The 288,358-nt window shown below is 40.1% G+C and overlaps 5 protein-coding genes, 1 long non-coding RNA gene and 1 pseudogene across 12 annotated transcripts; 3 read left to right on the top strand and 4 right to left on the bottom strand.

Annotated features, from left to right (window-relative positions):
- Window positions 1-21,428: 21,428 nt before the first annotated feature.
- On the bottom strand, window positions 21,429-22,646 carry LOC116467286 (hsc70-interacting protein-like). The gene is given in 1 exon segment (XM_032755145.2): window positions 21,429-22,646. A coding segment is annotated over 1 exon segment (1,110 nt). The 5' UTR covers window positions 22,579-22,646; the 3' UTR covers window positions 21,429-21,468.
- A 46,674-nt stretch (window positions 22,647-69,320) lies between these two features.
- Window positions 69,321-204,464, top strand: LOC116467287 (uncharacterized). 4 transcript variants are annotated; one of them, XR_009213264.1, is made up of 7 exons: window positions 113,534-113,735; window positions 119,932-120,026; window positions 127,396-127,462; window positions 168,128-168,327; window positions 198,134-198,456; window positions 199,169-203,442; window positions 204,264-204,464. XR_009213264.1 is itself a non-coding variant. In XM_058437904.1 (6 exons), the coding sequence occupies exons 4-6, from the start codon at window positions 168,294-168,296 to the stop codon at window positions 199,442-199,444; spliced, it is 633 nt and encodes a 210-aa protein (XP_058293887.1). In that variant the 5' UTR covers window positions 69,321-69,670; window positions 119,932-120,026; window positions 127,396-127,462; window positions 168,128-168,293; the 3' UTR covers window positions 199,445-203,601. The 4 variants fall into 4 exon arrangements, 2 of the variants coding, with proteins under 2 accessions (XP_058293887.1, XP_032006805.1); XM_058437904.1 differs by lacking the exons at window positions 113,534-113,735; window positions 204,264-204,464 and adding an exon at window positions 69,321-69,670 and having other exon boundaries at window positions 199,169-203,601; XM_032150914.2 differs by lacking the exon at window positions 204,264-204,464 and having other exon boundaries at window positions 199,169-203,601.
- Window positions 95,488-113,390, bottom strand: LOC131383368 (large ribosomal subunit protein eL18-like; annotated as a pseudogene).
- KCNRG (potassium channel regulator) lies at window positions 176,684-180,366 on the bottom strand. The gene is made up of 2 exons (XM_058437906.1): window positions 179,738-180,366; window positions 176,684-176,951 (listed from the first exon to the last, which is right to left on the bottom strand). Exons 1-2 carry the CDS (start codon window positions 180,313-180,315, stop codon window positions 176,834-176,836), a joined length of 696 nt encoding a protein of 231 aa, XP_058293889.1. The 5' UTR covers window positions 180,316-180,366; the 3' UTR covers window positions 176,684-176,833.
- TRIM13 (tripartite motif containing 13) lies at window positions 182,146-198,140 on the bottom strand. 3 transcript variants are annotated; one of them, XM_032150910.2, is made up of 3 exons: window positions 197,983-198,140; window positions 197,777-197,873; window positions 182,586-183,831 (listed from the first exon to the last, which is right to left on the bottom strand). In XM_032150910.2, exon 3 carries the CDS (start codon window positions 183,823-183,825, stop codon window positions 182,602-182,604), a length of 1,224 nt encoding a protein of 407 aa, XP_032006801.1. In that variant the 5' UTR covers window positions 183,826-183,831; window positions 197,777-197,873; window positions 197,983-198,140; the 3' UTR covers window positions 182,586-182,601. The 3 variants fall into 3 exon arrangements, with proteins under 3 accessions (XP_058293885.1, XP_032006801.1, XP_058293886.1); XM_058437903.1 differs by having other exon boundaries at window positions 197,777-197,870; window positions 197,983-197,998; XM_058437902.1 differs by lacking the exons at window positions 197,777-197,873; window positions 197,983-198,140 and adding an exon at window positions 194,464-194,481 and having other exon boundaries at window positions 182,146-183,831.
- Window positions 204,465-216,363: 11,899 nt separating the features above from the next.
- Window positions 216,364-255,284, top strand: LOC116467283 (uncharacterized). Of its 2 annotated transcripts, XR_009213266.1 has the most exons (4): window positions 216,364-217,525; window positions 219,132-219,302; window positions 239,198-239,343; window positions 254,394-255,284. It is a non-coding gene; the product is annotated as an uncharacterized LOC116467283 (long non-coding RNA). The 2 variants fall into 2 exon arrangements; XR_004247752.2 differs by lacking the exon at window positions 254,394-255,284 and having other exon boundaries at window positions 239,198-239,385.
- Window positions 255,285-259,941: 4,657 nt separating this feature from the next.
- SPRYD7 (SPRY domain containing 7) lies at window positions 259,942-284,087 on the top strand. Its single transcript, XM_032150907.2, has 5 exons — window positions 259,942-260,301; window positions 265,790-265,906; window positions 268,845-269,011; window positions 274,996-275,098; window positions 281,649-284,087. The coding sequence occupies exons 1-5, from the start codon at window positions 260,196-260,198 to the stop codon at window positions 281,744-281,746; spliced, it is 591 nt and encodes a 196-aa protein (XP_032006798.1). The 5' UTR covers window positions 259,942-260,195; the 3' UTR covers window positions 281,747-284,087.
- The last annotated feature ends 4,271 nt before the right edge of the window (window positions 284,088-288,358 follow it).

Below are 288,358 nucleotides of genomic sequence, written 5' to 3'. Positions count from 1 at the left end.
CAGAACAGAGTGCTGTGAAGTGAAGGCCCCTGCCAGACAGGGCTAGCTCAGCCTTTCAGAGACGACATGAGAGCTGCCTCCAGTGCTCCTCAGAGTCCAGCTCGAGCAAGCCCACCCAGGACACAAGAGAGAAGGCACTGTGGAGTTCCCACCTCCAGAGGCCAGCAAGCCCCTTCTAAGCATTAAGGCCCAGAGGTCACCCCATCCCCCAAGGAAGGGTATTCCATTAGCTGCCAGAAAGCCTGATGAGCTCAAGTGTGCAAGACATAAGAAGGGATACAGCAGCAGGATGCCCCTCCAGAGGATGGGGACAGTCCTTCCCAAGAGAAGGCATAGGTCAGCAGGACAGGGAGATTGAAAGAGGGGGCTGGAAAGAGGAGAGAAGGATTGGGTGTGAGCAAGAAAGAGAGGTAGGGGATAGGGGAGCTCCAGCTCCAGCCAAGAGGGACAGCATGTCTTCTCCCAAAGATGTATATCTGAGCATGTTTTCTCCCAAAGAAATGTATCTATCTGTGGGGAATTAGATAATGAGTATGTTGGATAACGTCATAACCCTTGATCCTTCTATACCAAGCACGTACATCAACCACCCAAATCCTTCATGATCCTATGTGGGTTCTGCCTAAGGAAGACTTTCAAGGCAGGAGGCCCTTGAGGAAGAACAGAATCATCATGTGATCATCCAGGGTCCTCTATCTCTGGCAAAGACTGGCCTGATGAATGGGATCAGAGCTGGAGGCCTGGGTATCTTTTGACTGCAAGAGTTAGGGGTGGCGGGGTGCAGCAGCCAAGACATCCCCAACCTGTCCCTGAATAACAGACAAGTCTACATTTCCTGAAATTCTGTATCACTGTATTGACAATAAACATCCTAGAGAAGTAAGAAAGGAGGAGCTCCTACAACACAAGGCTACCATTGCTGCCTTCTGCACTTGTTCTTTTTGCTGTCCTCTCTGTTCGCTCCTTTGTAGTAAATAGCTCTTAAATCTTTAAAACAAAAATTAAATAGAGACAGAAATCATAGAGAATCATAGAGACAAAGTAAAACAGTGGTTGCCAGGGGCTGGAGAATGGGAAGTTAGTGTTTAGTGGGTATGGAGTTTCAGTTTTACAAGATGAAAAGAGTGTTGGAGATGGACGGTGGAGATGGTTGCCCAATAATGTGAATGTACTTGATGCCACTCAACTGTATGCTTACAAAGGGTCAAAATGGTATATTTTATGTTATGCATATTTTACAACAATTTTTTTTAAGTTAATGGGGCCGGGAACGGTGGCTCACACCTGTAATCCCAGCACTTTGGAAGGCCGAGGTGAGTGGATCACTTGAGGTCGGGAGTTCAAGACCAGCCTGGCCAACATGACGAAACCCTGTCTCTACTGAAAATACAAAAATTAGCCTGTAGTCCCAGCTACTCAGGAAGCTGAAGCTTGAGAATCACTTGACTCTGGGAGGTGGAGGTTGCAGTGAGCCGAGATCACGCCACTGCACTCCAGCCTGGGCAACAGAGCAAGACTCTAAGAAAAAAAAAGTTAATGGTATTTGCTAGTCTTCAAGGTCAATAAAGAAAAGTGCAGGGTAACCAGGTAAATGTGTCCCACTCTACAGCTAATTTTGAGGAGACCAGAAACCTAAGGGCAAGAAGGAGTATTGGAAACTGTTAAAAGGAAAGAAAAGTAGACTCTATCCCAGGAGCCTGCAGCAGAGAAGAAAAACAAAAACCAAAACATTTGAGAGGCAGGATGAGCATCTGAACTGGCCCTGGAGTTTGGAGTAGATGGACCTTTGAGTGATGTAGAGACATAGAGGCAGCACATTCCTCCAGGCCTGCCCCATCACAAGGCCATCCCTCTCACTCTTCATTGTCTCTTCCAAAATATTGCTGTTCTTGCCTTCCTCAGTTGTCTCTTCTTTTGAACTACAGGCTATCCTGTAACACCATCACTTTCCCATCCTCTCCCACAGTGTGCCTGAGAGCCTTAATATCTGGTTTGCCGTTTCCTGGACTCTTGCCAGTTAATGGGGTAATTTCAACATTCATGTTGACGACTTAGCCAATCTCATTTCCTCTGTTTCCAAATGGCCATCTTCATCTTTGGTAACCCATTCCTGAGGCCACACCCTACAATAATAACAATAGTCATGACTATATATCAGAACTTGCCAAGTGGCAGGCACCATGCTAGTAACTTTACATCATTTTCTGTAACCCTCGCAGATAATGTAAAGTCAGGCTATAGCACTCCTATGTAGAGATGGCCCAGCATCTCAGAGATAATGACTAGATAGGGGCTAGGATTCTAAACCTGCTGCTCAGACTCCCAAGTCCATGCTCTCCTCTCTTTACAGCACAGCCTCAGAACACATCTGAAATGTAAACCCTGAAACTCCTGGTCTCTGACCATAGACTCTTGCCTTGCTACCTCTTCCACCAAACCTCTTCCTTGGCCTCATCAAATGTCCAACCTCTCAATGCTTGCTTTTATTCCAAATTTATCAATCCTTCCTGATGCTTCTTCCTTCCATAACTGTGACCAGAGGAAATGCTGAGAAAATCCTCCTAAGACTGTTTCTTTGGCTCAGTGCCCATGCAATGATCTCCCTCCCTTTGATCATCAGACTACTGATTAAATTAGTAAAATCCTCTAGGCCTAAAATTGTAAGCAATGCTATAATGGCGATATAAGTGCTGGTTTGAACTTTAATAAGTGTGATAGATTGGTTGGAACCAAGTGAAGAGAAAACAGTTGATGGCAGGTGGCACATGATAAGAACCATGGCTATTCCCATTTGGTCTCATAAAAATGAGGCCCCATGCTTCCTCTCAGGGCTGTTTGATCCAGCAGGAGTGCATTCTGACCATGATGTCACTGTTGGCATCCACTGAAAGACATGCTGTCTCCCTCCATCTTGAAGACGGTGACTCAGCACCCTAGGGTTTCCACAAGTGGCTGGAAAAATTTCTCACTCCCTTTACCATCCATCAACATGCACCCACTGCCACTGAATGATTGTGACAGTAAAGTGTGCCCTTCAGTAGAGACCTCCCTTCTCTCTTCAAGACTAAGGTTTGCAGGGGGAGTTGAGGAGTGAAACAAAGTAGAATTCTGTAGTTTAATGTGAAAGCATGTGTAAGCATGTATGTTCTTTGTCATTAGACAAAGAATATGACAGACAAAAATGCAAAAGCATATGAGATAGACCTATATGTAACAAGTTCTGAACCCTTGGTCATCAATAATTCAGAGCCTATCCTAGTCAATGGATTCAACGACACTCTCAACATCTCCATTCTCTTGCCCTCTTGCCTAGTCCTTCTGCTCACCCTTGACATTCCACAGCAACTCTGTTTTCTCCAATTCTGAATATTCTGCCACTGTTGGAAAAGAAAATCATAAAACTATGTTGATTATCTAAATTACGTTTTAAAGCTCAAACCTCAGCTCTGCCCTGCATATTCCTGTATTGTGTTTCCTTACAGCAGCATTTCCAAATTTGTTCCATGTTGCTCAAGTTCCCTACCCCAATCCTAGCCCCTTGACCCTCATAAAACAACACAGCTTCCTAATGTCCAAGAAAAAAAAAAAAGCAGTCATCCACAATTTCTATCCCTTTCAAGTTTTACTTCCACTTATCTTCCCCACTTCTTGTTCAAAAAGAAAGTATCCCATTTCCATCCAGGGCCAGTCAATCCATCAGCATGTTGATCCTGGCCTTCCTCTTCTAGGATGTTTCATGAACTCCAGACTTCCTCATCCAAAAAAATCAATCACTAAAGCAAGCCTTCCCTCAGTTCTACGTACTCATCAAACCACCGCCCTATGGCTGCCCTTCCATGAGTACCCACCTGTTTTTGGTACTCATGCCCTCCACTGCCTCACCTCCCCATTCATCCCTCAATTTGTCATAATTTAGCTCCCAATGCTACTCCTATGTTGAAAATTCCCTGGCAAAAGTTAACAATTTCCTATCAAACTCAGTCTTTATTTCTCCTCCAAAGGTCTTAATCTTTCTGAAGCTACAGTATGGATGGACATGGGTAAGGTGGTACAAGGAGGATTAAGCATGGATATGGGAGTCAGTGGCCTGGGTACCGTCCTGTTTCCACCAATTACAAACTGTTTAACCTTAAGTTGAATTATTTGACCTATCTGCACCTCAGTTTCCTCATCCTTAAAATAGAAATGATGCTAATAATAGCTTCTAGTGCTTAAGGCTTACTAGCTAATTGGGTGGAGACAGATGCAATATGAGACACTGAAAGCTGGATTGGTGGGGGCCGGCAGGGGGACAGTCAGAGTAACAGGGATGTAATCTTAGCTACAGAATCTTGTGTAATCACAAGATCTCTGGGTCTCATTTTTAAATAGTCTGGGTGCCATGGTTTGAATGTTTGTGTCCCTCTGATGTTTGTGTCCTCCACGTAGGAGGATTGTTTGACCCTAGAAGTTTGACAGCAGCCTGGCCAACATAGTGAGACCCCCCAAAAATTAGCCAGGCATGGTAGAATGTGCCTGCAGTCCCAGCTACTCAGCAGGGTGATGTCGGAGGAAGGCTTGAGCCCAGGAGTTCGATGTAGTAGTTCAATGTCACTCTAAAATTCATGTTGAAACTTAATCCTCAATGCAACAGTATCAAGAGGTACAGCCTTTACAATATGATTAGGCCATAAGGGCTCTGCCTCATGGATAGGATTAGTGCCCTTATAAAAAGACTCAAGGGAGTAGTTTGGTCCCTTTGCCCCTTCCACCATGTGAGAATGCAGCAAGAAGGTGCAAGCCCTCACCAGACACCAAATTCTGCTGGTACTTTCATCTTGGATTTTCCAGCCTCCAGAACTATGAGAAATAAATTTCTATTCTTTATAAATTACCCAGTGTGTAATATTTTATTATAGCAGCAGGAACAGAATAAGACACTGGATGATCACCAAAGTTATTCCTGGCCATAAACACTTATATGACCCATTAAACAGTTTGGCAACAATTTGAGAAAATGTACAAATGAGTGCTAGATGAGCAGTACAAGTGATCAAGGGTTCAGAGAAGGGATGAATGCTATGAGAAGCAAGTTTAAAGGAGGTTGGGCAGGTAAAAACATTCGTGGACCTAAAAGATAGGAAAGATTTTGATAGATGTGAAAGAAAGAGATTTCCAGGTTTGACAAGCAAAACAACAACAAAGGCATGGAGTGATTCAAGGTGCACCAGAAAGACCTCCCTGACAAAAAGATTTTCCCCATCATTTATCAATAGATTCTGAATATTAGCTAATGGTTTTGAAGTTATTATTTGACCACAAATAACTTGCTATTTACAGTTGATAAGGATGAATGTGACCTCTGCCCTGCAGCCATTTGAAGTAATTTGTAGACTGGACACAGTGGCTCATGCCTGTAATCCCAGAACTTTGGGAGGCCGAGGCAGGAGGATCACTTGACTCCAGAAGTTCTAGACCAGCCTGGTCAACATAGTGAAGCCCTGTCCCTACAAAAAAGAAAAAATTAACCAGGCACGGTGGCATGTGCCTGTAGTCCCAGCTACTCAGGAGGCTAAAATGGGAGGATGGCTTGAGCCCAGGGGTTCGATGTAGTAGTGAGCTATAATTGTGCCCAGCCTGGGCAGCAGAGCAAGACCCTCTCTTGGGTCTATGGTTATTAAAAATAACCATAATAATAATAATAATCTGTAGAAGAATGGTTAATAAAAGATGTATACTAGGGTAGTAATAGTTGTTTCAAGGCAATGGATTGTAGGTGACTTTTATTATGTTTATCTGTATTTTTCTAAAATGAACATGAATTGTTATTTGTAATGGGAAAGAATAAAAGCATGTTTTTTAAGTTTTAAGTACAATTAAGGAGGTGGTAACATCTTAAGTCATTAATGATTAATAGTGGGAAGGACTAGGTGACAGAGCTGGTACATAGCAGAAGAAAGAGATGCCAGAGGCACTGAGAGAGCTGTTGAAAATGGAGATAGAAAGCAGTGACAATATTATTTTCCTACCTCATAAATTTGCCCATGCAACATCCTATTTTAACTTCTAAAAGTCCATTTCATTCTTGTTTACCCCCAATTTTATTTCTACCACCCAGAAGAATTCAAGGATGTTATTTAAAAGATCCCTTTTTAAGTGCTGATATACAAAGGGTAATGCAACTAAGATAAAAGTGTGATACCTTTTCAGTGCTGTATATCTGTCAGTCATTCTTCACCACAGTCCCTACTCTCAGGTCTATGGAATCTTGGAGTAGTGAGGGGTAGAAGGGTGGACAAGGTGACTCATAGTTACAAGCGTGATGGTGATAGTTTTTTATATACATTAAAATGTATTTTTAATTCATTCTCCCCTATGAATCAGGTTCTCTGCAGCCTTTTCACCAATATGGCCTCAGAGAAAGGGAAAAAGCAACTCCTCAGGAAGGAGAATGATATAACTTAAAACTATTTTCTACCAAACATTAGGGGAAAGAAAAGTTCATGGTGATGGGTAAGAAGACGTTAAAAAGATTGAGACATAAGCAGGAAAACATGGTTTCTTTGCCTTGGACCTAAATCTCAAATTGAGAGGTTTTAAGTGAAGGTTAAGGGAAAAGTCAAAAGTCGAGGATTTTTCTATTTAAAAATGGGCAAAATATCTTAATAGACATTTCTCAAAAGAAGACTTAAAAAATGGCCAACAGCTACATGAAAAAAATGCTCAAAATCACTAATCATCAGAGAAACGAAAATCAAAACCACAATGAGATATCACTTCACATCCATTGGAATGGCTTTTACCAAAAAGACAAGAGACAAGAAATGTTGGCAAGGATGTGGAGAAAAAGAAACCCTTGCACACCGTTGGTGGAATGTAAATTAGCATGGCCATGATGAAAACAGTATGCAGCCTTCTCAAAAAATTAAAAATAGAACTATCATATGATCCAGCAATCCCACTCCTGGGTATATATCCAAAGGAAATGAAATCAGTATGTCAAAGAGATATCTGTACTCTCATGCTAACTGCGGCATTATATAGTATTTCCATTTACAGATACAATAGACATATATAGGCTGGGTGTGGTGGCTCAGGCCTGTCATCCCAGCACTTTAGGAGACTGAGGCTGGAAGATCACTTGAGGCCAGGAGTTCAAGACCAGTCTGGGCAACATAGTAAGACCCTAGTCTCTAAAAAAAAAAATTGTTTTAATTAGCCAGGCGTGGTGGCTAGTGTCTATAGTTCCACCTACGTGGGAGGCTGAGGTGGGAAGATCACTTGAACTCAGAGGTTTGAGGCTGCAGTGAGCTATGATTGTGCCACTGCACTCCAGCCTGGGCTTCCAACCTGGGTAACAGAGCAAGACCCTGTCTCTAAAACAAACAAAAAGACATAAATAACTTCAGTTGCAAGAATAATAGTAAAATGTACTTAAATAATTAAAAAGTGGTGAGTTTTGAGTACTACCTTTCTTTTTAATATTGTAAGTTTATATAACTTATCTAATAATGGTTGCGTATAAGAGCTGACTTGCAGAATTCCCCTAAACTTAACAATCAGCTCTGAAAAGCAAGCATGAGCCAGTAGATCATGCTACTGCTTAAGATCTCACAACCATTTACTGCAGATATCATCTTGGAGAGGCAAGTGGAAGGAAAATTGAACAACTGAGTCATTTCCCCAAAATAAATTAACTTATCATTAATGATAAAGGTAACTGGCTACTGCCACCTCTGCTGCCACCACTTTCAATCTCAAAGGTTCAGGAAGAGATGAAATCAGTTATCAAACCGTTACAGAAACTATATTTTTTGTATATCTGAATTTTAGTGTGTGTCAATTAGAAATTCTGTGCCAAGTATGGAATCCTTCAATGGAGGTAGCTTATGTGGGTGGAGGTTTATTGCATTCACATGTCAAACAATAAGGCTTATTACTTCATGGTCAGAAAACAGCTGCCCCAGCTCCAGGCAATACATTTGCTTTCAAGCCAGGATGAAAGGGCAAGCAGCACAGCAGTTTCTATGCTCTTTTATCAAGAGCACAAAAGCTTTCCCAGGAGTCTTCCTTCCCCACTCCCTTCTTCCCAGTAGACTTCTACTGCTTAAATCTTACTGGTCAGAACTAGGTTACTCAGCCACCCCTAGCTGCAGGGAAGCTAACCTTATCCTTAATAGAAGATATTCTAATTGGCTGAAACCAGTCAGGATCCATTGCCCGGGCTGAGTACATTGCTGCCAATATATGAACAAACTCTGGGTTCTGTTAGTGAGGAAGACTTGGGTAATGGAGAATGGGCAAGCTGGCAGCAGAGTCTGGTGCAGTTTAAGTCAATATTTCTAACCCCAATTTACACAGCAGATAAAAAGTAGAAGGACTATTTTAAATGGAAAAGAGCCAAGATTGGCATTTGCTTGCCAGAGCATGAGATGGAAATGCAGGAAGAGCCTGGAAGTGTCTCTCATATCTAAGGCAGAATGCTACCAGGGGTACAAACGGGTAGGGCCTGGACGCCTTAGCTGCTGCTGGACCTCCAGGTCCCACCGGCCATCATGCTGACTGAACAGCCACTGTAAGAACAGGAAATGGGGTAAAGACAATGAAGTCCAATGCTAAAGAGGTTTCCCTGTCCAGGAAAACAAAGGAACAATAGACTCTTACTGCTTAATATCTTAAGAGCTTCGTGGTGCTTTCTGAGGACCTGAGGCCCACTTGCTCTTCCCTGAGAACACAGCTCATGTTTCATAAAGCTGGGGCGAGCAGTAGGACTGAGAAGAAAAGTGAGAAGATTCCTCCTTCCCTGCCTCTAATGAACAAACCTTGGGACTAACAAAGGTTAATTACTTGCCTGATCCAGGCTTATTCCTTGAAAAGGAGCTGAATGCCTAAACATTTGTGAACATTGAGTCGCACAGCCCATCAGCAAATGGAGCCTGCCCTACTCCAACCAGGCACATGACCATCACTTGGCTAATGGACTAATTGTAGGACTTACGCTGGATTCAGAAAAAAAGCAAGTCAGAGCTGTTCAGGAGGCTACAGGGGCTGGGGGAGTGAGAATTACAACTAAACAGGACTTAAATGTAAAATTAAAAGTTCCACATTAGCTTTTCTGAAATAAAATATAAGTCTTTTACTTGAATAAGCTGAATAAATGCAAATGATATCAGGCAGAAAAGATCTGAGATTTATCTATCCACTGCAAAAATTACACTTGTGAATTGTTTATTCTTCTAGTGAAACATGTCTAATGCTTTCCCCCCTCATAACATTAACTTGTTTAAAGAACATTTATACGATAACATCTTGAGTTCTTTGTTTTCTAGGTTTCTCAACCAAAGTTCTCTTCTTGAAGTCTTTGTGAAAAAAAAAATTGCTGCCTCTTTAAACTAGTGCTCAGGCATGAAAATGTTTAACTAATTTCATTTTCTTGATAAAGTTTATCTGTGATCAGAACTGAGTCATACCAAAAATACCTCTATAAGATTTGACCTTTTACTTAAATCCCACATCGAGATAATATACTCAAAATGGTTATCAATAGGACCTTTGTTTTTTAAAGCACATCTAAAATAAATCACTTTTTAAAAGCAGAAAACTGTTTTCAATTAAGTCCTTTACAGGCAATCAGCTTGAAAGTTATACTTGCTCTTTTATTTTTTTATATATAAATTATGCCCAAGAGTGCCATGATAGCAGCAGTATGCTAACTATGCCTTACCTTTGTATTTACTTCTTGTCAAAATAAGCTTTACAAATTAATTGGTTTTAGAGTGCTTTATGACCAATAATGACTGCATTGTACTAGTCCCAGAGTAAAAGCAATGCAAGCACCAACTACTTTTTCTTGTTATTGAGAAACACCTAGTCTAATTAGATAAGGATAATTAATTCTTAATTTCTTCTGATGAAGAGTTTTCTTGCAGTAGAACAATTTTACCCCATTCCAACAATGTTTATCATTTAGAAAAGCTTTAAAGAGACTTCTGCTTGAGTCTCTGACCCAAGTAATTCTGTGATACCTACACAGGGCTAACTACTAGGTTTGGCCTCCTGTATGTTTTAACCACCTCACTCTTTCATCAATGAATTCCTATCTGCTCTTCAGATGCTAGGAGCATACTAGATAAGTAGATAATTTTAAAATTATCCATTCAAAAATAGGCATTTCATGCCTGTAATCCCAGCACTTTGGGAGGCTGAGGCAGGAAGATTGCTTGAGCCCAGAAGTTTGAAATGGCCGGACAACATAGCAAGATCATGTCTCTGGCTTTAAAAAAAAAGGCATTTCTCTTATTTTTTAGGTTTCCCATTTTTCCCCATTTGCTTTTGCCTTAGATCCCATCCATGTCAGTGGCTGCTTTTATTAGTGGCAGATTTTGCATTTTCCTTAGAGATTTACTAAGAACATCCTAGAGGAGCAAAATTCAGAACTAAACAAGAAGAAAACAACAAAATGCAGGAATACAATAATTATATATATAGATATATATTTAATCTAAATTACTATATAATGAGTTTGCTGCTTCTAAAATTCGTGGTAAGGGGCAGTTTTTTAAAAATTAGATCAAGGTTGGAAAAGATGTTTACCCAAAGGACCTAGAGATGAGAAGAGTCAGAGTTTGGAAAAAGCTGAGAATCTCATTAGCCCAAAGTGGTGAGTACAAGGCAGGAAAGGAAAAGCAAACCTGAACTTTGAGAAGCTGGATAGATAGGAGCAAAGAGCAGTCCAGGATAGGGTCTGGAACAACTAGGACACCCTTTGCCAGCCCCCAACCACATAGAGAAAGGGGAAGAAGAGAAGAACAGTGACCAAGCTGAAAGTCTGAATTGAAGGCACAAAAAACAGCAATAAGAATGACCATAGGCTTCAGGTAAAGCCATTCTTCCTCTCAAGTCTTTCTTTTGGACCAGTTACTGGGCCCAAGATCTCTGAGAAGTTTTGCCATAGAAGTAACATCATTACAACATGTTAGCATCCTGGTTAACTGGATTAAGAATATTAGGAGCTACATCTCCAGCCCTCTTGGATAAGCCACCTGCAAATGAAAGAGCCCCATACCTAGAACTTGCCACCCAAAAGATATGTCCCTGTGCTGTGGCCCAAACAGCTCCACCCGCTGGACGAACCTATAACTTGTTGACAGCTTTGCCTCTCTGGTTCTCAGATGAGGAATGATGATAAAACAAAACCAAAAGCCATCTTATTAAGGAAGATCAGCTCCAGTGGATTTCTCTGAGACAACCCAAGTTAGATGGAGCTAATGGGAAAAAACACAGGAATTCTTTAAACTATCATTCAAGCAAAACATCTCTCCCAACTGTTCCTTTTAAAGTAGCTAGACCTGTTAGAGATTTTATTGAGTGGATATAAGCACTTTCTACAGAAACTTTTTTTTTAAAGTACATCACCTTTTCACAGAACAGAGAAAGAGCTGTTACATCAGTTCCTGATGCCAAGCACAGCAATATAAAGTATATACCCTACGAGTTAGATGAAGCAGAGGAAAGGGATCAAGAGATTAATATACCTCTTTGAGAAAAGCACCCAAAATAAATAAATTTATTATTTATTGCAAATTATTTTATTATTTATTGCAATTCTCTAATGCCTTATTTTTCACTGAGCTCTAAAAACATGATCATATCCATCAAGTAATACCCATATATATGCATGGGAATTCAATTGCAATTTACATGTTCCTATACTCTCCATGGATGCTGTGATGGTTAATTTTAATGTGTCAACTTGACTGGGCCATAGAGTGCCCGAACATTTGGCCAAACACTCTTTTGTGTTTGGCCAGATTCACTATAGGAATGTTTGTGGGTGAGATTAACATTTGAATTGGTAGAGTGAGTAAAGCAGATCACCCTCACTAATGTATGTGGGCTTCATCCAATCAGTTGAAGACTAAATGGAACAAAAAGGCTGAATGAGAGAAAATTCCTTGTCTGACTACCTTCAAGCTGGGACATCTGTCTTTTCTTGCTTTTGGACTCAAACTGAAATATCAGCTCTTCCTCAGTCTTGAGCCTGCAGGGAAGTTTTAGAGTAAAACTTAAGACCCATCAGCTCTCCTGGGTCCCAGTTTGACAACTCACCCTGCAAATCTTTGGACTTGTGGGACTTGTCAAGTTCTACAATCACATGAGCTAATTCCTTATAATAAATGTATTTATATACAGAGAGAGAGAGAGAGTTGTATGTGTGTGTATGTATATATGGAGAACCTATAACGCTCCTATGGTTCTGTTCTGTGGAAAGCCCTGAATAATACAGATGCATCTATAAATGTATAGCAAAGCTGTGTAAAGGATAAAGATATGCTAAATCATCTTAGTCATTTTCCTCTCCCCTGGAGCCCTGTGTCCTGCTCTTATCCTGCTAGGAGTAACTCAAAGAATAGTTTGGGGTAGAAGTCATCCTCAGACTAGAAAGGAATGAGGCACAGCACCACCACCATGCTCAGAATTAACACCTAAATTTACTACCTTTATATATGGCCTTCTGGAAGCAAGTGGTTTTAAACAACTTTATTTCTCCAAAAGGAGAAGTGAGGAGTGTGACTGTGGGCCCACTGTTTGGTAAATACTGTAACAGTAACTGTATACCTCTCCTCATAGTGACCTTACTAATTTAATGAAAGTGTGAAGGCAGATGGATCTGGTTTGCAGGGTCTTAGATGACTTTATTGAACACATCATATCAAAGTGAGAACAAGCAATATGTCTCCAGCCAAGATCAAAGAGTTTTAAATAAACAAAATATTCCTACTAATATGAAAATTTCATTCACCAAAATTCTGGAGCAATGTGGCTTATTCTCACAAGAAAACCCACCAGAGCTAGATAGAACATGTTCCAGAAGACTGCATACACCAGGGAAGGTCAGTGTGGTGTGCAGGGGCACACAGGGTGAGAGAACCACCCAGAGTGAGGACACTCTAGGCAGAGCAAGAGAGAGATTTTCATAGTTGTCATGAGCGGAAACTGGCAAGAAGGAAAGAGGTATCAAGGAACTGTTTAGGAAGCTTTCTGTATCCTTTCACTATATAAAATCCCTATGCAAAGAATAAAACTTACAGCAAATATTTACATTATTCTTCAAAGTTTCTCAAGTTGGACTGTTATCTCTTTGAAGGTTAAACTACAAAGAGACTGAGCCCATACCAGGAGACCCGGCTTTGTCGGTTACACTGCATTAGACAAAGTCCATCTTCAGATTGCAACATCTTTCCCAATGCCCATCAGCACAGACCTTTCCCATCACTATAACAACCTACAATCCACTATAAACAGTGGGGTCATCATCAAGAAAAGTGAAAGAATTGAGCTTTGGTATTTTCTGTTGTCTATTTCAGAAGTCTTTCCTTATTTTTATAATTCTTAGTACCTTAGTATCTCAGCACCCATCAACTAACTCTAAAAACAAGACAAAACAAACAAACAAAAAAAGCAAATTGGGTTATGTCCAACATTTTGGCTCCAGGCATGGCTATAGGTTTCCTCCGCAATGTCTCAGACCAATAGAAAGATTACATAGACCCTATATAGCAAATGTAGAGAAGGTTACAAATACCAGCTTAACCTACAATTTCATCACCTGAGAAGACTAGAAAATAGGTTAAAAAAGAAAAGGAAAGCAGACTGTAACCAGTCTGTGAATTACCTATCACAAAAGACACTATAAAGAGGAATCGGACACTACTGTTGTATAATATCTTAGGTCACAGTTACATTCAAAAGTCAGCACTTAGGACTAAAATTACATATCTTCAAAATTAAACCTTGAAAATCCCTAAGGAATGCACCATGTTAGAGACACATTTCTCAGTTAAGTCCAATACATCCAGATTTTCCTCCAAAGTTGGAACAAATGACTATGACTTTGGTTGAGACCAGAGACCTAGCTTCCATTTAGAGACATATGGTATTGCCTCTTGGCCTTTTGGCTAAGATCGTGTATAGAGACTATGGCAACAAGTTGTATCAATAAATATTAGAATCATACTTGGCACAATGAAAACGTCACACTCTGAGCAGCACATGGGAACAAAAATGATAAACATAACAACAGGTTCTTTTCTATCATCTTGTACATACTCTAGGGAAAACACTCACTGGCTGGAATGGAAAGCAAAATTATATTATATAATTGAATTTGTTTAAGCTACACATACATTTTATGGGGACTTGACTGTATTCTGAAGGAAAAAAGCATGGAAAAGAAGGAACATCAAACTAGTGGACTTGACCTGAATACCCACTGTCACTCACTCTAAATCTATTTGGATGTTTAGCCTCATAGCAAATGCACCTGGCTGAAAGTCTATAAAGAAACCATTTTGTCCTTAGAGTCTCAGAATTATCCTAAAGTTAGAGAAAGGAGACAGTGCCTCCAGAGTTGATGTTGCCCCAGAAGAAGTTAATTTAAGAAAACACCTAAGAAAAGCCACAGTCTGTTTTCCACTGACTTAACAGATAGTTGTGGCCATATGAAGGCCAGAAATGACAATGGGAACAGACACAAGCCGTGTTTTTAAAAACAGAAGTTAGAAGACGGCACTTCCCAGTTTCAGAGTCAAGAGTTCGCAACTCATCCTAACAATGCTAGAACAAGGAGATGTGACATGAGCACACTTTAAACACCTTAGTTTATAAAGTATTAGAAACCCAGCTGGGGCACTGAGCAGCTGCTCTTCTAAGAAAGCTCTTTGGGGCTGGGAATGGTGGCTCATGCCTGTAATCCCAGCGTTTTGGGAGGCCAATGTGGGTGGATCACTTGAGACCAGGAGTTCAAGATCAGCTTGGCCAACATGGCAAAACCCTATCTCCACTAAAAGTACAAAAATTAGCCAGGTGCAGTGGTTCATGCCTGTAGTCCCAGCTACTTGGGAGGCTGAGGCAGGAGAATCACTTGAACCTGGGAGTTGGAGGTTGCAATGAGCTGAGACGGCACCACTGCACAAGACTCTGTCTCCAAAAAAAAAAAAAAACAAGCTCTTTGGCAACCTATGACCATCAGCCCTATCCTAGCATCAAGACAGGCAGAGGCAGGTGTCTATGTCTGCATTTGAGAGAAGTTGTATAGGAATCCGGTTCAGAAGCATCCTTTGTAGTTCCCGTTCTCTGTCCTTCAATTGCCATCAGTCCAGTGCAGCCTTGAAATGTAATCCCCAAACTAGCCCTTGTCTTTTCCCCTGAGTTATCAAGAAAAAGCAGAGCAACAATGGAACCATGATAAGGAGAGGAAAGGAGATGAAGAATTAAGGTCTGAAGAGGTAAACAGACATGGAGGCTGCACCCAGAGATGGCCTAGCATGACTGCCATCCACTGCTGCATTCATGTACTCACTCAACAAATACTGATTGGGTGTCTAATATGTGCACAATATTCTCTTGAGCATTTTTCATGTTAGACTGTCTTAAAGGGGGATTACTTCCAGCACCTTTTTTATTAAGCTCACTGCCTCATCTTGGGAGTAAGCATGGGCTTTTCTTTATGGAGAGTCATGCTACTTACGCCACCTTCACACAATCAGAGGCTTCTAGCCTGGGAGGTAATGAAAAGAAGAGAAGAATTCAACCACAGCTGTAGGAGAATTGCCTCAGATATGGTCAGCTTCCCAAATCAAAGCAGGGACTGAGCTCATGGCATTTGGTGTCCCCCCTATCCACCCAAAAAACAAACAAACAAACAAAAACTTCATCTTCCCTGCAGATCCCTGGAGGGACATTTTTAGAAGAGAAATCTGAGAACACTTAGGGAAGTCAATGAGGGTAATTTACAGTAATACAAGAGATTTTTGAGTTCAGAGATCGAAGACAGCATCTATAAGATTTCAACCCAAGTTGACACATACAGCAAGGGTTGTATGGTGAGACAGATGGAGGATCCATTCCGTCTTCTGTTGGAAGAAAGATGCCTGCTGTCCAAGGGCTATTTCTCAAACAGCCCTTATTCTCCCTGTGCTTGAGCAAATTAAGAAAACCTTGTTCCAAAGCCACCAAATTCATCTTTTCTTTGATCAAGCAAAAATGTGCCCATTTGTGACAGTGCAGATTTAGGCAGTTCGAAAACAAGATCACAGGCAAGGAAATCCAGCCGTGATTTTCTGAAAGCCATCCTCAAGATTGAAGCTAGGGTCTGTCTTGGCTGTCCTTGACATTTTATTTGTCTATCTTTCTTTTTGGTCAAAAACTGTATCTATTTTTTTAAAGTAATAGCCCCAACAAGATAATGACCTCATGTAACTGTACCTGCAGGAGACAATGCTGAGAGCAGAAAATCTAAGAGTACCCAGACCAGGGCTCCAAGCAGAGTGTCCTGCTGAAAGCAGACAATAATGCCTCTCTCATCTCAGGTGATGTTTTGTTCCAAAAACACTCCACTCAAGTAGTCTTGTTATTTTATTTTATTTTATTTATTTGTTTATTTATTTATTTTTTGAGACAGGATCTTGCTCTGTTGCTCAGGCTGGAGTACAGTGGCATGATCATAGCTCACTGCAGCCTCGACCTCCCAGACTCAAGTGATCCTCCTATCTCAGCCTCCCAAGTAGCTTGGACTACAGGTACAGGCATGCACCACGAAACCCTGCTAATTTTTTAATTTTTTGTAGAGACGGGGTTTCACCATGTTGCCAAGGCTGGTCTTGAACTCCTGACCTCATGTAATCCTCCCACCCTGACCTCCCAAAGTGCTGGGATTACAGGCGTGAGCCACCGCACCTGGCCTTATCTGGTTATTTATCTCACTAAATGAAGCACTAAATCATGGTAAAACCATAAAGCACGTGCAAAATAACTTATCATTATTATTATTCCATTGCCTTGAGTCTGATTTGGAAAAATCATTTTAATGGTATGAACACTGAGAAACAGAACTGCCAATTACCTTACTCTAACCCATAGTTTATTACTTATGTGCTTATAGCAGAGGAAAAAGTTATGTACAGACCCGTTTAAGAGCCTACAGTACAAAGTTTGAGGTGAAGGGGAAGAGGAAGGTTTGGAATAAAAGAGGACAGACTTCCAATCCCTTATATGTGGATTTCCAGGGAAGTGACAAGCAGAATATAAAAACAGGGAAGAGCTTTTATCAGTACTGGAAACTAGAGAGGGCATATACACTGTCAAAAATGTTGAGGAATTTCTGAATGCACTACAGAGGCACAGAGCCCTGACCCCACCTCCTACCTCCAACACACAATTCCTTCCTACACACATATACATACAGAAGTTAGTGGAAAAGACCCTGATACAAGGCCACTAGCACTTCCTTACATGGAAGGTGGGTGCAGACCAAGGGGTGGGCAGTCACTTGATGTCCACCTAGGGACTTCCCTTGGAAGGGGGGCTGCATGGTCATTTAGGCAGAGGAGTAGAGTTCCTGGCAGAGATGGTCCATCTGCCCCAAGATAAAGTTGCCAATGATGACAGTCTGAAACTGCTTCTTCACTCTCTGCACCCCCACTTCCACAGGTTCTGGACCTCTGATGAAGTGATGCAAATTTACATCAAATGTAGATATTCCCTGTTCTTGTCATTTGAACCTGAAGGATTTGTGCAGTTCCCCATATCAATTTCTGCTAGATCTCACCTCAACTCTTACTTTATTACAAGATAGTAAGCAATAACACAGCTTTGTCTATAAGGATGAACAAATACAGTAAAAGCCTGTATAGCCAACCTGCACTAAATGACTACACATTTAACCAGTGCTCCCTATGTTCTCAGGGAAACATACTGGCTGATACCAGGCATGCTCAGTGCTCCTGGCTCGCAGCCTCCTCCCTCGTAAGCCTGTAGGCTTCTACTCCCAGCAATTGCATGGTCCGCTTACCAACAGGCAATTGATAGAAAAGTTGTGCCACTTGTATTTGTTATTATAATCTTATTTAACTAAATATGTTGTCTGATGAATGTGACAATAAAAATAGTTACATTTAAAAAAATAGGTTGAATCCTTTTAAAGAATCAATACAGCTATGTTGCTAAGATAATCTGCTCTTCAACTGTATATGACAAGTGTTAATGGCACGGAAAAATAGTAAAAATACACCAGTATTCTTTACTCATTGTATCACAGTGTCTTTAAGATCTTGCACCTGTCTAAAGAAACTGAAACTGGAAATCATAGGTAATTCATAATGAGTATGGTTTATGAAAGAGAGATGATATGAATAATTAGTGGACGCATTTTGGAAGAAAATGTCTTGATCCTAAAGGATTGGCTAATAGATGTGCACCTTGGAGTTTTATTTTAAAAGATATGTCTATATTATTTTTATGATTCTACACCTTAACCAGCTTCTTTAGATTAACCAAGCAACTACTGATTCTGAGCACAAGATATAAGAAGGCTACTCCCAGAAACAAATCAACAGAGCTATTTAAAGAGATTATGGTTTGGCTGGGCACAGTGGCTCACGCCTGTAATCCCAGCATTTTGGGAGGCCTAGGCAGGTGGATTACTTGAGGTCAGGAGTTCCAGACCAGCCTGGCCAACATGATAAAACCCCGTTTCTACTAAAAATACAAAAATTAGTTGGGTGTGGTGGCACGTGCCTGTAATCCCAGCTTCTTGGGAGGCTGAGGCACTACAATCACTTAAACCTGGGAGGCAGAAGCTGTAATGAGCCCAGATCGTGTGACTGCACTCCAGGCTGGGCAACAAAACAAGACTCCTTCTCAAAAAAAGATATTATGGTTCAAATAGAGAGGATAGACCTGAAAAAAATAGTAGAAAATGCTTCCCTTTGATTGCCTACAAGGGAGAGAAGAAATTTTAAAATGTCTGGAAACTAATTTGCCAAATGATCAGCTTCTTACTAACTCAATGAATGAACAATTCACTGAGCAATCATCTGGCAAATACTTTACACAGGGTTTAGAGCAATTTCTCATAGCCATTGTACCAGGGCACAGGAAGGTGCAGAAGCAGAAGCAATAGGGACAGGGGCAAAAGTAATTAAGACAAAAAACAGTGCTTTAAAAAATAAACAAACAAACAGAAAACACTTGACCATCCCATAGAAAATGTTGAACATTCTAAAAATTCTCAGAGTCTAGAATGTGAAAAATAGGCAAAGTTCATATTAAACAGCATTTAGCCAATGCATGCCCAGGAGGAGAACTGCAGTGACAACAGAGACAAAGTAAAAAATATAAACCTCAATTTTTCAGCAAAATCATTATTTGGTCAAGTGATTTTTGCAGAATTAGCTTTGGTGAGCTGGTCATTTACCAAATGGTCTTTGGTATATTCACGTTGGGTGAAGTAGCCAGCTTCCAAGGTAAAAAGGAGAGCCTTCTGGCTTGAGCGAAGGAATCACTTAACTCCAAAGTCAGTTCCATAGGGTAAGGGACAATATCTATTTGGTTTACTCTGCACTTACCCCAAGGCCCAACACATACCAGACACTCAAAAACTATGTTTCATGAATAAATGCTGAAGACTAATAATGAACAAAAAGGTTTTATACATAGGTCAGGGCCCAGAGAGGCAAGAGCCTTGAGTGTTATGCTATGCATGCTGCGACTTATCCTATCTGTAAAAAGGAATTCATTGAAGGCTTCTGAGCAGCAAAGTAACATGACTGAAAGAAGTGGCAGGAAGAGTAACCTGTTTTTAATTAGCAGAATACACTTAAAGAGAAGAAACTGCAACCCAAATGTCTCTCAGTGGATGAATGAATAAACAAAATGTGGCACAGACATAAAATGGAATATTATTCAGCCTTAAAAAGGAAGGAAATTCTGACACATGCTACAACATAGATGAACTTTGAGGACATTATGCAAAGTGAAACAAGCCAGCCACAAAAGGACTTATACTGTATACTTCCACTTATATGAGGTACTTTGAGTAGTTAAATTCATAGAGACAGAAAGTAGAATAGTGACTGCCAGAAGCTGGAGGAGGGGAAATGGGTAGTTAGTGTTTAATGGGTACAGAGTTTCTGTTTAGGAAGATGAAACATTTCTTGAGATGGATGATGGTGATGGTTGCAGAACAATGGGAATATACTTAGTGCCACGGAACTGTGCACTTCAAAATGGTTAAAATGGTCAATTTTATGTTATATGTATTCTACCACAATACAAATAATCTGGAAGTCAAAGAGAACATGGCTAGATTGGAAAATTGCATTTTTCCATATGACCAGAGCAAACAGTTTTAAGGGTACAAGAGTTGAGTTAGAGTGATCATCAGATAGCAAGTCATGAAGGGCCCTAGCAACTCTGATTAAGGGTGTTGACTTGGTACTGATATTTGAATAATTCTAACTAAAATGTTCCTACTTATTAATAGGGGGTAAAAGAGGAGAAAACGCTAATAGGATGATTCAAGAAGCTATGTCATTCATGCATGGTCTAATCCAGGGTCTTGGTAATAGAAACAGAAAGGAAGAAAAGAATGGATATCATAGGCATCGCAAAGGAAGTATAGACACTATTTTGATTGATTGGATCGGGGAAGGGGTTGAGAACAAGGAAACATCAAAGTTTTTCACCTGGGGAACTGGAAAATAATAGTAACATTAAAAGAAAAGGTATGGCCTTAAAGGAAGAGGTGGTTTATAGGTAAAAGCGATGATTTCCCTATTTGACATGTTACATATGAGGTGACAATGGAAAACCAAAACAGAGAAGTCTAGTAAGCAGCTGGAGATGTCAGAAAATGATGAACAAAGTATAACTAGTTCAAACTACCAAAGGTAGGCTGAGGACAGACCCCTTACCATATGGCAGCTGGTAAATTAATAATAGCCTTCAAATATGGTGGTGAACAAACTGTCTTCATTGAAAATGATTGATTACTAAGACAGAAAGTTGTTGAAAAGGTAATAAAATAACACTACATACATCCTTCTGCCTAAAATTAGGCCCAGTTTTATTTGGATGAAGTATAATGTCCTCTATGTCTCATGGACAACGTCCTGGAATCACATCGCTTACTGAAATACTTTTTGAAATATATCTCCTCGGATGGAGAAATGGAATCAAAAGAGAAAACTTCAGAATCTATGCTATCAACTTTTCTTTTTTTTATCCTCAAATGAGTTATGTTTGCCTCGCACTAATAACTTTTATTTCACTCAAATTAGAGCAATAATCTTCCATACATAAGTGTCTTCCCTGCCCAATAATTCAAAGAAAAAAATCCAAAATGATTAGTAAAGAAAAATATAAGAATTAACAGACCCTTTAAATTTGTTTTAAATATTTTGAAGATTCAAAAAGTGTTTACAGTTTGTAATTCCTAGTAGGAAAACATTATCTGAATGAATACCCTAATGGCAAACCACTGTAAGATGCTTCAGCTGCATTTGGGGGAGAGGGGTAGGGATTATCTTCAAAGCACCCCAGCTCTCTTGATGAGAAGGTCAGAGGTACATTGGTTCATAATATTGCGACATCCATAAGGTGATCTAGGTTGCTTTTCCTTCAGCAAGGGCTTTATTTATCAGAAGGGCGTTACGCTTGACCTCCAAATTTGGCTGACAATTTACTGATGAGATTCATAACCTTTGGGTTGCTCTGGTATTTTGACATATTTGCTGGGTTCTGAGCCACATCCTGGAAGGCCATCATAACTTCTGGATCCTGCATGGCTGCAAGAACCTCTGGATCACTAAGAATTTCACTGAGCCCAGGCATTCCGGCTATTCCAGGTATGACCCCTCCCATTCCAGGCATTCCTCCGGGAAAATTACCAGGCATTCTCCCAGGAAAGCCACTTGGAAAAGAGCCATACTGAGCTCCTGACTGTCATCTGGCTTCTTCCTCCCTCTGGGCTCTCTCATGCTCTTCTCGAGCCTTCTTAACTCGTTCTATTCTTTCTTTGATCTCTCGCTCTTCACATTTTCGCTCATACTTTCTCCTATGTTCTGCAATTTTCTGTGCCCTAGGTTGAACTTCTTTCAGCGTTGCACTAGCATCTTCATCATAATCCAATTTACAGGCAAAGGCAAGATCATGGGCTGCTTCTGCCCAGTGGCCTAGAAGGCTGTGTGCTTTCCCCCGCCTCTTGTAAGGCTGAGCTGAATCAGGATTTGTTTCAATGGCTCTGTCACAGTCTTGGATGGCAGCATTTGGCTTCTGTAATTTGATGAAGACACTGGCCCTCTTGGCATACAAAATGGCCAAGCGAGGATTCAGCTTGATGGCATCTGTGAATAAGTCAATGGCTTTCTGGAGTTCACCATCATTTAGGGCTTCAATAGCAGCCACTTTTTTATCATTTGCCTGATCCATCATCTCCTCCGTTATCTCCGCATTTTCATCTCCCATTTCTTGAGGAGCATCATTGTCTGGTTCAATCACACCTTCTTTATCAATTTCTAGATCACTTCCCTCACTTGATGGTTCATCTGCCTTTAAGTCTTCCTCCACCTTCTTACTATCAGGTTTTTCTTCCTTGGTATTTTCTTCTGATTTAGCTTTCTGAGTAGTAGGTGGTACTTTACCTCCCATGCTCTCCACCCACTCCCTCAGGAAGCGCATTTCCTCGGTGTGCTGAACACTCGGATCCTGCTTACACATTTTCACAAAGGTCCGAAGCTCGTTCACTTTGCGGGGGTCCATGGTAGGGAGATGGTGGGTGAAGCTGGGGGGCTGCGGCCCGGTTCCAGGCCCAGGCGCTGGCTCAGAGTGACCGCGCGGAAGGGGGCGGCTGCTTATGCTATCAACTTTTCAAGCCAGGTTTCTCAATCCAGTTTTCTGAAATATTCAACCTGAAGTTGCCTAGTCTAGTATCAATATGCATTCATTCTGACAATATAATGTACAAAGGACTGTAAATACCCTATCCTTTGGTGATACTGTCATTCAACAAACATGCACTAAGAGCTCACTACAGATCCAGAGGCAGAATTAAGAGTGCCAGGAATGCAAAGAGGAATGCCACATATCCCATGCCTTAGAAAACCTCACAGTTGAGAGGGGAAAAGAGGGTGAATGAAGCACTGACCCTGACCGAGCACACTTAGAACCTGATCCAGGTTCCTGGAAAAGTCTCCTAATACAAATGCTCACTTATAATGTTTACCTTAGTTTTTAGAGAGATTTGATCATATTAGTCACTTGATTATAGAAAACCGTGTTTTTGTTTTGTTTTTTCATTTTGTTTTGTTTAGAGACAGAGTCTCGCTCTGTCTCCCAAGCTGGAGTGCAGTGGCACGATCTCGGCTCACTGCAACCTCCACCTCCCGGGTTCAAGCGATTCTCCTGCCTCAGCCTCCTGAGTAGCTCGGACTACAGGCACGCACCACCACTCCCCACTAATTTTTGTATTTTTAGTAGAGACCGGGTTTCACCATGTTGGCCAGGATGGTCTCCATCTCTTCACCTCGTGATCTGCCCGCCTCGGCCTCCCAAAGTGCTGGGATTATAGACATGAGCCATCAAACTCGGCCGATTATAGTAAACTGTTAAATCCAATTGTTACATCCTTGAATACATATGTAATATGTAATTATTATAATTATTACTTTAGATTATAGAGATAGGCAGTTAGCAAGAAAGGAAGGAATGAGCTATCAAGTTACCAAATTATTTTGAAGTTCCTCTCTACTTGAATTTTTAAAACTTTTTATTTGATTAACCCACAGTCAAAAACACTACTCAGTCCCTCTAGCTTTTGCAGCTTTTACTGTCTATGTTCTTCAATCCAGCATGTAAAAAAGAAAGATTGATTCATTCTATGAACTAATTATTTCATTAATGTATCCTCAGATACCATGTCGGCTCCTCGAGGATAAGAATCACATCTTACTTTTCTTTTGAAACTCCTATGAGCCTAGAATGGTTCTTATAAATATTTACTTAATCTAATTAAAATAAATTACGTGCCTTAAAATCCTGTGTCAGTTACATCATACTGTAGAACACTGCCAAATCAGTAATTAAACATGCTATCCTTGCATAGTGCCAAATGATTTTTTCATTTTTTGTTGTTTTTTAATATCCAAAGTGTTACTTTTCTTTCTCACAGCTAGTTCCTACAACTCTGGAATTTACACTATTTTCATATTTCCATAATGACACCTGCTGGTAGGAGAAGAATGGATGAACTGCAGGGATTTTATTCAACTACTTATAACCAGCCATTGTCCAGTCTGAAACAACTAATGTTCCTGCATATACAAAGGTAAATCTCAATGACTCCAAATACCCAAGTACTAAAAATTTGAAAGAATAAGACAAGTGCTGTTTCAGTACTATTTTCCAACCAGAATTAAAATTTATTCCTATAATCTCTGTCCAAAACAAAATTGCTGCAATTAAGAGTAGTTATTAACAAAGGCCTCAAAGTTATCAATTCAATTCTGTTAAATATTTTACTCCATTTGTAAATTGGCATTTAAATATGACTATTAAAGATATTATCATCATAAGGAATAAGTTCTAGTATTTGATACTACAGTAGGGAAATTATAGTTAATGATATAATTTATTGTATATTTCAAAATAACTAGAAGAGAAGAATTGCAATGTTCCCAACACAAAGAAAAAATAAATGTTTGAGATGACAGATACCCCAATTACCCTGATTTGATCATTACACATTGTATACACATATCAAAAATCACATGTACCCCAAAAACACAACTATTAACAATGAATAAGAAAATTTTAAAAGAGATTATCATTCTCTGAAACTTTTTCTGTTCTTTCATATAATTAATTACTGGATCAAGGTTTAAGCGGACCAGAAGACAATGGATGGGACACTGGCTTCAGTGGTAACCAGCATATCATCTTGCCCTTGGGGAGCAAGTGAGGAGAAGCAGCAAGGCCAGCCACTCTGGAAACACTGCTGGATGCTGACTATGCCAGGTCTCCTGCAATACCCAAATAAGAGATGTGGCTGCTGGGTTCACCTGTCCTACACTGCAAGCTTCAAGAGAGATATGATGAGGCCGGGTACAGTGGCCCACAACTGTAATCCCAGCAGTTTGGGAGGCTGAGGCAGGAGGATTGCTTGAGTCCAGGAGTTCAAGATCAGCCTAGGCAACATAGTAAGACCCCATGTCTACAAAAACATAAAACTGAAAAATTAGCCAGGTGGTGGTGCACAGCTGTAGTCCCAGCTACTCAGGAGGTACTGAGGTGGGAGGATCAGCTGAGCCCAGGAGGTCAAGGATAAGGCTGCAGTGAGCCATGATCGCACCACTGCACTCCAGCTTGGGTGACAGAGTGAGACACTGTCCCAAAAAAAAAAAGAGGGAAAGGATTATGCATCCTCAGTGCTAGCACACTACCTGACACCTGACACAGAGTAAGCACCAATGAGTATTTTTAAACAAAGCGTGTGTGTAGGTAGGGACAGGGCTGGGGTTGGAGAGAAGGGTGTCAACAGATTTGATCCTGGGTAGACCTTGCCCAGACACCAAAATGTTAACCAGATTAGGTGGGTTAATTCTGACAATACGTGAGTGAGCTTATTTGACTCAATAGTTTAGAAAGCAGGCAAATTAACCAGATGGCCCCCAAATAAAATATGGATAATCTGTCTGCATATAGGTTTTGTATACAGTTAATAGGTATATGTATAACTCATCATGACACATATTACACAGACTTTTTCTTATTTCACTCACAATCCCTCTTCTGATGAGAAATCAGTCATGTGTGCTGGTGACAGGGGTCTTCAAACAATGTTTCTTCCTAACTGCCTGCAGGATAAAGTCCAGACAGGCACTCACTCAGCTGACAGTTGACTTGTGGCTGTTTTGTCTTTGCAAGTATGCTAACTCCTTAGACCTCCCTGGACTTGCTTTGGTTTGACTTCTTTCACTTGGAAGAATCACTTGTGAGCAAAGCGTGAAGCAGACTGCTTCTGATTCCCCATTTCAAAACGACTCCTCTTCCTCCACAATAGCAGGCTAAGGGACATAATTATCAGGCTATTCATCAAAAGCTGCAATTTTCTTTTTCTTTTTTTTTTTTTTTTTTTTTTTTGAGATGATGTCTCACTCTGTTACCCAGGCTGGAGTGCAGTGGCGCAATGTCGGCTCACTGCAACTTCTGCCTCTTGGGTTCAAGCAATTCTCCTGCCTCAGCCTCCCAAGTAGCTGGGATTACAGGCACCTGCCACCATGCCTGGCTAATTTTTGTATTTTTAGTAGAGACAGGGTTTCACCACGTTGGCCAGGCTGGTCTCGAACTCTTGACCTCAGGTGATCCATCCGCCTCATCCTCCCAAACTGCTGGGATTACAGCTGTGAGCCACCAGGCCCAGCCAAAGGCTGCAATTTTGTTTCAAAAAGGAAAATCCTTTGGGTACTTTAAAAGGCTTTTTTTACTCCTACTGAATGTAGACTAAATCAATTCAATAAATACTACAAACACCCACTATGTACTAGCCATGGCAGGCACTGAAAAAAGTAGTCTTGTGTCTTGTCCTTAAAAAAAAAGAGTTCATAGTCCAGTATCACAGGCATTAACCCAGTCTGCTATGATGACTAAATCATACCCTGACAGCAAGTCAGTATTTAGCTAACCTGGGGTTCCTGTCCCATCCCCACCTCACAGAGGCTATCGCTGGTACATATAGCCAAAGCACACATATCAGAAAGAATGTGCTGTTCCAGGCTCATTAGGACACCCATGAATGCCAAATCCTAGTTCCCAGACTCCTACATTTCAAGGGAATCCAGCACCTGGCCCAGGGCTTTGTTCATCAATATTTTTGATTGAAGAATGAAGCTGTGTCAAAAAACTGCAGTGATTCAGAATAATGTAATCCTTGGGTCATACCAAATGAGTGTGTGTGTGTGTGTGTGTGTGTGTGTGTGTGTGTGTGTGGTGGCAGACACACTAAATTGGAATACTTTCAGCCCAATACTCTACACAGCTGATGAAGGCACTGCATACTTTGCTTTACATCTAGAGAAAACACCATTGTGATTCATTTTGTCTCTGGTTTATTAAATACAAGAATCCCAGGGGAAACCCCAACTCTCTACCTACTACCCTCAGATCAAAATTCATTTTGAAAGGACAACGCATTTCCACACCCGGGTCCCTGACCTAAGATAAATCTGTAAACTATCAGAGAGAGCTCAAGTGAAAAGAGGAAATTATATTTATTGAGTGTTTATCACATGCCATGAAGTACACTGAGGGTTCCTTTAAGTCTCAACAATTCTGTGATGGATCGCCATCCAAACTTGACAGCTGAGGACACCAAAATTCACAGAGGCTAAGAAACAAGCTGAAGTCACATAGCTCCTGGTGGCAGAATCAAGGCTTCTTCTTCCACTACAGCGTGTCGCTTCCTCATCTCACAGGTACTGTCAGACTGCTATGAATATGTCCACAACATTGGTATGAAACAGGGCAAGTCCAGGCTTTATGAAACCTAACGTGTATGCAAATTTTGTGTCCTTCTTTAAGAAAAAAAATATAAAATTAGATACAAATAATGAACATTTATTGAGAATGAGTGCAGAAATCACACAACTTACAAACTTTTTTAAAGCTGGCAAATACCACAAATATTTTCTTTCAACTTACACTTATGGCTTCCTTTTTGTTTCCTCGATCTCTTTTTTTTCTTTAATTTTTTTTATTATTATACTTTAAGTTCTAGGGTACATGTGCACAACCTGCAGGTTTGTTACATAGGTATACATGTGCCATGGTGGTTTGCCACACCCATCAACTCGTCATTGACATTAGGTATTTCTCCTAATGCTATCTCTCCCCCAACCCCCCACCCCCTGACAGGCCCCAGTGTGTATTGTTCCCCACCCTGTGTCCAAGTGTTCTCATTGTTCAATTCCCACCTATTATTGAGAACATGCAGTGTTTGGTTTTCTGTCTTTGTGATAGTTTGCTGAGAATGATGGCTTCCAGCTTTATCCATGTCCCTATAAAGGACATGAACTCATCCTTTTTATGGCTACATAGTATTCCATGGTGTATATGTGCCACATTTTCTTAATCCAGTCTATCATTAATGGACATTTGGCTTGGTTCCAAGTCCTTGCTATTGTGAATAGTGCCGCATTAAACAAACATGTGCATATGTCTTTATAGCAGCATGATTTATAATCCTTTGGATATATACCCAGTAATGGGATGGCTGGGTCAAATGGTATTTCTAGTTCTAGATCCTTGAGGAAACGCCACACTGTCTTCCACAATGGTTGAACTAATTTACACTCCCACCAACAGTGTAAAAACGTTTCTATTTCTCCACATCCTCTCCAGCATCTGTTGTTTCCTGACTTTTTAATGATAGCCATTGTAATTAGTGTGAGATGGTATCTCACTGTGGTTTTGATTTGCATTTCTCTGATGACCAGTGATGATGAGCATTTTTTCATATGTCTGTTGGCTGCATAAATGTCTTCTTTTGAGAAGTGTCTATTCATATCCTTTGCCCATTTTTGATGGGGTTGTTTGTTTTTTTCTTGTAAATTTGTTTAAATTCTTTGTAGATTCTGGGTATTAGCCCTTTATCAGATGGGTAGATTGCAAAAATTTTCTCCCAATCTGTAAGTTGCCTGTTCACTCTGATGGTACTTTCTTTTGCGGTGCAGAAGTTCTTTAGTTTAATTAGATCCCATTTGTCTATTTTGGCTTTTGTTGCCATTGCTTTTGGTGTTTTAGTCATGAAGTCTTTGCCCATGCCTATGTCCTGAATGGTATTGCCTAGGTTTTCTTCTAGGGTTTTTATGATTTTAGGTCTTACATTTAAGTCTTTAATCCATCTTGAGTTAATTTTCATATAAGGTGTAAGGAAGGGATCCAGTTTCAGCTTTCTACATATGGCTAGCCAGTTTTCCCAGCACCATTTATTAAATAAGGAATCCTTTCCCATTGCTTGTTTTTGTCAGGTTTGTCAAAGATCAGATGGTTGTAGATGTGTGGTGTTATTTCTGAGGCCTCTGTTCTGTTCCATTGGTCTATACTCTGTTTTGGTACCAGTACCATGCTGTTTTGGTTACTGTAGCCTTGTAGTATAGTTTGAAGTCAGGTAGCGTGATGCCTCCAGCTTTGTTCTTTTTGCTTAGGATTGTCTTGGCTATGTGGGCTCTTTTTTGGTTCCATATGAACTTTAAAGTAGTTTTTCCAATTCTGTGAAGAAAGTAATTGGTAGCTTGATGGGGATGGCATTGAATCTATAAATTACTTCAGGCAGTATGGTCATTTTCACGATATTGATTCTTCCTATCCATGAGCACGGAACGTTCTTCCATTTGTTTGTGTCCTCTTTTATTTCACTAAGCAGTGGTTTGTAGTTCTCCTTGAAGAGGTCCTTCACATACCTTGTAAGCTGGATCCCTAGGTATTTTATTCTCTTTGTAGTAATTGTTACACTACGGCTTTCAGGAATATGTCCTTCCTGTCATATCTGAATTCTGTTTTTGTTTTCTTTTTATCTTTTATTTATTTTTTTTTTTTGAGACAGGGTCTCACTCTGTCACCCAGGCTGGAGTGCAGTGGCACAATCTTGGCTCACTGCAACCTCCACCTCCCAAGTTCAAGCAAATCTCCTACCTCAGCCTCCCGAGTAGCTGGTATTACAGGTGCCCACTACCACACCCAGCTAATTTTTGTATTTTTAGTAGACACAGCGTTTCACCATGTTGACCAGGCTGGTCTCAAACTCCTGACCTCAGGTTATCCACCCTCTTCAGCCACCCAAAGTGCGAGATTACAGGTGTAAGCCACCGTGCCCAGCTATTTTTGTTTTTTTATAGATTCAGGAGGTACATGTGCAGGTTTGTTACTTGGGTATATTGTGTGATGCTGGGGTTTGGGCTTCTAATGAACCCATTACCCAAATCATATCTGAATTTTGATATGAACAGTAATTCTGAAAAAAAAATACACAATTAACCTGAAATTAAGGCATATATGAGAACAATTCAAACGTTCCTGTGCTGCACTAAGCTACATAAGAGGAATTCACTGAATTCCTCTTATACTATATACTGTGACTTATTGATGAAAATGTGTGACAGTTTGTCATGGAATGCTTGTTTCTCAGAGCATGTCTCTTGTTTTAGAGGCAATTTTGCACACTTTCCTCTGGAACCATCAGGCTGTCTCAGGACAAGATGCGACAGTGCAATAAGATACATATATGAGATCCAGAACAGGAGGCAGAAATCATGTGTCTTCTCACACACACATTCTTGCTCCATGCCTTCAGGCTCGTGCCCTACAAACATAGGGATTCTGATAAAATCAATTCCACACTATTCTCACAAAAAAGAAAATTAAAAGTATATATATACATACACACATACACACACACACACACACACACACACACACACACACATACATACTGAGTTTGCAATTGTATACTCAGTATCACTGCACATATTCCAAACAGGAGAGAATATATTTGGCTGGCATGAATTCTTCTGCTCACAATTTTATGTCTACAGAGGTAAGAATTTCCTACATTTGAGCTTCTCAAACCTTGTTTCCAGCCTCATTTTTCTCCACTACCCCATATTTCCAGGATGAGTGCCATAGGACTGTCTCCTAGCCTTAGGACCTATGGCCTTCACCTTTGCTCCCCATCCATGCTAGTGAGCTGTCCAATGAGTGGTAAGAATATTCCTACAAGCCATTCCTCACCCAGATGACTATGAAAGGGACTGCAAACTACATTAAAATATCACACTAAAATACATGTATCCCCAATTCAACTTCCTCTAGCCAGATCCAAAACGTGCCCATCACTCAGATACCATCTGACAGGAGGAGAATGATGATGGTGAGGAAGTCGGAATGGAAAAAGAAAGTGATCTTCAGTGACTGCACTTAACACATCTTGATTTTGCAAAATTTAGAAATACACATGACCATATGAATATACTGCTAGCCTTCGTTATATTGCCCGAGACTGGCTGCTGGTATGTAGTAGATCATATTATAGGAAAACAGAGTTGGAAGAGAAATAATCCAAGGGCTGAGAGGACATTTGATGGGTCTAATAGGGTCTCTATATATCAAAGACTTGGTTCAAAGCAGATACTGTGTAAGGGAAGAAAAGTAAAGGTCTTCTTAAAGAGTAAATGTTGTTCTTAAAGAGTAAAAGTAAATGTTAAAGGGTTAAAATTGGCCAGACGCGGTGGCGCACACCTGTAATCCTAGCACTTTGGAAGGCCAAGGTGGGTGGATCACCTGAGGTTAGGAGTTCAAGACCAGCCTGGCCAACATAGCAAAAACCCGTCTCTACCAACAATACAAAAATTAGCCAGGTATGGTGGCAGGCACCTATAATCCTAGCTACTTGGGAGGCTGAGGCAGGGGAATTGCTTGAACCCAGGGGAAAGAGATTGCAGTGAGCTGAGATCACGCCACTTCACTCCAGCCTGGGTGAAAGAGCGTAACTCTGTCTCAAAAAAAAAAAAAAAAAAGAGAGTTAAAATCACCTGTGTCTCAATGATTTTAACAAACTACAGTCAACCAACTGAGAATCTCCTACAAATGTGACCTCCACAATCCACTCTAAAAGAACTTCGGAAACCAACACAGCACAGTTCAACAATTAAGATCAGCCGTTTTGCCTTTTTTTCCCTCATGTTGGTAGTTTCCTATCTTGCACACATGCTTATAAAGGGGCACTTTGTAGAGAAGCTAGCAATACTATTGTCCCATGTATTATTTTTAATAGCCTAATATAGCCTGTAAGGTTATTGTTGTCTGCCCATCCCCCCTTTGTCAGCTCATCAAAGCTTAAATGTCCAGTTTCATAAAAGGCAAATTGGTTTTCATCAAGGACTGAAAAAATAAATATGATCCCTCACAAAAAGACAGTGTGAGGTCCCTGTATTCTATTGGATATAGCCTGCAGAGTTGATCCTTCAAAGGAAAATATCCATTAATTTCAGCTCCAAAGGACACACGAATTGACCCTACGGGATTTTCGGCCTTCGTTTACATGCCTTATACAAACAACTGCCTCTTTCCCCTCCTGTTGCTACCTGAATTGGGTAGCATGGGCCAGGAGCTTGAGAATGCCTCTCTGTCCAGATACAGATACTCTGCAAACAAATCCTACAATCTTACAACCCAAGAAAGAATGTCTCTCCTAATGTCTAAACATAAATGTACAACACAAGCTTTTCTAACATCTGTGAAGTTGAAAACAAACAAAAAATACTTGCCATGCTTGCTTAAGACTCTAAACCAAAATCGCATCACAAATTCTCTTGCCGTACACTGGTTCACCAAAAAAGGAAACTAACAATATTTAGTTCCTGGCTACTATGTGCCAAGAACTTTCATACATGCTTCATGCATACCCTTTTGAGGTAAATACTATTATCTATATTTTAAAGATAAGAAAACTGAGGCTCAGAGAAATGAAGACATTTTTCCCAAGATCTTGCAGCTGTGAAGGGGCAGGGGTGGTATTCAAACAGAAGACATGACAGCTTTTGAAGTGGTACCTACAGAATAAGGTGGGAAGGCCATGGAATTTGGGCTTAGCTCATGGCTTGTATATGACAGCAGTGTGATCTGAGACAGATGGCTGGGCCCCTTTTCTCATCCTAAGACAAGGATAAGAGTAACACTCACCTCAGAGGTATTGCAACAGCTGAATGAGTCGTGGATGTAAAAGGCTAGCAGTTAAAACATGTTCAAGAATTTGCATTACTTTCCCTTCCTCTCAAGCTCCTTGGAAGCAGAGGCCATACCTTTTTTTTTTTCCGCACACCCAGCCCTTAGCAAATATCTGTGAAATAAACTCTGCCGTGTCCAGTGTTGGTGACAGCTGACGTGGTGTTTTCAAAGCAATACTGGCAACATTATGCCCACAACATTAAAATTCTCATTTCAACAGATTGCTTGCATGAAATATCCCATATGACAATGCAAACAGAGTAGGAAATAGGTGGGAAAAGAATTTAAAAATGTATTAAACCATCACTTCCAGAATCTCTTTTATTAAAAAAAAAAAAAAGAAGAAAAGAATTTAAGCCCCTGGAATGTAGGTGAAACAGTAATTAAGTTACCGAACAAACATTTTAAGCAGCTTCATGACTCTGCAAGAGGCATGAATGGCTAGTGGGCCAGGATTATATCTGACCCAGTAAGGTGGTCCAATGGGGCCAGGCTTCTAGGCTTCCAGGCCAGCTTCTAGCACACTAACCCAAGCATCAAAATGCTGGAGCCAGCCCCCAGCCTTAAATGAAGGCAACACTAATATAAGAAATAGGGTTCGGCTTACAAATATATGTTTTGGCAAGAATTGGTCCACTTCTCTTCATTTCCACTTCAACCATCCTAGTCTAAGCCACCATTATCTCTAGCCTGGAATTCTGCGATAGCTTCTCTAACTGATCTCCTGCTCCTGCCCTTGACCTCTATCATCCATTCTCACACTGCAGCCAGAGATAGCTTTTAAAAACACAAATCAGACCACGTCAGTCCCCTGGCCTCCCACAGTTCTTAGAATCAAAACCAAATTCTTCATTATGGTCTGGAAGGCCTAACGGAATCTGGCCTCTGCTTATCTCTTTATTTAGAGAGTAAATGAGCAAATGAACGCATGAGAGTGATACAGCAATGCTCCACCTATCTTGGATGAAGCCCAGAATGTCTTGCATAAGAGGGGTGACTGCTACTACTGTCCTTTAACCTTTTTGGAATGTCTTGAGCACTCTGGGCTGTGTACAAAACACAAAGAAAATTCAATCCCTCAATCCCAGTTTTGTACACTGGGCTGTGTACAAAACACAAAGATAATTCAATACATTTCAAGAGCTATATTCCAAGAGGTAGTTTTCCAAACATGGAAATAAGAGAAGGGTCTTGCTTAGCAACACTTATTTCATTCTCTTTTTACTTCTTCAGACTTAGACAGTGGTGTGCAAAGAGCCATGAACAGCTGTGAGAAAAAAAAAACTAGAAATACTAGGAAAAAGTAGATGTATGACTAGGAGGAAGGCAGAGAGAGAAATCAGTAAAAAGATAAGGAATGGGACATGGGGGTCAGAGAAGAGAAGAAGCAATTAGGAGGAAAGGGAGAATCTATTTATGACTTTCTGTCTTCTGTGACAGCCATTTGACTAGGACTTATCCAAAGAAACAGAAATCAAGGTAAGCCTTTGGGCCTTGGAAGACCTATGACTATCTAGGAATGGAATTTAGTAGCTAGAAGACTACATACGTACACTTGGCTCTCTGAGTGGATGGATGAACAGAAGGCAAGAGTTATGGTTGGAAAATATTCCACCATGACTGCTTTCATTCACCTCCATTTCTGAAAATAATTTTCCCGTCAGTCCTCAAGTTTCCATAGACACTGATTGTACACGAACAACATTGCATAAGGAAGTAAGGGATGGGTAAGCCTTCTTCCATTCTCCCTATCCCCCTTCTTACAGAGTTTTGGAGTCATCCACCAATAAAGTAAGAGCAGCAGGCTACAGGAATTTTAGCTCTTTAAATAACCCTGCTGTTCCTTCCTTTTTCTAAATTTCTAAAGCATTTATGTGTCATATACTGTCTTTTCTCATTATTTAACTGGTTCAAGTGCCTTATGTCTCTTAATAAATTATAAGTTCCTTGAGGGTAGAAACCATGTATTCTTTCTTTCATTTGCATTCCCCACAGTGCTCAGCACAGGATCAGAAACATCAAAAACATTCAGGAAACACTCACTGCTCTAAATATGATCAAGAGCTTTATGGGACTGCCAATTTATTTATTTTCATTTTTAAAATTTGTCTTTATTGCCCCTCCCAAAAAAATCCTCTCTCAAGGATATGAAAATTTGTATCCTGACATCAGGGAAGAAACTGAGAAAGAATCACAGTTAAAATGTCAACAATAAATTCATAAATGGATGCACTCTACTTCCTCATCTGTATAGATGGTCTACCATGCCAAAAAACATCCTGATACCTCATGATGTGAGCAGTACTAATAATAGTTCATCCTGTTGCCATGTAAACACTGAGGAGCTAGCCCATCAATAAATGTGCTGGAAATACTGATCCTGTTCTAAAAGTATCACTTCCTTTTCTCTTCAAGAAGCAATTTTCCAGGTTAACACAAATATGCAAGGAGAAGTGCTGAAGTTCTTCAGGGCCGCCTGGAACTCTTGTAGATCCATTAGCTGGATGTCCCAAGTTCTTCTCACACTGTGAGAACTGGACTGAGCTGTCACTGCCATTGCCGACTTACTAAACTCTCCGAAAATGCGGCAGAGTCTAAGGTCGTGATGACCACTCCTTCATGGATCCATGGCACAAATCATGAAATGACTGAATTCTTTCCCTTGAGTCTAAACTTGGCCTCAGAACTTCTCTTGAACCCCTAGGCACCCTCAAGCAGCCTCGATCAAGCAGAATAAAGACTTCACAGGAAATCTTTTCCCCATACCTGAGCTAAGGCCTTCTGATCTCCCATAAAGAGCTACTGTGAAGATCAAACTCCAAATTAGGCTGTGAAATGACCTATATTTGTCTTCAGTGACCCTTAAGCTCTCTTAACAAGAGTTATCCCCCTTGTCTCTAAACTGCCAAAGTTTCATGCTGTATGTCTTCCCCTGGCCTACCTCCCATGAATGTTCTCAGGATCTTTCTTCCACCAACCTGGTTCTCTGTTAAGACCCTTCTTTCTTAGTTCCAAAGATAACTGCTCATTTAGCCTGACAAACTCACCGAATGTGCAAATGCTCCACAGGAACATATTTGCATTTTTGAAAGTCCCTTCTGGAAACAATGGCCAGAATGACACCAATGGGGGAAATTTCAGACCTTAATGTGAATTGGCTAGAGGAGAAATTTGGGGACCCGAAAGAGAAACTGCTCTCAGTCATATCTCCTTAATTTTCTCTCAACTCCTTTTCAACCAGTCACTGACCTGGGTCTTTTCTAGATCCATTTCAGCAAGCCTACTTAACCACCATATAAGAACATAACCCATAAAACACCCTCAAACTCCCAACAGAAGCTAAGGTAGCTGAAAAAAGAAGTACCTGATTTCCATGGGCACATGTTAAGTGGAAAAGTTTGCTCCCTTCACCCAAAAAAAATCTTGCCTCTGCAAGCATTAGCCTGGTACCTTCCAGAAGCTGAATAAATTAACTTTCCAATACCACTTAAGGTAAATGGCTTAATGTTTTCACCAGATCTGACCAGGCCCCAACAACAAGGAGTGGGTGGAGATGAGCGTGTATTTTCATTTATTTCATGAGCCCTATTCTCTATGGACTTGTTGTTTCTAAAACTACATACAAAAAAAAAAGATTTAACTGCATTAGTAACTTTTGTTTTGTGGTACATTATTATTCACTTTCAATAATGTAACTCAAAATGACTTATAGGATTACAAGAATATGGTATAAAATTTCTAATACAATTCAATGACCCTTAAGCAAAAACATGATCACCATCAACTGAAGTTATCCTATCCAATGGCAGGAAACTGTCAAGCCCAATTATGTGAAAATGCAAGAGAACTGTTTAGACAAGCTCCTCACCAAGACTTTCCACTGCTCATACAATAGAGGCTGAAGATCAAAACTATAATATTATATCAGTTTTAGGATTATAAAATATGCTATTCAAGTTAGTTCAATGTAGCATTGTCTGTCCTAGTACATATATTAGGATAACATTACAATGTATTTCTAAGAGGCAAATCACAGAAGCCACTTGCCAATCAAAATGTGTACACTCCAGGTGAAGCTAGACGAAATTATTGATACGAATTTTCTCCAGAAGAGTGATTTAGGAATGCAAAATACTCTAGATACACCACCCATCCACAGTTGGTGGGTCTTGTTTTATTAGATGAAATCCATTTCCTTAGACACTTGTTCAATTGAGGTCTTGTAAAACTATTAGATTAGCATTGGGCATATAGTAAGTGCACAAAGAAATTTTTTTTTTTTTTTTTTTTTTTTTTGAGATGGAGTCTCGCTCTGTCGCCCAGGCTGGAGTGCACTGACGCGATCTCGGTTCACTGCAAGCTCCGCCTCCCGGGTTCATGCCATTCTCCTGCCTCAGCCTCCCGAGTAGCTGGGACTACAGGCACCTACCACCGCGTCCGGCTAAATTTTTTTTTTTTGTATTTTTAGTAGAGACGGGGTTTCATGAAAGAATGAATGAGTGAATTGTTGGATAGACTAAGTATCTTCAAGAAATGCAGAAAATGCCAGTGTAGAACCATATTACGCTTTCTTCAAAAATGCTATTCTACTCTGCTTGTTAATTATCTCCTTAAGATAATTTCACTTTTTTAAATGTTTTAAGGCATTTGTTTTACTAGCAATGAATTAAATGTTAGTTAAGAATCTGCACATCTAATCCATTTAGATATAGCATGTATTTTCTTCCTAGTTCATACATCTCATAAAATGCAAAAAAATGTATAATCCTGCTAGCATAAGTCATTAGCAGACAAAGATAAAAACTCATGAGCTCTGTGTTTTATTTTATCTCACATTCTGCTTCACAGTCCAACCAAGTTTCATAATGAAAATTTTTCTCAGCCGATGCCTCAAATGCTTTATTTTTCAAATACAACTGATTTGACCAATATCGCTGTGGTTTGGAAATGTTTTTCTTCCTGTTGGTCTCTGCCATGATCTTCTCTGGATATAGTTCAATTAGATGCCTTCTCACTTTTTCACAAGTTGCCTGTTATTGTAAAAGTTTGGGAAAACTTTGAAAAAGAACTATAAAACGTTTTCACTGTCAGTAGAAAAAAAAATGGATTGCTTGAGCCAGACACAGCTCCCCGTAGAGCTAACCTTTTGATCCTGGAATCCTTTCATGCACTTAAGTCTTCACTAGCGTCAATGGGAGTGTTGTGTATGCAAGGGCAGCAGGATCAAGTTCAGTCTCTTCTTTAGTACTCTGTAGCCAAGTGGGGTAGCCAGCTGAATCTGGTTTAGTTAAAAAAAAAAAAAAAAAAAAAAAAAAACTTTCCTGATGCTTTGAAGTTTTTTGGGCAGTGTAATAATATCAGGATTTGTAGGAGGTTATTTTGCATAATCCTTAATAAGATATTCTTATGGCTTCAAAAAGTTAGTGGGATAAGAGAAGCAAGAACCTCCAGCACTCATAGGAAATTTTTTTTAAGTTCTGGGTAAAAATGGCTCAAAATGCATCTCAGGAAGATACATAATTATAAGAGTGTCCAACTGTGTGTTCAGGCAGGAATGCACCTAAAACTATTCTTGATAGATGGATTTCTACTCTATCTTTAAAATATAGAGATATAATATAATATCTCTCAAAAGCTCTGATGAAAACAAAGAAGCTTGCTGCAGGATTCTACTATGTGTGTGGACTAAGTAACTCTGTGACTAATCCAACTATTTGAATCAAAACAAGGCATTCCTTTAGAATCTTTATCACTCTAACCCCACACTCACTCATTGATGTGGACTTTTTTCCAGGCAAGGTCAAAGGGCTGACCAAGGTGATTCTGCACCACCAAATCGACAGGAGGCTGGAGAAGGGAGAAGTGCAGCGGCAGGACACAGAAGCCACAAAATCTCTCTGCTGGAAGCCAGTTCACCTTATTGTTACCAAGAAACTGAGGTTCACTTTCTGGCATTTTGGCCTGAGCATTAAAATTTTAAATTAACACCATTGAACACAACCTACTCTTTTTTTAATGAGCATTTTATTATCACTTTGTGGAAGGGTACCGAAACCTCTGATTTAGTATAATCATATGATAATGATTTATTCATATTGGGAATTCAGCAGCATGGGCAACAACAACTCGGGTCTGGGGGGAAAAAAAACAGCCTCACTAAATAATGGATGGTCCCACCACTAAATATGGGGTTAGGAGTGAGTTTCTCTTTGGTTAAATACACATGCACACATATTTCAGTAGCACGACAAAGCGAAAACAAACAGAATAAAGGTGAACATTGTACTTAGTAGTTGGAAATGAAGTGTGTCATTTTAATATATATGAATAACTGATTTTTCCCCACCTTTTGGAATCCAGATGTTGGTAATCTTTGCTTCCAAATGACGATTGCCTTTTTAAGGAATCTCTTAAAACTTTAGTAGTGGTCCTCAGACAAAAAGACACTGGGTCTGGGCATGGTGGCTCATGCCTGTAATCCCAGCACTTAGGGAGGTTGAGGCAGGCAGATTACCTGAGGTCAGGATTTTGAGACCAGCCTTGCCAACATGGTGAAATTCTGTCTCTACTAAAAATATAAAAAAAAAAAAAATTATCCAGGTGTGGTGGCGCATGCCTGTTGTCCCAGCTACTCGGGAGGCTGAGGCAGGAGAATCGCTTGGACCTGAGAGGTGGAGGTTGCAGTGAGCTGAGATCATACCACTGCACTCCTGCCTGGGTAACAGAGTGAGACTCCATCTCCAAAAAAAAAAAAAATAGACACCGACCTAGAGGTAAAAATATTCAAATTCCCTACGTTGCTACCTCCGACAAATGAGAACTATGGGTCCACACAAGTTCACTTATCAGTAAACCCAACTAAAAGATGCATCTTTTCCTGTTTGGGGGCATATGATAGAATTATAAAAGTAAATGACTTCATTAAGATAAAATAGGTCTCTGGTGTTTCAAGACAAAACCACTGGACAGAGAACAGACAATGCATAAAAGAAATACATAATGGCCAATAAATATACAAAGAGATGCTCAGCCTTGCTTGTAATGTAAATAATGCAAGGAAAACCAGTACAGCAATTTTTCTATCAGAATGGCAAACTCTAAAAGACTGACAGCAATGTAGGCATGCAGGGGAATGAGCGGAAACAGACACCTTTGTGTATTGATGATAATGTAAATTTGTATGACTTGAGCAAAAACTCAGCCAACTCAGCAAGTTTATCACTATCAAATTGTTAAATGTTTCCACCTTTTGACCCAACTTTTAAGGACGTTTCCTTAAACAGATAATTGTACATGTGAACAAAGAAGATGCAAAGAAGATGTACATGTGAACAAAGAAGATGCCATGTGATTTATAATAGTGAAAAACAGAAAATAAATTATGTCCACTAATAGAAGATTGGTTAAATAAATTATTGCTCATTCATTCAACCATTGATTGAGGGCCTACTGAGTGCCAGGTAGTATTCTATATACAACATTATAATGCATCCATTAAAATAATGATGTAGATCTATAGTGATTAGTATGGGAAAGGTTACAAAAGTTTGTATTGTATTTTTTCATTTTGTAAGAATATGTATATATTTACTTATATATATTTATATGTGAATATATATGCATTGAGAGTCATCTGTAAAGATGACCACCAATATGTTATATTACCAGTGGTTATCTCTAGGATTGTTGTTGTTAGTATTGATCTTTATGAGAGTCATCTGTAAGGATGATCACCAATATGTTACATTACTAGTGGTTATCTCTGGGACTGTTGTTATTATTGATCTTTATATTTTTCAATACTGCTTGAATATTTTTACAATAAAGCTATATAATCTTCATATTCTAAAAATATTAGGAAAAATTTTGAAGGAAAAAAAGAAAACTTTTGGTCAATTTAATCTTATTAATATGCAGGAGAAAATATCACACAGCCACAGAATTCCAGAAATCCAGCTGCAGTTCTAAGAAGTAAGACGTAAAAGCAGATGCTTGCCCACAGGATGAGGTAAACAGGGACGAAGCACAACGGTTCCATAGAGCTGAAATGCACAATGCAGCTGAATGTACTCTACTAAACTCGAAATCCAGGCCAGCAAAGTCTCCGAAGACTGCAAAGGCTAAAAACTAATAACAATAAACATATCATACACAGGGCTTTTATATAACTTGGATGTCATTTGCATTGAAACATTGGTCCTTTAACAGTCTATAATGCTCCTTTCTAACTCTATATATTATTCCTCTTCCTTTAAAAAATAATTTTCCATGCACCCTCCCCATCCTCTTAATCCTACAAGACAGTTTTCAGTCTGAGCAGGTGGGGAATGCATATCTAGGTTTAAAGGCTAAAATACACTTGGCTTTACCTGATTTATGATTATCTTTGCCAGAGTATCAAGTGCATATCAATAGCACTATCGTAATGCACATATATTTCCTTATTCTGCCATAATAAGTAGAATCAACAGGATGTGCATCGTAAAGGTAGATAGAGAAACCATAACACAGAGTGATATACCAGACAGAACTCATGCTAGAAATTCTCCCATGAATCTGATGAATCTGAATACATGAATAGCTGGCTCAATATGAGCAACAGCACAGAAACCTACAATCATATCTGATCTTTTTTCTGCTAGGAATGAACATTCACAGATTTCTCATGTTAAATGCTTGCAGCAATTTCTTGAAAGCCAGGACTTCCACTGTGAGAGGTGTGCTACATATTCAACTTTGAATTTTTTAAGTTTTTGTTATGCTGTTATTTAATCTTACTGGGTTACATTACATTTTTCTACCTTGTACTATGTATGCACATAAAACAGCTGTTTTCTGAAATCCATATAAACTTCTGCTCCAGGTCTTTAAGATGGAATCAAATCCCAGCAGTAAGCAAACACCTTGCTTTTCACGGTTTTTACGATAAAAATTGAAAACGAAACTTGAAGACATTTGGTTCAGTCAAACGGAACAAACAAAGCAAGTACTGTAGTCTAGTGTCTTTTATTAGGCCAAATTTGAGTTCTGAACACTCAGCTCTCTTGACTACACAGAAGTCTTAAGAACACGTGTTCATATGCACATGTATCTAACTTTACCATGGACCCATAAAATGCATCAAACATTCGACTTTTGTTACTTTCAAAAAACTGTTTTAAGGAATCAGGATAACCAGCCAGGGGATTTTTAAAAACTGAGAAAAATCTTCCGTGGCATATGACCTTTCTGATTAGAGAAAGGGCATATACAGAGGGTTGGCCAAGCTTCAGGTGGCCATTGTTAGTGAAGCCAAAAGACTTGTTGAGTTAACTGTGTTACCTGTGCCAGAAGCACCAGGCTCCCTCTGGTTTCTCAAACTTACTCCCCATTTGTTATATTCTTTAGGCGAAAACTCCAACCTTAAGTACTCTGCTAGTGTTCGTAAAAACAAGTTAGGCTGTATAGATCTGAGTGTCTTGCAAAAGCAAAGAAAATTTAGGAAGTCCCAAAAATATCAGACTGACCTATGTATTTTTTGGACATTCACCAAGTTAGTGAGAATAGGTCTGGTTATCCCTATTGGGCAAGGAAATGGTAACAGTTCAGGTTTCTGGGATTTACATTAATAGTTCAAAGTTAGACAGTGGGGTGGGAGACAGAGTGCAAGTCCTCTCCTTGCCTGCCAAAGCACGTCCTCACTGTGGTTGCTTCTTTAAGAATCTTTGTGAATGAAGCATTAAAGGAAATGATTAAAAGAGAAAGAATACACCATGTTCATTATTCTGATGCTGCACAGTAAAAAGTTACTTTCATTTTTCTTTAATGACATTTTTGTAGAATGGTATCAGAAGTTTAAAACAGTTTAATCTCAAACTTCTTAAATAGTTGAAAGAAAAATCTCTAGGATAACAACTGAAGTAGTATAATCTTTTCTCATAACTGTTCAGGAATAAAGGGTTTATGTTTGGTTGTGTGTGTGTGTGTGTGTGTGTTCATAATCAGTGATTCATATTGAATCAATACCTTTTGTGGTTTTATTGAAATAATATGTTTGAAGTAATCAAGAAAATTTTTAACCTCGATTCAAATTTCAATACTTAAAGCTTAGTAAATTATTTAGAACTTCTGTGCATTCAAAGGGAACAATCAAAAGAGTGAAAAGATAACCTACAGAATGGGAGAATTCACAGATCATATATCGATAAGGGGTTAATATCCAGAATATCTAAGGAACTTGTATTTTTACAACAACAACAAAAAAACACCTGATTTAAAAATGAACAAAAGACTTGAATAGACATTTCTCCAAAAAAGATATACAAATGACCAACAAGCACAGGAAGAGATACTCAGCATCGCTAATCATAAGAGAAATGCAAATCAAAACCACAATAACATATCACTTCACACTCATTAAGATGGTCACTATCAAAAGAATAGAAAATAACAAGTATTAGTGAGGATGGGGAGAAATTGGAATCTTTGTGCACTGTTGGTGGGAATGTAAAATGGTGCAGTCATTATGAAAAACTGTATGGAGTTCCCTCAAAAAGATTAAAAATAGAACTACCATATAATCCACAAAGATATTACGCAAAGCAAAACAAGCCAGTCTCAAAGGACAAATATTGTATTATTCCACTCAAATTAAATATATAAAGTAGTTAAAATCATACAAACAGAAAGTAGCAAGGGAGTTCCCAAGGGCTGGCAGGGAGGAGAGAGGGAATCGGTGTTTAGTGGGTAGTTTCAGTTTTGCGTAATGAAAAAGGTCTAGAGATCTGTTGCACAACAATATGAATATACTTAACACTAGTGAAATACACATTTTAAATGGTTAAAATGGGCAGGCACAGTGGCTCATGCCTGTAATCCCAGCAGTTTTGGAGGCCAAGGCAGGAGGATCGCTTGAGACCAGGAGTTCAAGATCAGCCTTGGCAACATGGACAGACCCCATTTGTACAAAAAATTAAAAAATTAGCCAGGCCTGGGGGCATGCGCCTGCAGTCCCAGCTACTCAGGAGGCTGTGGTGGAAGGAGGATCACTTGACCCCAGGAGGTCAAGGCTGCAGTGAGCCATGTTCGTACCACTACACTCCAGCCTGGGCAACAGAGTGAGACCCTGCTTCAATTTAAAAAAAAAAGAAAGAAAAGTTAAGATAGTAAATTTAATATTGTGGAATTTTTTTACCACAATTTAAAAAACGCTGCAATCTAAAAAAAAATGGAATGTATTGTCAACATCTTTTAGGTTATGTCTAAATAATGAACTAAATTTAAAAAACAGAGTTCAATTCATTGAAAAAATTATACTAACATATTGTTTGACAAAAATAATAAATGCACTGAGTTGTTTTTGTTAACATGATTATACTATGCTTAAATTCTTGCAGTATGTATAATACTATATTTATGTCATGGCAATATAATTTTGGGGTTATTAAGCCTAGAAGTCTAGAAAAACTTATCCACTGTGTTAAAACTAAAAGATCTCTCCAACATTCCATCTGAGTCCAAAATCCCATAATCCTTATCCGTTTATTAATAAGAACTAAATGGAACACTTCTTCCATTTTTTAGAGACACACATACACTTCTATATCTCAAAAGCTTAAAGGAAGGAGCAGTTTACATGAACACATAGAAGGTATAGTGCTGAGGAAAAACGTTCGAAGTCTTAAAAAAAAATTACAAGGGCCCTTCACACTTCATAGGCCTCACTCTTACTCACTGAAGTATTCTTTGAGGGAGATCTTATGTATGTTTTAGCTGGTTGAATTTTTTCATCTCCTTCCCATCCCTGCTCCAATCACTACTTACCACCAAATAACAATTAGATATCAAGAAAACTGAGCCTGTGACAAGGTGAACACTGGCTCAGCCTCTGCTGAAACAGTCAAAGGCATGAACTAGCCTGGCTCTTCTCCATATCTTGTCTGGCTGAGGTCCAGTTGGCTTGGTGTAGACTCAAAGGACCAGCAACGAGCTTCCACAGGTCACCTGGTTGATTCTCCACTAACTTAGGCAAGCCTCCACCTATCTAAACCATTCCTTCCACATCAGTTCCTGTCTTATTTCCAAAGATCTCCAGAAAAAGAGACGCCATGGTAATGCATTCTAATGTTTAACAAACCTCACCATTGGGAAATCCTTTATTTCCAAGCTAGCTCCCCACTGCAGAAGTTAAAGATAATTTCCTTTTGTTCTCTTCTCAGCAGCAGGAGAACAGCTGGTCGCCAGTCTCCATATAATAACTTTTCATATACTTGAAAACTTTTATTAAGCCACCCACTAGTTTCTCTTTTCCAAGCTGAATAATCCTAGCTCCTTTAACCTTTCTTCATAAGTCTTATTTTTCCAACCTTTTAATCAGTTTTGTTCTTCCTACTGTATTCTCTTCTTGCTCTAATTTATGTAATAGCCCTAGACTACTGGAAGTGAAATCTGAGCTGTTAAGGCACTACAGTGGACTGGAGAGGTAGTTCGAGGCCTGTGAAGCAGGAGATAGAGATGGCAAGCTGGGATGAGACAGAAAAAACTGGAGAAAGAATTCACACAGTCAAGATAGTCTTAGGAGTGGTCTTAACAGCCATTCTGAATTTCCCCCAATTTCTTGCAGAGTCATCATATTTTCTAGGCTGTCATTGGATAACATTACAACCAGTTTTAAATTCTGTGAATGTCAGTCTTGACCAACATTTGGAGAACATGTTTTCCAAGGCACCCTTCAGTACAACTTTAGACTGCAATAAAATAGGTCATACTGGCTGACTCAGAAGAATGCAAATCTCTAGAAACTCATCAGCTAATAAATGCTGAACACAAATATTAAACACACACCAAGACACATGGTTTGACTCTATCCCAGTCTTTCATCAAGAGATACGGCATAATAATGTCTGAGACAAATATTCCTTGTTCTGAGATGGTCTGACACGCACTGCAGTTTTGATCTAAATCCTAGGTGGCAGAAAGTCCTGAAAATGTCAAGGCGTTTAAGAGCACCCTGAGTTCCTGTGCCCCAAAGGAAGCGTGCCGTTTGTAACTCACAAAGAGTTTTCTTTACAAGTGTATTTTTTTCTATTTTTATTAAATAAGAATCCATGAATAAATTTATTCAGATGTATAAAGTTAAACTTTTTACTCTTGATTATGACAGGAGAGTTCAGAGAAAGAAAAAAGGAAGGAAAGATAGAAGAAAAGACAAAAGGAAAGAAGGAAGGAAGGTGGGAAGGAAGGAAGGAGGGAGATGGGAGGAAAACAAGGAAATAAACAAAGAGGAAGAAAGAAAGTTGGGTTTTGCAAAATTACAAATGAAACCTTTCCTACTTTGTGGCCTCGGTAAGGTTAAACACCTTGGCAAAATACTACTTCTATTACGCCCATTTTAACAAAGACAAAGTGGAGTGTTTTAAAGTTCTCATTTCTCAAATACAGTATTTCTACCCCAGTCATTTTTTTAGGGCATAATTTTTCCCCAAATAAATGGAGTTCAGTTTGTATTTCTCAACTGTAAATCAAATTATATTCTTCAGGACCAAGGCAGGCTGCCTTAACAGTTGTATGCATGTCCCTGCATACATCTGTGAGTTGTGTGTCTGTTTAGAATGTGTCTTTAATTAACCATCCTACTGTGTTGAACGAGTTGGTCTTAGCCACTGATTGAAAGGTATTGAGTTGCTTATCAAAAACAAATTGTTGCCATCTGTATAATAAATGACAAATGGTATTAACACCATAATGAAATTCAGAAATCAAGATTGATAAGGAGAGGGATATTTTTAATACCCAAAGTTTGCTTTTTTCCCCCCTTCCAGCCTCCAGGTACAGAAAGAAAGTCAGGCAGCAAATTGCACAGATGGGCTCTTACTTCCTGCTACAGAGCAGGAGGTAGTGAAGGTCTTGACAGGGACATTTACATTGCAATGTAGAATCCAGGGATGCCAGATGTAGAGTGGGCTCCTTTCATGTGTCTTCTGGCCTGACTCCTCTGACTCCCACCACTGTCGACTGAAGTGGATAGCACAGGACCTGGCACATAGTCAACATGGCCATGTTCAAATAAGCATTTGCTGAGTAAATGAAGACAAAAAGTCATAGTTTCTGAATCTCATGTTATATTGGCACCAATATTTTTCTGTAGCTGGAAAAAATTAAGACAGAGGAATAGAAGGCCTAGCTGTACAGCATAAACTGAACACAGTGGCCAAGTGATCTTTTTATCCAGTTGTATTGTGATCATCTTATCTAATGAAGATGTCATGGAGTGTTAGGAGCCCACTTTGAACTGCTTGGTTACAGTGCTATTTATTAGAAGTATATAAAGCATGTATTGTCATGACCTAAGTTACCTGCCCAGAATAATTCAGGATACTAATTGCACAGGGCCAAGAATCAAATGCAAGCATCCTGCATTAGGGTTGTACCTGTTCCCCATTATATCATGATCTCGATTCCTTTGTGACTAGTTATGGCTGTATTCCATTGTCATAAACTGAACCCCCACAGTGGAGTGCTATATTAAAATGGTATTGGCTATATATCAAAACATTGCCTATTTGTGAACTTTCCTTAAAAAAAAAGCATAGCAATAACTGAAGTGTATCTTCAGAGTCACAAAATCTAAAGATCAAGAAACTTTCAACTAAAATGTAACACATGATTTGTCTTCATGGATTTAATGAATGGCTTATTACTAATGGTGGTAAATCAACAATGACTCTTTCCCTAGGACCAGTGGCCCTACCCACTGATCTTGGGCACTTTTCTCCTCCCTCCCTAACAAGGATTTTTAGAAGCTCAATCAAACCAGACTCTCGTTCCTGGAATACAAATCACAACATTCGATAATATGTTACCATTCCCAAAGGACTTTATATTTTAATAAGAGAGGAAATCTAAGTCAGCCAGTTTCTAAATTTAAGAAAAGGAATAAATTATTAATCTATGAGTCCATCATACCAAATAAAAATAGAAATATAGTATAGTGGAACTTATAACTTCCCAGGATTCTTTACAAAGTCTCATCAGAAAAGTCAAAGATGATCAAGGCACCAGAGAATCTGGATGACCTTTTTCCCCATACTCTGAAAAGAATGTCCTGGACTCAAATTGAGATAAAAACTGGTAGAGTAATGATGAAAAATGTGCCTTAAGTTTTGACCAGTTCAGAGTGGGAAAAGGTCAGAGAAAGGCCTCTCATACACATTTGGAGGAATGTAAAACAGGATGAACTTTCTGTAGGGAAACTGGCAATATCAAAAGCCACACGTACATCCCAGTGGACTCAGGACTTCATCCTAGGGAAATAATCAAAGATGCACCCAAAGATTTGGATACAAGATATTATGCAACCCTTTTTAAAACAAAATAAAATAACTTCAACCAACCACAATGTCCAGCAATAGGTGATTGATTAAATAAAAACAGACATCTGGTCAGGTGCGGTGGCTCATGCCTGTAATCCCAGCACTTTGGGAGGCTGAGGCAGGTGGATCATGAGGTCAGGAGTTCAAGACCAGCCTGGCCAATGTGGTGAAACCCCATCTCTACTAAAAAATACAAAACAATTAGCCGGGCATGGTGGCACGCACCTGTAATCTCAGCTGCTCAGGGGGCTGAGGCAGGAGAATCGCTTGAACCCATGAGGCGGAGGTTGCAGTGAGCCAAGATCACACCAATACACTCCAGCCTGGGCAACAGAGCGAGATTCCATCAGAAAAAAAAAAAAAAAAAAACAGACATCCACAGTGGGAATCACTGTGGAGCCATTACTGTGAACTAGCTGGGGCAGTAGATATTAACTAGAAAATACCTCCTCACTCCCAGTAATGCAGTATGAAAGATCACAGAGTGTAGAGTAGTGTGAATGGAATGGCCTGATTTGAGTAAAACCACTCGCACATGGCCATACATACATATTTAAATACTTACATCTATTACATTTATATACTTACACCTATTACATGTATATACCTACATCTATTACATGTACATACTTACATCTATTACAGACCTTAAGAATATACCCCAAACTATAAATGGACTTCCCTACAGGGAATGTGACTGAGAAAGAGAGAGTGGGTTGGCAGAATGCAGGGAGAGAGAAAGTTTAATTTTCTGCTTTACAAAATAAAACTACATATATATAATTATAATTATACATAAGTATATGTAATTCAAAAACAAAAATTAAAAGCCTTTAAAAACCATCTTTTGGAATAAAGACATGGGAAGCAATTCACAATGTTTCCCCAAAGTGAAAAAAACAGTACAAAATAATAGAAACAGCCGGGCGCGGTGGCTCACGCCTGTAATCTGAGCACTTTGGGAGGCTGAAGCAGACAGATCACTTGAGGTCAGGAGTTTCAGACCAGCCTAGCCAATATGGTGAAACCCCATCTCTACTAAAAATACAAAAATTAGCCAGGCATGGTGCCACACTCCTGTAATCCCAGCTACTCAGGAGGCTGAGGCAGGAGAATCGTTTGAACCTGGGAAGCGGAGGTTGCAGTGAGCCGAGATCACATCATTGCACTCCAGCCTGGGCATTTCAGTGAGACTCCATCTAAAAAAAAAAAAAAAAAAACAAACAAACAAACAAACAAACAAACAAAAAAAACAAATGATAGAAAGACTATGATTCCAACTTTGTAAAAATAAATCATACATGGCATAGAATATAAGAGAAATATAGAGAACCAAAAGGAATGGAAACATATCAAAATATTACTAGTTAGTTCTGAGTGGTGAGATTAAGATCGATTTTTTTTGAGTTTTATAAACTTTCTCAGTGAACATGGATTACCAGTATAACAGATAAAAACATTCAATATTATTAAGACACAAATTTTTAAAAACTGTAGGTTCAATAAGTTAATGGCATTTGCTTTTCTTTTTTTTTTTTTTTTTTTTTGGAGACGGAGTCTTGCTCTGTCGCCCAGGCTGGAGTGCAGTGGCGCAATCTCAGCTCACTGCAAGCTCCGCCTCCCGGGTTCACGCCATTCTCCTGCCTCAGCCTCTCCGAGTAGCTGGGACTACAGGCGCCCGCCACCACGCCCGGCTAATTTTTTGTATATTTTTAGTAGCGACGGGGTTTCACCGTGGTCTCGATCTCCTGACCTCCTGATCCGCCCGCCTCGGCCTCCCAAAGTGCTGGGGTTACAAGCGTGAGCCACCGCGCCCGGCCGGCATTTGCTTTTCTAATACTGTTAGGACTTCAACCTTCTGACATTGACATTTGCTTTTAAATACTAAGCAAGGTTACTCTGAAGCTTAAGATGTCAAATTTTTACAGATGAGTTTGCATTTAGCTCACTATGTTGTACATGTTCTAATAAAGACCTAAACTGTTCAATGATGGTAGAGACCTTATGTAGCAGGCCAACAAAACTGAAGTCCAAAGAGTTAAAGTGATTTTCCAAAAGCACAAGTCTTTTCATTTAATGGAAGAGCTGAGAGGAGAATTGATTCTAACTCCCAGTCTAGTGTTTTTCCATGACATGATGCAGCTATGTTTTGGATGAGAATCACTGAAACCACAACAAAAATAACACTTTAAGAAATGTACAGCATAATGGTCAATGGATAAAATTTGTATGTAGCTTCAAAGAGAACTGTTAAGTCCAGGAAAATACCAGGTTCCACTATCAAAATGCCATTGGCTTTTCTGAGAATTATATCTAGAGAAATGATTAGATTCGACCTAAAAGGATACTTAAGGGAATTTAATTTTTATTCTAATAGTAACACAATTCAAAGCTGAAATGAACACATCTGGTTTCATTTTCTTTACTGATTAGGATAACTAGAGATTCTGAGACATCATGCATGACTCTGTCCTTTATTTGATATGCAAATAAAGTTCCTGGCTTGAGTGTAAATCTTCTACTTTCAGCAGTGCCCCTCGTAACTAATTATTTTTTATATCCCTTCCTGGGTCCAAAAAAAAAAAAAAAAAGCTTGAGGTATAGTTATTCATTAAGAAAGGCATCCTTCCCACAAAATGCCTACTGGCACAATTCCCCAAAAAAGGAGAAAAAAAGTAGGCCTTAATTAATTAGAATCCAGATCACTTGGATAATTGCCAGTTCTGCTTTGTTTCCATCCTTCCCCAAAGGTTGTGACCCAAATCCAAGGATAAAAGGCCAAATGGAGGGAAGGAGGGGACCACATGGCAGAGGGGTCAATTTCTATTGTAACTATGAAGCAGACCCATTTATTAAGAGCCACGTAATGTGCTAAATGATATTCAAAGATTACCAGAATCAGGTTGTTCTCAATGGGACCAGACCCCAAAAACTATTCTCACACTGCCTGACTCACATTAAGCATCCCCTACAAACATACACACCCTCCAAAACAAACAAAAACATCCATAACCTTCATCACTCTCATTAATCAATCGAGTTTGATATAAAAGGATATTGGGCACCTTCACCTTTGCTAATGAAAACCTTGCTTTGTACTACAAAGCCAAACATGTTTTCTTTCTTTTTTTTTTTTGAGACGGAGTCACTCTGTCACCCAGGCTGGAGTGCAATGGCACAATCTTGGTTCACTGCAACATTTGCCTCCCGGGTTCAAATGATTCTCCTGCCTCAGCCTCCTGAGTAGCTGGGATTACAGGAGTGAGCCACCACGTGTGGCTAATTTGTGTATTTTTAGTAGAGATGGGGTTTCACCATGTTGGCCAGACTGGTCTTGAACTCCAGATCTCAGGTGATCCGCCCGCCTCAGCCTTCCAAAGTGCTGGGATTACAGGTGTGAGCCACCGAGCCCAGCCAAACATGTCATTCTTGATCTCAACAATGAACTACAATTGCTTGGGACACGTCACAAGCAATCCTCATACTTAAAGGGGCTTAATGCCTATCTTTTCTTCACAGGGCATCCCGTCCTAGTTGCGAACTATGCACATAATTGACTGACAGATTCAGGGAACCAGAGTGTGGCTATGCATTCATTCATGTCAGGCAACATGACATTTTAAGAAATAGGGACCTGGAAGCCCCTCTCTCTCAGTTTTATTTCATCAGACCTAGATATAAATGATAGTTCCATCTGAACTAGAGAGAGACACCAAGAAGAAAACTTGGTAATGGGGTACAAATATATCCCTTTCCACAGTCAAGTATCATAGTCTCACTTCACAATATTCCTAAATTTCAGGCAGAGGAAGTAGAATTCAGAATACACAGTATCTTAATTTATTTAAGCAAGCAGAGATTAAATCAATGGGGAAGAAGTGACCCACAAATCACAATTAACTGCTGTTTAACTTTTAAAGTAAATAAACAAACTTGCCAGCTCATATGGCCAGATATTTATTTATTTATTTATTTATTTATTTATTTATTTATTTATTTATTTTAGAGAGACAGGGTCTCACTCTGTCACCCAGGCTGGAGTACAGTGGCGCAATCATAGCTCATTGCAGCCTACAACTCTTGGGCTCAAGTGATCCTCCCATCTCAGCCTCCTGAGTATAGCTGGGCCTACAGGTGTGCACCACCAAGCCCAGCTCTTTTTTGTTGTTTCGTTTTGTTTTGTTTTTGAGATGGAGTCTCACTCTGTTGCCCAGGCTGATGTGCAGTGGTGCAATCTCGGCTCACTGCAAGCTCCACCTCTTGGGTTCACTCCATTCTCCTGCCTCAGCCTCCCCAGCAGCTGGAACTATGGGTGCCTGCGACAACACCGGGCTAATTTTTTGTATTTTTAGTAGAGACGGGGTTTCACCATGTTAGCCAGGATGCTCTTGATCTCCTGACCTCATGATCCGCCCACCTCAGCCTCCCAAAATGCTGGAATTACAGGCGTGAGCCACCACGCCCAGCCTCATTTTTTTTAAGTTTTTGTAGAGATAGAGTCTAACTATGTTGCCCAGGCTGGTCTTGAACTCCTGACCTCAGGCCATCCTCCAACCTCGGGATTGGTGCTAGGATTACAGACATGAGCCACTGTGCCTGGCCACATTTTTAAAAATATGTTCTGCGACCTACTTGTATGAGATAAGGACAGATGGACAGCATTCAGAATAACAGCAGAATTATAATCAAATAGGGGACTGCCAGGTTATGCCACTAAATTTGTATTAAGCCCAATCCCTATACTTTGTACATGCCTGATGCTCCAGAGTAACAATTGTCATTCATAACCCATTGAAGTTCACAGCAGTAATTGTGGTATCCTAAAATGCCTACTAAAAAAGTCAACTAGATTAAATTATATTTAGTATAGTTATACCAATCAATATATCTCATATTTTTTCTCATATGTTAACTAATTATAAACTGGCAAGTCACATGCAACGCAGTCTAATTAGTCAAAAATAGTTCAATACTGACCATTTAAAACCACACCAGTCTTAGTACAAATATGACAAGTAAAACAGAGATACAGAGCCACACTGACAACCAAGAAGCTATCAGTGCTGCACTGTCTCATCATCTGATATTACATACTGAAATATTTAAGTATTTCCAAATTTTTCCATCAGTCCAGATAGCACATCCCTAAATAAACATCAACAATGTCCTAAGTGCAGAAATCAAGCTGGTTTTTCTTATCCTGGCTTCCAGAATGTTCTGACCACTGCCCTACCACCACCACCCTCTCCCACACACAGACATTTTCACCCTTTGAGACACTGCAGTGTGAGGAAGAGAATGGAGAAAGAAAGGGAAGTCTCATGACTTCTGAAGTTGAAAGAGGAATTATGTTCTGAAAAGGAGAAAGAAGATGACAGTTTTGCTTAATTCAAGTATTGAGTAAATATTGTTGCTTAATCATTTTTTAAAAGAGACATTAGTGGCTATTTTTTTTGGCACAACTGTTTTTAAATTTAATTTATAAGGATGACATCATGATGTAATTGAAACTTGTGTCACACACAAAAATCACTTTGCCCCTCACGCATAACAACATCCTGCTCCCCCAAAACCAAATCGTCCCTTTCATAATACGGCCTTAACCTGTGTCCTTAAATACAAAGCAATCTAAATGCTAAAGTGAAGAGCCTAACACAGCTAAACTGGGAAAAACATGAAGTGGAAATGTTATCTCCCTTGGAAAAGTAAGTAAAATGTATGTTAAGGAAATGGGTAATTCAGGGAACCCAAATATTCAGACAAATTCCCAGATGTTTGTGCTGCTGTCTGAACGTTTTAAAGAGGAAACAGCTTTTCATTACTTCATGAATCCTCCCTCATTGTGAAGACGATTTCAAAGCCTCCAGCATTTAAAAGGAAAGTCCATTCTCAGAGTCGTCGGATTCCCGCTGTGTCTCAGGCACCACAATGTCCCAGAAACTCACGGAAAAAGCTCAGGCCTGTAAACATGTCTGATTTGGATCTCCCACTCCTAAGTCTGTGTTTATATATTGATAATTAAGATGGATTTATGAAGCTCAAATAATATCACATTTCATATTTCTCTAATCAGTATCTCAAAACAATTCAAACAATAGTTATTTTAACATTAACAGCATGGGGAGGACAGCCACGAATCCCCACACCTTCCCTTGGCCATCACATGCTTGCACCAGGAAGTTGTAACTAGCTCTGGCAGTGCCAATGAACGAACGCGGTTAAAAATCAAGCAGAAAACGGCTGAATGTGCACGCTCAGCTACATGATTTTCACTGTCTAAAACTGGGAAAAAAAATCTCAAACAATTTTCACCCAATTTGGCTTGCCTTTCTCGCCTGTAAATTGCAATACTGCCAAGTTACAAGTAAAATATTCTGCCAATTTCTCAGTTTTGTGAGCAAAGAAAAAAAAGAAAGTATACTTTCCCTAATGGAATAAAGTGTGTGTCTCTGTGTTTGTTTGTGTCTCTGTGTGTGTGTGTGTGTGTGTGTGTGTGTGTGTGTGTATTTATATTTGATTAATTCAACATCATATGGGACTCCTGTCCAAATTTTTCAAAATACACATACACACACATACTTTGTGTCAGATCATGAAAAGTAAATCTCAAATCCAGATTGAACTCAGAGGGACTAGGAGAAATATTGTTTGTACCTCACTTTCTACTATTGTGCAAGTTAGACCAGGATCTACCACTCTTCTAGATCTTTATTCTAACATGACTCATATCACAAATGTGATCAAGTGACAAGTTTCAGCCTCCACAGAAATGAATTTAACTTCTAGAAAAGGTCCCCAAAGCAAATTGACAGCCAAAGACAGTTTCAATTCAGAAGTGCTGGTAGTCATGGTAGTAGAGGTTCTAGGGTAATGTCTCACTGAGATACGAGGATGAGGCTCTGAACTCAGGAAGGAAAACACTCAAAACGTCCTGCAGGCATTATGAACAGTAGCCACTGAATCCACTAATATCCTTCCTCAGACTTCACTGCTTTTTAAAGACAGCAGAATATTGAGATAGATTTTTAATTGAAAATTCTGAAAAACAGCCACACCCAAGCCTTTAATACCTCTCTTTCTTCTCAAAGTTAGGAAAGTGGTATGCTCAGTGTCAAATAACTAATGCTCATTAAAAATGGTCAGGATGCTGTTGCAGATGAAAAGTGAAGCTCTGGTGTGTGGAACAAGAACCCAAATGCATTGTCAACAATGTCTACTCAGTACAGCCATTCTAGAATTTGCCCATATGCATCAAAAGCCTTAAAAAGTAGCATGCCGTCCAGGTACAGTGGCTCACACCTGTAATCCAGCACTTTGGGAGGCTGAGGCAGGCAGATCACTTGAGCCCAGGAGTTTGAGACCAGCCTGGACAACATGGCGAGACCCCATCTCTACAAAAAATGCAAAAATAGCAGTGTGTGGTGGCGCATGACTGTGGTCTCAGCTACTCTGGAGACTGAGGTGAGAAGATCACCCGAGCCCAGGAGGTTGAGGCTTCAGTGAGCTGTGATCACACACCACTGCACCCCAGACTGGGCAACAAGTGAGACCCTGTCTAAAAAAAAAAAAAGAAGTAGCATGCCATTGTACCCCATAAATAGATACACCTACTGTGTATGTACCCACAACAATTAAAAATAAAAATAAAAAAATGAGTAGCATGCCATAAATACTAAACAGACACACACTCAGACTACAGGATACTCAATGTAGCACTATTCATAATAGAAAAAAAAGTGGAAATAAGTCAAACTTTCAACAATAAGAAATTTGTTAGACAAAATGTGGTTCATTCTTCCATCAGTGATGATACAGAAATTTAAAAATCATGTTCTAGAACAATATTTAACAACATAAAAATATTTGCATACATTATGTAGTCATAAAAGCAAGTTAAAACATATTTGGATGTTATATATGTTATCCTGCTTTATAAAGATATAAATGGAGGGATAGACATCAATGACAGCATTATCTCTGGGTGATGGCAGGGAAAGTAAATTTTATTTGCTTCGTTGGGTTTTCCTGTATTTTCCAAACTTTCTACAATGACAATACGTTATTTATATAATTAGATGAATAATTTTACTTTTAAAATTAGCCATGTGTGATCCTTACAAGAAAACTGTTTTCTTTCTCCCTCTTGGTCCTATCCCACCACTCACTCCCTAAAATGCAGCCTGAATTTTGCCAAGTTTCCTGAACTCATGTGGGTTCTTTTCCCGATTATGTCAAATGAAAACAGTCCTAGAGGAAATTGGACTGTAAAAGCCAAATGCTTCATAAGTTCATGTTCAAAGAAGGCAAGTAAGGACCCTGAGTGGCCAGAAGAATCTGGTGATGAAAATGAGCTATTAAATGGATTCATTACCTTGGTTTTTACTAATGAAAATGTTAGCAGCTTTGTGTTCCTCAATTACATTTTGAGGCAAAATGATGGCATTTCATTCATTTATTCATTCAGTCATCATATACTTACTGTGCACCTCAGATGTGGCTGCCTATTTCCAGGCCTGGAATACACAGAAGGCAAGACTTGATGTCAGGCCCCTCAGTCTACTGAATGCATGGCTGTTCTGGTGGTTGTCAGGGCATCCCTCCTCCTCATCCATCTTCTTCAGCCACTGCAGTTCTTTATATACTAGATTTTTGTTAAAGTTTCGTTTGAATAAAACATTCCTTTGCTTAAGAAAAATATGTTCAGAACTTTTTACTGTACTTTTTTTTTTTTGAGACAGGGTCTCACTCTGTTGCCCAGGCTGGAGGGCAGTGGTGCTATCTCAGCTCACTCACTGCAGCCTTGACCTCTCAGACTCAAGTGATCCTCCTATCTCAGCCCCAGAATAGCTGAGACTATAGCCACATGCTACCGCACCCAGCTAATTGTTGTATTTTTTGTTGTATTTGTTGTATTTTTGTGGTTTTGCCATGTTGCCCAGGCTGGTCTTGAACTCCTGTCTTTGCTGTACTCTTATTGGATCGACTAGATGCCCTAGAAGTGAGTGGCATCCACAGACAGTTTTAAATGAACTCAGGGGTAAAACTATTAGCCAAAATGCCCCCCGCCATATAATGTTTTATAATTTATGTTGCCTATATCGGCTTTGAAGACTTCCCATCAATCTTTCCCATCCATGGCACACTGAATTATCTAAATCTGTTTGAATCCTTAATCTATGCTGCTAGAGTATAACCACATCCTCGTCAACATTGTCAGAGGCTGTAAAGCTGTTTTTCTCTAGGCCACCTCACTCTAATCAAGTGGTCTAGCTCTCTTTCCCAAACACCTGTGTAAGCAGACTTTACAAGAACTATTGGAAAACTTTAAAATGAAGAGTTGGGGCCAGGCACAGTAGCTCACACCTGTAATCCCAGCACTTTGGGAGGCTGCTTGAGCCTAGGAGTTTGAGACTAGCCTAGGAGTTTGAGACTAACACAGAGAGACCCCGTCTCTACAGAAAATCAAAATGTTAGCCTGGCATGGTGGCGCATACTTGTGGTCCCAGCTACTTGAGAGGCTGAGATGGGACAATCGATTGAGCCCAGGAGGTTGAGGCTGCAGTGAGCCATGATTGCACCACCACATTCCAGTCTGTGCAACAGAGACCTTGGGCATCTGTTACAGCACGTTTTTATAATTTACCTAAATAGGTATGTCTCTCACCCACTAGACTTGGAGCTCCTTTTTGGATAAGGAATTTGCCCTTATCCTGTATCTCTGTATCTACAGGCTCAGAAATCTCTGTATCTATAGGCTTGGCATAATTCTACTATTTCCAATAAATGTTGGGTGTTAAATTAACAAAAGAAAAGCAACAATAATAATTTATCAAAATCTGATCCTATTGAACTAGGATTTTTTTTCTACCAATAGATTATTATGACACACCTGTTATTAGGGTTCATATGCTTTTTCTTCTATAAAATTAAATTAAGCTAAACAATTAAAAAGCACTGTAAAAAAGTTTTTTTGGTTTTTTGGGTTTTAAGAGTGTTCTATGAAGTGAACACTATAAGAATAGTCACCCAGCTGTTTTAACTGAGGAAACAGGCCAGGGAGGGATAAAATGACTAACAAGTACTCACGATTTTTAGTAGTTTCATAGTCAAGGATGTAGTGTAGCATAATGAAAAGAACTTTGTCTTTATCGCTGGGTTTGAATTGGAGCTCTGCCATTTACAAGCTGTATGATCTTGAACAAGCTATTTAATTTTTCTGAGGCTCGCTTTTTTTTCTGCACATGTTCTGCATATACAGGGACAGAGAGCAGGCTCGTCTGAAGGATTAAATGAATCTAGGAGAGTGTTTGGTACATGGCAGAAGCCAAGCAAGCCTTGTTTTCCTTCCTTCCTGATAGGCTGTCTCCAGTAGCAAGGACTCAGTTTGTCTTGATCAACGTTATATCCTCAGCACACAGCACGGTCCTTGGCAGGCAGAAGATGTTCAACAGATATTTGCTGAATTGATTGATTGATGTAATCCTAGGATTTTCGTTTTAAGTAAAAAGCTTTTCCTTGTACCTATAAAATTTTATCAACTTATAAAATTATAACATGACCATAATCCCTTCTTCAGTCACAAACCTCACATGGCCTACACGCTAATGACAGCCACCTTCAGTCACAACCCAGGGAAAGTGACCTAAGGGAATTTCCACTTAAGTGTAAGGCTAGACACACATGTGTTTCTCTGTGTAACAAAGCAAAACTAATGGATAAGCATCTCTTTATTCTGAAAATTTTCTAGCAAGCAATGGTAAAGAGAAATTAATTGCATCCTGTTAATTTAATTTGTATAAAGCATTCTTGATGTTTATTTTGATCTCCTTAATTTTTTATATTGGCAACCCTAAAATATAATTTATAGAGATATTATAAGTTCATCCAAGCCTATTTTTTATAGGAATTTAAAATTTTCAAATGTGAATTCTCTTAATATGATTCTTTTTTAGACTCATCACCCTCTGCGTTGGGAAGGCACTCCATGAGAAAAGGGAAGAGAACACAAGCTTAAAGTCAGATGGGTCTGCCACTTACTCCCCAAGTGGCCTTGCATAACCTCACTGAGCCTCATTTTTCTAATCTAAAAAATAGAAATAAAAATACCCACTTGATGGAGTTGTCATGAGCATTAAAAGAGACAATATATATCAAGGGCCTATGGAACAGCAGGCACTCAAGGAATTGCTGTTCCCTCCTGTCCCTACCAATAATGCTACAAAAGGATTCAATTAAAGGCATCATGCCTGAGTATTTTCATAATTAATCACTGTAATATCAAACTAGCACTTTTTTTAGTCTAGTTAGTTGCAAGACCTTTCTTTTGTTTCTCAGGCAGAGTTAGTAGCCTTTGACAATCCTGAGCCCTAGAAATATTGTGAAGGCCTTAACATTTCCAGAGAGGACTTTTTTAAGTCTCAACAGTCGCAAGAACTTTCTTTTGTCTTTCTAGCACAGTTATTAATTCAGGGCAATTCTGAGCCCCAGAAATACTGTGTTTGCAGAGAGGATTTTGAATGCTATGTAAGAATACGGGCTCAGTCAATACACAAAAAGCCGTTCTTCTATGAATGATCTCCCAGATTTCTTCATGGGACCTCCTCAAGCTACCTTGAACTAAATGCCCCACCCTATAACCCAACTTCCTGAGAGCATAAAGCCTGCTCTCTATTCTCCAGTGAATTCGAATGTCTTGTATATATTTCTCTGTATCTTCCACTGGATGGTAAATTGTGAGGACAGGACAGTGTCTTGTTCACTATGCATGATTTAATCTCCAACAACAATTCTCTAACTACAATATTCTTACAAAACTTTCTGCTAGATGAGTTCTCTTGAAAGTACTTTTTAGTTGCATATTGTTATTTTAAAGTCTGAAGTATTAATCATGTGGAATAGCACAGGGATATATGTGGGGCCTGGCACAGAAACATCAGCTCCCTTGATAAAAGTGAATCCTTCAAATCTTCACACCAGAAGGAAACCTACAGGGCATCTGATCTAACACAGCCCTTGGTTTCATCTGCTGTGCATCATGAAAGCCCCATGATGAACTATTCACCCTGGGTCCCCCTCTCAGGGCCCAGGCTCCTCTCCTCAAGCTGTCTCTCTGCTCCCCCAGCAGGTCCTCTGCCCTCTAAGTTTCAAGGATACTGAACTTCTTGTAAGTAGCCCCAAATAGCCATGCTCCCTTCACCCTGGATCTACCCGGGTATCCTTTTTCATGGCATCCTTTAATTGCTTTTTTTCTCTTAAGATAAAAATTGGATTGTAAGCTGTAAGGACAAGAACTGTCTTCTTCACCATCCTATTCCTGTGTCTGACATGCAGTAGTCTCTCAATAAATATCTGTTAACTGAATGACTTCCTTTTGGCAAGATTTTCAGAAACACTTGACTAAAGAGTAAACGGAAAGCAAATGAGAAAGAAGCTTAAAATACAAGAAGTTTAGCCAGGAAAATACAGATTTCCAATCCTAGTTTGGTCGCAAGGAACTCTGGCCTTGTCCCACCTTGAGACTGAGCATCCTGTCTTCTTAGAACAGGCAGCAGAACTTCTTAGGCCTGTTTTTCACTGGGAGAGAGTTTTCCCAATGCCTCCAGATCCCCACCCTTCACACATATCGGCCCAGGTCCTGTCTCCTGGTCATTTTTATGCCTTTCTGCAGGCCACGTGGAACCCTCCCTACCAAGTGGGCCAACTAGGCCTTTCCCTCCACACTCTTCCTACAGCGAAGCCCACCTCCCTTGCACAGCACAAGACCCCTCCTGACCGGCCCAGGAGTGTGGAGAACACACAACGTCCCAAGAAAGAGGCACATGTGTGAACAGGGGATGAATCTTTTCCAGGCCTGTAACCCACCTTTTGTCTGTGACCAGCTGTGTGAGGAAGAGAAGAAGAAAGTCCAAATTCACTTTACAGGCAAAAATACTTAGAGGATTCTAAGAAGGTAATCGGCCTTGAGTTAACAGATTGTAGAGTTGGGAAACTTGTGTAATTCTTTTTGGTCGCAGAAGAAACCTAAACCTCAGTTAACCCCCTGCTCAGAGGCCACTGGGGCCTGGAATGCTCCATCTAGGCCGTAGCCTGAGGCTTCCTTGCCACTGGACCATGGGCAGAGGCTCTCTCAGAGGGGTAGGCCGGCCCCGATTTGAACGACCTTGGTCCAGGTTGTGTCCCGCACCCAGAAGGCGAAGGCTGCTGCACCGCAGTGGCTGGGAGCGCCGGGTCAGGCAAGGTTTCAGGGCTCCGAGCGGCGTCCCGGACCCACACCCCAAAGGCTTCTGCTGACTGACAGAGACCCGAAAGATCCACAACTGGAATACAGAGTTCCCTCCGCCCCTGATCCGTTCCCCGCCAGACTTGCCTGCCCTACGAAGCTCTAGAAGCGGTTTCCCCTGCGCGCCCCTTGCTCGGGGCAGAGCGGAGCAAATGCCTCCAGCTTCGCTGCTGCGCCAGAGCCCGCGTGGGCTTCCCTCGGACGCCGTTCCGTCGTGCCCCTGGCGGGGTCGCGAAGCCGTCCCCTCTGCCCCGCTGCCGAGCGCCCCTCGGTGCCGGGACACCAGAGGATCCAGGGAGCCGAGACCGCCCCGACCCTAGACATCCAAAGGGGAGAGCCCTTAGAATTATTCCCTGGCCGCAGGGCTTGGGTGGAGGCTGGGGGTCCATTTCACGTCTCGGTTTGCAATAATAATAGCATGTCCTGGTCACGCTGATGCCAGGACCCCACAGAAGGCAAGCGATTGATTCCGCGGGCCCTTCAGGCGTGGCGTCCAATTTGCGCAAAGCACAGAAATCCAAGACTTCGCGCACTGAGGACTTTGAGGGAGCGGTGGACCGAGACCCATCTTTTCTGAGCAGCTCCGGGCGGGCTTAGAATTTTTTATCCCAATTCTAACCAGGATGTACGGCTCTGAACTTAACAGTGACCTCCGCGCAGTGTTCTTGGCTCTGCACAGGCGGCAACCCGCTCAGGACTCAGGAAGATTCACACTAGCACCCGGGGCTTGCAGACCATTGGAGTGGAGGGCGAGGAAATAGCTGTATATGTTCACGGAAGGTGTATTTTTCTAAACTAGCTAAATAGATCTCAAAAAAAGAAAGTCCTGGTCCGGAAGCCAAGACTGCGCCCCTCGATCTGTCCAGATTCCCTAAGGGCGCCTGAGTGATGAGACGATATTGATGCCCCAAGTTTTCATAAGCAGGGCGCTTTGAACTTGGGTGTCCTGTGCGAGATGCACGCAGAGTGCCCACGCACTCATCTCCGCCGGAGCCGCGTACTAATGAGGTGCGACTATCCTCCCGCTCTCTCAGCAGGGCAGCTGGGCTCCAAGAGCCTGAACCCTGCGGCACACACCAAGGTCACCCGCTGAGACTTGCCTTGTCATTGGGAGAAGGGGCAAAAAGACTGTAAGGAGCATTTAAAACAATTTGAGGCGGGAAAGCCTACAAGGGGAGGCAAACTGGGAGAATTCTCTTCTATTTAAAGAGTAGTGCAAAGTTGCCAGGAAACTCGCTACTGTCTATTTACTCCCCGAGAATGGGCCCCAAAGAAAATAAGCCAGGACCAGGTGACCCAGTGGGATGCGCGAAGCGGCTCCAGGAGACTCTCCTCTCCAGCGACTCCGCACCGGGACAAGAGGATCAGGCAGATGGGTTTTCTCCACCCGTGAGTGCTACAAACTCTTTCTCCATTTTCTCATTTGATTTTTAAAGGAAAAAAAAGCGCACCCGTCTCTCTTAAAAGTGGAGAGCCGAATAGCCTCAATATAAAATTGGCGCTCTGAAAGAGACAAGGTCTAGATAGACCAGTCTGCCGGCAAAGGCTGCTCTAGCAGAAATGCTAGAAGCAAACGAGTGCTGACAAATTTCGTTTTTACTGTCGAAACTGGTAAACGAGATCAGGTGGTAATAGTTACCTATTGGAACCATCAAAAAATTCGAGTTAATTTAATGTGTTTTGGATTTCGAATACGTAATCACCATTATTTTTATTTTGCCTGGATAGTTCCATTAAGGTTTAATAAGCTATTAAAGTTCCCTGGATAAATTTTGTGTGTGTGTGTGTGTGTGTGTGTGTGTGTGTGTGTGTGTGTGTTTAAGTGAGTGGAGGTTACATGAACCAGAAGAGAAGTTTGAGCATAATTTTTTAGGCACTGGGAAATCTGTATTTCCTGCCAAAATTTTCAAGGATGGGGATTAGAAAATGGTGAGAGAGAGACTAAATACTCATCAAGCACCTATATATGTAGGTACCCTGATAGGGCTAGCTTTACAAATTTCATTTCATATTAATAATTATCCACCAATAAGAGTTCTTTTTTAAAATACCGAAACCTCCTTCTTCTGCGCCCAGACCTCAGATGGACAATTTCCATAATTTTATTTAATTCAAAAGAATTTCGTTATTGATACTTCCTTCTTTGAAGTGACATAATTGCCAAGGTTAATGGAGAGATCCATGCTGAGTGGTATTAAAGTCTGTTTTAACAGATTACATCGTTAATGTTAATCCTTGTCTGGAAAAAAAAAGTGAAGGTGAGTCTTAGCACATGCTGGATTTCTCCTAACTCTTTGGGTCCCTGTAAAAATTTGAAAGGGGAGGGAACTTGTAACTTGTGAGGAGAGCACCGTCACTAAACTCGATGTGCAAAAAAGAGAATACGCAAAGCAAAACTTTTCCGTCGCTGCAGATCAAAGGAACCGAAAACATGACCCATTTTGTGAGGGCTATGCAAACACTGTGGCTTATATTGACCATTGATAAAGGCTGGGCTAGACTAGCGGGATACACACACACACACACACACACACACACACACACACACAACTGGATACGATGGACTCCAGTACCCGGAGCTTTAAAAGGGATGGGGGACGGGGGCGGGGAGGGAAAGGAGTTTACAACCAGATGAAGTGGGGAAAAGGAGTGGAGAAGAATATAGTCAGTAACTGCAGCAGGCAGGTAAATCATCAAAAATTCAGTTCCTGCAACTAATGAAAAAAAAACAATCTCACTATAGTCTGGGGAAAATGGTTCTCTGATGCAAGCCTGATGGTGAGTCTATTTGTCGTGTTTCTTTTCCGGACTATCAAAAAAGATATTTCGAGATTCAGCCAATTGTTTTGACTATAAGACAGAAAACCGGACCAAGCGTTTCCTGATGTAACGCACCGGCCGCGGCAGGGCCCAGCACGGAGAGCGCCCGGAGCTGCCCTCCCGGGGCTGCTCAGAAAAGATGCTCCCTACGGCCCTGGGACAGGCGAGCCCGAGATCGGCCAGAGAGGACTGCCTGTATTCTGCGTGGCGCCTGACTGCAGCCTTCCTTTGGAGGAATACGCCTTCAGTTTTGTTCTGGAAGGGGAAATGGGCGCAGCTCTCCACGCGGCGACCAAGATTCCCAGTCGCTTGACAAACTTGGAAACTCTGGGACGTTCTAAACTGAGTTTCCCTCGTTTCCGCAGTTCCTTCTTATCTACTTTACCAGTGTTAAAGGGCTGCAGGCCGAGGGATGCTATTTGAGACGATTTTTTTTTCCACGTCGACTGGAGAAGCGCCGCCGCCAGTTCCGAAGGCGACTTGCCGACCTCAGCGCCCCGGGCTCGGCGAGGCGCACCGCCCGCCCCTCCGCGCCCGCCCAGCCCCGCTCACCGAGGGAGCCGGCGAGGGAGTATCTTCTCCAGCGGCCAGAGCTCGGTGCCAGGGCGCTCTCCTGACATAACCCTGTCCAGGGGGGCCGAGACGTGCAATAGCCACCGCGAGGCTCCCCAGCTGCCAGCCCCATCCTATTCCCGCCAGCGTCTTCCCTGAAGAGCCCCCAGTAGCAGAAACTCTCGCCTCACACCTCCCGGTGCTCCCGGCTTTTCCGGCCCTTTCCGGGATCCCCACACCCCCACCCCGTTTCTCCCCCGCGTCGGGACCGAACACTGGCAACATTCCCCACGCCCATCCAGCCGCGCCATTTTAACCCCTTAGAGGTTTCCATTGCCGAAGCAGCCGGCCACAGGGAAGGTCCATCTTCCCCACCACTCTCCCTGCCCCGCCACCCCGGGCCCCGCCTGGGTCCTCGCCCGAGGCAGCCTAGAGGGGATTAGGAAATAACCCAGTGGTGGGCAGGGGTGGGAGGCACGCTACCTCCGGACTCTGGAAACTTTGGCAAAGTCTCGGGAACACTTGTGCTCCCCCAGGATAGTTCTCTTCGCCTCGCGGCGAGCGCGGGGTGTTCGAGTTTCTTGGCACCAATTGCAAAGAGCCTCTCCCTCTCCCCAGATCCTTTAAGGACATGTGATCTGCAGCCTCAAACTTTCTCCTCTGGTCAAAAAGCCTCGTCAGCCACTGCTAGCGACCCCAGGCGAGGCCAGGAAAGGAGCTCGCTGGTGTGGGGTCAACCCCAAGCCTGGCGCGCAGAGGTCGACTGAGGCCCTGCGGCTCGAGATCCCGCGCGTTGTTTGCAGGAGAAGCCCCAGGGGACCCGCGCAGGGCGTGTTGCCCCAGCTGAAACAGGCGTTCCCTTTTCCAGATCATATTCCCCATAAAATCTAAAGCCAGATGCATCGTTTAGGCAACTTCCCATTTCACCGAGAAAGGCACGGATTTGTTTCCAAATTGGACTCTAAATCGAGGTTTCTGATGCTGGTTCCAATGGGGTGAGCAAGGCTGGGTTTTCGATAGCTCTTGGGGACTGCCCAGAGGCATAACGTTTTAGATACTGAAGTCTGAACCTAGCCCAGGCAAAGCATCATTTGTGAACGCAGAGAAAAAAAAGGTGGAGTGCAGAATAAAGGCAACCACGGGCTTTCACATCCGTGTGCGTCCTTTTTGTTTAAACAAAGGAGAGTAGAACACATCAACTTCATAATTTTAGACGCACAGTTTAGCAAGATAACCCAATCGAACCTGTTTCACAAAAATATAAAGGAAAAAAAAGGACTTGCAAGAAAGAAAAGTGGCTTCGTATGAAACCAAAGGGCGAGCATGGTAAAAGTAGGCATTTTTATAGTTTGTTAAGTCAAAAACAGCTTTTGCTAAGTATTTTTAAAGAGGAAATAGAAGGCTTTTTCTAAGAGAAGTATCTAGGAGTCTATTTCACCTGTAGCTCGCCTCTCAGCATCGTATAGAGAAATTTGGGTGGAGTGGGCCGCCCTTTTTAACAGTTGGGACTTTCTGGTATTTGCCGTTGTGGTAAAGCGGGGAGGAATAAAAACCAACAAAGCTAGTCTGAGATTGACTACTGCCTGTTACCGGCAAAACATTAGCAGGAAACCAAGACTGCCTTCCCGAGGTTCGCCTAAGCGAACTCCATCGTGCATCTTTGAAAATTACAGCTGTTTTTGAGTCCTGTTAGTAAAATGAATAATCTGCGATGCATAGGCTAAACAATGCAAACAGGTACACAATTACAAGTCTCCCAGGTTTAAAGAGCGAGGGGGCGCAGTGCGAAGATGCGTCCGAGCAGCCAGAGGCGTAATAGCCCTTGGCTGCGCCTTGCGTTCAGGTGCCAGTGAGTGGAAGCACAGAGCCATTTACTCGTAGAGAATACTGTATTTCCACATTGGACTCATTTAGGATCAACAGATTTTAATACCTGCCAAAATCCACAAATATTGCCACAACAAAATGTGTTATTAAATAGAATAAAGTTAAGTGTTTATTGGGCTTAAAGATGGGGCTTTTCGACCGTTTGGCTACGTAAATGTGCTAGAGCAACACAGCGAGCGGTTCGCAGGCCAATCTGCCAGTGTTGGTTCGCTGGGAAAGGGGGCGAAACCGAGAACACTTTTAAGCTGACCAGATTGGGGTTGGCTGCCCTACCTGCGGGGTGACTGTGGAGAGTTACCCTCAGCTCTGAAGATGCCTCCCCTTAACTGAAAACGTCTTTGGCCGGTAAAGCCGCCCACGCGGGCCGCGCCTCTTCCAAGTCTGCGCAGGCCGCCTTTGTCCCTGCAGTGACTGCCGCGAGGGCAAGGAGCGAGTGCGGAGGATGTCACCAGAGTTTACTTTAGTTTTTATAAGCCTAGAACTCTGGTTTTTGCGGGGAGGCGGGGTGCTTATCCAACTTCACTGGAGCAACAATTCTGTGGGCCTAGAATCCCAGGAGGCCTCTGCGCACCCTCGCTGGGCGAGCCGGAGTCCGGTCCTCTCCCGAGGATACGCAGCCAGGGGTCAAAGCTCGCCCCCGCGCCACACTCCTTTGCCTCGTCGTGCTTTCAGCACGGTCCCATTCAGTCTGGAATTTCAGCTCAAGACCGGGGCCAAAAGTTCCCTGCGGGGTTGGTATATTAACATCCGCGTTCGCTTTTCCCAGGGGGATGAGGGGCTCGGGACAACTTCTAGCAGCTCCCGGGCGCCCTCCAGGGACCGCCCCCACCCAGTTTCTGCGCAGCTCGGGCCCCCACCTTCGCCTAGGGACCTCAGATCTTGGCCTCCCACGGCCGCGCTCAGGGAAGCTATTGCGACTGATGCGCCCCGGGTGCTTTCGTTTTGCTTTCGCTCCCTCCTCTCCGCAGCTGGGAAGACTGCGCAAGAACAAAGTAGGGGCGAAAAGCGCGTGTCCTGACAGAGTGTCGGGGACACTGCAGCTTGGCGCGAAGCTAGGGCGGGGAAATGAAGGCTGAGGCCCGAGGCCTCTGTATCTCTGCCTCTCGCAGGTGTGGGACGGGCCAGGGGGCCCTGCCTTGTTTTCTTCATGCAAGGGAAAGTGGTTTGTAGATATTCAGAACAAAATTGGCGCAGAAACGAATTCGCCGTCTTAGGAGTGCTGCGGCAGGGCAAAGCAGAAGCAGGAAGACGGGCGGCCAGGGCCTTTGCCTAAATTGGAAGGAAACCACGAGAGCGCGCGCCAGCTCCTGCACCAGGCTCTGAGTACCCTTAGGTGTAAGGGGGCCAAAGTGCCGTTCCTGTTAGCTGGGGGGTTGAGTAAGCTCCGCGTTTTGGAAACCCAGCAAACACTGCACAGGTTCGCTTTACTTCCTCTCGCCTTCTTTAGAGCGAGTGCACACATTGGCAGCTGATGATCCCACCACCTAAAGCCTCCCTCTTAAAAGAGGGCAGGCAAGCCTGGAAAGGTTTCCCAAATAGAGGCAAACTTACTGCTGTCTTGACTGGCCCAGCGAAAGCGCTCTCAGCACTGGCTGAGCCCAGTGCCCAGCCAGGAAGCTCGGCTCGGGGTGCGCGAGTCCTTGAAGAGTCCCCCACGGCCTGCAGTTGGCCCGAATGAGGGTCTGTGCGCGGGAACGGTTTCCCCAAACCCCTTAAGTAATAACATAACCCTTCCAGACTGTTCATCACACTGTTCAGCTGCCAGGAAAGGTCCGACGCGCTTCTTGCCCTCGTCCCAGCTCAGCTCTAGTTTCTTCCACCAGTGATCTGAGAAGCCAAATTATTTTATTCCCACCCTGTAAAGTTAAACTGCAACATACATAAATCACTCAGGGAAGCTGCTAAGGTAAATAACACTCAAATGAGCTACTTGCACTTGGTTTTGTTGTAAGGCCTTCCTCTGGTGTTTACCGCCCTCCTTGTTTACATCAAGCTCAGAACAGAGGCTTTAGGCCGGTAGGGAGCTCAGTTTCATTTCAAGGGTATGGCAAGGCCTATCATTTCGTCATAAGGCTTTGAAGGAAAGTTCGTCTGTTTTTGTCTCACATCTAACTTCCAGTAACTTCTCAAAAACTCTATTCTTCCAACTGTAGCTCAGGTCTGCAAACTCCCTGCTCCCTAGCTGTCCGGGAAGAGGGACTCGAGCTCGCGCAACGCCCCGCTGCACCTGCGGAGGAGGGAGAGCGTCTGGGTGCGCCATGGAACGCCCGCACCGCGCTTCCCGCGCTCCGCCCGCCTGCCCGTGAGCGGCTGCGAGCCACCCCCGCATCCCTCACACCTCTGCCCTCCCCAGTCGTGCGCGGGAGAGGGGGCTAGCACCGCAATGCCTGGAAGAGCGGCCGCGCGAGGGGCCTGGGGACAGGACAGCCTCCCGGCTCCGAGGCGAGGCCCGAATGCGCGCACACTCGGCGAGCAGGGCGGCGATTGGGGAGCCGGAGGGGAGAGGGGGCGGAAGTGCGGGACGCCCCGCAGCACTCCCACAAGTCGCGGAGCCTGAGATCTTCGTCGGGTGGCGAGGGCGTGGGTGCCCACGCTGTGCGTGACGCCTGAGCCGCGGCCCGAGCCCACGAGCTGGGTGAGGCCGCTGCCGCCGCCGCCGCCGCCACGAAGCCTGGCGGGCGGCGCGGAGCCCCGGGGACCTGGTTTTCCCGGGCGGGCACGTGACGGGGTTGGCAGCGTTCGGGCCCCGGCTGGGAGGGGGAAGAAGCGGGGAGCAGAAGGCCGCGGGCGGGCGGCTGGCGCGCTGTGTACTTAGGTCGTGTGCTGGGGCTTTTCTCTCCCAGGAGCCGGCGGGGGGAGGGGAGGGGGAGGGGCCACCGCTCCGCCTTCTCCTTTTCGCAATGTTGACGCAATCTATAAATAGTGGAACAAAAGGACCAACTTCCTCGGAGCTTTGCTGAAACTGCACAAAAAATTGAGCCGGGGGGTTCCCTGGTCCCCGGCGATGGGGCGGGGAGCGCGGCGCCGGGGGAGGGGGCGGGCGCGGCGGCGCGGGCCCCGCCGAGGGGGGACACCTGGCTGAGGCACAGCTGCCGCCGCGCCTTTCCGCGCGAGCCCAGAGCTCCGATCCCTGCGCGGGCTCGAGAGCTCGCCCTGAACGGGGGTCTTCCTCCTCCGCCGTTGACAGGTCAGTCCGTACCGCCCCTTTCAACACTGTGGGCTTTCTTTTTCCTCCCCCGAGCCTCCACTTTTAGAAGGGAACTGAGAGGAAAAATAGAACGAGGCGCTGCAGCAACAGCCACCAAATCTGCAACCCCAGCAGTCCACACGGCAGGGGTGGCCGAGGGGGCTCAAGGAGGCGGTCCCCGCCTAGCCCCTCGTCGTATGGCCGGTGCCTGCGCCGCAGCCAGAGACGGAGGAGGCAGGACTGCCGTGCGCCACCCGGGCGGTAGGGAGAGCGGTGGCGCGGGCCGCCGGGCTGGGGTCGAGGAGGGGCTCCCGGCTGCTTCTCCCGCCCGTGGGCCGACCCCCGCAGGCTACGCGTCAGGGCCCGGAGGCCGCTGCATGCGCCTCGCTTCCTCCGAGCTCGGACCCGGCGCCTCAGCCTCGTCCTCTAACTGCTGTGGGAGGATGGAGCAGAGAAGCGCTGTCGCCGCACGCCGCCGTGCCCCCTGGCTCTGGTGCCCACGCAGCCAGCAAGCACTGAGCTGGGGGGCAGGGTGGAACCGGGGCACGCTCGCTTCTCGGAGCCTGGGAGCCGAGCGCGAGCGCCCGCCGCGCCGCCGTGGCGGTTCCACAGGGCGCGGGGAGGGGGCGGAGCTGGCGCTGTTGACAGCGGTGCCGGAGCTGGGAGGGCGAAAGTTGGGGAGAGGGGGCGGGGGAGAGGTGGGAGTCTGGGCTGGGGGAGAGAGCGCGCGCGCGGGCTTCGGCGGGGAGGGGGGAGCCGGGTCATGTGATGTACAGACACCCCCCCTACAGGCTGGCTGCAGGGGTGACGTCACCACCCCTGACTGCAGGGGGTGGCACTTCCGCTCCCTCCCCAGCTGCCCCCTAGCCCCTGGCACCGCCGGCTGGAGCCCTTTCGCAGTTTGAGTGGGCAGAGGGAGAGAGGGGTTTTCCTTCTGGCCCCAGCCCCTGACTGCTTCTCCCGCCGCCCGGAGTCCCCGCCCTGGGACCGAAACGGGAGCCGCGGCCGCCCCCTCCCGACGCGTCCCATTGTGTGAGCGGGCGGCGCAGGGCGGAGGCTGGTGCTGGCCCCCCGCAACTCTGCGCTCCCGAGGGGGCAAGGGCGGACCCCGAGCAGTCAAGGCCAGGTCCAGCCGCCCGCCAGCTCCTCCTTCCCCAGAGCGCCGTCCGCGCGCGGGAAGTCCGACGCTGTCGACTCGGTCCGGACACCGCGGCCTCGCCCGCGTCCCCGGGGCGCCGGGTGGTGAGAGACCCGCTGGGCCGTGCGGGCCCGCGGTCCAGCCCAGCTGGTGTGTGGTTGGAGTCTGTCACAGCCCCGAGGGACGCGATCCCAGCAGTCGTTACGCGCTATTTGGGGAAACTCGGGGTTTTGGTGACTCAGCGCGGTGAGCGCTATTTATAGGTAGATGCGTTAGGAGAAGGGAAATAAGCTTCGCTCGAATCCGTCAGTTCGTCCGCCTGAGGACTGCAAAGAGCTCCATTTGGAGGCAACAATTGAAAGACTAATGAAAAAGATTTGGCAGTTAGAGCCTGTGCTATAAGACATAGCAGGCCTCGCCAGGACTAGTTACAACAGTTTGTCTCAAAAAGTTAGAACGTTTTCTGGAGTAGATGGAGGATTTTAGGGACACGTCATGACCTGTAGACTGTCTTTTTGGGTGTTAGTGTATGAACCACGAGCAATAATTCTGGTGAAAACCGAGCAGTCCTCCCAGTAGATCGCAGTCTATCAAGAACTGCGTTGTTAGTTGCAGGATTTGTAAAATACATAACATCATGTATGGATAGGTATAAAAGAAAAGTGAATGATGTTGAAAGTTGCTATGCAACATTCTGTAACAGGAGGGTGTGTGTGGCATTTATCTAGAATAAAAAATCTGGGGATTGTAAATTACATGTTTACAATCCAATTTCTCCCTCCCGAAAAGCACTATGAAAAAAAGGCCTTTGATTCTTCAACAGCGTATAAATGCTACACAAACAGTTTTGGCTTCACTTTATGATTTTGATTCTTTTTTCCCCACCTCCACCCCAGTTTGTAAATCCAGGAGGTAGATGTTAAGAGAGAGCAACTGCCAGGTTAGCTGCAGGGAGGCAAGAGGCCAGGTCGGGCAGGGCTTTGTATACCCTGTATGCTGAAGAATTTGGACTTTAGCCTGAGACTTACAGGTTTTGGGGGAAACACATACCTTTTGAGGAAAATACAAAGCAATGGGCTCTTTCTCTAGGAAAAAAAAAATGCGCTTATATACCTATACTAAAATTTTGCATACAATTTTAGGGGGTTACTTGCTTTGTGAGTAAATTCCTATTCTGCCACAGGACTAAAACATAGGAAAGGGAGAGCCATGAAAGTATTTTTGGAAATGTCATATTGAGATGTACACTGGTTGAAGTCCTGGAGACTTGAAGATGGAATGTAAAACAGCCTGTGACCAAAGTAACAATTAGGACCACAGCTGTGTACCTACCTAGGGATAGTGGGGATAGAGAAAAGAGGAATTCAAGGAAGTAATTAAATTGGTGGAATTCCATTGGTGGAATGGGAAAACTGGTTGGCTGTAAAGGGCAAGAGCAAGGGATGCCCAGATTTCTGGTTTAGGGTGTGGACTAAAAGGAGAAGTAGGCCTCAAGTCCAGGGGAAGGAACTCTGTTTTGTCCCTGTAGAATCTGAAGTATCAGAGAACTATTGGGGGGAGCAAGGAGTGTTGAAGTAATTTGGCTCTCTGGAGTCATTAAAATGTAGGTGACAGCTAAAGCCGTGGGAGGGGCTTAGATGGACCACAAAGGGTGCCTTGTAAGAAGTGGTCTGAGGAGGGAACCCTGGGAACACCCATGTTCAGGGGAAGAAGGGGAGCAGAAGGAATCTTTGAAGAACCGTGAGGAGTGACTACAGACAGAGCAGTGTCCTTAGTATATAACTGATGAATAAAATCCTGCTTCCTTGATAATAGAAACATGTTGCTGCTTTGTTCCCTTTATATGACTGAAAAAGCTGTGTTCTCTTTCAGTGAAAAAGAAACCATAATTGTCTTTCTGGAGATTTGAATTTAGAAGGACAGTGAAGATAGGAGAGGATGAAATCTTGCTTCTCCCTTTTTTGAAACTAGAGATACCTAAGGAAGAAGAAAAGGAGAAATGGAAGAAATCAAACTTTCTCTTTCCCCTGCTCAGTCTCTAAGCCCTCAAGGAAAGGTGTTGGGATAGACTGAGTCCCCATGATGGTGTTTTTTGCACTTCAAAACCACACTTAATCCCCAACAGTTAGTAGCAGAAGGTGCTAAAATCACAGTCTGGCTAAGGAAATAAGGAAGCGTGGAAGGAAGGGGTTTTCCTTTGCCTCTTCCATTTCCTTCCTTCCAACAGGTTAACCCGTTACAGTTAGCCTGACTAGGGATTTATTGGAAGCAGTGACTTAAGTACAGAAACCATCCCAAAATTTAGTGGCTTAAAACAACATTACCTTGCCCAGTAGAGAAAACTTGTTTCTAATCCACTGGACGACAGCTGGGGCAGCTCAAAGGCTGGGGCTGGCATCATCTGAAGGCTTGTCCACTTGCTTGTCTAGTGGTTAATACTGACTGATGGCTGGAACCTTAGTTGGGGCTATCAGCCAGAACACCTACACATGGCCTCTCCATGTGGTCTGGCTGCGTCACAACAGGGTGGCTAGTTCCACAAGTCCTAAGACCGAGAGCCAGATGGAAACTGTATCACAGAGTCTCACTCTGTCACCCAGGCTGGAGTGCAGTGGCGCGATCTCAGCTCACTACAACCTATGCCTCCCAGGTTCAAGTGATTCTCCTGCCTCAGCATCCTGAGCAGCTGGGACTACAAGCGCGTGCCACCACGCCCAGCTGATTTTTGTATTTTTAATAGAGACGGGGTTTCACCGTGTTAGCCAGGATGGTCTCAGTCTCCTGACCTTGTGATCCGCCCGCCTCGGCCTCCCAAAGTGCTGGGATTACAGGCGTGAGCCACCACACCTGGTGAAACTATCATTTTTTATAACCTAGTCTTAGAAGCCATGCAGCATCATATCCTTCACTTCCGTTTGTTAAAAGCAAATTACTAAGGCCATATGTGTTCTGGGGAGGGGAATTAGACTCCACCTTTTAATGAGGAGTGTCAATTTGCAACATGTTTAAAATCACCACACATAACTTCAGATAAATAGATTTATAAACAGTACATTTGTACATTAGAAAAGTTTAAACATAAGAAACCTAATAAATACCCTCTTTTTTATATTAGAATGAAATGTAAAAACCCAAACATTTAAATGTTCCAGCAAAGCTAATCCTGAGCCAACTTGAGTAGGCAGTCTGTCTCATAAACTTCTGCACCTTCTTCTCCCTGTGACCATTCCCTCCAGGTCAGGCCTCCTGTACACACATACCCCTCTCTCCCAACCTAGGTAGGACATTCACAGTAGCTGTACCTCCAGGGTGATGAAAACTTTTTTCTTTGCCCTCCATGAGTTTTCCCAACTTTGGACCTCATAGGATCACTGGCAACCAATGGCATAATGTCCTTCTCAAAAAGCAAAATGCTATGGAGAATATTCCAATAAGTAAATTTATAATAATAATTAAAACAAAATGACATTTCCCAAAAGGGACAATATGCTTTTAGATGTTACAATATTGACTTTATTGGGGCTTGTTTATTCATCAAAATCAGTAATTCTAAAGGAACAGTTGAGGCTTTTAAGTATTTTATAAGAGTATGCATGTTTCCTATGAAGGCGATGTAACACTTGATTATTACAATAAAAAAATGAATACTTCTCCCACCTTTATAATGCAGACTGATTTATTTTTATTTTAAACCAGCATATATAATTATTTGTTTGGTAGAGACACTCAAGAGTTATCCCTCTAAAAAACTGAAAATACTACTTTTCATTGAATAATCAAGGTTAAATAATCTTTTCTTATAACCTAGTATCTTGTAAAATTCTCCCTAAGCTGATATTAACTTACACGTCTTTGGTGTTTTTTGTTTTTTTTTAGAAATACTAAATGTGCTTCCTCTATGACTTAGAAATAGAAATAGTGCTTAGGCCATTTTAATAATTTGTACTTTCCTAAAGGCTAATCCCTCTAATTTTGGTAATTTTGCATATTTATATTTATGTTGAGTCAAAATCACACTGTAAGTTCATACTGTAGATTATGAGTTTTTAAATAAGTACATCCAGATAAGGAGCAAATATATATTTATGAACCCTTTGTTTTTTGGTGTATTACTTAATGATGTTTGAAGTAGCTTTTTAAAAAAATAAAATGAAGAAACTATACCTTTGTTTTTAAACTTTCTCATACAGTAATGATTTAACAAAAAAAAAGGATGCAGCATTCAGGATAAACTGATAGGCTTTGCTATCAGATCCAAACTGTACTTACTTCTCTGTGAGCTCATAGCTACCATGGAGGCAGCCCAAAGGAGCTTAAGTAAACACTAAAATTACATAATGTGGTTCTGAAGGAGCAACAACCCCAACCAAACTGTGCCATATAGTTTCACAGATGCTGTTTTGCTGTATGCGAGAATGCTCTCCTATCTATAGAATGACTTCACAGTAATGATAACATGAAAGAAAACTGGAAGTGGGCCAGTCTGTCTCCAGACATTTTGAATGAAGGCAGGGTTGAGGAAATTATTTCAAAGTAATTATGCAGTGAGTTTTTTAAAACTTTATAAACTAAGCATTTAGTAGCACTTTGGAAAGTGTAGTGAAACTGGCACATCAAGAAATAAATTCAATACAGAAAATATGATACCAGGATCACATAGCTTAGGGTCTTAAAAAAAGAAAATATGATCTTGCTAGCTAATAGTAATAATGCTCTGTCTACAAGTACATTAAGAACTAAATGCAATCTTCTTAAGTAAAAAAACAAAGAATTACAAGTCCTTAAGGTAGTAAAGTTATTCCTATGAATATGTGAGTAAAAATTCAACTTTTCCTAATTAAGTTACAGAGAGACCCCTCCCCTATCAGATTGACAAAGATTGAAAATAAGTGCTGATAACCAGTGCCACTAAGAGTGCGGTGGCTCACGCTTGTAATCCCAGCACTTTGGGAGGCCGAGGCGGGCGGATCACGAGGTCAGGAGATCGAGACCACGGTGAAACCCCGTCTCTACTAAAAAAAAAAAAAAAAAACCACAAAAAATTAGCTGGGCGTGGTGGCGGGTGCCTGTAGTCCCAGCTACTCGGAGAGGCTGAGGCAGGAGAATGGCGTGAACCTGGGAGGCGGAGCTTGCAGTGAGCCGAGATTGCGCCACTGCACTCCAGCCTGGGTGAGAGAGCAAGACTCCATCTCAAAAAAAAAAAAAAAAAGCAATAAAACTTTCAGTCTTGGCTGGACGAGGTGGCTCACGCCTGTAATCCCAGCACTTTGAGAGGCTGTGGCGGGCGGATCACGAGGTCAGGAGTTTGAGACCAGCCTGGCCAACTTGGTGAAACTCCATCTCTACTAAAAAAAAAATACAAAAATTAGCCAGGCAGGGTGGCCTGTGCCTGTAATCCCAGCTACTCGGGAGGCTGAGGCAGGAGAATCACTTGAACCCGGGAGGTGGAGGTTGCAGTAAGCCAAGATCGTGCCACTGCACTGCAGCCTGGGCAACAGAGCAACACTTGGTCTCAAAAAAAAAAAAAAAGAAAAAAAAAACTTTCAGTCTTATCTATTACCTTTCTGGGCTCTTAAAAATGTTCAATTCTTTAACATAGTAGTTCCACTAACAGGAACCAATCTGAAGGAGATAATCAGATATGAAATCAAAGATTTATGCATATTCACTAGAGTATCTATACAGAGGAAACAATCTGAATATTCAACAGTGGGAGAGTGGTTTAATAAACCATGGTGTATCAATCTAACAAAATATGTATCTATTAAAAATCCTTAATGACACAAATATTAATGTTTAATATACACTTAAGATTTTTAGTTTATAAAACTGTCCTCATTTACTTAAAAACACATGTATAATGCATTTGTAAAATGCATAGGAAATGCATGTATAATGTATATGTAAAATGCATAGGAAAAGGATGGAAAAAGTACACCAAAATGTATTCTGTGATTATGGTCATTTTTACCTTTGTATATTTTCTAAAATGAGCACATATTATTTTAACAATCAGGAAAAAAATCATTAAAGCTAAAAGATTTTCTTCTGAATATTTAAATCAAATGACATATATTTACAACTTTACAGCACAAGGATAGTTAATAAAGTAACATAACCTATTAGTTACTTTTCATAAGTAACTTTTCATTTTGCATAGTTATAACAGTATCTGCCAGTGAATAATCTCTGCTTACTAAAATAATGTATAGGCAAATACAGAGTATTATGCAAGGGTATAATTTGAGGTTTCACATTTTGGTGGAAAAGTTGTTCGGGCAAATGTTGGTAGAATCTGTAAATTCATCTATAAAGCTATTGTGCATTAGCTATTTTATAAATTTTACAACAGTATTTTAAAAATTTTTTATTTTTAATTGTAGCAAAAGTTATAAATGGTAAATATAAAATTTACTATCTTCACCATTTTTAAGGGTACAGTTCAGTAGTGTTAAGTATATTCACATTGTTGTGTATAATACTATTTTATGGATAATGGCTATTGATTTTATAAAAATACATGTTCATTTATAAATAATTCAAACAATATAGAAAGTTACAGGAAAGTTTTTAAATCTCCTCAGATCCTAGATTTTACCATCAAAATAAATGAATATCATTTTAGGATATATTTCTATGCATTTATACAAATAAGATCATTTTATTTAAGATGAGAACATCACAGTACTTTTTTTTTTTGAGACGAGTCTCGCTTTGTTGCCCAGGCTGGAGTGCAGTGGCGCAGTCTCGGCTCACTGCAAGCTCCGCCTCCCAGGTTCACACCATTCTCCTGCCTCAGCCTGCCAAGTAGCTGGGACTACAGGCGCCCATCACCAAACCCAGCTAATTTTTTTTTTTTTTTTTTGTATATTTAGTAGAGACGGGGTTTCACTGTGTTAGCCAGGATGGTCTCAATCCCCTGACCTCGTGATCCGCCCACCTCGGCCTCCCAAAGTGCTGGGATTACAGGTATGACCCACTGCACCCAGCCGAGAACATCACAGTACTTTTAAATTGAAAAGTATTAAATTTAAAATTATTCTAATTTGGTGGAAGAGAAATGGAAGGAACTGCTGAACTTTTGAAAATGTTTCATCGTCACAAGAGAGCTTACTTCCTACAATACCCAAGATTTTAAAAATTAAGGCTTTAGAGACTTTTTAATCCATATGTTTCAAATTCAGAAATGCCAGCAGACTCTGCTATGAAAAATATAGATTTATTGGTTATGTTATTATTTTTACAAAGTCAAGTTTTAAGGTTTATTTGTTTTGTAACTTTCATTTCTTTAGTTATTTCATCTTGATCTGTACTTAAAAATCCAGAGCTCACAACATGCCTTGGTTCTCTATATCTTACTTATTAATTTTGATTCATCACTTAGTCATCTGCTCTTTACTAAGAAGTTTTTTTCCCCTACATGGACTCATAGATGCTGTATTTGCCTTTTTCGTTAATTCGTGAACAGTACTTATTTAGATATAATAGTTCTGGGTCATGCTGGCTTTGCCTTAAAACTGTGCAGACATTTTTCCTTTGTTTTCTGGCTTTGAATATTGCTTAGAGGAAGTCTAAGGCCAGCTTGATTTCCTCCCTCTTGTAAGTGATTTAGTTTTCTGCCAAGAGATTTGAAAAGTTTTTTCTTCATTCTTTATGAGCATGTGACTCAATGTTGAATATATGTCCATTTTACATTGAACATTTTATTCTGCAGACTTGTTTATTTTGTGGAAATTCTCCTCTGTTACATCTCTTAAGTGCCTTTTCTGATTCATTTGTTGCATTATATATGCAGGGAGATGGATCAGCTTATATTATGTCAGCTTTGTCTTACTTCCACATTATCTTCTTTGCAATTTCTTTGGTCTACTTTTCTACTACATTCATTACAATTTATTAATTTCTAGAATTTCTTAAATTCATTTATTAACTAGAATTTGAGTACCTACTATATATGCCAGGCACCAGTGATAAATATGATCACATCCCTGCCTTTATGAAGCTAACATTTCAGTTGAGGATGGAAGAGGAAGAAATAAACTTGTAGTGATAAGAAAAAGAAATGGAGGTAAGGAATTGGGGCAGGTTGGGGGTGGGTACGGAGAGGATTGTGCATTTTAGACAGAGTAGTTAGGGCAGGCCTCTCTAAGAGGACATTTGAGAATACGCCTGAGTGAAGTAAGGCAGTGAGCTAGGCAAAGACCTGGGCAGTCCAGATATGAGAAGAGCACATACAAAGGCCCTGAGGTGGGAAAGCAGTGTGTTCAAGAGAGAGTGATTAGAGCCAAATGAGTAACAGGAAGCAGGTGGGAGATGAGACTAGAGAAATGTATACGCCAGATCAACAAAGGAGCTGTACACCCTAGGAAAGAATTTGATTTTTGTTCTAAGTGTGATGAGGAGCAGGCAGATGGTTTATGCTGTAGAAGAACCACTCTGGCTGCTGTTAAGTATTTCAAGAGCAATCACTGAGTATAAGAGATTGGTTAAATGGGTGTTATAGGACTGAAAAAAGCAAAAAGAGAGCACTGAGATAACAGAGTAACTTGGGGAAGCAGCTACTGCCCCTGGTACTGGGTCAACACAGAAAGACCTCAAGTTCCTAGAACCCAGGAGCTAGAAGGAGGGACTTGGCAGAGCTGGAACTCTGACCTCAAAGAAGGAAGTGCTGCCCATCTGCTGCTGGTACCCCTGAGAGGGTCTGTTGGGACTGGTCTAGGAGAGCCAAACATAGCTGCAATTTTGAGCTAACTACCATTGTCAGGGTGAAGGCCCATAGCTGGGGCAACACTGACAGGTACAGAAGGCCTATGAGGGAGGGCAAGTTATTTTCCCCTCTTCTTGACTTCTAGTTTTCCCCTACTACTCTATATTGATTAAACATAGCAGGAATTCAGCTGGCAAAGTAAACATATAGTTTGCAGAGTCCCAGTCCCAGCGTCACAAAGCAGTGTGTATAGAAAGGTTTATTGCTGAAAGATAACAGCTTAATAACTGGGACAAAGAGGAATTAAGGACGATTTCTACATGTTTGCCCATAGCAAGTAGAAATTATGCCATATATTGACATGGGGGAAGACTTAGGGAGAAGTAAAATGTGGAGGAGAAGAAAATCAAGAGATTTATTTTAAATGTGCTAGCTTTGAGGTTCTCTTTAGACATCTGAGCAGAGTTGCTGGACAAGCAGTTGTATGTGAGTCCAGAGCTCAACAGAGGGATCAGGGATAGAATATAACTGTTAGGAGTCCTATGATGGTAGACAGTATTTAACACCACGAGACTGAAGACATGACCTTGGAGGGAAATAAATGTTGATGGTGGGTATGAGGAATATGCCTGGGACTCCCAAACATTTGAGAAGAGGAAAATGATCTGTCAAGAAGGTAGTTGGTAATCTCAACAAGAGCACTTTAAGTGGTGCTGTGGAGACAATAATCCAAACTGGAATGGATTCAAGAGATAATGTAAGGAAGAGAAGATTGCAATTAGAGTCTTTGAAGAACTTTGATATAAAGGGCCTTCTGTTCCCTTTGTAAGCAGATTTGGATATGGACTATAGGGTGATGAGGGAGAAACTGACGATGCAGGATACGGAGGGGATAATCACAGGAACAAAATGTTTGAATATACAAGAGAAGATGGGACCTAGGACACAGTAGAGGGGCTTGCCTTAGATAAGAGCAAGGATAGTTGATCTTTATAACAGGAAGAAAGTATATTTGAGTACAGTTAAAAGCACATTGGTAGATTTGATGTCGGAAGGTAAGTTTCTTGCGACAACTTCTATTCATCAATGAAACGATTTGAACTGTGGAGCATGGAGATGTGGGAGATTTAGGAGAGAAGACATGGGACATAATCATTTTGGAGAAGAAAAGAATGAATTCATTAGGGGAATGTTCTGGGACTGCCAGTCTTCCCTCTTGGTGAGAATTTGACTTCCAGCTGTCTTATTTCATTTCTTGCTGTTCCAAATTTATTTTGAAATAATTGCATTCTTTTGGCCTCTGTTACCTTAGGTTGTGGACGTTTTCTTTTTCTAGCTGATTCTAGTAATGCTTTTAAAGGAGTTCTTATTGTTGTTTTTCCAGTATACAAAGTATACTGTTGTATACTTTTTGTAAAGTATATGTGCAGAGAGATTCTGTGGTCCGCTTTCACTCCCCATTTTATCTAGAAGTCTAGAAATGTGTTGTTTATTTATTTATTTAACTATCTATTTATTTATGAGACAAGGTCTCACTCTATTGCCCAGGCAGGAGTGCAGTGGCACAATCACACTTCCTTGCAGCCTCGACCTCCTGGGCTTAAGTGATCCTCCCACCTCGGCCTCTCAAAGTACTGGGATTATAGGGATGAGCCACTGCATCCAGCCCTAGAATCATGTTTTTAAATGGGGGACTACACTTCATATTTTTTTCAGATCACCCTATGTATAGAAATATAACAAAAAGAATCATATTAATATTATATATTATAATACCACCATTTACTGAGTGCCTGTGAGCCAGGCACTATGCTAGGCACTTTACATACATGATCTCTAAAACTTATAATGACCCTGCAAGGTAAATCTTATTTCCAGTTACTTCCACAAGAAACCTTTTTTACTGATCATAAAATCTTATCTGAACCTCACACAGCTGATCAAAATGAACAAGGTAAGGACAAATTTTTCTTTTTTGTGTGTCAAAACTTAGCATTTAAGGCCGGGTACAGTGGCTCACACCTGTAATCCCAGCATTTTGGAAGGCCAAGGCAGGAGGGTCACTTGAGGCCAGGAGTTCGAGACCAGCCTGGGCAACATAGCGAAACCCCATCTCTACTAAAAATACAAAAAAAATTAGCCAGGCATGGTGGCATGTGCCTGTAATCCCAGCTATTTGAAAGGCTGAGGCAGAAGAGTTACCTTAACCCCAGAGTCAGAGGTTGCAGTGAGCCAAAATCATGGCACTGCACTCCAGTCTGGGTGACAGAACGAGACTCCGTCTCAAAAAAAAAAAAAAAAAAGAAATACAAAATAACAGTTTGCAAAAATGCGCCACACAAACCAGCTTTTTAATGTCATATTATATTATTAAATTCTTGGTGGGAGAGTTGCTGACAGACTCAAGGAACTTGGTAAATTAATTGAGGTATCCCTTCTCTAATTACCTTCATCATCAACTAATATACTGAAAGCCTGCTATGTCAGAATACTTAGTACGTTGTATTAAACCATTATAATTTTATAAGTTGTAGGATATGTATGTGTTTTTTTGGAAATTTCATTATTTGGATTTAAGTAATATCAACTTTTCTCTTGGTCAACAATGTTTGTACACATACATACACATACACACATATATTTATACTCGTGATGATACTGAAAACGTATCATTAGGATATAAACACGTATCTGATTATAGAAGTAGTACATGGTAAGTGAAGAAAGTGAGAAAATAGGTTAAAATGAAGAAAAAAAATTTTAAAGGACGCCAGGAAAAAATAACCAATAGTTTCTTTATTTAGAGGCAACTGTTGAGAGTTGACATACTTCCAGGCAGTTGTTTAAGCTGATGAGGTTTAAACTGCTTGTGTACACTGCCTTTTTATATGACAATGTATCATAAATGTTTCCTCAGATGTATCATAAATTGAAAACTCTTCAAAAGTTTCAGTGTCTGCATAATGTTCCTTTTATGAATTACTATTTCCCTAAGTGGTTATTTATTTTCTTTACTTACAAATAATATTGCCATGAGCTTTTTTATGCATAAATCTGTTTTCCTAAACTGGAATAAATTCCTAGAAATGAGCTAAAAGGTCAGCATTTTTAAGCTTCATTATCTGGTAAAAATTTTGCTGTAAAAAATTAAATTTCTCTTTTAATTCTGTATATATTTTAATATCAAAAATAAACCTAAGGAGAAAAATTTATGTGGACTACCTTTTAAAGTTGAGAGTCATATTCAAATTTAGACTCAAGGTTTTTGTTTTGATTTTATTCTTAATATTTCAACTTTTAAGGAAAAGTCTGCTCTTCAAAACCAAACAGTGTTGCCTCCCAACTCAGCATCAGTTTAATCTCACAGGTATACCATTAATTCATGGAATAAAATGACAAAAGCAAGTGAAAAAATAAAATAGTTATCAACTGTAATCTAGTCAGCTCCATTACTCAGTATTATTTAAATAAGACAAAGAAATGAGTTGGGTTCTCCCCTAAGAATGCTTAAAGTTGTACTGAGTATGATACAGAATTTTCAGGAAACATAGGATCTCTATACATCTTTTATGACTCTGATCATTATCATTCCATTGTGCCTAGTACCACTCCTCCAAATAATAATAATAAAGACAGATTTAAAGTAAGTTCAAACTCTTTGGTCTAATTTTTAGTACTTTCTATAATCTGGTCTCCTCCAACCTCAAATGTAGCATATTGTAGTAGAAAGTAAAGAGTGCTGAATTTGGGAAGTAAGCAAACCTAGATAACACAAGTAGCAATGCTGGGATTGAAACTTTAGGTGAGATATTTAACTTTCCAGGGTGTTAGTTTCCTTTGCAAAACAATGGATTTTGATTAAATGATCTCTAAAATCCCTTCAAACTTTAAAATTCATTGTTCATGCATCTTTCTTGCCTATCCCCAGTATAAGAATTTAAACCTACATCTATCTGATTCCCCAAGTCTGTGCTCATAAACTTTGAATGTGCTGCTGGCCACTTTTCCCCCTTAAGCCTTATTTTAGCTGCAGAACCCTTTTTTTACTTGACCTATGAAACATGACAGAAAATTATTTATCTTGAAATTTTGTAATATGCCACAGTTTCATTGATAGAAATAATTAGAAAAATGTAAAAAAAAAAGAACTAATTTTAAAATCTGAGTTTGGGTCTCTTAACTTAGTCTCCCAGAAAAGCATCACAAAATTCAATACCCAGAAAAATGCGGTAAAACTGCAGGATTAAGAGTTATGATTTTGGAGGGAGTATAATCCAATATATTGCAAATTTGTAGCCAATAGTATGAATAACTTCTATTTCTTAGCTTTGCCCAGAAAATCAATTATTCCTCCAAATAGTTTGGATCTCTAGTATATTCAACTTTTTTTTTTTTTTTTTTTTGAGATGGTATCTCATTCTGTCGCCCAGGCTGGTGTGAAGTGGCAGGATCTCGGCTCAGTGCAACCTCCGCCTCCCAGGCTCAAGTGATCCTCCCACCTCAACCTCCTGAGTAGCTTGGATTATAGGCACATGCCACCATGCCCCACTAATTTTTTAGTTTTTTTTTTTTGTAGAGCCAGGGTTTCACTGTGTGCCCCAGGCTGATCAAGAACTCTTGGACCCAAGCGATCCGCCTGCGTTGGTTTCCCAAAGTGCTGAGATTACAGGTGTGAGCCACCACACCTGGCCAACAATATTTTCATTTATTATTCTTTGAAAAATATTATTATTAACTGCTAACTGGCCACCAATGCTGTAGCTTGGAAAACTAATACATTCATTTAGTATGTACAAAATTGCAGGTTGTATTAAAATTCAAGATGTGAAAATTGAGGAATGCTTCTATGCTTTTTCATACTATACATGTCATTTCAGAAACTCTGAAAGTACATGCCTCTCTCTAGCCCTTTCACTGCCATAAAGATCTCAACATAAAATGAGAGTCAAGGAAAGTATTCTGTTACAGTGTCACTCTTAAAACTATCAAACTCAATATTTTTGGTCTGGTTTTGATATACATAAATAAAATACATATGTATACAGATTTTATATAACCATATTTACATATATCACATTTTTTCTTTGAAAGTAATGTTTTAAAATTGTAAACAGAATGTGTTAACTAGAGAAATGTTGGAAACCACAAAAGTATTGTCATCTGTAATACCACCAGCCAGAGAAAAACCCATGTTAACACTCATGTTTCCTTCCTGTATTTAAAATATATAGTTGCTAATTACTACATATTGTTTTATATCTTATTTTTGTCACTCAGTAGTTTATAATGACCATTTTTTCATGTTACTGAATAGTTTTGAAAACCTGTTTTTAGGCCGGGCACGGTGGCTCATGCCTGTAATCCCAGCACTTTGGGAGGCCGAAGCGGGCAGATCACGAGGTCAGGAGATCGAGACTATCCTGGCTAACACGGTGAAACACCGTCTCTACTAAAAATACAAAAAATTAGCCTGGCGTGGTGGCGGGCGCCTGTAGTCCCAGCTACTCGGGAGGCTGAGGCAGAATGGCGTGAACCCGGAAGGTGGAGCTTGCAGTGAGCCGAGATCGTGCCACTGCACTCCAGCCTGGGCAACAGAGCGAGACTCCACCTCAAAAAAAAACAAAAACAAACAAAAAAAAACCTGTTTTTAACATCTGCATAGCATTCCAACATATAGATATACCAAAATTTATTTATCAGTCTAATTTTTAAACATTGATTGTTCCTCAATTTCTGCAATTATGTAAAGATATTTTTAGAATCCATACTCGTCAACTAATAGTCAAAATACTATTGTTGGCTCTCCTGTCTTGTTCCTTTGTGTGTGCGGGGGCGGGGCGGGCGGCGGGCGGAGGAGTTGTTATTCCTTCTACTCATGTACTCCGGCCTATACATGGCTTTCTCTCAACATGAAAACTCCACTCTGGACAATGTTATACAGCCTGTCCTTTCTCCTTTCTAAAACAGTATCATCCCTAAGTAAGGTCCATATTTCTGCAGCTCTCCTGCAGCAAAAGAATGTGAATTAAAGCCAATTCATGCCTGTATAAAGTCTGGATAGTGTATTTTTTAGCTTTAACCAAAGTTGAAATCCAGGAGATTAAAACCCCACTAGCAGACAGACAAAAAATCATTTCTGTTAGCTATACCGAAAATATGACGTAGCACTACATATGTAGACAGGGAGTGTGTGTTAACTATGACTTAGTTGATTTTGCCATGATCCTGAATGTGCTATTATATGAATTGTTATTACATTGAAACATTATAGTATAAACATACAATTAGGAAAAGTAAAATTTAAGGTTTTTCACTGGTAATTCACTGAAAAACTATAAAATCTGCTGTCTAGTTTTTGACTTTTTATAGTGTTATTTCAACAACTATCACATTCTGTATTAGCTTTGATATTATTTCTCCACTCATGGAGTAAAGTACAGAAATCGGAGAAGTGACACAGTGCTTTAAAATTACTCTAACTAGCCAGGCACTGTGGCACACACATTTAGTCCTTACTACTCAGGAGGCTGAGGCAGGAGGATAACTTGAGCCCAGAAAGTCGAGGCTGCAGTGAGCCGATCACACCTCTGCATTCCAGCCTTGGTGACAGAGCAAGAGTTCACCTTAAAAAAAATGAATAAATAAAATAATAATAATAAAATTACTCTAAAAAACCTGGCGTTTAAAATCTTTTCAATTTAATAGCTTGTTTGGGAGAAGAGTATAACCTTTGTCGTGCCTTGGTGAGTTAAACATTTTTTTTAAATAATTTCAAGTTTCTATGAAGCACTTGCGCCTCTGTAATATCAACTTGAAATCTGAAGAAATACTCATGTTAAGAATTATTTCAAATAGGCCGGTCAAATTTGTAGCCAATAGTATGAATAACTTCTATTCACAATTATGCTTCAAGCAGAAAAAGTTAATAGTGAAACACAGGGACTTTTATTTAAGAATTAACCTCTATCCTTTACCTCCTTTAGGCAGAATGGGTTCACACCTGTAATCCCAGCACTTTGGGAGGCTGGGAGGCTGAGGTGGGCAGATCACCTGAGGTCAGGAGTTTGAGACCAGCCTGATCAACATTGAGAAACCCCATCTCTACTAAAAATAAGAAAATTAGCTGGTGGGGGTTGGGGGGCGCCTGTAAGCCCAGCTACCCCGGAGGCTGAGGCAGGAGAATCACTTGAACCCAGGAGGCAGAGGTTGTGGTGAGCCAAGATCGTGCCAGTGCACTCCAGCCTGGGCAAAAAGAGCAAAACTCTGTCTCAAAAAAAAAAGAGAGAGAAAAAAAAGAATTATTTTGGCCGGGTGCAGTGGCTCATGCCTGTAATCCCAGCACTTTGGGAGGCCAAGGTGGGCAGATCACGAGGTCAAGAGATTTAGACCATCCTGACCAACATGGTAAAACCCTGTCTCTACTAAAAATACAAAAAAAAAAAAAATTAGCTGGGCATGGTGGTACGTGCCTGTAGTCCCCGCTACTAGGGAGGCAGAGGCAGTAGAATCGCTTGAGCTGGGGAGGTGGAGGTTGCGGTGAGCTGAGATTGCACCACTGCACTCCACCCTGGCTACAGAGGGAGACTCCCTCTCAAAAAAAAAATAATAATAATAATTTCTACCAGTAGCTCTGGACATTGTAGTCATAGATGGGAGAATGTTTAGTGAAAAAAGGAAACTTTTGAAGTGATATAATCCAACTCTCATTTTACAGATGAGAAACATGAAGCACAGATATGTTAAATTAAATATCTTTACTGCTCAGAGCAGTGTACTTTTTTTTTTTTTTGGAGAAAGGGAGGGGCTTCTAATACTATTATGGCCTACTGCCTGCCGATAGATAAAAGTTTATAGGAAGAATATGTAGCCATCACTATTGGACAAACCCAAGAAAGAGATCTTATTTTGATCATAGGTATATATTTTCCCCTCAATATTATTGTTGGAGGAGCCATTCCACCTTTATCTATTACCACAGACACAAAAGGGAAGTTCCTTTACACAAATCAATACTCATCCACAATAAAACCCATGAGAGAAGCTGGAGTTAGTTGGCAAAGCCACAGCATTTTACCACTCCTGGGAGGAACATTTACCTATATCCATATGTATGCATACCTGTAGCCTCTCAGTTATGCTTCAGAAAAATCCCATTTGCATACATTATAGTGTGTGACCACTGGAGTTGTGTATCATAGGGACACTGCATATATGTTTTATATATCAAATTAATGAGGGTAGGCTAATTGCCATAATAGATCATCCCCCAAATATATAGTGGCTCAAAGTTGTTCTTGCAAAACAACTTTACTATTTCTTTACTAGTTTCCAAGGTCTTTCTGTACCTAAACATTTAGGACCTAACTTCCAAGGTTTCCTTGGAGGGGTCAGTCTGTTGGGAGTTTTTTTAGAGACAGGAGCTTAAAGTAGTTGATTTCTTTAGTTGACTTAAAGAGCTTAAAGTAGTTGACATCCATTCTCATCCCACGAGCTAGAGCTTAGTCATATGCCCACATCTAACTGCAAGAGAGGCTAGGAAATGAAATTTATCTGTATGGCCATGAAGTGAAAATATGGATTTTGATGTCTAGCTGGCTGTCATTGTTTACTTGAGTGCCCCCCTCCCTCCCAAATTCCTAAGTGGTTACCAAAAAATAAATTAGCTGACACAATTATGCTTCAAACAGAAAAAGTTAATAGTGAAACAAAGAGACTTTTAATTAAGAATTAACCTCTATCCTTTACCTCCTTTAGGCAGAATTGTTAATTTATGCATACCAATAGTCAACTGGCAACTGAAATCTCAAAATGAGGAAAAAGCAAATTTTTACAAGCATTACCTTTACATACATATTTAGATGGAGTTTGGCTTGGTTTTCTTATTCCATTACTAGTCAAATTCACAACTCAAACTTATAGCTCCTTACTTGTTTTAGGGGCTACCTTATTATTAAATGATGTTTGAAAAATACTCAACTTTTTACAACAAAGATAGCAGTTCCACAAATGAAAACAGCAGTAAGTTAGGTCTGTTTGTTTCCTTTGGATAAGTTGTTATAATCCTCAAACTGTACTCAACTATTCAGTTTTTCATAGAAGCACTGCCTGGTTGCACTTCTGAAATCAAAAACAGGAAGTATGCCATATAAATGTCAGTGAAACTAACACTCAGTTCTATGGTTTGATGTTTCTCTTCCCCCTATATTTTCACATTATGTATGATTTTATGTGTACTTAGAATGACATGTAAAGGCAAACAGTAATCTTACCTGATTTGTTTTCTTTGACAGCCTAACACAGTTTTAGGTTGGGTATGGGGGGCATGGAGGAAACCTGTGAAATAACCTAATATTGTAACTTTCATGGAGGGAAAGGAAAGGGCCAAGAAACTGCTGTTAATTTGCCATCGTTAGAAATTGCTTTTATGTATAGGCTGCCCAACTTTATTATTGCCAGAATACAGTATAGATAGAGAAAGAGGGAAGAGTCTTTCAACTATTTGAAAACCTACTACAGAAAAAAACTGTTACACTTTGTCTTATTTTGACACTTAAGCAATTCCTTGAATGTGTTCCACTACCTTAATTCTTTCATGAGACAACTAAGGAGTGGCCTAAATACTGTGAAAATCCAGGATATCCCTGCTTGTTCTCTGTGAAGAAGTAGGAGTCTTCTTATAGTTAATTAATATTTGCAATATAACACCATTCCACAGAAATTTCTATCGAAATTCCAAGAAAATATTTAAACTGACCAGTCCAGAAGTTTTATGTTACTTCAAATATTTCTGGAGAAATGTTACCAACACATAGGGGTCTCTGTAACTTCAAAATGTTTTTCTTTAGGAAACTGTTTCTCTTTAGTTTGTACTTAAATTGAACACTGAAGGAACAATTTACAAAGTCACCTGCTATAGGAGTGAAGTAACAAAAAATAGAGCCTATCTAAACTCCCTTGAAAGACCACACTGACCCAGAAAATGTGGCTTAAAAGACAAAAAGGTACCCCGATTGTTTACTGTTTTTTTTTTTTTTTTTTTTTGCAGCATATGAGGCACTGTTGAGTGGCACATACAATATATATAACATTTGAGCATTATCTTTTGATTGAAAATGCAGAAGAGACAAGGGTGTATGTGAGAAGTAACATAAATAAGGGTAGGTTAATGAAGTGCAAACTATACATAATTGCTAAAGAGATGTGGAAAATAAAGTGATTTAAATCTAGATTGATATTGGGTAGAAGTCTGCTGGAATAGGCAAATCTTTTTTTTTTTTTGGAGACGGAGTTTTGCTCTTTTGCCCAGGCTAGAGTGAAGTGGCGTGATCTCGGCTCACTGCAACCTCTGCCCCCCCGCCGGGCTCAAGTGATTCTCCTGCCTCAGTCTCCCAAGTAGCTGGGATTACAGGCACCTGCCACCACGCCCGGTTAATTTTTGTACTTTTAGTAGAGATGGGGTTTCACTATGTTGAGGCTGGTCTCAAACTCCTGACCTCAGGTGATCCACCTGCCTCAGTCTCCCAAAGTGCCGGGATTACAGGCGTGAGCCACTGCGCCCAGCCGGCAAATCTTATGTAGAATTTTTAAGGAGTGGTGAATTTGGATTGCCAGAGAGAAAAGATAACCATTCATTCATTCATCAAAGGTTTATTGAGTGCTTACTGTGTGCCAGGCACTGTTCTAGAGACATAGCAGCAAACAAAACTGTTATAGAACAGGAACAGGCAGGTCATCTCCCAGATATGACACTTTGATAGGAACACAAAATACAAATAGGAGAGTAGAAAGAGATGAAATACAAAGGGAAAGAGCTGATACTGGGCTTATATTAATATTAAAAGGCCTTACATGCTAGATGTTCTAAATGGGAGAAACATGCTGGAAAGATACTTGGCATGAATGAACTTATGTCCCTATGTTCAGAACAGACTGCTTTCCCTTCTCTGTTGGTTGGCTCTTCTAGCCTCCTAGGAACCTTTATAATCACCAGTATGATCCAATGTAAATACTGCACATATGAAGGTTTCCAGTTGAGGAGTTTGGAAGCAAAAAGGGAAAGAATGGCTGGCAAAGGCTTCAATCTTCTGTCTCCTTTTATCTTCCCAATGGCTAGTAGAAAATACTATCATCAATTTCTTCCTTGCAACAATCTCCCATTTGATATTTGTCTGCATTGTGACTCAATTCCTGAAGGTTCTGTTCTTCATTCCTTTCTGGTAGAATCACTGAAAAGAAAGGAGATTACATTTACATTTGCTTTTTCTAGTCAATCATGTTTTTCTTATTCACCCAGCAACACTTCTCTACAGAGAGTTTGATGAGAAGTATATTATGTTTTATACAGGCTAGTGGGGACATGGGTATGGCAGGATGGGAGGGTAGGGAAAATATCAAGAGGCTGTATAGTACAAGCTTGACATTTAATAGCTTGAATTAAATGGGCAATTTTAAAAATGAAAAGAAACATATCTGCAGTGCCTTACAAAGGAGTAACTATAAGAAGTAACAAGTTTAGTGATCATTTACCTATAGGGAAGAAATAAAATAAAGAAATGAACCTAAGATTGTAAACTTAAAGGTCCAAAAACTTGTGTTGTCACCAATAATAGCCAAGAAATTTGGAAGAAATATCTTGAAGGAAAAAAAATTAAAATGTCAGATCTAAGTGGGATATTACTAGAAGACAGAGGACAAGCTTTCTTGATAAGCTATCTGGCCTGTTGATGTACATGTGAAAGTCATCATCATACAGAAATGGAGTCCAGGCGCAGTGGCTCATGCCTGTAATCCCAGCACTTTGGGAGGTCTTGAGCCCAGGAGTTCGAGACCAGCCTGGGCAACATGGCAAGACCCCATCAATACAAAAAATTTTAAAAAGTTATCCAGGCATGGTGACAAACCCCTGTAGTCCCAGCTACTCTGGAGGCTTAGGCGGGAGGGTCACCTGAGCCCAGGAGTTGGAGGTTGAAGGCCTGCATTCCAGCCTGGGCAACACAACAAGGCCCTGTTTTGTTAAAATAAATAAATAAAAGAAAGAAAAATTGATTGACACTCTATGGACTAATGAGGGAATGGAATGAAGATCAAATGGTTATATATGAACTTTGATTGCAAGATGTTACCAATTTCTGACAAAAAAAAATTGAGTAACATACTGTATGATTCCACATATATCAGTTCTAGAAAATGCAAACTGGTCTATAATGACAGAAAACAGGCCAGTGGCTTCCTGGGGAGAGAGGTAAGAGGAGGCAAGGATTATAAAGAGGCAGGGGGAACTCTTAGGAATGATGGCTATCATCAGTTGTATTTCTTCCTTTCTAACTTGAATGTGGTTTCTTTCTTTTTCTTGACTGATTGCCCTGGTCAGAACCTCTGATGTTGAATGAAAGTGGTCAGAGCAGATATCTTTGTATTATTATTTATCTTAGGGGGAAAGGGAAAGCATGCACTTTTTCATCATTATGCATAAGGCTATCTGTAGGATTTTCATAGATGTCATTTATCTGGTTGAGAAAGTATCCTTCTATTCCTAGTTTGCTAACAGGTTTGTTTTTTTGTTGTTGGTTTTTTTTGTTGGTTTTTTTAAAATCAGGAACAAATATATGATTTTGTCAGATTTTCTGGGTGTTTATTGAGATGATCAGATTTTCTTTTTTAGCTTAATATAGTGACTTACAATGATTAATTTTTTAATTTAAAGCAATGACATATTTTTGGGATAAACCTCATCCGGTAATATTAACTTTCTTATATTTTGTTGGATTTGACTTGTTAAAGTTTAGTTGAGAATTATTACATCCATGTTCAAGAGGGAAACTGGGCTATAGTTTTCTTTTCTTGTAATGGCTTTGTGTGGTTTAGGTATCAGGGTAATGCTGGCCCCCAAAAATAAATTGAGACATATTCCTTCCTCTTCAGTTTTCTGGAAGATTTGTGTATAATTGGTATACACAGTGTTATCCCTAAGTGTTTGGAAGAATCCATCAGTGTTTTATTTGTGAGAATATTTTTAACTATAATTTAATTTTTTAAAAATAGATATATAGTTTTGGAAGTTATTTATTTCTTTTTCTTTTTTTTTTTTTTTTTTTTTTGAGACAGGGTCTCACTCTTTCACCCAGGCTGGAATGCAGTGGCATAATCAGGGCTCAATCTCACAAGCTCAAGCGATCCTCCCGCCTTAGCCCCCCAAGTAGCTGGGACTACAGTCATGCGCCACCACACCCAGCTAATTTTTTTTGTATTTTTAGTAGAGATGGGGTTTCTTCACATTGCCCAGGCTGGTCTCGAGCTCCTGGACTTAAGTGATCTGCCCACCTCAAACTCCCAAAATGCTGGGATTACAGGCGTGAGCCACTGCACCCGGCTCTACTTCTTTTTGAGTAAGCTTTGGTAGTTATGTCTTTCAAGGAATTTGACCATTTCATCTAAGTTGTTGAATTTTATTTGCTTAAGGTTTTTCATAATATTCCCTTGTTATCCTTTAAGTATCTGTAGAATTTGTCATATTTCACCTCTCATTCCTAATATTGGTAATATGTGTCTTCTCTTTTTTTTTTTTTTTCCTGATCAGCCTGGCGAAAGATTTATCAATTTTATTTATCTCAAAGAACCAGGGTTTGGTTTCATTAATACTCTCAATTGATTTTGTTTTCCATTTCATTTATTTCTACTTTGATCTTTATTATTTCTTTTCTTTTATTTCTTTGTGTTTAATTTGTTCTTCTTTTCTAATTTCTTAAGGTAGAAGCTCATTAACTTGAGACCTTTTACATTTTCTAATATAAGCATTTTGCTTATGTCTTCCTACATACTGCTTTAGTGGCATGCCACAAAATTTGATATGCTTTGTTTTTATTTTCATTCAGCTCAAAATGCCTTCTAATTTTACTGCACTCCTATTTTAATCAATGGGTTATGAGAAGGTTATTTAGTAGCATGTTATTTTGTTTCCAAACATTTGGAGATTTTCCAGACAGCTTTCTGTTATTGATTTCAAATTTTAATTCTACTATAGTCAGAAGACATACTCTGCATGATTTGAATCCTTTAAAATTTACTGAGACATGTTTTATGGCCTAAAATAGGGGCAGGCAAACTTCTATAAAGGGTCAGACAGTAAGTATTTTAAACTCTGTGGGCCACATATGATCTTTATCACATATTTTCTTTCTTTTTAAAGAAATCTTTCAAAATGTAAAAACCATTTTTAGTTCATAGACTATACAAAAACAGACTACATTTGGCCTCAGGGCCATAGTTTGCTAACCTCTGGCCTGGAGTATGATCGATTTGGGTAAATGTTTCATGTATATTTTAAAGAGAATATATATTCTATTACAGGTTGAGTATCCCTTATCCAAAATGCTTGGGACCAGAAATGTTTCAGATTTCAAAGTTTTTTGGATTTTCTGAACATTTATATATAAATAATAAGATATCCTGGGAATAGGACCCAATGTATTGGGTCATGTTGGTGCTCAAAAAATTTTGGATTTTGGAGCATTTTGTATTTCAGATTAGGGATGCTCAACCTGTACTGTTAGTTTGGTTACAGTGTTGCTTGAGTTTACTATATCCTTGTAAGTTTCTACTTGTTTTAGCAATCATTTAAAGAGGGGTATTAAAATCTCTGACTATAACTATGGATTTGTCTGTTTCTCCTTGCACTTCTGTCAGTTTTTGATTTACATATTTTGGAGTTTTTTATTATTTGAGACAAAACCATGTAGGATTATTGTATCCTTCTGATTAGCCCTTTTATTATTATAAAATGGCCTTCTTTATTCCTGGTAATATTATTTGCTCTGAAATCTACTTTATTTCATGTTAATATAGCCACACCAGTTTTCTTTTGACTAATGCCAGCATCAGTATGATAATATCTTTTTCCATCCTTTTACCTTTTTTTTTTTTTTTTTTTTTGAGACAGAGTCTCACTCTATTGTCCAGGCTGGAGTACAGTGGCGTGATCACCACTCCCTACAGCCTTGACTTCCTGGGTTCAAGCTATCCTCCCACCTCAGCGTCCCAAGTAGCTGGGACTACAGATGTGCACCACCACACTTGGCTAATTTTTTGTGGAGACAGGATCTCACCATATTGCCCAGGCTGGTCTCAGACTAATGGGCTCAAGTGATCCTCTTGCCTCAACCTCCCAAAGTGCTGGGATTACAGGCATGAGCCACTGTGCCTGGTCATCCTTTTATTCTTAATGTTGTTATGTCTTTGTGTGTAAAATGTGTTTTTCTTTTTTTTTTTTTTTTTTTAGATGGAATCTCATTTTGTCTCCCATGCTGGAGTGCAGTGGCATGATCTCTGCTCACTGCAACCTCTGCCTCCTGCATTCATCCAATTCTTCGACCTCAGCCTCGCAAGTAGCTGGGATTACAGGCGCCCACCACCATGCCTGGCTAATTTTTGTATTTTTAGTAGAGACGAGATTTCGCTATGTTGGCCAGGCTGGTATTGAACTCCTGACTTCCGGTGATCTACCTGCCTTGACCTCCCAAAGTGCTAGGATTAAAGGCGTGAGCCATCACACCCAGCCTAAAATGTGTTTTTTTATTGAGAGTATATAGTTGGATCTTGTTTTTTATTTTCCTTTCCCCCAGCATCCAAAATTTTTTGTTTTGTTTTGTTTTAAGACAGGGTCTCACTCTGTCACCCAGGGTGGAGTGCAGTGGCACGATCATGGCTCACTGCAGCCTTGACTTCCTGGGCTCAAGTGATCCTCCTGCCTCAGCCTCCCAAGTAGCTGGGACTACAGGCATGTACCACCACGCCCAACTTATTTTTTTTTTTTTTGAATTTTTGTATAGAGATGGAGTTTCACTTGTTGCCCAGGCTGGTCTTGAACTCCTAGACTCAAGTGATCTGCCCTCCTTGGCCTCCCAAAGTGCTGGGATTATAGGCATGAGCCACTGCACCCAGGCCAAAATATTTTTAATAAGAGTAGAGGATCCAGGGTTACTTTTTATAGCCTTGGCTGGCCCATCAGCCTCTGATGTGCTTGAACTTCCGGTCCTTGGAGTGGACACAGGACTTAGTGTGGCTGTGCTGGGTTCCCACGGCCTTGCCGAAATGCCAGTACACTTCTTGGCCCTTGTGAGGACCAGAGAGCAGGATGGTGCCACAGCCTTTGAGGGTGTCCAGGGTCAGCTGGTCAAAGGTGAGAATCTTGTCCCCAGCCTTGGGGATTTGGCTGCAGGCCCAACTGCTCATGTGCAGTGCACACACCTTCAGTTTGGGCACCTCCTGAACCCATTATGGTACCCACAACCACAGCTGTTTTGTTTTCCTGGCCAGGAAGCTTCATCTTCCAGATCATCCAGGAAAGAGACAGAGATGGCCATTTGGTGCAACTCATAAATAACCTCTTCACCACAACTTGGTTGAAGGTAGAGTTTCTTCTGGCCAGAAACATATACAGCTTAACCAACAGCCTTTAAGTAGATGTCCTGGCTCTTGGGCTCCTGGTGTTGAACCTTTCAGTCATTGTTGTGGCAGGAGTCAACTTCCGTGATGGTGCCTCCTGTTCATCCAGGTCCAAAAGCAGTCTTGCTTTTTATCTGACAATCTTTGCCTTTTAAGTGGGATATTTAGATAATATGCATTTAATGTGATGGCTGATATGATTACAGTCTATTGCCTTGCCATTTTTCTATTAGTTTCACCACTTATTTGTTCCTTTTTCCACCTTCTTTTGGGTTGAGTATTTTTTTTGTGATTCTATCTTATCTCTTGTTGACTTATTAGCTATAACTGTTTTGTTATTCTACTGCTTGCCCTAGGGCAGTATACATCTTCACCCTACCACAGTCTACCTGATGGTAAAGAGTTATTTGTTTTTGTATGTCTGAACACATTTTTATTTTGCCTTTGTTTTTTGAATGATATTTTGCTGAGGTTAACATTTTTTTCTTTCCGTACTTTATGTTCTACTGTCTCTTCACTTGCAATGTTTCTAATGAGCAATCTGCCGTCAACCTTATCATTGTTACTCTACAACATGTGGCTGCTTTCAATATTTTTTATAATTGGCTTTGAATAATTTGATTATGACATTCCTTGGTGTAGTTTTCTTCTTGTTGAGCTTCTTGGATCTGTGAGTTGATAGTTTTTGTCCAATTTGAAAATTCTGGCCATTACTTTTTCAAATATCCCTTTTGTATCTGCCTCTCCTCTCCTTTGATGCCTCTGATTATGTTTACATAAGGATTCTGTAAGTTTGTCCCATAGCTCACTGATGCTTTTGTCATTCTTTTTTCTCTGTTTCACTTGTGAGTAGTTTCTTTTGCTATATCCTTCAAGTTCACTAACCTTTTCTTCTGCCATGTCTAATCTGCTACAAATACCATTAGTAGATCTCAGATATTGTAGTTTTCATCCCTAGAACTGCATCGAGTTTTTAAAAATGTCTTTCATGTCTCTACTTTCTGAAAATATAGAATATAGCTATAATAACGTTCAATGTCTTTACTAGTTCTAACATCTTTCTCCACTTAAGGTCACTTTCAGATGATTGATTGTTCTCATCACTGTGGATCATTTTTTCTGGCTTCTTTGCGTGCCTGGCAAGGCATTGTGAATTTTATCTGTTGGCTGCTGGATAGTCTTCTGTTCCTCTAAATGTTCCTAAGTTTTTGTCCTGGGATGCAGTTAAGTTGCTTGGAAAAGTTTGATTCTTTGGGTCTTATTCTTGTGATTTGTCAAGGAGTGCTCAGTCTGTAGCTCATTACATAAGGAATAATAATGCAATATAGCTAAATAATATACTTCAAGGCAATCTTTAAGTTTAGACTTAAGTCTAATCTTAAGACTGCAAAAGACTTACTAAATGATCTTAGCAACAAATTTAATCCTCTAATAAAAAACATGAAAATAATAATTTCAGAAAAAAAATTCACTTTCATTAAAAACTGCAAAGCACTCGAAAGAAAAAGTGAGAGGGAGAGAAACTGAGAACAGTGGGTACTTCACAGATTAATTTTGTGAGTAAAGATGACTTTTGTTTAAGAATTGGTCTCTACTGTATGAATGTATTTCATTCTGAGGATAGTGGTTAAAAACAGAGACATTAGGGGCAGACAGACTTGAATGCACATCAGACTTCTCCACACATTATAACTCAACATGTATGAGCCTCAATTATCTCATCTATAAAATGCCATGTTCTTTTACAGAGTAATCTAGAAGAACAAAAACTGTTAATTTCACCAACTAAAATATACAGAAAAAAGGAACTTAACCATTCCCTGATAAGCAAGCAAACTATACATCTAAATTATACATCCAAATATTCTCCCCTTTTCTGGCTCCCTCACAATTTTCAAACGGTTTTGAATGAATCAACAAACATTCACAATTTTAAAAAACACATCTCTAGTGAGACTGTATGATTCAAACCCTATACACATATTATCCATGCTTTTTTCCTTTTGATACAGCTGTTATTCTATCTAGATCAGCTTAATAAAACTTAATTCTAGAGCCCCATAATTTTTCATTTGAATATAAAAGATAATGCTATCTCAAATAGATTCCAATGCTAAAATTAAATTCCATGTAACTCTTTACGTACAGACAGCATACTGTTGAATACAAGCCGTCCAAAGTGAATTAATGCTTGAACCCATAACTGACAACATAAGTCCATTATTCTTGAACAAATCTTACTTGAAAAAATCAGGTTAAATCATTTCCATTCCTAAAGCATGTATTAGCTTTTATGGCCAAATATGACTTTCAAGAAGACAGTGCAAAAGCTACATGAATCCCTTTTGTTTTATTCTACCAATCACCTGTTTCAACATTGTTACGTATTAGCAATTTTTGTTTTGCCTAATAACTGGAACTGAAAGCTTACCAAACAAAATAAACCAGGGTCACTCTGTAACTCTTGACTTGGTTTTAGGTTTTTAAAAAGTGATGCAACTCATAATTAGGTAAGAATATTAGAATACCACTAGACAGGAATCTTCAATAATTAGAAATCAAGAACTTCTGCCAACTCATTTTTGTGACCTACACTCTTTTTTCTACCAACGAAGGCTTCATTTCAGAAGTATTGATTTGCTTATTTTTACTCCAGTTTTTTCATATTCCAGCAGCCTCTTTCATGTATCCTATCTATTCCTTTCTAAAATTCTACTGTTCTGAGCTCTGAGCTTTATGTCCCAAGCTTGAGAAACAACAACAATAAAAACGCTAATAGTCTACTTTGTATCATGAAGAGTACTAAAATATTCTTAACCTTTTAATTCTAAGAACTGGGGTGGTTAGGAGTTACCCCCAAAAAAGGTAGGAAGAAGAAAGGAAAGCTGAAGGGAAGAGAGGGAGGGAGAAAAAAGAGACCGTTCTTAGGATGGCTTAAAGTGGTTTTGTGAGGACAGGTAGGAATAAGTCTTATCCCTTGTTATATGTAACTCTTTTCCTTTTGGTGTCATTGGAAAGACCCTCAACTAGGAGTTAAGAAACCTAGACTTTAGTTCCAATTTTGCTACTGTCTTTCAATGTAATCACCAATCTTCTGAAATGGGACCAGGCACGAAGAACAAAGTTATTACAGCTGGGCCAGGCCACAGTGGCTCACACCTGTAATCCCAGCATTTTGGGAAGCTGAGGCAGGTGGATCACAAAGTCAAGAGATCAAGACCAGCCTGGCCAACATGTTGAAACCCCACCTCTACTAAAAATACAAAAATTAGCTGGGCGTGGTGGCATGCACCTGTAGTCCCAGCTACTCGGGAGGCTGAGGCAGGAGAATCACTTGAACCCAGGAGGCACAGGTTGCAGTGAGCTGAGATAGCACCACTGCACTCTAGCCTTACGACAGAGCAAGACTCCATCTCAAAAAAAAAAAAAATTTATTACACCTGAGAGGGTTTACAAGTCTCTGGAGTCATAATGCATGGATAGTTGAAAAGTTGATACTCTTTGGAAAGGTGGGGCTATGGCCCTAGCCAGCACATGAAATCATTCTCTTTATTTGTACAATAAGATTGTCTCATGGCATTAATAATGATGAAGTATGCATGATTACTAGAGCAAATATAATATAAAAGGATACTTCTAAATTTTTACTCTGTGAATTTCACAGTTTCTGTGACACTCACATTTGAAGAGGGTGAACATCAATCAGTCTACTCCTTGACATACACTACTATAAATAGCCTTGGCTAAACCGTAAAAGACAAATGAAGGCCGGGTATGGTGGTTCACGCCTGTAATCCCAGCACTTTGGGAGGCCGAGGCAGGTGAATCACCCGAGGTCAGGAGTTCAAGATCAGCCTGGCCAACATGGCAAAACCCCATCTCTAATAAAATACAAAAATTAGCCAGGCATGGTGGCACGCACCTGTAATCCCAGCTATTCGGGAGGCTGAGGCATGAGAATTGCTTGAACCTGGGAGGCAGAGGTTGCAGTGAGCTGAGATCATGCCACTGCACTCCAGCCTGGGTGACAGAGCAAGACTTCGTATCAAAATTGCCAAAGTTAAGGGGATCAACCTCCCTCAGAGATTTTGAAAAAATGTATAATCATTGTATTTTACTAAATATAGGAACATTATGGTATATAACACTACATTTACATTAAATTTAAGACAAAACATGAAGCTAAAAAGAATTCTAGCTTGGGACCAAGTTTTTAAGGCAATTGTTCACTCCTCTCTGCTATTAACCACACTTTTGTGGAAAAGTTTGAGGTAGAGTGACTTTGATGACTATTCAAGATTGGTATATTAATACCTCTACTAGTTACAAAGATGAATGGTGGTGATGGTTACAACATAATGGATGTATTTAATACCACTGAACTGTACACTTAAAAATGGTTAAGTTGATAAACTTCATGAGTATTTTGCCACAGTTTTAAAATTTATGGGAAAATAACCTCTACTAAAGTTCAATATTATCAACAAATATAGACTATTGTAAGAGGTTTTTATTTAATTTGAATATGCATTTCTAAATTGACTACTATATCCTGTATTCAGCTCATGAATCATCTCTTACTGTGCTCATGAAAACTATACTTGATTCCAAGTTTTAAAAATACTCATCATTCTTTTTGTGAAGAAGGACCTGTGATTAACAGTTTTCACTTTTGTGGCTGTCAGCATGCCTGCATCAGTCAATACCTGCAACAGTGTCCATTGTCCAGGATTCCAATCCTGGATGGAATGCACATAAACAAACCTGTTAGAAATGGCCCTAAAATAAAGATAAATAGGATCTCTATGAAGCCCCTACTAGAAAATCTACTTCTAAGAATCCTAAGAAAATAAGTAAGGTAAAAATTTAGCCATTATGCTGGGCGTGGTGGCACACACCTGTAATCCCAGCACTTTGGGAGGCTGAGGCGGGCAGATCACCCGAGGTGGGCAGATCACCCAAGATCAGAAGTTTAAGACCAGCCTGGCCAACATGGTGAAACCCCATCTCTACTAAAAATACAAAAATTAGCCGGGCGTGGTGGCACGCACCTATAATCCCCACACTTTGGGATGCCAAGGCGGGCAGATCACCTGAAGTCAGAGGTTCAAGACCAGCCTGTCCAACATGGTGAAATCCCGTCTCTACTAAAAATACAAAAATTAGCCGGGCATGATGGCATGCGCCTGTAGTCCCAGCTACTCGGGAGGCTGAGGCAGCAGAATTGCTTGAACCTGGGAGGCAGAGGTTGCAGTGAGCCAAGATTGTGCCATTATACTCCAGCCTGGGCGACAAGAATGAAACTCTGTCTAAAAAAAAAAAAATAGCTATTAGGTTTTTCGTTTTACCAGTTGAAGAAACTTGGGTGGAATCAACATAAATGCCCCAAAATAAGGAACTGCTTAAATTATACTACATCTTTATAGTCCATAAGAAAATACTTATTTAGACGTTAAAGTATACAACTGAATATTGCTAGGAAAAAAAATATATGAACAACAAACAGATTTAAGCAAAAAGTTTAATAACAAAGGGTGTTGGGGGTAGGTATTTCTGGCTGATGGGATTATTTTTTCCTACATCCTGCTTATTTGTATTTTCTCTAATATCAATTGCTTATAATAAGAAAAAAACCTAAAGTTTTCTGAAATACTTACTCAACATGAGTTTATCATTCACTTATTAATTCAACAAATATTTGCATTTGTTAGATTAATTCAGACATAGTCCTTACCCTCATGTCTCTTAATTTACGAGGAAAAAAAAGGCATGATGAAACAATCTTGGGAATTTTTTACCCCCTTTCTTTCATTCTTATTAATTACCTAGTCATTCCATTTTGTTGAGGACTCTGGCCCTTTGCTGACAGTATCTGCCTCCCCTGCATTTTCTGCCATCACCTCCCACTTCAGTGTCCGTATGGAAAACCCATTGAAAAACTATGAACTCTGACTCCATAAAACCACTTCATTCAGTAATCCATACCCAAGGCTACACCCTCTATCTTCTGATAACCAAGAAATTATTCTACAGCCTTAGAGTCCAATATATTGATCTCTGACTACAACTACTTATCCTTGCAGGTTTTTACTCTATTACTCCCTAAATACCTGCTTTCTTACCTAATTTTGATACCCATTCCTCAACTATTCTCATTTCTTCAAACTACAATCTCCCACATGCTTCATGTCTTTTCCTATCCAGCCTAGGTTCTCAGGTACATCACCCTCTTCTGCTAACAACCTTCCTCCCTTGTTAATTCCCTCTCCCATTACCTAGAGTATATATTTTGTACCATTTTACTTCAACTCAAACTTGCTACTTCAGCTCTACCCTTATCTCTTTTATGACTCCTTTATCAGAAAAAAAAAAAAAAACTAAAACTATTAGCTATGAACTCCCTCAACTTCCTGCTCTAGATTTACAAGTTATACATAAAACCATCTTACCTGTTCCCTTCTAGTCTCAGAGGAAAAGGTATCCTTTCTCTTTTCTGGGTTAATTCCTTTACCTGCACCCTTATCTCCTACTAGATCTCACTATACTTTATCCTTTCTAATTTCTCCTCTCTGATGACTCTGTCCCCATACTTTATAAAAATGTTAAGCTCTCTTCTCTTGTAGATCTCCTACTCTATTCTGTAACCTCCTCCCTAAAATTATCATCTTTTGTTTTTAAGAAAATGTCAAGAGCCTTGAAATAATACGCATTTATTGTAACCATTCCTTTTTTTTTTTTGAGACAGGGGTTCGCTTTTGTTGCCCAGGCTGGAGTGCAATGCCGCGATCTCGGCTCACCACAACCTCTGCCTCCCGGGTTCAAGCAATTCTTCTGCCTCAGCCTCTTGAGTAGCTGGGATTACAGGCATGTGTCACCATGCCCAGCTAATTTTGTATTTTTAGTAGAGACGGGGTTTCTTCATGTTGGTCAGACTTGTTTCAAACTCCCGACCTCAGGTGATCTGCCTGCCTGGGACTCCCAAAGTGCTGGGATTACAGGCAAGAGCCACCGCACCTGGCCCCTTTCCCTATTTTAATATACTTTTCAACTCAACACAAACAGAATTCTGCCACCATTGTTTCATTGAAAGTGTTCTGGCAAACATTACTAATGACAGAACTGCCAAATCCTTTTATCTTTTTCAGTTTACTTGGCCCGTCTTTACCTTCTGACACTCCTGACTTCTTTCCTTTTGAAACCTCTCTACCACTGGCTCCTTTAACTCTGAGCTCTGTTGGTGTTCCTGTCCCTCTCTTAGCCATTCCTTCTCAGTCTTTTGCTGCTTCCTCTTACTTTGCCCATTTACTAATTTTGGTTCTCATTTCCTCTATGTTTAGTCTCTATGAGCAGTGGCATCCATTTCCCTCATAATCTGAACTACCACCTATTTAGTGATATCCATTTCCAGCCCAGGCCTTTCTCCTAGGCCTCAGTCGTGTATATTGAGCTCCTTACTGAACTTCCCTACTTAGGTATCCCATGAGTGCTTAATCTTTCATATTCAAAATTTCCTCACTGGACTTGTCATCTCCCTCTCCTGTCCCAGCGTTCCATCCCACACCTATAAACATACACACACACACACACACACACACACACACACACACACACACATTCTCTCTCTCTCTCTCTCTCTCTCAAAAGCCATGAGCCTCCTCCACTCGTCCCTGTCCTGGTTAATGATACCACCATTGTACTCTACAACCAGGCCAGGGACCAGGAAGGCATAACAGATTTTTCCCTCATCTTCTATCCCAGCCATCACTACCCTAGTCCAAAAACTCATGATTTCTCACCATGACTATAAAACCACACAAAAATACTTCCATTTAAATAACAATAATAAAGAGCATTTTTACAACATTCCCCCTAGTATTTCAATTATGAAATGACAACAGATTACCTTATTAGCAAACCATGAAGGCTATACAGAAACATATATAGCTTACACTATTCGCAGCATTTAAAACCCTTGTTTATCCCAGTACCTAATACTGTTTTCAGCACATGGCAGCTTGTTGCTTATCAGTTCACTTCTGAATAAAGTGTATGTGGTATATTTAAAGATATCCATAATAATTATTAAGCTGCATGTTAAGCAGTCCGGCGGTCAATAATATGATATATAACAAAATACAATTATTACACCTTGTTAGTTCACCAGAATCTCTTTAAAACGCACCACCCACACATACCCATAAATCAGGAAGTAGAACTGCTATAAATGAGTTTCCATTCACTCCCACCCTACTGTCATGGATAATACTTAACCTATTTATGCTCCCTCAGTTTCTAACCATCCCTCACCCCAAAATGATGAAAGTAAATACACCCTCATGGCCCCCTTAGAGTAAAAATAGTGTATCCTTAGGTGCAGAGGGACTTTGCCTCTCTAAGTCTTTCCTACTTTGCTCTCTGATGACTGAAAGATGAAACCTTCTGTCCCACAAGATATCAAACTGTAATTTTCCTGAAGAGAAACAAAGTACAGTATTCAATAAGGCTAAATGGATGAAATTCAATCATGCTAATATACATAAAAGACAAACACGGAGCCTTCTTTGGTCAACTGGGAAAGGAGATGAGGAGAGAAGTATATTGTTAAGAGGCCTTCAGAAGCAATGCCTTCCAATCATTCCTGATTTTTTTCTCAGTTTTATTTAATGCACATGTATTTTATAATTAGGGGAGAAAATGTTCAAAAGCAAGTCCACAAGTCTAGTTTGAAGGGCAAATAAGCTAGGTGCAGTGGCTCATGCCTATAATCCCAGCACTTTGGGAGGCTGAGGCAGGAGGATCACTGGAGATCAGGAGTTTGAGACCAGCCTGGCCAACATGGAGAAACCCTGTCTGTACTAAAAATACAAAAAAAAAAAAAAATTAGCTGGGCATGGTGGCTTGCGCCTGTAATTCCATCTACTTGGGAAGCTGAGGAACGAGAATTGCTTGAACCGGGGAGGCAAAGGTTGCAGTGAGCTGAGATCACGCCCCTGCACTCCAGCCTGCATGATACAGCAACAGTCTGTCTAAAAAAATTGTAATAATAATTTTAAAAAGGCAAATGAAAGCTATGTACAAAGTAAATTACATCAAGTGGTTTAAAAGAAACCTTGAACTTAATTTAACTGTATATACTAACATTTTTTACATCTAAAAGCTTAAACTTTAGGAATTTCAATTTTCTATAAAAGAAATTTAACGAGCATAAATAAAGGTAGAGGGAGAATTGTTAGATTCAGTCATACGCTATAAAAATTTCTTATCAGGAAAGGGTTTTACACCTACTATATTAGTAGTCTTGCAATTTATTAAAAGTATTGCAGTTTGGTCATGTCAGCTTTGGGTTGTTTTGCCAATGGCATAAACATCTAATTATTAAAAAACAAAAAACAAAACCTCCATGCTGATAAAAATACATCCTCCAATAAGGGGGGAAAAGTTCTTTGATTAAATACATATGATATTTTTAAAATTACGTAAACAGGCCGGGTGCGGTGGCTCAAGCCTGTAATCCCAGCACTTTGGGAGGCCGAGGCGGGTGGATCACGAGGTCAGGAGATCGAGACCATCCTGGCTAACAAGGTGAAACCCCGTCTCTACTAAAAATACAAAAAAATTAGCCGGGCGTGTTGGCGGGCGCCCGTAGTCCCAGCTACTTGGGAGGCTGAGGCAGGAGAATGGCGTGAACCTGGGAGGCGGAGCTTGCAGTGAGTCAAGATCGCGCCACTGCACTCCAGCCTGGGGGACAGGGCAAGACTCCATCTCAAAAAAAAAAAAAAAAAAAAATTACGTAAACAGTTTGTATATACTGTCCCAAGTTCACTCGGTCAAAAGTTAACAGTATGGGGTCATCAAGTAAATTAAACATTAACAGCAAAAATTAAAGGACTTAAATTAAAAACACAAGGTCTAATCCTATTATGAAAAAAATAAGGAAAAAGTATTCCCATAAGAGTTATAAACTGCTCACCTATTTAAAATAAATTACTTCTTCAGAGCTGCCTTAAAAGGTTAATTTATTTTAAACATATAAGAATTTCCTAGTCAAAAGGGATTTGTACTATAAGAAATACATTTTATATATTAAGAATAGAAATGTAGTATGAGGCTCAACTGTCTTAGACAACTGATCACACATCCTCAGTCATATCTCCTACAGACCAGAGTCTCAATTTTACTCCGGTTTATTAAAAATAAATAAGACATGAATGTAATAGATTCCTGGTTCCCTATCCTCCACAACTTCCAGTTCATCCCAACTCAATAAAGTCTCTGAGAAAGTCATAAGTTGTAATTTTTAAGTTTTTTACTCCTGTAGTTTATGTTAAAACTTTTAAAACTTTCTTTTGATACATTCCCAATACATCCATTTCCATTATTTATGAGTCCTTGTTATGATCTAAAATTGTTCTCCAAATACAAGAATTGTAATGGATAGGACAAAAAGTTAATACCCACCCATGGTATATTTCAGACTATATATAGTATATATATGTAATTAATACCATTCTGGGTGTCACTGTTTGAGAGGGGCCTTGTTAAACAAGAATAACCAGAAGAAGGAAACCAAGATGGTGAAGGGTTTAAGAGCATAAAACAATTAAAGACACATTAAAGAAGCCATTAAAGGATGTTTGGGAGTGGGAATTCCACTGTCATCATGATTCAAAAAAATAATGATCATATTTAAAGGGTTATTTTAAGTAGGTGAGAATAAATTTGTTCTCAGTAGCCTCAGGGGACACTTAGACAATGGGTGGCAGTAAGAAGAGACATATTTTAAGTCTTAAGATTCTATGATTTCAATCCTGAATAGGCTAAATTTCCTTTATTAAGCTCTTACAAAGTATGTATTATTTCAAAAGCAATGTTTCAAAACACCATATTTAATATCTCATTTAAGGCCAACATTTTAACATTAATTTTAGAAAGAAGATTAACAAAAACAAATGGGTTTATCCCTTTCCAGGAATCCTTACTGGTAGGTGAAAAAAAAAGTTCATACTTCCCAGCCGGGTGCAGTGGCTCACGCCACTTTGGGAAGGCAAGGCGAGCGGATCACCTGAGGCCAGGAGTTCAAGACCAGCCTGGCCAACATGGCGAAACCCCATCTCTACTAAAAATACAAAAATTAGCTGCCTGGTGATACATGTTGTACCAGCTACTTGGGAGGCTGCAGCAGGAGAACTGCTTGAACCCAGGAGGCAGAGGTTGCAGTGAGCCAAGATCACACCACTGTACTCCAGCCTGGACAACAAAGTGAGACTCTGTCTCAAAAAAAAAAAAACAAAAAAGGTCATACTTCCCCAATAAATGTTGACAATTATTAGTCGTAAATGAATTTTAGTTTAGTTCCATGATTTGTGGCCAAGAATATTGTAAGCAAAATAACTCCTCATACAGGAAAAAAAATCTTAACTCAGTATCTTCAGAGAATCAAAGTTGAAAATGCTATTATGAATCTGTTCTAACCACGTCTAGAAATTGGAGCTCTAAACCACGTAAATTTCCCAAAGCAAGTACATTTCCTGATGTGTGTATAAATTTTCCTCCATGTAACTAATATTGGTATCCTTTAAAAAAAAATCACAAAAAGTTTCTTGCTCATAAAACATTTATAGATAATTAAGTACCTGTATTGATCTTCCATTAAAATAATCTACCCAACTGCAAAATAAATCTGTTTCTAAACAGTTTATTCTCTTAAGCTGATACCTAAGTAATTAAAGCATATAGTTATATACTGTTTAAATAACCTCTAAGGAGAATTTTCTAATTGTTTTTAATCTGTCAATTAGCTACAGGGAAAAGAAATTATCCAAGATACTTGACAGAACAAAGATATTGTCAACATAACTGTAAATCAAAAGGTTGCATTTTATAAAGGGCATGTAGGTGGGTAAATTTTTGGGAAAAGCTCATCACATTCTTACCAAGAAATTTCAGTAAATCTTGTGTAGGAATATAATTTCAGTAGTAGATAAGATGCTATATCTAATTAAATAGTTGTCCATCTTGAGGCCTGACATTTCACAGACCTTTAAAAAAGATAAAGAAGTACTTTTTATGGATTTGTTAAGCAAAAAAGTACAGAACAGCCCAGGCAACATGACGAAACCCCACCTCTACCAAAAAATACAAAAAATTAGGTGGGTGTGGTGGCGGGAACCTGTGGTCCCAGCTACTCGGGAGGCTGAGGTGGGAGGATCACTTGAGCCCAGGAGACAAAGGTTAAAGTGAGTGGAGATCACTCCACTGAACTCCAGCCTAGGAGACAGAGACCCCATCTCAAGAAAAAAAAAAAAAGAAAAATACCTAGGTGGTATTAAAAAATGTATACACACACACACACACACACACACACACACACTTAATTACTACCATAACCACACATCAACACACATACAAAATGACTGTTCACATCCTTTGTTTCCTCATGCCATAAAATTACCATAAACAAATTACCATAAACTTAGTGGCTTAAAACAACAGAAATGTATTATCTTACAGTTCTGGAGGTCGGAAATTCAAAATGGGTCTTAGCAGGCTAAAATAGAGATGTAGGCATGGCTGCGTTCCTAAAGTCTGTTTTCTTGCCTTTTACAGCTTCTAGAGCTCATAAACTATTCTTTGGCTCATGGCCTCCTTCCACCTTCAGAGTCAGCAATGGCTTTCTCACATCTCATCATTGATACAGATTCTTCTGCTTCCCCTTTACACACTTAAAAGACCATGTAATTAGGCCTCCTCAGGTGATCCAGAATAATCTATTTTCAGATCATCTGAGTAGCAACCCTAATTTTTATCTGCAACTTGAATTATCTCTCACCATGTAACGTAACATATTCACAAATCCCAGAGAGATTAGGACATATACATCTGTGGACATCTTTGGTAGGCCATTATTCTGCCTACCATATGTATGAATAATTTTTCCTTTACTTTTCTTCAGGAACTCCATGGACCATCATCCACCTCTGAAATATATGCAAACTATACACATATATGCGTGATTCTAGAGAAAGGGTCTATAACTTTCAACAAATTTTCAAAGTTTAAGAATCACTGAGCTGGGTGCAGTGGCACTTGCCTACAGTCCCTGCTACTTGTAAGGCTGAACGGACAATCACCTGAGTCCAGGAGTTCGAAACCAGCCTGGGTAATATAGAGAGACCCTGTCTCTTAAAAAAACAAAAATCACTGGACTAGCTGATAGAACACCAATGTTCCTTAAAATAATAGTTTGGCAGTGTCAACAATGCAAAATTTTAGACTAGCTTTTTGATATGTATATTTTTAACTATAATCATAAAACCTTGATATGGGTTGAAAGTTTTTTTCTTGTATTTTTCCTCTGTGTGTTTTTATAGACTGTGTATATGGAGAGAGAGAGAAGAAAACTCACCCATGTACAAGAGCAAGCAAATGATACAGATGTTCTTTGAACTCTTTTTAATATTGTAACTTTTTGTCAATTTGAAATTATTTCCAAAAAAAGTTGTATTTTTTAAATTACGTCCATCTCAGAGAAACAAGACCAACACGAAAATAAAAGGAAGTTGAAAACCCTGCTAAGTTTTGGTTTTTTTTTTTTTTTTTTTCGAGACAGAGTCTTGCTCAGTGGCCCAGGCTGGAGTGCAGTGGCGCAATCTCGGCTCACTGCAAGCTCCGCCTCCCAAGTTCACACCATTCTCCTGCCTCAGCCTCCCAAGTAGCTGGGACTACAGGCGCCCGCCACCACGCCCAGCTAATTTTTTTGTCTTTTTAGTAGAGACGGGGTTTCACCATGTTAGCCAGGATGGTCTCGATCTCCTGACCTCGTGATCTGCCTGCCTCGGCCTCCCAAAGTGCTGGGATTACAGGCGTGAGCCACTGCGCCCGGCCTGCATTCTTTCTTTTTTTTTTTTTTTTTGAGACGGAGTCTTGCTCTATCACCCAGGCTGGAGTGCAGTGGCGCGATCTCGGCTCACTGCAAGCTCCGCCTCCCGGGTTCACGCCATTCTCCTGCCTCAGCCTCTCCAAGTAGCTGGGACTACAGGCGCCCGCCACCACGCCCGGCTAATTTTTTTTTTGTATTTTTAGTAGAGACGGGGTTTCACCGTGGTCTCGATCTCCTGACCTCGTGATCCGCCCGCCTCGGCCTCCCAAAGTGCTGGGATTACAAGCGTGAGCCACCGCGCCCGGCCTCTTTCTTGAAAGATGAACAGACCTATAGCTTTCACGGTTTTATCTAAGTTAATATGTTGAAGCCAACATTGCATCAATTGTAGCTTACTCATTATAAACTTCAGCAGGAGGGAAAAAAAGCATAGAAATTACAAGACCTCTGTTCTTCACACTACCCATATTTACCATCCATTAGCTGGTGATTGCATTTCAGTTTCCAGGAGCAAAACCCCAGATTTTAAATTATGACTTCAGTTCTACTCTTATTGACAAGTAAAGAGGGGTATGCAGAGACACAAACTAACTGTGAGTGGAAAGGGGTGGGGGAGGGATGATTAACTCTTGACTGTATTGAAGAAAGCAAGCTGACACTTCTGCCCTAATTGAGCACCTAAGTAATTGAGTTCTTTCTTCTTATAAAGTACATTACTTTGTAGGGTATTAAAGTTCCAGGCAGGAATTCTTACTAGTTTTAACCCACGAATTTGATGGTCTGAAGTAAAAGCACTTTTCCCGTTTTTTCTTTGAAATTTAACTCAGGAATTTGCACCCCCTTGTGGTCAAACATAAAATTCTTAGTTTTCAAAAGACCGTTTTTTACAATCGAGCTCTCTGTTCAGGCATAGGAACTACTGTATGTTAGTTGATTTTGTTTTCTCCCATTTTAGCAAATCAAGAAGCTTTCATGAAAGAATTTTTCTTAAATAAGACTTTAAACACAATTGGACTTAAATCTTCTAAAAGTGACTTACACATAAACTTCAGTTTCTACAAAATAGAGATAATTGCATCCACTTAATGAGTTACATGATGATTCGATGGAAAAATGCATGTACATGCTTAGCTCAGTGTCTGACACATATTAGGTCTTCAATAAATGTTATCATTTATCATCATCACTTTAGAATTCTCTTGACAGATTATATCTAGAAGGGGACTAAGATAAAAAATTCTACAGTGAGGAAACCAGATTGTGCTACTTACCTATTTGTAAGTTCTAGTACAATTTTACAGATGTCTCCCAAATATACCACTTATCCAGACCGCCCCTAGCTGATTGTCCCCACAGGTACATTATATTTTTAAAGTACAAACAATATGTGGTTATCCCTGAATGCTAGAAATTTGGATGATTTTTACTTTATATGTATTTTAGATGGGCCTGGGTTTTTTAACTTTTTAACAATCAGAAAAAGCACTAAATCTATTCCATTTCCAGGTATTATTCTTATGAGATGGTTAAATAAATTAACATCCTTATTTGCCTAACAGGGATCGTTATTCATATTTGGGAAAAATCATTTGTCAGTTTGATTTATCATTTTAAGGAGCTCTTGAATAAGAATGCTAACCCCGCCCAGCGCGGTGGCTCACGCCTGTAAATCCCAGCACTTTGGGAGGCAAAGGCAGACAGATCACGAGGTCAGGAGTTCGAGACCAGCCTGACCAACATGGTCAAACCTCGTCTCTACTAAAAATACAAAAATTAGCCGGGCGTGGTGGCGCGCGCCTGTAATCCCAGCTACATGGGAGGCTGAGGCAGGAGAACTGCTTGAACCCGGGAGGCGGAGGTTGCAGTGATCCAACCAGCCTGGGCAACAGAGTGAGGCTCCCTCTCAGAAAAAAAAAAAAAAAAAAAAGTGCTGACCCCTAATGGCACTAACTGTAGTTTGATTTTTAAACAACCATTAAAGAAGCCAGTTTAAAAGATCAATGACTGATTGACAATAACAAACATTTACTAATATGCCAAGCACTGTTGAAATTCCTTTAATACGTTAGCTCATTTACATCCTTACAACAATCCAATGAGGTATTAATAGTACTTGTTTTACAAAAGGTCCAACAGATAATTTACCCAACGAGGCACAGCTAGTAAGTAGTGGAGCTGTGATTCAAACCCAGGCAGCTCGGTTCCAGAGTCGGCCCACTTAAGTAGTGCACAAAAGTACCAGAGATTAAGTAGTGTATTTATACTACTCTGCCACGTTACTTCTTGCTGATCTCAAATTGCTAAAATCCATTTCTTTTCCAATACACTTCAATAATGCAAACCATGCTACCCTTCTCCCACTTCCTTATTGGTACTTCAGGCACTTTCATATCTACGGTCTTATTTAACATTCACAATGAAGGTTTTAAAATATTTACAACTTTATTATCGTTAATTGTCCTATCAGAGTGCCCATTTTTTTTGAAGGTAGACAGGTTCGCCTAGATATGGTGCTTCTACTTACCAGTTCTAAGACTTTGGGGCAGATTTCTTAATCTGAGCCTCAGGTGTCCTCATCTGTAAAGTGAAGATAATACCTACTTCATAAGGTTGTTGTGAGCAATAAACACGATTAATTCGTAAATCATTTATTTAGCACAGTGCCCAGCACACAGTCAATACGTGGTAGCTGTCAGTTTACCAGTGCGTTGCACAACAGAAACTCGTCTTTGCTGGATTCAGTTCACTTACCACGCCATTAAAAAAAAAATCATCCTAAGTGACACAGAAAAACTGCCCATTCCTATCACAAAAAGTTTATGAACAAGTTAAGACGGTAAGAGAAACTGCGCCTTCGCAACAGGCAGCTTAGGACCGGGAAGAAGGGCTTCAGCAAACTTAATCATTAATTGTAGGCGGGCGCGCGCGCGCGCACACACACACACACACACACACACACACACACACACACCGTTGAGGAAGGAGACCACGCCTCCTGTGTGGGCTCAGGTTGGATCGTACAGCGTGGTAAAGAACTCCAGGGCTGCTGAATCTGACAGATGTGGATTCATCCACTTCTGTGCCACCTGTGCTGTCTTGGGCAAATTACTTAACGTCTCTGAGCCTAGGTCTCCTGGTCTTCAAAATGAGAGCAGTAATAGTTCCTACCTTTTAAAGTTGTTCCGAGGCTTAAGTGCGATAACCCCTGTAAAGCGCTGGCGAACGGCAAGAGCTCTACACGCCGGCAGGGCCGTTTTAAATGCACGTGTATCCATATACAAGGTCTCATTGATACATTCCGTTGTTTGGAGTTTAGACACTGGCTGTAAGACGTTTTTCTTTTCTCCTAAGCTGGACCCGTATTTGTTTATCTCCAACGTAAACTAAATGCCTGTGGGCTGATAGCTGTAAGAGGACCCTCGGCCCCACAGCCTCTACGTTCGCTTCACCTCGGCGGCTTTGCAAAAGCGCTACACGCACGCGCAAGAAGCAAGAGGACTGCAACCGAAGAAGCAAAGGGAGAGCCGTGCACGACGATGATTCTGCGCATGTGCATGGCGGGAGGAGGGGGAGGGTTGGAGTTTGCGCATGCGTAAAAATCTCGGGAAAGCAAGAGAAGGGGGGTTAAGAGGCGGTATTGACAGCTGTGGAGGCAGCCCGCGTTCCCGGCATGCCCCGGGGCGGCGGGGTTGGCTCTAACGAATTTGAATGAGGAGCCTCAGCGCTTTCGGCGCCATTTTCGAGTGATGCCTGATCTCATCAATCTAGCGGGAGAGACAGGATAACCTGTCCGAGAGTATAGCGCCACTATGACTCCGCCGGAAAAATTACTTTAAAAATCGCCAAAAATTACTTGGAGCAAAGGGCAGTCGGCGGAGCTTCGCCAAGGCTGGCGCAGTCGGTAAGAGCCTGAAGTGGCAGAGCGGGACTCGGGAGGTGGCAGTGGTGGGACCCGCAGGCAGTAGGGGGTGCAGGGAGTGGGCGCGGGGTCTGCTCTCACTTAATCGCGAAAAATCCGAGGAAGTAGGGTTAGGGGCAACTTGGGCCTCTGCGAGTGGGCGGCGGCGGGCGGAATGTGGCGGGAGCGCGGAGAGACGGGGCTGTGGGGGGAGGGGAGCTGCAGTTTGAGCGGGACGCGGACCGGCTGCGGCGGAGCAGCCGCCGCCCAGCGGATCTGTCAGCAAGACCCCCCGCCTGGGACCGGAGCCGGGGACGGCGCACGGCGGGGTGTCTGCAGGCGGCCGCTCCTTGACAGGAGGACTGGACGCGCGCCCCTCCCCCATTTCCGAACCGGGCCGCCTTTTCTCGCCGTTTTGCCGACCCGGTGATGGCCGTCATCTCGTGACAAGAAACTTAAGGTCGACAGAAAATTCAGGACCCGGAGTCATGGGTCCCTCCGGTGGCTCGTGGCAACAGTCCTCCCCCGCCACCGCCCGGCACCCATCTATCTATATTGTCTTTTGACGCTGAAGCGTGAGGTGCCCCAGGAATGAGAGTTTCCCAAGCCCTGGCTGCCATCCCCGGCGCGCCGGGTCCCCGTGAGGTCTCTAGGTAGGTAGGACTGGCCGCGGCTCGCGCTTCCAAGATGGGGCAGGGGCAGGCTTTTGAGGTTGTAGCGGGCTCTTAGGAAAGATGCTGGACTTTAGCTTCTTTCTGGGGATTTTTGTCATTTGCTCTCGCAGCGTTGTCCTTTCTCAAAGGGGAGGGGTGTTCACGGGTGAGATGAAAGATGGGGCTTCGAGCTAGCGATTTCCTTCTCATGCCTATTTCCTCCGAGTCACACTTTTCTTAGAAGACTTTTTTCTTCTCCGGTGTTTGAAACATGTCGCAAGGAAAAAAGCAATCTGTGAAACTATTAATGTTTTCCTCCCCCAAAAGTCTTTACCCGGACAACTTAACGGTAATTTTGCGATCCCCACCTTTTCTTGACGCTGAGGAGGAGGGACGAGAGTTATTATTTGTCTTTCCCTTCGGTGATTTTTTTTTCCCCCCTTAGCTGGTGGTTTCTATCAATTCCTACTCCACAGCTCTTGAGTGATGTGAGCCAGTGACGGCATTAACTTTAGGTAATACTTTTATGGCCTTTGTAAAAATCCCGCGTTAAGGATGTGTTAGATCTTGAGTTCTTTTCCGCGCTGGAGGCACCACTAGATTAACCCTTTGCCGGTGTATTGCGTGTGGGGCGCACGGCTCTGGGTTACAAATATTCCGGAGATGGCTTTTTGCAACAGCTATTCTGTTCAATTGTTCGCAAAGAGGAATAACGCTTCCTGGGAGCCGCAGTGACACGCTTCCTTAGGACTGCCTGCCTACAGAGTTTTTTCCCCCTGGAATTGATATAACGATTGATTTATTTCTTATATTCTATGAAGACTGGGGGACCCGCCCTCGCTTAGAATGTTTCCCGGAGGAGAATAGAAGAGTGCAATGTGATGTTTTTCAAATTGTGTCTAACGGAGCTCCCTAACTCTGGACTTGTTACCCCCTGATTGGCTGGAAGGAAGCGGGCCTGGGGGGTTTGAATGTTGAACGCTAAATTATAATTCTCGACTTTACGAAAAATTATACTTTTAGTCAGAGAACCACGGAAATAGCTACGAAACGTTAGGACGAGAGTTTAGAAAAAAAGTTGGTTTTTAATAGTTTTTTTTTCTCTCAGAAAGGATTTTCGTGTGGTTCTCAAATGTATATTAAAAGTAAAACTGAAGAGGCTGTTTTCGCAAAATTATGTTTCTGCTGGTTGAAATTACAAGACTTTTATATATTTGTCACTGTTCTTTATTGGTTGAAAACTGAGTGAAAAATTCAGTTTTTTTCCTTTGATAGGAATTTTTCACCTTAAACTACATATGTTTGTTTGATGCAGATTACCGGACAGTTGTTTCTTTTATTTTGATGCAAAGAAACTTTAATTTTCTTAATGTTCACGAATGACCTTTTTAACATTTTCCATAAAAATTGAGCATCTTATTTAAAAAACTTTTCGCATCTAGTGAAAATATACATTTTGCTAATTCAGTAACTGCAGTGAACTAAAACTTTAATTTGCAAGACATTTATGTTTCTTAATTTAGACAACAGGTAAGCACAGGTGCGTATATATTATTTAGTTCCTTTGATAAATTCATTATGAAGAAATATATTGTATACAACAGTGTGGGTGTGCTGTTTTTATCTGGTTGATTTTCAGTTGATTTTTGTTCGATGTTGCTTGAGACAGCCGTCAACATATTTCCATTTATTACCGAGCTTGTCATTCCATTTAATTGCATCTTGATAAAAGGCAGGTGTGGTTTTCAAAGAAAAGCGGTAAACTCACTGATAAACAGCTGTAGATGCTTTGAGAAGCAATTGTTTTAACTTAATAGACGTTTGTGTTCTTTTATGAATAGTAGTTAAAATTTTGAAGCTTATGGTGTATATGTTCGCATTAAGTCAAATACGCATTGTTAAAAAATACTCAAATAAAAAATCTTACGGCTTTTATAAATCTCTGTAGGGATGTAAATATAATTTATATTAGTAAGTGGAATAGCTGAGTTTATAATTCGTACTATTTTGTACTGCCCTCATAACAAGAATCGTGATAACAGATCCCTTTTCATTACCTTTGTTCAAAGCTATTTATTTTGGGTCATCTTATGAAAATTTCATAAAAGGTGCTAATTGTCTTCTCTATAAAATTTGATTTAATGAAATTTTAGGAGATCTCATTTCTATTTTAAACGTAATTATACCTAAAGTACCAGAACTCCTGGGTTTTGCTTTTTACTGATGGTTTTTGTTTTGAGTTTTGTATTTTCATTCAAATTGTGTGAGTTTGGGGGAGAGTTGGGGGCAAGCTTTAAATTCCACCAGGCTGGTTAAGTATAACCATACATTTTTAGCACTTTGGTTTATGGGATTTTTTGTTTGTTTAGGGGGTAATGGGTAAAGGATTGTTCATTTAATAAGCCATTTTTAAAAGAAGTGAGTGATTGCTTTATTTAAAATACATCACTTCAAATTTGAGAATACACTAGCGCCTAAATAAAATCCACCGCATTCGAAATATTTTCACTTTGATGCTATATAAGAGGAAGATTTGGGTTTTAGACTTTGGGCATATAGATGAAAGTTACAACGGATGTGTATTTTTTAATGTTTATGTGCACTTATCCATATTTCTCTGTAGAAATTGACAGTTGTAATTTATTTTGTATTATAAAGTCACTTATTACCATAGTAAAGCAACTGCGGGGTGTGGTGTTGCTATAATAGGTCACCCCTTTTTAAAGTTATGTTTACATATTGTGGGGGAAAGAGGACTGGTAAGGTATCAGTCTTCCTGGTAGCACTGATTTTCATTTGTTTGCCCCCACACTATTTTTAAAAATTCAAATACAAGTGCAATTTCAGACTTCTTAAAAAATACTGTTGACCTGTCTTAGTTGTACATTCACAAAATGTAGCCTCGGGTGTTTGTATGTAACACTGCATATTTTTTCTAACCAGATTAGTATCAGTTTTAATGTTTAGCATGAACTACAGCTAAGGATAAAAATTTTAAAGTAGCTTTCATAGTCTAGATTCCCAGTTTCATCATGCTTTATGTACTACATTTTTGTTTTTTTTTTGTTTTGTGGAGACTTGTGTATATTTTTGTTTGTTTGTTTATTGGTAGGTAGTAACTATTTGGAATGTCACAGAATACTTAAAGCCAGAAATATGGGTCAATTGATTTGGTTTACAAAATGAAAAAAAATTCCCAGAGACTGTATTAGATAATTCTTATACATGACACATTAGCTTTCTTCAAAAGAAGATTATAAATTTATAGTTTCGAAAAATTATTCTATAAAAATTTCTCTTATTTTAAAATACTACCTAAAATTGGCTCTTGTCTTTTTTTTTCTTTTGTCTAATGAAGCTTAAAAATTCACATACTAATTTCTTTTTAACCCCTTTTTAGAAGACACAGATTTTTGGTCTGATTATAACTAGAAAACACATCTTAGAAAAAATTGTCATATATATAGTTTCATGGGGGGTTTTTGGTTTTGTTTTGTTTTTAGTTCAGCAAACTTTGAAACATTGTATGCCAGGCAACTAATTTTGGCACATAATTAGAGCTCAACTATGACTTGCTGAAATTTTGTAGCCCCAAATCTCATAACACCAAAGGAAATCAGTAATAAAATACCACTTTATTTCAAATAAGCATTGAAAATGAGATTAAGCATTTAATTTTTGGAAGTGACAGTATTAGAACTTAAATGTCGTGATTGTCTTAAGAGTAACAAGATCGATTTTTAGAATATCACATTACTATTATATGTTTATTTATCTCATTATTTGCAAGTACAAATGATTGTAGATCCTTCATATAAATATTACTTTCTGGTGGGGAACTGAATTTTTTTAATTTTTTTTGCCTCGGTTGGTTTTTTGTTTTTATTTTTTGGTCTGTATTAAAGATGCTTTAAAGGATCTTCCTTTTAGAAAGACAAGTTTTAAATATTGAAATTGATATTAAATATATATTTGAATATTATTAATATTTCTTATCAAATTATAAGAAGTTTACTATACCTTTGGTTAATCCTGCCTTATTTCAGTAAAGAAAATTTGTACTGGAATAACTTGTAGTGGTTTCTAAGAATAAATAGTAAGCTCTATTTTGTAGTAGATTTTAGATTTGAGTTTTACTATTTGAAGGTTTTTTAATATTGCCTTTTTTATCATACACGTTGGTTTATTATTTTATTTATATCCAGACCTCTTTTGCTTCTTATTGGTTAGTATTTTTCGTCTCCCTACTATTTAAAAACTTAACATTTGGCATGTAGTACATTTTGTTTTCTACTATTTTCCTTCTATGATTTTTAAACTTAAGATACCTTAATTTTCAGAGTGCTCAAATTTAGAAAACTGTCTTATGTCTTTTGAGGAAGACTGTGTATAAATGATTGTAATTTTTTAAAATGTCATGGTATTTGGATTGGTGTTTATGAGTTATGGATAATTGTGTGGGTTTTGTCATTAAACAATCAAATATTTGGCAACAGAGGAATAAAGGGTTTTTTAGGTTTTATTCTTTCATTTTCCTAAGCTATTCTTAAATATAACTGGAAAATTTATTCAGAGCATTATGATTTACATGTAATACATGATACACCTTTGGTAATTTAATATTTTTATACAGTCGATTGCCACTGAATCATTATAATTCAGAAAGGTGAAAGAAATGAAAAAAACCAATTAACATATATTCAGTTACATCTCTTAGAAACTTTAAAAAACCATTTGGTCCAGTAGTGGTCCATTTATTATTTGTAAATATGTTAACTTGTTAAAAAAAAATAAGCTCCACATTTTGGTCTGTTAGGACTGTAATGTATTAAAATATTTGGAAATACTGATATTTTTCACTTAGGCTTGGCAGTAGACTAAAGTTGAAAATAATGGTAAATTCTTAGCCAGGCATGGTGGCAGGCACCTGTAATCCCAGCTACTCGGGAGGCTGAGTCAGGATAATCCCTTGAACCCGGAAGGCAGAGGTTGCAGTGATCCTATATCGCGCCATTGCTCTCCTGCCTGGTCAACAAGAGCAAAACTTCGTCTCAAAAAAAAAAAAAAAAAAAAAAATGGTAAATTCTGTCATCATTAAAACATTTGATAATTTGGAGAGAGTTAAATTTCGTCCCTGTCCCTTCAGTAACTTTTTAAACTGTGTAGATTTTATGAGTTTTACAAGTACAAACTACATTTCTGGTATTTCCTTATGAACTCCTCTTGTACCAGTCCTCTAACAGCTACCCGCATACACACTCACCCATACTACTTTGAACATGAATGCCCTAAAGAGAAATGAAAGCAGAAACATATTAATCTGATTTGTTTGAAGAGGCTTCGGATGATAAAGCATATCACAGGTGTTTCTAATCAAGTTATTTCTATTTTAAAAACATTTTCAAGTTAGAGCTTCTCTGAACATTGGCAAGATTGGGGTCATTTTGAAGACCATACCTCTGTGTTCAGGGATCAACTGTGGAACTGCAGGAGATGGAAATCTGTTGAGTGTCTTCATGCTGTAATACATGACATTTTTATTGCAGGTTTTGACCTGTAGCAGAGAACCAATTCTGGAGAACAGCCTCACTTCTTTGATTGAATACTCACATAATGCATTGGAACATGACATGAGATTAAGGTATACTAATGAATTTTAAAACCGTATAATTTTATGTCTTTGCAATATAATCGGACTAGACAATTGGTAAAGTTGAAATTTTTACGTGAACTAAAATCAATAAGTAATTACTAATAAACAGAAATCATCATGTGAAGTGGCCATAGCTGAGTTGTCTAGCTTACTAAAACTCCAGGTTTTTTTTATACAGTTAATGTTCTTCTCAGCATCCTAAGGTCTAACTCCAACTGAATTTATTCCAAAAATATGCATATATAGTAATTTTTATTAAAGTTATTACAGTGTACTCAGTAAAATATGAACTTTTCATTTTATAAGATGGAGAGTTTAAATCAAATGGAATTTAGTGCTTAGCTGTTTGACAGGTGGAAGAGTAGTAGGTAGAGCCTGCAAAATTAGGTAAAATTGATGAGAATATTTTAAGAAAATGTAAAGTATTCCAAGTACTGCCCTAACCAAAAGTGGCAATATGGTTGAAACTGAAAAAACCACTTTCTTAAGCAGAAATTACTAGTATCTTACTCAACATACACTGAGTAAAATATTTAAGTTGTTAATATCAAAAGTTGCAGACTCTAAAAATAAAATTGTAGAATACCTAAACCTCCAGTGATTTTTATAGTTTTGGTTGAAAATTTCAAAATTTCAGACAGTATTTAACTAATACAACTTTCATTTTCTAAAATGGTAATCTGGTATAGTGAAAATGAACTTATTGAACAGTATTACTAAGTATTACTTGGTTAATTCTTTCATAGTAAAGTATTAATCTTATATGTACATATATGTGTGTGCATTTATTTATGTAAAAACTATTTGCTAAAGTAAGGTTTACTAACATAGTACAATTTTTTAAATTTTTTCACCTAAAAATAATTATATACTTAGAGGAAATGTCAAAGGTTTGTTTTCATGAGAAAATTATTATTTAGTCTTAAGAATGAAGTATATCATCATGATCATAGAACTGCTTTTAACTTCCAACAATATAAAATTTTTAAAGATGAATTCTGAGATGTGTTTAAGAGTGAATGTTGAAATACATATCAAAATACTAAAAACTGAAACTTGATATTTCTATATTGTTGGATATTAGGTAGATAATCCAGGAATGATTCGATTAACAGTTGAAGTTAAATAAAATGTAAAGATGCTTACAAATCAGAGTTTAACATAAGGATGAAGTTTAGATACTTTTATATTGGTGTCATAATGTGGTTGAGATAAATATAAGGTATAGAATGTCTTCATATGTTCGATTTGAGATTTTTATGAAAAAGCAGCTTAGTTTGAATAAAATGAAAATAAATACAGTTTTTCCCTCACTGACTTAACAGGTATTTTTCAGGTTAGAGAACATTAAGATGAAAAGTGGAAAATACAGTTAGTTACCTGAGTGTCTGGGAAAAAAATCCAGGTTCAGTTTATCACTTTAAATGCAGGTATCTTTAGAACAGCCTTAATGAGTTAAATAGGAAAAGAGAGACAGCATCTGAGTTTATATGGTAGATAAGATATAAATCCACAGAGTTGTCCAAATTTAGAGAGTTTGTGATTTGTGATCTTTGAAGATATCAAAACTTATTTTGAACACAAATATTTAGCATTATATAATTGTTCTTCCTATAGTTATTGTACTGGGTTATAAACTTATAATTTAGCTTAGTAAATAATTTCATATCTAAAAGAATACAAATATTAACAATTTACTTGTATTTGGTCAATTCTTACAGAGTGAGAAACTTTAACTTAATTGGGAGTATGTGTTATTTTAGGAGGCCAATTAACAAAGGGTTCAACTGCTGTGTATGATTGGCTCTCTTTTAACTACCCCTTGAAAGACATTTTGTAAAGATTTTGACTGTTTTAAATTTGCAAACCTGATTATCTAAATTTAAGCCTTGATATGTAGTTAATTATGTTGGAATTTGGGGGAAGAGATTTATTGTGTTAATTTTTATCTTTTTTTCAGTGATTTGTATCTCATTTTTTCAATATTTGTTTTTGGCTAAATGCACAATCAGGGTTAAGTAACATTCACTTTTGGGAAAAATTCTTAGCTGTCCCTAAAATACAGTTATGCCATCATTGTTCCTGTCTTACTGAAATAGTTTTTTTAGGATAGAAAGAATATTTGAATAAACTAGAATAGAGGTAACTTATCTACATATGAAGGAACTTAAAATTATTATTTGTCAGAGATGTATAATGCTGGTTTATAAGGATATGTTACATTTTAGGCAGTTTGTCAGCTATGACATTTTAATAGAGGTTTTATATATTGCTGAGAATTTGTTAAATAATAGATACAATTAACTTTTTAAATAAAAGTTTTAAAAATATTTATTTGAAGCAGTTTTGTACATGTGTGTATTTTGTGTTTTTCTTAAACTAGCAAGTAACATCCTTAACCTATTTCAGTTTTTCTTCAAATGAGATCTAATGTATCAGAATTACATTTTCTGACAAGCATTTTTCAAAGGGTAGTATTTAATTAATGTGAGGGTTTAAAATTAAATACATTTTGAAGTGAAATTTCTATTCACAGCACCACAAACCACACTTTTGATACTTCATTAACATATTATTTGACTTAGTTTTACTTTCCTATTTTCATGGTTAGAATCTTAGAGGAGAAATGTGAAGCATGTTTCACATGTGGCTGCTGAGACTGATTAATCCCACTGGTTAATAGTTTATTAATCCATTACTATTTCTAAGTGTCTGAATTTTTAAAAATCTTTCTTGAGGATTTGCTTTAGTCTTTTTTATTTTATAGCCTTCATACCAAACAAATATATTTAAAGTATCTTGTTATCCTCTGATCTTCAGAATTATTTTCATTATTATTAACATTTTTTGTTCCTCATTCAGTTGCTAAGCAGAAAAATTTTTCAATTGTGATAAAAATAGAAGATTGGGGTTGGGTTTTGATTTTTTACAAAATATCTAAATTTAAAATATTGTTACTGTTTCATACTTTTATTTTAAAATGTCTCAAACTTAGCCTTCTTGATTAGGTATTATTATTTAAACTTACTTGCCAGTTCTAGCCTATGTGGGTTTTTCTTTTTAATAGTTGATCTCCAAATTTTTCTGACTTTTTATATTTTTCTGAATCACAAACTGCTTAAGGTTCTAAAGGATGAGTTGCATTTAGAGTTAAAGCTGTAAGTCTATAAATAGCATCACATTACATTTAAAGGTAATTGAACAGTGAATATTTCTATTTCTGTTACTCATCAATTAATACTATGTACTTACTAGGTTTTTAACTTTGTATTGCACATTTAAAATAGGTAAATTGCTTATGGAAGTTTTTTTAATGGGATTTATGCAAAAACAGTATGGACTAAAATCTTGTTTCTTTGCTAATGTTGTCTAAAGTCAAATATATGGTGGTGATTAGATATGGGGTACTTGGGAGCCAGAGGCATTTTGTAAGCAAAATAAAGTGTCGTTTCTTGATTGGAGTTTGACACTTTCTTATTTTCCAGGAGAATAGGTAGGGAAGTTACTCTCTATGAATTTACTCCAACATTGGTTAAAACTCTTCAGAGAATTTTGATAATTGAGTGGTTAAATCTAAACTTACAAGGGGAAGATTATTATATATGTCATTAATTTCCTTTTCCTTGCATACATTATGGGTTCCCTTTCTAATCAAAACACCAATTTTGTCTTTTTTCTCTCCCCACCCCACTTTTTAAAGAAAAAATTATTTTAAAAATAATTTTATCATATAGTGATATAAGCAGACCTTGAGAGGGAGATTGATCTCTGAACCATTTTTCCTCTGTGTGTCAGTTTGATATTCTTTTCTCAGCTTGCTGTTTAAGAAGCAGCAGCAACAGCAACAGCAGTGAATAAACAAGTTATCACCACAGCCCTTGTTCTTACCCCTTACAGCTGGGAGCAGAGGCTGGGAGATCGATGCTGCTTGTCAGCTGTTGTGCAGAATAACATCAATATGCAATAATGGTGGCCAAAGGAGCCTGCACCCATCCGTTTTTACAAACCCAGGTGGGAAGAGCCCAACTGTCACTGTACCACATAGACAGTATAGAGAATACATTCTTTAGCAGAAAGGTTGCAGCATAAAGAGAACATAGATGCTTGTAGTTCTTAGACTCTATTTTTTTTTACTATTTCTCTGTGGCTTTAGTTCATTTAATTTTTATTCAGTTAATTCCATCCATTAGAATGGAAAACCTGTCTTGCTTCTAGAGGTATATATAGTACGTTTCATGTATATATGGTATGTCTCATGTTTTCACTTTTAAGCAGGTAAACGGAAAAAAATTATAATTAGTTGCTGATATCACAAGTTAGGTAATATATTGAGGATAGAAAAGAAAAGCTGGCTATGGCCACACAGGAGTGTTTCTTTCACTTTTGGACTACATTATCTTTGTTTTATAAAAGCCTAGTCTAACAAGGCCGAATTCTTGTTGATTTTACGATAATAAAAGAAAGAAAACAACATTCTATATTAACTTAGTATTGTAAATAACTAAAAGCAGGCAACAGATGAAAACTTATGTCTTTTTTCTTACTACTAAACTGTTTACTTTTTCTATTTACCATTTCTCACTGAAATATCTTTTATCTGAACTTTTTATCTAGAAAGCTTAGATTATTATAAATCTTTTGGAAACAGGACTTTGTAATTTCAAATAACATAGAAGAATGTTTTTATTTTTATAATTTGAATTTGCACAGATTTTTATAACCTAAATATTCAATTTTTTTTCTTTTATATCTAATTTCAATAGGTTAGAGTTACAGGGAAGTGTGAATGTTGGATTTCTATAAATGTTCTGAATTTATTTGTAGAAGTTTTGGTGGGAAACTACTAATGCCTTTTTTTTTTTTTTTTAAGTGTATAAAGCCAAATGTCCCATTTAAAGTTTGACATTTGCAATGGCATTCTATTTAAAAGGTAATCATAGTTGCTTTCTGGTCATCTTCATTAAAATCACTCCTGATCACTCTCACTCTTAATATTTTCCTGTGCCAATCACAGTAAATTCAGAATATTAGTTCCCTGGTAATATTACTAAAAAAAGCTTTGTCATAGTATGTGTCTAGTTATCTGAAAAAATAAATGAGCCCACAACCTTTTTTGGCATTGTGAAGTCAAGCATATTCAGCCATAAATTGAGGTTACTTTTTTGTTGTTGTTGACTAATGCTAGAGGTTTTTAAAAAAAGTTTATGTAATTTAACAGATAACATATTAATTACTGTTACCTCCCCTAAATAAAACATGAGTTACATAATCCTCTCTGTTGAAAACACCTCATTTTTAATCATTACTTACTGCTTAGTGCCTGCGAACCACCTGTATGAGAATAACCTAGAATTTAAAAAATACAATAAAAACATTTTTCCAGACCTGGAATTTGCATTTTTTTTTTACAAGCTTTAAGAGATTTTTCTTAGGAGCACCACATTTGTGAGAAGCACTGCCCAAAATGAACTTGGAGGAGGGATTGTTCATACCAACAAACCATCTACTTTTCCTGCATCTTTTTTTCCCCTCCTTGGTCATCTTGGATCTAAGTTTAATATTTAATTAGGAATCTTATCATTTCTAGATTAAGTTCTTGAATCTTAAATTTGGCTGATTAAAAAATAAATTAAGTCTTGGTATTTCCTCAGTCATATGAGGAAAATCTGTGTTATCAGAGCTTTGTTTTCATGTAAGTGCCTTGGGCCAAATTTCAGTCTATTCTCTTTGTTTGGAACATTTAGTATACCTATGTTAAACCAATACTTGATGAAAACCACAGGAATTGATCACTTATGAATTTTTAAATTTTCATATAGATAGTGGCTGTTTTTCTTAAATATGCTTCCAAATGTTGGAGGAAATATAAAATGAGGAACTCTTCATATGCTGCTTGTGGGAGCATTTAGCAATATCTTTGTAAAGTTGAAGATACAATAGGCTTGAACCCAACAATTTTATTCCTAGATGCTCTAGATAAACTCAGACATGTAGAAAAAAGTCTTGGTTATTTTTAATAGGAAAAAAAAGGAAAGCAATGTAAATGTTAAGCAAGAAGAGAATAGCAAGTTGTGACGTAGTCATGTGATAAACTGTAAAGCTACTAAAATGAGAGCTGTGTTTATCATCATGGGTGAATATCCTACTTCAGCAAACAAAAATAAGTTGCATAAAGGTTATATACAGAGTAACATGTATATAAAATATGTATGATATTATACCATTTATCGAAAGCTTGAAAGCAATGATAAAGTTTAAATTCTTGAATTGGTAGTAATAGTGTAAAAACATAGGAAATAAATATCAAATTCAAGATTGTGCTTGCATCTTTGGAAAGAATGGAATGGAATCAGGGTATAGCTCACAAAGGACATCATCTGTATGTGTAATCAATTTTCATAAAAAACAAAGCGAAGTAAGTATGGCATAGTTTTAGATTTCAGTACAGCTGGATTGGGAGTCCAGAGATAGGATGTGGAGGTTCATTTTGGTATTCCCTTGATTTTTCTGTGAATTTTGAAGCAAATGATTTTGAAATTTTTAAAAACGTGCTGTTCTTTTTCTCTGAAGATTAGTCTACAATAAAGCGTATACTTGCAGTGCTCCGTTAAGAACATGGATGAATTTGTCATATTCTTTCTATTCTGTATCTTATAGTAAGTGCTTAACTATTAGTTGATGTAACAACTACAACTTAGAATCATGACCCACAGAAACCAAACATGCTAACCAACTCAAATTATTACTAGCATATCTTTAAAAATAGGTCATATGTTCCTTCCTTTGTGTACTTGGAATTGTGTAATATACAATACATGAATTATAGATTATGCAATTGTATGTGTGTGAGAGAGATTAATCAGTCTTGGAATATGATCTTGAATTTATCTTAAAATATCTGCAAATATATGATGTCCTCCAGAAGCTCATTGGGCTCCAAGTTAGAGTTTTAGCTTTGACTAAAATTTTTGACTTAAACTTCAAGAGGGCAATAGTAATAGAATAGCAAATTTTAAAAGCCAGTGATAAGCAGGATGTAGTGGTACACAGGCCTGTAATCCCAGCTACTTGGGAGGCTGAGGCAGGAGGATATCTTAAACTCAAGAGTTTGAGGTTGCGGTGAGTTAGGATCACACCATTGCACTCCAGCCTGGGTGATAGAGCAAGACCCCATCTCTTAAAAAAAAAACTAACAAGAATGCTGCACTGGGCTGAAACATACAAATGCTGCTGGGTGTTTATAATCTGATTGTTCTGTGCCGTATAAGGATCAGAATACAGCGGTGGCAACCTCAGTTGAAATGTTCTAACTTATATAATGTGATGAAATTTTTAAAGTCTTCCCTCTTTTTCCTAGGTTTAATAATGATAGAATAAAGACCATAATAAAAGAGACCTCTGCTTAGCTCTGCAATTCTTACCTTGTAAGTATTAACTCTGAGTCTCCCTATCATTGTCAGTTACTGTTTGGTGTCATGTTCTGGTTTATTTCTGATTTTTTTTTTCCTGCTTACCCTATTACGGTAACTTTCTAACCTCTCCTAGCCCCCTCTACACGTTGAGATTTGATGTTAATTAATACTTTAGAGCAAGAATAATGCCATTGCCTTGGTAAGTTATTTAGGGAAGTATTTTATACCCAGACCCTATAATCTCCAAGTCTGAGAATCACAATTTTGAGCCCTTTTCCTTCAAAGGAATTAACAAATAGGTAATTGTCTTTTTTAGTGCTCATTATTCAGGTTTATTGGTCTTACGGTTTTATAAATTTGAGAGTATTCTCTCCACTTGAGAAGTGATTTTGTAAAGTTTGTTTTTAATTTCATCAGGTTACACTTGAGACTTCTTTGTGAAGAGCTTAACATTTAGCTGTTAAAACTTGAGGAGGTGGGAGAAATATGAAGGCAGTCCCTTTTCCTTCCTTTTTTTTTTTTTTTTCATTTATTCAGTACATATTTATTGAGCATCTACCACGTTCCTAGTACTTTTCTAGGAGCCAAAGATATAGCAGTGAACAAAACAGATAAACAAGTAAGTACATAAATTAAAAGATTTCTGACATGGATTCAAAGTCAGAGGTTTTGGGTGGGGGCCAGGACCATGCATCTTTAGCAAGCTCTCCCTGAGTAGGATGGCAGCAGTTGATCTCAGGTTCATGCATAGTGTGAAGAACCCGCTCCAAAGAGCCAGGCAGTGTCCAGCTGTAAGTCCCCCTTTCTTCTGTCAGGGAAGTTTGCAGAAGTGAATCAGTGGATAGCAACACCCAAGTGATACCTTCAGGGTAGACAGGAAGATAGTCTGTTTAGTTGAAGGTCAGGAGCAGTCACCTTAATTATTCAAGACATCATTTCTCGCCCTGGATTGCCCCATCACCTCCCAAGCTAAACCTCAGATATTTCCTGCAAATATCAAAAAGAGGATTTTTCTCCTTTTTCCTTCCTTTTATATATACACATGCATACCTCTTTTTTAGAATAAGAAACATTTTTCCCCAATTCATTTAACTTTTGACACACTTAGAAATTCTAAAAGAATAATTTTAACGAGTTAACTGAAATTAATATTATGCCTCTAGAAAAACTCACAATATCAAGGGCATATAAAATGCTCAAGATACTTATTTCCATAAAAGTATTTGAGACCCTAAAATCAGTTACCAAAAAATGTTATTTCCATCCATTCCTTGAGCTAATTCTGCATCTCTAAAGAAAAACTCAAGTGCAAGACTTTCTGTTCTTAATGATGATGAGGGCATGTCTCTGTTTAAATGAAACTGGTGCTTCAGATGCTTTTATTACATAATCTTACAGTGACTCAAATAATGTGTATGTATTGGGGATGGCCTTATGATCATAGACGATCAGCCATTGAACTCAATAAGGTGAGAATTTTTAGGTGGGGGATCAATTAAATGTTGAAAACTGTTAATAATAAGCCAGTTTGCAAAGTAGTAGCCAAATGCCACAGGTCACTTTCTTTTTCTAATTTTCTCCCGGTTACATTTTTGTCTCTGGAAAATTAGAATGGAAACATTTGCAAATCCCTAAAGAATCCTATATAGTCCAGGCTTGGATTCCTTAATTAGTCCCTTGGAAGCCAGCCCAGCCCTTCTTCAACTTAACTCTTTAAAAAAAGAAGTCTTTTAATGTTTGTTTAATGCCATTTATTTTTTAAGATGGGATACATATTTTAATTAGCCGGGCACGGTGGTAGGTGCCTGTAGTCCCAGCTACTCTGGAGGCTGAGGCAGGAGAATGGCGTGAACCCGGGAGGCAGAGCTTGCAGTGAGCCGAGATCGCGCCACTGCACTCCAGCCTGGGCGACAGAGTGAGACTCCATCTCAAAAAAAAAAAGATGGGGTATATATTTTATATATATTTTTTATATATATATTTACATGTATAGATAGATTTTAGATATCTAGATAGATAGATAGATAGATAGATAGATAGATAGATAGATAGATAGATAGATGTATTTTCTTTTTTTTTTTTTTTTTTTTTTTGAGGTGGAGTTTCGCTCTTATTGCCCAGGCTGGAGTGCAATGGCACGATCTCGGCCCACCACAACCTCCACCTCCCGAGTTCAGGTGATTCTCCTACCTCAGCCTCCTGAGTAGCTGGAGTTAACAGGCATGCGCCAACACGCCTGGCTAATTTTGTTATTTTGTTTGTTTGTTTTTGTATAGACAGGGTTTCTCTGTGTTGGTCAGGCTGGTCCGAACTCCCAACCTCAGGTGATCTGCCCACCTCAGCCTCCCAAAGTGCTGGGATTACAGGCGTGAGCCACCTTGCCCTGCCTAAGATGGGATTTTTTTTTTAAAGCTGTTCATTTATGGAATGTGGATGTTCTAGAAGTTGTAGAACAGTGATGTTCATATATACAATGCTGTCAAACAATGGCAGTTTGGGGTTCATTTTTACAAATTAAATATGGAGATGGAATATTTTTCAAGTTTATTTTTCAATTTAGAGATCTTAAACTTTTGTTGCTTAACAAAAAATTCAGAAATAATTATATTTCTTTTTTCTTTTTCTTTTTTGAATTATTTTCATTTTTCACATTGCATTTTCGATTACAGACACTTAAATTACATATTTCTGTTTGTAAATGTAAACATATGTTTACCTGCAAATGTAAATACATGTTTACATCTGTTATGTAAATTTAAATATATATTTGGTGCTTAAAAAACATCTTTAGGTACATTGTCAGCAGTTAAGAACATTACATCTCTCTTTTTAATAATCTACAACAATAAAAATCTTAAAATATTGACTTTATAAATAGGGAAAGAAAAAATGAAGCAGAAAATTCACCAGTGCTGTCAATGTTAGTTCCATATACAAAATGGTAGAGGTAAATTACTTCCTAAGTCCAAAGACTTATTAAATTTGGGTGCTATCAAGAGCAAGGCTAGTAAAAAGAAATAACAAAAACTATTTCTCACATATGACTAGTTATCAATATAAGTTTTTAGAAGTATTATCAAGTTAGCTATAAAAGCAATGGCATGTAATCATATCCGCCTAGAAAATATTGTCAATTGTAAATTATAAATAGTACAAATGTAGGACTGACTGAAAATACTGCAAAAAAAAAAAATCACAATGTTTTAATCAGTGGAGCAGTAAGTAATCAATATATGGCAAATGATATAAAACCTGTTGTGCTTTCAATAAAACCATAATGATGTAATTATATTATGCACTAGACATGGCCAGAGTTTCTCTTATTTTTAATTATTGTGATAGAAATTTACTCTTGTGTAAATTGCTATATACCTGTGCCATTGATGAGGAAATTCTAATTATCTTGAATAGTTTTAAAAATGGGAATGTTTCTGGGAGAAAGGAATTTCCTAAAAGAGAAAAAAATAAATTGTTCTTTTGGCAGTTGGATTAGTGGTGAAGAGTGTTATAATCCAAAAAATTCATAAAGGTACCAGCTATTGTCAGCATTTGGTAGTAAAGAGAATGTCTTACAAACCTATTGATATGATGAAGTGCCATTCATCATATGTATATATGTTATATATATAAGTATATATATAACATATATATAAGTATATATATAACATATATATAAGTATATATATAACATATATATAAGTAAATATATAAAATCTAGGCTCTTGTGTATTCTATAATTTATGAATATAGAGAAAGTTCACAATATGCTGCAGCTGTTTTTCATTGTTCAAATAATTGCTATTTTTGAGAATTAGACATTTAATAAAAATGCCAGGTGTTCCTTGTCCTCATTCTTCCATATTTGTCTTATATGTTTAGCAAAATGATTGAGTTAAATATGAGCTTTTGTGCTTAAGCGATGGCTGTGTTTTTGCTCTTAATAAAATTGCAGCCATAAAATTTGATTTTTAGTGCCAAAATTATAAAAAGGGGTTGGGCTTGTTTCCTCGACCCAAACAACTTCTTACCTTCAAGGTGGATGATTCAAAGAGGAATAACAGGGAATTTCTTATGTATGAAGTTACTTGGTTGTTTTCTTAGGAAAACAAAAGGTAGAATTTAACAGCATGGGACCTGATTTAAATAGAAAATAAATGTACAGATATAATCAACTCTGCTGTCATGGGAATTTCAAGTTATAAATGCAATAGGTAACATCGCCTGACTTACTGTATGTACTTTTGCCCTAATCTACTACCTATTAGTCTGAAACTTGAGTTTTACATATAAAAACAGGAATAAATTGAATGCATAATTAAAATATATGTTGTCAATTATCACACCTTTTTGCCTAGACTATAAGCTTCATTTTTCCTGTTATATCCACTAAATTAATTTATGCTTATTTTTCCATTAAAACAAGTTACTTTGGCTGGGTGCGGTGACTCAAGCCTGTAATCCCAGCACTTTGGGAGGCTGAGGTGGGCAGATCATGAGGTCAGGAGTTCGAGACCAGCCTGTCCAACATGGTGAAACCCTGTCTCTACTAAAAATACAAAAATTAACCGGGCATGGTGGCCAGCACCTGTAGTCCCAGCTGCTTGGGAGGCTGAGGCAGGAGAATTGCTTGAAACCAGAAGGCAGAGGTTGCAGTGAACTGAGATCGCGCCACTGCACTCCCGCCTGGGCAAAGGAGTGAAACTCTGTCTCAAAAATAAATAAATAAATAAATAAAAATTAGCCAGGCATGGTGGCATGCACCTGTAATGCCAGCTACTCAGGAGGCTGAGGCAGGAGAATTGCTTAAACCTGGAAGGCGGAGGTCGCAGTGAGCTGAGATTGCACCATGGCACTCCAGCCTGGGTGACAGAGCAAGACTCCATCTCAAAAAAAAAAATAAAAAGAAGAAAACAAGTTACTTTAAAATGTCTTATAAAATCTCAGTTTCTTATAGTAAAACTATTTATAGCTAATGAAAATGAAGTTTTGATACATTTAACAGTATTACCACTAAGAATGCCATCCTTTCAAGTACTCTACCACTGGTCAAATTTCAGAACCTCAGTTTAAAATGTTTGGGGAGGCCAGATATAGTGGCTTATGCCTGTAATCCCAGCACTTTGGGAGGCTGAGGCAGGTGGATTACTTGAGGTCAGGACTTCAAGACCAGCCTGGCCAACATGGTGAAACCCAGTCTCTACTAAAAATACAAAAATTAGCCAGGCGTGGTGGCGGGTGCCTGTAATCTCAGCTACTGGGGAGACTGAGGCAGGAGAATAGCATGAACACAATTGATAGAGGTTGCAGTGGGCCAAGATCAAGCCACTGCACTCCAGCCTAAGCAATAAGAGCGAGACTCCATCTCAAAAAATATGTTTAGGGAAACAGCCGGGCATGGTGGCTCACACTTGTAATCTCAGCACTTTGGGAGGTCGAGACGGGTGGATCACTTGAGGTCAGGAGTTCAAGACCAGTCTGGCCAACATGGTGAAACCTCGTCTCTACTAAAAATACAGAAATTAGCCAGGCATGGAGGCACATGCCTGTAATCCCAGCTACTTGGGAGGCTGAGGTGAGAGAACAGCTTGAACCTGGGAGGTGGAGGCTGCAGTGAGCCGAGATCCCACCACTGCACTCCAGCCTGGGCAGTAGCACGAGACTCCATCTCAAAAAAATAAATAAAATGTTTAGGGAAACAATATCTGAATTAAAATTCAGAACACCTCAATTATAAATTATTATTTTTAGTTTTTATATCCTTAGTTCAGCTGTTTGTTTCTTTATGCCTCTAGTATTTGGTGCCCTGTAGTCAGAACTTAAAACTGGCAATCTGTCCTCCAAATCCTTAACAAGACACAATAGTAAAGTACACTGAATTTTTCTAAGTCAATTTTATTTCAAATTGAACTTTATTAATTTCATTTTGACGCTAGAATATTAGAATTAGAATCATAGTAAACAAATGTTTTCCTTTATGTTATAAATTACATTTATGTTAATTAACATAAAATAAGTTTCTCATCAGAGGGCAGGTTTCAACTTAGTACAGTAAGTCCTCACTTAAAGTAATGAATAGATTCTTGGAAACTGCAGCTTTAAGCTAAATGACATAGAATAAAACCAGTTTCGCCATAGGCTAATTGATATAAACAAGAGTTAAGTTCCTACAGCCTATTTCTGGTCACAAAGAACATCACCAATCTTCTAAATAAAGATCCAACACATTTCTGGTATTAAACATTGTGAAATAAATGTGAGTTACACATACATTTAAGAAAGTTTAATAGAAACAAGATCATAATTTACCCAATTTTTGATAAGTCTCAGTGAGCGATGATGGTCATAGTGGTGGTGAGTTAAAATAAGGAATAAATGTTTGTAAAGCGGAAATTGTAAGGAGCACCTTCTACCACCATGTTGTTCAAAAACAAACAATAACAAATATGGCATGCTTGCTGAGCACCTTTATACTACATCATTTGTTGTTGTGCATTTGTATGATGATTGTATATTTGACAAGTTTTTATTTTGCAATAATCTACATTCATTCATTTTCCAACTCACTTACTCCACTTTGGGGTTGCAGATAGCTGGAGCCTATCCTAGAAGCTCAGGATGCAAGGAGGGAACCAACCCTGGATAGGATGCCATTCCATCACAGGGTGTCCTCCTACCCCCACACTCAGCCATACTGAGACAATTTAGATGTGCCAACTAACATAACATGCACATCTTTGGGATGTGGGAGAAAACCCATGCAGACATGGGGAGAACGTGGAAACTCCACACACTGTGGCACCAGACAGAAATCTCTATATTTTTCCTCTTCAGTGTTAAAAATGAAACGATGTTGAATGAAACATCATTTGAAGATCTTCTGTTTATAACTTTGTTCTCTGGCCCTAGATCTACTGTCTAAAAATTGTTTTTATGTCTTTTCTCTAAGCTGTACATTCTCAGGTCCTTCCACTGTCATAGCATTAATTTCTAGACCATTAGTATTCTGGATACCCTACTTTGGATCTGTTACATTTTGTTAGTATTCCTTTTAAAATAATTGTATATAGAATTAATTGCAATATACTTAATGTGGTATAGGTACAAAACACTGCATCTGTGAATAAAGTTCTATAGTGCAGTCTGATTGCACTAGCTTTTTTTTTCATCAATACTATCAGGTCATGTTGAGCTGCAGTTCACTGAAACACTTAAGTGTGTTAGAATTTCAAATCCTGTAAATTTAGATTCAGTAGGTATTTGTTGAACACCTGTTCACTACTAGATGTGCTTGTGTAAATTTCTGCTGTTTATTTTACTGATAGTAAATTTAAAATGTAGAAATTGACCAGTAGATTTATTGTACTGAGGATGATTTTATAGTTTAGGAGACATGACTAGAATTTCAATGAGAACAGATTGTAAGGACAAATAAATTTAAAAGAATTTCTAAATGGTTTTGTTAAATGCAATAACAACTTTATGTAAACTACAGATGAACTGATAATAGAGCACATGTAAGAAAATGTCTAAAAAATGTTATTGGAAATTAAAGTCGTAACTCATTAACAAGGAAAAAAATTAACTTATATACAATTTATTTTTTCCATATTTCTTAAAATATATTAAATTCTAACATAGAAAACCAACTTAAGAGATTTAAAGATTCCCATCTACTCAGATTTATTATATTCAAGTTGAATTATTAAGCAAGACATTTAATTTACTTATTTTGTCTCATCTTTCAATATAACTACTTTTTTTTGTTGAAAGATTATAAGAATGGAGAGTTCTGGTATATCAAAGGCCCACAGACCAGAATATAAATCACCAGACTTGGAACTATGGTTGTTGTATAAAGGATAAGGACTGAATGATTCTGTCTTCAAAATATTTTTGTATTTTTTTTTAGAATCTCTTTTCTTTGGCTCTACATCTAGCCATTAGGGCTCTTTCTGTATCTGGTTAGGGAAAGTGGCTTTTCTTTCAGCCAGCAAACATAAAAGCAGAGATTTTAGGGATGGAGTCACGATGATATTTCCAGTGGACTAAGATAAAGGATTGAAGAAATGGCATGGTCTATACTAGTAAAGATTTCCTCACAGCTAGTCCATTTTGAATGGAGAGATAAGTATGGAATAAAACCAGTTATCTGCCCAGCACAGTACCTAATAATAATAATAATTTTCTGTATTCAAAAGTTCTTAGTGGTTGTTAATATCTTAAAAAAGACCATTTAATTGGAATGGAAGTGTTTTCTTTGGAGAAAAGCAGGAAACATTGGATAGATCTTAATTATACAGACCTTGATACTTAGGCAGAAAGTAGAGATTCTACTTAGGAAACTAGAAATTATTATTATTATTATTATTTTTTTTTTTTGAAACAAGGTCTTAGGCCGGGTGCAGTGGCTCACGCTTGTAATCCCAGCACTTTGGGAGGCCAAGGCAGGCGGATCACGAAGTCAGGAGATCGAGACCACGGTGAAACCCCGTCTCTACTAAAAATACAAAAAATTAGCCGGGCGTGGTGGCGGGCGCCTGTAGTCCCAGCTACTCGGAGAGGCTGAGGCAGGAGAATGGCGTGAACCCGGGAGGCGGAGCTTGCAGTGAGCCGAGATGGCACAACTGCACTCCACCCTGGGTGACAGAGCGAGACTCTATCTCAAAAAAAAAAAAGAAACAAGGTCTTGCTCTGTCACCTGGGCTGGAGTGCAGTGCAGTGGCATGATTATGGCTCAGTGCTGCATCAAACTCCTGGGCCCAAGTGATTCCTCCCACTTCAGCTCCTGAGTAGCTGGTATTACAGATGCCCAGCTGATTTTTAAATTTTTTGTGTGGGGAGGGCTAAATGATGAGAGCACATGGACACATAGAGGGGAACAATACACACTGTGGTCTTTCGGAGGGTGGAGGGTGGGAGGAGGGACAGGATCAGGAAAAATAACTAATGGGTACTAGGCTTAATACCTGGGTGATGAAATAATCTGTGCAACAAACTCCCATGACAGACCTGGGATGGTGGCTCATGCCTGTAGTCCCAGCACTTTGGGAGGCTGAGGTGGGTGTATCACTTGAGGTCAGGAGTTTAAGACCAGCCTGGCCAACATGGCAAAACCCAATCTCTACTAAAAATACAAAAAAGTTAGCCCAACTTTGTGACACTGGCCTGTAATCCCAGCTACTCGGGGGGCTGAGGCAGGAGAATCACTTGAACCTGGGAGGTGGAGATCACAGGGAGCCAAGACTGAGCCACAGCACCCTAGCATGGGCAACAGAGTACAACTCTGTCTCAAAAAAAAAAAAAAAAAAAAAAAAGCAAACAAAAAAAACCTCCCATGATAAAAGTTTACCTACATAACAAACCTGCAGTTGTACCACTGAACTTAAAATAAAAGTTAAAAAATAATAATAAAAATTTTTTTGTAGAGATGGGGTGTTGCTATGTTGCCCAGGCTGGTCTCTCAAATTCCTGGGCTCAAGCAATCCTCCGACCTCAGCCTCCAAAAGTGCTGGGATTACAGGCATGAGCCACCTCATCCAGCCTAGATACATTCTCGAATATGTAACTTTGGGAAGATTTATTAATTGATTAAGGACTAGGAGGTCCAGCTAAAATGCAATTGGATTTATAAGATACTTAAATCTAGATTTAAGGTATGAAATCAAGAATGGCGAAGAAATCAATGAACTGAGGTCTTGAAGAATCAATTCGTTTTATTGACTAGCTGAATACAAGGGATGATTGACACAAGATGAAAATTGAGTGTTAAGAATAACAATGGGCAAGTATGAATGATTAGGACATAAAAGGGAGCAAAAGAAGAATGTAAGAAAAAAATGTAAATAGCATATTTATCAAACCTTTTATATTGCATTTCTTGACTAACATATTTTTGTAATTTAGTCATTTAGTATTTAGGAAGTAAAATCATCAAATAAAATATGAATGTTTGATTTCTAAGAAGTTTAACTTTTTGTATAAGGAAATGATTATAAGAGAATCTAATATTAAAATAACATTTCGGGGGCTTACATATATAGTCTGACTTTCTGGAATAAATTTTCCAGATTGAAATCTACTTCATACACAGTTTTTAAGCAATCTTTCAGTCATTTTTTCATCGGAAGAAATCAAGGCAGTTTAGAAACAGTAAAACTTTATATTTGCCTAAACTCAACAACTAGGTTTTTTATATTATAAAACAGTCATATTGGATTAAATCTGATTATTATTTTATTGAATGCGTATTCCTAACTGAATTTTAAAGGTATCTTCTCTAGTTAATAGAGCCTTTTTGTCTTTAAGTATTTATATTCCAGAAACAAGAATCAAGCAAAAGCACATTTTAATCTTTCCTGTAAATGTTATATATTTGGACACTTTATAAGACTTTCAACTTCATAGTAGGGTAATAAAAAAAAATTACCATGTTTCACCAGGCATGGTAGCTCATGCCTGTAATCCCAGCACTTTGCGACACCAAGGCGGGAGGATCATTTGAGGCCATGAGTTTGAGACCAACCTGGCCAACATGATGAAACCACGTCTGTAAAAAAAAAAAAATACAAACCTTAGCTGGGCGTGGTGGTACAGGCCTGTAGTCCCAGCTACTTGGGAGGCTGAGGTGCAAGGATAGCTTGAGCCTGGGAGGAGGAGGTTGCAGTGAGCTGAGATCACGCTACTGTACTCCAGCCTAGGTGACAAAAGAAGACTCTGTCTCAAAAAAAAAAAAAAATTACCATGTTTAGTGAAATTGTCATGCATTTATTTTAGACCCCATAACTCAGGGCTTTACATAAAGATATTAAAGAATAGCTATTTATAAATTTTCCGTCTGGTATAATACTGACATACTGTGTATTATTCCACTGTCATTGAGCAAGGATAGTCATTCTGTAGCCCAGGCACTGTATGTACACAGTTCCTTAGAGCTTCAAGTGCAGAATAGAATTAAGGCATATTTGGAGAAAGTAATTACCATTACAGATTGTGTTGATGCTGGATTGAAAGTAAAATGTTCAGAAAACCTAAAGTAATGTAGTGCCATATAAGGACATGTCTAAACAACAAACTAGCAAAGCCATATTGATGGCATGTATTAGTATCTGAATATCCCTATCATGTGAGTAGAAATAGTCTAAACTTATAGACTCCAGGAAATTTTAAATTTAAAATAGTCCCTTTTTGAAGGCATAGTATAAAACTACTTTGGCAGCCCATAAGGCGAAGATAAGTGGAAAGGAAAGATCAAACTATACCACACTGGGAGGAGATTATTATTGTTATTGAAAACAAGAAAAGAAAGAGATATATCTTCTCTATGTGCCTGGAATTGTTCCACTGAATCTTTCAATTTGTTAATACATTTAAATCAAGAATTTTCATATTTTTTTCTGGAGAATTATAATAAATATTTTAATAGTTTAAATGTTTCAGGCTTTCAAATATAAATCAGATAGTTAGAAATGAAAGGAAAATGGATAAGGAAAAAGTCTTCCTCCATGGTTGTTTACTAAAACATCAGTGATAAAATCGTAATGTTATTACAGATAGTAACAGTCTTTAAGAGATAAAATTATGCTGAGATAAATTGTAGCATGTTTGCTGATAGGAATCATGCAACAGAGAGGAAGATTAAAGATGCAGGAGAATATCTAAAGGAATATCCTTAAGTAAGTAAGTGAGGATAAAAGAGAAGGAATTTGTCTTATGAACAGTGAGGGTTCATTGATACTAGAAAGAAGGAAGAGTTGTATGCACACAGATACATGTTAGATAGATTTGATGGGAACTGAGGAAATTTCTGATAGTTTCTGTTTTCTCAATGAAAGTAAAAATGAAAGGGAAAGTGTTGGAAGTTTGAAAGAAGAGAGGGGACACAGCTGTCTGATGTGTTTCTAGGAGAATTAGAGAATGAATGGACCAAGATTGCCAGAAAGCCCTTAAACCAATTTTAGATATAAAAGATAATAGTAAAGAAAAATTATCCCTGTTCACAGATGACACAATCATGTATCTAGAAAACCCTTAAGATCCCACCAAAAACGGTTAGAACTAATGAATTTAACAAAGTTGTATGATACAAAATCACACAAAAATCAATTGTGTGTCTGTTCACTAACAATGTACAATTCAAAAAGGAAATTAAAACAATTACATTTATAAAACACCAAAAAGAATAAAATATTTGGGGATAAACGTAACCAAGGAGGTAAAAGACTTGTGTACAGCAACTACAAAAAAAATTGCTGAAAGAAATTAAAGACAATAAATAAATGGAAAGGCATCCCACATTTATGGATTGGAAGACTTAATATTGTTAAAATGACAGTACTGCCCAAAATGATCTACAGGTTGAATGCAATTCCTATCAAAATCCTAAATTTTGTTTAACAGAAATGGGAAAATTTATTCTCACATTCATATGGAATCTCAAAGGACATGAAATAACCAAAACAAATTTTAAAAAGAGAGTCGGAGGTCTCACTACCTGATTTCAAAACCTCCTACAAAGCATAAAGCTAGACATATAGATTCATGAAAATAGACCCGAGGGCCCACAAATAAACCCTTGCATATATTTTCAAGTGATTTTCACCAAAGGTGCCAAGAAGTGCCAAAGATCCTCATTCAGTAAAGAAAGGACTCTTCAACAAATAGTATTGGGAAAATTGGATATCCACACCAGCAAAAAACAAAGTTGGACCCTTACCATACACCATATACAAAAAGTAACTAAAAATTAATTTCTAAATCAAAGCCCTAAGCATAAGAGTTAAAAAATACGAAACTCTTAGAAGAAAACAAAGAGCAAAAGCTTCAAGACATTGGATTTGGCAGTGATTTCTCAGATATGACACCAAAAGCACAGACGAAACAAGTAGATCAATTGGACTTCATCAAAATTTAAAACTTCTGGCCAGGCGCTGTGGCTCACGCCTGTAATCCCAGCACTTCGGGAGGCCGAGGCATGTGAATCAGAAAGTTAGGAGTTTGAGACCAGCCTGGCCAACGTGGTAAAACAACACAAAAATTGGCTGGGCGTGGTGGTGGGAACCTGTAGTCCCAGCTACTCAGGAGGCTGAGGCAGGAGAATTGCTTGAACCTGGGAGGCGGAGATTGCAGTGAGCCGAGATCGCGCCACTGCACTCCAGCCTGGGCAACAGAATGGGACTCCATCTCAAAAAAAAAAAAAAAAAATTTAAACTTCTGTGCATCAAAGGACACTATCACTGTGAAAAGTCAGTCCACAGAATCGGAGAAAATATTTGCAAATCATGTATCTAATAAGAGATTAATATCCAGAATGTATAAACTCAATAAAAAGTAAACAACCCAGTCAAAAAATGGGCAAAGGACTTAAATAGACATTTCTCCAAAGAAGATATACAATTGGCCAGCAAACACAAGATGCTCAACATCGCTATTCATTAGGGAAATGGAAGTGAAAACCACAATGAGATACCACTTCATTTTCATTAGAATGGCTATTATCAAAAACAAAACCAGAAAATAACATGTTGGCAAGGATGGGAGAAGTTGTAAATTGCTGGTGAGAATGTAAAATGGTGTAGCCACTGTAGAACACAGTATGGCAGTTTCTCAAAAAAATTAAAAATAGAATTACTGTAAGATCCAGCAATTCCACTTGGACATATACCCAAAATAATTGAAAGAAGGATTTCAAAGATATTTGCACACCATGTTCATGGCAGCATTATTCATAATAGCCCAAAGACAGAAACAACCTAAATGCCCATCATCACATGAATGGACAAACAAAATTATACACACACAATGGAAAACTATTCAACTGTAAAGAGGAAAATTTTGTTGCATGCTACAACATGGATGAATCTTGAAAAAGTTATGCTAAGTGAAGTAAGCCAGACACAAAAGGACAAATACTGTATGATTCCACTTATATGAGATAACTAGAATAGGCAAATTCATAGAGACAGAAAGTAGAATGGTGATTTCCTGAGGCTGAGGGGCAGAGGAGATGGGCAGTTAGTGTTTAAGCAGTATCACTTGGGGAAGATGAAAAAGTTCTGGAGATGGAGGGTTGCACAACAGGGCAAACATTTATACCACAGAAGTATGCACTTAAAACTGGTTAAAATGGTGACTTTTATGTATATTGAACCACAATTTTAAAAATACAATTGACCCTTGAACAATGTGAGGATTAGAGGCACCAATCCCCATGCAGTTGAAAATCTATGTATAACTTTTGGCTTCCCTAAAACTCAACTACAGATAGCCTACTGTTGACCAGAAGCCTTACCAATAACATAAAGTCAATAACATATTCTATATGTTATGTTTATCATATACCATATTAAAGTAAGCTAAAGAAAATATATTCACTATTGATTAAATGGAAGTAGATCATCATACAGGCCTTCATCTTCACTGTTTTCACATTGAGCAGGCTGAGGAAGAAAAGGGATTGGTTTTGCTGTCTCTGGAGTGGAAGAGGTGGAGGAGGTGGGACAGGAGGCAGGAAAGGCCAGGCACTCTTGGTGTAACTTTACAGAAATAATCGTAATTTCTGCCTGACTTTTTTGCTTTTTTTATTTTTCTAAAAAGTGTTTTTATATATTAACCAATCATCTGTCCACCTTTTGCTTTAGTTTCAGTGCCCATATTATAGAAGGGTCCATGTCATAAAAGAAATCAAAAGTAGTCTTGAATAATTGCAGCCCTTCTGCCAGACTCTCTAATGTCAGTGCCAGCAGTATATGTTTGGCACTGCTTCTGTGTTGTCTTCCTCATCATCTGGCACTAGTTCAGAACCAATCATCTCAATCAAGTTGTCTGTTAATTTCTGTGGTATGGTGTCTGTTAGCTGTTGAATTTCTCAAAGATCCATATCTTGAAACCCTTCGGCCTTCCCCCACCATACCTTTTTTTGTCATATCCACAGTCTCTCATGATTTCCTCGATTGTCTCTGTCATAAATCCTGTGAAGTCATACACATCATCTGGACACGGTTTTCTCCAGGAATGTGTTTAAGACTTGATGGCATTCACAGCTTTTTCTGTAACAACAGTGCATAATCAGTGGTATAATTCTTCCAGACTTTCATGTTATTCTATCAGGGTTCTCTTCCACAGCGTTGATAGTCATTTCCACAGAGTACAATGTATAATGAGCTGCAAAGGTCCTTATGACCCTAATACAGAGGATGAAATAAAGACATTGTGTGGGGGCACATAGACCACCTCAGTGCTTTTGGTGTTGAACTTGTGGTTCTGGGTGGCCAGGAGTATTGTCCAATATCAAAAGAACTTTAAAAGGCAGTCCCTTATTGGCAAGGTACTTCCTGACTTTGGGAACAAAGCATTGATGGAACCAATCCAGAAAAAGCATTCTCGTCCATACCTTCTTGTTGTACAACCAAAAGACTGGCTGCTGGTGTTTTTTCCCTTTGAGGCTCAGGGATTAGCAGCTTTATGGCTAAGGGCAGCAAACTGACTGCATTTGCACAGAACAGTAGAGTTTGCCTATCTCTTCCTGCCTTAAATCCTGGTGCTTGCTTTTCTTCCTTACTAATAAATGTCCTTTGTGGCATTTTCTTCCGGGATAGGGCACATTTATCAGCATTAAAATCCCTTCCTGGGCTGGGCGCGGTGGCTCACACCTGTAATCCCAGCACTTTGGGAGGCCAAGGCGGGCGGATCACGAGGTCAGGAGATTGAGACCATCCTGGCTAACATGGTGAAACCCTGTCTCTACTAAATGTGGTGGCAGGTGCCTGTAGTCCACTGTCGGAGGCAAGACAGAGAGATGGATGACCAGAGGACTTGCATGACCGAGAGGGCCCCACAACCGCCTGGCGACAGAAAAGATCCGTCTCAAAAAAAAAAAAAAAAACCTTTTTCTACCGATTTTCTTTTTTTTTTTTTTTTTTTTTTTTTGTAGATCGGCTCACTGCAAGCTCCGCCTCCCGGGTTCACGCTATTCTCCTGCCTCAGCCTCCTCAGTAGCTGGGACTACAGGTGCCCGCCACCATGTCTGGCTAATTTTTTGTATTTTTAGTAGAGACAGGGTTTCACCATGTTACCCAGGATGATCTCGATCTCCTGATCTCGTGATCCGCCCGCCTCAGCCTCCCAAAGTGCTGGGATTACAGGCGTGAGCCACCGTGCCCGGCCCCCACCGATTTTCTTAATGGTGTCTGGGAACTCATCTGCTGCCTCAAAGCTGCTTCTCCTGTTATCTTGACATTTTTAAAACCAAACCTCTCTGAAACTGAAACCATCCTTTGCTGGCACTAAATTCTTCAGCTTAAGATCCTTCACTTTACTTTAAGTTGTCTTAAAATGACTTTACTCTTTCTGAAAAGAGACTATCTGGTATACTACCAACTAGTGTAATAACTGGGACAGTGCCTGGCACATAGTAGATATTCAATAAAATATGTGTTAAATAATTTACAGGCACCTTTCGTATTTGAAAAAAAATTATGTTTAAGTTTCTATCTGGAAAATGTATGTGATGAGGGGGACCCCGAAGGACAATTCCTTAATATAATTGATAAATACAAATATATAGTTCTCAAGTGAATGCAAACGAATTTATCTTGGTTACATGTTAAAAATTGTGCAGGCCAGGATGGGCGCAGTGGCTCACGCCTGTAATCTCAGCACTTTGGGAGGCGAAGGCAGGCGGATCACCTGAGGTCAGGAGTTCAAGACCAGTCTGACTAACATGGTGAAACCCAGTCCGTCTCAAAAAAAAAAAAAAAGTGCAGGCCAGGCATGGTGGCTTTTGCCTGTAATTTTAGGACTTTGGGAGGCCAAGGCAGGAGGATTGCTTGAGGCCAGGAGTTCAAGACCATCCTAGGCAACATAGCAAGACTCTGTCTCTACAATAAAATAAAAATGTAAAGAACTGTGCGTGGTGGTGTGCACTTGTAGTCCCAGCTACTTGGGAGGCTGAGGTGGACGGATCACTTAAGCCCAGGAGGTCAAGGCTGCAGTGAGCTACGATCATGGCACTGTACCCCAGCCTGGGCAACAGAGTACCCTGAGATGAGAAATAAAACAAATCTTGTAGCTCTTGATCTTCCTATTCCCTACCTATTTCTGGTCCATTTACCAGGTAAGGAAGTATACTCCTAAAGTTTCCACTTACTCAGATGTAGAAATGAATTTTTTTTTCTCTAAAAGATACGGAAACTGCTCTCTTAAAAAAGAAAAAATAAAAAACAATTAAAAAAACGTTGTGCAGAAACTTGAGAGAATAAAGAGCAGAGTCATATGTGAAATCCAGGTTGCTTAGATAGGAGATTAGGTACATATATTTTTTATTAATGGGAAAAATACTCAGAAAAAATTCATATGGAATGTGGACTTGTGCTTTGTATAAGTAATTAGATACTAGAATGGAAGAGCAAATTTTAGTGCTTTGGTTGTGTACCTCACCTTACTATTCTGTAATAGATGTATTGTGACTTTAGCATAGTCATTTTAATGATGAGAACATGGGGCAAAAAAGATTGTCCAGGCTTGAATGGTGGCACCACTAAAGTGGTGGCAATTTTCTGATATCTTTTAGAGAAAAGGAATTTCATTTCTACATCTGAGTAAGTGGAAACTAGGAGTTTCTTCCTTACCTGGTAAATGGGCCAGAAACAGGGAATAGGAAGATCAAGAGCTACAGGATTTGTTTTATTTCTCATCTCAGGGTACCAAATTAACTCATCATCCCAAGGATTCATATTTTAAAATTACTTAAGGATTTGTATTTTAGAATTACTGTATCAAATGATATCCAACTCTAAGAGAACTTCTAGTATGAAGATCAATGTTGAAAGTAAAATATTTGGATTATTAATAACAAATTATTTAAGGGAGAATTTGTTTAGAGCTTTTTTTCTTAATTATATTTAGAATTAAAATGTCTTAATTAGATATTTAATAAAAGTAACATTTAGAATTAAAGTATTTTTCTTTAAAAGTGTATTTGCATTTTGCTAGCTTAAGTTTATTGAAACTGAGCTCTTGTATGTCATTTCATGTTTTTCCCTTGATGTGAAGTCTTACCTATTTGATGAAGATGTCTTTTGAAAGGTGTACTGCAAGGAACAAAATGTTTGTAAATTCTGCTTTTACCAAGGTAAAGATCAAATTTTATAAATTTACTTGTTTGTTTATACAAGGAAAAATAAATTCATATATTGAATATATTCAAAAGTTTAAGCATTTAATTGCATTGCCCTGTTAAGTTGGCATAGCAAATAAATGCTTTTCTTTTCCTCATTTTTTTCTTTCTGTTTCTAAACCTATAGCACTGTGCTGGGCACAGAGTGGACTTCAGTTAAGTTTTTGATGTAGAAATGTTTTTTTATTCTACTTAAAATCTCCTTAAAAATAATTATGCATATTACATCAATGTTATAATGTTTAAACATAGATTTTTTTACATGCATTCTTTTTTTCTGAAAGAAAATATTTTTTATATTCTTTAGGCGCGAATGTGTGTTTAAAAAAAACAAAACCTTGGAGTAAAGTAGCAGCACATAATGGTTTGTGGATTTTGAAAAGGTGCAGGCCATATTGTGCTGCCTCAAAAATACAAGGATCTGATCTTCTGAAGAAAATATATTTCTTTTTGTTCATAGCTCTTAACGATAGCAATGTCAGCAGTGCCTTAGCAGCACGTAAATATTGGCGTTAAGATTCTAAAATTATCTCCAGTATTAACTGTGCTGCTGAAGTAAGGTTGACCATACTCTACAGTTGTATTTTAATGTGTATTAATGTTACTAATGTGTTTTCAGTTTTATTGATAGTGTCTTTTCAGTATTATTGATAATCTTATTTTTAGTATGATTCTGTAAGAATGAATTAATACTAATTTTTCAGATGTATTGTCTCTTAAAATAGTATAATTGCAATTTAATAATTGTATTGAATGCCATCAAGAGTTTTTTTAAAAAGCTTATGCAGCATTAGAGGAATTTATTTTAATGCACATTTATATTCAACATAGACATTAATTCAGATTTTTACTTGGGATAAAACAAATTCTAGTTTTCCCTTTGTTTTGAAATTACTTTTAAAATACATCTTTATAGGTAAATATAAAATATATTAAGCATTTTGGACAGAGCTTAGAAGATAATATTTAGTACTGTTTCTGAATATTTCTTTATATCTGAAGGGGAAAAGGCATCAAAATATGTGAATTAAATACCTAAAATTCTGGTTCTCAAAACGTCACACTTAACCATAACTTTAAAGGTAGGAAAACTCTTAAAAGTGACCAACTCACTCATTGGATAGCTAAGGAAACACAAAACTCAAATAATTTGCTACACATGATAGATTGGGGTCTTAGTCTTATTTCTTCTAACTTTATAACAGTATACTATTTTTTTCATGTTTTTATTAAAATGTCTTCTTAAATCCTTAGCCAAAGATTTTTGTTTGATAAGTCAAAAATAAGGTCTTGTTTACTTTGTTTACTTTTTTATATTCAAGATTTAACTCAGAGTAAGACCAAACTATGATTGTAGTTAATTTTATTGATATAAATATGTCAACATAATTTTTTTAACTTTTTTGTATTCTTAAAAATTTTTATTAAATATAAAAGTAGACAGCCAGGCTCAGTGGCTCATGCCCGTAATCCCAGCACTTTGGGAGGCCAAGGCGGGTGGATCACTAGGTCAGGAGATCAAGACCATCCTGGCTAACACGGTGAAACCCCATCTCTATTAAAAATACAAAAAAATTAGCTGGGCGTGGTGGCGGGCGCCTGTAGTCCCAGCTACTCGGGAGGCTGAGGCAGGAGAATGGCGTGAATCTGGGAGGCGGAGCTTGCAGTGAGCCAAGATCGCGTCACTGCACTCCAGCCTGGGTGACAGAGGGGGACTCTGTCTCAACAAAAAAAAAAAAATAAGAAAAGTAGAGCTTGGCACAGTGGCTTAAGCCTGTAATCCCAGCACTTTGGGAGGCCAAGGAGGGTGGATGATGTGAGGTCAGGAGTTCGAGACCAACCTGACCGACATGGTGAAACCCTGTCTCTACTAAAAATACAAAAAATTAGCCAGGCGTGGTGGCACATGGCTGTAGTCCCAGCTACTCGGGTGACTAAAGCAGGAGAATTGCTTGAACCCGAGAGGTGGAGGTCGTAATGAGCCAAGATCGCGCCATTGCAATCCAGCCTGGACAACAAGAGTGAAACTCCGTCTCAAAAAAATAAATAAAAATTTAAAAATTAAAACTAATAAATAAAAATAAGAGACAGGGTCTCACTATGCTGCCCAGGCTGGTTTGAAACTCCTGGGCTCAAGCAGTCTTGCCTTAGCCTCCCACTGTGCTGGGATTATAGGCATGAGCCACCACCCCTGGCCTAATTTAATTAAAATCTGAACAAAAGGCTGGGCATGGTGGCTCATGCCTGTAATCTCAGGCCAAGGCAGGTGGATCATGTGAGGTCAGGAGTTCGAGACCAGCCTGGGCAATGTGATGAAACCCTGTCTCTACTAAAAATAAAAAATTAGCCGGGTGTGGTGGCGGGCATCTGTAATCCCAGCTACTGAGGCAGGAGAATCACTTGTACCCGGGAGAATCACTTGAATTCCAGCCTGGGCAGCAGAGCGAGACTCCATCTTAACAGCAACAACAACAAAAATCTGAACAAAAATGCTCTATTTATGTTCTTTTCCTTATCTGTAATGTTTTAAAGTCATTAAACTTAAAAATGATGTTCAGGAGAAAATGAGTGTATTTGCGTAGTGTATCATAACTCTGGTGTTATTTTGTACAAAGAGTGTCTTAGAGTTTTCAGTTGTAACCATGCAGAAAATCTACAAAATAAAAGCAGTTGTTAATTAGTCCTTTACAATCAGAATTGTCTATTTTGGAAATTTATGAAGTACTTCAGATGTAATTTAAGAAATTGTATTTGAGCCAAGCACGGTGGCTCACACCTGTTATCCCAGCACTTTAGGAGCCTGAGGCAGGCGGATCACAAGGTCAAGAGTTCAAGACCAGCCTGACCAACATGGTGAAACCCCATCTCAACTAAAAATACAAAAATTAGCTGGGCGTGGTGGCGTGCGCCTGTAATCCCAGCTACTCAGGAGGCTGAGTCAGGAGAATTACTTGAATCTAGGAGGCGGAGGTTGCAGTGAGCCGAGATCACACCACTGCACTCCAGCCTGGAAAGGAGGGGAAAGGGAAAGGGGATTGTATTCCAGGCTGGGCACGGTGGCTCACGCCTGTAATCCCAGCACTTTGGGAGGCCGAGGTGGGTGGATCCTCTGAGGTCAGGAGTTCAAGACCAGCTTGGTGAACATGGCAAAACCCCGTCTCTACTAAAAATGCAAAAATTAGCCAGGCATGGTGGCGGGGGCCTGTAATCCCAGCTACATGGGAGGCTGAGGCAGCAGAATCGCCTTAACCCAGGAGGCAGAGGTTGTAGTGAGCCGAGATCATGCCACTGCACTCCAGCCTGGGCGACAGAGTGAGACTCTGTCTCAACAACAAAAGAAAAGAAATTGTATTCAAAAGCTTAAGGACCTTTTTGTTTAAATTCTAATTTGAAGATAAAATATTATATAAAAGTTCTCATTTTTTATCCAGCAACATTTTGTTCCCAATATACCATACATAGTGGATAGAACTAAATGCCAGCGTTTACATGGAAACACTGTGTTGGTGCTTTTAAAAATCATTTATCAAGCTCTTAACTTGCTTTATTTCCTTTCAACCATTGCATGAAAGACTTCACCAAATATATAATTTTTGATTCCACTAAAAATATTCTAGGACCTAACACAAATGCTTAGAATATTTATTGAATGAATTACAAAGTTTACCCAATACTGTCTAATATTTTTTAGAACAACCTAGGAGTTAGGTGTTTTTTGTTTCTTTTTCTTTGTATTCCTAAATGTATCTGAAGTCAGGTTTTCGAAAATTACATTCAATCTGTCTTCTAAATGACAAGAAAAAATTTGCATTTTACATTTACCAGATGATTCTTTATATCTTTAAGTGCTCTTAAGTGTGATGAAGGATCATTTGGAGCTTTTATAGCTAAATGAAGACTTCTTGTTTTTAATCCTGACAATGGATTAAAGGAAAATTGAAATATTTGAGAAGTAAGAAAATATAGGAAAAATGCTGCATTAAAACTTATAGTATGTACATTACAGTCTCTTCTTAGAGAAGAGGAGGTGGCCTGTTGATATCTAATGAAAAATAACATTTAGGAAACTCTCAACAGTACTGGATGTTTTATTTGTAGAGTTACAATTTTGAAACACATAAGGAGCCAGCAGTAAAATGAAAGTTTATACCTTTCAGTGTTAATCTTATTTTGGCTTTTTGTTTTGCAAAACAAACTGCATATAGTTATATAGGGGTATATATTAAGTTTTCATTTCTTCTTGTTTGGAAAAAAATACTAATCTTTTTCATTTAGGTTTCTTTTTTAATTGATGCCAAAGAGTTCCAATATTGAACATCTTAAGTCTGTTACTTGGATTATGGATTGAGTTTGGAGCTTACTCAGAGGACTACAGGAGAGTATCCAGGAGGTAGCAAGAAATGTATTTCAGTCATTCTATTTGCATCTTATGTTCAAGTACAAATCTCTTAAGATCACATAGATTAATATGTGATAGTAGATTTGAAAACTTAGCCTAGCTGTAGACTAAATTCCATATTTAACATTAAAGATTTTCTTCAGTCAGTTATGTATCTTTTTGGTTAAGTCAGAGTTATAGGTGTTTTTAAGCCACTAAGTGTCATTACTGTTACATGCATCAGTTAGCCCTACTTGGATTAGCAAGATTATACTTTCATAAACTATTGTTTCTCTAAATTAATATATTTATATATTTAGAAGTTGACATTCTAAATCAAATTGTGTTTTTTTCCTTTTGCAGGTGGATAATTACTGTACCTTCCTCATGGAAAAAGTTTTATTTAAAGTGTTATTTCTCATTGAATACTATCAAAAAGGAAAAAAAAAAATGACCTAAACTTTTGAGATAGATTTGGCTCTAGTAAGTATTTAGATATATCACTTGCATATCTGGGAGAAGAAATAAGAGACTATCATCGTTACATTCCCATCTACTAAAAAATTTTATTTTATACATGTCAAGGGATTACTTATAACTTCTATTTTATTACTAATAGCTTGAACCCTTTTAATGAAGACTTAACTCCTCCACCAGAAATTTAAGTTTATGTTCTTACTTTGTTTACTTATAAAATACATCTCAGGTATTTCGGATGTCTTTTTTTTTTCTCAGCCTATATGCAATGAAAAATATATTGGCAAAATAAATGTTTAAACCTTTTACGTTAAAATTACTGTGAAAGATGACAAGTTAGCTGCTGTTTTTGTCTACATTATACTGAAATTAAATGTTTATAATTTATATTTTGGGTTTATTTATTTATAAATCATGGAATTTATGCAAAAACATGAGTAGTACAGATTCTCCTCTAATTCTGTAGGACTTTGAATAATGTGATATTTTTCTTATAATTGGACCCTTGTGTTTTGAAGAAATGCCAACTGTTTGAAGAATCTCCTTGTTATTTGTATTACTTGCTATAGGGTTAGATGTTGAGAAATTCTGCTGACAAAAAATTTTAAGCCAGTTTTACACTAAATATTCCTCAGTCTGATTAATTTGTTATTGGATGTATTCTGTGTCTTTTGTAATTTGTAACTTTTATCTACTTAGCACGAATGATTCTATTAAAGAAAATCTTTAGGAAGTAGTAGAAACTTTAAATCGCCCCAGAGTTTGCCTGTTTCCACATTTTATTATCTTATGATATTTGGGAGTGCTTACACTTATGGAGCTAACATTTTTAGAGATACAGGTTCTCATAGTACCACTAAAACTTTCTGCCTCTTTGGACTGAATACCTGTGATTATAACTATACGGTAGTTTAAGTTTCCTTATGATTAGTCAAAAATACCATTTTAGTATGAAGCAATGAAGTCTATTATTTGTTGTCCCATAATTGAGAAAGCTTAAATACACCTTTTATTAAGAGTTTGTAAATTCTAGCTTAGTCTACACAGATTTTTATATCAATTTGTTTATATTTTTATTAATGTCATTTCTGGAAGTGTGAAAATGTTAATGTTCGACAAGCAACATTAAAAATAGGTTTGAAACATTTATATATAGGGAGGTACACATTTATTTACTGTTTAGGTACTGAAGATTATCACTGAATAAAAAATATATATCCCAGCCCCCATGGAGCTTATTAATCTTGGGGGTAGAGGAGTGAGTGATGGAATGAATGGACAAAAAAAACTGGTAGGTACTATATTTGGTATGTCAGAGAGTGACAAGTTCTGTGGAGAAAATAAAGCAGAGAAAGAGAATGATTGTGATAAAGGTGTTTGTAAGGCAGAAGAGAGATATTTTTAAGTAGTATGGTCAGGAAATACCCTACAGAGATGACACTTGAACAAAGACCTAGAAACAATAAGGGAGCAAACCATGTAGGTACCTGGAGGAAGACCCTTCTGAGCAGATGAAATAGCAAATACAAAGACCCTGAGGCTGAAGCATTTTTTGTGTGTACATGGAACAGCAAAGGGGCACATGTAGCTGTGATCAAATGTAAACAGGAAGAATAGTAGCTAATAGGATCAGAGAGTTGATAGGGGCCATATCTTGTAGCTGTTTAAGCTACAAGATATCTGAGCTACAGATTCAGTTTTTCATACTTTGTTTTGAGTGAGTCTCGCTCTGTTGCCCATGCTAGAGCGCAATGGCACGATTCTCGGCTCACTGCAACCTCCGCCTCCCGGGTCCAAGCAATTCTCCTGCTTCAGCCTCCTGAGTAGCTGGGATTGCAGGCACCCACCACCATGTCCGGCTAATTTTTTTTGTATTTTTAGTAGAGACGGGGTTTCACCATATTGGCCAGGCTGGTCCCTAGAACTCCTGACCTTGTGATTCGCCCACCTCGGCCTCCCAAAGTGCTGGAATTACATGTGAGAGCCACCACGCCCAGCCCAGTTTTTCATACTTGTTTAAGACAATTTTGACATGTGTATGTGCCTTAGCCTATTTGACGTTGACAGGTAGGACAGAATATTTTTATGAATCTGATTTGAGATTAGACCCCCCATCAGACCACTTAGAATACAAACAGAATGTTTAAGTGGGTGGTTAATAGGTATATGTGTGATGATCAGGACTTTGCAAATTTTGCATTGCTGGCTTTGAAAGTGTTTTCTGCGTAATCAATTTAGGTGGATCCAAAACTAATGACTCCAAGAAACACACTGAATTTGCTCATGTTTGTCATATACCCAAATGAACCACAGTGTCTTTGATTCCTTCATCCTTGAAATTTCTACTATAATTAAGTACTTCGTTGTTTTTCACTTGTTTCTGTTTAGCAGCATTTTAACTAGTTCTTTGCCTCTAGCTGTTTTTTGTTGTTGTTGTTGCTGTTGTTGAGAGAGAGTCTCACTCGGTTGCTCAAGCTGGAGTGCAGTGGCACCATCTCGGCTCACCGCAACCTCCGCCTCCCGGGTTCAAGCGATTCTCCTGCCTCAGTCTCCTGCGTAGCTGGGATTACAGGCATCTGCCACCACGCCCAGCTAATTTTTGTATTTTTTAGTAGAGACAGGATTTCACTATGTTAGCCAGGCTGGTTTCAAACTCCTGACCTCGTGATCCACCCACCCGGCTCCCAAACTGCTGGGATTACAGGCGTGAGCCACCGCGCCCAGTCACCTCTAGCTGTTTTAAACTAACAATTTCATCTTCTATATAGTATACACTACTTTTTTACTCTTCCTAAAATTTTTTTTCTATAGTATAAAATTTAAATTTCTTATTTTGATATCTTGCGTTCTTGTCCCAACATTTTCTATGTTGTTTAATTTTTCTTCAAATGAACTAGTCCTAATCCATTTTTCTTTCTCTTTGCCTTTATTTATGCCATTTCATCACTCCAACTAATGCCTGTACATTTTTTTTAGTAAGGCAGAATTTCTCACGTGCACTGTTTCTTGACCTTAACAGTCTAACATTAACCATCCTTCCCATGGAATGAACATATTATACCTGTAGCTCATAATTTTTTTCTCTACTTTCGCACACCTGAGGTATATAACACTTCTATCATTGTTTCTCATTTATTCATATAGGTTAACCTTTTACATGTATTAGCAATATGAAAAAAAAGTTAAATTTAAGAAACTTCAAAACAGTAGCCTAAACATCAGGTCCCAAAGTTCAGATATTAATTTTATGCTGACAAGTTATATAGTTGACTTTTTAAATTCTTCAAATAGGTATGAGCCGGGCGCCGTGGCTCACGCTTGTAATCCCAGCACTTTGGGAGGCCGAGGCGGGCGGATCACGAGGTCAGGAGATCGAGACCACGGTGAAACCCCGTCTCTACTAAAAATACAAAAAATTAGCCGGGCGTGGTGGCGGGCGCCTGTAGTCCCAGCTGCTCCGAGAGGCTGAGGCAGGAGAATGGCGTGAACCCGGGAGGCGGAGCTTGCAGTGAACCGAGATCGCGCCACTGCACTCCAGCCTGGGCGACAGAGCGAGACTCCGTCTCCAAAAAAAAAAAAAAAAATAGGTATGAACCAGTTACAATATATCCTTAAGATTTATAAACATTAAAATAATAATTATCTCAGTTTTTCAATATTGTAAAAGCAATTAACAGATACACTTTTTAAAGAAGTAATCCATATGTTTGTTATGGTATTGTTTATAAAGCATTCAATAATAAAAGGCTGATTAACATGTTCAGTAGGATACTGTGCAGCTATTTAAAATAGCAAGTGAATATTTAATGAGCTAAAAAGCTGTTCATTATTGAATAAGTAAAAGATTATCAAATAGTTGAATAGATTCACCAGAATAATTCATATGCTAAACTGTTTTACTGGTTTACTCTGGGTGAGAAAGAAATCTTATAGGGGTGAGAGGAATCTTCTTGATTATAAATAAGCATGTATGATTTCTGTGATGGGCAAAGTTTGTTTTTTGAAAAGGAGAGAGAGAAATCCTTGAAAAATAAAAGTGATTATTTGAAGCAACCTTACCTCCATATAATGATTTACTTTTGGAAACGTATAAAAAGGAATCCTACTGTGTTGAGGAACTTTAGACATGATAATGAATTAACTGTCATGGAAGAAAAATTTCAAAATCAGATAAGTTTAAAATCAGCTTCAGAGGAACAGCTTGCTCTAAGTTCTCAAAGCAATATTGAAAAGGAATTCAAGAATTACTTCTTGAGTTCGTGGTTGAGAGATTTCACTGTCGTTTCCCCATTCTTCAAGCCCCCCCCCCCCCCGAACTCAAAAAAAGGTAAGTGTAAGAAAAGGGGTATTTAAATCTCTTTTAGTTTGAAACTATATTAGTAAACAAACTAAAGAAATACAAATCTGGTTTATAGTGATAAAGATTTGATAATGCAATGAAGCTTTCATATCTAAAAATTAAGCATTTTTCTGTTAAGTTTAATTTTTCTTAGCATAAAAGTACTATATAGACATAGAAACCTCAGGAAGAGCAAAAAAAATTTTATTTAAAGATCATTTTTATCATCCAAAAGCAGTTGTTATTAGCCTTATACATACCCTTCTAGTTGCATATTTGGATTAGTGAATTTATTTCTTAATCCAATTCATTACTGTGCCAGGGACTAGAAAGATTATGTTTCCTCTAGAGAAGAGGTTTAGTGATGTGCTTCTGGCTCAAATATTTTCTTTAAATTTGAGTTTTATCTAAAAATTACCACTAATTTTATTCCATAGTATTGTAAAAATGCCTAAGATTAGAATTTTTCCTCAAGATTAAGGATACAGGAAGATGCATCTTGTTTACTCTGGCTTCCTCCTCTACCATATCTGCATGTCACCCCAAGGATACCTTTTCATCGTGAAAACAATGAGGCAAGGGAGGTCATGAAGTATTCTGAGCAGGAGAGTAAGAAAAATAACTTCTGAAATACGTGTACTGGTCAGAATTTGCTTAAAGAGAGAAATCTGGCCACGGTGGCTCACGCCTGTAATCCCAGCACTTTGGGAGGCTGAGGCCAGCAGATCACGTGAGTTCAAGACCAGCCTGGGCAACATGGTGAGATCCCATCTCTACTAAAAACACAAAAATTAGCCGGGCATGGTGGTGCACACCTGTAGTCCCAGCTACGTGGTGGGGGGCTGAGGCAGGAGAATTGCTTGAACCTGGGAGGTGGAGGTTGCAGTGGGCCGAGATGGCACCACTTCACTCCAGCCTGGGTGACAGAGCAAGACCTTGCCTCAAAAAAAAAAAAAAAAAAAATCTAAGACCTGTATATCAAATTATGAGTTTGTTTCTTCTTTTGTACCTCAATAGTTACATTTATCAAAAAGCTGAGCTGTTGTAAAATTGTGGAATTCACATTGGATATTCAAAAACATTTCTTACTATTAATGACAACCAATAGTTATGGATATTTCATTTTAAACATGGTTATAAAATGTAAACATGACACTAATAAACTCAACAAATGTTTGGCCTATCTAGTATAATAAATATGTTTTTGTCAGAATTTGACCCATTTATGATGTAAGCAAAAATGGTATGTCTTAATCCATTTGTCTCACACACTAATTTTATAATTTAAAAGAGCAATAGTTTCATTCAGAAAGACAGGTTTAAGGCCAGGTGCAGTGGCTCACACCTGTAGTCCCAGCATTTTGGATCACCTGAGGTCAGGAGTTCAAGACCAGCCTGGCCAAGATGGTGAAACCCTGTCTCTACTAAAAATACAAAAATGTGGCAGTCGCGTGTAATCCCACGTACTTGGGAGGCTGAGACAGGAGAATCGCTTGAACCCAGGGGGACGGAGGTTGCAGTGAGTTGAGATCCCGCCACTGCACTCCAGCCTGTGTGACAGAGTGAGACTCCGTTTCAAAAAAAAAGGTTTAGAACCGGAGAAACAGCTGGGCTAACAGAATAAACTATATTATTTTGGAAGTGTAAAAGTCTGGCTATTTTGGAGGAGGGGTGTTCGCTGCCAAAACAGGCCTATGGTTCAGATTTGAAGTCAAACCCTCTGTTATGCCACTTTTGTCAGCATTTTAATGGGTGCTGAACAAAAGCGAAACTCTGTCTCAAAAGAAAAAATAAAATGACTCAAAGCCTCAGGTCCATAGTAGTTAAGCTGTTGTGCCATTTTTGAATTAATGATTTTTAGATGTGTTTAGATAACCTCCAAAACCCGAGGAATTTGCAGCTTTTTGTTTGTTTGAGTTTTGGGTTTTGTTTTTGTTTTTGTTTTGTTTTGTTTTGCAACAAGGTCTTGCTGTATTGGGAGTGCAGTGGCACAACATGGCTCACTACAGCCTCGATCTCCTGGGCTCAAGTGATTTTCCCCACCCAGCCTCCTGAGTAGTTGGGACTACAGGCATGCACCACCCACACCCGGCTAATTTTTAAAATTTTTTGTTAGTGATATGGTCTCACTTTGTTGCCCAGGCATGTCTGCTTCTGGGTTCAAGCAGTCCTCCCGCCTCCCAAGGTGCTGAGTCCTCTCAGCCTCCCAAGGTGCTGAGATTACCGCATGAGCCACCATGCCTGGCCTGAATTTGGAGCTTTAAGAATTGATAACTTGTTCTTTCTAGAAAGTTCTACATAGGTATAACTTCAGGAAAAAATTGTAATGATTTTAAAATACTCCCTATATTCTATTCATTAAGAAACCAAATCCCTTTGATGTTTCTTCATTTTCAGTAATACCAGATGGTCTTGGTGTCTGTATACTCAAGTTGGATAATTTAATTAAGAGTTTATAGGTTCAGCAGATTTCAAAGCTAGCATGCAAATTATTTATTTTGGTTAAACTGTTATTTGCTGATAAACATTTGTTCCCCCAGACCATTGTTAATTGGCAGTCTTGGTATGAGCTCATATCAGGCCACATGTAGAGTATACAGATGAATGTGAACCAACTAGAGTGGATTCAGAGAGTGGAAACTATATGAGGTGTTTGAATGTCATGAGGAGTGGCTAGAGGTACTGAGAAGCCTGCTTGAAAAAGAAAAAAAATAATAATCTTGAGACTTGTTTATTCTTTATTGCACAAGAGGGCAAAAGTGGGCAAATCAAGTTTCAGGGAGGCAAATATAAACTCCAAGGGTTTTCTACTAATAGTGGATGTGTACATTATAGAAATGACTGCCTTACAGGACCTTAAAATTGGTAAAATGGGAAAAACACTGTTAATCAAGATAATAAGGCATTTTTTGAAGTGAAGCAAATCACCATATCAGCTTGAACAAACCCTAGCTTTAAAAATGTAAGGCAGAGCCATGCTGGTGGCTCACGCCTGTAATATCAGCATTTTGGGAGGCCAAGGGGCGGATCAGGAGGACAGGAGTTTGAGACCAGCCTGATCAACATGGTGAAACTCAGTCTCTACTAAAAATACAAAAAATTAGCCGGGTATGGTGGCTCACGCCTGTAATCCCAGGTAATCAGGAGGCTGAGACAGGAGAATAGCTTGAACCCAGGAGGTGGAGGTTACAGTGAGTGGAGATCGCGCCACTGCACTCCAGCCTGGGTGACAGAGTGAGACTTTGTCTCAAATGTATATATGTAATGAAAATACTAGGGGTAGAGACATAATTTTTAAATATCTCTAAAAGCTTTTATAAGTTAGCGCTTCTCAAGATTTTTTGGAGGCAGTAGGAAACCCAGTATAGAACTGGATTATTAAGTAGTCATTTCCCTCTTAAGACCATAAAAGCAAATAAAGGTAAGATTCTGGATAAACAGGAAGGAATCAATTCCACAAGGATATATAATCATACACTTTTGATGTGGGGAGAATTGAGTTAGTAGTATCAAAAGAGGATTTTTTGATGTTTATATTCTAGGACGCTTAGACATTAATGAGACTACAGAGCCATAGCTTAGGTTTAGAAATACTACCCTTGGAATTCTTGTTCTGTAGTTAAATAGGAATTTAGCTTCAGTTAGAGGTGTGTGTGTGTGTGTGTTTTTCCCACTACCAGGCACATAATAGGTGCTCAGTTATTGATTAAAAGGAATGTTACCAGTAAGATCAATCTTACTCTGAAATTGGCAGTGGGTCAGTTGATTCTGGCATCATACATGCAGAAAATACTCATTCTGTACTGTCTTTGCCAGTCTTTTGAACCTAAATTATTGTTGAGAGTTGATTAAACAATATTGCTTGGTTGAAAAGATTGTTTTTAGTTCATCCTTTAATGCAGGCTCTTCAGTTTTCAAGTACTTTTTAGACTACCCTGGTTCTCTTCCAAATTATAAGATTATTAATATGAGAAAGAATTGTAAATGAACATCAGCCCTGACACATTTGTTAATATTTATTTGCCCCTCTGGAACACAGGCCAGTAAATTTTTATTATTTTATGTGATTATTATAGTGAAAAGGACCCAAACCATCAAATAAAAACATTTTAATAGCTACCTGAAAGGGTTGTTGATTTTTCTAAAATGTATATGGAAAACTCAAGGTTTACGTGCTATTATCAGCGGTAGAAATAGTAACTGCTAACACTTTTAGTGTTTATCCTTTGCCAGCAACTTTCACATCTATAAACTCATTTAGTCCTCACAACCACTCTCAGAGAGGTCCGTTGTTATCCATATATTATAGGTAAGGAAACAAGTCACAGAGAAATAGCATGCCTGATGTCACATAACCAGCAGGCCAGGGAGTCCAGATTCAAGCTCAGATGGTTTGACTTCGAAGTTTATGCTTTTAGGAATTATATCTACAGCTTCTATCCTATAGCCAACAAGAGGCAGAGGAGACAAAACTACATAAATAAATGCTCAAAATGATAGTGATACCTTCCTTTTAGGTAGTACTTTTAGTTTCCAAAGTGCTTTTAGTCTTACTTTATTGTCTCGTTTAATGCTGGTGTCTTGTTTAATGCTAATTTAATGCTGCTTTTATGCCCAGGTCTTCACACATTGTACTGACTGCTTCCATTGAAATAGAAATCAGAGATAGTACGATAGGCTTTTGAGAACTTGTTTTAGAAGGGAAAAAAAAATTAGAGACTAAAAACACACTGACATTTTTACAACTTATTTTTTGTAATGTCTTAAAGATAGGTTTGTATGTGAAAATACTAAGTACAAGTTATCTTCTCATTCTCTACTGGTCCTACTGCCAGGGAGTCATGCAATGAGAAATATATTTGAGTAACATTGGAGATGAGGTGTATATGTGTTCATATCATGTGTGTATTTGTGGTACGTGGGTATACCTACAGACAAATGAATTTAATTAGAGCCCTTAATGTAATGGCATAGTTCCCTGAGAAAACTACCTTCACCCTACTGTCCAGAGTAAGTCTACACAATGTACAGGTCATACATGGTCGTTTTTAAAGTATTAAAGCACCAGGCCAGGAACCGTGGCTCACACCTGTAATCCAAGCACTTTGGGAGTCTGAGGTGGGTCTATCACCTGAGGTCAGGAGTTCGAGACCAGCCTGACCAACATGGTGAAACCCTGCCTCTACTAAAAATTAAAAAATTAGCCGGGTGTGGTGGTGCATGCCTGTAATCCCAGCTACTCAGGAGGCTGAGGCCAGAGAATCGCTTGAACTGGGGAGGCAGAGGTTGCAGTGAGCCAAGATCATGCCATCGCACTCCAGCCTTGGCAACAGAGTGAAACTCTGTCTCAAAAAAAAAACATATATATATATATGCGCACACCAAATGTCAGTTAAGGACATTGTCTGTCTTTGGATGTTTACCAAAATCTAGAAGAGAAAATACACCTTTTGCAACTAAAAGGCTGCAAACTAAATCATCCAAATTCTAGACATAGAATTTTCTTAATATTTCATGTCAATTTAAAGATTTGGACTTAAGGCTTAATAACAATCACTAATTTCATTCTACCTCTTCTAGAGCAATAATGGTAGTGTAGCAAATTCCTATTCATCCTTCATTTTCTTAGATATTACCTCAGAAGGGCAACCCCACCTCCCACATATATACACTTGTGTTTAAAATTAATAACTGCCGGCCGGGCATGGTGGCTCACGCCTGTAATCCCAGCCCTTTGGGAGGCCAAGGCAGGAGGATCACCTGAGGTCACGAGTTCGAGACCAGCCTGGCCAACATGGTGAAACCCCATCTCTACTAAAAATACAAAAATTAGCCAGGCATGGTGGTGCATGCCTGTAATCCCAGCTACTTGGGAGGCTGAGGCACGAGAATCACTTGAACCCAGGAGGCGGAGGTTGCAGTGAGCTGAAACCATGCCATTGCACTTCACCTGGGCAACAAGAGCGAAAGTCCATCTCAAAAAAATAAATAAATAACTGCCTTTTCTGTACTATCACCCTTAAAACAGTCTCATTATTGCTTATGTTAAATCATCACATGATTTACATGCTTCTATATTTCCCTGCTATTAGCCTGTAAGGCTAATAGGCTTGAGCCCAGAGGCTGCCTCATTGAACTCAGGTCATCTGGTGACTAGTATAGTAAATAGAGCTGGTAACCTCATATACATTCAGTAATATGTTAATTCTCTGATTAAAAAATACATTGATATCAGTATTGGTATGGCTACTCAGGAATTATCTTTTGAGTAGAATTCTCCTGGCCTCAATTAGATCAAATTTATAGATCATCAACATCACAGTTTCATTAAAGGATCAGAGGAAAAAAACAAGAAGCATGAAATGTTACTTGCCAAGTACAATAATGTAGTTTTGTGTCTAAGATAAGTCTTTGTAAGGGCTCTATTTCTCATTGAGCAATGTGCCAGCTGAGGAATAAATTTTACAACACTTCTTTTACCTCCTTGGTAACAAGGACAAGAGAAACCTTGACAATGTATCTGATGTAAATCTTAAGTCTCTTAGCAGACTAAAATGGATTCCCAGATGTTTTTTCTGAGATGTTGCAAGAAAGCACTATGGAGGTCAGGAATTTCAGTTAGTTTTGCTACTAGCTCAAGATACAGGGTGTTTTTTGTTTGTTTGTTTGTTTGTTTTTGTTTTCTTTTTTGAGACAGAGTCTTGCTGTCGCCCAGGCTGGAGTGCAGTGGCACGATCTCGGCTCACTGCAGGCTCCGCCCCCCGGGGTTCACGCCATTCTCCTGCCTCAGCCTCCCGAGTAGCTGGGACTACAGGCACCCGCCACCTCGCCAGGCTAATTTTTTGTATTTTTTTTAGTAGAGACGGGGTTTCACTGTGTTAGCCAGGATGGTCTCGATCTCCTGACCTCGTGATCCGCCTGCCTCGGCCTCTCAAAGTGCTGGAATTACAGGCGTGAGCCATCGCACCCGGCCGATACAGGGTTTTTTAAGGTATTAAGTTGTAATACTTTCTAAAAGTATTTAATTGCTGTTTTTTCCATTTCATCATTCATCTGGTTGGCCCTATGGTTTCTCTACAGTTTATTCCTTAAGACAACTTCAAAATCCAAGGCAACCTTGCTTAGGCTGATGAATTCAAATTAGCTTGTATGTTAGAATCCAACAAGAACAGGAGTTAATAACTTCCTCTTTCTACCTCATTAAGAAACTATTTCATTTGTATCTGTCCCACCTGAATTGTAAGGCATGACCCTTTTTCCTAGCATTGCATTTGTGTTTTTCCCAGCAATCTGAATTCTACCTGCCTACCCAGACCCATAGTACTCTGCTTCTGGATCTTGCCTACCTAAATTCGTAGCATTCAAATGCTTTGCCCTGAAATCATCTGGCTTTTGGACTACACTGGGAAATCGTCTGGCTTCTGGATGACTTTGTATAGGGACCCAAGTATATTTCCAAATTAGGCCTTCCATGGAGAGAACTCCTTTTTAAAAAAGTAGTTGAGAATTCCTTTTTTTTTTTTTTTTTTTTCTTTTAGACAGTCTTGCTCTGTCACTCAGGCTGGAATGCAGTGGCCTGATCTTGGCTCGCTGCAATCTCTGCCTCCCGGGTTCAAACAATTCTCCTACGTCAGCCTCCCGAGTAGCTGGGATTACAGGCACACGCCACCACGCCCAGCTAATTTTTGTACTTTTAGTAGAGACGGGTTTCTCCATTTTGGTCAGGCTGGCCTCAAACTCCTGACCTCGTGATCCACCCGCCTCGGCCTCCCAAAGTGCTGGGATTACAGGCATGAGCCACTGTGCCCAGCCTAGTAGTATAATATTTTATATAAAATTGTGCTGCTTAATTTTCATTTTAGTGTATTCATTTAGAATGTATAATTTTACAATTTGTGGTATCATATTTTAAGTAAACAGTTTTCTTCCATATATAAAGAAAACAATAAAATGAAAACATCTGACACAGTAGATGATATCTATTTGAATTAATAATGATTTAATCTGACTTATTTAGCATGGCAGTTTTAAAAGATAAATCAGAATTTTAAGAATCCTATTTCCAATAAACAATCTTAAAATCTTAGGGCCTTCTCTGTTTTTCACAGTATTTACTTTTCATATTCAGTATTTTTGTATTTAGCTTCTCTCAGTTGAAAAGATAAAAGTTCTCATAGAAATGGTAAAGTGAATTTTTTAGATTAATCCTTTTTATAATCTTTCAATTATCTTACTTGCTCTTATGGGGGAAAATGCTTTAACCATAGGCATGTCTAAAGAAATAACTTAGAATTCATTGAAGAATTCACACAAGAATTAAGAATAATATGCAAAAAGTAAAAATATAAATTAGAAGTGAAAATGTTCATTAGATTAATTTGATGATTCTTATGTTGAGAATCTATAAGTTATTTTCTGCATTGCCCTCATTTTTAAAGTCTCAAACAATGGTCAGTTATGTGTGTACAGCTGTTCATTCATCCAACATGTCTCTTTGTTCAGAGGCACTCTCCTCTGTTACTAGTCTCTTCAGTTTCATTGGAATGCATTTTATTAAGATAACAATTGAGCATGTACAAGAAGCTAAAGCTTACCCACAGGTTTAGAAAGCCATGAAATGAAACAGAATAAAAGATTATAATGTGTTACAATAAAATTCATATTTGTGATTATGCTAAAGAAGTATTTAGGTAGCTTGGTAACTGCCAGAGAAATGACAGTGTAAACAGAAGCATAAACTGTTCCTGTCCCAGAGAAGTTAATTGTGGTCATATTCAAATACTTGAGAATTGGCTCTGCCATTGCTTAGTTGAAAGACCTTAAGTTACTGTCTTTCTCCAAGCCTTTAAATTTTAAATAAGATATTGAACTTGGCTCTATCTTGTCCCAAATTTTTATAATCCTAGAAGAGAGTCAGCCTTCAATATATTCATTTTGGAGATATTTAGTACACTGACATATTACTTAAAATCGCAGATGGGAAAAATTAAATATAATCTCATAGATTTATGTGGAAAATACAATATCATCTTAGAATTCTGGAAATTGTGTTTAACTTTACCATTATAGAAACTATGTTAGATTTCATTTCTCTTACCCTTTGTCAGATCGACACCTTGACTGTGTGAGACGTGATTAACAAAAAGGAAAACTACCCCCACTGGAAGCTGTTAAAGGAAAGGCAATGTAAATGAAAAAAAAGAAAAAGAATTTCTAAAAGTTTTATCAGACAAAATTTAATTGAATCAATGGGGCAATCTGGAGTTCTGGATGACTGTTAATTAAAGTTTATAATCATTTTAATTTTATTTTTATTTATTTACTTACTTTGAGACAGAGTCTCACTCTGTTACCAGGCTGGAATGCAGTGGCGCGACCTCGGCTTACTGCAACCTCCGCCTCCCTGGACCAAGCGATTCTCATGTCTCAGCTTCCTGAGTAGCTGGGATTACATGCGTGCACCACCACACCCAGCTAATTTTTTTTTTTTTTTTTTTTGAGACGGAGTCTTGCTCTATCGCCCAGGCTGGAGTGCAGTGGCGTGATCTTGGCTCACTGCAAGCTCCGTCTCCCCGGTTCACGCCATTCTTCTGCCTCAGCCTTCCCAGTACCTGGAACTACAGGCACCCGCCACCACACCTGGCTAATTTTTTGTATTTTCAGTAGAGACGGGGTTTCACCGTGTTAGCCAGGATGGTCTCAATCTCCTGACCTCGTGATCTGCCTGTCTCAGCCTCCCGAAGTGCTGGATTACAGGCGTGAACCACCGCGCCCGGCCCTTTTTTTGTTATTTTTATACAGACGGGGTTTCACCATGTTGGCCAGGCTGGTCTCAAACTCCTGACCTCAGGTGACCCGCCCGCCTCGGCCCTCCAAAGTGCTGAGATTACAGGCATCAGCCACTGCACCTGGCCTAGTTTTTAAAAATTTTTCATTTAACACCTATAAAGCTTCTGGAGTATAATCACTTTAAACCTTGTTTGAATATTTTCTAAAACATAAAAATGGTAATATTTCAACATATTTTCTTGCCTTAATAAAGTATATGCTGAATATCATTACATTTTATAAATAAAGACACCTTATTATCAAGTCTTATATAATACAGTAGTGTCTCCCATTTTCCACGTATTTAGTTACACACAGTCAACTGAAGTCTGGAAATATTAAATGGAAAACTCCAGAAATAAACAATGCTTAAGTTTTAAATTGTGTGTCATTCTAAGTAGCATGATGAAATCTTGCACCATCTTGCCTAGGATGGCAGTCATCCCTTTGTCCATTGTATCTATGCTGTAGACACTATCTGCCTGTTAGTTACTTAGTAGCCATCATGGTTATCAGATCCACTGTCCCAGGATCACAGTGCTTGCGTTCAAATAATCCTTATTTAATTCATAATGGTCCCAAACCACAAGAGTAGTGATGCTTGCATTTTGTTAAATTGTTTTATTTTACTATTATTCTTGTTAATCTTACTGTGCCTAATTTACAAATAAAACTTTATCATATATATAGGAAAGCACATAGCATATATATATATATAAAGTTTCATACTATCCACAGCTTCTGGCATTCACTAGGGGTCTTGGAAGGTATCTCCTGTGGTTAAGGGTGAACTACTGTATTCTGTAATGTAGGTATAGAGGTTTTAAAAATTGTGCTGAATGTGTTTTAAGCCAAGGATGTTTGATGTTTGATTGCAATTTTTCCTAAGATTGACTTTTTTTTTTTTTTTTGAAGTAGAGTGCTAGTGACTAATGCAGGTTAACTAAAGCGTCAACTTGAATGATCTTCATTTCCTTTAAGCAAAATTTCACTTCATTCCAAACTGAACAAAATTACATTGTATTTATGATTTCACTACACATTTGAAAGATGCACACTCTAAAGGATTCAAATTACAAACCTTTTCCGTTATAACCTAGTGGTTGTTAGCAAGGCTATGTATTTGTAAATGTCTCCTACAGCCAGAAATTGTTTGTTTCAGAGGGGATTGGGTTATCAAGAATGACTGCTGCCTTTGTTCATGGCTGTGTTGTGTATAAGTGATAGAGTTGGACAGTTTTATTCATATGCACATCTACTTTTTAATAGCATGATGATCTGAGGTGATAATTTGAGGCTTCAAGTTCTGAAAAGAAGAATGAATATAGTTTTATTTAATCACAAAGTTATTGTTAAAATACTACTTTTAAATGCCTGAAGCGTTTGCTGCTTGCATTTTTAAAGTGACATTATCTTTATTATTAAGGGCCTACTCTAGGCCCAATACTTCACTATAGTCTATAAAAGATGGTCCCTGTCAGCAAAGAACTGTAACCTATATGAGAATATTATACTAACATACAAGAAACAAGTAGAGAATAATGGAATGTAAACTCTGGCTTGCTAACTTAAGTGTGGTAGAAGCTTGAAGGAAATGTGGACTTAAACTTATCAGAGAAGACTTATAAGAGGATATGAAAGGTGAGCTGGGCTGAAAAAGTGGTTAAGATTGATTATGTGAAATGAAGGAATGATAACTTGCGAGTGCAGAAAACAACATAAACCAAGACATGATGAAGTAGCAAGGAGTAAAGTAGATACAGTATAATGAAGGCAAAGAGTAGATACTAGGGAATTGGTAGGGAAATGAGTATAACCATGTTTGAGATTGTTTTCCTTCCTTTGCATAATGTACCCTCATTTCTAATCAAAGAAAACAAGGGTATTCAGATTGCCTGCAGCCCTTCAAGAGCCATAGTGTGTTGCTTTGAAGAAAAAAAAAAACAAAAAACTTGTAAGAAATACTGGAAGGAAACCTAGGCATAAATAAGTTTACCCTAAATAATTGGGAGTCTGTGGCTTTTAACTCAGCCAATCAGGTGAGAAATCCTGAGAGGAAAGGGTTGCCTAGGCAAAATGCTATATCTAGAATATTTTTTGCCTTAAATAAGATTGACTTTACCACTATGGGAGTAATTGCCACTGAATACCATAATACTGTTGTTAAGCCAAAGAGAAATAATACTTTTCAAACCTCACTCAGATTTTCATCCAAGCCTTAACTCAAGTTATTTACTCCTAGAATGTCCTTTCCCTCATCTTCAATTGTCTAAAACTTATGCTATTTACCCCCTACATGAAATTTTTCCAGTTCACTTTTCCTCCTCAGCCAAAAATACCATTTCTCTCATTTAAGCTTCTATACCTGACTTAGAACAAATACATGCTGTCTTATGGGAAGGGGCCATCTTATTCTTTATTGTATATTCTGCAAGCCTAGCCTAGTGTCTTAAACATAGTGGGTGTAAAATAAGTGACCACTGATTGCTGAGAATCAGGAGTAATACCTTTATGGTAAAGTGGTAGAAAGGCTGCATACCTGCTAGATAAATACAGAAATATGCAGGTTATTTTCTGATAATAGAAAGGAGGGCCCTCTACCTTTTACTACTTCACTGATCAGAGTTCTTCTCGTTCTGTGTCAGCTATTAACATTCATTCCTCAGGTCTCAGTTACCTTAAAATGTCATTTTTTTTTTCCCAGCAAAACCAGAAAAGTGAGGGTAGGGGTATGAATAATCAGGCCTGTGAAATTTTGTTATCTTTTTGGGGGTCGTTAGTGATCTAACTGATCATTTCTAACCTTTCCAATTAAGTGTGAAATTCTATAAAGTTTAACTTATTTTTTGGCGTTTATTTGTGTATCTCTGAGGAGATAGGAGGTGGTAGTAGAATAAAGAATCCTTACATTTAAAAATACTTTTCAAGAAATGCCATTACCATAATCATAGAAACAAAAGCATTGAGGATCTGCTATAATTCTTTAAGGTAACTCTAAAATTAATGGAATGTTTTTGAATGCCTAAACTTACTGGAGCCACCTTACTGAGTGATACAGGCTTTCTCATAAACTTTCTTGGACAATTTTATAGGAGACCAAATGCCTTTCCTCCTTCTCCCAGCTCTGCCCTTCAAAAAGAAACCAAGTCACACCAAAACTTTCAAAAAAAGCTAAGAAGGCCAAGAAAGTTGTGGATCAAATAAGTACCATTTGTTTACTGCTATGACATTTATGTACCCTTATATAGCATTTATATAAAATTTATAGGACATTTCTGTCTGTTTTCCAGAACCCAATGTATAAATTACATTGATTGAAAAGCCTGTTGCTGTTGGTTTTGGTTTGGCTTTGAGGGTGGTTGACATATTTGTTATATCTACCTTTTAACCAAAAGTCAAGAATTCAACCAGCAATTAAATAATAATTCCTGTGGTAAAGCACTTTCCCTTCTATATTGATTTTCTTTATGACCTGTTTTCCAGGTGTAAATTTTGATACCACCATTGCCGCCCTCACCTCAGAAAAGGTGAGAACTGACTAAACTACTGGTACTTAGACCATGTGGAGAAGGAACTGAAAATGGAAACAGAAACACGTCTGTACAGAGCAGAGTGTCAGACAATAGCTCATTTTAGTAGAGGGCAATAAATGCCACATGAGATGATCACCTCAGGAGAAAACTGTAAGTAACTGGGGACTTGCAGGAGAATTGAACAGTTGTTTCTGCTGACTCAGTAAAAATGTCTTCATTTTATAATTTGTGGCGTGCATGCTTGTAAATTAAAATGCATTGAGTTGTCAAGTAATGGACTTGTCTGGTTTGTAGGTAGGAATTTAAGCCAAAATTGAATGCAACATTCCCCCAAAAGTAACCTGGGATCTGTGCCATAAAACCTAAGGCAAAGGTTCCATGAATTTGTATTACTAGGTTAGAACTAGGCTATTGAGCCTTTGCTTAGAAAACCAATTAGAGGATTTTAGTCTTGATATAGCAGGGAATAGGGAGGCATTATAGCCTATTGATTTGTTTGGAATTAAATGTGGCAATACTATATATAGAAATGTCTAAGAAATAAAGTATGGTAGCAAGGAAACTGGGCATGTGACTATTGTAGTAATCTAGGGGTGAAGAAAACCTGAACAGCAATAGTCGCAGGAGAATGGAAGTGAAAGAATAAATTTAAGATATTTCAAAGGAAAAAATTGTTGAATATCATGATGGGTTGGATAAAAGGGAGGTGTAAAAGATTATACATTTTCTGTACTGGAAGACAATGGAGTTATCACTGAAAGAAAAGAGATAGTTAAGAAACTAGTTTAAGGCCGGGTGCGATGGCTTATGCCTGTAATCTTAACACTTTGGGAAGCAGAGGTGGGTGGATCACTTGAGGTCAGGAGTTCGAGCCAGCCTGGCGAACATGGTGAAACCCCACCTCTATTAAAAGTACAAAAATCAGTCAGACGTGGTAGCTCATGCCTGTAATCCCAGCTACTCAGGAGGCTGAGGCAGGAGAATCGCTTGAACCTGGGCAGTGGAGGCTGCAGTGAGCCGAGATCATGCCACTGCACTCCAGCCTGGATGACAGAGTGACTCTGTCAAAAAAAAAAAAGAAAAGAAACTAGTTTAAGAGGGAGAAAATGTGTTCCATTTCTGCAATGTATTTAAAGGTGATATTTAGGCATTAAGCTTGAAATGTCTTCATTTAAGGTGGCTGGATATACAGAACTGGAATTCTATGTAAAAGTCAGGCTGGAGAGATAACTTTGGCAGTTATATAAGGCTGATAAGGGTAGAAAAGCTGACTGAAGCTCTTTATGAAGGACAGTGGGTCCCTTTCTTTTAGAAAAAATATGAACACACATTTATGTAAATAAACTATATCATTAGGTATGTAATCTTAAACATTTCTAGAATTGAATAAGAACTCTCCCTTTTTTCCTTAGAGTGTCATATCTCAAGCCTGTGCCTGTTAGAAAATCCCTACGCTTATATCAATTATGAAAGTCAATGACTGAAATGTGTTAATACTCTTAAACCTTACCTTCTCTTAATAAAACCAAGATCTTTCCCAGTATTAGGCTAAGGGAATGAAATTGAGAACTTAAAGTCCAAATAATTCAGTCAGTTAAAACTTCGTAAAATTGACATGGCTTTAATTTCTCAAATGGAAAGCAAGTAATTGAATTGAGGGAAGTGTGCTAGTCTCCAGTTTCAAGAAACAGTACAGCACAAAGACCTGGCATTCTAGCCGAAGAGCTGTAATAATAAACAGAAATTTGAAAACCAGGAAGACAAGTTTTCCAAGAGTGCAACTGTGGCATTTCAAAGGAGATTTAACAAGAAATTCCGGAAGATGGCCAAAAATAGGTTTAGATAATTGAGATTCTTTATTTGAATACTTGTTTTTGATGGAGAAACATACTTAAGAGGAAATGAAGGTTCTGTCTAAGGTCTGAAACTTTTTCTCACCCTAAAGCAGGTTTGCTTCTGAAGAAAACTATTAGCAAAAAAAAAATCAAATAGGAATTCAGTGCTGCTTAGATTGTAGGAGTTTAAAAAGTGACCAATGCAACCATTTTTAGAAAATTAATTGAAAGCAACTATTTTTGTTTTCTAGGAGCAAAACCTTGTTTTCTAGGATTCCTATTTGTAAAGTATCACTGTTTACCCAGTTATTACTTGCCATGAAAAATAGCCTCCCAGCATCAGACAGAAATACAATGTTACTCTACATCTTTGTTTTTTTTATTCTAGTCATAAAACAGATTCTGAAATTGATTTTTAATATGGTCTATTTTAATGATATGTAAGGAAACCTAAAATGTTAATCTGCATTTCAAATTAGCCTTGTAAAACCTCAGTAATATGTCTTCTGGATATATCAGGATCTTTTGGGCCATTTTACCTTAATTATTGAACCATTTGATTAATCCAAATTCAGTAAACTTATGACCTCAAATTGGGTTACCCAGAACTAGGAATATTTCTATATTCCATCCTACTTACATCTGATTTACATGCCTGGTCTGCTAACTTCTCCTTTCTTTTCTTGACTCCTAAGTTATGGAGGTAAGTGAAGATTTACTATCAATTATAGTCATGTGACACTCATTTTGAACTTATATTCTCTTAGTTTTTTTAATTGTTAAGCATTCTGGTAGCATTACGTTGTTCTTAGCAAATTAAGTATATCCCAGTTTTAACTGGACTATTTTACTCTGCTTAAACATACAATTTTGTATAATTTGCAACAAGTTTATATCCCCATATGCATCTATATTTTCATCTCCTTTCCATATGGCATTACCCAAGTAAACCTTTTTTGTCTTTAATGGAGTCTCATTTCTTCGCCGAGGCTGGAGGGCAATGGCGCAATCTCAGCTTACTGCAACCTCTGCCTCCCAGATTCAAGCGATTCTCCTGCCTCAGCCACCCCAATAGCTGAAATTGCAGGTGCCTCCCACCACACCTGGCTAATTTTTGTATTTTTAGTAGAGACGGGGTTTCACCATGTTGGTTAGCTTGGTCTCGAACTCCTGATCTCAAGTGATCCTCCCACCTTGGCCTCCCAAAGTGCTGGGATTACAGGCGCGAGCCACCACACCTGGCCCCAAGTAAACTTCTAATTGAAAATATTCTGGGGTAGTTTCTGTAATCTGTAACTTGAGTCAACTCTTTCAGATTGTATTATTTAAATTATCCTCATCCATCTCTGAATCTACTATAAATCTTGTTTTTCCAGGCATCTATTCACTGAGACTATAGTTTCCAAATGTTTCAGTTCAGCTCACTTGAGCTTGTTAGATGCCCACCACTGTAGGGGAGTATGACATAGACCACTATAGCACAGTCTCAGTCCTCATCTTAAAAGAACTCATGGAACCTTAAACATTGCAGCCAGATTTCCTTGGAGGTCTCTTATTACAAAAAGGGTAGACCAGGTGCAGTGGCACACGCCTGTAATCCCAACACTTTGGGAGGGTGAGGTGGAAGGATTGCTTGAGCCCAGAAGTTTAAGACCAGCCTGGGCAACATAGTAAGACTTCATCTTTACAAAAAGAATTAAAAATTAGCTAGGCATGGTGGCATGCACTTGCAGTCCCAGGTACTCAGGAGGCTGAGGCTAAAGGATAGCTTGGGCTCTGGATTTTGAGGTTACAGTGAGCCATGATAGCACCACTACACTCTAGCTGGGTGACAGGGTGAAATCCTGCTTAAAAAAAAAAAAAAAGGGTAAAACAAATCTCTCCTATTTGGCCTCATACTCATGAACCTGAAGAAATTCACATTCTTTCCAGAAGTGTTATGAGATGATGAATAATAATATGAAATGAAACAGTTAATTGGCATGTTTTACCCTACTGATAAAAAGCCATTTGTTTAATAAAAAGCCATTTGCTTTAATTATTTCTGGATTTTGAGGTGTTGGTGTGAAATCTGAAGGTACAGAAGACTACCTACCTAAAAGCCTTGGGTGGTTAGACAAGTCTTAAACACATTTTAGTTTTGGGAGCAAGGTCCTATTTATTTTGCTACATGTTTAGTTCTGTTTTTATTCTGTGCCATGCTTAATATCATTTTCCATTTTCACCCATGTAAGATTTTAGCTTTTTATCCATGAAAATATTTTTGTGATTGGATCTCATAGTTTAGTTAAATATTAAGGTATTTTCGATGATGAGGTGTTTTGATAAAATTTGTATTTTTCATTTATAATAGGCCCAACAGAAATCCTTTTTTTTTTTTTTTTTGAGACAGAGTCCCGCTCTGTCACCTAGGCTGGAGTGCAATGGCATGATCTCGGCGGAGGCTGCAACCTCCGCCTTCCAGGCTCAAGCAATTCTCCTGCCTCAGCGTTCCGAGTAACTGGGGACTACAGGCACGTGCCACCATGCCCAGCCAATTTTTGTAATTTTTGGTGGAGACAGGGTTTCACCATGTCGGCCAAGCTGGTCTCCTGACCTCAAGTGATCCACCCACCTCAGCCTCCCAGAGTGCTGGGATTACAGACGTGAGCCACCTCGTCCAGCCAGAAATCCTATAAATCTTGAGGTATAGTTCTACAGCAAAGCCGGTAATTGTGATTTTTGGGTTTTTTTGTTGTTGATGTTGTTTTTAAATCATAGAGAGATGGAGGTCTCACTCTGTTGCTCAGGCTGATCTCGAACTCCTGAGCTTAAGGATCCTTCCGCCTTGACCTCTCAAAATGCTGGGATTGGCCGGGCGTGGTGGCTCACGCCTGTAATCCCAGCACTTTGGGAGGCCGAGGCGGGCAGATCACGAGGTCAGGAGATCGAGACCACGGTGAAACCCCGTCTCTACTAAAAATACAAAAAAATTAGCCGGGCGTGGTGGCGGGCGCCTGTAGTCCCAGCTGCTCGGAGAGGCTGAGGCAGGAGAATGGCGTGAACCCGGGAGGTGGAGCTTGCAGTGAGCTGAGATTGTGCCACTGCACTCCAGCCTGGGCGACAGAGCAAGACTCCGTCTCAAAAAAAAAAAAAATGCTGGGATTATAACCACTAGGCCCAGCCCAGTACTTATGTTTTTTACTAGGTCATTGATATTCCAGAAATCTAAGTATTTTTAGTAATTTTAAAATGTCCTATCTTTATTTCTGAGCATTTGTTTAAAAATGCTAAGTCTGATGCCACATTGCTGTCTCCCATGGATCCTTTGGTTCCAGGAAGGTAATACAATTTCATAAATTTATTTTTGAAAATGTCCTCACAGTAGCTTCTGCATTGCTAAACTTGCCATTACAGCCAACTTCCCTAGCAGAGGAAAAATAGCAGTAGAATGTAAGAGATTGAGTGCTCTTAGCAAATCTTTTATTACCCCAGCGTAGTCTCTAGTAGTGTAATTCTCTACTGATGTGAACATTTCTATTACTTATGATGGAGAATCAGTACAAAAGTTTATAAAGCAAAGCTGAAGTTTGTCACTTGTATATGGTATAAAGGACAAATTAGAAACAGATTATGATTTCCTAAACCATGTATTTCTCAAGCTGCTTTCTTGTGACCATTTTATACTACTTCAGGCTCCTGATTTCAAATACATTTTTAAAGCACCTAAATAGGCCAGGCACAGTGGCTCACACCTGTCATCCCAGCACTTTGGGAGACTGAGGTGGGCGGATCACCTGAGGTCAGGAGTTCGACTCCAGCCTAGACAACATGGTGAAACACCATCTCTACCAAAAATACAAAAAATTAGGTGGGCGTGTAGTCCCAGCTACTCAGGAGGCTGAGATGGGAGGATCGCTTGAGCCTGGGAGATGGAGGTTGCAATGAGCTGAAATCGCACCACTGCACTCCAACCTGGGTAACAGAGTGAGACCCTGTCTCAAAAAAAAAAAAAAAAAAAAAGCAGCCTAAATTAATCTTGACTTTACCATACCCTAAGAACTCTTTGTAATTACAACTTGCATATTAAATCCAAGAGTAAAATTAAGCATTAGAGCTCTTTTTCAGAAGAGATTTGTAGGGAGAACTTCTAATCACTTATAAGGTAAATTATTGAGGTTCAAGAATCATAAGCTAAAATCTTGGTGCCTTGGCTAGGCATGGTGGCTCACACCTGTAATCCCAGTGCTCTGGGAGGCCAAAGTGGGAAAGTCACTTAAGGCCAAGAGTTGGAGACCAGCCTGGACAACATGTGAGACCTTGTCTCTATAAAAAGTAAAAAACAATTACCCTGGCATGGTGGTATGCGCCTGTAGTCCCAGCTACTTGGGAGGCTGAGGTGGGAGGATCACTTGAGCCCAAGAGTTTGAGGCTGCATGAGTTATGAATACACCAGAATTCACTACAGCTTCCAACTCCTGCACTCCAGCCTGGTGACACAGTATTATATAAAGAGTATTAAATAAATAAGTAAAATATTTGGTGCCTTGTCAGAAATGAAACTGTGATTGATAAAAACATGCTGGGGCCAGGCATGGTGGCTCACGCCTGTAATCTCAGCACTTTGGGAGGCCGAGGTGGGCGGATCACGAGGTCAAGAGATTGAGACCATCCTGGCCAACATGATGAAACCCCATCTCTACTAAAAATACAAAACTTAGCCGGGCGTGGTTTCACATGCCTGTAATCCCAGCTACTCGGGAGGCTGAGGTAGGAGAATCACTTGTACCCGGGAGGTGGGGGTTGCGCTGAGCCGAGATCGCACCTTTGCACTCCAGCTTGGGCGACAAGAGTGAAACTCTGTCTAAATAAATAAATAAAATACTGAAACGTAAGTGGGAGGTCCAACTATTTATTTATTTACATATAATATTTCTACATATTTATGGGGTACATGTGGCATTTTTTGCATGCATAGAATGTGTAATGATCAAGTCAGGGTACTTAGGGTATCCATCAGTTTAATCAATATTTTTTTTTTTTTAGACAGTCTTCCTCTGTCACCCAAGCTAGTGTGCGGTGGCGCAATCTCAGCTCATAAGCATTCATGAAGAAGAGAAAGGAAAAGATGTATTGAAGGTAGAACATATACCAAAGCACCAAGTACATGGAGTTGTCTAGAGAGCAGCAAGCATTATGGCTTAAGCACAGTTGGCGCCTGGTTGCCCAGAGATGGTATGGCAGCAGATGAAGCCAAGAGTTAGGCTGAGTATAGATTTGGCTAACATGTATGCCCTAAATATGTAATGAAACAAGAAAAATGGCAATTTCTCTTTAAAAGAGAATAGACAACTTCATTTCTTTATCTGAGATTGCTCTGGTATGATGATAGTCTCTGGTTTTGGTGTTTCATTCATGATGAGCACTTCAGGGCTTTTTATCCTTTCAAAGCTATAGCATTCAGTTTTGTCTTCAGAGGATACTGTTCTAGTGCTGACCAAATGAAAGCCTTTCTTTAATAAAGTGTCAGTAAGCTGAGGACATTTGTTCCGTGGGCCAATTTTCAGTTATCAAGTTTTATGGAAACATACCTAGGACACACAAAAAGAAGCTTAATTATAAAGCATCCCTTTAATAACTAGCAAAACTATACACGTAAATTTGACTTACAAAGGCATCATACCTTCTCAAGACAGATTTTTTTTTTGAAATTTCATTTACAAATCCAAATCAGTAATTTTTTTTTTTTTTTTTTTTTTTTGATTCGGGGGTTTACTTTTTTTTTCAGGCCGGGGGGTGGTGGTGTGATCTTGGCTCACAGCAACCTCCGCCTCCCAGGTTGAGGCGATTCTCCTGCCTCAGCCTCCTAAGCAGGTGGGATTACAGGCGCACACCACCATGCCCAGCTAATTTTTGTATTTTTAGTAGAGATTGAGTTTCACCATGTTGGCCAGGCTGGTCTCAAACTCCTGACCTCAAGTGATCCACCCATCTCGGCCTCCCAAAGTGCTGGGATTACATGCATGAGCCACCATGCTAGGCTGCCAAATCAGTAATCAGGTGCTGAAAATCGAGACCTTGCTGTGATTTTGAAAGTCATTTCAATTCCATATTTAGAAGTAAACCAACACTCATCAATTTGAGAGATCACTTTCTAAAGAAAACATTTGATCAAACAATTGTCTTAATTCTTTATATAACTAATTCCAATTTTGTTTTGAATTTGCTACTTTCTATTTAATTAGTTGATTGAATCAAATATTTTAATAAATGCTGTGCACTTACAATTTCCCCTCCAGATCTAATCTTATCAGTTATTAGCACTGACATTATGGATTTTCCTTTGTGACTTACTCCTATCAAATTTACCTTTAAGTGAAATTTTGCAGATATGAAATGTCAAGATTTTATTAACACTTTTTACGCAATAACTCTCCATTGTCAAAGAGCACAACTTGGGGTCAAAAGCCTCTGGAGTGGAAAGAGCAAAATCTTCTATTCACTGAGGTGCTCCACAGAACAAATGCAGTACACAGAACCAATTCAAGAAAAATGCACATGAGGAGGCGGAGCTTGCAGTGAGCCAAGATGGCGCCACTGAACTCCAGCCTGGGTGACAGAGCGAGACTCCGTCTCAAAAAAAAGAAAAAAATGCACATGAACTTTTCAGATTAACTATCTGTTGGCTTTAATAATGTCAGCATAGGCTGGGCGTAGTGCCTCACGCCTGTAATCCCAGCATTTTGGGAAGCCGAAGCCGGTGGATCACCTGAGGTTGGCAGTTTGAGACCAGCCTGACCAACATGGTGAAACTCCGTCTCTACTAAAAATACAAAAATTAGCTAGGGGTGGTGGTGCATGCCTGTAATCCCAGCTACTCGAGAGGCTGAGTCAGGAGAATCACTTGAACCCCAGAGGCGGAGGTTGTGGTGAGCCGAGATCACGCCATTGCACACCAGCCTGGGCAACAAGAGTGAAACTCCATCTCAATAATAATAATAATAATGTCAGCATAACACATCTGCATGGATACAGCTTTATGACTCCTTCCTTATCTGCCATCAAAAATGTTTTCATAAAACTCTTTGTGTCCTCCCACCATTAGTTTATGAGATGTGAAGAAAAAGCTAACTTAGATTAGTTCAGGCAGAAACCTAAACTATCTGTAGTTTTAAGGGATAAAATGATGCTTGGGGACATCCCTAACCTTCTTCTAATGATCATGCTTGAAGTAGAGTGGTTTTTGTAGTTCACATTTAGAAACTCATTCTAAGCAAAGAAACCAATAGTAAAATCTAAGCATTACCAAACTACAAAGCACATCTCAAAAAATGTTTATTATGTTTGATACAACAGATTCTCAATATTAGCAAATCATTCCACTTACCCCCAAGCCCCAGATCTTGACTGTACAGTCTAAAAACATTTGTCAAAGAGAAAAAATGTTACAGAACATCTCATAAAAGAATTAAGATACAAATAGTATATACAGATAGTAGATTGTAACAAAGTGGAATGTACTTGCAAGAAATCACCTAGCTAAAATACTTGATTCCCTATGAGGACAAACTGAAAAATAAAATATTTCAAGCACACAAAGAAAGGACAGAATAGGGGAAACCAATGGGAAATAGAAAGTCTAAACTTATTTTTAAAATTTAAAAGCAACTACACTTTTCCATTTGAGCCAGTTCAAAAAGGAGAAGTCAAATAAAGACTCTAGAATCCTGTGACCAACTATAACTTGAGCTTGAAAACATGAATGGCATCTGAAAGATGCAAGCCAAGTATTTCTAGTACTATGACCTTGAGAGATAATAACTGAGCAACCTGCTAGGTTAACCTTGAAGGTTAAATCATATTGATAGAACAAACTGAATAAGGTGAATGATACACCAGACAATTAGGCACCAATTATGCTCACTTCTCTATTTTCCAAACCTACCAAAAATATCTGAATAGACAGATTCAGACCAGGGAGCGAGCAAAAAATAAAAATGATTGCTAATTAGGCAATTATATACTAAAAGTGGGCCTTTTAAGGCCAGAGTTTTCATCCCAATCACCAGAGATCCCCATAATGTCACTGTATTCAGATTGGCTATCTCTACTTTTAAATTGGCACTGTCTAAAAATTCACAAACATTTATGGAATGGAAAAAATTTTGAGCTTCAAACAATTGAATACCATTTGGTGATGCAAGAAAATGCTAATTTTAAAAATAGCTTCTGATTTTGGAATTAAGGAAGTCCAAATATAATGTTTTCTCACTTTAAAATGGAAAAAACTTTTGTGCTGTTTCTAAAACACAAACACAACATAAAAAGGGAAAACCATTTGGCACTGTGTACACACAGGAACATCCCAGTTTTAGTTTTTAATCATGTTTTTCAAGGTAACAATTACTTTCTCCAAATGCATGGTTTTTAAAGAGTATTTCGTATTTCCAGGACATCTTCTTTTGACCTAGTGTGTTTCTTCTTAAAAATCCATGACAGTTTTTTCTCTAGGTTTCTGACTTTTTGAAGCATGATCCCCAAAGAGGTCATAATCACTCAAATTTTAAAAACCAAAAAATTTTTCATTTTTGTTAAAGTATCCCATCAATGAAAATAAAGTTGTACAGAGGTTTGAGATAAAGATAAGGTATTAGATTTTCTTCACAATCAGCCTACTAGCTTCACTGGCTCTCTTTTCTCAAAATGACATTTCAACCTCTTTGGAAGGACAGGAAGTTATAAAATGTAAACACTTAAGAATTGTCATACTCAGTTATACTACCTAGTGTCCTCCAGTTGGTAAGCAAAACCAAGGAGTGTGTCATTAAGAGAGAGAGACACTGTTATCCTTCCTGTTGGCTACTGCTGAAGTTAAGAAAATATCTTAAAATACGCCTACGTTTACCACAAAAAAAAGTATATTTTAAATGATACCAATGAAGAACACATGCAGGCTTTTCTTTTCCTCCTAAAAATTAAAGCCAGCTTTCACAGTTGGTAAAATAATGGTAGGACAGCATTAAGACATTTTACGGGGGGAAAAAATGTTTGTGACAGCAGAGTGGAAATCAGCGTTAGGATCCAGCCAAGAACAACAGAGGGAGTAAGTGAAGAATTGACTCAGGAGCAACTACCCTTAACATACTGACAGCCTATCCCAATATTTTGAGTTGTTTAAGAGCCAAGGCTGTAACAGGATACCAAATTTGCCATGAGATATATCTGTCTGTAAGGGTGTTTAAAAATAAAGTCAGCTGAAGGAAAAACAGTAGTTGAATCATAAGAACTGAAAGAACAAATTATATAGTGTGTAAGGAACTCAAGAGAAACCAGTGAGCGAGACTTGACTTTATGTGAACCACTGAAAGAATCTCTTAAAAATAAGGCAATTCTGTCTTCAGGAAAAAAAAAATGCAATTCTTTTCTAAGTCAAATTCATTAGCAATGGAACATAATATATAAAATTATTTTCTCCCATGATTTGAATGTCCATAGTCTCAGTTTTTTCTGGGCAGTCTTCATTTATTCCTTTTGTCCCACCTAATAATAGCCCCTTTCACTCTAAAAAGTATCCCAGTTTGGAAAATAATTATTTGGTCATTCTACCCAACTCCACTGATTACTCCAAAACATTATTTTGAAGAATCATCTTTTCCAGGAGAAGTTACAGCCCTGAGGAACTTCAAGTTTTTAGAGAAAACATCACAAACTGGTATACAAGAGAAATACTGCAAAGTACAAAATACCTGACTCCAGTTTGGTTATCAGTAGTGCTGTCAGAACCACACTGGAAAACCAGGTCATGGTAAGAAGGTCTTTGTGGAGGCAGTGGAAGTAAGGTCATCTGAGGAGGGAAAGAGTTACTATTCCAGGTCGGCGCTGAAGGTTGTTCTGTAAACACTGTAATCCTCCCAGTTAACATCTCAATTGTTTTCCTGCAAGAGCCAAACACCCTGAAAAAAGCTTGAGTGTTCCGGCTTAGGAAATGCACTTCCACAAGAGCAGGTCTTGGCTGTAGCAGGTATGGGTTTAAGAGATCAACTAGAGAATGAAGTTCATAGAAAAGAGCCTCTCTCTGAAGCCTAAGATAGTCTGAAAAGTCAGTGGGTAATAAAAGCTGGTGAGTTCTCAAAAAATCTAAGATGAAACTAAATAAATCACCATCTCTGTCTACAAAAATCTGGTCACCAACCATCTTGAATTCTTGGTCTCTGCCATCTAACATGCATGCCAACCGAGAAGCAGGAAACTGCTTTATCATAGAAAACCTTGTCGTGAATATCTTCCCTCCCAAATTCAAAGTGACCAGTTCCGGACTACTCATTCTTCCCTCACTTCAAACTAGAGGCTACTACCATCAGCCACACTTAGGAAATCAACCTATAACCATAAATGTTGCTAGTTATACATGATTATACAACGGAGGGGAGGGAAGAATAACAAAAACCAGACTTAGATTCCCAGGAAACTAAGGTAAATAGCGTATCCATGGCTGTGTTTGCAAATTAGAGTTGCCTGGGAACTTGCAGTATACAAAATGAAAAAGCAACAGATGAGGAACTAAGTAGTTTAAGGAAAACTGCCAATATATCTGAAGATAGACATCAAATAGATCCCTTTCCTGTCTTACATTTAAAAAATTATCCATGAAAACCTAGTAAAACTATATACATATATAATTTTTTAATTACTGGGAGGGGAAAAGCATTCTCCCTCCCCATACCTGTCTACCACACAGAGGCTAGACTTAAACATTTTTCTTAATTTCTTATGATCTCCTTAGCAATTTAGTGGCTAAATCATGAATTACATGTCAGGAACAAGACAGCCATTACCTCGCCTGGCAAGCTCAATTTGACTATTCTCATAGCTAGAAGGAAATCATTTCTTCTGTGCTTTAAATTTAGTTGCCGCCTTTTATCCTGTCCCCATTTTCATTACCTCCTCTCAACCAAATTAAAGGAGGACTGAGGTAAAGATCTCTTATTTTCAGAAAGTCTATTCCACTTAATGGGCTTTCAAGGAATATCTTACTCTATGACAGAGATAAGGCAGACTAGAGAGCAGTTATAAGGTTACTTCTTTGTTATATGAATTCTAAGCAAGGTGAGTTTTTTTATTCCATTGAGAGGGTATCTTTATCTCATGTGAGCAGACAACAGCATTAGTGTTCAGCTGATTACTTTGTACTTTGTAATAGCTGACAGACTGTTTTATCTGTTGTCAAATTAGTCTTAACTACACTAAACATTCTTTCTGTAAGCAAGTGGATTGGTTTGGTTGTACACTTGCCATCTTTGGAACAAAATAACACATAGCTGCCAGAATAAAGGTAGTCTTCCCATTTCCTGCTCTTGCCATGTGTTCTATATATACATATATATGTATATATATGTATGTGTGTGTGTGTGTGTGTGTGTATAGATATATATATATATTTTTTTTTTTTTTTGGTCGAGACTGGGTCTCGCTATGTTTATGAAGCTGGTTTCGAACTGGAACTTCTAGCCTCAAATACTCTTCCCACATCACTGTCCCAGAATGCTGAGATTATAGACATGAGCCACCATGCCCAGCCACCTGATCCTTTTTTTTTAATCTATCTATGCTTTTGCTTGCATAGCCACTTAACATTTCTAGTTGATCATCTTTGGTGAAAACTACAAAAACAAAGGAGAAAAGGGCAGATTGAAAGCTCCACTCTCCTAAAAATGTAAACTTATAACAAGAAAATGCCAGGTTGTGTATGTACCATTCACATTTTGGTGATAATTAACTCTCTGTAGAAAGTTTTGGAAATCTAATTAATTAGTACCTTCAATACCCCCAGTTGTCTCCTGCACACGTGTGTGTGTGTGTGTGTGTGTGTGTGTGAAATCTTCTACAATATCTTTCCTTTTTTAGAGCATGTTCACTGTCAAAAAGGTGCTTTAAGAGTAGTCTTTGGCCGGGCACGGTGGCTCACACCTGTAATCCCAGCACTTTGGGAGGCCGGGGCAGGCGGATCACGAGGTCAGGAGATCAAGACCATCTTGGCTAACAGGATGGTCTTGAGAGACAGTGAAACCCTGTCTCAACTAAAAATACAAAAAATTAGTTGGGCGTGGTGGCACGCACCTGTAATCCCAGCTACTCAGGAGGCTAACGCAGGAGAATCACTTGAACCTGGGAGGTGGAGGCTGCAGTGAGCCAAGACTGCACCACTGCACTCCAGCCTGGGCGACAGGGCAAGACTCCATCTCAAAAAAAAAAAAAAAGTGGTCTTTACTGCATGACTGATGAACAATCACTACTATACTACCTATACTTCCATCAATACAATACTAGAACATACGATCTCTCACCTATTTTTATCACAGCATAAATACAACCAACATTTGGGGTGGATGCTTACTTCAAAAGCACTCTTTAAACAAAAAAAGGTTCAGGCCTATACTACTAAATTTCACTTTTATCTTTATGCTACCTAATTTGAACATGTATAGATTATTTTTGGAAGGAATACTTTTGGAGGAAAATATGTGACTAGAATCGTCGACCAAATCTGAATTACCACTCTCTATTCTCTAACAATTTCTAACAAAAGAGAACTGCATACTTGAAACAGATTTTATAATAGTTTATATTTGCACACAAATTCTGCCACATTGTTCAGTACCACCAAAGTAAAATTCTTGAATCTTTCATTGAAAATGAAAAACCCATCTGTCACCTGTTCCCAGTAAAAAACTGATTGTTCTATAAAATCGGCTGATTTAGTCAGATAGGAACTGATGTTTGAGAGACAGTCTTTCCAAGTTACCAGGTCATCAAATAATGACCATTCTAGGAACATGGTAGGACCAAAGACAATGACAAGGCCAAGCAGAAGGACTAGCAAAAATAACTTATAAAAGCTCCAGGGAATCTTGCTAATGAATGTGCCAGTGTCTTGAGGCAAAGAAAGTTTATCCACATCGACTAGTTTTATGTCTTCCCACTGACTGGTATCAAAGTTCTTCATTAAAGGGCTTGCAGGCAAATTAGAGGGAGGTAAAGGAGTTTCCTTGATTACTTTGATTTTCTCCCTAAACTCCTGCATCTGCTGCAGAAATACAATGGGTTCTGACACATCTTTGAAAGCCTCAGCAATGTTAAAGGCCATCCGTTGTTCCTGCAAGATGGTGTTGAGTTTGTTGATCTCTGGGTCATATGCTTGCATAACAGCAAGTTTCATGGTCTCAAAGTCAGACAGAATTTCATTCTTCTTTTGATCCAGTGTGTATTGTAACTTCTCAAAAAATTCCTTCACTTTATCTGAATCTTTAGTCAGTAACTGTAGGGATTTCCTCTTACTAGTTTCCAAGGTATCCAAGCGAGAAAGAGCATCTCCCCGACGCCAGGTCTCAAAGCTCTGGAAGAGGGACTCAAAGGCATCCCTTTCCTGAGCATAGGCATCTTCAATAGAACAGAAGACATGTTTGGTGTGCTCTCCACGAGTAGCACAGATCCCACAAATCAGCTGCATATCAGTCAGGCAGAAAATGTTGAGAGGCTGCCCTAAGTGTCCTTTGCATACTGGCATTTTGGGAGAGATCTTGATCTTGTTATACTTTTCCACAATACCCTTCAGGGAGTAATTAACCTGCAGGCTATTAATTCCAGTAGCTGAAGTTTCCTTACGGCATGTAGGACACTTGAATGGAGCTGGTCTCCACAAGGAATTCCGCACACTCCCTTCTAAGATACCTTCTAAGCATTTTTTGCAGAAGTTGTGGGAGCAAGGCAAAACCCGTGGATCATCAAACAGACTACAGCAAATAGGGCACGTGAGATCTTCTTCAAGCAGCTCCATCACATCCTGCCAGAAAAAAAAAAATTATTTTACTCCAATAATCGTCACCACTAGGACTATGTAATAATTAGAAGAAACTGTCTTCACATTAAAATGATTTTTCACTGAAATAACCAGCCAAACAAAGAAGTGAGAAATTTGGTAAGGGAATGCACACCAAAGCAAATTTAATCTGCTGAGACTAAAACATGCTCCTTTAACAGTAGGGCATCCTATACACAAGGCCTTTGTGTGGGCTTTCCAACAACAGTCTTTGGCTAAGACAGACTCAGGACTAGGACAACTGCAAGTTGAGCCAGTAGGACCCAAGCAATTGTTTTAAAACAGAGCTGACTACTGACAAAAACAAGGCTATTCAGTGTCTGTAACAGAATGAGCTCTTTACTCTGGGCCCACAAATATAAAATGGTATGTTATATAAAAGAAAGAAGCACAGAAATATAAATCCAAACGTACTCTCATGTAGACTTTATTATGAATTGGCATATTTTTCTGTTTCAAAAGCAAGATTACAATTTTTAAAATCACAGGTAAAAGCACAAGGTGAGAGTTGCAATTCACTCTTCTAGGTAGAGAACTAAATGAGGTTTTTTGTTGTTTTTTAAACCACCTGAACAGTAATAGAAGCCATTTTGTATTATCTAGAATCATCAATTTTCACAACGTGGTGGGCAGAAACCTGGATGTCCCTCTTTCAGGGCATCTGTGAGATCAAAACTATTTTTGTAATAACACTAAGATGTTACTTGCTTTTTGCACCATGTCAACATTTGTACCAATGGTGTAAAAGCAATGGTGTGTAGACACTGCTGAAGCCTTAGTAGGGATTGAGCAAAGCTGTAAGAAGCACTGAATTGTATTCTTCATCACCACCCAAATTGGGGTTGGAATACTGGTTTCACTTAAGAATGTTCTTGATGCAGCAGTAAAAATTATTCATTTTATTAAGTCTTGAGCCTGTGTACAGCTTTTTAATATATTGTGTGACAAAATAGGCAGTACACATAAAGCACTTCTGCATACCGGCAGATGTTGTCTGGAGAAAAAGCACTTAAGTGATGAGCTCCAAGTTAAACCAGCTGCTTTTTTTCATGGAACACCATTTTTACCTTCTGAAAGAACAAATGATAAGCTATGGCTATTCAGACTTAGCTACCTGACATTTTCTTGGGAAAAAAAATGAGCTTGCTACTTCAAAGAAAACAATTGACAGTATCTCTTGCTAATGAAAAGGCTGAGTTTTATGTAAAAATTAGAATTTTGGAAAACATTTGATATTTATGAGCCTGACAGCTTCCCATTAATTAAAGACTTTTATGATGAGATGGGTAGTGATATTAATCAATGAGAGGATTTTCTGAGGGGAAAGGAGTACTGTATAATGAAATGTGTCAATATTTGGAGATCTGCAAAACACAGTGAATACTATTTCAAGTCACTAATGCATGTTATAAATCAGGCATGGGTAAAAGATCCATTTGAAGTTCACGAAAGACCAACAGGTTCATAAACAATTTCAGATTCCATACTCCAACAAAGAAACTAGCACTTGCTGAGTTTTTGTATAGTATCAAAGAAGATTCAGGCTGGGAGCAGTGGTTCACGCCTGTAATCCTAACACTTGGGAGGCTGCAGAGAGTGGACCACTTGACCTCAGGAGTTCACGACCAATATGGGCAACACAGCAAAACTCCACCTCTACAAAAAATCACCAAAAAAATTAGCCAGCCATGGTGGCATGCGCCTGTAGTCCCAACTACTTGGGAGGCTGAGGTATGAGAATCCCTTAAGCCCAGGAGGCAGATGCTGCACTGAGCCAAGACAGCACCACTGCACTCCAGCCTGGGCAACAGAGAGAGACCTTGCCTCAAAAAAAAAAAAAGATTAAATTACCTGAAAAGGCTATTTAAATAATATTCCTTTCCTTTACCAACTACATATCTGTGTAAGCCTAGATTTTTGTGTATTTCCTTTTTTTTTTTTTTTTATTTTTTTTTGAGACAGAGTCTGACTCGACAGACTGGAGTGCAGTGGCGCTATCTTGGCTGGAGTGCAGTGGCGCTATCTTGGCTCACTGCAACCTCCACCTCCCAAGTTCAAGCGATTCTCCTGCCTCAGTCTCCCAAGTAGCTGGGCCTACAGGCACATACCACCACGCCTGGTTAATTTTTGTATTGTTAGTAGAAACGGCGTTTCACCATGTTGGCCAGGCTGGTCTTGAACTCCTGACCTCAGGTGATCCATCCACCTCGGCCTCCCAAAGTGCTGGGATTACAGGCGTGAACCACCGCACTCGGCTGTAGATTTTTTTTCTTTTATAGACAGGGTCTCACTATGTTGCCCAGGCAGGTCTAGAAATCCAGCCCTCAGGCAATCCTCCCACCTCCACCTCCCAAAGTGCTGGAATTACAGGCATGAGCCACCACACCCAGGCTTCTTCGTATATTTCAACCAAAATAATTTATTGCAACAGGTTAAATACAGAAGCAGACAAAAGACTCCAGCTGTCTTCTATTAAATAGCCATTCATTACAGGCCTCTATTGCAATGCCATGCTTCTCTTAATTTTGTTTTGGAAAATAGTTATTTTCCTAAATTATTTGTTAACTGGTAATGGGTTTATCATTGTTATTTTAAATGAGTATTTTTAAAAAATTGTTTTAATTTGTAATAGGGGAAATATCGACAGTACAAAGTTCTTGGGATTCTCAAATTTTTTTTTTTTTTTTTTTTTTGAGACAGCTCTTTCACCCAGGCTGGAGTGCAGTGGTGCAATCTCAGTCCCCTGCAACTTCTGCCTCTTGGACTCAAGCCATCCTCCTGCCTCAACCTCCGAGTAGCTGGGACTACAGGCATGCACCATCACACTCAGCTAATTTTTTTTTCTTTCTAGTTTTTTTTTGTAGAGATGAGGTCTCACCATATTGCCTAGGCTAGTCTCAAATTGCTGGGCTCAAGTGATCCTCCCACCTCAGCCTGCCAAAACACTGAGATTACAGGCCAGGATTCTCAATTTTTAAGAGTGTAAAAGTGTCCTAAGACCAAAATATTTGAGATCCCTAATGTAGGCAATACCATTTCTCAATGCAGGTTTATTATTTTTAGTTCTTCTTTTGAGAGACAGGGTCTTGCTCTGTTGTCCAGGCTGGAGTACAGTGGCCTAATTATAGCTTACTGCAGCCTCAAACTTCTGGGCTCAAGCACTCCTCCTGCCTCAGCTTCCTAAGTAGCTAAGACCACAGGCATGCACCACCACGCCTGGCTACTTTTTTTTTGTAGAGACCAGGTCTCACTAGCTGGCCTCAAGCAATCCTCCTGCCTCAGCCTCGCAAAGCACTGAGATCACAGGTGTGAGCCACTGCATCAGGCCACAAGTTTATTTTAAATATACATTTATCTCTATAGTTATAAAACCAAAGAGTACTACATATTTCTACATTCAGTTTACTCAGGGATATATACACATATACACATATCACATTATCAACAAAATAATAACATAGGACTTAATCAGTAGGCCATCTATAATAAAAAGTGAATACTTGGCCAGGCGCGGGTGGCTCATGCCTATAATCCCAGCACTTTGGGAGGCCGAGGCAGGCGGATCACGAGGTCAGGAGATCAAGACCATCCTGGCTAACACGGTAAAACCCCGTCTCTACTAAAAATACAAAAAAAATAGCTGGGTGTGGTGGCGGGTGCCTGTAGTTCCAGCTACTTGGGAGGCCGAGGCAGGAGAATGGTGTGACCCCAGGAGGCGGAGCTTGCAGTTAGCTGAGACAGCGCCACTGCACTCCAGCCTGGGCGACAGAGCAAGACTCTGTCTCAAAAAAAAAAAAAAAAAAGAAAAAAAGTGAATACTTTTTTAACAGTAATTTCAACAGCCATACATGACTGCACTCTATCTAGAAGGTAAACAGTATTTAAAAGACAAGCTGAGCTTGCAGGGTTAATTAGTTTATGGCTTTTTTGTTTTTTTTTTTTTTTTTTGAGACTAAGTCTCACTCTTGTCACCCAGGCTGGAGTGCAATGGTGCGATCTTGGCTCACTGCAACCTCTGCCTCCCGGGTTCAAGCAGTTCTGCCTCAGCCTCCAGAGTAGCTGGGACTACAGGTGCCTGCCACAATGCCCAGCTAATTTTTGTATTTTTAGTAGTGACAGGGTTTCACCATGTTGGCCAAGCTGGTGTCAACCTCCTGACCTCAGGCAATCCACTCGCCTCCCAAACTGCTGGGATTACAGGGGTGAGCCACCATGCCTGGCCTTTTTTTTTTTTTTTTTTTTTTTTTTGAGACAGAGTCTCACTGTCACCCAGGCTGGGGTGCAGTGGTGCAATCTCGGCTCACTGCAATCTCTACTGCCCAGGTTCAAGCAATTCTGCCACAGCCTCCCGAGTAGCTGGGATTACAGGCACCGGCCACCGCGCCTGGCTAATTTTGTTGTATTTTTAATAGACACGGGGTTTCACCATCTTGGACAGGCTGGTCTTGAACTCCTGACCTCATGATCCACCTGCCTCGGCCTCCCAAAGTGCTGGGATTACAGGCGTGAGCCACCGCGCTGGGCCCTATTTTTTTTATTTTTATTTTTGAGACAGAGTCTCACTTCGTCACCCAGGCTGGAGTGCAGTGGCACAATGTCGGCTCACTGCAACCTCTGCCTCCCAGGTTCAAGCAATTCCCCTGCCTCAGCCTCCTGAGTAGCTGGGAACTACAGGTGCCCACCACCATGCCCGGCTAATTTTTGTATTTTTTGCTAGAGACAGGGTTTCACCATGTTGCCCAGGCTGATCTCAACCTCCTGACCTCGGGTGATCCACCCACCTCAGCCTCCCAGTGTGCTAGGATTATAGGTGTGAGCCACCACGCGCAGCCAGTTTATGGTTTTATATTAGATTGTAACATACATGTATTTATAATATATAACATAGGGAGAACTAAAGCAAAGATTATTCTGTCTCAAATTTAGTGTCATATTGCAAAAAAAAGGTGTAATTAGCTGATTTTTCTGAAAAATCCTTTGTGATATGACAAATCATATAACCTTTGAAAAGCATTGGAAAGAGAATGGCTATAAAGACTAAACTTAGTTTGTCTTCTGAAAGCGGTTACCACGCAGCTGTAAGACACAAACTTTCAGAACAATGAAATGATCTGCCAACCCCAGTCCTGCTCCACACTTTTCACTTCCACTACTATCATCTTTTGCCTAAGAATTCAACACAAAGGCCAGACTTTGAGAAGGCAATAGAAACAGGAAAGTGGTAAGGGCAACACTCAATAAAAGAAAACTAATTTACTCATCCTTGCAATGTTAATACTTCCAGAGAATACTATCCAAGCATATTAAATAAGAAGAAAACAAAGAATACACCAAGTAATTGGGTGGGATGAGGAGGAGAAAAAGGGCACCAAAGGCAAAGAGAAACTACGAAGAAAATTGAGGATACGACAACAGGGGCCAAGAAGAATTTTCAGGCTAACAAATGTGATCAAAAGTGAAAAGGAAAATGTCACACACAGGAAAACTTAGAAATAATAAACAGTCATCCCAAGGTCATGATCAACATACAGCTCTTAAAATGAACCAGAGGGGGAAAAAATACTATTTGGAAAGTCTCTTTTTTAAAAAAATTGAATCAAAATTACAATAGATCCTCTAATTTCATTTTTAGTGATTTAACTTACAAATTTTGGTTTATAATTTAAAGATTCTTATTTTCATTCACTTTAAAATCTAAATATTTCTGGCCGAGAGTGATGGTGGTTTACGCCTGTAATCCCAGCACTTTGGGAGGCCGAGGTGGGCAGATGAGGTCGGGAGTTCGAGACCAGCCTGGCCCACATGGAGAAACTCCGTCTCTACTAAAAATACAAAATTAGCCAGGCGTGGTGGCACATGCCTGTAATCCCAGCTACTCAGGAGGCAGAGGCAGGAGAATCGCTTGAACCCGTGAGGCAGAGGTTGCCGTGAGCCATGATCGCACAAGAGTGAAACTCCATCACAAAAAAACAAAAACAAAATCTAAATATTTCCTTTTCTCTTCTTCCTTTCTTCCTTTAGTTTTATGCCTTCTCTCTCTTTTTTTTAGAGATGGAGTCTTGCACTGTTGCCCATGCTGGAGTGCAGTGGCGTAATCACAACTCACTGCAACCTCCGCCTTCCGGGTTCAAGTGATTCTCCTGCCTTAGCCTCCCAGAGTAGCTGGGATTACAGGCGCCTACAACCATGCCAGGCTAATTTTTGTATTTTTAGTAGAGACAGGGTTTTGCCATGTTGGCCAGGCTGGTCTTGAACTCCTGACCTCAGGTGATCCACCCACCTCGGCCTCCCAAAGTGCTGAGATTATAGGTGTGAGTCACCACGCCCTACCTATGCCTTCTCTTTATACTCAAAACTTTCTCTAAGACAAAACTATGTGACCACTTCCACAAGTGACTAATACCTGATCCGAGAAACCATGGTAGACATCTTTGTTGCCTCCAAAGTTTTGAAGGATAATGTAAGTTAAAGCTTTTAATAGCATAAATAAAAGGTACTCTTCACAGCAAAGTAACTTACAGAATCTTAAAGTATGGCTAACACAAAATCTGAAGTAATCAACCCAGCTTGCTCCTTTGACATGAAGTAAAAAAGCATACATCCCCTCCACCTCTTTTTCAGGGTTTCTGGTTGTTTTTTTTATCTTTTGAGAGGGAGTCTCGCTCTTGTTGCCCAGGCTGGAGTGCAATGGCGCCATCTCAGCTCACTGCAACCTCCGCCTCCTGGGTTCAAGCAATTCTCCTGCCTCAGCCTCCTGAGTAGCTGGGATTACAGGTGCCTGCCACCACACCCGGCTAATTTTTGTATTTTTAGTAGAGACAGAGTTTCACCATGTTGGTCAGGCTGGTCTCAAACTCCTGACCTCAGGTAATCCGCCCTCCTTGGCCTCCCAAGGAGTTGGGATTACAGGCGTGAGCCACCACACCTGGCATTTTTTTTTTTTTTTTTTTTAAGACAGGGTCTCACCCAGACTGGAGTGCAGTGGCGCCATCTTGGCTCACTGGCAACCTCCCCACTAGCAACCTCCGCCTCCTAGGCTCAAGCGATTCTCTTGGGTCAGCCTCCCATGTAGCTCGGATTACAGGCATGCACCACTACCACCTGGCTAATTTTTGTGTTTTTAGTAGAGACAGGGTTTCGTTATGTTGGCCAGGCTGGTCTTGAACTCCTGACCTCAAATGATCCACTGGCCTCAGCCTCCTAAAGTGCTGGGATTACAGGCGTGAGCCAGGATGCCCAGTCTGTTTTGTTGTTTTTTTTTTTGAGGGAGTATCACTCTGTTGCCCAGGCTGGAATGCAGTGGCCCTAACACAGCTCACTGTAGCTTCCACCTCCCCAGGCTCAGGTGATCCCCGCACCTCAGCCTCATGAGTAGCTGGTACTACAGGTACATGCTACCATTCCCAGTTAATTTTTGTACTTTTTTTGTATAGATGATGTTTCGGCATGTTGCCCAGGCTGGTCTCAAACTCCTGAGCTCAAGCAATCTGGACTCAGCCTCCCAAAGTGCTGATTATACAGGCATGAGCCACTGCACCTGGCCTCAAGCTAGTTTTTTTCCTAATATAGAAGTCAAAAAACTTTATGTAAACAAAATTATTATTCACTGTTCAAATTTCAACTTTAAGTCACATTAAGCACATAAAGGCAAACAAGTTTTCCAAAATTCATTTCTTCCTTTGAATGTTTCTGAATACTTAGAAAAGTCTTAAATTTTGAAGCACAAATACCTTTTCCCACCAATTAAAAACTTCCCAAATGTTTTATACCAACAATTTTAAAAGCTGACAACTTTTTAAAGTTTCACTTTTTAAAGTTTCCAGAGAGGTGGTAGTAGACATTAGCTGCGGAAAAAAAGTCAACTTTGTTCTCCTGCCATATTGATATTTTCTAACATACTTTTAAATTTACATACAATGAAATTCACTTTTTGGTTTACGGTTTTAACAAAGTTGCATACCACCACTGTGGGTTTATTTTTTTGAACGAATTGTCAAGCTATCCACAAACAAGAAGGATTACAAAAAGTGCTTTATCAATCCTACCTCAATTAGTATTTGGCAACAACGGCTTCTATAAATGAGAACCATAACACAACCACTAAAATAATAAAAATGGAAAAGCCAATACTTACAAAGTAAAGGTGTCATAATAGAGTTTATATATATGTATTGGACTTCTTCCTTCTAGAATTCTTTTAAGAGATCAACCCAAAATGATACTGCAAAAGGTACTCATTCATTCACTCTGAAACAAAAGTTCATTTTCTCCTTATAAAATCTATTAGTAAAAGAAACTTTCCTACTAAGGTTTTAAATTCCACTAGCTGTTGGCAATATAAAGTTGTTCAAAATATTACCCATGTTTTTGTTTTTTTCATTTCCCATTAGGGAACAAAAAGAAAAGCCAATAAATATATAATGCTTTTATCTTAAGGATTTAACTCAAATTTCCATCCTGTTTTGAGGCATCTTTGAAGGCAAGAATTTCAAAACAGTACCTAAGTATCTATCAGGTGGCTAGACAGCAAACACTGAAACTCACTTCATAGACATTAAATTATGCTAAGCTTTACTGAACTGAGACAGCCACAAATGTTACTTCAAAATAATTCCTATAATAAAATGGCTCATTAAAAAAAATCATTTCCTCTCAGCATACTAGTTAATCTTATTTTCAAATAGTGTACTATATTATCCCAACTCAGCCTCCAAAGTAGCTGGGACTACAGGCATGAGCCACTGCACCTTACTGTACTTTAGTATGAGATCCATTAGGCCGGGTGCATTGGCTCATGCATGTAATCCCAGCACTTTGGAAGGCCGAGCCAGATGGATCATGAGGTCAGGAGTTCAAGATCAGCCTGGCCAAGATGGTGAAACCCTGTCTCTACTAAAAATACAAAAATTAGCCGGGAGCAGTGGCACATGCCTGTAATCCCAGCTACTCGGGAGGCTGAGGCAGGAGAATCACTTGAACACCGGCGGCAGAGGTTGCAGTGAGCCAAGATCGCACCACTGCACTCCAGCCTGGATGACAGAGACTCCATCTCAAAAAAAAAGAGAGAGCTCCATTAATAAATGTTTTCTTGAAACTAAGTAAGGGTCTAATTAACAACTATTAAAATCTAGGTAGAGGATGTAAGAATACTTTAATATTCTTCTGAGTTTTCTCTGTTTGAACATTTTCACAATAAAACAGGTGGAAAAACAAGCCAATTATAAAAAAACCATATTGAGTTTAAAAAGTAAAACTTTGAAAACATTAGCTAAATATAAACCTCATAAGAAGTTTAATCTGCTGTAGTATGGTTTTTGTTCTTGTTTTTTTTTTTGAGACAGTCTTGCTCTGTCACCCAGGCTGGAGTGCAATGGTGCGATCTCGTCTCACTGCAGCCTCCTCTTCCTGGGTTCAAGCGATTCTCCTGCCTCATCCTCCCAAGTAGCTGAGATTACAGGTGCCTGCCACCACGTCAGGCTCATTTTTATGTTTTTAATAGAGACGGGGTTTCGCCATGTTGGCCAGGCTGGTCTCAAACTCCTGGCAGCAAGTATCTTCCTGCCTTGGCCTCCCAAAGTGCTGGGATTACAGGCATGAGCCATCATGCCCAGCCTATGGTTTCATCTTTCATAAATTTTTTTTTAATGTATTACTGGAAGTCTCTGAATCCAGACCTGTGAGGAGACTGACATACTTGTCTGGCTCTCAGTTCTGTAACCTCTGACAAACCACTTATACATACTAGTTTCTCTCCTCATTTGTATAGCTATTTTAAAAGGTATATGAAAATCATTTACAAAATTCTTATTTTAAATACTCTGTATCAATGTGTTATTACTCTTCATTCTTTTAGACTGTCCCGGTGACTTATATGATCAAAACAGGACAAAGTAAGATACAGAGATCAGGTTTCAGATATAATCTCTAAAAATGAAAATTAATATTTTACATACAGCACCTCTGTGATGAATATGATCAAAACAGGGCAAAGTAAGAAATACCAGGTTTCAATACCTCTAAAAATGAAAATTAATATATTACATATAGTATCTAAAATAATTGTTATGTGGCTCTTGCAAACAATATAAAAGTTACCTATGTGTCCATATAAGACAGTAAGTAACCAACCTTTTCTGGCATTATCCTAGAATGAACAGTAGGTAAAATTTCCAAGATATTTCTAGCGGAGATCCTGACAAGGCAAAATAGAGGTAGTACAGAACGTTCACTAGATTGGAAAGTACACCTACTCAGAAAAAAGGGTTGTCAGACTAAGGTGAAATTCTCAAAAATATAAACCAGGTCACTCATTACCTCGCTAGTTCAGAGCACCAAGAAAAACTTTTTCATTTTCCTTCATTCTCTTCTCCGTACCACAGTTTAGCCTGGACTCTTTCCTGCTTTTTTTTTTTTGAGACAGAGTTTTGCTCTTGTCACCCAGGCTAGAGTGCAATGGTGCGATCTTGGCTCACTGCAACCTCCGCCTCCTGGGTTCAAGTGATTCTCCTGCCTTAGCCTCCCAAGTAGCTGGGATTATGGGCACTTGCCACCATGCCCAGCTAATTTTTTGTATTTTTAGTAGAGATAGGGTTTTACCATTTTGGCCAGGCTGGTCTTGAGCTCCTGACCTCAGGTGATCCGCCCACCTCAGCCTCCCAAAGTGCTGCAATTACAGGCCTGAGCCACTGCACCCGGCCAGGTGCTGTTATTCTAGAAGGTATGATAAATAGTTTATAAAAGACACATAAAAGTAAGTTTCAGAGATCTGCTCATGTCTATAGTTAACACTACTGTACTGTACACTTAGAAATTTGTGTAGAGGATAGGTCTCATGTTAAATATTCTTACAATTAAAACCATAAAATATTGATACCATACTGAAACTGAAGTTATCCATGCAACTAGTTTTTGTGCCTTCTTAAATTATGAAAGTAATTTGTTTTTATTATAGAAAATTCAGAAAATACAGAGAAAAAGCCACCCATAATCACATCAGCAAGAAATCACCACTACTATTATTTTGGTGTCTTTATTCCAATCCCATGTGTCCGTGCATGTGTACACATTTTAACAAAACTGGTAGCATAACACAATTTTGTATCCTATCCCCTTATGTTATTACATGCCTTTCCCCTATCATTATATGTTCTAGAAAACCACGACAGTCCATGTTGTGGATATGCTTTCTTATTGCTTATTTATGGGTTTGTTCTTGTTGCTGTGTTGTTTTGTTTGTGGGTTTTTTTTTCTTTTGGTATTGTAACATTTAGATAAACACCTTATAGAGAAAAGTTTTGCTCCACAGCTCTAATTATTTCCTTAGACAGTTCCTTTAAATGTACTTCTGGGTCAAACAGTAAGGACATTTTTAAGGCTCTTGAAAAAGATGACTAGGTTTCTCTCTAGAAAGGGTTTATATCACTTTATGAACTCTAACCAATGATATATTAGAGTGGTCCACCTCTCTATGCAGTTCCTAACCTTACAACAAAACCATACTTTTATGGGACTTAGTAAAAAACCAAGAATAAGACACACTTGTTACCATACCTACCCAAGTTTAAAATATAAAAGTTTAAGGCAGTTAACATTAGTCTGCATCTGTCTTACCAATATATATATAGGCAATAAATGGTAATAAAATTTATGGGGTAGGAATAGAAATACTGGGCTTAAAAGCATCTTAGAAATCATCTAAACACCTAATTTTAGGAGTCAAAAAAACAAAGACACGCCCAGCACTCAAAAAGTGGAGACTCATCAGTTGTACACAGCAAACTAGGCATCACAGAGCCTGAGTTTTCTAATTCTTAGACCTTAGCAATATCTAGAAAGGGACTCAAAAACTCAGTATTCTTATTCATAAAATGAAGGGGTTTAATCATAAGCTCTCTAAAATCCCTTTTAAAATTTTGCAATTTTTACAAACTAGGTTTAACAGGCTCTCCAGTGAAGGGGAAAGCACAGAACCTGCTTTTGAGTACCTGTGTTCAAGCACCAGTTTTATCCTTCATAAAATTAGGATTTTTATATCTGGGAATGGTGCCACACACTTGTAGTCCCAGCTACTCCGAAGGCTGAAGCGGGAGGATCACTTGAGCCCAGTTCAAGACCAGCCTGGGGAACACAGCTGAGAATCCCATCTCTTGGAAAAAAATTTAAAAATGATTTTTATAGTATTTACCTCATAATGAAATGGCTCCACTGCCTGGGGGATACACCCGTGGTTGTCTCGAGCCAAGAAAGAATTCAGGACATGGACACACACGAGGAGTGGGTTTAGGAGCGGAAAGTTTAATAGAGAAAGGTTCCTCACGCTGAGAAATGTCACCCAAGAGAGGGTCTCCGGGTTTGGGGTGAGACGCAATCGATTTTGTACAGAGGCTTGAGGAGGCGGTGATTTACATAGGGCCCAGAGGATTGGTTTCACCAGATGTACCATTTACATAGCCTGTCTAAAGACTGGCCCTCCCACCCTAATTTTTTGTTATGCAAATGTGGTTCCTACCTGGGGCCGCCATGACACCTGCACCCTGCACCCGTGGTTTTACCTAGTGGTCGCCAAGACGCCCACATAGGGTGACAAGGAAAAGGGAGCGAGAAACCCCATATTGAATGTACCTGGCTTCCAGATATAGCAGGCGACATTTACATATAAAAGCTTCTAGCCTGCATATTTTTGCTTGCAGCTTGACTTTTCAGGCTTTCTGTTAGAAAATAAATGGTTTGGGGGCTTTTTTTTTTTTTGGTAGAGTCTCGCTCTGTTGCCCAGTCTGGAGAGCAGTGGAGCAATCTCAGCTCACTGCAACCTCTGCGTCCCGGTTCAAGTGGTTCTTCTGCCTCAGCCTCCAGAGTAGCTGGGATTACAGGTACACGCACCCCCACACCCAGCTAATTTTTGTATTTTTAGTAGAGATGGGATTTCACCATATTGGTCAGGCTGGTCTTGAACTCCTGACCTCAAGTGATCCACCCACCTCAGCCTCCCAAAGTCACCAGCCGGGAGCTGCTTTTTATTAAAGGAAAATTCCACCGAGAACTCTTTTACCCTTTCTAGCTGCCTAAAAATAACTTAACTCCTGTATTATAGTAAGGTGTGAGAATTCCATAAACTACGAAACTATACAAACATAAGGTTTAATTACATATGTGCAAACTCTACACATTTAAGGTGTTATTTTGGAGCATCAGTGTATCAAGCAAGAAAAGGTTCTAAACTTGAACTGTGATTTCAAGGCAAAACAAATATTACATAAGGTATCAGGTGTACAAAGCAGTGTCATGAAAATGAGCATATCTGAACAAAAGCTGTGACAGAATTAAGGCCAAATAACCTATCATAAATGTACAGAATGAAAAGAACAGCCCGGTTTTAGGCAAGGACTTCCCAGGGAGGTTTAGTAAGCCAGCTGGTAGAAAGGAAAAACAAAGGTATTTTTAGGGAAGGATAGGGACGCTCCCATTGTGCAAGGAAGGAAGGAGAGCCAGTTAACAGCTCCATCAAGTTCTACTAGGAGTGTCTACGTAAATGAAATTCTGCTTTTAAAATGCCTATTATATAAAGGTATCTAGAAAACTCAAGCCATGTTCTACAAGCCCTAGCAGCCTGACAATTCACTAAGCATAGAAGGGGAAAAAAAAACTAGGAAAAAAGTGTGGCAGCCCCTTTCTTCCTTTGTAATATAAATGTTTGGATATATTTAAGATAAATACCACATAAATAATTGCTAAACGTGGATTCTGTTTTTCTAAGTTTTAACAAAATATGAAAAGAACAAAGACCACCAATGAAAGTGGATGGGAACATAAGTATTCTACACACAGTTCCATTTTGGAAGGCTCTAGGGCCTATTGAAATTGGGTGTTGAAAAAAAAAAAAAGATAACACAGGAAAATTATTGTAGTTTACCTCTGTCTCCTACAAGCTGATGTATTTGGCAGGGATACTATTTCCCAGGGCAAAGCAGGTCTTTTTTTTCACGTTTTGACTAACGAACTAGAGGCTACTGCAAAGAAAAAAAAAGAACAGTGTTAACGCATTTATTTGCACAGCACCCCAATCTTGACCCTCAATTTTTTCAACCGCCCCCACAAATAAAGCCCGGCTGTTTAGACCTGGTGAACCGCCAGGAGCCTGGAGCTCTTTGTATTAAGCAGCTTCTCGGTTAGGGCGCCCTCCTCCGGCGCCATGCAGCCTCTCCAGGTCAGCGCCAGACGCTGGCGGCGCGCTCTAACCTAAGGCCCACATCCGTCTCTTCTTTTCTAGGGGATGTGGAGACGCTGGTAGCGGGGCTAGGAAGGCTCCGGACGGAGCAGCTTTTCTGGACCACAGACATACTGTCCCGGCGCCCACCGCAGGCCGCTCCTCCCCAGGCCCGTGACAGTGCCCCGCTGGTTTCCGCCGCGCAGCCGGGACTGGAGCTCAGACGGCCTTCGCCAGCCACCCCAACCCAAGTCCCCACCCTCGCTGAAGGTTCGAGGACCACCCCGCTTTCCCGAGAGGAGCCGGGCGGCGGATACTTATCTCCGACCTCCGGCGAGTGGGAGAAGCCACGCGACCGCCCGTCCTCCAGCTACAGGAACCGCACGGTACGCGCCAAGCACAGCCTCAAAATGGACTCGCGGCTACGGCTAGCTCCTCCCCCTTCCCCCTCCCCCTTCCCCCTCCCGCTCCCCTTCCCCTCCCCCTCCCCCGCCACCTCCCTCTCCCCCTTCCCCTCCCGCTCCCCTTCCCCTCCCCCTCCCCCGCCACCTCCCTCTCCCCCTTCCCCTCCCCTTCCCCTCCCCTTCCCCTCCCCTTCCCTCTCCCCCTCCCTCGCCACCTCCCTGTCCCCCTCCCTCTCCCCCGCCACCTCCCTCTCCCCCTCCTCCTCCCTTCCCCTTCGCCCGCCTCCGCCTGCACCTCCGGCCCCGCCTCCCGGTCCCGCTTCGCCTGCGTCCCGCCTCCCCGGCCGCGCCTTGCCCTGGCGGAGGGAGCCGGGTGGTGAGACCGCGTTCCTTCCGGCGTCTCCAACCGCTGCCGGCTCCCGCCGTCCACCCGCGCGGGCCGCCTGGGACGGGGAAGGCCGGGCTGCGGGCTTTTCTCCTTTCCAGAGTCCTGCGCGCGCCCTAAGCCCGCCCGCAGAGGCTGGACAGCGGCTTCGGGAAGTGGACGCCGTTCGCCCAGACGATGGGCTCGACTGAAGCGGCGCCGTCCCGGGTGGGGCCGCCCGGGAAGAAAGTCTCCCAGTTAAGCTGTCGTGCAATTAAGATGGTTGGGTTTGGATTGTTGTACTTTTTTTTTTGTTCGTTGCATTTTTAGGAACAAAAAAAAAAGCCCAACCCTTCACACCACTTCATCCTCGTCTCAAGACCAGAAGCCGACCCCAGCGGCTCGGGGAAATGGAGCCCCGCACCCCACAAGGGGGAGGGTGGGACGGGCACCTCCGCACTGCGCGGCCTGCGGAGTCACCGATTCGCGTTGGGAGCGCGCCAGGGCTCTAGCCGGGGGCTCCGGACAAGGCGCAACCAGAAGAGGGTTCAGTATCCCCCATCACCCCCACCCCCAACCGTGACCCTCTTTCTTTGCGGGCTTTAGGCAGGACACCAGAGACCCAATTCTGTTTAAAATTCTCTTTTAAGAAAAGGAACGCCTGCTTTTGCCTTTGGGGGAAAGGATGAACTTTCAAATTGGCTTTAAATTATCCACCACTAACAGTTACTCAGTCGCTAACCTGACTCTTCTGACGCCCACCTCGCGTTTGAGGACCTTGCCCAATAGCAAACGTACTAAGCACTTAACCAATGAACGGTGTGGACGATGCAAACATGGATGATGAAGGAATGGCTCCTCCAAAATTTACGATCTTGGGAGAAGTGAGGCGAGTACAGAATCTCAGAACACGCTACAGGATTGAGTTCGATCCCAGTTGAGGGAGTTTGGGTTTGGGGAGGAAATAGGTTATTTTGGAGAAACGGTATTCAAGACCTACCATACATAGCAGTACAGCCCGTTGACTAATAATGCTTAGCCCAACCCCCGTAAAAAGCCCCTGGCTACATCCGTCTCCTGAGATTCCAACTTCTCTGCGTGCATCTCCCTTTCTGCTATAAGAAACCTAACTTTGCCTTCGTAGAACACTTCTTTTAATTTCTGTCATTCAGTCTCACAAGAACACTGTGTAAAAGAAATTATGATCTTCATCCTATATAGATGAGAAAACAGGTGAAGTGACTTTTCCAAGGTACAAAAACAAGAGGCAGAGCTGAGGCTAAAGGCAGATTCCAGATATGGGCTCTTTCTACAGCACCATAACTGTCAGTGACAAAACTGCACCCCAGTTCCTTACTAAATTTAGTGTTTTTAGGCCAGGCACGGTGGCTCATGCCTCTAATCCCAGCACTTTGGGAGGTCGAGGTGGGCAGATCACCTGAGGTCAGGAGTTCCAGACCGGCCTGACCAACATGGTGAAACCCGGTCTCTACTAAAAATACAAAAATTAGCCAGTCATGGTGCCGCATGCCTGTAGTCCCAGCTACTTGAGAGGCTGAGGAAGGAGAATCGCTTGAACCTGGGAGATGGAGGTTGCAGTGAGCCGAGATCGTACCACTGCACTCCAGCCTGGGCAACAGAGCAAGACTCCATCTCAATAACTAAGTAAATCAATTAGTGTTTCTAAAAAAACAAAGTGACCTATAGAAACATCTCATTTATTTGTTGTCATTGTGTGTTGATTGATTTTGAGACAGGGTCTATCTCTGTCCCCCAGGCTGGAGTGCAGTAGCATGATCATGGCTCACTACAGCCTCAATCCCCCAGGCCCAAGTGATCCTCCTCCCTTAGCCTCCCAAGTAGCTGGGACCACAGACATGTGTCACCATGCCTGGCTAGTTTTATTTTTTGTGGAGATGGAGTCTCACTATGTTGCCCAGGCTGGTGTCAAACTCCTGGGCTCAAGTGTTCCTCGGGCCTCAGCCTCGCAAAGTGCTGGGATTACAGGCGTGAGCCACTGCACCCAGCCATATGGAAGCATTTCAGATATCCTAACATTAAAATTACATTTCACAAGAGTGGACAGTTATTAACTCATGTGAAAGGAAAATCTTGGGGCCCCAAAATCACTAAGCTAAAGGAAAAAGTCAAGCTTCCGAGAACTGCTTAGGGCAAAGCTGCCTCCCATTCTATTCAAAGTCACCCCTCTGCTCACTGAGATAAATGAATATCTGATTGCCTCCTTTGGAAAGGGTAACCAGAAACTCAAAAGAATGCAGTGATTTGCCTCTTATCTCCCTAAAACCTGGAATCCCGCCTCCTGTTTTGAGTTGTCCCACCTTTGCTTCTAGTCGTCCCACCTTTTCTGGACCGAACCAGTGTTCATCTTACATACGCTGATTGATGTCTCGTGTCTTCCTAAAATGTACAAAACCAAACTGCTCTGACCACTTCAGGCACGTCAGGACCTCCTGAGGCTGTATCATGGGCACGCATCCTCAACCTTGGCAAAATAAACTTTCTAAATTAACTGGGACCTGGCTCAGATTTTTAGGGTTCACACGCAAAACCCACAAATTATCCTTAATATAATTATATAATACATATTTATGTAGTTAGATCTGGTTGGTGGTAGATACTAATACACTTTTGCCCAACTAAGTGTAAAACACATTAAATCTGTATAGCAATCTCTAGACTATTATACAAAATTAACTACTAACTAGAAAACACAGTATATTAAATTCTCTTTAAGTGTGGAAAAATGGAGAAGGAAGAATAACCGTTTCTCTCCTCCCGTGGTCCTAATACACAGAACAGCGACTGGGAAACTGCCACTAGAAAAAGATGACTGTCCAACTAAAACCTGCATACACAGCTACATCCTTCCCTGGAAGAGCACAGTGGAACTAGATCCTGGTAGAGATAGCACAGGGATTGTCAACATTCTTGTCACACTGAAATTTCCTTCTACTGATCTTCAAATGAGTAACTAACAGCCGAAACTTGGAATTTATATATCAGCACAGCACTAAGACTATAGATATATCTAGTCTTATGTAAGTTTCATCTTGTGTGATAAATGTATTGCCCCCCCACCCCCCACTGCCGGCCCCTCCGAGAAATATATTTTTACAGGGTAGAATTTCTAATATATATAAAATACATAATATTAAATAATGTTTATGTATTATATATTAATATATATTAATATTAAATATAAAATATACTGCATATTATATTTTTAATATAAAATGTATATTGCATTGATTTACTTCCTGGTGGTGTTTTCATCCTGGGCCTTGACAAAGATAAAAACTTCTCAGCCTTCCTCCCCACCTACCCAGACAGAAATGATCAGATGTTCCATAACAAAAGGGACAGTGCCAAATTTAGTGTACACTAAAATGTAAATTGTCAGAGTGAGAAACATCTAATAACAAATCCTGGAGCAACTGTGCATAGGAGAAGGGGTCTGGTAAGCCTCCCCAGATACAATGGAACTTTTTTATTATTATTCTATCCTTCCGTTTAGCTGCCAGAGTCATAGATGCAAGCCCCAACATTCCCCAGTGAGAATTCCTGCCACTAAAAGACACTGACAGTGCAAGATGTAGAGAAAAGAGCATAGGCTTTGGAATCAGTTCTGCATCCAAACTCTAGCTCTGCCATTTACTAGTTGTGCAAGTTACTTAGCATCTCTAAGCCTCAGTTTCCTCATTTGTAAAATGGGAATCATGATACATTTGATCATGAAAATTAGGTAACATATAAAGAAACCAACATTGCATCTGATGTATAGTAGGTGTTTAATAAGTAATTGGTGCTGTTATATGCAAAAAGAAAGCCATGCTCATTTGTAAGCATGATTTCCCTAGATTTGTAAACTTAGGACTCAAGTACAATAGTCTTAAGCAGAGCTAAACTGCCTATGCAGTAGAAGAAGCTAGCACCATAATTTCTGCTTTTCTGCATCTAGCCCAGGGTGGCTTTTCAAAAGCATATATCCCTCTGCTTTTATACCTCTTCCCCTGTGCTTGGAGAAAGGAGAGAAAAACAATAAACATAAAATTCAATGAAAGAAAGACCTTACTGTGTTCTGGGTTTTTTAAAGTTCTATATTTTTGGAGAAATTGAACATTCAAATATTCCATTAAAAGGAAGGTAAAAATGTATTTATCACAAAACACAGGAACTTACCTAAGACTTGATGAAATTAAAGGGAATTAGTCCCTAGTTTGAGGAAAATTCCAAACTCTATATTTCAGTTGCACAGTGAAGAGTATGCATTAAATGGAGACAACAGCAAGATCAGTTTCTTTGAAAGAGAATGAGAGACACTTAAGCAATAGTAAACTTGGCCTTTAGTTATACTATTTCTGTAGATAGAAAAACTGTAAGAATAAAGTAAAATAGGTCAGAGGTAATTAAGGTAATACTAGCATATGCTTATAATTTTATACTCACTCAAATTTTATAATTCTCAGGATTGTGCTGGGCATCAAAGGTAATTCCCATTCGGTTAAGAGACACAAGCTCGGACACAGTGGTTCACACGTCTAATCCCAGCACTTTGGGAGGCCAAGGCAGGTGGATCTCCTGAGGTCAGTAGTTCGAGACCAGCCTGGCCAACATGGCAAAACCCCGTCTCTATTAAAAATACAAAAATTAGCTGGGCATGGTGGTGGGCGCCTGTAATCCCAGCTACTCGGGAGGCTGAGGCAGGAGAATCACTTGAACCCGGGAGGCGGAGGTTGCCATGAGCCAAGATCACACCATTGCACTCCACCCTGGGCAACAGGAGCAAAACTCCATCTCAAAAAAAAAAAAAAAAAAAGGGACACAAGTACTGTTACTCAGTACATAATAGTCGTTGTTTAAAACCCAAAATAAGTGATGAAGACAAGGCCAGAGGAAGGCACTAGAAGCATAAGGGAAGATTTCATAAGGGAGGAGGGTGGGAGATGAACTGCATCTTTAAAAATCACAAGATTTGAAGAAGAGAAGGAGGAAGAGCTTTCAAGGTGAGGAACACACCACAAGCTCAGGGTGGAGATGAGGAGCATGGCCTGCTTTGGAAATAATGTTTGAAGCCAAATATTGAAATGTTTTACATGTCAGAACAAAGAGCTGAACTTCATTTTGTAGGAAGTGGGGAGCCACTGAATAATATGCATGAATGAAAACAAAATTTTAGAAAGACTGATCTGATGACTAGGTCCAAGATTTAAAGAGAAGAAATTTATTTATTTATTTATTTATTTATTTATTTATTTATTTATTTTGAGACAAGCTCTCGCTCTATTGCCCAGTCGTAGCTCACTGCAGCCTAGGCCTCATGGGCTCAATGGATCCTCCCACCTCAGCCTCCCTAGCCTACAGGTACCCTCTGCCACACCTAGCTAATTTTTGTATTTTTTTGTAGAGATGGTGTTTTGCCATGTTGCCCAGGCTAGTTTCAAACTCACAGACTCCAGTGATCCACCTGCTTTGGCCAATCAAAGTGCTGGAATTACAGGTATGAGCCACTGTGCCAAACCAAGAAATTTATTTTAATATTTTGAGATTTGTTATTGACAATTACAGATTTTTTAAAATGCATTAACATATAAAAGTACAGCATATATGGTTCAGTCTTACTGAACCATTTAATATTTTGTCAGAGTACTCAATTTATAAATAAAATATAAAAATCATTAATTGTGACAAATATTTTCCTAAAATCTTCCAAAAGGAAATTATATATGTGTGAATACATATAATTTGCTTGTATATCAATCATATGTATGATTTATCTTTCTTTTTTTCTCAGACAGAGTCTTGCTCTGTCACCCAGGCTGGAGTGTAATGGTACAATCTTGGCTCACTGCAACCTCTGTCTCCCAGGTTCAAGTGATTCTCCTGCCTCAGCCTCCCAAGGTTTACAGGTGTCTGCCACCACACCTGGATAATTATTTGTATTTTTGGTAGAGACGGGGTTTCGACATGTTGGCCAGGCTGGTCTTGAACTCCTGACCTCAGGTGATCTACCCACCTTGGCCTTGCAAAGTGCTGGGATTACAGGCATGAGTCACTGAGCCCAGCCAATTTATCTTATTAGAATGATTGTAACGGTACTGTGTAAAAGGCCGGTGTTAATAGATTGCTTAGGTACATTTTGGAGTATGCTTCAATCGAGCTTTAAAAATCATTACATATATATTCTCTGAAATGTATTACTGCTTTGATATTTTAACAATGATTAATTACATTCAATTATGACAATTAAATGTTTTTCTAAATTCCCATATATGTAGAATTTTATTTTTTACAAACGGTAACTTTATGAGGGCCTTAAGAAATAATTAATTCAGGCCGGGTGTGATGGCTGACGCCTGTAATCCCAGCACTTTGGGAGGCTGAGGTGGGCGGATCACCTGAGGTCAGGAGTTCGAGACCAGCCTGACAACATGGAGAAACCCCGTCTCTACTAAAAGTACAAAAAAGTTAGCTGGGTGTGGTGGTGCATGCCTGTAATCCCAGCTACTCGGGAGACTGAGGCAGGAGAATCGCTTGAACCTGGGAGGCGGAGGTTGCGGTGAGCCGAGGTCGCGCCACTGCACTCCAGCCTGGGCAACAAGAGCGAAACTCCATCTAAAAAAAAAAAAAAAGAAATGATTAATTCGGCTAAAGACTAATAGATACTGTATATTTGCAATTGTTGGAGAGCTCGATTTGTATAAATTGTTTATTCTGAATCTTTCTAAGCTCACTCATCATTATGTGCTAATTTTTACCCTGAGAAGTGTCAATTATGATAACATTTTGGATTAGAAAACTACTTTCATCCTGTTTTATGGGAGATTTTTAGAGCATTTTTAGAGCATTCTATAAATAAGGATACATCATGGATAAGGTTCTGCAGTTTTCAGTAGCTGGTAGATACCTGTACCTTAAGCACACTCTCTTTGTTTTAAATAAAGACAATAGACCAATGCATAGAATTTTTGTTCTGAGGATCTAGACTTTATCAAATACTTCCTATACAGCATTGCATAAGACATAGATGCTTCATTGTTTTTAACATGAGCCCAATTGGGTCTCTCTAATATTAACGCATTGGGTAATAAATGCCTCGTTAAAATGTGTTTATCTTATAATGGTCTTGTTTGTAACACTATCTGGATTGTTGCTAGAATGCCCCCAGGTCTCCAGAAGTGTGGAATTTGATCTAAAGCAACCCACACCCCTCCCAGTCAGGCAAAAGACACAGATACTTCAGAAGATGCTTGAAACTAATTATACAATATCAGTGCATTTTAAGCATTTTGTGAATGTCATTGGCCTCCATGTTGCTAACTCCAACAGATATTTTTTCAGTTCTCATTTTCCTTGATCTTTTGGTAGGCTTCAACTCTGAGTACCACTGCCTCCTTCTTAAAAGGCCCTCTTTTCCTCTGCCATTAGTAACACGAAACTCACTCCTGGCTTTTCTTCTTCAGTCTCAGGAATACTTGCTGGGTCATCCTTTTCTACCCAGCATTTAAATTCTGGAATTCCTCAAACACTCAGTTTTAGGACCCTCCTAGGAGTTCAATGATCATTTATTGACTCTTACATTCCCTGTAAAAAACACAAACTGTTTGCCTATTGTTAATCTATTTTTAAATGATGAAAACTGAATTTTAATACTTGAGAGGCATGTCACTTCTTCCTCTCCCACAATCCTTACTCTCTGTAGGCATTTGGGTTAGCCCTTGTGTTACCCGAGGCTCATACTGCTTCCAGCAGCAGGGCTCCTGCACTCTTAGTTCCTTCCCTAATGAGGCCCTCACCAGCCACCTCCCATCCCCATCCTCCAACCATAGCACAACTGACAGTCTCAGGTGAGCTTTCCCAGATGTTTCTGGCCAATTAACAGACCCTATTAATCATCTCATACCATCTAATACTGCTCTTCCATCATGCACTCTGCAGTTTGTTAATTTGTGTAATTATTTGATTAATGTTTGTCTCCCCACTTGACTGTAAACCCCATAAGAGCTGGGATTGTGTGTGTGTGTGTGTTTGTGTGTGTGTGTTTTCTCATCATTGCATTACTAGCACCTAACCCAGTGATTTCATGAATGTCTTAAGGAAGTAAGAGTCTCCTATTCCACAGTATTGATGTATTTCAGACTTCTAAAAATTTGCTGTTGAGACCAGCTGAAATGGTAAGTACTCTGAATTTTAATTTACTCAAAACAGGCACTTCAATACATTTTACTTTATCAAAACAAAGTAGCTTTCCATCCTTTCTTTACACAGCAAGGATTACTATACTCCTCCTATAGTCAAACTCTTCCTAGAGTTTACACAGAAGTGCTGGTAGTCTTCATTTTCACAGAACAACATAGCATAACTCTTAAAATGAGAATTTCCTGAAGAGTCATCAGAGAATTATTATTATTATTATTATTATTTAAAGACAGAGTCTCACTCTGTCACCAGGCTGGAGTACAGTGGTGAGATCTCGGCTCACTGCAGCCTCCACCTCCTGGGTTAAAGTGATTCTCCAGCTTCAGTCTCCCAAGTAGCTGGGATTACAGGCACGCACCACCACACTTGGCTAATGTCTGATGTGCTCTCACTAAGGGGAGAGTCTATTTATGACTGGGAGATAGAAGAAGGCCACAGTCTGGAAGCCCGAAGCAGTGCTCAGGCCCAGTTTACTGGAGTATTTGTAGCAAAGTGATGCTTAATTCTCATTTGCTAGTGTTCTCTATTCATCTGTTTTCCTTGGGGGATCTTGGGTGTGGTTGTGTGTGGCTACAGCTTAGGGATAAGATCCTATCATCTTTGTGTTAGGCGGCTGTAGTGCCTTTTGTTTGTTTTTGTTTTTGTTTTTTGTTTTTGTTTTTGTTTTTTTTCTTTAAGACAAAGTCTCCCTCTGTTGCCCAGACTGGAGTGCAGTGGTGCAATCTCGGCCCACTGCAACCTCCGCCTCCCAAGGGCAAGTGATTCTCCTGCCTCAGCCTCCCAAGTAGCTGGGATTATAGGTATATCCCACCATGCCTGGCTAATTTTTGCAATTTTAGTAGAGATAGGGTTTCACCATGTTGGCCAGGGCGGTCTTGAACTCCTGACCCCAGGTGATCTGCCCGCCTTGGCCTCCCAAAGTGCTGGGATTACAGGCCTGAGCCACCATGCCTGGCCTATAGTGCCTTCTTTTTTTTTTTTTTAACACAGAGTCTCGCTCTGTCACCCAGGCTGGAGTGCAGTGGCACAATCTCAGCTTACTGCAACCTCCGCCTCCTAGGTTCAAGCGATTCTCCTGCCTCAGCCTCCCAAGTAGCTGGGATTACAGGCATGTGCCACCACACCCAGCTAATTTTTTGTATTTTTAGTAGAGACGGGGTTTCACCATGTTAGCCAGGATGCTCTCGATCTCCTGACCTCGTGATCTGCCCACCTCAGCCTCTCAAAGTGCTGGAATTACAGGCATGAGCCACTGCACCCGGCCTTTATAGTGCCTTCTTAAGATGAATAGCACCTCACCCTGATTTTTAACATATAACATTTTGCATTGCACTATATCTACTGAAGATGTTAATCACTTCTGCATCGTTCCATAGCTTTCAACGTGATACTTTTCAATGGCTGCATAATTTCATTAATACACCTAAATGTAAGGTGTATGTAAAGAAAAAAGACAGTTAAATCCTTGTGTGGTTATTCATACAAGTCCCTATTTAGGGAGCAAATGATTATGTGGGGCCAGGATATCATGGCTGTTAAACGACTGCCCATGTGACACTGGGCAAGGAGTGCCTCTAATACTAGGCAGGCTAGAGATGATGTTTTTGGAACCAGGAGGGAAAAGCTAGAAAAAGTGGCATAAATATAGGAAAAGAATAGGAATTTCAAGAATTGAGTATAGTCTTAAATGTTGACCAAAAAAAAGTAAATTGAGCCCTGAAAAATGATAGAATTTTCCAATTAGGTTACTAATGATTTTACCAGCCTGGCCAACATGGTGAAACCCCATCTCTACTAAAAATACAAAAAAATTAACGAAGTGTTGGCATACGCCTGTAATCCCAGCTACACAGGAGGCTGAGGCAAAAAAGTCACTTGAACCTGGGAGGCAGAGGTTACAGTAAGCCGAGATCGTGCCACTGCACTCTAGCCCGGGTGACAGAGCAAGACTCTGTCTCAAAAAAAAAAAAGAAAAAAAAATCAATTATGTTACTAATGATTTCAGGAAAAGAAATTTTATCTCTGTTTTGGGGCCAGAGGTAGGGAAAGGGAAAGGGTTAAAATTAAGTATTTACTGGCCAGACGAGGTGGCTTACACCTGTAATCCCAGCACTTTGGGAGGCCGAGGCGGGCAGATCACAAGGTCAGGAGTTCGAGACTAGCCTGGCCAATATGGTGAAACCCCGTCTCTACTAAAAATACAAAAATTAGCCAGGCGTGGTGGCACATGCCTGTAGTCCCAGCTACTCGGGAGGCTGAGGCAGGAGAATCACTTGAACCTGGGAGGCGGAGGTTGCAGTGAGCTAAGATCGTGCCACTGCACTCCAGCCTGGGCAACAGAGCGAGACTTCGTCTCAAAAAAATAAAAATAAAAAAAATAAGTATTTACTATCTGCCAAGGACTATGTTGGAAATTTTTCTTGCATTACCTCATTTTACAAGTCACACTGGGGAAACTGAGGGTTGGAGTAGTTCATTAACCTGCCCACAGTCACATAGGGCAGGTTACCCAGGTCAGTCTTCATTCCACTGCAGTCAGAAGTGAATGAAGATTAAGGAAGTAGAGACAAGGAGTATGAACAATTCTTTCTGGAAGAATGATGGGGAAAGAAGATAAAGGATTGATAAAGTATAGGGACAGGGAATCTCTGCTTTTATAATAAAAATAAAGCTCAGCTCCTCTGAGGTTGACACTGAAAAAGAGTCCCAAAGTAACTGCAGGATCCAGAAGCAGAGAGACCAACAAACCCTGGCCCCTGGCCTGGAGATTCATCTTTCTCCCAAGACTCTCTCTCTGATGATCTTGGCTCCATCAAAGCCTCCTTGGGTCATTTCTTCCTTCATATCTGAGGTATAGGCAATGGGATGACAAAAGGCATTTTTCAACATCTGTCCACAACTAAGTCAAAGCTGAAAAGTTTAAAGGACTTTTCTGAACATGAGGGCAATGTTTCCCAACCTTTTGAGGTCATAGAAACTACTCTGGACACCAGTTCAAATATACAGAATCTTGGGGGACTTGGATTTTGAAGGTCTGCAGTGGGAGCCTGGGAAAAGGTATTTTAAAGTAATACCAGTTACCCTTAAATTTCTGCAAGTTCTAGTATCACTGTGCTGGCAAGTAACAAAGAGAAATAAACACAGTAGCATAAAGCCTGGCATGTAGCCTCGCTCACAAAAAAAAAAAACCTGCTTATAACCCCATTCTGGAGTCCTCACCTGCCCCTGCAGGTTTGATGCTATCTTGCTGGCTATTTTTATCTCCTAGAAGACAATCTAGGCCCCACAGAGGGAGGCCCTTTGCCAAATTATAAGGTGGTGGGGGAGGAAGGGAAGAGGCTTCTTCACCCAATAATTTTTCCTTTTCTTTTTTTTTTTTTTTTTTGAGATGGAGATGGAGTTTCACTGTTGTCACCCAGGCTGGAGTGCAATGGCCCGATCTCAGCTCACTACAACCTCCACCTCCCAGGTTCAAGCGATTCTCCTGCCTCAGCCTCCCGAGTAGCCAGGATTATAGGCACCCACCACCACACCCTAACTTTTTGTATTTTTAGTAGAGATGGGGTTTCACCATGTTGGCCAGGCTGGTCTTGAAATCCTGACCTCAAGTGATTCACTCGCCTTGGCCTCCCAAAGCATTGGGATTATAGGCATGGGCCACCATGCCTGGCCACTCAATATTTTTCAAAGACCAGGTTGTTAGTCTTTTTGTTTTCTGAGACAGTGTCTTGCTCAGTTGCCCAGGCTGGAGTGCAGTGGTGCAGTCATAGCTCACTGCAGCTTCTAACTCCTGGGCTCAAGTGATCCACCTTCCTCAGCCTCCTGAGTAGCTGGGACTACAGGTGCATGTCACCAGGACCAGCTAATTTTTTTTAACTACTTTTTTTTTTTTGTAGAGACAAGGTCTCACTAGGTGGTCCAGGCTGGTCTCAAACTTCTGGCCTCAAGCAATCCTCCCACCTTGGCCTCCCAAAGTGCTGGGATTATAGGCATGAGCCACTGTGCCCAGTGGTTGTTAGTTCTTTACCAGCACATGATGTAAGTCTTCCCAACACAGACAAGGTCTAGCTTGGCCCGCCAGACTGCTTCTGCCTTCTTGTCCCTCCAGCAGTGGGTGGCAGAATGATGGCAGCCAGCTTTCTCCCACAGGCTGCTTCAGTCTGACTATGCATTAGTATTAGGGAAGGTGACCGTATATGTTCAGGTTTGCCTGGGAAGAGTCCTAACCACACCTTTGAGCCCAGACTCTCCTCTACTTAGTCTTTCATTTTCATTTATTAATTCCCAGTTTGGATGATAAATTACATAGTCACCCCATCTGTGAACAACACAGCTACAACAAAAATACAACTCAACAAAAGCAAGGAGTAGACTGCCAACAACTTAATAACCTCCATGGATCAAGGAAATCATGCTGTGACACCACACACATCATTTCAACTCATCCTCACAGCAACCCCACAAGAGAATTTTGGAGACATGAATTTTGCAGATGAGGAAAGTAACAGGGTGAAGTGAGTTGGCCAGGGTCATCCAACTATGAGGAACAGAGGTAGGGTCAAAGGTCCATCTGCATGAGCCCAGTTCCTGCTCTAGATGGGCCTACCTGCCTCCTCAGGGCATGTGGTCACCTCACCCACCAATTACTGACTGCGTTAAGAAGTAGAACTTTAACAGGAAAGTTGCTTGATTTCAACATGAAAGAAATACTCTCAATATTCATATTTTTCAGCTTAAATTTGAAAGTAGAAATCTGATTTCTGCAGCTGTGTGTCTAATTCAGCTCTTGTTTCTATAACCTTGTTTGAAAGAAGCAACTAAAGAAAGAAACTTTGAAAGAAGCTTCCAAAAGAAGCAACCAAGTCTACAAAGGCACAGTTTGACTCAAATGGGTCCAACTGATTAGCAAATGGAAAATAACATGGAGGAATATATTTTGCATGACAAGCATAGCAGCTCCAAGTCATCCCTAATGGAGCCAAAAATTTAAGTGCAACCCAGAGAATGGATGGTTCAGAATCTTTCTTTTTTTTTTTGAGATGGAGTCTCACTCTGTCGCCCAGGCTGGAGTGCAGTGGTGCTATATCGGCTCACTGCAAGCTCTGCCTCCTGGGTTCCATTCTGCCTCAGCCTCCTGAGTAGCTGGGACTACAGGCGCCTGCCACCACACCCGGCTAATTTTTTGTATTTTTAGTAGAGACGGGGTTTCACTGTGTTAACCAGGATGGTCTCGATCTCCTGACCTCGTGATCCGCCCGCCTCAGCCTCCCAAAGTGCTGGGATTACAGGCGTGAGCCACCACGCCCGGCCCAGAATCTTTTTTTCATTTTTTTTTTTTATTATTTTTTCTGAGATGGAGTCCCGCTCTGTGGCCAGGCTGGAGTGCAGTGGCGCAATCTCAGCTCACTGCAACCTCTGACTCCCAGGTACAAGTGATTCTCCTGCCTCAGCCTCCTGAGTAGCTGGGATTACAGGCACGCACCACCACGCCCAGCTAATTGTTGTATTTTTAGTAGAGACAGGGTTTCACCATGTTGGCCAGGATGGTCTCGATCTGCCTACCTTGGCCTCCCAAAGTACTGGGATTACAGGCGTGAGCCACCGTACCTGGCCCAGAATCTTTGCCTTATGTTTGCATAGTTTAATCTTCTAAACCAGTTGCTTTCCCAGAAAAGGTGACTTAAAGTCATAGCCTTTGTGTTCATCACCATACTCTCCATAGTTTTACAAATTATTCAGTTTATTTTTAAAGGGTAATTTTTAAAATTTTTATTTTTAATTCCGAAGCATTCCTTTTAATACATTCTCTTGAGGAAAAAAAAAATCACACATAGTGATTGTGTGTGGTAGTGATTGTGTGTGGCCTAAGTGGCCATTGATCAATACCCCAATCTCAAGCGTGTACACTGTTACTGGTTGACTGGTTGGTTGCCTGGTGGGCTTTTTATCCTTCCGGATGTTTTTCTACCTTCTGCCTTTTCCAATAAAGCTTCCATTATAGGGCTATTTTCCTTCTTCCCTGCATACCCCACAGAAGGGAAGCTGCTAAAATCTCAGAGCTGGAACGTTCCAAGGGGGCTGCAGCAGCCCCTCTCTTCTAGTTTTTGTTCACCCTTACTAAGAGCAAGGCCGCTCAAGTCAGATTGCTGCATGTGCATTTTGACTCCATCATTGAGCAAGTTCATTTATTCACTATTCTTTCAGCAAGATTTGAGCACTTCTCTCTTCCTCCATGGCCACCATTCTAGCCCATTCCACCATGATTTATTGTTTCTGTCTTTGATGCCGAGCCTGTCTCCCTACAGCCACATCGTCCTTCTACACAATCATATCACTGCTCTGCTTACATCCCTTCCCCAGCTTCCCACCCACTTAGTCCAAGTCTAAGTCCCTTGGTTGGGAGCCAACAGATTCCTACAGGTCTGCCCTCTCCCCAACCCATGGCCACGCCATCTCTGACTTCTGCCTGTGCTCTATACTCTAGCCACATCGGCCTCCTTGCTATTCCTCAAACATGCCAAACTCGCCTCTTCCTTAGCACCTTGGCATTTGCTTTTCCCTCTGCCTAGAGTGTTCTTCCTCCAAAGTCTACCTGGCTCACTCCTTCCTCTCCTTCAGTTGTTCTGCTCAGATGTCACCTTCGCGGGAAAGTCTTCCTGGCCATCCTATTACAAATGGTGGCCTCTCACTGCCTCACAGTACTCCCTGGTCTCTTTCCTGCTTCATTTTTCTCCATGCCACTTATCATCACCTGACATACTTTGTATTTCTTTGATTACTGTCTCCTCCCACTAGAATGTGAGCTCTGTACAGAAGCAATATGCTAGCAGCTATAAGAGTGCCTGGCACATGGCAGGCCCTCAGTAAATATTAGTTGAATGAATGAATGAAGAGTTTGCATGCAACAATGGGGAGCCAGATCATGTAAGGCCTTGTAAGTCCTGGAAAAGACTTTGGGTTTTATTTTAAATATGAAGAGAAGCCATTGGAGAGCACATCATCTGATATACAGTTTAGAAAGATCACTCTAGGCTAGGAGTGGTGGCTCATGCCTGTAATTTCAACACTATGGGAGACTGAGGCAGGAGGATCACTATAGGCCAGTAGTTCAAGGCCAGCCTAGCAGCCACGCACGGTGGCTCACACCTGTAATCCCAGCACTTTGGGAGGCCAAGGTGGGCAGATCACCTGAGGTCAGAAGTTCGAGACCAGCCTGGGCAACATGGTGAAACCCCGACTCTACTAAAAATACAAAAATTAGCCAGGCATAGTGGTGGGCGCCTGTAGTCCCAGCTACTCAGGAGGCTGAGGCAGGAGAATGGTGTGAACCTGGGAGGCAGAGGTTGCAGTGAGCCAAGATCACACCACTGCACTCCAGCCTGGGCAAAAGAGCAAGACTGTCTCAGAAAACAAACCAAAACAAAACAAAAAACCAGCCTAGGAAACATAGCAGGACTGCATCTCTACAAAAAATTAAAAATTAGCCAAATGTGGTGGTATGCACCTGTAGCCTAAGCTGCTTGAAAAGCTAAAGTGAGAGGACCACTTGAGCCTAGGAGATTGAAGCTGCAATGAGCTATGACCACACCACTGCACTGCAGCCTGGACAATAGACTTAGACCCTGTCACAAAAACAAACAACAACAACCAAAAAACCCACCCTGCCCATTGTGTGGAAGGAAGATGGTACTAAGGGTAAGAGTGGCCCCGGGGGACAGTTTGGAGGCTAATGCAACATCCAAGCAAGAAAGATAATGAGGACTTGAGCTAGGGTAGGAAAAAAGATCATATTTTAAAAATATATTTTGGAGTTATAGCTGACAGAACTTGTTAATAAATTGGAGGAGGGGCCGAAGAGGAAAAGAGAAATGGAGGATAACTTCCAGGCTTGGGGCCTCAATACTGAATCTCCCTGAGCCTGTTTACTGTTCTGTAAAATGGGAGTAACTGGACCCCCCTCCTCATGGGATCTCTGTGAGGAAGGAGGTAGAGGATATAGAGTGCCCAAACTGTCAGGTGCATGGTAAATCCTCAATGCACGTTAGCTCTTATCATTGCCCCAGAGATGACTGTGTTTCCCCTGCTTCATCCATAAATAGGATTACAGAAATAACCACCCCATAGAGACTGGGGAAAAAAACTTCTTGTAGAGTGTACCCTCCCCTCCTAAGGGATAGACTTGTACTTTAACAGAATACTTAACAGTAGTGTTGGAACATGTTATTTGCACACAGATAAATAAAAGGGTTCCTCGCACTTCAAAAGAAGTGTAATGCTATTTTAAGTAGTGTTTGTCCATTCAATTCTTAACAGCAGGAGTAACTAAAAGATGAAATTACAAACCCCTGCTGATTAAAAATAAATCAAAACATAAGATATAAAGCACATGTGAAATAATAATGATTTTTTTTTTTTTTTGAGACGGAGTCTTGCTCTTGTCAGCAGGCTGGAGTGCAGTGGCACGATCTCGGCTCATTGCAACCTCCACCTCCCAGGTTCAAGCGATTCTCCTGTCTCAGCCTCCCGAGTAGCTGGGACTACAGGCACCGCGGCACCATGCCCAGCTAATTTTGTATTTTTAGCAAAGACAGGGTTTCACCATGTTGGACAGGACGATCTCGATTTCTTGACCTCATGATCTACCCACCTTGGCCTCCCAAAGTGCCAGGATTACAGGCATGAGCCACCGTGCCCGGCCATAATAACGATTTTTTTTTTTTTTTTTTTTAGATGGAGTTTCACACTTGTTGCCCAGGCTGGAGTGCAATGGCGTGATCTCAGCTCACCACAACCTCCGCATCCCGGGTTCAAGCAATTCTCCTGCCTCAGCCTCCTGAGTAGCAGGGATTACAGGCATGCACCACCACTGGCTTTTTTTTTTTTTTTTTTTTTTGTATTTTTAGTAGAGACAGGGTTTCTCCATGTTGGTCAGGCCGGTCTTGAACTCCCGACCTCAGGTGATCCACCCACCTTGGCCTCCCAAAGTGCTGGGATTGCAGGCGTGAGCCACTGCGCCCAGCCACAATAATGATTTTTTTAAAAAACAAGCATTTACTGCATTTTTGTACACTAGAAGCTAAAATACCATGCTGTCCAGTTCAAAACAGGACACCTGGCACCCTGTTCCTAAGTATAACAGCTTTCTGCAAAGCCAACACCCAGTACTTTCTGGCTGCATTGGCCTGTCCTCATTTCCCCCTGGAAAACTGTTTTAAACAGTACAGATAACATTCTGCCTCTATTACAATTAGCAGCTTCTCTCACCAGGTTATCTAGTTTGGCAAGTGCTAGTGTGGAGTAACCTAGTATCTTCTTTCAAAACCTCCCAGTGGCTGCCTTCAGGTAGCATGTGAAAAGCTGCTTATGGGGAATTCAGCAGCTGCTTCAGGCCCTCCAGGGCATTTCTTGCTGGCATCTTCTGCCTCACCAGATCGCCCTGATTATTGGTGATCTGGGCCCCCTACCTAATGGAAAACCAGCCACTCTTCTTCCCAGCCCCAAGGGATATTGATGAGGGGTCCTTAAATCTGGGATCCTTTCCCCTCCTTGCCCAATAATTGAACTCCTAAAATCCTTTTACTACCTGGGAATCTGCAAAGACAACCTTGAATTTGAACTGGAGCTAGAAGGACTTCCTCTGAACAAATTTACCCATAGGTGACTCTCTGGTACATGGTCTCTGTTCAACTTTCTCTATTCTGAAGTCTAGAAGACACCCTTGCTTCTGAAAGTGGGGCCTAAGAACCTGCAGCCTCACCAGGGAGTTTGGTAGAAATCCAGAATCTGAGGCAGGATTCTAGACTTATTGGATCAGATTCTGCATTTCAACAAGATTCCCCAGTGACCCCCAGGCATCTTCAAATTTGAGAGGCCAGGAAAGTGCTCAGGCCCTTCTCTTCCCATTGGCTGGGGAGAATTCCTGTAATTTGCCCTGTTTACGGGTCCTTAATCTCCAACTTCACTGTCCTCGCTTTCCAAAGAATCCTGAGTGGCTTCCTTCCAACACCTTGTCTGTCTTCCCCCACGTCCCTGAAGCCAGGGCCTCTTTTCTTCAAGGCCACCCCGCAACTCATCTCAGGCTGAGTCTCCTCTCTTGAGGCCATGTCCCATGATAGCATTTCTTTGAGGGCTGCTTTTCTGCTGTTCTTCTCCCCAGGTAGGGCCTCTAAAGCCAATGGAAGTGAAGTGCTACCCCTCAGAGCTGCTTTTAGCCCTTAGAGCTGGCCAGGGTCTGAGTGGGCCTCTCACGGGGCCATAGGACTGCCCTTTCCCCCAGCTTGCCTAGAATCTGAGCCCACTCACACCACATGAACATGCTATCCTTGTTCCTCTTTCCTGCCAGCCTCAACACAACCAGAATACAGCCCAGTAATGGCTGCCTACAAATGGGAGGCACCCAGGGAAGGGAGGGGAGTGCTGATTAAGAACCAGCCTGGAGGAGGATCATGGTTTCTCTGAAACAAGAAGGAGGTGAGGATTGATGCAGAAGGTATATTAAAATGCTTCAAGCACTTGATGCTTTGAGGGTTTGGGGATTTGAGTTTGGGTTTGTTTTTTAAGCTTAACAATGTGAAAAAGATGTCAAATAACTTTTCTGAACTGTGGCAATCAGAGCCTTGTCCAGAATCATAACTTAATGGCTTTTTGACTCTCAATTTGATGGTCAGTTTGGCTAACCAACACTTTTTACTTCCGTATTATTTATTACACAGTTGATCCCCATAATATGTTAAAAGCCTACTTCCAACCTGTTAAAATGTACCCTTGGAGTGCTGTCCAGATTCACCATTAAAATAGTGTCTTTCCAAAGTCTTATGTATTTTATTCAGCAGTTACTACAGTACCTTTTTTTTTTTTTTTTTTGACAGGATCTCATTCTGTTGCCCAGGCTGGAGTCCAGCGGTGTGATCACAGCTCACTGAAGCCTTGACCTCCTAGGCTCAAGCTATCTTCTCGCCTCAGGCTCCTGAGTAGCTGGGACTATAGGCACATGCCACTATACCTGGCTAATTTTTAATTTTTTGTAGAAACTGGGTCTCACTATGTTGCCCAGGCTGGTCTCGAACTCCTGGGTTCAAGCATTCCTCACATTTTGGCCTCCCAAAGTGCTGGGATTACAGGCATGAGATGCCATGCCTGGCCATATTTTTATTTTTAAATCTTTCTATTTAAATAAGGAGAGGGAGAGAGAGAGAAGGCTCTAGGTGCATTTTTTCCAAATGGACACCTTGCCAGGTTTTCAACACACATCTAAAGCCTGAATTGAGAGTATAATTTTTCTGTAGATACATCACCTTGAGGAATTTTATAAACTTCAGTTTCCTCATCTGAGAAATGAGGTAGTTGGATTAGATGAACTGGCTCATCAAGTGAGTGTAAGGAGCCTTCCAAATTTAAGAATTGTTAACATTTCGCAGAAGACTAACCAGGCAATTTTTCTTCTTTAGGTTTGACTTTCTGAGATGTCATGGCTTAGTATTCTTTAAGCAAATTCTGGAATGTTCTTGTCCCTTTGGAATAACTGTAATGTGGATTTGTTCTGTGCAACTGATGATATTCTAATGTGTTTGGGCAGGTTTAAGTCTAAATTTCCAGTCTCACACCTGTGGTTTTACCAAAAAGGTACGCTCAAGGAAACCAGTGATGGGCAAAGGATGCATGGTATAGCTATGATGCAAGAGCGCCCTCTGCAGGCCACGCGAAGATGAGTCTGTTTCTTAAAGGGTAGCTCTTCTGCTCTTGGTGTAGAGCACAACCCTTCCCTTCTTCCTGTAGCATTCTCATCAAAAAACATTTGTTTAGTGCTTACCCTGAGCTAGGCACAGTGTGCTTAGGGCTGGGAACACAAAAATAAAAGCATCCTAGCCTTAAAGGATCTCATGGTCTAATGGGGCACATCCCAATCAGATCATTATAATGCAACTTGAGAGGTGTGTCATTGGAGCTGTGCCTCATGTCCCCATTAGTTTGCAATCACAAGTTGCACACAAGAGCCGAAATCAAACTGTACAGTACAATGCTTTTTTGTTAGGGGAGAAGGACTGGTGACTCACCCTAGCATTTTCTCTTTACACAGAAACAGATGCCCTGCCCAGAAGCAACACGGCTAATGGGTGCTACCGTGGAGACCCAGGCAACCTGAGAGTAGTCCTGACAGCCAGACCTCCAGGGCAGAAACGGGAAGGGCTACAGAGAAAGGTCAGGATTTAACAAGGAAATGGAGGAGGGCAAGAACGGGGGTCAGGAGGTATCTATGCATTTTGATATGAAATTAAGAAGTTCATTTAAAACATACAACCAAGGCCCGTGACACTTTTTGTAACAAGATTCTAGCTTATCTTCCCACTAGATCTTGTTGGACTTTTTTCAAATTGTATCTGATTGTGTTTTTCAAACTAGGCCAGAAGGGCCCCTCAACTTCTAAAATACAAAAATTCTTTCTGCTCCTCTTTTCAAATCTTCTCAGATTCTGGACACACCCAGCAATTCCATGTGCCTTTTTAATCCCTTAATCCTGTTAACTTTTTGTCTCTTCTAGCAATGACTTCCTTTCATTTTAGAGAAGGTTCTGCTGGTAACATACTCACTATATAAGCCAGGAGAGAAAAAGAACTTGAAAGAGGAACACATTTCCTTCATATTTTTTCAAAAAAGATAAGGGAAAAAAATAAAGGAAGTGGAGAAATATACTACTCAATACAGTTGTCAAACAAATTTCTCGGAACCATGGCCTACAAGAATACCTATCTTAACTGCATTGCACTAGAAATCACATTTTCTTATTCCTTGTGTGATAATTCTAAGATAATGAATTAGATGTTAGCCATTGTTTTCCAGAATAGAATTTCTGGAGTTACTGGTAGTTCAGGGAATTTTAGTCACAAGATATATATTTTCTATAGCTTTGTGTGTGTGTATATGTGTGTATGCATATATACTTATATACATGCACATATATACACATACACACAAACATACATGTGCTATAGCTTTTGAATGGAGATATATGTGTGTGTACACACATTCATTCATTTATATCATACAGCTTCTCTGAAGAGCAACAGAAGAAAAATGCAGGAACTACAAAGGCAACCTGGGGTCGGTCCTATGCAGTGAGCTCTTAGAGGTCTCCGTCAGAAATAAAAGATTTCAGTCTTTTTTGGGCACAGTGGCTCACGCCTGTAATCCTAACACCTTGGGAGGCCAAGGTGGGATGGGAGGATTGACAAAAAATACAAAAATTAGCCAGGGGTGGTGGTGGGAGCCTGTAGTCCCAGCTACCTGGGAGGCTAAGATGGGAGGATCACCTGAGCCAGGGACATAGAGGCTGCGGTGAGCCAAGATCGCGCCACTGCACACCAGCCTGGGAGACAGAGTGAGACCCTGTCCTAAAAAAAAAAAAAAAAAAAAAAATCAATCTTTTCATAGTTATTCAAATTTAAATAACAAAATAGAAATGTGAAGACTTGGCTCAGGAAGATTCAGTCATCTCAACAGTCACTGTAAAGAACTGCCATCAGACTCCTTTTGACTCTAAATGGAAAAGGATACCAACGCTGTTCTTCCTAGGAAGCTAATCTATAGTTAAAATAGGCACATTGCATAGCTCTGTGTATGTATAGTGTTGTAATTGTCTAACAGAGTGGAGACACTAAATGCACTCAGTGCATAAAACACATTTTATTCATTTTATTTAAAATAGAGAAGAAATTCCTGAGGGAACAATAAAATCAAGGATGTTACAGTAATTTCATGAGCCATCCAGATATAATTACCAACAAATAAAAATAAAATATTTCATAATGCTCTCAGTTTTCTTTAAATGTTGGCTTATAAGGCATTGTTCTGTTATTTTCTTTGGTTAAAACAAAGTTTTTAAAATCAATATCTCATACTTGTTAGTATGTATTAGTAGGAAACCTTTATAATAAAGTAATTTTATGTGCAAAAGCTGCCTAGTTTCCAGCTCTGGAGCATTCCGGGAGCACAAACCTCAGGGGCATCATTGTGGCCCAAAGAACCTGGGGATTGAGTTGACGGGGCTTTACCCAAGAGGGCCTAAAACAACACAGTTAAAGATGGAGAAACAGGCCAGGTACGGTGGCCTCCCATTTTGGGAGGCCAAGGTGGACAGATCACCTGAGATCAGGAGTTCGAGATCAGCCTGACCAACATGGAGAAATCCAATCTCTACTGAAAGTACAAAATTAGCCAGGTGTGGTGGCACATGCCTGTAATCCCAGGTACTCGGGAGGCTGAGGCAGGAGAATCACTTGAACCCAGGAGACAGAGGTTGCAGTGAGCCGAGATCACGCCATTGCACTCCAGCCTGGGCAACAAGAGCCAGGCTCCGTCTCAAAAAAAAAAAAAAAAAGATGGAGAAATAGAAGCCCAGGGTTCAGCTGTTAAGATAGGCCTGGCAAGGGACAGTCAATAATGGGAGAACAGTAGGGGTTAGAACCTAGATGCTAAGAATAAGATAAAACAAGGCTTCACAAGGCCTGACTCAATTAGAACTAAGTTTAAAACTAAAAGTATGGATGAGAAGATGTGCAAGAATATTCCTTGTCCCTCTTAAATTAGCAATTTAATTTACATTGAGAAATGTATGGCCATAAGGGACCAAAATAATAATAATAATAATAATAATAATAATAATAATAATATTGACATGATTGGCCTATTTTTTTTTTTTTTTTTTTGAGATGGAGTCTCACACTGTCGCCCAGGTAGTGTGCAGTGGTGCGATCTCGGCTCACCGTAACCTCTGCCTCCCAGGTTCAAGCAATTCTCCTACCTCAGGCTCCCAAGCTAGGATTACAGGCGCCCACAACCACACCCAGCTAATTTTTTTTATTTTTAGTAGAGACAGGGTTTCACCAGGTTAGTCAGGCTGGTCTCGAACTCCTGACCTAAGGTGATCCACCCGTCTCAGCCTCCGAAAGTGCTGGGATTACAGGCGTGAGCTACTGCACCCAGATTGGCTGATTTCCTTCTCAAATTCTAGACATGTGGTGTGATGGCTCTTAATCACAAGCTATTTTATGGATTTACCTGAGAAAGCACTGTTACAGAGACTAGAAATACCCAAAGAAATACTGCATCCTCTCCGCAGACCTACATGGGAATCAGAAGGTGGACTGCTGAACAACAGATCAGCACAAGAAGTTCAAAGAATGAAGTTGCAATGTCATAAGGATATGATAGCTTAGGCATCCATCTGACTATTGGAGTGTCTTATTCCCATACAGCATCTATATTAGGGCTAGATTTGCCCCTGGGGCCCGAAATGCTGGCAGTCCTATGGTATTCAGAGCCGTAAAAAAAGAGGGAATCAAAAAGACTAGGAGTTCATTTCGACAGCCTTGGCAATGTATAGGATTTTGCGATTTTCTTTTGTAAATTGGAGATTCTTTTTTTCATACATAAAACATTTTTCATAGAACCGTAAAAAGCTCCCAGACCCTTGGTGTGGGGTCTATACTATTCAATGGATAAACTGGCCCTGTCTGTCGTAGCCTCAAAGATGTAGGAACTAGCATTCCTGATAGAATTAAGGGAGTTGGAGTGCTAGTTACTGGGAATAAGCCACGATGGAAGCTCCATGGGAGTAGAAACAAAACTGTATCCCCAGCACCTACACAGGGCCTGGTTCCTAGTAGGGAAAGGTAAATATTTGAAAATGAATGAACAAATTACTAGATACACCAGAAAGTGAAAGTAGAAGGGAGATGAGATAACTAGATTTAAGTAAACAAAACCTCAAGAGATCAAAATTCAAGAAATTATATCAAGTATAAAAGGCTCTAGCAGGCCGGACGTGGTGGCCCACGCCTGTAATCCCAGCACTTTGGGAGGCCAAGGAGGGTGGATCAAGTTCAAGACCAGCCTGACAAACCTGGTGAAACCCTGTCTCTACTAAAAATACAAAAACTTAGCTGGGCATGCTGGAAGGTGCCTGTAATCCAGCTACTTGGGAAGCTGAGGCAGGGGAATCACTTGAACCTGGGAGGTGGAGGTTGTAGTGAGCCGAGATCACACCATTGCACTCCAGCCTGGGCGACAGAGTGAGACTCCACCTCCCCCCACCCCACCCCCCCCAAAAAAAGGCTCTAGCATCTGGGAACCAGAATACAGGTCTAATCTTTCACAGTTCCTGCTGACCTAGGGTAGCATCACATTTCTAGACATTTCCCCAATATATTATTGTGAAAATTTGCAAACATAGAGCAAAGTTGAAAAAATTTTATAGTGAACACCATATACTTACCATGTAGACTACCACTAACATTTCACTATAGTTGGCTTATCACATGTCTGTACCTTTCTCTAAGCATTCGTCAATCTCTGTTTTTTTTTTTTTTTGGGCGCGTTTAAAAGTAAATTGTAGACATCACTAGACTTCCGCCTAAATAACTCAGCATGTATATCATTGACTAGGTTAAATATTTGTTGACTTTTTTCTTTTGAAGTAAAATATGTATACAATGAAATGTATAAATCTTATGTGCTTGTGTGTAAATTTCCAAGTTTTAATAATAATAAATGCCTATACCTTTGTATCCCAAATTGCTATCGAGACATAGAACATTACTATCACTTCAGAAATTTCCTTTTTTTTTTTTTAATTGAGACGGAGTCTTGTTCTGTCACCCAGGCTGGAGTGCGGTGGCACAATCTCGGCTCACTGCAGCCTTAACCTCGGGCTCAAGCAGTCCTCCTGCCTCAGCCTCCAGAGTAGCTTTTTTGTAGAGACAGGGTTTCACAATGTTGCCTAGGCTGGTCCTGAACTCCTGGGCTCCAGCCATCTGCCCACCTCTACCTCCCAAAGTGCTAGGATTATAGGACTGAGCCACCACGCCCAGCCCCATAATTTTTTTTTTGAGACAGAGTTTTGCTCTTGTCGCCCAGGCTGGAGTGCAATGGCTTGATCTTGGCTCACTGCAACCTCCGCCTCCTGAGTTCAAGTGATTCTCCTGCCTCAGCCTCCCAAGTAGCTGGGATTACAGGCATGCTCACCACACCTGGCTAATTTTGTATTTTTAGTAGAGGCAGAGTTTCTCCATGTTGGTCAGGCTGGTCTTGAACTCCCGACCTCAAGTGATCCGCCCACCTCAGCCTCCCAAAGTGCTGCAATTACAGGCATGAGCCACCACGCCCAGCCGATAGGCCCCATAATTTTTTAAGTCTTTTTTTTTTTTTTTTTTATTGCTGGGGGTACAGGACAAGGACAATAAAAATGTTGAAATTTCAATATATTCTGATTACAGCTTAAAATAGCCGGGACAACTTGCAGTGTTACATTGGGGGAGATATCATTGTGGGAGGTGTTATATATCATCTTAAGAAATTATCTCAGGCCAAGCACAGTGGCTCACGCCTTTACTCTGGGAGGCCGAGGCAGGAGGATTGCTTGAAGCTAGGAATTTGAGACCAGCCTAGGTGACATGGCGAAACCCTGTCTCTACCAAAAATACAAAAATTACCCCACCATGGTGGCGCATGCCTGTGGTCCCAGCTACCTGGGAGGCTTAGGTGGGAGGATGGTTTGAGCCTGGGAGGCAGAGGTTGCAGTGAGCTGAGATTGTCCCATTGCACTCCAGCCTGGGCAACAGAGCCAGACTCTGTCTCAAAAAAAAAATAATAATCTCAAGTAATGAGATCTAGGAGAATGATTACTTGCTTACTTGCTATTCTCAAACTTCAGTCTCCAGTTGAAGAAAAGGCAAACATAAACATAGAGCCTTAGCAAACCTCTTTCCTGTTTCACATGCAACCTCCACTGACAGACACTCAGAAGAAACAGTGCGCACTGACACCTCCACCTTCCGTCCTATAACTCAAACGGCCTAGGGGCCTGGGACTGCTGGGCTCCAGACTGCTCTGGGGAGCTTTCTGTACTTTTTCTAATGCCTAGGCAAATTCAGTTCTTAAAACCAACAAGCCGGTAAGTCTTTGTTCCCCTCAAATTATGTTTGAAGCAATTTAAAATGCTTTCTAAGTATATATCTTAATAAAATAAAATTTATATTACCAGATTGGATCTTTATGTAATGAGCAGTTTTTTGTTGTTGTTGTTGTTTTTAATTGAGATGGAGTCTCGCTCTGTCATCCAGGCTGGAATGCAATGGTGCAATTTCAGCTTGCTGCAACCTCCGCCTCCTGGTTTCAAGTGATTTTTCGTGCCTCAGCCTCTCAGGTAGCTGGGATTACAGGTGCCTGCCACAATGCCTGCCTAAGTTTTTTTTTTTTGAGATGGAGTCTCACTCTGTCGCCCAGGCTGGAGTGCAATGTCATGATCTCGGCTCACTGCAAGTTCCGCCTCCTGGGTTCACGCTATTCTCCTGCCTCAGCCTCCCGAGTAGCTGGAACTACAGGCACCCACCACCACGCCCGGCTAATTTTTTGTATTTTTAGTAGAGATGGGGTTTCACCATGTTAGCCAGGATGGTCTCGATCTCCTGACCTCGTGGTCCACCTGCCTTGGCCTCCCAAAGTACTGGGATTACAGGCATGAGCCACCGCGCCCAGCCTGTTTTGTATTTTTTTTAGTAGAGATGGGGTTTCACCATGGTGCCCAGGCTGGTCTTGAACTCCTGACCTCCGATGATCCACCCACCTCGGCCTCCCAAAGTGCTGAGATTACAGGCGTGAGCCACCACGCCCAGCCAATGAGCAGTTTTCTATGCAACATTTCAGATGCAGCTTCTGGCTTTAGAACATGGAACTAACTTCAGTCTCATCTGAGCGGTACCTGGACATTGTGATATCATTAAAAAATACCATATTAAAATACACTTTTAAAACTTTTATTATTATTATTATTTTTATTATGGAAATTTTCAATCACACACAAAAATAGAATAATCAATCCTCCTGTACCCATCACCCAGCCCCAACAATGATCTTCTTAGGAAAATGCATTTTAAGATTCACCCATGTTTTTTTGTATGAATCAATAATCTGTTCCTTTTTATTGCTAAGTAGTATTCCATTATATGGATTATCGCAATTTATCATTTTTGATTGCTCATTTTGGGAAAATTATGTATAAATAGTCATATACATGTTTTTGTATGAATGTAAGCTTTCATTTCACTTGGATAAATACCTAGAAGTGAGATTGCTGGGTCACATAAGTATATGCTTAACTTTATAAGAAACTGCCAAATTTGTTTTTCCAAAGTGGCTGTACCATTTTGTATTTCCACCAGCAATGAATGACTCTGTTACTCCACATCAAGGCCAATATTTTGTATTCAGTTCTTTATTTTAGCCATTGTAATAGGTGCATAGTGGTATCCCATTGTGGTTTTAATTTGCATATCCTTCATGACTAATGATGTGGAATATCTCTTTCCCTGTGTTTATTTGCCATCCATATATCTTCTTTGGGGAAGACAGACATTTGCACAGTTTTAAGTTTAATTATTTGTTTTATTATTGTTATGGTTAAAGAGTTCTTTATATATTCCGGATATAAACTCTTTATTGGATATGTGATTTGCAGATATTTTCTCCTTGTCTATGGCTTGTATTTTCATTCTCTTCACAGATTTTTATACAAAGCAAAAGTCTTTTTTTTTCTTTTTTTCTTTTTTTTTGAGACATAGTCTCGCACTTTCGCCCAGGCTGGAGTGCAATGGCGCAATCTTGGCTCACTGCAAACTCCGCTTCCTTGGTTCAAGTGATTGTCCTGCTTCAGCCTCCCAAGTAGCTAGGATTACAGGTGCCCGCCACCATGCCCAGCTAATTTTTGTATTTTTAGTAGAGATGGTGTTTCACCAGGTTGGCCAGGCTGGTCTCGAACTACTGACCTCGTGATCCACCCGCCTCAGCCTCCCAAAGTGCTGGGATTACAGACATGAGCCATCATGCTCAGCCTGCAAAAGTTTTTAATTTTCATAAAACTCAATTTCTCATTTTTTTCTTTGATGGGTTCTGCTTTTGGTGTCATACTATGAGTATGTAATACTCATAGTTGGCTGGGCATGGTGGCTCATGCCTGTAATCCCAGCACTTTGGGAGGCCAAGGAGGGTGGATCACCTGAGGTCAGGAGTTCGAGACTAGCCTGGGCAACATGGTGAAACCCCGTCTCTACTAAAAATACAAAAATTAGCTGGGCCTGGTGGCACATGCCTGTAATCTCAGCCTCTGGCAGGAGAATCGCTTTAACCTGGGAAGGAGGTTGCAGTGAGCCAAGATCATGCCATTGCACTCTAGCCTGAGTGACTAGAGCGAAACTCCATCTCAAAAAAACAAACAAACAAACCTCATAGTCAAACTCAAGGTCTCTTACACTTTCTCCTAGACATTTTATAGTTTTATATTTTATATTTAGGTCTATAAACCACTTTGAAATAATTTTTGTATAAGGTATGAAGTGTGTGTTGAGGCTCCTTTTTTGCATATGAAGAATCATTCTAGCACCATTTGTTGAAAAAAACTGTTCCTTCTCTATTGAATTGCCTTTGAACTTTTGTCAAAAATCTGTTGACTATATTCGTGTAAGTTTAATTTGGGCTGTTTATTCTGTTTAATGTATATACGTGTCTATTCTTTCAACAATACCATGCTGTCTTGATTACTATAGCTTTACAGTAAGCCTTAAAGTAGTGTGGGTCCTCCAACTTAGTTCTTTTGTTGTTGTTTTATTTAAAAAAAAAAAAAACTGGGCCAGGTGCTTTGGCTCATGCCTGTAATCCCAGCAGTTTCGGAGGCCAAGGTGGGCGGATCGCTTGAGGGCCAGAGTTTGAGACCAGCCTGGCCAACATGCTGAAATGCCCTCTCTACTAAAAATACAAAAATTACCCAAGTGTGGTGGTGGGTGCCTGTAATCCCAGCTACTTGGGAGGCTGAGGCAGGAGAATCACTTGAATCCAGGAGGCAGAGGTTGCAGTGAGCCGAGATTGCACCACTGTACTCCCATCTGGGCAATAGACGGAGACTCTGTCTCAAAAAAAAACAAAACAAAAAAACAAACAAACAAACAAAAAAAACAAGAAGCCAAAAACCAAAAAAAATTGGCTCCTGTAGTTTAATTGCCTTTTCCATTTTATTTATTTTTATTTTTATTTTTAATTTTTTTAAAAAATAGAGACAGGATCTCTCTATGTTGCTGCCCAGGCTGGTCTCAAACTCTTGGGCTCAAGTGATCTGCCCACCTTGGCTTCCCAAAGTGCTGGGATTATAGGTGTAAGCCACCATGCCCAGCCTCCATATAAATTTTGAAACAATTTGTCAGTATCTAAAAATGTGCCTGAGATTTCCTTGAGATTGTGCTGTTTGTGGGAGAATGACATCTTAATCATATTGAGCCTTCCAAGCCATATAGATACTTTATCTGTACATTTATTTAGATCTTCTTTATTTCATCAATGTTTTTTAGGTTTCAGCATATGGATGCTGTACATATGCCTTAAATTTATACCTAAGCTCTTTAGTTGAGCTATTTTAAATGGTGCTGCCTTTTAAATTTCAAATTCTAATTTTTCATTGCTGTTATACAGGAATATATGATTGACTCTTTTAAATTAACCTTGTGTCCTGTGACCTTGCTAAACTTGTATTAATCCAAGTTTTATTGTAGATTCTTTAGGAATTTCTTCATAGATAATCATGCTGTCTGCAAATAGAGACCATTTTGTTTCTTCCTTTCCAATCTGTATGCCTTTTATTTCTTTTTCTTGCCTTTTGCCATTAGGTATGATATTAGCAGGTTTTTTTGTAGATGCCACTTAGATTAAGGAAGTGACCTTATATTCTTAGTTTCTAAGAAGTTTTTTATGGAGTTTGTTGTTTGATTGGTTTAATCATGAATGGATGATGAATTTTGTCAAATGCTTTTTCTATACCTAATAAGAGCATTCTTTTTTCTTTTCATCCATTCTATTGATGAATTATATCAATTGATTTTCAGATGTTGAACCACCTTTGAATTCCTGGTATAAACCTCATTTGGTTGTTTTTTGAGATGGAGTCTCACTCTGTCGCCAGGCTGGAGTGCAGTGGCATGCTCTCAGCTCACTGCAACCTCCACCTCTTGGGTTCAAGCAATTCTCCTGCCTCAGCCTCCTGAGTAGCTGGGACTACAGGCGCATGCCACCATGCCCAGCTAATTTTTGTATTTTTAGTAGAGATGGGGTTTCACCATATTGGCCAGGCTGGTCTGGAACTCCTGACCTTGTGATCCACCCACTTCAGCCTCCCAAAGTGCTGGGATTACAGGCATGAGCCACCGCACTCGACCCTCATTTGGTCCTCAATTAATAAACTTTAGTTTTTAGATCAGTTTTAGGTTTATAGCCAAATTGAGCAGAAAATACAGAGAGTTCCCATATACCCTGTTCCCCCACAACACAACCTCCCAGCCATCAGCATGCCATACTATAATGGTACACTTGTTACAACTGATGGCCCTACAATTACCCATCATTATCACCCAAAGTCCATACTTTACATTAGTGTTCATTCTTGGTGTTATACTTTCTATGAATTTTGACAAATGTATAATGACATATTCACCATTGCAGTATTATACAGCATAGTTTCACTGCCCTAAAAAAGTCCCATGTTTCACCTATTCATACCTCCCTTTCTCCCAACCCCTGACAACCACTGACCTTTTTATTGTCTCCATAGTTGTGTCTTTTCCAGAATGTCATATAGTTGGTGTCATACAGTATGCAGCCTTTTAGATCGGCTTATTTCACTCAGTGATAAGCATTTGTTTCTTCCATGTCTTTTTATGGCTTGATATCTCATTTCTTTTTACTGCTGAATAATATTCCATTGTCTAGGTATACCTCAGTTTATTTATCATTCACTTACTGAAGGACATCTTGGTTGCTTCCAACTTTTCGCAACTATGAATAAAGCTTCTATATACATCCATGTGCAGGTTTTTGTGTGGACACAAATTTTCAGTTTATTTGGGTAAATAATAAGGCGTGCATTGCTGGATCATATGGTAAAAGTATGTTTAGTTTTATAAGAAGCTGCTGTCTTCTGAGGTAGCTGTACCATTTTGTATTCCCATCAGCAAGGATTAATATTCCTGTTGCTCCATATCCTTGCCAATATTTGGTATTGTCAGTGTTTTGGATTTTAGTTATTCTAATACATGTGTAGTGATAGCCCATTGTTTTAATTTGCAATTCTCTAATGATGTAATATGTTTAAATCTTTTCATATGTTTACTTGCTATCTGTATATCTTCTTTGATTAGGTGTCTGTTCAGGTCTTTTGCCCATTTTTTAATTGGGCTGCTAATTTTCTTATTGTTGAGTTTTAAGATTTCTTTGTGTATTTTGGATAAGAGTCCTTTATCATATGGTTCTTTTGCAAATATTTTCTCCCAGTCTGTGGCTTCTCTTCTCATTCTCTTGACGTCGTCTTTTGCAGAGCGGAAGTTTTAATTTTGTTGAAGTTCAGCCTATCAATTGTTTCTTTCATGAACTATAATTTTGGTATTGGATCTAAAAAGTTATCACTGGCTGGGAGTGGTGGCTCATGCCTGTAATCCCAGCACTTTGGGAGGCCAAGGCAGATGGATCATGAGGTCAGGAGATCGAGACCATCCTGGCTAACACAGTGAAACCCCATCTCTACTAAAAATGCAAAAAACAAAAAATTAGCCAGGTGTGGTGGTGGGTGCCTGTAGTCCCAGCTACTTGGGAGGCTGAGGCAGGAGAATGGCATGAACCCTGGAGGTGGAGCTTGCAGTGAGCTGAGATCGCACCACTGCACTCCAGCCTGGGCAACAGAGCGAGACTCCGTCTCAAAAAAAAAGAAAAAGTCATCACCATACCCATATGTGTTAGTCTGTTTTGTGTTGCCCTGAAGGAATATGTAAGGCTGAATAATTTATAAAGAAAACGGGTTTATTTGGCTCACAGTTCCACAGGCTATACAAGAAGTGTAGTGCCAGCATCTGCTTCTGGTGAAACCTCGGGATGTTTACCATCATGGCAGAAGGCAAAAGGGGAGCTAGTGTATCACATGGCGAGAGAGGGAGCAAGAGAGAGGGGAGGAGGTGCCGGGCTCTTTTAAAACTAGCTTTTGCATGAACTAATAGAGTGAGAACTCATATATTATCTCAAGGAGGGCACCAAGCCATTCATGAGGAATCCACCCCCATGACCCAAATACCTCCTACCAGGTCCCACCTCCAACATTGGGGATCACATTTCAACATGAAATCTGGAGTGGATACACATCCAAACCATATCAGCAAAGTCATCTAAGTTTTTCTCTGTTATTTTATAGGAGTTTTATAGTTTGCATTTTACATTTAGGTCTATGATTCATTTTGAGTTAATTTTGGGAAGGGTTTAAGGTCCATGTTTAAGTTTATTTTTTGCACATGGATGTCCAGTTGTTCCAGAACCATTTGCTCCATTGTGTTACCTTTGCTCCCTTGTCGAAGGTTAGTTGGCTCTGTTTATGTGGGTTTATTTCTGGTATCTCTGTTCTGTTTCATTGATCTATTTCACTAATATCACACTGTCTTGATTACTGCAGCTTTCTATAAGTCTTTTTTTTTTTTAACTTGTTAGAAACCAAGTCTTTCTATGTTGCTCAAGCTGATCTTGAACTCCTGGGCTCAAATGATCCTCCTACCTCAGCCTTTTGAGTAGTCGGGATTATAGGTGTGAGCCACCATGCCTGACCTCTAGTAAGTCTAGTAAGTTGGGTACTATCAGTCCTCTAACTGTTCTCCTCCTTTATTGTTGAGCTGGCTATTCTGTGTCTTTGCCTCTTCACATAAACTTTAGAATCAGTTTATCAACATCAACTCCTGGGCTCAAGTGATCCTCCCACCTCAGCTTTTAGAGTAGTCGGGATTATAGGTATGAGCCACCATGCCTGACCTCTAGTAAGTCTAGTAAGTTGGGTACTATCAGTCCTCTAACTGTTCTCCTCCTTTATTGTTGAGTTAGCTATTCTGTGTCTTTGCCTCTTCACATAAACTTTAGAATTAGTTTATCAACATCCACAAAGTAACTTGACTGGATTTTGATTGGGACTGTATTGAATCTATAGATCCAGTTCAGAACTGACATCTCAACAACACTGGGTCTTCCTATCCATGAACATGGACTATATCTCCACTTATTTAAGTCTTCTTTGATATTTTTTCATCAGAGTTTTGTAGTCTTTCTTATATAGATCTTCTACATATTTTGTTAGATTTATACCTATTTCTTTTCAGAAGGATATAAATGGTATTGTGTTTTTAATTTCAAATTCTGCTTGTTCATTGCTTACAGTATATCAGAAGGCAATTGGCTTTTGTACATTAACTTTGTATCCTACAACCCTGCTATAATTGCTTATTAGTTCAAGGAGGGTTGTTTGTTGATTCTTTTGGATTTCTACAATCATGTCATCTGCAAACAAAGATAATTTTACTTCTTCCTTCCCAATCTGTATGCCTTTTATTTCTTTTTCTTGTGTTCTTGCATTAACTAGGACTTCCAGTATGATGTTGAAAAGCAGTGGTGAGAAGGGACATATTTGCTATGTCCCTGATAGTGTGAGAAAATCTTCAAGTTTCTCACCATGAAGTATAATGTCAGCTGTAGGTTTTCTGGTAGATGTTCTTCATCGAGTTGAGCAAGTTCATCTCTATTCTCAATTTATTGTGAGTTTTTTAAATCATGAATTGGATTTTGTCAAATGCTTTTTCTGCATCTATTTATATGACCATGTGATTTTTCTTCTTTAGCCTGTTGATGTGATGGATTATAATAATTGATTTTCAAATGTTGAACTAGCCCTGCCTACCTTGGATAAATTCCACTTGGCCATGGTGTGTAATTCTTTCTTTACATGGTTGGATTCAACTTGCTAGTATTTTGTTCAGGATTTTTGAATCTATGTTCATGAGAGATGTTACTCTATTGTTTTCTTTTCTTGTATTTTTTTTTTCTGAGACAAGGACTCACTCTGTTGCCTAAACTAGAGTGCAGTGGCATGATCATAGCTCACTGCAGCCTTGATCTCCTGGGCTCAAGTGATCCTCCCACTTCAGCTTTCCGAGTAGCTGGGACTACAGGTGTGTGCAACCATACCAGCTACTTTTTTTTTTTTTTCAGTAGAGATGAGGTCTTGCTATGTTGCCCAAGCTGGTCTTGAACTCCTGAACTCAAGTGACCCTCCCACCATAGCCTCCCAAACAATCCCACACCTGGGATTACAGGTGTGAGCCACTGCACCCAGCTCTTGTAATGTCTTTGTCTAATTTGAATATTAGGGTAATGCCAGCCTCATAGAATGATTTAGGAAGTATCCCCTCTGCTTCTGTCTTCTGGAACAGATTGTATAGGATTGGTATAATTTCTTCCTTAAATGTTTGGTAGAATTCACTAATGAATCCATTTGAGTCTGGTGGTTTCTGTTTTGGAAGTTTATTAATTATTAATCCAACTTCTTTAATCAATATAGGTTTACTAAAAGTATTGATTTCTTTTTGTGTTAATTTTGGCAGATTGTGCCTTTTAAGTAATTAGTCCATTTCATCTAGGTTATCAAATGTGTGGGCATAGAGTTATTCATAATATTCCTTTATTATTCTTTTAGTGTCCATGGGATCTGTAGTGATGCTTCTCTTTCACTTCTGATATTAGTAATTGTGTCTTCTCTTTTTCTTAGTAAGCCTGGCTAGAGGTTTATCAACTTTATTGATTTTTTTTAAACTAGATTTTGGTTTTGTTATTTTTCTCTATTGGTCTCCTTCTTCCAGTTTCATTGATTTCTGCTATAATTTTTATTTATTTTATTCTGCTTATTTGGATTTAATTTGCTCTTCTTTTTCTAGTTTCCTAAGGCAGAATATTGGATTATTTTATTTTACTTTTTTCTTTGATGGCATGGTGGAGATGGCTGGTGTTGTATGAACCCAGATTCATGACAACTGAAGAAAGTTGCACCTTGGCCTTCTCTGAGCTAAAAGCTGAAAGCTGGATTAATGATTTTAAATTTTCTTTTCTAATATATGTATTCAATACTATAAATTTCTTTTTTTTTTTTTTTTTTGAACAGAGCTCTGCTTTCTCGCCCGGGCTGGGGTGGCGGGGGGCGAGTTTACCTCACTGCCCGCCCCCCCGGCCGGGGTCATTTCCCTGCCCTCTGTCGCCCAGGCTGGAGTGCAGTGGCGCAATCTCGGCTCACTGCAAGCTCCGCCTCCCGGGTTCACGTCATTCTCCTGCCTCAGCCTCTCCGAGTAGCTGGGACTACAGGTGCCCGCCACCACGCCCGGCTAATTTTTTTGTATTTTTAGTAGAGATGGGGTTTCACCGTGGTCTCGATCTCCTGACCTCGTGATCCGCCCACCTCGGCCTCCCAAAGTGCTGGGATTACAAGCGTGACCCACCGCGCCCGGCCAATACTATAAATTTCTAAGCACTGCTTTTGCTGTATCTTAGACATTTTGATGTTATGTTTTCATTTATTTCAAATATTTTTAACTCTCTTCATCAGACTTTTTCTTTGACTCACATATTACTTAGAATTATGTTGTTTAATCTGGGAGGCTGAGATGGGTGGATCACAAGGTCAGGAGATCAAGACCATCCTGGCTAACACGGTGAAACCCCATCTCTAATAAAAAATACAAAAAAATTAGCCAGGCATGGTGGCGGGTGCCTGTAGTCCCAGCTACTCAGGAGGCTGAGGCAGGAGAATGACGTGAACCCGGGAGGTGGAGCTTGCAGTGAGCCGAGATCGCACCACTGCACTCCAGCCTGGGTGACAGGGAAAGACTCTGTCTCAAAAAAAAAAATAGAAGTATGTTGCTTAATTTCCAGGTATTTGTGATTCTCAGCTATCTTTCTGATATCAATTTCTAGTTTAATTTTATGAGGTCTGAAAGCAGACACTATATGACTTCTTTTATATTTGTTGAGGTGTGTTTTATGGCCCAGAATGTGATCTGTCTCGGTGAATGCTCCATGTGATCTTGAGAAGAATTGTAATCTGCTGCCTGCTGCTGGATGAAATATTCTATAGATGTCAATTATATACAGTTGATTGATAGTGTTGTTGAATTCAACTATGTCCTTACTGGTTTTCTGCCTGCTGACTGTGTCCATTTCTGATAGAAGAGTGTTAAAGTCTCCAACTATAATAGTAGATTCACCCAGTTCTTCTTGCAGTTTTATCAGTTTTTCCCTTACATATTTGGATGCCCTGTTGTTAGGTGAATACACATTAAGAATTATTATGTCGGCGGGGTGCAGTGGCTCATGCCTGTAATCCCAGCACTTTGGGAGGCTGAGGCGGGCAGATCACCCGAGGTCAGGAGTTCGAGACCAGCCTGGCCAACATGGTGAAACCCAATTTCTACTAAAAACTACAAAAAATTACATGGGTGTGGTGGCAGTCGCCTGTAATCCCAGCTGCTCAGGAGGCTGATACAGAATTGCTTGAACCCTGGAGGCAAAGGTTGCAGTGAACCAAGATTGTGTCATTGTACCATTGTACTCCAGCCTGGGTGACACAGAAAAACTCCATCTCAAAAAAAAAAAAAAAAAAAAAAAAGAGTGACTATGTCTTCTTGGGGTATTGAATGCTGTTTCATTATGTAATTTCCCTCCTTATCCCTGATACCTGTACTTGCTCTGAAGTTTGCTTTGCCTGAAATTAATATAGCTACTTCCACTTTCTCTTAATTAGTATTGACATGGTATATCTTTCTTCATCCATTTACTTTTAATCTATATATGTCCTTATATTTCAAATGTGTTTCTTTCTTTCCCTTTTTTTTTTTTTGTTTGAGAAGGAGTCTCGCTCTTTTACCCAGGCTGGAGTGCAATGGCATGATCTTGGCTCACTGCAATCTCCGCCTCCCAGGTTCATGCAATTCTCCTGCCTCAGCCTTCTGAATAGCTGGGATTACAGGTGCACGCCACCACGCCTGGATAATTTTTGTATTTTTAGTAGAGATGGGGTTTCACCATGTTGGCCAGGCTGGTCTCAAACTTCTGACCTTGTAACCCGCCCACCTTGGCCTCCCAAAGTGTTGAGATTACAGGCGTGAGCCACTGTTCCTGGGATAAAATGTGTTTCTTGTAGACAACATATAGTTCGGTCTTGTTTTTAGATCTACTCAATCTTTGTCTTAGTAAAATTTAAATCATTAACATTTACAGTCATTACAGATATAGTTGGATTAATATATCATATTTGTTACTGCTTTCTATTTGTTGCCCTTGTTTTTCATTCCTGTTTTTGTTTTCCACTGTTTTTCTGCCTTTTGTGGTTTTAATTGAGCACTTTATACAATTTCATGTTCTCTTCCTTCTTGGCATGTCACTTATACTTCTTTTTTCACTTTCTTTAGTGGTTGCCCTAGAGTTTGCAGTATACATTTATAATTAATGCAAGTCCACTTTCAAATAACACTGTACTACATCATGGGTAGTGTGTCTTTTAATAATAAAATATCATTAATTCATTCCTCTTGTTTCTTGTATCACTGCTACAAAACATCACTTCAAAAATTAAAGAAGATACAAATAAATGGAAAGACATCCCATGTTCATGGATTGGAAGGCTTAATATTGTTAGAATAACAATACTACCCAAAGTGATCTATAAATTAAGTACAATTCCTATCAAAATTCCAAGGCTTTCTGTTTTTGCAGAAAAAAATTTAAAAACCCTAAAATGCATATAAAATCTCAAAGAACCCCATATAGCCAAAAAAATCTTTAGGAAGAAAAACAAAGCTGGAGGTCTCATACTTCCCATTTTGAAACATATCACAAAGCTACAGTAATCAAAATAGTATTATATTGACATAAAGACAGACACACAGACCAATGGAACAGAAGAGTGAGCCCAGAAATAAGCCCTCACATATATTGTCAAATGATATTTGACGAGGGTGCCAAGGCCACAAAATGGGGGAGAGACTAGTCTCTTCAACAAATGATGTTGGGAAAACTGATTATGTCCAAATTTTAAAAAATGACTTTACACCATGTACAAAAATTAACTTAAAATGTGTTAAAGGCCTGAACATAAGACCTGAAACTATAGAACTCCTAGGAGAGACAAATGAAATGGTTTTGCTCCCAACCTCTCTGGTCATATTAGTCAGAGTGGCTGATGGAGTGGCATGCTCGTGTAAAAACTCAAGTTTGGTCAAGAACATATTGGGCTAAGGGGTGTATTTTTCCAACAGGCAATCTGTCACTGGCCTTGAGTATCCCTGTATGTTTTTGCTGGGCATACCAGGAATGCAAAGCCCTGACCATTCTTTACCAGGCCCACTTCTCAAGATTGTGTTTGCAGCAAGCAAACCTGAAGGATGGGGTAATATCTCCCCAAAACAGCAGGCTGGCTTCCACTTGCCTTAAAAACAATGAATACCCCAAACTCAGTGTTTCTTTACTCTATGCGACCAACTACATTCTAAGGCATGCATCATGAGCCCTTTGTGTCACTTCCAATAAGCCTTGTGGGGCATGGAGACTGACACAAACAAATATGAAGTTCTGAATACTACTTTTGCTGTGGGCAATAAAATGCTTTTTCTCTGACTCAGGAATCTTCCGTCTCCTGCCGGCATCCATGAAACCAAAACAGGCTAACTTGTAAGCTTATAAGTGGGGCAAAATCCCAGGCCTTGCACAGCTTTTGACAGTCTCACATTCTGTATTTAGCTGACTGCACTCTAACAGAGTTATTTAACTTGTTCTTTACCCCCATATTTTTTATAGACTAAAAAATAAATTTAGAAATTTCATCAGATTCAAGTTCAGCTTTTAAGGCAGGAATACTTTGCAAGTGGTGCTGTTTTCTTATTGCATCACATTAGGAGACATAATGTCAGGTTTTCTACTTTTAGTGATACTAGGCTTATTCAGGTTATAGTTTTACCATACATTAATGATCCATTATTTCATTAGTTCCTTTAACCACTAGAATTCTTCAGTAATAGAGAACTTTCTATCATCAACTTTGTTGCCCTAAAATTACTTCAGCCCTTCAATCTAGGCAGCAGGGCACTCTTCCCTGGGTTCCTTGTTCCCGGGGGCCCTGCATTTTGGGGTATCTTCCTCACAATTTTCTGAGTCTCCCTCTGATCCCTGGGACTGACAAGGGCTATCAGAGCCATCCAGGTGAGGTGCCCCCATCCCATACTGGGACCTGTGTGTGTCCTAGTTTCTGCTTTTTCCCTTTGGGGTATTCTACAACCCTCTATACCATACTTGGGATGGACCAGATGCCCTGAGAAGATACAAAAATCAGAGCTGGAATCCAAAAAGGAGACCTGGAAAGTGAATTGCTCCTGTTGGCATAGTATTTCTTTCCAGAGATTATGCAAGATTGCGTTGTCAAGTGGTGATGACATGCTGATTTTTAATAACTCTTGGCTCTGGGCTACCTGTGGTTCACTATCAACCCTTGAGCTTGAGCCATGTGTGTGGATCTGTGTATCCTACAGCATCCCATGTACCTCATGTCACTGACACTCAGGGCAGTCACCCCACAACACACAGGCTCTACACCTCATGTCAGGCAATCCTTCAGGAGTGGCAGTGCCTATCTCCCTTGAAGGCTTTTGAGACCATACCTCTACAATGTCAGTCAGCCCTTTTAATCAATATCCTCTCCTGCTTCCTATTAACTTGGTGACCATAATCTCCCTGGTTGATCTTAAGCTCTGCTGGCCAAATAATGGACATTCCTTATGTAAAGAGGAGAGCCTCTCACCAATCCTCCCTACCAGTGGTGGTGTGTGAAAGGTAGGGATGTGGTCAACTAGGAATGTTCTAGGAATATAAAGGTTATAGTTTAAAGAGTTCAAGGGAAGACCTGGTCTTCTCTTGAAAAAATTCCCAAACAATAAATTTAGCATGACAAGAAAACAAAGTATTTTTCGTTTTTTTCTGCATAATCTGGGTAAACCCTGTGTTTGTGGTCATGATAGCAGTACCATAACCTGTGAGAGAGTCATTAGAAGCCAGTATTCTTGGGCAGCATGATGAAGGATGTAGCCTAATGAGTTCTGATGCAATCGGCATTAAATAAATGCAGGGCAAGAAGATCTATGTTGTTTCAATACATTAAGATAATGAAGAACCATGGTGGCATGTGAGTAATAACAGAATGCTACTTGTTTCTCACAGTGGGAGACATGAAACTAAACAGGAATGATACATTGACAATAAAGAACATGAAGAGACGGTTCCTGGACACTACAAGAAACCTGTGGTCCCAGCTACTCGAAGACTGAAGTGAGAGGATCACTTGAGCCCAGAAGGTCGATGCTACGGTGAGCCATGATCATGCCACTATACTCCAGCCTAGGTGACAGAGCGAGACTCCATCTCAGAAAAAAAAAAAAAAAAGGAAAGAAGGAAGGAAGGGAAGGAAAGGAAAGGAAGGGAATGAGGGAAGGAAGGGAAGGAGGGAAGGAGGGAGGGAAGAAGGGAGAGAAGGAGGGAGGGAGGGAGGGAGGGGAAGAGGAGAAGGAGGAGAAGGAGAGGAAAGAAGAAAGAAGAAGGAAGGAGGAGGAGGGAAGAGGAGGAGAAGGAAGAAGAAGAAATGAGACAAAGGAGAAGAAAGAAGAAAAAGGAGGAAGAAGAGGAAGGGGAAGAAGAAGAGGAAGCAGAAGCAGCAGCAGCAGCAGCAGCAAGGAGCAGAAGCAGCAGCAGCAGCAGAAGCAACAGCAGCAGAAGCAGCAGCTGAAGAAGCAGCAGAAACAGCAGCTGAAGAAGCAGCAGCTGAAGAAGCAGCAGAAGCAGCAGCAAGAAAGGAGGAGGAGAAGGAGGAAGGGGAGGAGGGGAAGGGGAATGGGGAGGAGGAGGGGGAGGAGGAGGAGGAGGAGGCGGCAGCGGCAAGAGGGGACTGGTCCCAGCAGGGTAGGAATCTTTAGATGGTTATTAAGAAATGGAATGAATAAAATGGAAATTGATGGGGTTGGCTGCACATGGTCGCTCACACTGAATCCCAGCACTTCGGGAGGCTGAGGTAGGAGGATCGTTTGAGCCTAGGAGTTCAAGACTAGCCTTGACAACATAGTGAGACCCCCATCTGTAAAAAATAACAACAATAAAAAGGAAATTGATGGAGTTAAAACAAAGGTCTTAACGTAACACTACCCTGAAGGTTGGGTGAACCAAAGGGAGCCCCTTTTGGTCCTCCAACATTAAACGGCCCCAAACCAGTTTGCTGTATTTCTCCCAGTTTGGAGAAATTTAAAAAGCTAAAAGGCAGAGGTTACAATGAAAAATCTGATCTGAATTTGCCTAGTCAAGCAGACTAACCAAGATAAAGATTAACAAGAGGTCCAGGGTCCCTTGCGTCACCCCTTGGCTGGGTACCCAAAGACTTTTACACAAGAAAGAGTAAATGGTCTGGGGGTGGAGAAGAAAAGCTCCTGAAACTAAAACAAAAATGTAGGGATTGATAGGACTATGAAAGTTGGTATATTTGAACACACTTCATGTGAAGTAGTTGCATTTTTTATCTGATTGTATCATGGGAATGAACATTGTATCTGTGTGGGGGACTGTTTTCCCTACCTGGTACTGTAAAAGAGAAGGCATGTAAATCCTCCCTTCAAGCAATATTAATTGGACATGCTAAGTTGGAACCAGGGAGACTGCCCAGGCCCACACAGTGCAGACTAGAAGCTACAGTGCTGGTAGGGACAAATTCTCCACTTGATAACCCTCTATGGAGCATTTCCTGGAGCTTATGGCAAAAGCCTGTGGGCACCTCCCAGCAACAACTACTGGGACTTTGGACTAGAGAATTTCCACTTGAAGGGCATTTACTGACTCGCAATGAAACATTTACTGAAGCCACCCCTCTGATACCTGAAATAGGCATGCTGTCTCAGATGATGTCAGATAAACATTCTAATGGGGATGGCAGTGCCCAGAAGAGTTCCATGACACAATGGAAATGGTTTATAGAGGATCATGCTACTCAAGGAATGCAGGGAATTTATTTTCCCCTAGGACTGACTCTGGGACTGTGTGAGAAACTGCTGAATTCTACAGTGCCAGCTAAACAACTTTCAACTGACCAAACAAGAGCTTCTTGGTTTATGGATGGCAATTCTAAGGCACAATATGCTAGGAAGAACTGTTCTGTTTCTCAATAAGAGAGACAGAAACTGGCTATGGGAAAGATTTCCTGGTGGGGAGGCCCTGAACATAGCTGGCAAGTGAGACTGATGCTGGCAGCCCTGGGGGACTACAAATGGAATAGGAATCCTTGATAGGAATAGACACTGACTCTAGCGAAGGCTTTGCTTATCCAATGGAAGATGAAAGTGTTCAGAGTGCCATAAAAAAAAAATTTAAAAAGAACAACAGAAGATATTTCAAGGATTTGGATGGCTGACCATCATTTCTTCTTCAGACAAAGGAACACACTGTACAGCCCATAATGCCCAACAATGGGCAGAGAGATATTCTCCTTAGAGTAATAGTTTGATAGATAAGTAGAATGGGCAGTTAAAATATTGGTTGTCTAAAACCAGGGAAGATAAAAGCATGAAAGCCTGGCTTATACTCAACATGAGTGAAACTAGAGTGCTCCTGCTAGATTTTTTCTATGTTTTTCTGGTTGATCTGGGAAAAGGGACTGGGGAGAATGCTGAGATGACTATGCAGTTCTCACCAAGAAAGGAGTACACAGGTAAAATGACGATATATTTTTCTTTCTTCCCAAAATCACCTCAAAAAATTTTTTCTCGGCCGGGCACAGTGGCTCAGCCTGTAATACCAGCACTTTGGGAGGCCGGGGTGGGCGGATCATGAGGTCAGGAGATCGAGACCATCCTGGCTAACCTGGTGAAACCCTGTCTCTACTAAAAATACAAAAAATTAGCCGGGTGTGGCGACGGACGCCTGTAGTCCCAGCCCCTCGGGAGGCTGAGGCAGGAGAACGGCGTGAACCCAGGAGGCGGAGCTTGCAGTGAGCCAAGATGATGCCACTGCACTCCAGCCTGGGTGACAGAGCGAGACTCTGTCTCAAAAAAAAAAAAATTTTCTTCTCTCCCCTACCTGATGCAGTGGTCCCAGGACCATAGCTGCAACTACAAGTGCTATAACAGCAAGGGTGAGTTCTAGGCAAAAAAGCCTATGTTTTTAAAGCTATGTCAAAATTTCTAAGGGCAGATGGGGGTGGATTGTGCCTTCACCCCATCTAGCAAAATTGGGGCTAACAGTGAATGCAGCTATATTGACTGGTGTTGAAAAGAGCTCACTAGTTCTGTACCTATGTAACCTTACCCTATGTGAATGGGAGTGAGATACTTGCTAGACTTGTATTGAGGAGGAGATACTTGCTAGACTTGTATTGCTACCTGCAATCTAGACCAGCATAGTGGTGATTCTAATGTCCCTTCCAAAGGTGAAAAGGTTTGGGTATTAATGGACAGAAGGAAAAATAATAGCTGAGAGTAAATAAATAAATAAACCTGGGCACATTGGCTCATGCCTCTAATCCCGAAACCTTGGGAGATCAAGGCAGGAGGATTGCTTGAGCCCAGGAGTTTAAGACTAGCCTGGGCAACATTGGGAGACCTTATCTCTACAGAAAAAAAAAAAAAAAAAAAAAAGTCGCCAGGCATGGTGGTGCATACCTGTGGTCCCAGCTACTCAGGAAGCTGAGGTGGGAAGATCACTTGAGCCTGGGAGGTTGAAGCTGCAGTAAGCAGAGATCATGCCACTGCACTCCAGCCTATGTGACAGAGCCAGACCCTCTCTCAAATAAATAAATGAGTTATTAAATGAGGAAAATTCAATATCACATTAACAAGTCAAAAGGGTCTCAGGGCAAGAGATGACATTTTCTCTTAGCTCAATTATTCCAGATGCCTGAAAAGGTGAAGCTGTGTATTTACCGATGCCACTTCTGCTTTTGGAACCGGACAATATTGAGAGGAAACGTGTAAACCCAAGTGGCCTCATCCTGGGAGTCATTCAAACAGTATAATGGGCTGGATTGATTATTAATGATTGCGTATGTAGGTATACATAATCATTAATAAAACATATATTTTATGTAAAGGATCCATGGTTGAAAACCAGAGGATGGCGTGTGGTGTTACACTATATATTGGTTTTTGTCCACAGTTCCTGGCTCCAACTCCCATAGCGCTTGTTACAGTTTTTTGTTAGAATATTGGGTGGGTTAGGGCTGAGCACGGTGGATCACACCTGTAATCCCAGCACTTTGGGAAGCCAAGGCAGGTGGATCACTTGAGGTCAGGAGTTCGAGACCAGCCTGGCCAACATGGATAAACCCCATCTGTACTAAAAATACAAAATTAGCTGGGCATGGTGGCATGCACCTGTAATTCCAGTTACTTGGGAGGCTGAGGCAGGAGAATTGCTTGAACCCTGGAGGTGGAGGTTGCAGTGAGCCAAGATTGTGCCACTGCACTCTAGCTTGGGCAACAGAGTGGGACTCCATCTCAAAAAAAAAATTATTATATATATGTGTGTGTGTGTGTGTGTGTTTGTGTATATAATATATATATGGTGGGTTAAGACTCAGGGGCAGGCCTCTGACCTCCCACCCTCCTTCCACTCTAATGTTCCCCAGCCTGTCTGATTATAGATCTTAAGACCTTCTCATGAGAGGGTACCACCCTATACCCTGGGGGAAGGAATGCTGACGTCATGAAGCTTCCGTAACAACCCAAGAGGACAAGGTTCAGTGAGTTTCTGGATAGCTGGAAGTTTCTGGAGGGTGGTGCATCCAGGGAGGTGCATCCATAGAAGCTCTGCATCCCTTCCCGCATACCTTGCCCTACCTGTCTCTTCATATGTATTTTTTGTAATATCCTTTATAATAAACAAGTAAATGTAACAACAAAACAAAAAACAACACAATTTTCTCATATTATAGTTCTAGAGTTTAGAAGTCTAAGGTGGGTCTGAGAGGCTGTGTCAAAGGCATTTGAACCAGAGCAACTCCATCTTGAATAGGGGCTGGGTAAATGAGGCTGAAACCTACTGGACTACATTCCCAGACAGGCATTCTAAGTCACAGGATGAGATAGGAGGTTGGCACAAGATACAGGTCATAAAGGTCTTGCTAATAAAACAGGTTGCAGTAAAGAAGCCAGCTAAAACCTACCAACACCAAGATGGCAACAAGAGTGACCTTTGGTCATCCTCACTGCTACACTCCCACCAGTGCCATGACAGTTTACAAATGCCATGGCAACATCCAGAAGTTATCCTATATGGTCTAAAAAGGGGAGGCATGAATAATCCACCCCTTGTTTAACATATAATCAAGAAATAACTATAAAAATGGGCAGCCATTCTTCATTCCTTTACTTTCTTTTTGAGATGGAGTCTCACTCTGTCAACCAGGCTGGAGTGCAGTGGTGCAATCTCAGCTCACTGCAGCCTCCACCTCCCAGGTTCAAGTGATTCTCCTGCCTCAACCTCCCAAGTAGCTGGGACTACAGGCATACACCACCATGCCCAGCTAATTTTTGTATTTTTAGTAGAGACGGGGTTTCACAATGTTGCCCAGTCTGGTCTGGAACTCCTAACCCCAAAGTGATCCACCCACCTTGGCCTCCCAAAGTGTTGGGATTACAGGAATGAGCCATCACGCCCAGCCGAGGTGGGTGGATCACCTGAGGTCAGGAGTTCGAGACCAGCCTGGTCAAAATGGTGAAACCCCATTTCTACTAAAAATACAAAATTAGCCAGGCGTGATGGCTCATGCCTGTACTCCCAGCTACTTGGGAGGCTGAGGCAGAAGAATCACTTGAACCTGGGAGGCAGAGGCTGCAGTGAGCCAAGATCACGCCATTGCACTCTAGCCTGGGCAATAAGAGTTAAACTCTGTCTCAAAAAAAAAAAAAAAAAAAAAATCTCATAATGTTTTAAGAAAGTTTACAAATTTGCAAATTTGTGTTGGGCCACATTCAAAGCCATCCTGGGCCACATGCAGTCTGTGGGCCACAGGTTGGACAAGCTTGTTCTAGAGGCTATCCACATTCCTTGTTCCACAACACTCCAACCCCTGCTTCCATCATTACATATCTGATTACCCTACCTCCCTCTTATAAGGACCCTTGTGATTGATTATATTGGGCTCACCAGGAATAATCTGAGATAATCTCCCCATCTCAAGATTCTTGACTTAATCATATCTGCAAAGTCCCTTTTGCCATATATTCACAGGTTCTGTGGTTTAAGATGTGGAGATCTTTGGGGGTCATTATTCTGCCTAACAGGTGTGAATAATTATATTTTTTACCCCAATTTTTTTTTTTTAAGACAGAGTCTCACTCTGTTGCCAGGCTGGAGTGCAGTGGCACGATCTTGGCTCACTGCAATCTCCACCTCCCTGGTTCAACTGATTCCCCTGCCTCAGCCTCCTGAGTAGCTGGGATTACAGATGCCCGCCACCACTCCCAGCTAATTTTTTATATTTTAGTAGAGACAAGGTTACACCATGTAGGTCAGGATGGTCTCAATCTCCTGACCTGGTGATCTACCTGCCTCGGCCTCCCAAAGTGCTGGGATTACAGGCATGAGCCACTGCACCCGGCCTTACCCCAATTTTTAAATAAGAAAAAAAAATAAATCTATGAATAATAGATAATAGATTTAAAAACTGTGCAATGATAATGAAAAATAATTTGAAATTTGAATGCCTTCTCTAAGCTTGTCAAAGGAAGTTATTTTAAAAGACTTGGTTCACTATTTGACATTATTGTAGAATTTTTTGGTTCAATGAAAAATTAAACACTGAAGTTAAAATATTGTAAAATTATATGACATATCTTTTCAATATATTGAAAAGTTAAATGAGCTCTTTTGTAAGTGCCAGAAAATGAGAATAATCTCATTAAAGTGAAAGATATTATCATGGAATTAATTAGTAAATTTACATTATTTTAAAATAACCTTTTTCTTCAAGATTTTTAAATTTCACCCATCACCTGAGCATTGTACACTGTACCCAATGTGTAGCCTTTTATCTCTCACCCCTCTCTCACCCTTTCCCCTGAGTCCCCGAAGTCCATTTTATCATTTTTTATGTTTTTGCGTCCTCATAGCTTAGCTCCCACCTATGAGTGAAAACATACAATGTTTGGTTTTCCAGTCCTGAGTTATTTCACTTAGAATAATGGTCTCCAATTCCATCCAGGTTGCTATAAATGCCATTATTTCATTCCTTTTTATGGCCGAGTAGTATTCTATGGTGCATATATGTACATTTTCTTTATCCAATTGTTGATTGATGGGCATTTGGGCTGGTTCCATATTTTTGCAATTGTGAATTGTGCTGCTATAAACAGGCATGTGCAAGTGTCTTTTTCTTGTAGTGACTTCTTTTCCTCTGTGTAGATACCCAGGAGTGGGACTGCTGGATCAAATGGTAGATCTATTTTTAGTTCTGTAAGGAATCTCCACACCGTTTTCCACAGTGGCTGTACTAGTTTACATTCCCACCAACAGTGTAAAAGTGCTCCCTTTTCACCACATCCATCTTTTTGATGGGACTGTTTGTTTATTTTCTTGCTGATTTGTTTGAGTTCATTGTAGATTCTAGATATTAGTCTTTTGTTGGATGTATAGATGGTGAAAATTATCTCCCATTCTGTGGGTTGTCCATTTATTCTTCTAATTATTTTTGTTGTACGAAGCTTTTTAGTTTAATTAAGTTCCATCTATTTATCTTTGTTTTTGTTGCATTTGCTTTTAGGTTCTTGGTCATGAAGTCTTCGCCTAAGTCAATGTCTACAAGGGTTTTTCTGATATTCTCTTCTAGAATTTTTATGGTTTCAGGTCTTAGATTTAAGTCTTTCATCCATCTTGAGTTGACTTTTGTATAAGGTGAGAGATGAGGATCTAGTTTCATGCTTCTACATGTGGCTTGCCAATTATCCCAGCATCATTTGTTCAATAGGGTGTCCTTTCCCCACTTTATGTTTTTGTTTGCTTTGCCAAAGGTCAGTTGGCTATAAATATTTGGCTTTGTTTCTAGGTTCTCTATTCTGTTCCATTGGTCTATGTGCCTGTTTTTTTGTTTCTTCAAACGGAGTCTTGCTCTGTTGCCCAGGCTGGAGTGCAATGGTGTGATCTTGGCTCACTGCAACCACCGCCTCCTGGGTTCAAGCAATTCTCCTGTCTCAGCCTCCTGAGTAGCTGGGATTATAGGCACGCGCCACCATGCCTGCCTAATTTTTTATGTTTTTAGTAGAGATGGGGTTTCGCCATGTTGGCCAGACTGGTCTCGAACTCCTGACCTAGGTGATCTGCCCACCTCGGCCTCCCAAAGTGCTGGGATTACAGGTGTGAGCCATCACACCTGGCCTATGTGCCTGTTTTTATACCAGTACCATGCTGTTTTTGCTGACTATGGCCTTATAGTATAGTTTGAAATCAGGTAATGTGATGCCTCCAGATTTGTTCTTTTTGCTTAGTCTTGCTTTGCCTATGCAGGCTCTTTTTTTGGTTCCATACAAATTTTAGGATTGTTTTTTCTAGTTCTGTGAAGAAGGATGGTGGTATTGATGGGAATTGCATTGCATTTGTAGAGTGCTTTTGGCAGTATGGTCATTTTCCCAATATTCCACCCATCCATGAGCATGGGATGTGTTTCCATTTGTTTGTGTCATCTATGGTTTCTTTCAGCAGTGTTTTGTAGTTTTCCTTGTAGAGGTCTTTCACCTCTTTGGTTAAGTATATTCTTAGGTATGTGATTTTTTTGCAGCTATTATAAAAGGGGTTGAGTTCTTGATTTGATTCTCAGCTTGGTCGCTGTTGTTGTATAGCTACTGATTTGTGTACATTAATTTTGTATCCTGAAACTTTGCTGAAGGAGCTTTTTGGATGAGTCTTTAAGGTTTTCTAGGTATACAGTCATCAGCAAACAGTGATAGTTTGACTTCCTCTTTACCAATTTGGATGCCCTTTATTTCTTTCTCTTGTCTGATTGCTCTGGCTAGGACTCTATCATTTTAGAAAGTTTATTTTGCAGGCCAGGTATGGTAACTTAAACCTGTAATCCCAGCACTTTGGGAGGCCACGGTGGGCAGATCATTTGAGGTCAGGAGTTGGAGACCAACCTGGCCAACATGGCAAAACCCCATCTCTACTAAAAATACAAAAATTGGTCAGGTGTGGTGGTGCATGCCTGTAGTCCTAGCTACTAGGGAGGCTGAGGCAGGAGAATTGCCTGAACCCAGGAGGCAGAGGTTGCAGTGAGCCGAGATCATGCCATTGCACTCTAGTCTGGGCAACAGAGCGAGACTCCGTCTCAAAATTGCCAAAGTTAAGGACGCACTGATCACACAGCCTCAGGAGGTCCTGATGATATGTGCCCAAGTGGTCAGGGCACAGCTTGGTTTTATATATTTTAGGGAGACATGAGACATCAATCAAATACATTTAAGATATACACTGGTTCGGTCCAGAAAGGCAGGACAACTCCAAGGGTGGGGGGTCCAGTTACATGTAGATTAAAAAATTTTCGGATTGGCAATTGGTTGCAAGAGTTACTATGAATAGAAAGGACTGTCTGGGTTACATAAGAGGTTGTGGAGACCAAAGTTTTATCATGTAGATGAAGCCTCCAGGTAGCAGGTTTCAGAATAGATTGTAAATGTTTCTTATCAGACTTAAGGTCTGTGTCGATGTTAATGCTGGTCAGCTTTTCCTGAATTCCAAACGGGAGAAGGGCATAATGATGCATGTCTGATCCCCCTCTTCCCATCATGGCATAAACCAGTTTTTCAGGCTAACTTTGGAGTGCTCTGGCTGAGAAGAGGGAGTCCATTCAGACAGCTGGGGGAAGAAGGGGGTCTTAGAATTTTATTTTTGATTTACACATTTAAAGATTTTTACAAACTTAAAATACTGAAGTGGGTGATTTATACATTTGAAATGAACATGGACCATGTTAGCTAACTCTGTAGGGATCCTTAAAACAAATAAAATACTAAAAAATAAAAATAAAAAAAAGATTTTGAGGTCATAAAACAATTTTTTTTTCTTTTTCTTTGAGACAGAATCTCGCTCTGTCACCCAGGCTGGAGTGCAGTGGCGCCATCTTGGCTCACTGCAACCTCCGCCTCCTGGGTTCACACCATTCTCCTGCCTCAGCCTCCTGAGTAGCTAGGACTACAGGTGTGTGCCACCACGCCTGGCTAATTTTTTGTATATTTAGTAGATATGGGGTTTCACTATATTGGCCAGGATAGTCTTGATCTCGTGACCTTGTGATCTACCTGCCTCGGCCTCTCAAAGTGCTGGGATTACAGGCGTGAGCCACTGCACCTGGATGGCTTTACTACTGGCTTTTACAAAAGTAGCTATAAAATGAATAGTCAGTAGAAAAACTCCCAGTAGTATTTCCAACCATAAATCATCCATACAGGTATTTTCAAAATCTTGGTATGATTTCTGACTATCCCTATTTACAAAGATTAAACTAAGCATGATTATTCTTTGTAGTCAAAATCTTTGTTAATTCAAGTTATAAAAAGTCTTGTATAATTTTCAACAAGGGTGGCAAAACAATTGAACAGGGGAACGAATAGTCCTTTCAACAACTGGTGCAGAGATGATTGGATATCTATGTGCAAAAGAATGAAGTTGAACTCCTTCTTCACACCATATACAAAAATTAACTCAAAATGTACCAAAGACTTAACTGTAAGAACTAAAAGCATGTAATTCTTAGAAGAAAACAGAGGAGTAAATCTTTCTGATCTTGGATTAAACAATGGTTTCTTAGATATAACGCTGATTAGTCAGGGTTCTCCAAAGAAAAAAACTAATAAAATACATACAGACATATAAGAGGAGATTTACTATGGGAATTGGCTCACTCAATTATGAAGACTGAGAAGTCCCACAATATGCTGTGCGCAATCTGGAGACCTAGGAAAGCTGGTGGTGTAATTCAGTTCAAATCTGAAAACCTGAGAACCAGGGGAGTCACTGGTGTGGCTTCCAATCCAAGGCCCAAGGCCTGAGCCCTGAGGAGGGGGAGTGTGCTGGTGTAAGTCTCCAAGGTCAAAGGCCCAATGATGGCTGAAGGAAGATGATGGCATACCAGAAGGGGGAAAGGGAATTTGCTCTTCCTTCACCTTTTTGTTCTATTTGAGCCCTCAATGTATTGAATAATGCCTACTCATATGGGTGAGGGCACATCAACTTTCTCAGTTTACTGATTTTTTTTTTTTTTTTTGACAGAGTCTCACTATGTCACCCAGGCTGGAGGGCAGTAGCGTGATCTCACCTCACTGCAAACTCCACCTCCCAGGTTCAAGTGATTCTCCTGCCTCAGCCTCCCGAGTAGCTGGGATTACAGGCATGCACCACCATGTCCAGCTAATTTTTTTGTATTTTTAGTAGAGACAGGGTCTCGCCATGTTGGCCAGGCTGGTCTTGAACTCCTGGCCTCAAGTGATCCACCTGCCTCAGCCTCCCAAAGTGCTGGGATTACAGGCATCCACCACCACATCTAGCTATTTTTTTTTTTTTTTTTGTATTTTTAATAGAGACAAGGTCTCGCCATGTTGGCCAGGCTGGTCTTGAACTCCTGGCCTTAAGTGATCCACCTGCCTCAGCCTCCCAAAGTGCTGGGATTACAGGTGTGAGCCACCATGCCTGGCTCAGTCGACTGATTTAAATGCTGATCTTTCATTTAAACACCCTCACAGAAATACCCAGAAATAATGTTTACCAGCTATCGGGGCATCCCTTAACCCAGTCAAGTTGGCACATAAAACTAACCATCACAAGTACCAAAAGCACAGGTGACCAAAAAAAACAGATAAATAAATCTCTGTCAAAATTAATTTTTGTGCTTCAAAGGCAAGAAAGTAAAAAGACACCTCATGGAATGGGAGAAAATATTTGCAAATTATTTATCTGATAAGTGGCTTATATCTAGAATATATCAAGACTCTTACAACTCAAGAACAACAATAACAAAAATATCCCAATTTAAAAATGGACAAAGGATCTGAATAGGTATTGCTCCAAAAAAGATATACAAATCGCCACTAAGCACAGGAAAACATGCTCAGCATTGTGTGTCAATAGGGAAATGCAAATCAAAAAGATAATGAGATAACACTTCATACCTACCAGGATGGCTAAAATAAAAAAGACAGACGATAACAAGTGCTGACAAGAATGTAGAGAAATTAGAACTCTTGTACATTGCTGGTGGGATTGTAAAATGGCACAGCCACTTTGAAAAATAGTTTGTCAGTTCTTCAAACAATAGAGTCATTATTCAATCCAGTAATTTTGCTTCTAGATATACAATGAAGAGAATTTAAAACATATGTTCACTCAAAAACCTTGCAGCATTACTCATAATTGCCAAATAGTAGCAACAACCCAAATGTCCATCAACAAATATATGGATGAACAAAATATGGTATATCCATATGGTAGAATATTATTATTATTATTATTTATTTATTTATTTATTTTTTTTGAGACAGAGTCTCGCTCTGTTGCCCAGGCTGGAGTGCAGTGGCGCAATCTCGGCTCACTGCAAGCTCCGCCTCCCGGGTTCACGCCATTCTCCTGCCTCAGCCTCTCCGAGTAGCTGGGACTACAGGCGCCCGCCACCACACCCGGCTAATTTTTTTGGTATTTTTAGTAGAGACAGGGTTTCACCGTGGTCTTGATCTCCTGACCTCGTGATCCGCCCGCCTCGGCCTCCCAAAGTGCTGGGATTACAAGTGTGAGCCACTGCGCCCGGCCAGTAGAATATTATTTAACCATAAAAAGGAATAAAGTATTAGGAAGGAATAGATACTATAACATGGATGAACCCTGAAAACATCATATTAAGTGAAAGAAGTTAGATAATGGAAAAGACCATATACTGTACAATTCCAATTATATGAAATGTTCAGAATAGGTAAACCCATAGAGTCAGAAAGTAACTTAGTGGTTTTCAGGGGCTGGAGTAGGGAGGAATCGAAAGTAGCTGCTAGTAATATGAAGTTTATTTTTGGGGGTGATGGCAATTGTACAACTCAGTGATATTCTATAAACCAATGGTTCATTCTATAACCATTAAACATATACTTTAAAAGGTTGAATTCTATGATATGTGAATTATATCTCAATAAAACTGTTATTTTTTTAAAATCTGTGGCTGGGCACGGTGGCTCATGCCTGTAATCCCAGCACTTTGGGAGGCTGAGGCAGGAGGATCACTTGAGGCCAGGAGTTAAAGACCAGCCTAGGCAACAAAATGAGACCCCCCATCTCTACAAAAAATTTAAAAAATTAGCTAGGCGTGGTGGCAGGCACCTTAGTCCCAGCTACTTGGGAGGCTGAGGCAGGAGGACAGCTTGAGTCCAGGAGTTCAAAGTTGCAGTGAGCTATGACTGTACCACTGTACTCCAGCCAGGGTGACAAAGTGAGACCCCATCTCTTAAAAAAAAAAATTGTTTATAGAATTCCTTTATACAGCAACCTGCCCTAGTGCATTTAATGTGAAAATGTTTTTCTAAGAATTCAGTTTACATACTACTTTCTGGGTTGTAGATGAAATGAGGTGTAATTAGAATGTATTTACTTGGCCGGGTGTGTTGGCTTACGCTTGTAATCCCAGCACTTTGGGAGGCCGAGGCGGGTGGATCACGAGGTCAAGAGATCGAGACCATCCTGGCCAACATGGTAAAACCCTGTCTCTACTAAAAATACAAAAATTAGCTGGTCGTGGTGGCATGCACCTGTAGTCTCAGCTACTCGAGAGGCTGAGGTGGGAGAATCACTTGAACCTGGGAGGCGGAGGTTGCGGCAAGCCGATATTGGGCCACTGCACTCTAGCTTGGCAACAGGGCGAGACTCCATCTCAAAAAAACAAAACAAAACAAAAAAACGTATTTACTTATTTGGGGGGCTTCGTTCATTTGTTGTTTTTATAAATATTTACCGAGTGCTCACTATATAGCAGACATCAGTGAATTAAGAACATATAAAATGGAATTTTCCTTTTTTTCCTAAGAAATTGGAAAAATTAAAGTATCTTCCTAAATTCTCTCTTCCTTTCCAAGGCTTCACATATTATTTTTTAAGAATGTATTACATGTTTGATGTGGACTGATATCTGCATTAGATGTAAGACATGGTATCTACAAACAGGAAGTTTACCTTCTTAAGAAGGGATGTAAAATAATTCTTAAAGCATTTGGGCCGGGCGCGGTGGCTCACGCCTGTAATCCCAGCACTTTGGGAGGCCGAGGCGGGCGGATCATGAGGTCAGGAGATCGAGATCATCCTGGCTAACACGGTGAAACCCCGTCTCTACTAAAAATAGAAAAAAAAAATAGCCAGGTATGGTGGCAGGCACCTATAGTCCCAGCTACTCGGGAGGCTGAGGCAGGAGAATGGCATGAACCTGGGAAGCGGAGCTTGCAGTGAGCCGAATCGCGCTGCTGCACTCCAACCTGGGCGACAGAGTGAGACTCCGTCTCAAAAAAAAAAAAGGATTTGGTTAAAAGTTTGGAATAGCTAAAAATAAGAAAAAAGTATTTTAATTATACTCAATTCTTTGCAAATCTATTCTGCTACACTAAAGTTCTCTTGGCCATAAACATATCCCTGGAGCTTCTTCTCACTAACTCTTGGTATTTCAAAGTTATTTCACGTTTTTGTTCTTGTTTACAAATGGGGTCTTGCTACACTGCCTAGGCTGGAGTGCAGTGGCTATTCCCAGGTGCCATCATAGCTCACTACAGCTTTGAATCCTTGGGCTCAAGTGATTCTCCCACCTCAGCCTCCCAAGTACCTGGGACTACACACATGTACTATCGTACCCAACTCTCACAGGGTTTTTTTTTGTGTGTTTTTTTGAGCATTTTTCAAACAATCCAGAGTTTCATAAATTTTCACCAACAATTTTAAGTAGTCCCACGTTCCCTATGACTCAGGTTACAGAATCTGTAAAGCATAGTGGCCTAGCAGTTGTCCCCGGAACTATACTAATTCTATCCAGCACCATATCTACAACCATAGACACACTTGCTTTAACAGAAGTATAGCAGTTCTTTCTCAACACAAAAGCCAGGTTTCTGACAGTCCCTGGGATATTCATCTGCAGGGCCATTATTGAGAAAATAGGTTTGAAGGGATTGTCACTATAGGTGGAGCCTTTTGAAAAACTTTACAAATACTTTTACATTCACAAAAATAAAATTATAGAGACTAAATGGCATTGTATCTATCCTAAATTAGCAATGTTGGGTACATTTTAATAATCCATGTGACCTTCCTTGTTACTAGAAATATTTTAGGGTCTTTCTCACAATTTCAACAAAATATTTATAATTTTGTTTTGTTGCAGATATTATATATACCCAGAAGTGTTTTTTCTTCTGTCCGGTCCTTTCTGCAAATGTCGAGTGCTTTTTTACTTTATAATCTGGAGATGGTGACTTCTTGCTCCTTGGCCCCTACTGTACTTCAAAGACACAGAATCACTTGAATGCTTGAGATGCTTTGGGAAGCTTTTATTTGAACTATTTGGCACAGCTAATTGTTTTCCAGCCTTTCTCCCATAATACCAGATTATGTAGCCTTATCTTTGGCCATGAAAACTTTGGACACACTTCTCATCAGCCCTTTCTACAAAGTCACAGGTTTAAATGCCGTCCTATTAATAAGGAGCATAGATCCAAGGACTAACTTTACTTGTCCTCATCTTCCTTTATTTCTTTTGAAAATGCAAAAAACTACTTTGGTTTTGACCTTTGCTTTGTCTCCCTTTTGTATCCTCAGTATCTATCTTCACTAATTATTGCCACAGTAGTACTTAGAACCTAAATTGGCAAGGAAAATGTATTTAGAAATACACTAGGGTACTTGCATTTTGAGTAAGAGAACTTGAGGTTGGGCAGGGATCACAGAAATCCCCTTGGTTTATGACAGTCTGCTTTATTTTCCATGGAAGGTAAGCAGAATAAGGTACAGTTCTTCTAGGTTGGAAGTTTTTGGTAAATCACATTTTCTATTCTCTGAGACCTTTTTTATGTAGCACTTGCTATTGCTTTTTCTTCTTTTTAAATATTAAAAAAATTGTTCTGCTTTCTATTTTTATTTCTTTTGTACCTTTTTCAAATTCCTTTATTTTACCCCAGCTTCTTTTTCTTCCTAATGCCAAATCTCTGCATCTTCCAAGTCTCCATCTTGGCTTACCTGTCTTAGCAATTAAAAGTACTATGTTGGCCAGGCTGGTCTCAAACTCCTGACTTCAGGTGATCTGCCCTCCTCGGCCTCCCAAAGTGCATTTCTACTAAAAATACAAAAATTAGCTGGTGGTAGTGGCGGGCGTCTGTAATCCCAGCTACTCAGGAGGCTGAGGCAGGAGAATCTATTAATCCCAGGAGACAGAGGCTGCAGTGAACCGAGATTGCACCGTTGCACTCCAGCCTGGGCGACAAGAGTGAGACTCTGTCTCAAAAAAAAAAAAAAAAAAAAAGTACTAAATAGGCCAGGCAGGGTGGCTCATGCCTATAATCCCAGCGCTTCGGGAGGCCAAGGTGGGTGGATCCCTTGAGCCTAGGAGTTCAAGACCAGCCTGGGCAACACAGTGAAACCCCATCTCTATAAAAAACACAAAAAAATAGCCAGGCGTGGTGGTGCCATTGCACTCCAGCCTGGGCAACAGAGTGAGACCCTGTCTCAAAAAAGAAAAAGAAAAAAAAAGTACTAAATATCCTTTATCTCCGATAGAGACAGCCTGTTAAGGACAAACCTTCAAAATATTAATATTCAAAGGCACCACTAACAGAACCAACTAATGGCAGTCTGTTGCAGTTACAAGGTTCACGTTATTTTCCTTATTTATTTTTGGTTGTTCAATCTAGGTAATATAACTTATAATTCAGGAAATCCAGATTAAATGAGCACAATTCATGCCAAGTAAATTTAAATGTCAGTCTCTGAGGTAAGGGGATAGAAGGAGACAAATACAAATTAGGAATGTATATTCATTTATTATTTTATTATATATTTTTTGAGACGGAGTCTCGCTCTGTTGCCCAAGCTGGAGTGCAATGGCACGATCTTGGTTCACTGCAACCTCCGCCTCTGGGTTCAAGCGATTCTCCTGCCTCAGCCTCTCAAGTAGCTGGGATTACAGGCGCACACCACCACGCCTGGCTAATTTTTTTGTTGTTGTTTTTAGTAGAGACAGGGTTTCACCATGTTGCCCAGGCTGGTTTTGAACTCCTGAGCTCAGGCAATCCACCTGCCTCGGCCTCCCAAAGTGCTGGGATTACAGGCGTGAACCACCGCACCAGACCTAGGAATGTATTTTTAAATGTAACACCCTAGGAGGCAGTTTGCAGAGTGGTTAAGAACACAGACCTTAGAGCCAGAATGTCTATTTGAATTCAGCTTCATCCTTCATTGACTGTGCAACTTTTGAGTACATTTCTTATTTTTTCTTCAGCCTCCTCATCTGTAAAGTGGAGGATAGTTTTTCCCTCACATGGTTGTTACAAAGACTAAATTAGTTTATTTTAAAAAACACTTAGAACAGTGCCTAGCAATAATAAGCACCACATAAATGTCTATTACTATTAGTTACTCAAAATAATAATAATGAATTGGTCAAGGCTCCAGAAATATGTCAGTTTTTAGAAAAATGAGTTTTTGTTAATGTTTCTGATTTTTAAAAAGATCACAAATGTGGTTTGGATTAGTCTAAGGAAAAATGTTTTGTTTAATAACTGATTAATGAGTTTTTAAGAACTCATTTTGTACAACCCAGTACAGAATGGGAAATTCACTAACAGAAGACGTCCAGCTGGCATAAAAAACATTAAAGAAAATCTTAAGCATAATGTTAATCTCAACTCTGAAACACAGCTTTACATTATTGTTCTCAGTTCTCAAGTTCCTGGCATGTCTTGGAAGCAGACAGACTTTTTTTGAAGTAGTCATTCTTTCTTACTGCTTTTGACTTAGATAAATGACCTTGAGAAGCTATTTTTGGCTTTGTGATTGTTATTTAAAGCGATAGCTGTGAAAGAGTGTCAAAACATCTTTAACGTTGTGCTTTTCAAAAAGAGAGGATAATTCCTTTGAAAGTAATAATGAATGGATATTAGAATCCCAGATATCAGAAGGAAAAGTGAGCTCATGGATGGTGTTAATCTGCCAAGACAGGGAAGTCTGTTTCGGGAGCTAACCAGTTTTGCTAACTTCATTCTGCTGAGCACACTCGAGTTGCTAGGATGGGGGCAAAGTGCACCGGGCAGTGCCCCAGCAAATTACTTTTCCAGCCAGGAAAGACTATGGCCCTTCTGCCTCTCTATAGTAATGTCCAATTCACGGCCATTTAGTGTCTGGCTTTTCATTGAAGATGTGACTGACTTGAATGGCCTAAATGTTTATTACATATATAATACATGTACTTCTTTTAATAATATTTCTGAACAACATTTTTACTTTATAACAACTAATTTTATTATATTTTATTGTCTATACATGCGTTATGGCAGCTTATATCCAACGTGGAGATAAATGAAACACACAAAAATGGGCAAATCTGCATTTTGAACTGACAGCATGTTTAAGAGGATTATAGCATTAATTACAAGAGAAAGAATTTGAGAGGCAGTGTTAAAGCAAACTAAATATGGCCTGAGAAGGACTCTGTACTTCTGTATTTGAGTCCTTGTGTACGACCTGTAACCTAGGTTAATAGGCAGACAAGCTTGAAAACCTAATTTAGGAGTATGCACCTGTAACAATAGCTGAGTCTTGGCCAATCCCAGCGGCCATACTTCAACCAGTCATACACTGCTGATTGTTCAAACTGTGTTCAAGTAAGGCAAATGCCCACCTGTAACCATTGCAGCTGTTTCTGTACCTCACTGCCGATTTCTGTATGTCACTTCCCTCTTTTTGTCTAAAAATTTGTTCTGACCACGAGGCATCCCTGGAGTCTCTCTGAATCTGCTGTGATTCTAGCGGCTGCCCAGTCATTCACTGCTCAGTTTAACTCCTTTAAATTTAGTTCAGCTGAAGTTTTTCTTTTAACAGGAATCAGACTAGTAAGCCTTGAATCCTACCTGTTTATCTCCTGCTCATCTGAAGTTGTAAAGTTTAGTACCTCTAGGCCTATTTCTTCACCTATAAAATGGGGACAATATTGACCTTGAAATCTTGAAATAATTCAACTAGATATATATATATATGAATGGTAGAAAAATTCTGTCTCTCCAATATTTTGTTAAAATTCTCACCCCCTGCCCCGCCCCCAGCACTTCCCGTGGGGTAAAAAAAAAAAAAAAATCAAAGCACTTATTTCCCAGCATAACGATGAAGGTTTGTCGTAAAAGAAAATTTCTTGTGTGAAATGATTACCAAGAAAGTACTGTATACGCAGTGGGGGAAAGGACCAACCCTCAATCAGTTTAATCATCACCTTGGTTATTAAATTCTATGGTAACTTAATTTCAACGTACAAAACTTTCCCTTAGTATTGTAATGAAAAAAACCATTTGTATAGACAATAAAGAGAACCAGGAACCTGAAAATTCCCCTCATTGCATAGATAGAAATCCTCCTTAAAAAACATTTGTAACTCGGGTCACTAAAAGTTACGCATGGGAACTCATTATTTAAGTAGTGGGCATTTTATGTCCAGTTTCCCAGGACTTGATGATCCATCCCTAGGGAAGCCTTCAGGATGAAACTGATCTAGGAACAGAGGTTTGAGCTAGGTTAATTCTAGAGGTCGTCCCAGACATTTCCAGATGTCAAGCGGTATCTTACTTTTTTTTTTTTTTTTTTTGAGACAGAGTCTCTGTTGCCCAGGCTGGAGCGCAGTGGCGCAACCTAGGCTCACTGTAACACCTCCGCCTCCCGGGTTTAAGCGATTCTCGTGCCACAACCTCCTGAGTGGCTGGGATTACAGGCGTGCACCACCGCACCCGGCTAATTTTTGTATTTTTAGTAGAGACGGGGTTTCACCATGTTGGCCATCCTGGTCTCGAACTCCTGACCTCAGGTGATCCGCCCACCTCGGCCTCCCAGAGTGCTGGGATTACAGGCGTGAGCCACCGCACCCGGCCTGAAGATGTAAAATCTACCACGGAAGGATGATCTAAGTGGCGAAGGAGATGACAGGTGACAGCCTCCTGTGTGGAAGCAGGAAGGAGCGAACGGTAGGAGCCGAAAGCTTCCCTCGGGACCCAGCAGACTTCCCGCAGCCTCCTGGGTTCCCATCACATTCCTCGGAAACCTCAGTGCACCAGACAGGGGGAGCTTGGAAGAGGCAGGTCAAGAATCGCCCCCGACCCCCGCCCCCTGCCGTCTGCTCCCAGGGCGGCCTCCCGCGCGCCCCGGACCGCGCAGCCCGATGGGCCAGGTAGGGTGCGTCTCTGCACCGAAAATGCATTAGGGCCCGCGTGAGCCCCGGTGCACATCCACAGTGCAGTCACTAACAGGCATTACTCCTGGGGCCCTCGTGAGTCTATTTAGCATGTGAGGGAAACCAGCCACGCCAGGGAGACGGGGGCTCTCCGTCGTGGCAAAGCCTGCTCAACCTGGGCCCGCGGAGGGAAACCTCGGAAGTCATTTCCTTTAGCTCCCCTTCCCCCAAACGGATTCGCTTCTGTCAATCCGTCCCTAGAAATAATGTCGAGCCCAGGACCAAGGGGTGCTGCGTTTTAAAATTCTGCATAGGAAAACCCCTGAGAGTACTGAGGGACAGACAGCCCCACTCACCTGTCAGCGCTGGGGGCGTGCGCGAAACCGCCCAAGGAGGAAAAACCAGCTGGTGCGCAGGCGCACGCCGTCCCTCATCCGCAGGCCCGCCACGCCACGCCCCTTGCCACGCCACGCCCCCTTGCCACGCCTCCGCGCGCCGTAGCCCCACCCGTCTCCCCGGCCCAGCCGGGCCGCTAGCCCTGTCAGATACCTCCCCGGCCCCTTGATTCTCCGCGTCTTCCTCGCAGGCCAGCCTAACCTCAGCCTGCATTGCGCCCTCCCGGCCAAGAGTGTCGCTGTACCGGCCTCCGAGCTCCACACAGACAAGTCCAGAGCTCGGGCGGGGTCAGGAGACGGAGCTGAGCGGCGGGGGGCGGTGTCGCCTCGGTCTAGGGACGGCGGCGGAGTCGGTGGTCCCCGCGCGATGGCCACCTCGGTGTTGTGCTGCCTGCGGTGCTGCAGAGACGGCGGGACTGGCCACATCCCTCTGAAGGAGATGCCGGCCGTGCAGCTGGACACGCAGCACATGGGTAAGGGCCCTCCCTTCCCCAGACCCAAGGGCTCGCGGGGGCCGGGCGCGGCAGGCAGGGGGACCTGCAGGGTCAGCGGGTCCCCACGCTGCCCCGCCGCGCCGGCGACGCTGCCCCGACACCATTTCGTCTCGCAGATCTCTCCAGAAGCCGGCGGACTCCACCTGGGCCCGGTTCTGTGTTTAAGGCTGCGCAGCCCTCTCTCTGTCATCGCGAGTGGGCGTGTGGACCTCCCATTTTCACAGGAATCTCCGAGGCTTCCTCCGGAGATGTCACACGTCCTCAGGCGAGGGGGCGGAGAGTGCCCTTCTGGCGCGCCCCAATCAAAACCTACACATTTTCAGAATGCTTCTAGGTCCGCGCTTGCTCCTCCTCCTGCCCTGACTGTCGGTCCTGTCTCTTGAGCCCCATCATTTATAGATTGAATCCTATATTACTGGAAGTAATTTTCCTCTCATCTCCTAAAGTCAAAACAAGGCAGACTGCAGAAGTCTGAAGTCGCATCTCAGGTCAGAACTTGCCATTTCAACTAAAACCTCCCATTGCCCGACTCCTTAGTCATTGTGAGAGGTGCTGTAATTTCATCTGACTGGCCTTTTCCCAACAGGTCAAACTGTTGCAAAATAAAATAGCACTTTGCTCCTTTGCATCTTGCTTTATCCTTTTAATTCCAAATCCATATAATTTATCTAACATTATTCCTCTCCCATCATAGCCTCTTTCACCACCTTATTATTTCTGTTCTTAGACTTTTCCCAGGTAGTTTCATGCTTCTGGAATGTGGTTCTAGAAGGAGAGATTTCCCAATATAATTATTTCAGTTAGAGTACTGTCTTTTTGTGGATTATTTTATTCTAACTGTACTTCTGCACTTTTGATTTTTTACACATTTCTGATTGTTTAAAGGACAGTGCATTGAAATAAAAAGGCACTTCTTAATATTTATGGTAAAACTCTCTCGCCCAGTTTCCTTTTAATTCTGGAAACACTCTGCCCACTATATTTTTGTATAACACATACTAAATGTGATAATTATATAACCACCTTGTACGTGTGTATTTACTTTTAATTCTTAGATCTCCCAAATGTAGTACAGAACCTTAATGCATAAATAATCTTTAAATTATTTTTTATCCGTCATCATTTATAGACGATGGAGTTCAAATCCTATAGTTTTCCTCAGAAAATATTTCCATTTCAGTTACTCATTTACTGAAGTGATATTTATTAAGCAACTATCAGGTGGCAGGCATTGTTATAAGTGCTGAGAATATAGTGAAGGACAACCATACATAGTTCCTGAAACTCATGATCAACTGCAGCACTTCTTCCTGTCTTTACTGTTAGACTCTTGAATTACTGCAGTCTGCTCTTTGGGGCATTCCTTTTCTCTGGCATCTGTTTCCTCCAGGAAGAGCTGGTCAGATATACTTATTCCACTATGTTTTATTTCTCCAAAGCTGTCCAGCAACTGTTAGCTACTAATTGGATGAAATAGAGTAATGTCATCTCCAAATTTTCTAACTGCATGGAAGTTTTTTCTTTTTTCTTTTTTTGAGACAGAGTTTCACTATTGTTGCCCAGGCTGGAGTGCTGTGGCGCAATCTCGGCTCACTGCAACCTCCGCCTCCTGGGTTCAAGCGATTCTCCTGCCTCAGCATCTTGAGTAGCTGGGATTACAGGCGCCCACCACCACACCCGGCTAATTTTTGTATTTTTAGTAGAGACAGGGTTTCACCATGTTGGTCAGGCTGGTCTCGAACTGACCTTGTGATCTGCCTGCCTCAGCCTCCCAAAGTGCTGGGATTACAGGCATGAGCCACCGTGCCCGGCCAGGAAGTTTTTTCTTAGCCTGTCTTTCTATAAACTTAAATTATTCAATCACAGAGGAGCCTGATTTGAGAACCTGAATAAAATGAAAGAAAAGGGTTGTTGAGTTAGAAGAACATGTTTCAAGCATGAATTGATCTTGGCTTGAAAATAGAAACACATGGATTTGGTTGTGTGAAAGATTATTATATTAAATAACCTAAAAAATGTGATTGCTTTTTTTTTTTAACAAAATTGTCTGTATACTTCAAGTGATTATCTCTCAGGGTTGTCACTTATAATACAAAGTAATGTTGTATTACTTAAAACCACTTTGGAATTCCTCTTTTGGAATTTTCTTTGGCATAATTTTTCTAAGTATTATCATTGATGCCATATCTTTGGCTTTTAATTGTGAATTGACATTTTAGAAACAAATGACTTCCAAAGTAGCTACTTTGAAAGGGATACCGCTCATTTGGAAATTTATGTTTCTTAAAACATCCTCTGTGGCTATGTTTATGTGGCATTCTGGCTGTACTCAAATTTGCCTTGACTGTCTAAGCAGTACCAATCATTAAAAGTACAGATTCTAAAACCATCTGTTTACTTAAGAGAAATGGGATAAGCTTAAAATGATTCCCTAATGATTCATAAACACCCTGAATATTCTTTTTTTTTTTTTTTTTTTTTTTTTTTTTTTGGGGGGTCGCTCTTTTGCCCCCCCGCGGGGGGGGGGGGGGGCTCTCGGCTCACTGCAAGCTCCGCCCCCCGGGTTCACGTTTTTTTTTTTTTTTTTTGAGACGGAGTCTCGCTCTGTCGCCCAGGCCGGAGTGCAGTGGCGCAATCTCGGCTCACTGCAAGCTCCGCCTCCCGGGTTCACGCCATTCTCCTGCCTCAGCCTCTCTTTTTTTTTTTTTTTTTTTGAGAGGGAATCTCGCTTTGTCGCCCAGGCTGGAGTGCAGTGGCCCGATCTCAGCTCACTGCAACCTCTGCCTCCTGGGTTCAATTAATTCTCCTGTCTCAGCCTCCTGAGTAGCTGGGACTACAGGCGCCCACCACCATGCCTGGCTAATTTTTGTATTTTAGTAGAGATGGGGGTTTCACCATGTTGGCCAGGCTGGTCTTGAACTCCTGACCTCAAGTAATCCACCTGCCTTAGCCTTCCAAAGAGCTGGGATTAGACAGGTGTTAGCCACCTCGCCTGGCCAAGAGTGTTTTATCCCATTGTGCTCTGCAAAAGTCCTGAGATTCTGATTGTAGTTGATTAGGTCATGTAGCAGTTCTTGACTCAGTTACTGTGGCCAAGAAATGTGGAGGGCACTGATTGCCTTAACCTAGATCAAATGTTGTACAACTGAAGCAGAGATTGAGTCAGCTTTCTTGCAGCTGTTTTGATCTCCAGAGGGAAGTCTGTCGGGAAAGGGAGAACAGATACTGCATGTCCACTACAAAGTGCTTAGCACAGCATATTAATTCATCCTTTATCAGTTATTTGATGAGCAGCTGCTTGATGCCAAGCACTGCATGGTCTTTGCCATCAAGGAGGATGCTCTCCAGTTGAAACTACTAGAGGTATATGGAGTAGCCAGATGAAAATTATTTATAGAGGTACTTTCCCAGAATTTATTGGTTAACTTTTTTAATTAGAAAAAAAAGGATGCTAATGAATTTTCAGTAATCATACAATAGGATCTCAGTTTTGCCTTTTTTAAGGGAGAGCATCTCTTAACCAGTTTAGAATTGTGTTAGAATCTGAAAAATTTGCATTTCTCTTATGTATTTGTCCCAAATAATTTTGTTTAACTGTTAATTCAACCTTTTGTTACTATGACCTAATTTTATTTAACCCCTTCTGGAAGAGTCCCACACAGTTCTAATATTCAGATCTGCTTGGCTGGTACAGTTATTGCCAGCAAAGTGGTGGTAGTGGCCACAAGTATTGGGAGTTATATGCATTGGTGTATGGGCTATTTCTTACATATTAGAATTATGTAATTCTGTGTATTCTTACATGTTAGAATTATGTATATTCTCTGATATACGTTTTCCTAAATCAAATTGGTACTAGGATCACATCAGGAGACAGTGTCTCTCTTTCTCACTGTCATCTATAGATGTCGTTTCATCTAAAATAAAAATTTTCCACGAGAATAAAGTGCATGTAAGAATGTTAAAACCTTATTTACATATTTGCAGTGTGATTGAAGTAGCTATCTTAATAAACGTTTTAAGATCCTAAAGTTAGCAGTTTGTCACTGTCAGGTATTTCAACATAGATGTGTGTTCTTTTTCATATTCCTTGTACTCTTCAGTTCTTACATGACTAATGCACAAGTATAGTAGCTTGTATTTAGTAGGTATTCAGGTGGCTTTTAGTAAATTGTTTTAATTCATTTGAATAGAATTGAAAGCTACCAGTTTACCAAAGTCTCTTGTGTTTATGTTTTGGTTTAAATTAAGAAATTTATGAAATCATCAAATTGGTTTCCTGGCTAAAAATTAAAGGAGTTAGTCTATTTCTACCTTAAAAGTGTTTTAAACGTTCAATATAATTCAGAGTTATTACAGTTTACTTGAAACTGCTTAATTAAAACTTACTTCTCTCGCCCAGGCCAGAGCGCAGTGGTGCAATCTCAGTTCACTGCAACCTCCGCCTCCCAGGCTCAAGTGATCCTCCCACCTCAGCCTCTCAAGTAGCTGGGACTACAGGCTTATGCCGCCACACTGGCTAATTTTTGTATTTTTTGTAGAGATGGGGTTTTGCAAGGTTGCCTAGGGTGGTCTCAACTTCCTGCGCTCAGGCAGTCTGCCCACCTTGGCCTCCCAAAGTGCTGGGATTACAGGTATGAACCACTGTACCCAGAGTGCTTAATTAAAACTTATACATACAAATGAATATTACTTATAAGTGTTCTCTTAGGAAAAAGTAGTGAATTAAATATTTAAAATAATTCAGTTATATTTCAAAGTACTTACAGGGTCCCTATTTTTTGTGGACTGAGTTAGAACTGAACAAATTAATCCTGATTGTTGGATTGAAAATACAGGCCGGGCGCGGTGGCTCACGCTTGTAATCCCGGCACTTTGGGAGGCCGAGGCGGGCGGATCACGAGGTCAGGAGATCGAGACCACGGTGAAACCCCGTCTCTACTAAAAATACAAAAAATTAGCCGGGCGTGGTGGCGGGCGCCTGTAGTCCCAGCTACTCGGAGAGGCTGAGGCAGGAGAATGGCGTGAACTCAGGAGGCGGAGCTTGCAGTGAGCCGAGATTGCGCCACTGCACTCCAAAAAAAAAAAAAAAAAAAAAAGAAAATACAAAACTTGGCCGGGCACGGTGGTTCACGCCTATAACCCCAGAATTTTGGGAGGCCAAGGTGGGCGGATCACGAGGTCAGGAATTCAAGACCAGCCTGACCAATATGGTGAAACTCCCATCTCTACTAAAAATATAAAACTTTAGCTGGGTGTGGTGGTGCACGCCTGTAGTCCCAGCTACTTGGGAGGCTGAGGCAGGAGAATTGCTTGAACCCAGGAGGTGGAGGTTGCAGTGAGCCGAGATCGTGCCACTGCACTCCAGCCTGGGTGACAGAGCAAGACTCCGTCTCAAAAAAAAAAAAAAGAAAAGAAAAGGAAAGAAAATACAAAACTTTACATAGTGTCTGCATTTTTTGTTTAGGAACAGATGTCGTTATTGTAAAGAATGGAAGAAGAATATGTGGAACAGGAGGGTGTTTAGCCAGCGCACCTTTACATCAAAACAAAAGCTATTTTGAATTCAAAATCCAGTCCACAGGTTGGTATAATGGTACTTTACTATTAAAAGTCCTAATTGTTCTAAATATTAAGAGTAATTTGTAACACATAAAAAAGATTCAGAAGGTAATATAAAAGCACCAAACTCTTAGAAGATCTGGGTCTTCCACCTCTTATTGTGTGATCCTGGGTAAATTAGTTAATTTAGTTAAATTAGGTTCAGTTTTCTCATCTATAAAATGGGTATTACAGGAGCTGCCCTTTCTGCCTCACAGGAACTCTATGTATGAAAGTGTTTTCAGACAAGACATGCTGGATAAATATAAGGCACTAGTATTTTTAATGGGATCCAGATGAACCCTCTTGTTTGGTCAAGCATATGAGGTCAAACATATAAGCAGCATATACTCTTGCTATTTATTTTAGGATTAAAGTCAATCTATTGATTCTGAGTTTTTCTTTTTTTTTTTCTTTTCTGAGACGGAGTCTTGCTCTGTCGCCCAGGCTGGAGTGCAGTGGCGCGATCTTGGCTCACTGCAACCTCCGCCTCCCGGGTTCAAGCGATTCTCCTGCCTCAGCCTCTTGAGTAGCTGGGATTACAGGCACACACCACCACGCCTGGCTAATTTTTGTATTTTCAGTAGAGACAGAGGTTTCACCATGTTGGTCAGGCTGATCTCAAACTCCTGATCTCGTGATCTGCCCTCCTCGGCCTCCCAAAGTGGGGATTACAGGCATGAGCCAGAGTTTTTCTCTTAACTCAATTATTAAGATACCCTGATTCAGTGTTTTGAAGCAGTCATCAAATTCAGAATTCAGATAGAAGTCTGCAGTCTATATTTCTCTTTTTAAAATTTATGGAGTTTCTTGAACTGTAAAGCAATTCTGTGTGATTATAATAGGTTAGTTAACTCTGCCTGTATTGTATATGGGAAAACTTTTAAAATAAAAGCTTTATTGTAAAGTCGTCGGGCATAGTGGCTCACGCCTGTAATCCCAACACTTTGGGAGGCCGAAGTGGGCAGATCATCTGAGGTCAGGGGTTCAAGACCAGCCTGGCCAACATGGTGAAACCCATCTCTACTAAAGATACAAAAATCATCCAGGCATTGTGGTGGGCACCCGTAGTCCCAGTTACTCGGGAGGCTAAGGCAGGAGAATTGCCTGAACCCGGAAGGCAGAGGCTGCAGTGAGCAGAGATTGTGCCACTGCACTGCAGCCTGGGCAACAGAGTGAGACTCCATCTCAAAAAAAAAAGTGGCTGGGCGTGGTGGCTCACACCTGTAATCCAGCACTTTGGGAGGCCAAGGGGGTGGATCACGAGGTCAGGCATTTGAGACCAGCCTGGCCAACATAGTGAAACCCCGTTTCTACTAAAAGTACAAAAAATTAGCCAGGCGTAGTGGTGGGTGCCTGTAATCCCAGCTACTTGGGAGGCTGAGGCAGGAGAATCGCTTTAACCCAGGAGGCAGAGGTTACAGTGAGCCGAGATCATGCCACTGCACTCCAGCCTGGGCAACAGTACAAGACTGTCTCAAAAAAACAAAAACAAAAAAAACCAAGCTATATTGTAAATAAACTTCTAGTGAAATACCGCATCAGTAATGTGGGTAGAGAATAGGAAAATGAGAGTGGAATAAATGAATCTTACTATTACTTGACTAGCCTTGAATGAGATGAAATTTCCCCCTAGGGCTTATTTTCTAAATTAGTTTTATTTATTTATTTATTTATAGATGGGGTCTTGCTCTGTCACCCAGGCTGGAGTGCAGTGGCATGATTATAGCTCAGTGCAGCCTTGAGCTTCTAGGCTCAAGCAATACTCCTGCCACAGCCTTCCCGGTAGCTGAGACTACAGGCTCAAGCCACATGTCTAGCTCTAAATTAGTTTTAAATAATGATTTTCAATGGGGCATGGTGGCTTACACCTGTAATTCCAGCGCTTCGGGAGGCTGAGGCAGGAGGATTGCTCAAGGCCAGGAGTTTGAGACCAGCCTGGGCAACATAGCACAACCCCATCTCTACAGAGAAAAGAAAAATGAGCTGGGTGTGGTGGCTTAAAATACTGGGTAAGAAAATGATTTTACACCTTATTGTTAATTTCTCCTCTCCATGATATTGCTTATGGTATATATTGTTTGTCACTCATTGTAGATGTAACAACTGAAGACAGTATATTCCCACTTTTCAGAGGGAGAGCTTGAAATTGAACTCCAGGCCATTTAAATTCAATGTGTAGCTTTTTAAAAATCTTTTTGAGAGAATAATAATGATGATGATGACAGCTAACATTTTCTGAATACTTATTGTGTGCTTTACTTACTCATGTTGTGGAGTACTTACACTGTTCCAAGTGCTTTACTTGGATTATCTTGTTGTATCTATTCATAACCTTGTGAGGTGAGTACTGTTAGAATCCTCAGTTCACAGATAAGAGAACAAAGAGAGGTTAGGTAATTTGCGCAAGATAATGTAGCAGAGTCAAGATTTAATCCTCATTTGCACGATTCCAGGGCCCACTCTCTTATCTCCTAGGCTGCACTACATCTGTGGAGAACATGGTATAGTTTGCAAACTACTTTTATTTTATTTTATTTTATTTTATTTTATTTTATTTTATTTATTGAGACAGGGTCTGGCTCTGTCGCTCAGGCTGGAGTGCAGTGGAATGATCATGGATCACTGCAACCTCAACTTTCCTGGCTCAAACAATCCTACCTCAGCCTCCTGAGTAGCTGGGGTTACAGGCACATGCTCCCATGCCCAGCTAATTTTTGTATTTTTTGTAGAGACAGGTTTTGGGCATGTTGCCTGGGCTGGTGCAAACTACTTTTAAAAGAAGATTTTTAAAAAAGAGTAATAGAACACAATTTAATGATAATACAGCACTTCCTTTAAAAAGTTTATACTCCCTTTTATAATAACTCTATGGTTATAGTCTTCAGATTTTGAGGGCATTTAAACTATTATATTTTTAGGAATCTGGGGTATTGGTGTTGCAACTCAGAAGGTTAACTTGAATCAGATTCCTCTTGGCCGAGATGTGCACAGTCTGGTGATGAGAAATGATGGAGCCCTTTACCACAACAATGAAGAGAAAAATAGGCTGCCAGCAAACAGTCTTCCGCAGGAAGGAGATGTGGTGGTGAGTTCCCTCGTGGAGTTGCTTTCCACTGTAAACCACTAAACTTGAACTGCTTTTAGTATCTACAGCTTTGTCTGGGAGTTTGTGGTTTGAATTCCAAAGCAATGGGATTGGATCTAATGAGATGGTGCATTTTCCAGGAGAGCACTTGGTGTAGATGTTGCGCCCTACTCAACTGCCCCCTCTTTTTAGAGCTGCCACTGGCCAGGAAAATCAGTGTGAACCCTTATTTCTACTCTGGAGAATTAATGACAGGCTGTCTGCTGATCACATGTTCCTGTTTCTCTCACATTAGAGAAAACTTGGCCCACAATTCTAAAAGTTTGCTGAAGCTTATATTAGAAAATACTAGATATTTTTGAGGCTGGATATCTCTTAGGGAAAATGTTCACATTTATTTCTTGTTGTTGTTGGTTTTTTTTTTTTCTTAGAGTCTCACTCTGTCACCTAGGCTGTAGTGCAGTGGCATGATCTTGGCTCACTACAACCTCTGCCCTCCGGGTTCAAGCTATACTCCTGCCTCAGCCTCCCGAGTAGCTGGGATTACAGGCACACACCACCATGCCTGGCTGATTTTTTTGTATTTTTAGTAGAGACGGGGTTTCGCCATGTTGCCCAGGCTGGTCTCGAACTCCTGACCTCAAGTGATCCACCTGCCTCGGACTCCCAAAATGCTGTGATTACAGGCGTGAGCCACCGTGCCTAGCCACACGTTTATTTCTTAGTTTGTTATGAAATGCTGTTAGAGAATTACAGCATTTTATCAGAAATGTTCATCTTCATTAAACTTAACCTAATTAAACTCTTCAGAGAACAGAACTCAAAATCCTAAAACTTGATTGTAGAAAAGTTTTTTTTTAGAAAGCAGAGGATAGTAAAAGTTACACGTTACTAAGACTTTTCTGTTTTTTACTCCTAACTGACTATATTTAACTCTTTACAAAGCTCTCACATTGAAAATGTAATCCAAAGATTTCTTTCTGTCTTTTCCAGATACTTCCTCCCACACTGCATTATCCAAAACCCCTCCCTATGCAGAGGTCAGGCTATTGATTGAGAACAGAGTCCTAGAGTCGCCTTCAGCCGAGGTGCCCTTGTACACCGAACCTTGGCTTCTCAATTCTGATATGAAGTTGAGAGGAATCCATGAATAATGAGAGGAAGTTTCTAATAAGATGATACAGATAAGAGAAATCCAGGTTAATTAATTATGAAAAGGTACAGTATTTTAGAAAGAATGAAGAAAGGTGTGGAAATTAAGATTTTTAATTACGGCCTGATCTTCCTTCTCTTTTTTGCAATTTAAAAAATATGAACAACTGTAAGTTTTTAATTGTTGGAAGTTTTTTTTTTTCCAGAATTGACTAAAGAAAAAAAGGAGATGAAAGGCATAAGCCATTTAAAAAATCTGCTTTTTCCCATTCTTTTTGAATAGTTGGTTCTGTATTTGTAGATCATTGCCAGATGCCCATAATATGGAACATCCTTATTCAAATGGTGATTTCTTGAAAGAGAATCCTGAAGTCAAGTTGATGCTGTCAACCTGTTTACCCTAAAAGATGAAATTAAAACATAAGAAAGGATAATCAGTAACAAATGTTTTTCTTTGTTGATGAACTGAAACTTCTACCTGCCTTCCTATCTCATTTCATTCATTGTAATGTCTGATAGCACAATGTGACAGACTGAAGAATGCCACTTTTAGTCTGTCAATGTTGTTAAATTAGACTTCGAGTTTTCATATGAGCTCATTCTCATAAAAGGAGAACTAAAACTATGAAATACATGCAGAGCCAAGAAAAGAAAAACATTACCCTGCCATTTTAACTAGTTCAAACACTGGAGAACAAATTTTACCAAATTGTTAACAGTGGCATGGAATAAGTAGAATGAATTATAAGACAGGAAAAGCATTCTCATGTGTTTAGAATATTAAGTCATGTACCATTCTCTGAGGAGAAATCAAGAAAAATAAGCTGTGAACATCTAACCAAATGATTATATGATTATATTCATATGATAATCACCCAGTACAGCACGGCCTGCTGCTACAGAACTAGAAAGACATACATGAAACAGTTTATGCTCACTTTCTCCTTTTTTTTTTTTTTTTTTTTTCCGAGATGGCGACTCGCTCTGTCGCCCAGGCTGGAGTGCAGTGGTGCTATCTTGGCTCACTGCAAGCTCCACCTCCTGGGTTCAGGCCATACTCCTGCCTCAGCCTCCTGAGTAGCTGTGACTACAGGCGCCCACCACCACGCCTGGCTAATTTTTTTCGTTTTTTACTAGAGACAGGTTTTCACTGTGTTAGCCAGGATGGTCTCCAACTCCTGACCTCGTGATCTGCCCGCCTCGGCCTCCCAAAGTGCTGGGATTACAGGCGTGAGCCACCGCGCCTGGCCTACTTTCTCCTTATACATATAATTGTGAAAAGCACAAATTTCATTTTAACATGTATTTATCAGTTTAATTTTAGAGAAGTCTTATAAACATTCTATGTAATAATAACAATAACGAACACTTCTAAGCATTTATTTATTTATTTATTTATTTATTTATTTATTTATTTACTGAGATGGAGTCTCACTCTGTTGCCCAGACTGGATTGCAGTGGCGCCATCTCGGCTCACTGCAACCTCCACCTCCAGGATTCAAGCGATTCTCCCATCTCAGCCTCTCTAGCAGCTGGGACTACAGGTGCATGCTACCACGCCTGGCTAATTTTTGTATTTTTTAGTAGAGATAGGGTTTCACCATATTGGACAGGCTGGTCTCGAACTCCTGACCTCGTGATCCGCCCACCTTGGCCTCCCAAAGTGCTGGGATTACAGGCATGAGCCACCGTGCCCAGACCTAAGCATTTATTATGGGCACTGTTCTAAGTGCCCGGCAAGGATTAAATTGTTTAATGCTCATAATGGCCCTTTGAAGTAGGTATTATTATTATTATTTTTTTTTTTTTTGAGAAGGAGTTTTGCTCTTGTTGCCCAGGCTGAAGTACAATGATGCAATCTCGGCTCACTACAACCTTCACCTCCCGAGTTCAAGCGGTTCTCCTGCCTCAGCCTCCTGAGTAGCTACAATTACAGGCGCCTGCCACCACTCCCAGCTAATCTTTTTGTGTTTTTAGTAGAGACAGGGTTTCGCCATGTTGGCCAGGCTGGTCTGGAACTCCTGACCTCAGGTGATCTACCCACCTCGGCCTCCCAAAGTACTGAGATTACAGGCGTGAGCCACCGCACCCGTACGGTAGTAGTATTATTATCCCCATTTTACAGATTAAGAGAAGTTAAGTAACTTCTTATGTGAGTTAATTACAAAACTATATAGCTCAGCCAGATACTATGGCTCATGCTTGTAATCCTAGCCCTTTGAGAGGCCAAGGCAGAAGGATCCCTTGAGCTCAGGAATTTGAGACCAGCCTGGGAGACATAGTGAGACCCCATCTCTACAAATAAATAAATAAATAAAATTTAAAAAGAAAATTAGCCGGGCATAGTGGCATGCCCCTGTAGTTGTAGCTACTTGGAAGGCTGAGGTGGGAGAACTGCTTCAGCCCGGGAGATAAAGGCGGCAGTGAGCCATGATCCTGCCGCTGCACTCCACCCAGCCTGGGCCACAGAGCAAGACCTTGTCTCAAAAACAAAAACAAAAGCCAAGGTCATACCTGAAGCAGTCTAATTTCAAAATCTGTTCACTAACCTGCACACAATTATTAATAAAGACATAGAACACACAGTATATTTTGCTATCATTTTGGCAGAATCAAACCCAGTTTCTTCATCATAGAATAGATTAGGTTAGAAAATACTTAAACCGGCCCATCACAGTGACACACACCTATAATCCCAGCACTTCGGGAGGCTGAGGCGGGCGTATCACACTGAGCCAAGATCGCACCACTGCACTGCAGCCTGGGTGACAGAGTGAGACCCAGTCTCAAAATTAAAAAAAAAAAAGGAAAGAAAATACTTGAACTAAACTATACTGAGGGTGGGACTTCTCACATCTTTCCTCACTTCTTTGGTACTGGGATTTTGCTACTGCAGGCTTGGGTTTAAAACTTGCTTGTTTGAGGCTGGGCGCAGTGGCTGACACCTGTAATCTCCGCACTTTGGGAGGCCGAGGCGGGCAGATCATTTGAGGTCAGGAGTTCAAGACCAGCCTGGCCAACATGGTGAAACCCCATCTCTACTAAAAATACAAAAATTAGCCAGGCATGGTAGCGGGCGCCTGTAATCCCAGCTACTCGGCAGGCTAAGGCAGGAGAATCTCCTGAACCCGGGAAGCGGAGGTTGCAGTGAGCCAAGATCATGCCATTGCACTACAGCCCAGGTGACAGAACGAGACTCTGTCTCAAAAAAAAAAAAAAAAAAAAAAAAAAAAACAACTTGTTTGTTTGCAATCGGCCACTGGGGGATGAAACTGCCTGGATTACAACCTCACTAATCTGAACTGCTAGATTTCTGGTAGTCCCATAATGAGAGTAACATACTTTCTTTTTTATGTTATTAAGTTTTTGTTTTTTAAAATGAAAACAGACTTTTTCATTAGAAAAGTGAATCCCAGCCATCAGTTAGCTTTATCACTATTATCTAAAGACACAAACTAAAGCGAAACAAAGGCAGTCTATGTACTATTTATCTTTCTCAATATTCCTTAATTATTAATAATTGTTTAAGTTAACCCTGGCTTTGCTAAGAATTGAGAATCTTTCATAACCACTTACCACATTAGCTTCTCTGGGCTTTTGCTGTCTTGCTTGTAAAGAGAGAGAATTAAGACTAAGATGATCTATAAAATGTTTTTTTTTTTTACCTCTAAAAAGCTTTTAACTTGATAGAATGTATCCGCAGTCAGAAATCCTGAAATCCTTGAAGTGGTTTGCTTCTTGGTCTATGATGACTTCTCTATTGAAAGATCTCTGCTGTCTTTCAAGGGAAAGATCTCTTTTTGTTATCAGTTAGTAGCTATTGTATCAAGTTTTAAAGAGAGATATGGTGATTAAGAGCAAGTGTTTAAAGAGAGGCATGGTGATTTAGAGAGAGGTATTGTGATTAAGAGCAAGTATTCTGAAACCATACTGCATGGATTTAAATCACAGCTTTTCCACTTCCTAGCTGTGCAACCTTAGGTAAATTACTCAATCTTTCTGTGCTTTAGCTACCTCATCTGTAAAATGGGGATAGTAATACTGTCTTGTTGTGAGGATTAAATGAGTAAATATGAACTGCCTAGAATAGTAGCACTATTGGTATATAACATGGGCTAAGTCTTTTCTAGCCTTTTAACAATAATTATTAATATCACTAATTGTGATTTTTTTCCATCAATAGTGTACCGAGTAATTTTATTACAGTGTTTTTAAATCATTTGAGCTATTATTTTTCTGTTTTTTAACTTGAAACTAATTGCCAATTTTATTCAGTTGTAAACACCAGCTTTTCCTTGATAATACACTTGACACATTTGAAACCAAGGTAAGGAGATGTAGAAATGTGTTATTTCTTCCTGGAAATAAATTGTATAGAGATGTTTCTTCATAATTTGAAAACAGTGACAGGTAGTAAGTCCTGACAGCGAAAAAAACCTCATTGTTTTTCCTTCTTTAGATCAAATTCTGTAGAGAAAGAGCAGCGTTTTCTGTATGAGTGTAAAAGGTTTCTCTATTCATGGTATGTAGTACTTATATTATCTTAGCATTCAAAATATAAAATCCAGATTATACAAATATAATTCTAGGATTTAAACTGTTGGCTTTGTTTTACCTGTAATGTGGACTCTTGGGATGTTACCTGACTTTATCCCCCCTCATAATCACTACTAATTTTTTTAGCTCAGTTCAAGTAGCATTCTACCAAATTGTCAACCCTTAATGAAAATTGTTGTCAACCTATGCTTAGCTTTTTGTGTTTCCATACTTCCCAGTCAATGCTTTCTGATGGCTCAGCTTTTATGGAACATTTCTGTTTTTTCCTTTCTAGGGTATTACTTATGACCATGTCGAATTAAATGTATACTTGAATGGAAAAAACATGCATTGTCCAGCATCAGGTATACGAGGGACAGTGTATCCAGTTGTTTATGGTAAGCTAAAATAGTTCTAATGTATTATTACATATATATTAACTTTTGTTTGGCGTGTGTATCAGTCTGTTTTCATGCTGCTATAAAGACATACCCAAGACTGGGTACTTTATAAAGGAAAGAGGTTTAATTGATTCACAGTTCCACAGAGCTGGGGAGGCCTCAGGAAACTTACAATCATGGCAGAAGGGGAAGCAAACACATCCTTCTTCACATGGCAATAGGAAGGAGAAGATTGAGCGAAGTTGGGGAAAGCCCCTTATGAAACCATCAGATCTTGTGAGAACTCGCTTACTATTACAAGAACAGCATGAGTGTAACCACCCCCATGATTCAATTACCTCCCACTGGGTCCCTCCACAACACATGGGGATAATGGGAACTATAATTCAAGATGAGATTTGGGTGGGGACACAGCCAAACCATATCAGCATGTATGTTACTTTTATAGCTATCATCTAGAAATCTGGACACATTGTTAATAAGGAACTTTTTATTGTATTTATTTATTTATTGTTTGAAACAGAGTGTCACTCTGTCACCCAGGCTGGAGTGCAGGGGCACGATCTCGGATCACTGCAACCTCTGCCTCCTGGGTTCAAGTGATTCTCCTGCCTCAGCCTCGCAAGTAGCTGGGATTACAGGTGCCTGCCACCATGCCTGGCTACTTTTTTTTTTTTTTTTTTTTTGAGACGGAGTCTCGCTCTGTCGCCCAGGCTGGAGTGCAGTGGCGCAATCTCGGCTCACTGCAAGCTCCGCCTCCCGGGTTCACGCCATTCTCCTGCCTCAGCCTCTCCAAGTAGCTGGGACTACAGGCGCCCGCCACCACGCCCGGCTAATTGTTTTGTATTTTTAGTAGAGACGGGGTTTCACTGTGGTCTCGATCTCCTGACCTCGTGATCCGCCCGCCTCGGCCTCCCAAAGTGCTGGGATTACAGGCATAAGTCACCGCGCCCAGCCATAAGGACCTTTTTATATGGAATGTAGTCAGTAGGATATTACAATCCCACTTTGCAGGATTAAGGATAGTTTCTGTTCCCTATGTATTAAAATAAACTTGCTAAATACAATGATTATACTTAAATATGCAATAACTGTACTCCCTTTTTCAACATGTAGTTTTATGTTTTAGGAAGTTTCAAAAAGCTTTACTGAATTTAGAAAACTTTTTCTGCAAGTTATTGGGAATAATTGCATGACCAGGAAACATAATTATAAATAATATTTTGGAATTAGAGATGGGAATTTTATGTAGACTACACATTAATAACCTTTACAAAATTCCCTAAATGTTAACCCTCTTCTGAGGGAAATAGTGACTTAGAATAGTTTCATACTGATTGTTTTGCTTTGATAGTCTCATATGTATAAGTGCTATTATTTCTATACAAGTGTATCCCTCCAAGACTTGGGCTACTTAAGAGATGACTCTATACCACTTAATTACTTTAAATTTTTGTTGTTTTGTTTTGTTTTGTTTTGTTTTGTTTTGTTTTGTGACAGTCTTGCTGTGTCCCCCAGGCTGGAGTACAGTGACCTGATCACAGCTCACTGCAGCCTCAAACTCCTGGGTTCAAGCAATCCTCCCACCTCAGCCACCCCAGTGGCTGGGACTACAAGTGTGCACCGCTATTGGGATTACAGGCGTGAACCACCGCATCCGGCCTACCTTAATTTTTATTATAGAAAATTCCAAACATGTACAGAAGTAAAAAGAATAGTATAATAAACCCTCATATACCCATCAGCCAGCTTCAAACAATTATCAACTTGTAACCAATCGGGTTTCATCTACACTCCCCCACCCCCAATGCTGCTATTGTTCTTCACTTACCCTCCTTGGGTTATTTTGAGGCAAATGCCAGATAATATATAATTTTATTCATAAATGTTTTATTTGTATCTCAAAAAAAGGTCTCTCTCTCTTTTTTTTTTTTTTAGAAAAACATAACCACAATGTCTTTATCAATCCATTCTGCTTTATTTTGTATACTATCAACTTTTTTTTTTTTTTTTGGGACAGAGTCTCACTCTCACCCAGACTGGAGTGCAGTGTTGTGATCTTCGCTCACTGCTGCCTCCACCTCCTGGGTTCAAGCTATTCTCGTGCCTCAGCTTCCAGAGTAGCTGGGATTAGAGGTGTGTATCACCATGCCCAGCTAACTTTTGGGTTTTTTTGTATTGTTTTGTTTTGTTTTTTTGAGACAGTCTTGCTCCATCGCCAGACTGGAGTGCAGTGGCGCGATCTTGGCTCACTGACACCTCCGCCTCCCGGGTTCAAGCGATTCTCCTGCCTCAGCCTCCTGAGTAGATGGGACTACAGGTGTGCACCACCACACCCAGCTAATGTTTTTATTTTCAGTAGAGATGGGGTTTCACCATGTTGGCCAGGATGGTCTTGATCTCTTGACCTTGTGTTCTGCCCGCCTTGGCCTTCCAAAGTGCTGGGATTACAGGTATGAGCGCCTGGCCAACTTTTCTATTTTTACTAGAGACGGGGTTTCACCATGTTGGCCAGGCTGATCTCAAACTCCTGAGCTCAAGTGATCTGCCCACCTCGGCCTCTCAAAGTGCTGAGATTACAGGCATGAGCCACCATGTCCAGCCTATTTTATATTATCAGCTTTAAATAGGTATATGATTTTTCTGCCTGTAGTTTTAGTAAGTCTAAAAATATTTTCTCATTTAAGTTCTTAAATTTGGGTTATAATAAGAACTAATTAGGACTGGCACGGTGGCTCACACCTATAATCCCAACACTTTGGGAGGCCGAAGCCGGTGGATCACTTGATGTCAGGTGTTTGAGACCAGCCTGGACAACATGGTGAAACCTCATCTCTACTAAAAATACAAAAAATTAGCCAGATGTGGTAGCGCACTCCTGTAATCCAAATTACATGGGAGGCTGAGACAGGAAAATCGCTTGAACCCGGGAGATGGAGGTTGCAGTGAGCCGAGATCATGCCATTGCACTCCAGCCTGGGCGACAGAGCAAGACTTCGTCTCCACGAAAAAAAAGAAAAGAAAGAAAAAGAAAGAAAAATAACTAATTAGGCCAGGCACGGTGGCTCATGCCTGTAATCCCAGCAGTTTGGGAGGCCAAGACAGGTAGGTCACTTGAGGTCTGGAGTCCAAGACTAGCCTGGCCAATATGGTGAAACCGGGCGTGGTGGCACACACCTGTAATCGCAACTACTTGGGAGGGGGAGGCGGAGAATCACTTGAACCCAGGAGGCAGAGGTTGCAGTGAGCCGAGATCACACCACTGTGCTCTAGCCTGGGTGACAGAGCAAGACTCCATCTCAAAAAAAAAAAAAAAAAAAAAAAACTAATTAAATTTTTTGTAGTTTACTATAAAAGCAGCACTGATGCAGTGACTCATGCCTGTAATCCCAGCACTTTGGGAGGCTGAGGTAAGAGGGTTGCTCAAGTCCAGGAGTTGAAGACCAGCCTTGAGCAACATAGTGAGAACACGTCTCAACAAAAAATTTTAAAATTATCCAGGTGTGGTTGTGCGTGCCTGTAGTCCCAGCTACTTGGGAGGCTGAGCTCAGAGGATCTCTTGAGCCTGGGAGATGAAGTCTCCTGTGAGCAGTGATCGTGCCACTGCACTCCAGCCTTGGCACCAGAGTAAGACCCTGTCTCAAAAGCAAAATAAAATTAAAATAATAAAATAAAAATAGCAGTATCAATGGTGACAAACTGGGATGTCAGAATTATACAATAACAAATATAAATAATATGATAATAGCCAAAGCTTGTGATTACCTTTTAGTTTAAGGTTTTCATTAGCCTTCTTTTCTCCTAAATTACTTTTCAGTCATTTTACCTTCTGTGTCCTTGCATGTAAATGTGTGTTTTAAAACTCAATTTAGTATTGCATATTGGGTAAGCCTAAAAGCAATTCCTTTATTTACTTGAGTAAATGGAAATTTAGCTTGATATTTGAAATAGGTTAGCCTGAGAAATAAAATAAATATCAGTAGAGTGACAGTTATACAGGTTAACTGTAGCAAATAAGTTTAATGCTCTAAACTGTTTCTTTTATTCGGCATTATTTGTAATGTACTAAGGTTATAGATACTAAATTATATTTCATAAATTGAACTCATAAATCAGTCCAATTAAACCAGGTATTTTAATAGCCTGATCCTATCAAAGATAAAGATAAAACTTAAATCCCTTCACCCTTTTATCTTCCATCCCTAATCCTTGATCCATCCAGTTATTCGTTTTGTCTCTTCTTACACTCAACCTATGGAAAGAAAAAGACTGCATAACATTGAAGAAGTGTGGTTACAAAGTTATGACTTCCTGGCTGGGCGCAGTGGCTCACACGCTGTAATCCCAGCACTTTGGGAGGCCGAGGCAGGCGGATCACGAGGTCAGGAGATCGAGACCATCCTGGCTAACAGGGTGAAACCCCGTCTCTACTAAAAATACAAAAAATTAGCAGGGCGTGGTGCCGGGCGCCTGTGGTCCCAGCTACTCGGGAGGCTGGGGCAGGAGAATAGCGTGAACCCAGGAGGCAGAGCTTGCAGTGAGCTGAGATCTTGCCACTGTACTCCAGCCTGGGTGACAGAGCGAGACTCTGTCTCAAAAAAAAAAAAAACAAAACAAAACAAAAACAAAGTTATGACTTCTAGCCTAATCTGAGCTCTCAATAATTTTCAGCAATTCTTTGTGCATGTCTGTGCATTCTGTGCTTCTTGCATTCTCTGTTTATCCTCTGAAAATGCCTTGCCTTCTACTTTACAAAAAAACAGGCAATCACAAGTGAACTCCAGCTTCCCTCTCTTCAAGTCCAATCCTGCCTTCTTTCCATCTCATCTCAGAAGTGTTGCTCTGCATGTTGCAAACACTCTATCTGTAGTCTGGGTTCCAAACTCCCCAACTCTGAAACGTCACTTTGTCCGTTATTTCATCAATATTTCATGTCACGGGCCTCCCTCTTCAGTGCTTATAAACATTCTAAGTCCCATCCCAAATGCCCTTCTTTGGGCATGCATCCCTCACTAGTCCTGTGTTTCCCCTTCTCTGGGTAGCCACATTTCTTCTAGAATAACCTACATCTGCCATCTTTATTGTTTTTCTTTCTTTTTTTTTTTAACATTTAGGTTCAGGGGTACATGTGAAGGTTTGTTACACAGGTAAACTGATGTCACGGGGGGTTTGTTGTATAGATTACTTGACTAGCTCAGGGGTAGAGCATTTGACACCTTTATTGTTATTGTTTGTTTGTTCTGCAACCCAATCCAGCTTCCATTACACCACTCATTGAAACCACGCTTGTTAAAATCACTGGTGACTTCATGAATGTCAAATCCAGTATTTACATTTTTTTCTGCATTTATGCTAAAATATAAAGTATATACTAATGTGCATTAAACTTATATGTGCAGTTTAACAAATAGCTATCAAGTGAACATTCACATTATTACCACTTAGATCAAGAAATAGAACATCTTCTTGGCCCAGATGCAGCCCGCACCACAGCTGCATTCCTCACCCAGGGGGAGTAATCACTATTGGATGGCAGTGCTAATTATTTACTTGCTTTGCTTTACGGTCATGTTTTGTTTTGTCATCACCAGGGTCAAGGTAATGAACATATTCAGCACCCCAAAGGTTTCCTTCTGCCTCTTATATCCTACTGACCTCTCCCTACCCCAGCCCCAACCAAACAACCACTGATCTGCTTTCTGTCACTACAGATTAGCCCGTATTTTCTAGAGTATTATATTAACAAAATCATATGGTCTTTTCTTTTGGTCTGGCTTCTTTCACTCAGCACAATTATTTGAAGATTCATTTATGCTGTAGCATATATCAATAATTCATCAGTTTTTATTGCTGAGAAGTGTAGCATTGTGTGGATATTTCACAATTTCTTTATCCTTCACCAGTTGATGGACATTGGGGTTGTTTACAGTGTGGGGCTATTACAAATAAAGCTATTGTGAACATTTGAAAATATGTCTTTGGATATACACATTCATTTCTCTTGAGTAAATACAAGTAAAAACATTTAGAAGCTGAGTAAGGCCTGCAGTCTAGTTCACAGTAGTGTACCAATGTCAGTTTCCTGGTTTGGATGTTGAGCTGTAGTCATGTAAGATGTTACCACTGGGGCAAACTGGACAAAGGGTGCACTGGACTCTTAACATTTTTGCAACTTTCTGTGAATCTATACTTTTTCAAAGTTAAACATTTTTTTAAAAAGCAATATATCTTAATTATATAAAATTGAGAAAATACAGATAAGCAAACAAGAAAAAAATTACCCATACTCACATCCTCTTGAGAGAATTACTAATAATATTTTTATATATATCCTTCCAATGTTTTTGACAGATAGATTTTGATTTTTATTGTGGCTGTTTTTACCCATAGGATTATGTTTTGTAACGGGGACAGCAGATATATTTATTTTTCTTACCTATTAATATTGTAGTATTATGGAGACAGTTTATTTTATTTAATAATTATGTATTCATTGAAACTAAAGTATTTGCTTCTAATTTATTTTCTTTCTTTTTGTATCCTTTAGTTGATGACAGTGCAATTTTGGATTGCCAGTTCAGTGAATTTTATCATACGCCTCCACCTGGTTTTGAAAAAATATTATTTGAACAGCAGATCTTCTGAATGTATTTGTTTTTAAAACTTGTATTTCTGCACTGTTAAAAAATGTTCATCATTTAATAAAACTTTATCTGGCCTATAGATGAAAATATATTCTTAAAAATATGCTTGTCGATGCTGTCTAAGGAACCAGTGTATTCAGTATACCCCTCTGAAGTTGTGATTTAAAATACTTTATGTTTTGTGAAATGAAAATAAGCATTTGGTCAGTTTATTTAATTCTTATTTAAATAAATAGAATTATGGGTTTAATTAACAGTATAACATGACTATATATACATATATATATTTAAAGGGGATTCTTTCTTACATAATATATTTGTTTTGATAGAGATGTAGAGTTGGGTGGGTGTTTTTGTCATTCTGAAGTTTAGACCTCATTAAATATTTGAGGTCTGCAGTTGGATAATTTTGCCACTTAGTGTCCTTTTTTATATACAATATAACAAAGTGAGAGAAATTTATATTATTGGCAATTTCATTTTTGGCAATCTATTTCTGTATCATGTGCCACTTTTCTTAAAACTTAAATTGCTTATTTTGTTATGTAATGTCATTGCTTTTCATTTGCTTTGTGAAAGGAGATAAACGTTTCAGTAATTGTCAGAGCATTTTGTTGCCTCAGGCTGTGTTACCTCAATTTCAGAGTAAGTAGTGGTTGATTAGTAATGTAGTGTACACTGGCAGACATCTAGAATAGTATGATGCTTTACATTTAAATGAGGTTATTCTTTTAAGGACTTTTATTTGTATGTTTTCTGTAAGGAATAATAAAATAATTGTAATTAAGGAATATACCGTACTATATTAAACACATTCTAACTATTTTGTTAGTTATACACTAAATTCACATCACCTGTGATTATTTCAGTTCAGAGATAAGTGAATCCCCTTCATGACCCTGAGTCTTTGCCTTGTTCTTAAGAATCACTGTCCTTTAGTTAACGCCCTGTGACCTGAACCAATCACTCTATACATCTTTAGTTTTCAAATGAGCATGGCAAAGATGCATACATTTCCCTCCTTTTATCAACTAGAAACAGTACATTGTTCAGGAAAACATGGGTGTTAGAATTAGAAAGAGATCCAAATTGTGGTTTTGCTGCTCATCCTATTTTCTCCTCTCCAAGTCTCAGATTCCCATTTATAAAAGGAGCAATCATACTGACATAAGATTCTATTATTAAATAAGGTAATACATATATAACACCTTAATAATCATAGGCACTTGCGCCAGGTGCAGTGGCTCACGCCTGTAATCCCAGCACTTTGGGAGGCCGAGGCGGGAGGATCACAAGGTCAGGAGATCGAGACCATCGTGGCTAACATGGTGAAACCCTGTCTCTACTAAAAAAAATACAAAAAAAATTAGCCAGGTGTGGTTGGCGGGCACCTGTAGTTCTAGCTACTCTGGAGGCTGAGGCAGGAGAATGTCTTGAACCCGGGAGGCGGAGCTTGCAGTGAGCCGAGATTGCCCCACTGCACTCCAGCCTAGGCGACAGAGTGAGACTCTGTCTCAAAAAAAATAAACAAATAAAAATCATAGGCACTTAATAAGTGTAGTTTCCTGGATGGTAAAGCATCAGGGAAAGTGGTGTTCTTTTTTCTTTTTTCTTGTTTTTTTTTGAGACGGAGTCTCACCTTGTCACCCAGGCTAGAGTGCAGTGGCGCGATCTCAGCTCACTGCAACCTCTGCCTCCCAGGTTTAAGCGATTCTCTTGCCTCAGCCTCCCGAGTAGCTGGGACTACAGGTGCCTGCCACCACGCCCGTGTAATTTTTGTATTTTTAGTAGAGATGGGGTTTCACCATGTTGGCCAGGCTGGTCTCAAACTCCTGACCTCATGATCCACCTCCCTCGGCCTCCCAAAGTGCTGGGATTATAGGCGTAAGCCACTGTGCCCGGCCAGAAAGTGGTTCTCATGATGCGCCTCAGACCGGCAACATCAGCATCACTGGAACTTATTAAAAATGGACACTCTCAGAACCCACCCCAGACCCACCAAATCAGTTTGAGAACTGCTGTTCAGTAGAGAATTATTTGCCTACTGTAAATTTTCTAAGGATTTATGATGGGCTATTTTTGACCCATAGGCTCAGAGAATCGTGTAAAATCCTTTTTTATTGTTTATTCGGCAAACAAAAATGTGACAATATGCTTTGAAAACATAGATATACTTGAGTAACATTTATTTACATAAATCTCAAATTTTACTTCTGAAGGTATATGAAATTTAGCTATGTATGTATTATGCATTTTGTCTGGCTTTCTATCATAATTTTAATTTGTAAAGAATGTGCTTACTTGGGAAAGCAAATTAAAGTGACTACTGTTTGCTATCGTTATGATGTTATCTACCTCTTTTTTATTTTTTTTAAAATTTAATTTAATTTTGTTTTATTTTGAGAGAGAGTCTTGCTGTATCACGAGGCTGGAGTGTAGTGGCACAATCTCAGCTCACTGCAACCTCCGCCTCCCGGGTTCAAGCAATTCTTCTGCCTCAGCCTCCCAAGTAGCTGGGACTACAGGTGCACACCAACACGCCTGGCTAATTTTCACACTTTTAGTAGAGACGGGGTTTCACCATGTTGGCCAGAATGGCCTCGATCTCTTGACCTCGTGATCTGCCCGCCTCGGCCCCCTAAAGTGCTGGGATTACAAGCATGAGCCACTGCGCCCGGCCTCTACCTCTCTTTTTTTTTTTAAGCCAACCTTTTGAAAGTCATATTCTTTTCTGCCTCTAATTATACAGCAGAGACATAGTACTAAAAATGATACTGAAGTTTATGTCCACAACAACAGTTTGGTGAAATCTAGGTGTGTTTTTATTTCCATACATATCAAATTTATCTTAAGAAAATTACGTTGAGCTGGCCGTCCTTCCACAACCCATAACCTTAGTCTAATCATGAGAAATCAGACAAATTCAGAGGGACATCCTATGAAACACTTGATGATGCTCCCCAAAACTTTCAGGGTCATCAAAACATGGAAAGTCAGGGAAACTGCCACACCCAGGAGGAGCTTAAGAGGACATGACAAGTGTAATGTGGTAACCAGATAGGATGCTGGAGCAGAAAAAGAACATTAGGTGAAAACTAAGGAAATCTGAATAAACCATGAACTTTAGTTAATAATGTATCATTATATCATTCATGAATTGTAACAAATGAACCATACTAACGTAAGATGTTAATAACAGGAGAAACTAGGAGAGGATTATGTATGGGAACTCAATGTTGTCTTCTCTTTTTCTATAAATACAAACTGTTCCAAAAAACTAAGTTGACCGGATGTGGTGGCTCACACCTGTAATCCCAACACTTTGGGAGGCCGAGGTGGGTGGATCATTTGAGGTCAGGAGTTTGAGACCAGCCTGGCCAACATGGCAAAACCCCGTCTCTACTAAAAAATACAAAAATTAGCCAGGTGACATGGCATGCACCTGTATCCCAGCTGCTCGGGAGGCTGAGGCACCAGAATCACTTGAACCTGGGAGGCAGAGGTTGCAGTGAGCTGAGATTGCGCCACTGCACTCCAGCCTGGGTGACAGAGTGAGACTCCATCTCAATAAATAAATAAAGTCTATTTTAAAAAGTACATTGGGCCGGGCGCGGTGGCTTACACCTGTAATCCCAGCACTTTGGGAGGCCAAGGAGGGCGGATCACGAGGTCAGGAGATCCAGACCATCTGGCTAACATGGTGAAACCCCATCTCTACTAAAAAAATACAAAAAAATTAGCCGGGCGTGGTGGCAGGCGCCTGTAGTCCCAGCTACTTGGGAGGCTGAGGCAGAAGAATGGCGTGAACCCGAGAGGCGGAGCTTGCAGTGAGCCGAGATGGCGCCACTGCACTCCAGCCTGGGCGACAGAGCAAGTCTCCATCTCAAAAAAAAAAAAAAAAAAAAAATTGACTAAGAGAACTTTTTAAATAAAACCTTTTGTTAAGCCAATAGAATGATACTAGTACAGTATAATACCCATACCTTAAATATATAATGATAGATAAATATAAATGTAGATAGGACATAAAACATTCTTGTATTTTAACATGCAAAGACTTGCATTTTTTCCTGGCTCACGGAGGCATTATTCACTATCTTGATTCTGTTTATTGCAAAAGCCCATTTGTCCATACTAGGGTAGTTTTTCACACTCAGACTGAAAATTAATCAATGATATATTTTCCATGTTATTTCAGTGATTTAAACTTTGGGAGATATGTTAAATATGTGAAATGATGAAAATGTTATGAACAATCAGTTTACATATTAAAAACCAGAAAAAGAATTTGGTTTTTAACTGCCTTTGGCTCATCAGGCAAAATTACAGCGCTGTATTGTAACTTGGATTACAAACTATTATGGGTTAAGAATGGTATAAAATTATAATTTGAATTAAGGCTTTTCTAAATCATTAACAAAAACAGACAAATGCATGGTGTTTTGCTCACATCTTTTTACTTTATGTTTACTTCTTAATGTAAATCTAGATAGGGACCAGAAGCATATCTGGAGATGTAAGTGAAATCTTGAACGTGGTAAGAGACATTAAATCAATAATTTATTTTAGATAATACAAAAACACTGAAAAAATTGTGAGAAAAGAATCTGTAATCCAAACTGGAATTTTTCTGTATGCAGGCATAACCAAGCATAGTACTCGTAAATGGAATATAATCAACTACTACTTATATTAATTTGCATTATTAATGCAACCTGGCAGGGAGACACTGTTGGGAGCGGACTGGGCTGTTCATATGGATGAGTGGAAACAATAGTGGACTCAATTAACTATTGTTCTTCCATTTACTGTGTCAGATATGAGACTGTCTTCCAACTTGCTCTTTTAAAATAATTGGGACCAAATTATTAAAGTAAATAGTGAATACGAACACAGAATAATGTTAGATATAATTAGTAATGTAAATGAATCACACCATCCATCTAAGAGTTCTACGGAAATTTAAAGGAAAAGTTGTCCCATTATTGGTTGAAATGTGTAACCTGTAGTCTCAGAGGAATCATTACAATATAGTCATTTAACAATTGAATCGCCTATGTGTTGTGTTTCATAAATACAGTTATGTTGCTTAATGATGATAGTTTCCAAGAAATGCATGTTAGGCGATTTCTTCATTGTAGGAACATCATAGAGTGAACTTACACAAACCTAGATGGTACACACCTACACACCTACAGCCTCCTACACACCTAAGCTATGTGGCATAATCCATTGCTCCTGGTCTACAAACCTGTACAGCATGTCACTGTATGGCCTACTGTGCACAACTGAAACACAACCACAAGTATTTGTGTATCCAAGCATAGAAAAGGTACAGTAAAAATATAGTATAAAAGATTTTTTAAAAGATATGCTTGTATAGAGTACTTACCATAATAAATGGAGCTTGCAAGACTGGAAATTGCTCTGGGTGAGTCAGTGAGTAAGTGAGGAGTGAATGTGAAGATCTAGGACATTACTGTACACTACTGCAGTCTTTATAAGCACTGCACACTTAAGCTGCACTAATTAATTAAAATTTTTTCTTCAATAATAAATTAACCTCAGCTTACTCTAACTTTTTTACTTTACAAACATTTAAACTGGGGCCGGGTGTGGTGGCTCACACCTGTAGTCCCAACACTTTGGGAGGCCAAGGCAGGAGGATCATGAGGTCAAGAGATCGAGACCGTCCTGGCCAACATGGTGAAACCCCGTCTCTACTAAAAATAGAAAAAAATAAGCCAAGCATGGTGGCGGGCACCTGTAGTCCCAGCTACTCAGGAGGTTGAGGCAGAAGAATCGCTTGAACCCAGGAGGCAGAGGTTGCAGTGAGCTGAGATTGTGTCACCGCACTCCAGCCTGGCGACAGAGCGAGACTCACTCTCAAAAAAAAAAAAAAGTTTAAACTTTTTTTAACGTTTTTACTCTCTTGTAATAACACTTCACTTAACAACACAAACACACTGTATAGCTGTACAAAAATATTTTCTTTATATCCTTATTTTATAAGCTTTTTAAAATTTTTTTTATTTTTTACTCTTTAATACTTTTTTGTTAAAAACCAAGACATAAACACATACATTAGTCTCCGCCTACACATGGTCACGATCATCAATATCACTGTCTTCCACCTCCACATCTTGTCCCACTGAAAGGTCTTCAGGGGCGATAACAGGCATGGAGCTGTCACCTCCTATGATAACAACGCCCTCTTTTGGACACCTCCTGAAGGACCTGCCTGATGCTGTTTTACAATTAACTTTTTATATATATGTAGGCAGGAGTACACTCTAATGACAAAAAATTATAGTACAGGTTGGTCCAATGGTAGTGGGTTATCAGAACTTACTAACATTTAGTGTCACTAAAGTTGGTATACAACCCCCCACTGCTAAATTTGAATGGCTTAAATTTTTTTTTAAATAAAACAGGATGGGTGCAGTGGCTCATGCCTGTCATCCCAGCACTTTGGGAGGCCGAGGCAGGCAGATCACTTGAGGTCAGGGTTTCAAGACCAGCCTGGCCAATATGCTGAAACCACATCTCTACTAAAAATACAAAAATTAGTTGGGCCTAATGGCGCACACCTGTAATCCCAGCTACTCAAGAG

The sequence above is a fragment of the Hylobates moloch genome, unplaced genomic scaffold, assembly GCF_009828535.3.
Source record: "Hylobates moloch isolate HMO894 unplaced genomic scaffold, HMol_V3 SCAFFOLD_4, whole genome shotgun sequence".
Classification (NCBI taxonomy): Eukaryota; Metazoa; Chordata; class Mammalia; order Primates; family Hylobatidae; genus Hylobates; species Hylobates moloch.
The sequence above is the reverse complement of the archived record's forward strand: the minus strand, read 5'-3'. Positions and strand labels throughout refer to the sequence as shown.

What these genes read in the sequence shown, in the direction of transcription:
- LOC116467287 (XM_058437904.1), top strand. Translation starts at nt 168,294, where the DNA reads ATGCCACATGAGATGATCACCTCAGGAGAAAACT. An exon ending in GATCACCTCAGGAGAAAACT is followed by an intron (nt 168,328 to 198,133) that starts GTAAGTAACTGG and finishes CTTCTTTTCTAG; the next exon opens with GGGATGTGGAGACGCTGGTA. An exon ending in CCAGCTACAGGAACCGCACG is followed by an intron (nt 198,457 to 199,168) that starts GTACGCGCCAAG and finishes TTGCATTTTTAG; the next exon opens with GAACAAAAAAAAAAGCCCAA.
- KCNRG (XM_058437906.1), bottom strand. Translation starts at nt 180,315, where the DNA reads ATGAGTAGTCCGGAACTGGTCACTTTGAATTTGGGAGGGAAGATATTC. An exon ending in GATAACCAAACTGGAGTCAG is followed by an intron (nt 176,952 to 179,737) that starts GTATTTTGTACT and finishes CTTGTTGCCCAG; the next exon opens with GCTGGTGTGCAATGGCGTGA.
- SPRYD7 (XM_032150907.2), top strand. Translation starts at nt 260,196, where the DNA reads ATGGCCACCTCGGTGTTGTGCTGCCTGCGGTGCTGCAGAGACGGCGGG. An exon ending in GCTGGACACGCAGCACATGG is followed by an intron (nt 260,302 to 265,789) that starts GTAAGGGCCCTC and finishes TTTTTTGTTTAG; the next exon opens with GAACAGATGTCGTTATTGTA. An exon ending in AGTGTATCCAGTTGTTTATG is followed by an intron (nt 275,099 to 281,648) that starts GTAAGCTAAAAT and finishes TGTATCCTTTAG; the next exon opens with TTGATGACAGTGCAATTTTG.